This window comes from Peromyscus californicus, unplaced genomic scaffold (assembly GCF_007827085.1).
Source record: "Peromyscus californicus insignis strain IS unplaced genomic scaffold, ASM782708v3 Scaffold_4__1_contigs__length_199733344, whole genome shotgun sequence".
Lineage (NCBI taxonomy): Eukaryota > Metazoa > Chordata > Mammalia > Rodentia > Cricetidae > Peromyscus > Peromyscus californicus.
The window spans coordinates 38,882,883-39,127,976 of NW_026294562.1; the positions used below are offsets into that span (position 1 = coordinate 38,882,883).

General features: G+C 42.4%; 1 protein-coding gene and 2 pseudogenes across 1 annotated transcript; all 3 read left to right on the forward strand.

The window, feature by feature from the left end:
* Positions 1–74,494: 74,494 nt before the first annotated feature.
* On the forward strand, positions 74,495–231,740 carry Mamdc2 (MAM domain containing 2). The gene is made up of 14 exons (XM_052713629.1): positions 74,495–74,846; positions 75,176–75,289; positions 145,169–145,440; positions 147,021–147,105; positions 150,120–150,257; positions 163,257–163,513; positions 169,217–169,310; positions 175,123–175,266; positions 178,175–178,440; positions 198,180–198,273; positions 200,743–200,895; positions 221,228–221,487; positions 230,417–230,501; positions 230,627–231,740. The coding sequence occupies exons 1-14, from the start codon at positions 74,813–74,815 to the stop codon at positions 230,689–230,691; spliced, it is 2,061 nt and encodes a 686-aa protein (XP_052569589.1). The 5' UTR covers positions 74,495–74,812; the 3' UTR covers positions 230,692–231,740.
* LOC128094993 (ubiquitin-conjugating enzyme E2 D3-like) lies at positions 86,565–86,998 on the forward strand (annotated as a pseudogene).
* Positions 231,741–235,048: 3,308 nt separating the features above from the next.
* On the forward strand, positions 235,049–235,754 carry LOC128095402 (60S ribosomal protein L10a-like; annotated as a pseudogene).
* Positions 235,755–245,094: the final 9,340 nt, after the last annotated feature.

Genomic DNA, 245,094 nt, shown 5'->3' on the forward strand with positions numbered 1-245,094 from the left:
TTAGTCCTTTTTCCTGCACCCACTTTCTCCCCAATACCAAAAGACTACAGTATGCCCAATGTGTATATGAACATTCAATTGGAAACCAGAAAATAAGTTTTAAGACAAAGAACTGAAAAGCGTAAGGAGGGCTTGACTTCACAGCTGTCAGCAATGCCCTCATAACCTGAGTTCTTTTCATTCCCCTTCCACAATGTCTACTTTTCAAAGGAGCTCTTCTTGGAGTCTCAAGATGGCTGCAAGCCCTGATCTGTGGGCTCCCTGTCTGTCTCTACAACCTAGAGAAATTTCATCTCAATCTCCCCCGTGGGAGTCCTGAGATTACTCTGCTAATCTCACTGATGTCACGTGCTCACTGTTAACCTAGTTGAAGTGGCTGGGAGGCGAAGGCAAAGGTCCATAGCCATGGCCACGTGCTGCATGCCTCTGAATAGAATGGAATTTTCATTTCTGAAGCTATGTAGCTCTCCTAAATTAAACCAGAGGTCTGTCCTTTATGTGTGTATTTTCAAGAACAACAAATTGTTTCAGGCCCCACTTCCAGGAACACCTTAGGTTTATCTCTAGTTGTTACTCTGATTTTTCTAAGCCTAAGCACTCCTGCTTATGACAGAGTACTAACTCTAAACAAGAACCATGTGGAAGGGTCCAGAACTGTGTGGACATATGTGGTCAGAAATGCATGGACACCGAAAAGCAGGCAGTGGTGAAGACTGCTTTTTCCTATAATAGTGATGAGGTGATGTCACGATCCCAACTCTCCAAACATCTGTTGGGAGGCTCCTGTTGCTAAAAGTGGAAAGGCTGATTAGAGGACAAAGATCGCAGGGCCTCCACTCACTTCCAACCAAAAGGGAAAGCCAGTTGGTGTCACAGAAGGTACGGTGACTATAGGAGGTGACTGAATCATCTCGGAATTCATAATGGCAGGGAAGAGGAACAAATGGGCATGTTCAGACACACCCACTGGCTTTTCTTTTTTTAATCTGAGAACAGTAAAATGAGTTTGTAGTGTGTTTCTAAAAGGGACCATCATTTAAGAAGAATATATATCTTTAAAAAAAAAAGAATGCTTACTTGGTAATCTTGGGTTATCCTAATGAGAAGGATACAGGGAGTATCCACTTGGAACCATCCAGCGGAGATTTAGAAAGAACAGAAACAGAATTTTGAAGGAAGGGCACATGGTCAAGGCTGAGCATGAGACCCTGGGCACAGACATTGTACCAGTGAAATACACGGAAAGGCCAGCTGCGAATAAGTTGAAACTTGGAAAATATTAAGACCAGAGAGGCTCCTTCCTTTTTTTTTTTTTTAAGTGAGAAGATGACAAAGTGAGGAGAGGTCATCAGAGCAGGCAGTGTCAAATTAGATGTCAAAAAGAAGTAGATCTACACAGCTGCTGCTTTGCTTGTCTCACCCCCTCTGAGAAAAGGCTTTTTCAACACAGGAAGGTTAGCATTGCAGAGAAAACTATTCCAAAAGAACAAATACCCCCAGCAAGAACACTAGCCCATCAGAATTCATTTCTGTAACAAAGACAAATAAATGAGATCCCAAGATAATGGAGTCACTATCTTGAGTGACGGGTCTTGGGGAGTGTGGTAGGCAGAACAATGGCCTCTTTCAAAGATAACGGCATCATAATCCCTGAAACCTGTGACTCTGTGACCTCACGTGGCAAATAGGGCTTTACAGATGCGAGTAAGGCTCTTGAGAGGGAAAGATCCAGTTATCTAAATGGATCCATTGTAATCACAAACGTTCTTGTGAGAGGGAGGTTGGAGGGTCAAAGAAGGCAAGGATGGTGTGAGGATGGAAACAAAGATTGGAGTGATGCCTCTGATGGCTGGGGACATGAGCCAGGAAATGTAAACAGCATCTAGAGATGGGAAAGGCAAGGGCAGGGTCATTCCTTAAGAGCATCTAGGAGGAACCAGCCCCGCTGACACCTTCATTTTAACTCAGTTTTGATTTTTCGCTCTTCAAAGCTCAACACAACAAATCTGTGTTGTTTGAAGCCAGAAAGTCCATGGCAACATGTTTCAGCAGCAACAGGAAACTAATACAGTCTTGGTGCTTCAGAACTAAAAAAAAAAACCACTGTAAAGAGGAATGGTACGGAAGGGTGGTGACAGGCACATCCCAGTATTATGAGGTGTTATAATAAGCACAAACTTAGTGCTCATCATTGATGAAAGTTTGGATTTGCTTACTCAAGAAGGGGTTTGAAGATACTTAGAAAAGTGGGTTAATACCAGAAGGAAGCATTTGCAAAGCATCCATTATCTCCAAACACGGTGATTCTGGTTTTCAAGTTATTAGGCTTATTCTCAAGGACATGTCTGTATCAAGCAAATAAAAGACTAAAAAAAGAATAGAATTCTCAATGACACTCATTTGTAGACAAGACAAACAAATGTAGACCAAGTCATGAAAAATTTAGGGAGATTCATAGTTGACTGAACAGATATACCAGGGTGTGTTGATTAATGGATCAGAGCCATTTTGGAAAAAGCAAAAGCAAAAGGGAAAGCAGTCTCCTTTGTTATCCTTTATCAATCATATTAATGGCTCTGTAAAGTACATCCGCACTCTACGGGTGTCTCTGTAAATCACATTCTTTCTACATTTTGTGGATGAAAACGGTGTTAAAAACGTGACTAAAAAGAGTTCGTATTCAAAAAATCTTTCTATATTAAAAAAAGCAAACAGAAGCTAAACGTGAGACAGAAAGGGAATGACTGGGAACTCTGGCATCAGGTTTAAAAGTGTGAAAGTAGAGAGCAGACGAAGGAGACCTGGAATGGCGGGGACTCTTATTTCAGAACAACATACACGGTGATTTGAGTTGACGATGAATGGAATTTAGGAAGAATGTGATCTAATTCTAGCTTCATCGTGATGACCGTTTGGGAAGCTATGCCCTGAACTCAACTGCTACTGGAGGAAGTATCAAGTTTTACTTACCACACAAGCCGAATATAATGTAAAGGGTTCTGAAGAACTAAGTATGTAGAGTGTGTGCTTGGGTTAAAGAGAACAGCTGGGCCATCGTGGGGCTCTGTCACTGGAGATGTGAGAAGAATCCACAGCTGCAGTGACTAGGCTCCTCAACTCTAAGCCCGAAGTTTGGGTCTCATCTTGATGGCAGAGATATGTTAGATTTGAATGTACAATGGCCCCCATAGACCTGAGATTATTCTCAATCTTTATTGCCCAGAAGGTGGCGCTATGGAGAGGTTGTGGAACTTCAGAAAGTAGGCCTGCGCTGGAGGAAGTAGATCTCTGGTCAAACCTGTCACTCTCCTTCTGCTTGCTGTCTACTACAATGTAAATAGCTGCCCTCCATCACACCATCCCGTCTCCATCATGTTCCTCCACAGCACATGGACCAAGCAGGTAAGGCATGCACCCTATGAAACAGTGAGCCCAAATACATCATTCTCCCTTCAAGCGGTTCTTGGATCACAGAAATGAAAAGTAACTAATACAAGAGTCTAAGAAGTAAAAAGAAGAAGAGGCTAGGCAGAGTTGTGTTTCTGAGGTTAGACGAGACTTACTAACACACTTGGTGGACAAGTGCTCAGGGTCTACAATCTAAAACAGATGATAGAATGCTGGTCTTCAATTTCCTTGTGTCTAACTATGGGCAGAATCTTATACATCTCTGTGTCAGTTTCCTAATCTTTAAACGTACCCAAAGACAGTGTCTACATATACAATTATGAGAGGAATTAAGTAAGTTAAAATATACAAAGTGCGTACAATTGTTTCTAGCATGCAGCAGATCTGAGCAAAAACTAGCAAGTAGCTGTTGTTATTCAGACTTTGGGTGCATGGGCAGTAAGAATTCAGAAAGGAAGGAAGAGTCACACAGAGCATGATGGAGGCAAAAACCCAGGGGCTTTCCTGTGTATCTGAACTCTGACTCATCTGCTCTTGGCCATTCTGAAGCATGCCAACTTTTGCTCCTGCCATGGCTGCAGGGTGGAGTCTGCATGGTCCTCATTGAAGCCTTCCCCTTCACAAAGGCCCAGAGTGATTGATATTCATAACCTTTGGCTTTTACATTACACTTCCTTAACTGTTTTCTCATGTGTGCACATATCTCACTCTATCAAGTTTGGATACTGTTTTATATATATGAATTTCTATTTCCTACAGCATCCCACAGAGTGGCATACAGATAGTGGTGTTCCAAATGGAATATAGCTCTCCAGCATGCATTGAGGATGGTTTTCAGGGCTTCCCCTTCCTCATGGGTGTAAAACAGCGGTGCTCAAGTCCCTTTTGCAGAATGGTATAGTATTTGCCATTAACCCATACGCACCCTCCCCTAAACTTTAAATCATTTTGACATTACTTCCAAAACCTATTGCAATGTAAATGCTATATAAATAGCCACTACTCTGTATTGTTTAAGAAACAAAAGAAAAATGTTCGTTCAGGTTCAGTTTAGACACTAGTTTTCCCCTCATAATTTTGATCTTCAGTTGCCTGAGTTCTTAGAAGTGAAGGCTATACAACTGAAAATAGGAATCAGGCCAAGCTAATGACTTGGAGTTGTGTGGCTTGTCTTGGAGAAAGTGGCGGCACCTGCAGTGGTGGCAGAGATATATATAAAGGATGGGTTACTTCGCCCCAGAAGCTCATGAGTTCAATTTGGGGGTACAGTGAGGTCATAACTTACTTTGACTTAAGTTACAAAAGCACTAAGACAGAACTCAATTCTTTGGTTCCTTTTGTCAGTCCTCTTTCATCAAGCACAGATGAAATTATTCAATATATTCATGGATGTCATGAATATTCATGAATATTCCTTATAAAAAATGATGTCTTCTGGTCATGTGAGGTGGTGGCAGTGCCATTTGTGTTTTTCCAACGAGGACTGTGAAATGATTAAAATCCTCAGTGCTCATGATTGGGTTGGTATATGATTACATGGAATCTAGTCAGAGATGTGCACTGAGTTTAGATTTGACATTTAATGCTTGAGGTCCATTGCAGTGATATTTCTCTTTCCTTGATGATAACCTTTTGATGTAACCTTTGGGAGACATGCCCATCAGTGGGCAAATATGAATACATGAAACTGCCCTTTATTACAGTTGGGCTTTGAAGACAGCTCAGGAGGAGAAGGCAAGGTGAGCCCTCACATGCTTTTCAATCCCCCCTTTGCTCATAATGATGTGCATGCTTTCTGTGCTATCCCAGATACCCACACCAGGAGGGAAAAAAAGAATACTACAGCGGTGCTCTTTAATATCTCAGTAAATGTGGACTACTCAATCAACCACCAGATTTAAAGATGGGGTAAAAAGAGGACCATCAGTCTGACACAGTGTGCAATTATCATGGCTATAAATCAGAAGAGACATCCTAAAAACACCAATTTGCTCTGGAGGGGAAAGTGGAAACCAAAATCCAATGTTTCACTTTCCTAGACTTAAGAGATGTTTTTCATGACTGACGGGAATGTAGAAGCCAGCAAATGAAAGAAACAACCGATTAGGCAGAAAATGTAAGTCTCGTCACAGGAACATTCTGGCCATGTGGTAACAGTCAACAGACAATATGGTTGATAGAAAGGAGCCATGAGTGGAGCTCAGAGAGGGATACCACGGGGCCCGTCACCTCAAATGCCTGAATCAGGCTGCCTTGTTTTGTTGACACTGGTGTCAAGGAAAAAGAAGATCATGAATCTGGACATCATTCCTCCTAATATCAACCATCTGCCCAAACGTAACCTATTGAGTTCCTGGCTGACATTCAGCTTGTGTGGCTCTTTCCTTCATAGTGATTATGAAGCATCCCTACTGGTGACTGGGACTCACTAACGTCACGGAACAGTAGTTTGGAGGCTGGTTTCCAATTCTTTAATGACAGGTTCCCTTCCCTGCCATGAAAATTAAAATTCCAAGAGGGTGGCCAGGCAAACCCATGTTCCTTGTGGAAGTCTCCCAAATGAGACCTGTTTTGAAAACTATTTTTAGAAGATTAGCATGAAGAGTTGAACAAAAGGGTACAAGGCCAAGGTTAAATACCTCTGGCAGGAAGGGAAAAGGGACTGAAGGTTGTTGTTTCAGGATTCCCCCACCTCCAGGAGCTGGGAGGAATCATTGTTCACTAATACACCACAGCTGTTCAAACAGAGGTGCTAACCTCATCGTCTCAACCAAAAGTGGTTGAAAATGATGTTTGAAAGAAGTGACAAGGTGCTATCTTTAAATGTGAAGGATTATGAACAAAAACAGATTAGATGAGCAAGAGACCCTCAAAGACACTCCTTAAACTATAGCTATTTTGCTTAAAATTTGACTTTCCTTTGATTTGTTGCTCATAGTGGGTTAATCCCATTGGAGTCTACAAGTTCAAATGTGCATTGCATAGCTAATTCTAGGGAGATTCTAAGAGATTTGGGGGCAAACCCACAATTAAACCATACTCCCAGTTTTATCTTGGGCCTAAAATTGGACTGACCCTTAAACCATTAAACAAAATGGAAGTTATTCATTTTGGTCAGCTCTGTTTCCACAACCATAAACAAATGCAATGTTAGGCTTGGTTAGATTTCTCTCTTAATTTGCATGTGTGCTTGTTTATGTGTGTAGATGCATGTTATATGTAATCACAAAGACAACCTTGGATGTGATCCGCAGAACTAGCACACACATCCTTTGGTACACGGTCTTTTTGGCCCAGAGCTCACAAATTACACTAGACTGATTGCCCAGCAAGCCCCAAGGATCATGTCTCTCCCTCTTCAGCACTGGGATTACAAGCACATATCACGCCACCACGCCCAGTTTTTTCCAAGGCTGCTGGGGATTCGGGTCCTCATGCATGTGAGGCTAGCGCTGTACTGACTGAACTATCTCTGTAGTCCTTGGTGGGGGCTCTTGCTGCACAGTCCTCAGGACAGGGATGTATTTGGTGTGCCTCTTTATCAGACAGTGTTTTCCAATCACCCTTAACTTTTTAAGGATAAGTTCAAAGTGTTCTACTGGCAGCATCTTGGGACTGAGTCTCTGGCATCTGTCTTAGTGTTTTCTCTGTCCCTACCTTTTCTAGTGTGGTATTCAGTTCACAAACATTTATAGGTCCATGGCAGATGAGCCAATGGGCTTCATCTCTCACTTATATGGTTACTGCAGCTTGGGGATGGATGTGGAAGTCAGTGCAGGAGGGAGGATGCAGCTTACTCTAGAGTTCTAGTCTCTTCCGTTGTAACCAACGTGTGATGTACAGGTGGCTGGTGAAGGCAGAGGTCTGCTCTCTTCCAAGTTTTCCGGCTTTTGTCCTCAAACATCAATTGTAATTTCAAGTCAGTGGAGATAAGCTCTGCTACTGGGGTTTACACTGCATCACTTTAAACTTATTTTCTCTTCTACTTGGCCTTGAGCAATGTGTTTTTCCTTTTCACCTCTTCACCCTTCAGATGCAAGGCGTGTTAGAAGGAGTTAACAGTTTAGCGGTCCTGTAGCAGGCAGCTGTAGGTCCCAATGAGCTACTTCTGTACACAGAAGTCCAGTCATCTTCCTTGTCTGAGGTAGAAACCTGTGCTCTGGAGGAAGGGGAAGGACATCACAGGGTTGTTGATTGACAAGTTTGTTCTAGAAAGAACAGCTTCATGGATGCAGCTGGGCTCAGGGAAGTTTGTCATTCTCTCTTGCTTCACAATGGCCAGTAGAACCCACATAAATCCAGGAAATAGAACAAAAGAGCCCCCTTGCCTGTATCTCTGGCTACTTTAGAGCTTAGACCATGTTAAGCCAGCATTAATCATCTTAGGCTAATGATGGTGACGCTGGCAACTTACTGTCAATGGAAGAGATGTTTTGGCAGGAACTTGAAGAGGGGCTGTCACTGAGGGTTTGCAGAGCAAAGGTAGAAATAAATGGGTAAATAAATGCACACAGATGTAAGATCAGGAGGTACACACTCATCTCTCAGGGCCTTTTCCTTGGCATGGGATGAGTGGAATTTATAGTACTAACCCAAAGACAATTTATTTGCTTAAGAACAAAGAAAAAACATGTAGTCATTGAAAACAAATGAACGGAAGCAGGCAGGCTGGCAGTTCACAGAATCTATCCTGTCACCTAACATCCTCATCCTTCTCTTACTCACTTGGCCCCAACCACCTTGTGGAAAAGTCTAGTTTAGACTTTCTCCTTAAAACACAGAGAGGGACCCAAGAAGATCAGGGGCTGTATCAGTTTAAGCAATAGAATCAATGCTATGACCAAAAGCTCTGCAGGGTTATCTGAGTTGGAATCCTTGCTCTTCAGCATAACAACTTTGTAATGCTGGGTGAGGAAAGTCCACTTATGCACCACTCACACAAGCCTCATGTTCTCATCTATAAAGTAGCAGAGCAATACTTGCTTTGGTGACTTGATAAGAGGGTTAAAGATGTATATATATATACACACACACATATATATGTATATATATACATATATGATAGTAAAGATATATCATAATGTATAAAGATATATATCTTTAATATCATATACCTATATATGTATATATACACATATCTTCTACATAATGATCCATAAGGTAGGTGAAATAGGGCAATGGGTAACACTGTAAAACAATGCCAGGCTAAGATTATGGAAGAACTGGATAGACTTCAGCTGTGCCTAATGGGATGCTTGGTCACAAGGGACAGAGATGACTTTGCCTTACAATGGTACGGCAAGACCAAACTTACTGCAGGTTCCACAGAAACGATAGGAAATAGACTATTATGAAGAAGCAAGCTCTTCTTCCATGCTAGCAGTTAGGTCTCTGAACACCAGTGTGGTCCTCTCTGGAGTCTAGAGGTTTAAAGGAGAGGACTGTCACTTTGCACGGGGTCCTATGACTTGGGAACTCAGCTCCTGCTCTGGGAAGGTCAGGTACTTACCTGCTCATGCTTGCCTTCTCTAACATATGCCATTTGTTTCCCAACTGGGCTGATTTGGGAGTAAACCAAAGTGAAGCTTTTAAACATCATCCCAGTCATCATTCTTGTGGCTCCCTAAACCTGGACCATCGCTTTGTGGGTTGGCCTAGTTTAATGACCTAAGCCTGACATTGAATTACAAAGATGAGGATGAGCTTGGAGAATGAGAGAAAATACCAAAAAGCCATATATATAAACATGGGGGGGGTTGATTTTAATTGATTTATTCTTGTTGGAGATAGTCATACATGAGCTTTTTTTTTTTCAAGAGTCCTATGAATGGGACTAACGCTTCAATCATTACTCCTAACTTGGACTATTCTCTTCAAGATCTCAATTACCAGGGGAAGAAATACAATTGGTCCACCATAGATATGTGTCTAAGGCCCACCTACTCCTCCTAATGAAGGAAAGGTGTTTTCTTGGAGAATAGAGAAGTGAAGCTGTGTGTTTATACGTCCTTTAGTTGGGACTCTTGGCAGAAGAGTATGATCTCCTTGGGTTGGAAGCTCACAGTCTCTGGAGTGAGATGCCATGGAAAAGCACAGGAAGACCATGATCAACTGGAACCTAACTGCTGCTGCACCCGACTCTTAAGCTAGCAATGCTTATACAACTTCTATGGGGCACTGCACAATTCAAACACAGCAGCCCTGTATTTTGGACAAAAATCTGTATTTAGACGCCCAGAAGGAAGTTAACCTGCATGCATAAGAGGTTGGTTCAATTCTAGACCTTGTTGCAGAGTGACTTCTACCTATGCAGCCAGAAGATGGGATGCTAGGGGTGCCGCTGAAGTCAGGATAGGGTTAGTCTCTCAACACTCTAAGATATAGTGACCATAAACAGCTTTGGGGGCTGTGTTCTTGTGGCACAAGGTTTTCTCTCATCCCAGTCAACTCATTCTGAAGCAGCTCTCCAGCCCCCACCCTACCTCCCAAGGCCAAGTATTCCAATGCATGGGTTTCTGCCACAGTGCTTTCCTATTCTCTGTGAGGTCAAGGACTCCCTCTTTATGCAACCCATTCACAACCTGCTTCTAGAAAAGATTGAGGTACTCCTTCACACAAAGAAGAAACAGTAGCTAATGTGTGTAAAAACGTGTTCTAAGAGCTGGAACTGTCACTTGCACCCCTTCATCTCTGTCCATGTCTCCATCTTCCTCTCCACCCTAGGAGACTGACTTCGATGACCTCTATCAATGGGCTCCTTTGCCAGTGGTTTCTGCCTGACTTTCTCCGATGACAGGGACTGGCAGGGTTCAGAAGAAGACACGCCTCCTGCTCCTATTGTGTGACCCTTTCCTCAGTGATAGCTGCAGCTCTCTCTTTTACAATCCCTCTCCTTTTTCTGCAGATGTAAGACAGATCAAAGACCCCCTGCTTTGTCCTGCCTCATTATGCCTCTGCATGTCTTACTGGTGTCCCTTAACCCTGAGCACATCTTGGTAAATAGTTCCTAAATGAGCTTTTTTAATTGCATTTGAATGTAGTATTTATTTGCTGAGCAGTCTCCCTTGATAGCTTAGTATTATTGATCCTACTTTATAGATGAGAAGGTATGGCCCAATAGCTTGATGAAATTCAGTGCTGACCCAGACACCCATTTACAGAGCTCAGATTTATGAACCTAGTCTACCCACTGCCTTGGTATTGAACATCAACCTTCAGCTTTGCCCTCCAGCCTCTCAGGCATTAAGTCACATGTAAGAGGAGCACATATCAGAAGAGAGCAGCCTCTGCTGATCCCATAAAGAAAAGATCCATCTTTGCCCTACCTCCCAAACACAATCTGGGTCTTCATTATCACATCATGAAGAACATTTTCTTCTATAGTTAAAAAGAATTGCCTGGAATCCCTTCTACATCCAGGAATAGCTCCTGAGATTTCAATATCTGAGATCCTATTAAGCAGAGCTCTTAAATGTAATTATTGGAAAACAACTCTAATAAAATCTAACTCAGGGCAAGTTCTGAAGTACCAGCTAGTGGAGGAACCTAATTAGCTACTGCCCTCCCTCCCCCACACCACAAAGCACACTGAAGTGGGAACAGCCTCATAGATTATCCAGGCTCTTAACCTCATTTTGGGTAACACGGACCCTCTGAAAGTGTGAAAAGTCTTTGGATCTTCTCCCAGGACCATTTCAGAATTGTACACTGTCTCATTCTTGCATTCTTGCTTTCTTACACACACACACACACACACACACACACACACACACACACACACACACACACAATCTTACTTATAACTATTTGTTTTCTATCTCTGTTTTCCTGAAGGCCATTCCTAGGCCCCTAGATTAATATTTTCCATTTCCATTCTAAACTAGTGCCTTAGGTTTGCATGCAAAATAAATGTGTTGCCTAGGGTCACACAGCTTATTAATTGGCATATTAATCTGATTTGGCTAATTTTTTTTCTGTAGTAATGAGGTTTCTCTTCCCATGCATTGGTCTCTGCTATGGGTTAGTTCAGGGCTCTACTCTATGCCATTTTTGTCCAGTAGTGTAGAGTATCTGACAACATCTGTCACCATGAAAGGAGAGGTGGAAATTCTAGTGCTGATTTTTTAAAAGTGACTCCTCAATGATGGTCATACACCATTGGCTGTAGCAAATCATATGACCATTCCTAAATCCCAGGCTGGAGGAGAAGCCACTGTAGAGTATAAGACAAATGATTTCAGGTATTGGAAAAGGAGAGGAAGAGGTAAGGAAATTAACCTTTTATCCCATGTGTCTCACTCTTCCCTGGCTACCATACCAAACTAATTCATCTGGATGTACCTCACAAAAAATTCTTGATTATGAAGGCTAAATTTTCCCCTACAAAATTGAGCCTAATAATTGTCATAGTGCCAGAAAGTGATGTCAGTCTTCTGGGGGAGAAAAGTCATCAACAAGATTAATCAGCTGTGAACCCTATAAGCTATACTCCCACCCAGCCAGGTAGGATGTGCCCACTGGTGCGACCGTGGCATGATTACTATGGGGTAACCAATAATTTTCTGATTGGATTTGAAGTCCACTTCACAGGAAGCATTGATGCCTGGTACTGTAAACCTAGTTAAAAGCTCATGGCTGGGGAGTTCATAGACCCTAAGGGTTTCCCTACCACTGTGGATATAGTATCAAACTGCCTTCTAAATATTTATGTTTATACCAGTGGACTAACACTGCTCTGAGCCTTTACCAGAGAAGCTTCTGTTTGCAGTGGGCAATGGTTAATGCAGCGACTCATCACTCGTCAAAGTGCTAAGTGACAGATAAGTGCTTAGCTTTAAGTAGACAGCTGTATCATCCCCTCAGGCTCAGAGAACATCATAGGAGAAGCAGCAGAAAGAATGTGAGAGCCAGAGGATGGAAAAAGTATTGTGAAACACTATCTTCTGGACATGACATGATTGTTACACCCACATACTCACATCAGTGGTGGTTACCTACTTAAGACCTGCACAAGACCAGGCCTACCAATATCCCATTATGGATGGGGGAGAGGACAAGGGGATAAGAGAGTATGGTGGTGGGACCTATGATCAAAGTACATTGTATATGTGCATGGAATTGTGAAAGAATAAATAAACTAGAAAAATATAAAGCAACAATAAAAATTGAGCCTAGCTTGAGGCTTTTGTTTATCTTCCTGTAATGCTGCTTTTCTGCCACGGTTTGGTTCATAAACTGCCATAGCAAAGAAGGCCTGGTTCATAACGTGGGTCATCCTGGACTTTAAAAAAAACCACTGATTTTCAAACTAAGATGTCTTCTATGCTCTGAACTGCCCTGATGTTTCTAGTACTCCTTTATCTTCCCTACTCCTCTGTAGTTTGGAACCTAAGGTGTTACCAATGCAGGTACAAGGGTGTCTCTGGACTTTTCTCATGATTGGTTAGAATGACAGCTCTTGTTTTCTCTCTGGGTGTTCACCCATTCCACAACTTACTGAACAGCTGTTTTGCTCTGAGTGTTCTAACAAGGACTAAATTAGGACGAATTCAGAATCTGGCCAAGAGTAGACACTCAAAACATGCAAGCTGGTCTTGAAATTACATACATGTGCGATGATGATTAAAAACACATATATGTTCTGACAGGTTGGGTCAGCATCTTGATGCCACCACTTACTATAAAAATCATAAGATCTAGGTGTAGCTAGAGTTTTCCTGCCTGGCCCACAGTCAGGACAAATCTCTCTCACCCACCAGTCCCACAGCTGCTCAGACCCAACCAAGTAAACACAGAGATTTATATTGCTTACAAACTGTATGGCCGTGGCAGGCTTCTTGCTAACTGTTCTTACAGCTTAAATTAATCCATTTCCATTAATCTATACCTTGCCACATGGCTCGTGGCTTACCAGCATCTTCACATGCTGTTTGTCATTGTGGCAGCTGGCAGTGTCTCTCTGACTCAGCCTTCCACTTCCCAGCTCTATTTTCCTCCTTGTCCCGCCTACACTTCCTGCCTAGCCAATGGCCAATCAGTGTTTTATTTATTGACTAATCAACAACACATTTGCCATACAGACCATGCCACAGCATCTAGGGCTCTTTTAATATCCATGTACCTCAGTTTTCTTATCTGTTAGCTAGGGAACATGGATACTATAAAACTTTTTTTTCCATGATAAGAACTAACTAAAACAATGTATGCAAAACATCTGCCATAACCCATGGTTTAGAGAAAGTGTTTAATATAGTTACAGTTCTTACTGTTGTCAGAATGGTTATGGGAGAACAGCAGTGTTGTTTGCCACCTAGATAGTGTGGTAAGGAGGAAGGATCCCAGGCTTTGTAATTCAGTAGACTTGCATTGGAATCTGAGCTCAATCATGGTGTGGACTGGCACTAATGACTGCTCTGGAGAGCTTTAGTTTCTCAGAATTCTAGTCTTGCAGGGTACTTGGGGTGTATCTGTAGGGATACAATACCGCAGTGTCTCATGCATCAAGGTGTGCTGGAGACATGGAATGAACATTGGTTCCTCTGGACACTGTGGGGCATATGAAGATGAACAAAGGCGGCCGTCCTCTCTCTTGCCTTCCTAGAGATCATCGTCTCATTGTGGAGATTGGACATGCTCACCTACAATGACTGATAACCCTATTAGGTGACCGCCACGAAAGAGTTGCAGCTGCTCTTTCCACAGGTGTGGAAATTTGCATGAAGTAGTTTAAGCTGAAAAAAAAAAAGGTGCTTTTTTATTAAAAAGAGATTTTAATTTACAAGCCCAATTTCTTTCATCTCTCTTTCTCCCATCAGCCCCTTCTTCACCCCCGAAACCTGAGGATACCCTCTCAGGACCACAGAAAGCTTATGTGGCGAGCAGAGACCCATAGCCCCGCCTCTAGCAGTTTGCTAATGTGCTCTGTTTCTGCTAGTGATAATTACGGCAGCCGAGTTAGAATTCAACTTTGCAGCCGAGTTAGAATTCAACTTTGCAGCCCTGATTTTTCATTTGCTGTCTGAGATTCAATGCCCTGGCACCCGGAACCTCTGCCGGAAAGACTTACTTAACATTCAGAATCGATGAACAAAGTGGAGAAACGTTTTACCTGAGGCGGGCAGGCTGCGTATGGGACTGAGCTTTGGTCCTTCACAGGAGGTTAAAACACTCCGCTGCTGTGCTTTCAGTGGCCAACCGCCTCTCTCCACCTCATTACCAAATAAGATGCCTCAGAGGTGTCGGGACCTGAGCTTCCTCTCCAGGAAATGTTAGAGCCCAGGATCTCTGGGTGTCATTATTATTTCCTTTTAATTGTGGCCTCTGGACTTACTCATTGTTGTGGGAGCTCTTTTTTTTTTTTTTTTTTTTCCTTTCCCTTTCCACGTGACTCTTCCAGGACTTGCGCTTTGAAACAAAAGACTTGTCTAAAAGATCTCCGAGCTAGCAGGCCTTCCTTCTCTTTGCCTCATTATCTGTGCATTCGGGCTGCTGATTAATGCATGCTCGTACTCTTGAGTTTCTCATAAATCCTGCCTCTTAACTCTGTGAGATTGGTCAGCACAGGTGGGGTGCTTGGGAGCTTACCCCACCCCCATTGTTTTTCAACTGCTTACTATAGGTGCAGGCAGACACTTTCTTACCCTACTGCCTTTCATTTTCCAATTCTTCTACTGAGTGGTCGAAGCCTATGGAGGTTCTGGGTGCTTCAATTACTCACCCTCCCACCCCATATGAAAATCACTGTGAAGTGAGCAGCCATTCTGTGTATCTTCATACATGTTCCTGACTGGGTTTCACGCACTGCAATGCATCAGGAAAGAGAGAAGTAATCCAAGTGCCCACTGAAAGCCGAATGGATGACAAAAGTGTGGAATGCATATTTGATGAAACATTACACAGTTTTAAAAAGGAATATCCCATTCCAGAGGTTAGCAGAGGAGAGCAAGCAAGTGACCAGAGCATGAGAAAGTCTCCAGTACAAGTCCACATAATGAGTTAAGGGCCAGCCAGGGATTCAAATCAAAAACAAAAAAACCAAGCCAAAAACAAATGATGGGTTAAAAAAAATCAATAAGGACTTTGTCAGGAGGAATTTGACTAAACTTTTATTTGCTAGTGGCTACTCCACATAACCCAAAGGGGGATCTAGTGTGGCCCATACCCCAGACTACTGTTCATGACACTCTGGAAGGGCATGGTGGTCCACTGAACACAGAGATAGAAAATATTCTTATCTCCAGGATAATCCAAAGATGGCACATCCATCAATGAACACTGAGGACTTTATGCTAAATAAAATAAGCCAGTCACAAAGATACAAACACTATATTTGTGTGAGGTATCTAGAGCAAACAAATCTATGGACACAGAGAGCATAATGGTGGTTAGTGGGCAAAGGATGCTGGAAGAGTGGTCACTGTTGAATGAGTATAAAGCTTTAGTGTTAGCACAGGAAAGGGGTTCTTGAGATTAGCTGCATAACAATGAGGATGTACTCGACACTACTGAACTGCATGTTTACAAATGATTATGATGGCAAAGTTCATTATGCATACTTTACCGTAATTTTAAAATCATCAGCAAATTCCACAAATAATAGTCTGATGTATGGGATAGAGTAAAACAACACAAAACAAAACAGAATTAACCTTTATTATGAGTGAAAGCTCTAAATTCTATTTGTGGCTTGGAGCTCTTGCTTTTGTTCTGTTTCTGAGATGTGTCTCCATATGCTGCCCAGACTGGCCTTAAACTCATGCCCTTCCCACCTGAGCTTCCCAAGTAGGTGGGAGTTTGCTTTTGTTGTTGTTTATTCTTGGTTGGTTGCTATACTGAGGATCAAAACTAGATTACTGAATTGCACCCTTAAAACCTGACCTTGAATTCAAGGGAGTATGACTTGTCCCAGGTCCTTTAACTTCTTCAAGCCTCACTTCGCTCCTGGGTTACCTGCATTAACTTACACAAGTACCTGCTGAGGATTTCATGTCCCATGCAAACTTCTGGGAACACAAAGGAGAATAAGAGATGGGTTATTGAACAAGCCTGATCACAGAATCTGTTGTTGTAGAATATTATTTTAACTGGGCAAGGATGTGTTACATTTGTTTATGCTGTGGAATATTACTTTAACTATGTAAAGGTGTGTTGCTTTTGTTTATGTTGCGTTTGTTAAATTATGGAAAGATGTGTTGTATCTGTTTACCTCGCCTGTCTAAGGTACCTGATTGGTCTAATAAAGAGCTGAACAGCCAATAGCTAGTCAGGAGAAAGGATAGGCAGGCTGGTAGGCAGAAAGAATAAATAGGAAGAGAATTCTAGGCTCAAAGTAGAGAAGAAAGAGAGAAGGAGAGAATGAGGGACAAGCCCAGGCCCAGAAGCCAGCCAGTCATCAGCCAGCCAGTCACAGATACAGCAAGAAAGTAAGAAAAGGTAATAATAAGCCCAGAGGCAAAACATAGATGAAGAGAAACAGGCTAAGTTATAAGAGCTAGCCAGAAAAGAGCTAAGCTAAGGCCAAGCATTCAAAACTAGTAATAAGTCTCTGTGTCATGATTTAGGAGCTGATTTGTGGCCCAAAAGAAAATGGCTGGTACAATCCATCTTTGATGGCTTTAGAAAGGCCGGCAGAGAAAGGCTCACTGGGTAGAAAGCACAGGATGAGGCTCCAGGCAGTGAAGTAGTGTGTACTAAGCCAAGAGGACGAGCATGCCTGAGATGTTTGGGCTGAAGACAGGGATGAGAACTTTTTCTTGGTAGGGGATGGGGCAGCCTAGGGGTCCAAGGCTGGCTGATGGGTGGACCATCTGGGGATATTCTGGAGGTGATGATATTTTCCATCTGTGAGTTCAATGGTCCACCAAGTGCTTTAAGGGTCTCATTAACAACAGTCTGGGGTCTGGACTACACTACCCCTCCTTGGGGTATGTTGAATAGTCATCAGCAAATAAAAGTGTAGGTGGGTTCCTCCTGCAATAATCCTTATTGATTTTTTAAAATCCATCATTCCTTAAACTTACATAGAATCTTAAAAATATCCTTTAGTGGCTGTGCTGGTTCAGTCTTAGTCAGCTTCATACAGGCCAGGGTCATCTGGGAAGAGGGTACCTCAAGTGAGAAAATGCATCCACCAAACTGGCATGTAGGCAGCCTGTGGGAGCATTTTCTTGTTTAATAATTGATGTGGGGGGACCCAGCTCACTGGAGCAGTGCTACCCCCAGGCTGATGGTCCTAGGTGGTGTAAGAAAGAAAGTTGAGCAAGCCACGGAGAGCAAGCCAGTGAACAGTGCTTGTCTATGGCCTCTCAGTTCCTGCCTCCAGATTCCTTCCCTATCTCTCTATATCTATCTATCTATCTATCTATCTATCTATCTATCTATCTATATATATATATATATATATATATATATAGAGAGAGAGAGAGAGAGAGAGAGAGAGGATTTATTAGACTGGCATACAGGCTATGGTTCAGAAAGCCCAACAATGACTTTCTGCAACAGAAAGGCCAAGAATCCAGTAGTTGTTCAGTCCATGAAACTGAGTATCTCAGCAGCCTCAATCTGGTGCTGAAGTACTAGATGATTTCTGGAGAACTGTTGATATTTAGAATCACAAAGTTCTAATCCAAGCAAGGGAATACTTTAGCAACAGGAAACATGAACTAGTGAGAGTAAGGTCAAGCAGACAGGAAACAAAGGCTTCCTTCTTCCTTATCCTTTTATGTGGTCTGCCACCAGAAGGTATGGCTCAGATTTAGGGTGGGTCTTCTCATATTAAATCATGAGATCAAGAAAATCCCTCATAAGCATACCTAGCATCTTGGGTTTTAATTGACTGCAGGTGTAGTCAAATTGATAACCGTGATAAGCCATTTCAGCTACCAAAGGTCGGAACTGAAGCTGCTTCTTGCCTACCTATGATTTCTAACTTGGAGAACCAAAGGACCCAGTTGCTGAATGGTAACATCAAGATGGAGAAACATGGGCACACACACACACACACACACACACACACACACACACACACACACATATATATATATATATATATGGAAGTATATATATACCACATATATACACGTGCTAAATGCCAAAAAGAATGGAAGAGTATTCCATAGGAGTCTGAAGAGCCAGAGGTAGAGCACTAGACTATCATGTGCAAGGCTCTGAGTTAAATCCTCAGCACTTAAAAAAAAAGAAAAAAAGGAAGAAAAGAAATCAAAAGAATAAAGAAAACACTCATGAGCATCAGAAGAACTTGGTGGAAGGATAGTGGTACTGAAAGGGATTTGACTGAACAGAGAACACTTGACCTGAGAAGACAGGATTCGAAGAAGCAGACTAAACAGCTAGGACATTATCACACGTATGTATTTAATCGTGTAATTATATAGTCACATAGCATGAGCACATATTTCTTTTTGACTAACTTGCATCAATATCCACTCACTGATTTCAAACAATAGCTATCGACCCACTTCAGGAAGGTACGTGTTCTACCTGTTAAGAAGACAGCAAAGAACTAATCAAGTCCCTACAGTCATCAAACTCAAATTCTAGAGGCGGCTTTTTGTAATTGTCAAGAACACAAAGACTCTGAAATAGTGTGTGTAGCATGATCCAATCTTTAAGTAGTGTGTGTAGTATGATCCAAACTTTAACATGTGTGAATATATACACATTACTAAAATGAGACTGTGTGTATGCTTATATACAAAGGGAAAGAGAGAGCTACACAAGAATTTTGAGAAAGTAGATATGATAGTGTCAGCAGTAATGGGATGTCAGCTGTGGAATAAGCTTTACTTTTCTATCTCTATTTTCTGTACCATGGGGGCGGGGCATAAACTTGAGCTTTGCTGTACCCGTTTAGAAGTTGTATATCTTATACACAGCCAAGCTACTGAGCACTAAAAGTACAAAGCACCCTCACCCATTTTCTCTATTTCCATCACCTAAAATAGCTGTCACGCTTCTAACTCAAGGCCTTTTGATGTTCCACATCCCCTGCTAGGTCTGCTATTACCCCCCCCCCTTGTTTGTAGTCCATAAATCCTTTATTTGATCAAATAATATCTTCAGCTTGGGGGAGTGCTTTTCCTAAAGAACTCTGTACTGGGAATCTGAAGCTCAGGGCTTTGAGAAGGCACAATATGTTGGAAGTGCAAATGCTCACTTTTGTTTCTGTTTGCTGTGTAGACTGTTAAAGTGTAGAAAATGTTCAAATAAAGCTGGCTAGAAAGTAGCTCATTGATTTTTACAATGGAAGCAAAAGAACCACAGAGTTCAGAATCCCTTCCTGTGACTGTCTTCATTACAAAGATGGTGGAGGCTTAAGTGTTGTATCTTTCCCTGGCCTCAAGTGCACACACTACTGGCCGTGATTTCCCAGTACTCAGCCAGGAGGCTTGGCCACCGGGTGCATTAGCAGAGCTACGTTCTAGGCGGCGGTTCAAGGAAAAGTGTGTTTGCCATGGCATCACTTCTGGCAAACACAGGTGTTTCTTTTCCACCAAAGCCCCAGTTTGCCGGCAGGACCTGCCTTACCTGGCATGGCTAGTCAAGAGTGGTTGGCTTTCCAGAGCTGGGCCTGCTGTCAAAAGCCAGGGTGTGGTGACTTTGAACGGATTCAGGGTTTTGAGTGCAATTTTTTTCAATGACTTTCGCTTGTTTGCCTTTCTGTTTCCTAGTCTAACCATTCCTGTGATTTCCTCTCAATTTGAATTGTGAACATTTTAATGGGAATTTTTCAGTGCATGCATTTCATTGACAAATCCCCCCTCTTTTGCATCACAATGGGTAACTTATAATTAGGGATCCTGCTGTCATTTTGAGTTAAAACTCCAACTATTTGCTTGTACCATTTTTTTTTTTAAGATGAAGGTTCAGTAGAAGTAGATATAACTTAAGAAATGATTTACATAAATTGTGGACAAATGAGAATGAGTAGTTGAAATATTAAAATGAAAGCACATAGTTAAAATTATGTCAATGGGGAGAACCCTCAAGATTTAAATAAAAACTGATTCCTCATCAAAAATCCCTTTGTGTGATTGTTTTGTTTGTGACTTGGAATTCCCTGAAGTTTTCTGCTGCTCTTGGGATCAAGTTCAAGTGCGCAGGGTCAGCCTACATACCATCAGCATCTCCTCGTCCACAGCCCCGGCCCTTCCATATACCTGCAGTATAACCAGTTCTCTTCATTTCCTCCCATCCCTGCACTTTGGAATTCTGCCCATTCCCGTCCATCTGTATAACTTTGACTTGTTTGTCAGGCCTCAGCTCCCAGAGGCTTTCTCGGAGGAGTCTTCCCAAATCTTGGTCTAAGCCAAGATCCTCTGTGCTGCTGCATCATCATTAGATAGTATCACCTGTTGTGTTCCTAGTTCCTCCATTAGCCTGTCAAACTGCTCAAGAGGAGAGACAGTGTCTGTTATCATTTCAGCCTATGGACCTAGCACAGTAACTGGGTGACACTTAGTTTGTGTACAATAAATAGTTCTTTTTTGGTGTTTTTTTTAAGTGTGTGTGTGTGTGTTCACATCTGAGTACAGGTGCCTCCAGAGGTCAGAAGAGGGTGTAAGGTTTCTTAGAGCTGGAGTTAGAAGTGGTTGTGAGCACCCAATGTGTGTGTGCCTTGAACCAAACGTGAGTCTTCCACAAGAGCAACATGCAGTCTTGACCATGAGCCATCTCTTTAGCACTCAACACACATTTCTTAACTGAATGGGAACCTGGGAACATTTGCTGAGAAAAAGGAATCACAATTAGGGTTAAATTTTAAGGTTCCCTGCTGTCCGTAGGTTGAGTACCTAGGTTATCCAGTCGATGCTGATGGGCAAATGTTGAACTCCAGAATGTGAGCACATACCATTGCCCTGTTCTTCCCTTACACTGTCTCATAGCTGGTGGCACTTGGGCTCAGTGAGCACGAACAGTACCTACAGAACTCTGGGCTGCAGAGTGCATCACTCTCCATGCTATAGCAGGGCTGCAGCTGCTTCAAAACTCGATGCTGTTGTCGCAACTATCTACAAAACTCCGCTCTTGGGACAGATGAGCCCTTGGATTGCCTCTGTAAGAGGGACATCAGGGGCAGACACTGAAGTGCATTCTGAAAAAGGAGAGAACAGAGCAGGAGAAAACTCTAATCTAAGAACCCAGACATCTGGGAGTTGGTCTCCCTTTTGTTTCTACCTGGCTATTTCCACACTGGACAAGTCACTGAGACTCTCCAGGACCTTGGCCTTCTCAGCTCCACACTGAGTGAGAATGACTGGGTAATCTCTTAGAGGCACTTCAGCTGAAGATGCTACAATGCTAATTTTAGTCAGTATGTGGCTTTAGGGTGGCATAGTGACTTCTGCTCTGAGGCTCACAAGGTCCACATGAGACACCTCACCTCGCCGGGCTCACCTGAGATTGCGTATTGAATGAAGACAGCAAACAGAATTTCATACCACCCACTTATTAACTTTTTCTGTGTGCATGCACAGGTAACTAAATAAGAACTATGAGCTGGGGAGGATTAAATAAGAAGAATGGCATGTAGAGAACATGCTACCTTTCCAGGACCTGTCTGCAGCTTTCCTTTCAGTGAGCCCAAAGGGAATGTCTCCTCTTCAGCACAGCCTTCTACAGTCACACAGCACACTCTTTCTAATGGACACTTTCGGATAATCGTTTGTAGTTCTGCATCTCTTGAAATTACTTTGTGTATTTAAGCAATTAGCAATCAGATCTCACATCTTATTGCTGCACATGCAAATATGAACCATAAAAATGCAAATTGTGGGGAATGAAAATAGATTTGAGATTGTTTGCATATAACTTGATCTTCATGAACAATTAAAACTTAGTAGATTTGTAATAATCTTTGAAGGTACTAAAGTAAATAAAATAATTATATTACCTATGTGTGAATTTAGTCAAAGAAGAGGAAAATTGTCATTCTGAATTTTTAAAAGTTTAGCTTTTTAAAACACTACAGGGTGAAATTCAAATATGCATAACTTTCAAACCTTGGCGTTCCAACAGGTCTTATATTAGTGACTTCTTTAAGGGCCCTTAAAACCCCAAGATGTGAAGAAAGAAACAGAAAAGAATTTAAAATGACCACACAGTTTGAACTTCAGAATTTGTTTGGAGTTAAAACAGTAGACAATGCCAAATGATAGCAAAAAAATGGGAATATTTATTTTTATCCTGTTTACTTTCTGTGTATCTACTTGAAACTGCATTACTAGTCAAGAAATTCATTTTCTTTCTCTGTCACCATCTGCCTCAGCCAATTTAGGTAAATCACTTTAAGCCCTTCAGAGAGAATCGTTGATATGCATGGAATTATTATTTTATAAAAGGGTGACTAGAAACTTTAGGAAAATGATGAAACTATGTGAGCAGGGATGACACTGTAATTTACAGCCTTATTGCAAATTAAATAGATTCTGGAAGGATATGTCCACATTTTATAGGAAAACAAATGATTCGATTTCTTTCTGTATTGGGTCAGCTTCCTGTATTGAGATGGGATGTCTGTCCTGGAAAGGGCTTAATCACTGGCCCTGAGGTGTGGGTATAAGTTCCAGACCATGGGTGGGAGAATTCCTGAGGATGGTGGGCTGTACAATGAAGTGTAGAACAGCCCTTTCTAAATTTGAGTTAAAGCTGCCAGCATATTGGAACGCCTCCTGGAAGGACCTCTTCTTCTCAGAAGGATGTACATCTCTTACATTTTAAAGTTCTCAGCACCTTTCCCCAGAGAATTTAATTTAATTACAAGTGAGCAGTTGTAATTTCTTTATCATAAAATCGTGTGTTTGATTTGTTTTAATGACAGTATAAAAGTATGTGCCACCTGTGGACTAGAGAGTTTATGTCATCTGTGAAACTCAGATTGTTGCAAGGAATGGGGGGTTTACGTGTTAATTATAGAGAGGGATACGACTTGGGTACCACAGCTTAGGAAGCAGGCCTCATTTGGAGACTGAGCATCACTGTGGTCTGAATGACCTTACTCCCTCCAATGAGTGTGTTGAACTCTTGATCCACAAAGTGACTATCCCAGAAGAGATGGGGCTCTTGGAGATTGACTAAGTCATGAAGGTGTCATCCTTGAGGAGGACATAAACATACTAACTAAGGAAGCCACATAGCAAACTTGTCCCTCTTACCATGTGCACAGCAGGAAGGCCCTCCCTTTCCACCAACCCTGCAGAGCCCTGACTCTGAACTTGCCATCCTCTGGAACCAAGAGAGAGGCTTTTGTTGTTGCTGGTTTTTGATATTAGGAGCCTGTCCAGTCTGTGGTGTTCTTTTATGATGGCAGCCAGAGCTGGCTAATGCAAGCTAAGAGCAGATGGTCAAAAGTGAATTCTCTGGAACTCCAGGCTGAGCTGAGGGACCAGCTGAAGCCTGCTGAGGAGGGAGAAAGAAATAATCCATAACAAGAGGAGTCTGTTAAGTGCGGGAGGGCATGGCCCTGAGGGCTGATGGACAAGGCCATGAGGAGTGCACAAAGGGAGTTGTGAATAGTATGGAGGTCACAAGAAATGTTACTGTGGTTACAAATATGAGGGCAGAGTGTGAGGGGCCAACAAGAGTCAGGGTGGTGATTATTAGTGAGTACACTTGACTGGCTACCAAAAGTGCATTCCTGAATACACTGTGCGAAAGTTTAACTGTCTCAAGCTACAAACATGCTAAGTAGATGTTTCAAAGGGAAGGGATGTCTGTCAGGGAAAGGGCACTCGGGTAACTCAAATTCCAGTCCTCTGAATTAGTTCTTTTGCAATTCAAGATTTATGTTTATGTAAATTTTCTTAGGGCAATGGACAACTGAATGAAGCGGTTGGAAGGAAAGTTCTCGATTGTTTTAGTTTGGGGTGTGGCAGCAGTAAAGTACAGTCTGTTCCCAACTGAAAGAAGCCCTTGCCTTTACCTAATCCAACTCCTCATCCTCCCGACGGGAAAAACAGAGAAAATGTTCCAGAGTAAGCGCCCTCCTGACTGTTAACTGAATGAAGGGTACTGCTCTGCTCACCTCAGAACTGACTGGGCAGCAAGAGGTGGGACCCTGCCATCCTCCCTCCCACTCAAGGCTCTCTCTATGCATGGGCTTTGACTGGTGTGTTGTGTGTGAAAGGCCTAGCACACCTCCTCTCAACTCTCACTCTCCTCTGGTGCCTTCCAGCTCTGAAGGCCTGTAATGGTGCATCAGCCCTGGGACTCCTGCTTCCTGAGTCTTGCCTAAAAGAATTCATTGTAAGACTCTGAGGCAGCCAAAAGAAGAGAAGTAACTGTTATTGGCTCTCCAATGGCCAGGGACTGTAGTAATATATCTTACAGAAGGAGACAGATAATGCTAAGAGAAAAAATTTATCTCCCAGAAAGCAATAAAGCTTTAAAAGTGAGTGTAGGAAAAAAACCACAGCCCGGTTTCTCTGCAGTTCTTCCAGAATTTGTCAAGAATGACACCTTAAACTGGTCCAAGTTTCATAGACCCCAGGAAACCACAAGCATGATGTGTTTGAAGATGCCGTAGTCTCTAAAAACATGTCACTTTGCTCTGGCTTTCTCTTCTCTGTGCACCATCTAACTTTGCTTCCTACCATTTCTCCCCAGAAATCCCACATGCATCTCTGGTGTTCTAGAAATGGGAACACCATTTTTATTTGTAACTACGGAGAATGTGTCGCATGAGGAGTCAGAGGGAGGGATGGAGAGGGAGGAGAGTGTGTGTAACTCCCAAGCACTTCTTTATTCTCTGTAAACACCATAATGCCCATCCTAAGCTATGGCTCAGATTTTAATATCAGGGATGGAAACTATTTTATTTTTAAGTAGCAGCCTTGTACCACCTATTTCTTCTTTTTAAATTTATTGTTTTTATTTATTCTTTGGAAATTTCATTCTTGTACACTATATATTTTGATAGTTCCTACACCCACTTCCCATCAACTCTGCCTATACCCTTCTACCATATACTCATCTCAACTCCATGTCCTTTCTTTAAAAACAAAACAAAACAAAAAACACCCAATCCAATTAGTACTGTCCATTGCTCGGCAGCTAGGGGTGGGGCCTCATGAGTCCCTCCCACCTCCTCACTGGAGTGTTGACTGGCTTGATCTTGTTCAGCCCTTATGTAGACAAGCCCAGCTGCTGTGAAATCATGAGTGCAATGGCGTATCATATCCAGGAGACACTGTTTCAGAGCAGTCGTCCTTGACCTTTGGCTCTTAATGGTTTTTCTGCCCCATCTTCCATGATGTCCCTTGAGTCTTGGGGAGAGGTGTTGTGATATGGATGCCCCCAGTGAGGCCCAAGCATTCCATGGACACACTTATCTGCACTCTGACCCGTTGTGAGTCTCTGTATCAATCACCTGGTGGGGGGGGGTGGGGGGAGTCCCCTGATGAGAGCTAAGAACTGCATTAATTCATAGGTGAAGAGATCATTTAAAAAGCAGTTTGATGCTATGTCTATTTAGCAAACTATAAGTAGTAGACTCTCCCCTATGACCTATGACCTCTTCAAACATTTATAGTAGCAGGCATGAATTCCCTCTTTGGAGTGGGCCTTCCATCCAATCAGATGTGAGCCAATGTACCTGGCTCTTTCCGTGGGTGCTGAACTCAGGTCCTCATGCTCACACAGCAAGTTCCTTACCCTGTGGGCTGTCTCCCTAGCCCAGCACTCAGTTACTTTGTTGTTGTTTTAATGTTTTAAAGTCCTGTTTTATTTTATTTTATTTTTTTACAAAATAAAACCTTTAAATTTTTTCTTTTTTTTTAAATTTGAAAATAGATTGTTTTTTCCATACAGTATATTCTGATTACAGTTTTCCCTCTCCCTACTTCTCCCAGTCCCCATCCCCATCCCTCTCACCCAGATCCACACCCTTTCTGTTTCTCTTTGGAAAACAAACAGGCATCTAAGGAATAATAAAAAATAAGATAAAACAAAACCAAACAAATTGGAATAGGACAGAACAAACAGAAGGAAGAGTCAAAGAAAAAGCTCATGAAACAGGTATAGACACAGAGACACACACATTCACACACACGAGAATCTCACAGAGACGCAAAACTGAAAAACATATGCTTATATAGTGAGGACACACAGAGGACCTGTAAAGCTGAAAGAAGGGAAGGAAGGAAGGGAGAGAGGAAGAAAGGAAGAAAGAAAGAAAGAAGAGAGAGAGAGAGAGAGAGAGAGAGAGAGAGAGAGAGAGAAAGAAAGAAAGAAAGAAAGAAAGAAAGAAAGAAAGAAAGAAAGAAAGAAAGAAAGAAAGAAAGGAGAGAGAGAGAGAGCCCATACTCAACATTGAGACAAAGACCCTACAAAGATTCCTTTGAGTTCATTTTCTGTTGGCCATCTACTCCTGGTCATGTGGCCTACCCTGAAGAGTTGTTTGTTTCCCCAGTGAGATTCCCTTGGAACAAACTAATATTTCATTTGCAAATGGTAGTCAATTGGAGATAGCTTCTGAGTTAGGGAAGGAGGCATGTGCCCATTTCTTTCCGTTCTAAGACCTCATCTGGTGCAGACATCTGGGCATGCTGCCTCAGTCTCTGTAAGTTCCTAAGTGTTTCGGTCCTGGTGATTTAAAGGTCCTTGCTCCCTGGGTGTCCTCCATCCCCTCTGGCTCTTACACTCTTTCTGCCTCCTCTTCCACAGGGTTCCCTAAACTCTGAGGGGAGGGATTTGAGGGAGATATCCCATTTAGGGCTGAATGTTCCAGTCTCTCTCCCTCTGTGTATCTTCTGTCTGTGGATCTCTATTTGTTCTATCTGCTGCAAAACAAAGCGGCTTTGATGATGGCTGAGCAAGGCACTGAGCTGTGAGCACAGCAGAATGTCACTAGAGTCGTTTTATTGCTGTGTTCATTAAGCAGGACAGTAGCATCTGGTTTTCCCCTAGGTCACTGGCCTACCTAGTCTCAGGTGCTTGGCCGCCAAAGCAATGTCATATATGGGTTCCATCTCATCGAGTGGGCCGTAAGTCTGTTTTGAAGTTGGAGGCCACTGGGAAAAGACACGCAGACTCAATTCAAATTGTAATTAGTCAAATTTATGACAACTGCTAACAGGGCTGCAATCTCTAGCTCAGATCAGAGACTGCCGCTCAGAGGCAGGTACAGGAAGGGTTTTAAAGGCAAATGAGCTGCTCTGCTCTGCCAAGACTAGATGGTCTAGGTGACTTTAAAACAGCTCTTGAACGTCTGCATAAGCAAGTGACAGATGGTCATGGATGCCCATTGCTGGGCGGGGGTCAAGGAGTCAGGGTTGTGGAAAACGTGTTTTCCAGGAACTGGAGTCAGAGACAAAAAACTCTCAGGTACAAAAATGGATGCCTGGCACAAAATGGAGTTTCTTTAGCCATTACAAATCCAGCCAGATGCTGGTTGGTTACTCCCACAAGCTTAGGACCACCATTGCACCAGTGTGTCGTACAGGCAGGTCGCTAGTGTAAATCAAAGGGTTTGTAGCTGGATTGGTTACCCTTCTACTTTACCAGTGAGCAGAGTCACACTTTGCTGCAGTTTTTCCTGTCTAGTTCTTTTTCTCAATTATTTAACTAGTTGATTAGCTAATTAATTAATATCTATTTGTGTTTGTGTGTGTACACGTGTGTGTGCCCCAATACAAGTATGGAGGTCAGAACACAATGAGTAGGTTCTCGCCAACATGTGGGTTCCAGGACTCAAACTCGGGTTGTCAGGTTTGGCAGCAGGCATCTTACCTTGCTTGTCAGCCCATTTTTTCCTGTCTTTTTTTCTTTAAATAGGATCTCACAATCTATCTCAAACTGGGTCCAAATGTAACAATCCTCCTGCCTCAGCCTCCAGAGTGCTCGGATTATGGGAATATACTCCAACACCTGGTTTTGTTTTCTTTAAAAAATGTTAAGACTCTGATGCATCTTGAATAATGAACTTAATCCTTCTAAGGCATAAAGATCTGTTTGGAGAGATTTGAAGTAAACTTTCTTACAGCTGGTTCATCTTTCCATTAAGTTGTGACATTTCTGAGGTTCCAGTGGATGATCTAAGTACTCTGTTGTGGCTGATTGTTACATCGACATCTCTAGACTGTGTGAACTATAGAAAGTGTCCGGTTTACCCCTCAGTCATTCTTTGCTTTACCTAAAGAAATTTCACCTTGTGACAGTACAAGACCTTGTTCTGCCTGTTGTGCAATGGAAAGCAATTAGTTGAAAGGCAAGGTTCTGGCTGGAAGATGGTAGACCACAGGGCTATTCTGTGGGGATGCTGATTTAGGAAGAAATTATATGGGAGATGGTTGATTGCATTCTGGTGAGTGCCTCTCCAAGGTGGAGATTTGTGTTCAAATGGTGCACATTTGATCTTAACCACTTAGTCACAAGATGTGGTTTCTAGTTCTGCAAATCTTGAGGAGAAGGAGAATCATTATTTCCTCAGTCTATTCTTGTCCTTGTTTATTTTGCCCATGTGCAGTTGCCAATGTATTGCACAATGAACAGACTAGAGTGGGTAGCTGTCCAGAAGCCCCGTTGCTGATCAACAAACTCACAGTAAACAAACAGATCACACCTGTTTATTGTAAAAGACAAGAGTCTGCTGAAATTCATTCGGGAGCTGGGCAGAAGATGAGCTCTTAACACATTTTGTACCACTCAGGAGTTTTCTCATGTTTCGAGAGCCATCTGTTAAGGACCACTCATGAGTTTTCTCATGTTTCACATACCGAGATACACTTAAAGAATTGCTCAATATCCTTAGCCATTAGGGAAATGCAAATCAAAATGACTCTGAGATACCATCTTATAACTGTCAGAATGGCTGAGATTAAAAACACAAATGACAGCTCATGTTGGAGAGGATGTGGAGTAAGGGAACAGTCCTCCACTGTTGGTGGGAGTAGAAACTTGTACAGCCACTTTGGAAATCAATATGGTGGTTTCTCAGAAAAATCAATCTACCTCAAGACCCAACTATAACACTCTTTGGCATATACCCAAAGGATGTTCAATCATACCACAAGGACATTTGCTCAACTATGTTTGTAGCAGCATTATTTGTAATAGCCAGAAACTGGAAACAACTTAGATGCTCCTCATCTGAAAAATGGATAAAGAAGATGTGGTACATTTACACAATAGAGTATTAATCAGTTGTAAATACAATGACATCATGAAATATGCAGGCAAATGGATGGAACAAGATAAAGTCATCCTGAGTGAAGTCACCCAGACACAGAAAGACAAACATTGTACGTACTCTCTCATAAGTGGATATTAGCTGTAAAGTAAAGAATAACCATGCTACAATCTATGACTCCAGAAAGGCTAGGTAAAAAGGAGGGCCCAAAGAGGGACACATGTATTTCCCTGGGAAGGGGAAATGAAGAGATCTCTTGGGTAAACTGGGGGCCGGGTTGGGGGGATGGGAACATGAGGGATTGGGTTGGGTAAGTTGGGGGCGGGACAAAGGGGGACAGTAATGAAAGCGATGTCTTGATGGGGGTGCATTTTGGGGTCAGGAGGAAACCTGGTGCCAGGGAAACTCCCAGAAATCCACAAGGATGACACGAGCTATATCTGCAATATGGAGATATGCACTGCTGAAGGAAAAAAATTGCAAGAAACTGTCCTTTCAGTCCTTAGACCCTACCTTGGCATAAGGCACAATATTAACCAGGATAATTATTACAATGTGACGTCTACTGCTGAATTGCTGCTACAGACCAAACTAGAGTCTGTGGGGCTATTCGGGAGAGTAGAGGTTTACCACCAAATTTGAAAATGAAAGCATCAAGAATGAAGAAAGATGGCATAGTATTTTCAAAAAAGGTGATATTCTCCTAGCATGGAAAGACAAGCACATTGTCCAAATGATATCAACGATCTATGACACTTCTGTCTTGATAACAGGAAAAAAAATAGAAAAATGGGAGAGACTATGTAAAACCTACCTGCATCAAGGAATACAATGCCCACATGGAAGGCTTTGACCCTGCACGCCAGTTCCTTCTGTGTTGTTCCGTTCTAAGGAAAACGATGAAATGGACAAAAGAAGTAGTGCTGTCCCTGACAAACTGTGGACTTTTCAGTTCCTTTAGAGTGTACAACATCCTCAACCCACAAGCAAAAATGAAGTATAAACAGTTTCTGCTTTCGGTAGTGAGAGACTGGGTAACAGATGACATAATGAAGGCTCTCCAGAACCAGACACAGATCTGTCCAGCCTTTCCCCTGGGGTGCAAGGAGAGCATCATGTAAAGATCCACCCAAAAGGTGATCAGGTGATAGGACGCAGCATGAATCTACGTGTACTCCAGCGAGTGGAAAGAAAACATTTCCTAAGAGAGTCTGCAGAGATTGTGCTGATCACGGAAAAAGGAGCGAATCTAGATACATATGTAAATTTTGCTTGGTCCTTCTTCATAGAGGAAAATGTTTTACGCAGTACCATACATTTAAAAAGTACGAGGAACTTTAATTGTTTGTTTTTATAAATAAAAATGTTATCCTTATGTGAAAAGCAGCACCTAAAGTGCATTATGATCTGGAATTATGATGATTTAAATAATGTACAGTTTGCCCAAAAACATGTGGTTTCTGGTGTATGGCTTAGAGATTTCTATGTGGTAGGAAATGTGTTAACACTCAGCTTCACTATGAACTCGAGGCTTAGGATTAGCTGTGGACTCCAGAAGAACTTTGAACGGGTATCTGGAGTTCTGTGTCTGCCCTGGAGACTCCAGACATCTTTGTCTCCATGAATTGTCTTTAGCTCAGTCCTTCTCCTGTACCCTTCTCACGAGTCTCCTCCCTATAACACTTTGCACTCATGAACCCCACAGCTGGAGCCAATGCAGCCCTACGACCCACCTCTCTTATCTCCCTTTCATCTAACACAGTCCTGCTGCCCAGTGTTTAGCAGGAGGTACTGAGCATATCCTCCTCCAGCAGCCCATGGACCCCCTCTAAGACAGATCATAGTCCAGGTCACAGAGCAAGTCTTAACAAATACGAAACGACTGAAATGATTTCTTAGCTCTTTTCAGATCACAGTCAAATAAAACTAGAAGTCAGTAAGAGAAATCACAAAGGCTGCACAGACACTCGGAGTCTGAACAGTATGCTGCTGAATGGCTGTAGCACAATCAGTAAAGAAACTGGAAATTACAAAATTACAAATGAAAATGAGTGCCCAGCTTACCAGGACCTGCATGATACACCTAAGGCCGGCCTAAGAGGAAAAGTTTGCAACTGTGAGTGCTTGTGTTAAAAAGCTAGTGATATATTAAATAACCTACTGTGTACCTCAAGGTCTTGGGGAAAAAACAAAACAAAACAGAAGACAAATACCAAAGCTGCTGATAGTAAGATAGAAGATCAGACTGAATCACCACAGAGCCACAGAAATCAATGAAATGGAAGCTGAAAGAACAATACATAGATCAAAGCATTAGTTCTTTGAAATAATAAACAGGATTTACAAGCCCCTGCCCGATACAATCAAAAGAAAGAGAGAAAGGCTAATTTGTAAATTTTGATATGAAAAGGGGGATGTCATAACAGGTTCCCACAAAATTCAGAGGTTCACTAAGGAATACTTTGAAAACTCATACTTAAAAAAAACTGGAAAATAAAGACAAAATGAATACATTCCAAAACACTTAAAACTTCTTTAAGATTCCATCTGACTCCAGTCCGAATGGCTGTCATGAAGAAAACAAATACTTCTGGAGCCCAGTACCTATGGTGGGACACCTTACACAGCCTTGGTGCAGGGGGAGGGGCTTGGACCTGCCTCAACTGAATGTCCAGGCTCTGCTGACTCCCCATGGGAGTCCTTGCCTTGGAGGAGGTGGGAATGAGGGGTGAGTTGGGGGGGGAAGGCTGAGGGGAGGGCGGGAGGAGGGAAGAGAAGGGTATCTGTGTTTGATATATAAAATGAACAAAAAAATTTCTTAATAATAAAAAAAGGAAAAAAAAAGAAAGAAAGAAAACAAATCCTGCCTAAAAGGTGAGGAAAGAAATGTATATACTGTGGGCAGGGTGTCACCTAGTCTATCTGCTCTAGAAATCAATATGGAGATCCTCCAAAGGCTAGAGATAGAGATAACCTATGACCCAGCTATACCACTCCTGGTTTTATACTCCAAGGTTTCCAAGTCAGCATCCCACAGAGCTACTTGCATATCCGTGTGTGTGTGTGTGTGTGTGTGTGTGTGTGTGTGTGTGTGTGTGTGTGTGTAGAGGATAAAATTAGAAAAGAGACCATGGAAAAGGAAGAAGAGTAAAGGGGGAGGGGGAGGGGGACCGAAGGGGAGGATGGAACATGAAAGCAGAAGGTGGGACTATGGGGGAGGGGGTGGGGGGAGTTGGGAGGGACTGGGAAAACAGGAGCGGTATATGGGAGAGGCAGTAGCAAGAATACAACACAGTAATTTGTGTATGAAAATGTGACAGTGAAACACATGTCACTGCATGCTAACCAAAATCTTAGTAAAATAAAAGGAAAATAAACCAGCTATTCAGAATATTGTCTTGAGTTACAAGTCATGGTGAGAATATATGTTTCTTATTATAACAGTTCAATTACTTATCGCAGCAGGCAGCAGAATTTCCAGCATTAGATGTTTTACAATTGTGCAATCTTTCCCCAATTGTGGTGGAGAGCTTATTTTAGCTACGAGCCACAGCCACTGATAACTGCTGAGAAGTGTGGGCAAGCGAGGCACTGTCTGGGTCCCTTGCTGTGGAACAACAGAGCAGGCAAACACATGGACTTATTGTGAGCACATGGGCAGTGGTGCCTCTTGGCTGAGAGCTGATGCTTAGCACTGACTCAGCAGGACCTATAACCAAAACACATGCTTGTGACTTCCACTGTCCAGGCCCCAGCGGATGCTTCTTTACATCTCTTGCCCTGTGTTCCTGAGTCAGAATGCTGCAAACTCTCTTTGTCTGAATGCTGTGAAGATTTTGGGTGATGATTGCAGATACTACTTTGGAGTGTTGGGAGTATTTGAACATTAGAAGTAGTGAGAAAATACAAGACAAATTAATTAGCATGCCAAATTCTTCCTGTCAAGAATCAGGAATATAATAAACTTTTACTGATCATTAGTCATTTGTCAACAGAGTCAAAAATTATTTTATTTTTTAATTTAGTTCTTTATGTGTATACACGTTTCAACTGCATTCATGCACGTATGTGTCTGTGTGTGTATGTATGTATGGTCAGAAGAAGGCACTGAATCCCCTGGAACTGGAGTTACAGATGGTTGTGAGTCACCATGTGTGCTGGGAACTGAACCTGGGTCCTCTGCAAGAGCAGCAAGTGCTCTTAACTGCTAACCCATCTCTCCAGCCCCAAAATGTTTATTTCCTTGATTCTCTTGTTTCAATTTGTTTTCCATAAGGTGCCTAGAAAATTACCATAGCATTTGTAATAGTTCAACATAGCAGATGAAGAATGCTTGGGAATATTTTAATAGTTCCTAATATATTTAATAGTTTAATATTTTAATTGTGTTTGTATGCATACAGATGTAGTTGTAACATGAATGTAATGACATGCACCCTTTACCTCACCAATGAGACAGATGCTGAGTCCTAGAATTATAAGTAGGTTAGAGTTGAAAATATTTGTATATTTATTAAGATAATGAATTTATATAAAGGCAAATTGTTATAATTGTTATAATTCTAGAATCACTTCAACACTTTAATATTTTATATTGATTATTTACATATATTGACTTAATTTTAATATATAATTTTAATATCTCTGAAATGTAAAATTTCAGAAACATGAAAATATCTTATTTTTAAAGTTCAATTTTAATAATTGATCAGATATCTCCAGATCTGTGTACTTTGATTATTGTTTTAGTATTTTTTAATCATTTATAATGGATACAGATTGAAACCATGAGAAATATAAAAAATATGAAAATATAGCATGTGGGTATATGTGTGTGTGTGTGTGGTGTGTGCGTGTGTGTTGCTGGGGGCTGAGCCCAGGGCCTCCCACATACTGAGCAAGTGCTCTACTACTGAGCTACATCTCCAGCCATCATTTTACTGTTTATTTTGAGACAAGGTCACAGTAAGTTGCCCAACCTACCTTTAAATTCCGTATGTAGCAAGCTGGCCTTGAACCTTTGATGCACCTGCCTTGACCTCCTGAATAGCAGAAATCACAGCCCTACATCACCAGGCCTGACAGCATCTCAGTTTTAAGGAGCTGAAGGGGAAAACATAAATGTCATTATGAAGATGCAAATCTGTCAAGGCAGGAGTATTTGTCAAGGAGAATTGCCCTGGTTTGTGACTGAACCTGACAGAAACAATTTCAAAGGAAGGACTTGGTTTTGGTTCACAGTTTCAGAGGCATCAATCTATGGTCAGCTCAGCCATTTCTAGTGCCGTGCTGAAGCAAAGCATCAGAACATGGTAGAGCTACTTGCCTTGGGATAGCTGGGAAGGAGAGGGAGGGGCAAGGAAGGAGGGACTGAGGGAGGGAGAGAAAGAGAAGACAACGTATATTTTTCCTAGACATGTCCCAGTGCCTGGTTATGCACCTCCTCAGCCAGGCTCCATCTCTCAATAATACTATGATGGTATATCATGTTATAAACCCACCAAGGGATTAATCTATTGTTCAGTCAGAGTCCTCAGGAGCAAATCACTTCTCAATGATTAGATTTACCAGATGGGAACCAAGCAGCTAACATATAAGCCTTTGGGGAATGTACTTTATATACAAACCATAACTGTTTCTATTATAACTGTGTGTTCTTATATTGGGCAGACAAAGTGGAGACCATAGACAGACTCATTTGAGAATTCTTATTTCCTGAACTGCTAATTACCCCTCTGCAAGTGGGCTTCCTTTTATTTACCAACCATCCTGTGGCCAGGGCTGAGGCAAGTAGGCCTGTCTCTGAGACAGGACCCTAGCCAACAAAAGACTTAACCCAAAGCAAGGACACTGAGGCAGACATCTATCCCTACATGGATGTCAGAATTTGTAATGGGGTGGGTTGGGAGGAAAAAACAGGTACGATTCACTTGTCCTGTTTCCTGCCCAAAGGCCTCAGGGCTACACCCACAACAAGCTTGTATGTTGACTCCCAGAGCTGCTTGTGGCCACTCCTAGCACATTTCCTACACAGGCCAGGAGTGACCCAGAGCTGGTGGAAAACATCGTTGATTCCTGCTCAACAGGGTAGGAGACAAAAAATAATCGAGATATTTTTATCTGTCCCATGTGATTAAGAATTGTCTTCACAGCAATGTTTTATAAACACTTTAGTCATAAGCACCTCGCTAAGCATGTCTCTCAGGGCAAAATTTATGGTCTGCCTGTGATCCGTTTTGTTGGGTTACTCTGGCTGAACCAAGATTTATGTGGTGTTGTCTTCATGCCAATCGCTGAACTAGGCACCAGGCGCACTTTAGGAAGGGGACATTGTCTATCAGCTTTGAATGGACTGCTTCAGCTGTGTGAGGAAATTGTGTCTGTGAAGAACAGCTACAGAAACAAATCAGAGAAGCAGAAAGGAAGCCGGGGTCATCCATTTAGCTAGCGGAGAGTGCCTCTCTCTTACCTAAGCACTCATCCCAGTGAACCTCAAGTTGATTACTGCCTGCTCCACAATGAAATGTGGATGTTGGTTACAGATGAGCCAAGGACCCTGGACTCCGGGAAGGATGAACTGTGCTGCATGCTGCATCACTCTTGCCCCCTCCCCTAGCCTCTAGGTGAGTGAATGCAACCTTGGCTGCCTGGTACCAACACAGGGACAGCTCTTAACAATATTGTTGCCCGAATCCACTTGAGCCCAGTAAGTGACATTGTCTTGGACATGGAATGCTGGCACATTTAAGTTGTTAAAGCTTCCCGGATGATTGCAATGTGTAGCCAGGACTGGCATTTGCTAAGCTGGCTAGCAGGCTATTGGTTGCAAGGTAATTGCTCAGGAAACACTTAATAAACTGAACTAGGAGCAAGTAATTTTTGCAGGTGCCACGCTGAGAGAAAAACAGTAAGGAGAGGGCTGCCCCCTTACGATGGTTGAGCCGCAGACAGAACCCTTTGTCTAGCAGAGAAGCCCCGCTGCTGTAAGATGGCGTGTTTGGAGCAGGGCAGTGGTGGCTTTCATATCTGTTGGGGAGTAGTGAAGCAGCCGTGTGGTGAAGGCTTCCTTCTCCAGCTTCCAGTCCAGGGTTATGACGAAATCACTGGTGTTTTAAAGTCGTACTGCATTAGTGCCTTTGCAGAACAAATGGCCTCTGTTCACATTCACTCCCTTGTCTAAGATGGATACAGCTTCCTTTGGTACCTGGGGGGAAGCTTGGCTGATAGGCCCTGGTGAAGGAATAAGAACGGCTCTTCTCAAGCCAGGTTGGTGGTGCACACCGTTAATCCCAGCACTCGGGAGGCAGAGGCAGTCAGATCTCTGTGAGTTCGAGGCCGTCCTGGTCTACAGAATGAGTTCCAGGAAAGGTGCACAGAGAAACCCTGTCTTGAAAAAAAAAAGGAAAAAAAGAAAAGAGTATCTCTTCTCAGAAGATTAAATTAACTCTAGATCACTCAGTTCTTGCCAAAATATGGTTTTGGAGGTAAGGTTAAAATATAAACAAGTTAGATAAGCTGCCTTATCAAAATATTTACAATGAATTAAAAAAAAAGACGGATGGATAGATAGGTGAATGACCAAATAGTAACTTAAACGCCTGTGGCTCCCCATTGGCTCTGTAACACCAAACTGATGTCAGGCGCAGCCTAGCACACAAGTGCCAGGGTCACAGAGGCTAACACCAAGGTTCCAGGGAAGAGGCGAGAAGGGCAGCCAGTGAGGAGCAGAGCTGGAGTCACCGAAAAGAGACCCCAAGGGGCTGATATGTGAAGTGGTGAGGGTGAAGCCTGAGTTTCAATAGAGACCCTGGGATGGATGGCAAGAATGTGGCTTGAGGAAAACTGCAGGCCCTGAGTGGAGCTGGCCCTAGAGCAACGTCACATATGACACAAATGACTGACCTATAGAGGCAGGGCTACACAAATGTAGAGCCAGATGAGGCCACTCTGTTTCCCAGATGCTGGATGAGGAGCTAGGTGTGGTGCTCACCTGGCTGAGTTTCAGCCTTGCTTTGGTACAGTGTTTCCTTCCTCTTTTGCTCTCCCTTCCCTTGGGAATGAGGATGTCTATGGTATGTCACTATAAATTGGAAGTATGTAACCTAAAAAGGATTTCACAGGGGCTCACAGCTAAGGGAGTGCATTAAAACTTTGGTCTCTTGAACAATGTTGGAACTATTAAGAATTTGAGGACTGTTAAGAATTTGAGGAACTGAACGTATTTTCATTATGAGGAAGCCATGAGACTAGGAAGGCCAGAGGGAGAATGTTATGGTTTGAGTGTGAAGTGTCACCCATGGGCTCATGTGTTTAACTGCTTGGTTCCCAGCTGGTAACCCTGTTTTGGACATGTTGTACAACTGACAGATGTTGATGACCAGTAGTGGGACTTGGGGATTGTAACTATGGCCACTTCTGGCCCAAGGACTCTACTTTCTGATCAGTGCTACATGGGAAGCCACCACTGCAAGCTCCCTCCATGCAAACTCCCACCATGCAAGCTCCCTCCATGCAAGTTCCCTCCATGCAAGCTCCCTCCATGCAAGCTCCCTCCATGCAAGCTCCCACCACTGCAAGCTCCCTCCATGCAAGCTCCCACCACTGCAAGCTCCCACCACTGCAAGCTCCCTCCATGCAAGCTCCCTCCATGCAAGCTCCCTTCATGCAAGCTCCCACCATGCAAGCTCCCTCCATGCAAGCTCCCATCACTGCAAGCTCCCACCATGCAAGCTCCCTCCATGCAAACTCCTACCATGTAAGCTCCCACCACTGCAAGCTCCCACCATGCAAACTCCCTCCATGCAAGCTCCCTCCACTAAAACTCTTACAACCACAAAGCAACCCAATCTAGTTGGCATACAGTTCTGGGCATGGTTATCTTAGTCCTCTGAAATTATAAGTCAGAATAAATATGATTTGTTGAAGAGATATGGGAGGCCTGGATGGGTAGGGATAAGAAGACAGGGAGAGGGAGAGCAACTGTCTTTGTCAGGCAAGAGATTCCCATAGGTGTTGATAATACATATCATTCCCCAAAGTTCTGGACACTATCAGGATTTCCATAGACTTGGGCTCCAGGCCACTTGGGATTAATTGAGATCTGAGTTTACAGTGGGTAGCTCCACCTTATGGGTCACAGAGCCAGCTCAGGATGCCTAAAATCCTAAAATCTTTGACATAAAATAGTTGTGATGCTAATGCATATTGCAAGAGTGTCTCCTAGACTAGGCTAGGATGCTCCCTTGGTTCAGGGGTCAGGAAGCCAGTAGAAATAGTCTTGGATCCCCTACCCCTGCTCTGAAATGTTGAAATCGCTGGGCCATCAACAGGGCAGTCCCTGAACTCCCGTTTGCTCCCCTGGTAGTAGCTGTAGGTTCTCTTAATATGACATAAGCAAGGATTTCTTCCTGCTCACCACTTAATTCAGCACAGCACCTGCCATTCTGAGCAGCCAGTGAAGACTGTTTGTCGTGGGTCAGAGACTAAATGTGTATCAAGTGGTTCATGTTAGATATAAGAATGGGGTGTTAGCCGTTGGCTTGGGAAAGCAGCTGACACATCTGAGATTTAAATGTATTAGGAGAAGGGCATCAGGAACATGATATGACATAGAGACGGAAGAGCATTTGAAAGGATGCAGCACATTGTATTAAAATAACATAACAGGGCTGTGAAGTAACGAGAGGCTTCTTTTTAAAGCCTGAAAAAGAGCTTCATTAAAAGGGACAGCTTGAAGAATGGAAGGCCTGCAGGATGAGGTGGGGAGAAAGGAGGGGCCGGGCACCAGGATGGACCATAGTTACAGGTTATAAAACTACAGAACCTCTTAACTCTCTGTCCCAGGGGGGAAGCTGAAGAGGGCATGGCTTGATTTCTCCAGACTGTGAAATCTGACCTCTTAGAGTAACCAACATTGCAAGAGGATAGGCCCATAATGTATCTGTTTGAATTTAGTGTCTTGGTCTGCTTTTTTGAAGATCCATTCGAATTTGAGAATTTCCCGTTGGACAGTGTGCCAATGCTTAAACTGTGTAAACCTTGGGAAAGCCGTCAGGTGGTCTCAGCCTAGTAAGGACTAATCCCGTTTAATTTCTTTTCCTTCTCCTGCTGAGTTGAGGGGAGGAAAGAAGCCAGAGGGTGGAAGACAGTAGCAAACCATGCTTATTTCATGGCTGTGTTTAAAGCTGTTGCCACCAGATTCTACTGAGAAGGAAACAGGTTCACTGTTAGCTACAGATGACTCATGTGCAACTTTATTAGAAATTTTTTTGCAACAAACTGAAACCTCTATTCTGTTTCTTTATCTGAAAACCTTTACCTCCTCCAATCTCCTCTTCCTCTGTGGCCCATCATATTAGATAGGAACAATGCTCTTCATTCATTATTATAGCTGTAGCTAGAGTTTTCCTGCCTGGCCCACGGTCAGGGCAAATCTCTGTCACCCGCCAGTCCCACAGCCACTCAGACCCAAACAAGTAAACACAGAGACTTATATTGGTTACAAACTGTATGGCCGTGGCAGGCTTCTTGTTAACTGTTCTTACAGCTTAAATTAATCCATTTCCATTAATCTATACCTTGCCACATGGCTCGTGGCTTACTGGCATCTTCACATGCTGTTTCTCATCATGGCGGCTGGCAGTGTCTCTCCGACTCAGCCTTCCACTTCCCAGCTCTATTCTCCTCCTTGTCCCGCCTATACTTTCTGCCTGGCCACGGGCCAATCAGTGATTTATTTATTGACCAATCAGCAACACATTTGACATACAGACCATCCCACAGCATATAGCCAAGCATTTTCAGTTACATTCCTGTATTTCCATGGCATATCATTTCATGTCCCATCAGGGCTTCAGTCAACATACTCAGCACATGACCTTGCTTATTGGAAATTGAAAGCGGAAGTGCTCCAAATCACACTTTTCAAATGCTGTTTCTGACCACAAAATGGGGAAAAATTCTTTTCCCAAGCTTCCAGGCCAGATCTCCATCCATCTTCAACCAGATGAAATGTGTGTCATACTAGCAACCAGGAGCCTTGGGGATGGCAAGACCCTGAAGGCCATGGAGCAAAGTCATGAACTACTTGGGATGGAGAAGATACAGGGCAAAGGATTCTTAACCCTAGATGACCCTGAACCCCAGCTCTACCCATCGCTAGCTGGTGTCCTGGGGGAAAGTCTCTCATCTCCCCAGGTTTGCTATCTTGGCCTGTAAACAGTTTCTACCAGCTGCTCTGAATCTCCAGTAAAGGTGTTAGTTTCTGTATTCTGGGCATACTTCTGCATCTATTGGTATATTTTTCTGAAACCATGGCCCTGTGAGTGGTGAGACACTATTAGCCTGTGCACTTCCAAGATGATAAAGCCACAGCCTTAGCCAGAGGCTAGCTGTGGTCTGAAAACAACTTTGCTTTTGAGTCATTGGGAAGTCCAACTGTTGTGTTGTATGTGGAAGGGCTCCGAAAAGAGTGATTTAAAGATGACAACAGAGGAATTTGACAACCTCAAATCTCTGAGTTAGACAGGACTCTGGCTGTGTGACTGGTGGTAGAGAGCTGGATGAGATGCTTTCCTAAGCCTCAGTTACGTACTGTGGAAGCAGACAAGATCATGGTATCCCTTTCCTGGGGTGGTAATGGGAATAAAGACAAATTGTTGCTGTGAAGCTCTAAGTATTGTAGCCTGTATATCAGCTGCACATATGTGGGCCATTACTGATATCAGGACCATGATTTTGAGGCAGGGTAAGAAGACCAGGAACATTACAGTGACATGGACGGCAGTTTGAGGCATGCCTTGGAAAGGAAAATGGCCCATTGTTTCTGGGTCTAGCTTGGCTGTCTAGCTGATGGTGTCAGGAAACTGATAAAGTCAACATTATCTACCAAGGAGCCCATGTTTATCTATAGACATCTCCCAGAGCGGTGCTGAATGCGGTAAATAACCTGCTGTCTGAGGGCTCCCCTCTCTTTGCTAAACCTAAAAATGTCCTTCATAAATCCACGTTACAACTTTATTTATTAAAGAAAATTCTTTAACTTTTAACTGTTATCTTTGCGGCCAGTGTTAAACTGAAAGGTTTCTTAGCAACCTTTACAAATATGACTTGAGGGCCACCAACCTCCTATCTGTATCTTTTGTAAAGAAACCCAACTGTGACTCCCTTGAGAACCCCAATCCATGTTTGGGTGTGTTCTTATTCCTTCCCTGGGTGCCTCTTTCTATTTACCCTGCTTAAAATTTGTATTAAAACATCTCTCTCTAACTCTGCAGCATAATGGCTAACCTTGAAATTCTTTTCTTCCTCAAAGCTGTGAATTGTGGTTTGACTGAGTAGAGAAAGGCCCCTAAAAAGAAAAGGCATTCTTTAGCATATTGTGAGGGATGGGTTAAGGCTGCGCCTCTCTCTGTGTTATGGCTGATAATTTTAAGGTACTGATCACAAAGTAGGGTAAGCCCAATTTCTTCACAGGCCTTTCTTTGTCTTACACATGCCATCCTCCATTCCCTCCTTATTCCTATTTATGTGTAAAATGCAGAGGGAACACTGATCACTACCATTGATTTCCAACCAACCCACTGTGTACTGTGGGGTGCCGAAGCTTCCCTCTGCCTCACTGGGATAAATGGAGTTCTACACCCAATACTTCAGCAGACACTGGGCAGAGTCCTTTCTAGCCACACCCTCTCCTTACCAGCCTCCAACAAAGGTTCTTGCTTGGGCTGTGCTCTTCCCATCCCCACCTTCCACCCTAGTCCCTTTTGTCCCTTTTGTGCCTTGGCTCTGGGCTGTCAAATCTCCCCACTGTCCCCTGTTGTGCCCCTGGCTCCCTTTGCTCATCATTGGGCCCAGCATGCCTTGAGCATCATCACTTCCTGGTTCCACACTCTCTCTTGTCTCAGCAATCGAAGCCATCCCTATTGTAATTGATGGTGCAGAGCTTTGCTTTGCTCAGGCTTTCATTGTCTCGCTCTGCCATTCCATTTTTAGCTCACTTATGATTCACACGGGGATGGGCACCAAGAAAAATACCAGTTGAGGCTCAGACTGCGTCTCTCAGAGTCAGCCCTCCAGATGTTTCCAGCAACCCAGGAGTTTTGGTCATGTAGTTGAATTCCTGTCCACTTAGGTGAATCCTTAACTAGTCCTCATGATGTGGCCTCATTCAGACACAAACTGTGGCTTATTCTAGTTAAGAGCAGGATTACTACCTGGGTGTCATGGCACATGCCTATATAACCTAGGTACTTGGGAAGTAGGAGGTAGAAGCCAGGAGATCAGGAGTTCAAAGCTGTCCTTAGCTACCTGTTGAGTTTGAAGCTAGTCTGTGTTACCCAGAGATCTTGTCTCAAAAACAAAGGAATGAACAGACCAAAACAAAACAAAAACAAAAAACAAAAACAAAGGAAAGAAAAGAAAGGTCTCATGACTCATGACACACTGACTCTGGGATTGTCTCTAATGCAAATACACTTTTTTTTTTTAAATAGCAGCCTAATGAGTCTTTGCCAACTAGTGTCAAAACCCAAGTATTCAGAACTGGAGAGGTGGTTCAGTGGTTAAGAATACTTACTGTTCTTTCAGAGGACTCTGGTTCAGTTTCTAGCACCAACACAGGGGCTCACAACTATTTGTATCTCCACTTCTAAGGGGATCAGATGACCTCCTCTGGCCTCTGAGGGCACCAGACATGCATGTAGTACATAAGTGCAAGCAATATATATGTATATATTAATATTATATATAAAATAATTAATTAAAAAATACCAAGTATTCTTCAATGCACTTGGGCTTTGGTAATGGAGAAAAGAAGATGTGACTTCATCTCTTTCAGGCCACTGCGGTGCAGTTTTTCAGACAACCTTTTCCTAGTGGCTTCCAGGACATCTGCACACCTTCCTTCTACCTCTTCTTCCCTGACTCATGGGGCAAAGTAGAAATCATATAATCTGCAGAAAACTCCCCAGACTCCAGGATGGAAACCCTGCTCTTGCCCTGACAAGTGTGTGTTCCAAGCGAGTGTGTTGCATGGGCAGCTACACCGATGCATGCTTTCATGAAGCAAAGAAGCTGCCACCCCAGAACACAGCACCCAGACATTAGAGAGAAAACCACAGCATCAGGGAGCTCACCCTGACCTCTCCCTCTTCCCCTGAAGCAGATCATGAAATTCCTTCAAGAGCCCCCACTCTGCCCCCGGGGAAGTTCTATATCTGAAGTCAAAAGGAGGCAAAGAAGAATCTCAGTGTAGCTGGAGAGTTTCTCTCCAGCTCCCACCAAGCCTCGGTAGTCCCGAAGCCCACTTATAAAATAAACACACAGATGCTTATATTATTTAAACTGCTTGGCCTAATGGCTCAGGCTTCTTGCTATCTAGTTTCTATATCTCAAATTAACCCATATCTATTAGTCTATAAGTTGCCACGTGGCTCATGGCTTACCTGTACCTTACATCTTGCTTGTCATGGTGGCGGCTGGCAGCATCTCTCTGTCTCAGTCTTCCACCTCCCAGCATTCTTCTCCTCCTTCTCCCACCTACGCTATCCTTCCTGTCTGGCTACTGGCCAATCAGCGTTTTATTTATCAATCAATCATCCACAGCATCTCTGAGTATAGTCCTTGCTATGACTCTGCCAAGTTATAGCCGTATGACCACAGATTGTGCAAGCACACTTCTGTCTACCTGTCCTCTTCAACAAATTTACCCAGCAGGAAGACACACAACTGTCCCTATCTCTCTGGGTCTTCATTTTCTGAAGGATCCCATGTTATATCAAACTTGCATTAATAAGTGTTCTTTCTTTTCTTTTGTTTTATTATATATATGTATATAGAGAGTCCTCAACCATTTGCCTAGTGATAAGCAAAGACATCTTTTCTTCTGTGCAGTCTGTGTGTCTATGGAAGTCTATAAGCCATTCAATGGAACATTTTCCTCTGATCACCAAGATCATCTAGTGTTTTCCCCTGATTCCAGAGATAAAAAAATTTACTTCCCAAAATGTTTTGAATGTTTTCACTGTAAGGAAATTATCAATGTTTTAGAAGATGTGTGTGCTTAATTGATTTAAAGATGATAGAGCATATGAACATACTGGAATATCATGTGGCACTCTATAGGTATGTACAACCTGTATATCTTATGTATAAATTAATCGATAAAACCAGAATGTAAACACCATAGTAGCCAGAAAATGATATCATAATGCAGATGTTGACGAATGCAAGCCATTCAGTCGATAGGGACATTAGATACTTAAGCAAACTACTTTCACAATCAACAAACAAATGATTAAAAAGTAACTGTGTAAACTATGAAAGTAAAAGGGATATTAATAACCTAGACTACTTTCTGTCCAAAATGTAGAGTTGTCATTTTTAAAAAATTTTTCCTAAAGATTGCCTTATTTGGACACCACTAGGTAACTGGGCTTTTTCTGACTTTGTGTGTGTGTGTGTGTGTGTGTGTGTGTGTGTGTGTGTGTGTGTGTGTGTGCGAATCTTCACGTTCTTTCCATGACCACAGTTGGCCTTCCAGAGCAGAAGGCTGCAGGCTGGTGTCTGTGGTTGGGCTGGCTGGTGAGCTGGCTCCAGCTGTGCTTCAGACTTTCCATTGGTCTCCAACGGCCAAGCTCCTTCAATGTGTCCTCAGCTGCTTTAGCCCAGCCAGGCTGTGTCTGAGCAAAGGCCTCTCAGTGATTTCTTTTTTGCAAAAGTTTTAATAGTGTGATTTTTTTTTCCTTTCAAAAACCAATTCTGTGATGTTTGGCAGTTGGGAGCATCAGACTGGCTCTATAGTGAAGAGATTTCCTAAAAGTAAACACAGCCCTTGGGGGAGGAGGCTGTTAACATTGAATGTACTACTGTGTCACTCAGCCATACATCAAGAGTTCTGGAAGCATAGGATTTTTTCTTTAATCCAGAGAAGATTTGAATTTGTTTTTTAAATGCATGCCATACAAACTCAATGAATTGTCAGACATAGGTAAGAACACAAAACAAGAGGAAAAGCAGCACATATGCCATATGAATGCATTGTCAGAGGGCCCTGGAGTTTTAAACATCTATCGTTTTTGGAGTGTGTGTGTGTATGTGTGTGTGTGTGTGTGTGTGTGTGTGTGTGTGTGTGTGTGTGTGTGTGTGTATGTGTGTGCTGTTTGTTTGTGTGTGTGTGTGTGTACATGTTCCTGTGTGCACAGAGACCACAGATCAATATCATTGTCTTCCTCTACTGCTTTCTACTTTGCTTTTTTGAGACAGGGTCTCTCCCTGAATTGATGCTCAGTGATCAGCTACACTGACTGCCCGGCAATCCCAGAGCATGGGCTTGTCTCTGCTCTCCCCCCCCCCCCCCCCCCCGACCGCTGGCACTGGGTTACAGACACAGGGTGCCACTCCCTGCCTTCTTTCATTCTGATGTGGCTGCTGGGGATCTGAACTCGGGGCCTCATGGTTGTGCAGCCAGCACTTTCCCCACGGAGCCCTCTCCCTGGCACTGCCAGGGATTTAAAAGAAAAAGTTCAGTTAGCATAAATCATTTGCATAACATCACTGTGACATTTCCATACAAGAACTTCAGTCATACCTGCTCGTCTTTAGCCTCCTCTGCCTCCCTCCCTGCCCCCACCAGCATCTGTGTGAACAATTACAGACCCTCTAATCCCATGCATTTTTAAAAAATGATGCCATAGGATAGAAAGCATGTGGCATTTGTTTCCCTGAATCTGGTTTGTTTCACTTAATATGAGGTGTTTTATTTCCATCTCTGTTCCTGCAAATGACATAATTCATTCCTGTGTGCAGCTGAATAATACTCTTCTCTGTATATATGTCTCATTCTCTTTTTAAAAAATGTTTGTTACTATTATTAGTGGTAGTATTAATAGTGTATCTGGGGTGTGTGTGTGTGTGTGTGTGTGTGTGTGTGTGTGTGTGTGTGTGCAATATGGCATGTGCATACCATAGCCTGCATGTGAGGATCAGAAGACAACTTTTGAGAGTTCTCAACTTCCACCATGAGACTCACACAGCAAGTGCTCTTAGCTGCTGAGCTACCTCACAGGCCCTAAAACACATTTTCTATAACCATTCATCCATAGATGGCGTCAGGATGACTCTGTAAACTGGTTATATGCCTAGAGCAGCAATGAATACCAGTGTGCGGGTACACTGAGTCACAGTTCAACTCCGTGTTTTCTAGGCCCCTTCCCACTCAGAGCTATAGCATGTAATAGACGCCCAAACAAATGTCGTTTTCACCCTCATGCCAAGCGGGAACTCTGTTTCTTCTCCAAGGAGAGCCATTATCATAAGTCTTGACCTGAACTGTTGGATGCCTTAGGAGGACCTTGTGTCAGTTGCCTTAGGCCCGATGAAAACAGTGGTACACTGTTAATTTACTTATAAACAGAATAAAACCATAATCTCCTTTTCCTGTACACACACAGAGTTTGAACAGCCCCCGCTGTGTCTTAACAACTGTAGAGGATGCAGTGGGACCAAAGCCATGCTGACTGCTGAGTGATGTCCTATTTGATCACGTGGGAAGATTTTTTTATCCTCCAAAGGGCTGCTGAGGTAGCTGTATCCGATGCCTCCCTGAGGGCTTCCGGGACCCACCATGTAAGTCCTCACAGATCTTAGATGATGCATTACATCACTTAGCCTTCCTGTCACCAACTAGGACATGTAATCCCTCACAAAGGCGGCCTCACCCTTCCATAAACACATCTGCAGCAGATGCTGAGCACTGAGGGTGCAGGTAGTGTGAAGACCAAATTCTGAGGGTCATCCTGATTTTTCTCCCCTAATCCTTCAGGGGTTCTGAGTTAAAGTTACTTTATCTCCATGTTACAGAGAAATAATGACTCAAAGACTAACTTGCCCCTTTAATGGAACTCAGAGGTAGAGAGACTTCCAATCTATTCTCTAGAGCAGTGCTTCTTAACCTTCCCAACGCCACGACCGTTTAATATAGTTCCTCATCTAGTGGTGACCCCAACCATAAAATCATTTTCATTGCCACCTCATAGCTGTAACTTCGCAGCTGTTATGAATATTAATGTAGATGTCTGCTATGCAGGATATCTGATATGCAGCCCCTGTGAAAGGGTCGTTCAGTGCCCAGAGGCATCAGGACCCACAGGTTGAGAGTGACTGCTGTAGTGGTTACACCAGGATGAATGTTTTAAAGGGCTAGACTGGCCTTGGGGTTGGGAAACATTAAATATGTCGAGAGTTATGTTACAGAAAAGGGTAAAATACTGTCTTTGTGCAATGCTTGGGTCTGACTTCATTATCATAGTTCATAGTGCAGGACTGAGGCCCCTCTGTGAGTTAAGCTGGATAAACCAGCTGTGGTGCCTCATTGGAGTAAGCATGATGGGCAGATTTTTATCTCTCAAGATCAGATGTCATTTGAAGAGTGAGTAACACCTCAAGCCAGAGTATGGATGACGCTGTATTCATTTATTGGGAGCCACCAGATAGGAAACCAGAAGCAATCATCTTCACTTCTAATTTCTTCTGAATGTTTATTCTGTCTCAAGGCAAAGGGCAGTGTACAACTTCCTGCTAATGTACTCTAAACTCAGCAGATTCTAAAGTGGCTTGGCATCTTTTTATAGTCCTCTGGGGGGATAATGAAAGCATTACACTCATCTAATGTTGGTCTTTGTTGTAACATTTTGATAAATAAGGCCCCACTCTGAAAGAGCTATGTCCTTTTGATATTCTTCACTTATTTCTTTTCCATGGGTTTCCCAAATTGGTTGGCTACAAATATTTCTGCTAATGAGATGGTCTGGAAAAAGCACCATTGTGGTTCTAGGCAATATAGTCAATCTCATTATGTTGTTTGAGCTCCACTTTTGCTGAGGTAGTCAATCTCATAACAGCCTTGGGTGGCAAATATATGGGGAAGTTTTTGAATATAATTAACTTATTTGAATGTACCTACTAGCTATCTTAACATTGTAATTCTAACTTAATCTTGGGCTACCTTAAGTACACAAACTAATTTCAAACCATTATAGGGGCTTTCATGACTTTAGAGGATTAATAAGCTTAAAGAAACAGCCTTTCTAGTTTGAAGACAACATGACCATGACAATATGATTGAATCCTCCTTCTGTATCTCTGTAATTTGGTTACAAATGAGTCTGACTATACAGTGCCTAGAATGAGCACTCATACTGTACTAACAAATGATTTCATGAAATCAAACTCTTAGTGATTTGTCCTGATGACATTGTGTTTTGTTGTTTCTTGAACAATTCATGTTGAACTGTTCAACTCTTGATGGGTTCGTAAATTTTACTTACGTTGGCTTTGGGAGTGGACAAGTTATTTTCTATGCATACATTCGGAGTAGCATATACAATTAGATTAAGTGTATGAGAATGCTGGTTACCTCTTCACTGAAGTGGTTTGGAAGAGACTAGGCATTGCAGATTGTTCTGAATTCTCAGTTTATCCAACTATGCCTTCTTGGTAGAATCTAACTTGCTTCTCTACCATCTGCATTTCCTGAAGCTAACTCCAGGACCAAAATGTTAAATCTCACTAACATTGAGTATATATGTTACCCATGGGCAGTTATGTTGTGAGACTAATTGTCAGAGGAGACATACCTTCAATAGAGGACTGGCCATCACACAACCAGGCATTATGAGCAGAGGGAGCATGTGACATGAGTGACCTTATATGCTTCCATGCAATGTGGCATGAAAGTTACAGTCACCTCCAGGCACTAATGGCAGCACTATACTTGTTTTGAGCATATGGAGGGAGACATTCTAGCACTCCTTGGTTCATGCCAATCAGATTCTCACTTCTTTAAGTCCTTCAGGATATTCAGGTCAAGGGAACCCTGGGAAATTCTGTGGCTTCAGTCATTGTATCCATTTTATTTCCTTCTCTTATGTTATTGCTAGAGTTAAGACGTCAAGCACTGTGTTGAATAGTCTTGAACTTAGTGGAACTGCTTTGAGATTTTCTCTATCTTAACATGATGCTGGCTGTAGGTTTGTTGTATATAACCTTTGGTATTGAGATATGCTCCTTCTCTTCTTAGTCTCTTTGCAGTTTTACCATGAAGAGGTATTGAATTTTGTCCAAGACCTTTTCAATTAATTACATGATCCTGTGGTTTCTATCCTTGACATTTATGTGACCATGCCACCTTTACTGATTTTCGTATGTTGAACCATTCCCACATTTTTGGAACAAAGCTAACTGGATCATAGTTAATGATCTTCTTGATATGGTCTGGAATTTCATTTCAGCGTGTTATAGTGCTGTGGGATGTTCTGTATGCTGTGAAAATGTGTTGCTATGATTGATTGATAAATAAAGCACCAATTGTCCAGTAGCCAGGCAGGAAGTATAGTATAGGCAGGACAAACAGAGAGGAGAATTCTGGGAAGAGGAAGGCTGAGTCAGGAGACACTGCCAGCTGCCACCATGAGGAGCGAGATGTAAAATACTGATAAGTCATGAGCCACAAGGCAACCTATAGATTAATCGAAATGGGCTAATTTCAGATGTAAGATCTAGATAGCAAGAAGCCTGAGCCATTAGGCCAAACAGTTTAAATAATATAAGCATCTGTGTGTTTATTTGGGTCTGAGTGGCTGCAGGAGCCCAGTGGACACAGGAATACTCTAGCTACATTATAGTGAGACTTTTTGTATCTATATTCATTGGGAAGACAGTCTGTAACTTTCTTGGTTATCTGTCTGATTTTTAATATCATGGTAATACTAGCTTCACAAAAAGTTTGGAAATGTGTCTTCATTTTATGTTTTATGGAATGATGCTAAAAGAAGTTTCAGATCTTTAAAGCTCTGATAGAATTCTGCAGGGAGTTCATCTGGACATGGATGTTCTTGTTAAATTTTTTTATTGTTATTCTTATAATTTCATTGCTTAATATAGATCTGTTGAAGTTCTTTATTTCATCTTGGTTTAATTTCTATATGTCACATGCATCTATTCATATTTTTTAGATTTTCTAATTTAATGAAATATAACATTTGAAGGTGTGCTCTTATGATTTCTGGATTTCATTAATTGTATGGTTTTCTTTTCATCTATATTTTTAATCTTCTCTTGTTGGCTAGTTTGCCTAAGAGCTTCTTGATCTTGTTTAGCTTTTCAAAGAATCAACTCTTTGTTTCATTGATTTTTTTAAAAAATTATTTGTATCTCATTAATTTCTACTCTGTTCTTTAAAAATGTTTTTATGTGTATAAGTGATTATCTTCTATGTCTGTATGTTTGTGCCACTCAGATCGATCCCCTGGAACTAGAGTTATAGACAGTTGTGAGGTGCCTTGTATATCCTGGGAACTGAATCTGAATTCAGTGGAGTAGCCAGTTCTCTTTACCACTGAGTCATCTTTCCAGCCCCACCTGCCCTGTTCTTAACCAATTTCTTTCATCCACTCCTTTTTGATTTGGTTTGCTTTTGTTTTCCCAAGGCTTTAAGCTGTTTATTTTTGATCTCTCTGATTTTTGTTTTAATGTAGGAACTTATTGGAAACTTCCCTATAGGACAGTTCCATTGTTTCCCATAGGTGTGGCTATGATGTATTTCATTTACACTTAATTCTAGGAATTTTCTTATTGATGTTGGCAATGGTCCACTCATCATTCAATATATTATTGTTTGATCTTGTAAGTCTTTGTATTTTCTGTAGTTTCCTTTGTTGTTTTATTATGGTCAGATAGGATACAAGGAGTTGTTTCAATTTTCCTACATTTGTTAAGATTTGCTGTGTGACCTGACATATAATCTATTTTAGAGAAAATTCCATGGGCTGATGAGAAGAATGTATGTTCTACACTCTGTCGATAGAATATTCTATAGTTGTCTGTTAGGTCCTTTTAATTTATGATGTCATTTAACCCCAATGTTTCTCTATTTTTGACATGTTGGCCTCTATTTGTGACAGTGGGATTTGAAGTCACTCACTATCATTGTCCTGGTGTTAATCTGTGACTTTGCATCTAGTGGCATTTGTTTTATGTAACTGGGTGAGCCTGTGCTCTGTGCACATATGCTTAGAATTATAATGTCTTTTGGATGGAGAGTTCCCTTAATCAATATGAAGTGCTCTTTATAATTTTTTTTTTTTTTTTAGTTTGAAGAATTCCCTCCAGTACCCTCTGTAGATCTGGTATAATGGTCATAAATTCCTTAAACCTGCTTTTGTCATGTGTAGCATGAATCTTAAAAATTCTTACTAATAAAATCAAACCTGGAGCCAGTTATTGGGGTGAACACTGGAAGATCAGAGAGACAGAACAAGCCACACAGCTAACCTCACCTGGCCAGCTTCCCAGCTGATCTTGTTTCCTCAGACTGGAAGCTTCTGTGTCCTCATCCCAATGGCTCTCAGCTGAACTGTGCTGCTAGAAGCCTGAAAGCTTAATCAGCCAAATGCTTAACCAACCAAATGCTTCTTGTTCCTGGTCCTCATGCCTTATATATCTTTCTGCCTTCTACCATCACTAACTGGGATTAAAGGCTCGCTTTCTGGGATTAAAGGTGTGAGTCACTATGCTTGGCTGTACCCTTGAACAGATGGATTTCTGCCTAGCTCTGCCTCCCAAGTGCTGGGATTAAAGGTGTGTGCTACCACTGCCTATCCTCTATGTTTAATATTGTGGCTGTTCTGTCTCTGACCCCAAATAAGTTTATCAGGGTGCACAATATTTCGGGAACACAGTACCACCACAGTCATGGAAAGCTTTTTTTCTCTTTTATTATTGCAGTTGGTTTTGCTGCACATTGGTCAGGTTGGCAGTCGCAGTCTTTATGATTGTGAGTTACATTTTTCCAGACCCCTTCCGTTGGTTAAAGTTTCTACTGAGAAATCAACTGCTATTCTCATGAGCCTGCCTTGGTATGTGACTTGTTTGTTGCAGCTTTCAACACACTCTCTTTTCCCTGTACATTTAGTATTTTAATTATAATGTGATATAGGAAATTTCTTTTCTGATCCTGTCTATTTAGTATTGTATCTAGATAAGAATCTCTTTTTCTATATTTGGAGAAATCTCTGCTATGGTTGTATCGACATTGTTTTCTATGACTCTGGTATGGAGTTCTCCCTTGTCTATGCCCATAATTTGTAGATTTGGTCTTGCCATAGTGTCCTCAAGGTTTCTCATGTCCCTCTCATATGTATTAAATAATTTGTCTTTGTTATTTACTGAGTGTTTTAATTCTTCAAGCCCCAATCCTCCATCCTCCCTATGCTCTATTCTATTAGTCAGTGTCCACTGAGCTTGCATTTGACTTAGTTAAGGACTCATTTATAGCATTTCAGTTTGGTTCATCTCCAGTATTTCTATCTCTTTGTTGAATTCCATTTTCATATTCTATTAAGACATTTTTATTTAATTAAAGTGATTGTTTGTACCTTTTTGGAACCCATTGAGGAGTTTATTTGTATCTTCCTTGAGTTCTTTGAACCTACTTGTAATTAGCTTTTGGTCTTTGTCTGGAATTTCATCTAAGTCACTTTCTTTAGGAGACATTGTTGTGAGGTTGGCATACTTTGAAAAGACATGTTGTCTTGGCTTTTCATGTTATTTGTTTACTTTCATTGGAATTTGAACATCTGAACTTAGATACTTATTTTTTTAAGTTATCTTTCTTCTTTTAGTAGAAGTATTTGCAATGTTCAGGAGTAACTAGGTCATAGTAGGGTTGAAATGATATTTACCTCTATTAAACTGGTGTTTTGGACACCAGGCTTTATCTCTAGTCCTTTCCTGAGATTTGAGCTCTTTGCGCAACAACAATCACTATCTGTGAATAGACCCACTATGAAAACAGAGTGATAGTCAACTACAAAAAAATCACTCCTATATGAGCTTCTTTTCCTACTGCTGTGATAAAAGACCCTGACAAAAGCAACTGGATGTAGTAAGGATTTACTGTAGCTCACAGTTCCAGGTTATAGTCCACCACAGTGGGTAATCCAAGACAACAGGAGCGTCAAAAAACTGGTCACATTGTATGCATATTCAGAAATAGAAAGCAATGAATGCCTAGGGAGTGGTGCCACCAAGAGTAGCTGGAGTTTCCTCCAGTCTCACCTGGGCCTGCAGTCATTCAGACCCAAATAAACACACAGAGGCTTATATTAATTGAAACTGTATGGCCTAAATGGCTCAGGCTTCCTGCTAGCTAGATCTTACATCTTAAATTAACCCATCATTCTTATTTCCATTCTGCTTTTACTGTTTCCTTTACCATCCCCACCCCCAGCTACTATTTCACTTTATAGCTTCCCAGGATACATGGCAGTCTAGTCTTTTATAGTGGCACAATATAGTAAAGAACAGGAAATGGCAACAAAATTCTGAAGGCAAGATGAAACAAATTGGCATGGTTGAAGACACCCCTGAACTCGAACCAGAAAACCTGCCAGGTACTCAATCTGGCCATGGGCTGTTTGTTAGTCAATGTTCAGAGAATGAATGTCTTCATCTGAAGCCAACTGTCCTGAAGGTAGAGAGAAAGAATGGGCTCAATGCACGTTTTACAAATAAAGTCATGTTTGTAGGTTAAGGTTTGTGAGGTTAAGGATTATACAAATGTGAGGAAGCAGCTCTTTAGTCCACTCCAGTGAAAAAGCAAAGAACTGGATCCAGGTTCCTTCCCATTTCAAGTCCAATGTACTTTGGACTGCCCTGTGCTCTCTCCGCCACTGCTTTGCTGCTATTAAAGACCACATCCTGGCTTCTGCTTACTTGAGGTTCATATTGTTCTCTGTGCTTGTATTTTATTCCAGGGAGCAGCCTGGGCACCTAGGAGAAATCACCAAATTCTACTAACTTCTTCCTTAGCTTCTAAGGACATACCCCACCTAATTTCAATTAGCAGTAAATCAGCTATATAGTTGGAATTCATTGAATCATCAAAGCTTATGGCTAATATTTGGTGCTTATTATTTAATGCATGTTAGGCTGGTACTAATCACTTCCCATGTGGTATCTTGTTTCATCCTAGGAGAGAGTGGGTATTGTCATCTCTCATTTACAGAGGAAAGTAAGGTTCTGAGAGGCCAGTGAAGTTGTTTCAAGTCCCAGAACTGGTGACTGGTGTCACTGAGATTTGAACCTATGCAGTTTGGCTCCTGATATGATGCCTTAGAAGCAGTAATTAGTAACAGTACCACTACATGACTGACATGCCACCGAGTCAGTACTCTGCTGCCAAGCCAGGCTGGCCTGGGAGTAGTAAGATTTAACAAACAAAAACTTGTTAATCATGGAATTAACCCTGAGTTTCTAATAGGAATAGACAGGGCATTCAGACAGCTTTTTGTTTTCCTTCATTTCATTTTTGGAGTAACTGTTGAAAGATATTTAGAACTGTTGAAGGAAAGTACTTGGAACCTGAGACCAGATTTTATGAAAAGAATCAAATCAGGATATTTCCTTTATGTTGTTACCCACTCCCACCCACCCCCCGCCCCATTCTGGAGTTTTCTTGTGCATTCACTGCTCAGAATGGTTGCTTTGAATTTGTCAGCATGTTATAATGCACATTAGCTCTTAAAAATACGCATTTTTTTTCTCCTGCTACAGTGGCAAATGTGTTTTGGCTATTCATCAATGTAAAACTAATTCCCTTCAACGGGGGGTAACAAAATAAAGGTTCACGTAACTCCAAGGAAGGATTTAGTGAAACCCAGTCAGCCCCATAATTCTTCCTCTCTGATTACCATTTTTAACTGAGAGAAGAATGATAAATCACTACTATGACCACTAAGTTCTAGACAAAACCTTTTGCTTTAGAATATATTAATTTATTTTTAGTGTTCATATCTGTTTTGGAAGAATGGCATAGTGACAGGATTTTAACTACTTAAAATGATAACCACCAGTCTGCCAATCTGCCATCTGGAGTTAAATGCTGAACTGAACTACAGTTGCTCATTGTAGTCTCTCTTGTATGAAATTCATTAACGATGGCATATTTACAGCTTGTATGGAAAAGGTCATCTTCTTTTGTATATTGTCCCCCTTTAATTAAGTTGGGGGTTTTTGAAAGCAGTTTAAGCCCTAAAGTCTTGATGGATTTATCATTTTCCTCTTAGAGTAAAATAAATGCCACTTGTGTATAAAGGATCAAGCGAGCTTCTTCAACTCCAGAGCGGTCTGTGAAAGTCATGCATTTGAGAGGTTCTTGGGAGCACATGCCTAAATTCAGTCTTGCAGCTTAATTGCTTGAGGATGAACAAGATTGGGAAACAAAAACAAGGACTCTGGCAAGGAGGGAAGATTGGCCCTCTTGCTCATTTGCTGGGTTACTTCCCCTCCTCTGTATTCAGTACCAACAGGTCACCAAGACAACAGGAGGCAGGATGCACTGGGTGGAGTTGCATTGCAACTGGGAACCAGTGTGTTTAGGCCTCTGAAAGCCGTACCAGGGACAATGCTAACAGTTATATAGAAAGTTTCATTTCATTATGTGGACTAATGTTTGTGCACAAAAGTGAACAATTGATGATTCTTGCTGAATGTGTTGTTTTACAGACTCTCTATAAATTTGAATGGAACAAATGTCTGCTCTTCATTTTCATAGGCAGCAGCAGTCTACAAGAGTGAATTTCCCAAACACTTGGTGGTAAGGTTATTGTGCTATTTTCACTGTAGAGTGAGGAGAACCAAATCATAACAAGCTGAAGAGACTTGTTCAAAGTCAATGGGAGATGAAGGAATTAGGAGTGTCAACTTATGCTAATTATCATTTGGTTATTCTCTTCTTCATCTGTACTTTCATTGACAGTGTGCTTTTTTCCTCTACAATGGAAGAAAATGATTCTGAAAGCCTTTCTCCAAATGAAGCAAGCTTTTGATATTTCTGCTGTCAATAAGTCTGCTCCATTATTCTTCATTCCAGGTAAGATAGCTTGCTAGGGGTTCAATTCCACATGCACCCATTGCTACTGTTGAGTCTCACACAGACTACCAGTGACAGCCAATGCACAGATTCTCCTCGAAACTCTTACGTAATTTGGGGATGGAAGGGAAACTGAGGCAGCAATGAGAAGATGGGGAAGCTTCATAGAATACTTCCCGCCACTTGTATAGCTCCTGGAAGAATTGCAAGGCCCAAATTGGTTTCAGTTCTCTTTCGAATCTACAGCATTTCATAACCTCAATTCACTGAGCATGCTTTTTCTGGGGAAAGACTTCATTACTCATGGTGACTCTGAATATTGCCCAAAGGCTCTTCTACTCTCTCCATTGATTCAGCCCTGTAGGTATAAATTTTCATCCAGGGATGTTGATTAGCCCAGCATGCAAGTGTACTCCTGTACAATGTGTGTGTGTGTGTGTGTGTGTGTGTGTGTGTGTGTGTGTGAGAGAGAGAGAGAGAGAGAGAGAGAGAGAGAGAGAGAGAGAGAAGAAAGAGGAGACAGAGCGAGCATGTTCATGTGTGTATATGCACACATAGATGAGGACATTTTATATTTTGAGACATGGTCTCTCACTGAACCTGGAACTCATACTGTCTCTGCCTCCTATGTACTGGAATCAGAGGTGCATACTGTTACATCTGCTTTGTGAGTGTATGTGTGTGTATGTGTGTGTGTGTGTGTGTGTGTGTGTGTGTATGTTTGTGTGTGTGTGTGTCTGTGTGTGTGTCTGTGTGTGCTGGGGACTGAATTCAGTTCCTCATGCTTACATGGCAAGCACTTTACTGACAGTTCCATTCCCCCAGCCCCACTACAGGGATTCTTAAAAGATCCTAAATCTTAGCAAGGCCCATTAGATCTTCACCATGACTGTTGGAAATTGAGAGAAACTACAGAAAGCTAATGACACAAGCAAGTCTTTTAAAAGGCCAGATAATATAGATTGCATACAGAGGACCAACAGCTAGACTGTCAATAAACTTCTCACCAATTTCAGTAGAGGCCAGAGGATAATAAAATAAGTATTTCCATATCAGAAGATGAAGGTTTGGAAGCAAACCTCTGGGGGAGTCTGTAAGGTCATTTCTAGAGAAGTTTAACTGGGGGTGGCTTGAGCCACCCTGAATGTTTGTGGCACAATTCCATAAGCTAGGGACTGAACTGAAAAACCATCAGTGTTCATCTCTGATTCCTGACTATAGGCTCAGTGTGACCAAGCTACACCTTCTCTGCCCTGATAGACCAGTTCCCTTCTTAAACCCTGAGCTCAAATAATCCCTTCCTTCTTTACATTGCTGCACTTGGGTGACAAAACAGAAAGAAGAGTATCTGGTAGGGAGTTCTATCCTTTTGAAAAAAACTGTGTACATGTATATTTCCCAGACCCTCATGCTTTAATAGTCATAGTTATTGTTTTATTTAGCTCAATCATCAATGTTTACACCATTGTAAGTCTGATTGGTTTTTGAGCGTGTATGACTTGAATTTGCCCTTTGAAAGGTTTTAAGATACTCTTGTCCCCCTTTTCTTGGTAGTTCTTAAAGTTATGCCTTGGTAGGAGTCTATTTCGTACATTGCTCTGGGAATTTTGTGGGCTATTCAGTCTGGAAACTCATTGATTTTGTTCTCATTCATTTTGTTCTCTTTTTCTGCAACTCTATGCAGATACTGATCTTCCTAAATTACTAATACAATGTTGTTGTTTTGGTTTGTTTTGAGACAGGGTCCTCACTATGTAGCTCTGTCTGGCGTGTGACTCATTATGTAGACCAGGCTGGCCTTGAACTCACAGAGACCTGCCTGCCTTTGCTTCCTGACTAATACAATGGTCTGTAATGTGGTGTAACATTTAATATGTTTCTATATAAAAGCAAACATAAATACATAGTTATATTTTATATAATCATTGGTTCTGTTTTCAATTGCTTTTTCACTGCTTGCTGGGGGTAGATTCAACACACCCTTCCTAGCTTTCTGTTGAGAGCTTCAATTCTGCCATGTTTTTAATCTCTGAGAGTTCTTTTATGTTCCCTGAATGTGGCTTTTGAAGTAACATTCCAACCTTGTTTCTGGGATTTCATATCACTGTTCATCTCTTTAAGGACATTAATAATAACTTTATTTTGAAGTTTTCTCTCCCAACACAGTTTATTTTTCCTCCAAACTGTTTCATTTATTTATTTTCTCTGTTTGTAGTTTGTCTGGTTGATCTCTATCTTGCATGTCAGAGTCCTCCCTCGTCTGTCGTGGGTGTATGATCATGTCTAGTTGTGGGAAAATTTAAAAGTGGATGAGGGGTTCTGAGTTAAGTGCCAGGGCAAGTGATCTGGCTGAGTCATGCTCTTTAGGAAACCTGGGTATCAGGATGGTTATGTCTTTCTTCATGGACCCATCAGAGTCCTCAGAGATGGCTTGTCTATCTTTCCAGCTCTTTTATCAGGAAAGAGGGTTCTGGACAAAATCCTTCTGAAAGCTGAGTGAGCAGACAGGACTCAGGGTGAGTCTCAGCCTCCACTGTCTCCATCATCATCTTCTTCCACCGGATCCTGTGGTGGACATGTGTGCATAACTCAGTCTGCACGGTCCAGCCTGGTGGACTTGGTCTTACTTTCTCTGGAAAGTAAATTTTGTTCTTTTGCTAGAGTTGAGAGACGTTACCAGGAGCAAGAGGTGAAGAAGGAGTCTCGGGCAGCAGTGTTTCTCTGGGCCCTGATCCTGCCAGTTTCAAGGCATGCGCTTCACTCCCGTGTACAGCTCTGTCCGATGTTACCGTTCTCTGCACTCTTGAAGATCGATCCGTCAACAAAAAGGGAGGCAGCTTCAAGTTTGACTTTCTTCAGCTTGCTTGATCAGTTTTTAATTGGTCACGTTCTTTGGGACTTCCAAGGATTTATTTTTGTCTCCTTCCTTATTCTCATGTATTTATAGGTTCATACATTACAAAATAATTATTCATACAGAACTTTTTTTGTGTGGGTTTTTTTTTTCCAGCACAGCGTTTCTCTGTGTAACAGCCCTAGCTGTCCTGGAACTCATTTTGTAAACCAGGCTGGCCTCAAACTCACAGAGATCTGCCTGCCTCTACCTCCTGAGTTCTGGAGTCAAAGCCATGCTTCACTACCATCTGACCCAGAACTTTAATCTGGAAGTCAAATTTCATAAACTTCACCCTTAGGGCAGATATTTCCAAAGTCTAGGAGAATTGACTTCTAGTAGAACTTGACTGGAAGAGTTACTAAGGGATGTATTTCCAAGATTTAAGAAAAAAAAATGATTCTTGAAGGAAGAAACATAACAACAAAACTATCAGTAGGTCAGGAGCCTGATGAAGACAGTATTAATAGCATTTCCAGTGGAGCTCTTCTCTTCTAGAAGATTCTGATGATACTCAGTATGGAAACATTGGAAATGTAGAAGGCAGCCATGCTAAAAAGCATCAACACAGGTAGAAGCCATTCTAGACCTATTGCCTTACTCTTCAGTGAAGCTTACAGGTAAGAAGCCAGTGTCCTCCAGGAGCATCCTATCCCACATGAGAATCATTCTAAGTCATTAAGATAAATATCCAGAAATCTAACTTGAACCTGTTGTAAGTGACCAAACAAATACAACATCTATTAACAAAATAAAAAGGTTAAGTATATTTAAAATTGTAAGTGGGTAATTTAAAAAAAATCAATTTTGGGAGTCTGGGGAGGAATTTATAGGGGCTTCTAGCTGTTTAAAAAATAATGATCGCTCACCTAAGAGCTCCCCCTCCATTTTCCCATCTGTTTGCTTTCTCAGTAAGCTTTTTTTTTTGACATCCCCTGAGCTGTAATGAAGGCTCAAAGTAATTTCCTTCAGCCCCTAGAACTACAACTGTGTTAGATGCAGATTCATAAGTGCAATTCCGTGTCATCAAGAAAAGATTTTCATTTTAACCCTAGAGCCATTTTCCATGTGACCATTTTTAATGTCCTAGACGTTGGTTCCTGGAATGGCATCCATTCAATAGCTGAGACCATTCATCTTTCCTGACATAACATCCAAGCTGCAGATTCTTAATTGCCCAATTTGCACACGTACATTTTTAATTTCTGTGCTACTCATCCCAAAGGCAGGATCCCATATGAAAGCCTATTTTGATAGGTAAACTGTCTCATAAATTTCAAGTATAAGCCTGAACTTGTGAAAAGCTTGTGCTGTGAGAAAGTGATAGCAACTGTGTGCACAGTACTTGAGCAGCATGCCGAGTGAAGTTTGAAGCCCTCGGGTAACACACTTCAAACTAGCTCTCACAACTGCCTGGTGAGATGTACTGTGACTATTTCCATTTTTAAATATGAGGAAAACAAGGGACCAAGTAATAGGTTCCAGGTTCACAGACAGTAAGTGACAAGCTACAAGGTGAACCTGAAAAGTTTTTGCACCCTGATAAGCCTCTCAGCCGACGCAGCAATCCAAATCAGACTGAATTAGAAAAAGCCCCAGTTTAATGGGTAAAGCATTCCCGGATGATTCTCCAGCCCCCCAGAGAGGAGATGGGGAAGGAAGACCAAAAACCAAGTGTCTGTTGTCTGGGGGGCAGTTTAAATACCCTATGGGAATGGTCTTGAGCATCTCTGGAGGAGGAGCCATGTTTGGTGAGACTTTCTGAGGGACAGGGTCTGGGCAGAGAGGTGGGGCTTCCACCAGAACATTCCAGACTCTTTGGGTATATGGATGCCAGGGTGCCAGGGACTGAGTCAGAGCTTCCACCAGAATAGAGCCCAGTCTACTGGGGCAATGGCTTCTCTATCAAAATTATGCTCATACCTCTGAAAAAACATGGTCCTGCTCTTTAAACTCCTGAGGCAATGGCTTCTCTATCAAAATTATGCTCATACCTCTGAAAAAACATGGTCCTGCTCTTTAAACAGTATTTTACTTCTCTCCTATGAATAGTACTACTACTTAATTTTGTTGATGATGAATAGATTAAGTCACTGTTCTATGGCTGTGAAGAGACACAAGGTGAATTATTAAAGAAAGCCCTTAATTGGGGACTTTCTTACAGTTTCAGAGGATGAGTTTAAGACTGCCATGGTGGGCATCATGACAGCAGGTAGGCAGACATGGTGCTGGAACAGTAGCTGAGAGTTTACGTCTGATACACAATTGGGATTGGTATGGGCTTTCTGAAACCTCAAAGCCTACCCCCGTGACACACCTCCTCCAACAAGGCCATACTTCTCAAACATCCTTCCCAAACAGTTCCACCAACTAGGAACCAAGCATTCAAATATATATGAGCCATGAGGGTTCTGCTTTCATTCAAACTACCGCAAGTCTTAACCAAAATCAACAGAATTATAATACTTGGTTCTATCCCAGAAATTCTGATTTGATTGATCTGGTGAAGGCAACCTTTAAGAAGCTGTTCTTATTTATTTATTATTTCTCAGTACTGAGACTCAAACACAGGGCCTTTAAAATGCTCAGCAAGCATTCTGCCACTGAATTATACCTCCAATCACAACCTGTGTATTAAAAAAAAAAAAAAAAGTTCCCCCTCAGGTGGTTCCAGTGCACAGCTAAAGTTGTAATTCACTGCCCTTGATCAGGTGTCTTGCAATTCTGGAGATTTTCTTCCAACTGGTGAGCTTGGATACTTGGGAAATAAATCTGTTAGAACCAACGTCATTCAACATTATGAACCTGATGTTGGGCTCTTTGCATTGAAAGAGTTGGTATTAGTAATTGTAGTGTGTCTTAGCTGCTCAGTGATGCTGTGCCTGCAACACACACACACACCACCACTACCACCACCACCACCACCACCACCAGTAAGTCAAATTCCAGGGTCCTCCGCTTTTCCCTTGATCCTAAGAGGTGACATAGACCCTTAGCTCCCAGTGTTTAAGAGGGCATTCTAGGATGGAGTGCTCATGAAGCACCTCAGGATGGCAGTACAGCAGCCATGCCACCCCTTCCCACAGCAGGCAACTTGCAGTGCCAACAGGGTTGGTGATCTGCAAGAGGACCAGGCACCATGTGCCTTCTCTCCTCTTACCTCTATCACAGTGGGCATTAACACAGGCTGAGCATCTGAGGGCCCAGCGTACCACACGGCTTTCAGGGAAGAGGTTTGTCCAGCTCTTCTAAGAGCTGAGCCTTTCTCCTCAACCCAGATAGGAGTCTGTGGAGCCGATCTAAGACAGACTCAGGCAGCAGGATCCAGGCTGCTTCATAATCTGTCTCCCTCTAGTACGCAAGCCTCGACTTTTACTGGTCAAGCTCTCCTCTAGCCCTGCCCCCTTCTCCTGCCTCTCCTGCCTAGGAACTTACAGCCTCTCCCTTCCAGTTTGTGAAATGTTCTGCTCTCATCCCTGAAAGGCCCCTTTACAACCAATTCAAATTATTGCTTCTCTTTGGATTGGTTCTGTGAACCCAGAGCACATCTGGGAAGCTGATTCATCTCCACGGCTGTCTCTCTGGGGACCAGAATCTCGGCTCAGTCCTCTTTCTACTAATCAAGGGATTTCAGCTTTGGCAAACAACCAGATTGGGTGTGCCAACAAGAATATGCCATTCCTCCTGTCTTTCTCTCAGGATGCATTTACTGAGCACAGAGAGAAGATGGGCTGGCTTGCCCTTCAAACCTCAGCTTCTACTGTAAACACCAGAGACATAGACAATGCGATTACACTACAGCAAGCTGGGGTGTGACTGTGTCATCGCCCACCCCCAGCTGCCCACAGTTACAGGGCACCCTGCCAGGTTCAAGCGTTAAATTCTCACCCTAAGGCGATGGTATTAGGAAGCAGAACCTTTGGGAGATAAATGGGTTGTGGGCACAGAGCCCTTATGGATGGGATTAAAATCCTTATAAAAGGTCCCTGGAGAGACCCTTTATCCCTTAGGACATGCGAGGACCAAGTGAGAGGATGAGTAACTGAAGATACAGGCCCTCACTGGACAGCAGCCTTCAGAGCCATCGGAGGCAAACTTAGTCTGCTGTTGGCACAAAACCTGTCTGTGGTATTTTGTTCCAGCAGCCTGAGCAGCCTTAGACATGGCTTAGGGAGATGGGAGCCAGAACATTTGGACTGAGTCTTGAACCTGAAGGTTTGCTAGGCTGTTAAAAATACTGCAGACTCAGTGGCTTAGCCACATATTGCCTCTCAGTACTCGAAGCTGGAAGTCTGAGATGAAGGGTCAGTAGTGTTGATCCCCTGAGGGTCATTAGGAAGGATCTGTTGCTCCCAGCTCTGGGGGTGCTGGCAGTCTTCAGCATTCCTTGGCTTATGGAACCATCACCATGGTCTCTACCTTCATCTTCACGTTCATTCTCTCTGTATTTGTGGACAAGTCTCTTTTTGTGTAAAGACAACGTGCACATTGGATTGAGTTGTCTACCCTGCTTCACTGCAATTATGGTGACCCCATTTCCAAATAAGGTCACTTTGAGATGTTGGGAGTCAGGTCTTCATCATGTCAGTTAGGTGTATGGACAGGGACACAATTCAACGCACAACTCCACAACAGTGGAGACGTATGTGGACAGGAAGAGCAGATGAACATGAGGCAAGGAAGGAGGCTTGAGTTTGAAAGTGCTCGGCATAAACACATCTCTAGGGCAGAGTGAAGCTGGCCTTCCTGGCCTTTGCTAGATGTAATGGTAGAGAAAGGACCGGGCAGTTTGAGAAGGTGACATGTCAAAGTTCATGTTCAAGCCTGTCTGGGTTAGAGGATGGCTTGGAGGTAGAGCTTTGGTGGCAGTTGGTGAGTCACATCCCAGCTTTGTGTCCTTAGGCAAGTCATTCAACTCACAGAGCTGAGTTTCTGCCTCTATAAATTGACCCTGGGGTTGGCTGGCCTGCTAAACACTCTGTAGAAATGGTAGCATTTTCACTTTGACCTGCTAGCTAGGAGTTTAGATTAAACAAATCAAAAATAATTGTATTCAAGTTATAATGAAAGATGTTGTCTAATGTCAAGCTGGAATTTGGAGCAAGCTGATGGAGCAAAGATGAGTGACGGGGTGGAGCATCTGCTAAGGACCAGTTTCCTTCAAATGTTCCCTCTAGGTGAAACACCTACTTCATGGGTCCAGGTCACGTGAATGTGGCAGCTTAGACAGTGGCCTATACAGGTTTTGTAATCAGAAGAGATGTGTAAGAACTGACTGGCCTGGGCCTTGTTCCTTGCAGTGATGACTCAGATCTGTGGCAGACACATGATTGCCCTTGGGGGTGAGAGGCAGCTGGTGCTGGGCAGTAACCAAGAGACACCGTTGGCCCCAGGGCAGAGCCCACAGATGGCACCTCCTGCTGGAATGCAACAGAGGTCGCTGGCAGGACAAAGCAGGAGCCTGGAATTGTTTTCCAGGCTCATTTTCAACCTGACAGTGAGTCGGGGCTTGTTGGGTTCATATGTTTAGAGACAGATACACAGAGAAGAACAAGACAGAGTTAAACACTGCAAATGTAGTCTGTTTCTTACTTCTGAAGAACATTACAGACACTTGTAAAAGTAATATAAAGAAAATGTTTTTGAAGTTGCTGGTGGTGGGGGGATGCAGCTGAAGAGATGGCTCAGCAGTTAAGAGCATGTAATGTTCTTGCAGAGGACTCAAGTTCAATTTCCAACACTCACAGCAGGCAGCTCACACATGCCTATAACTCCAGCTCCAGAGGATCTGACATGCCTCTGACCTCCTCAAGCACATACACAGATAAACACACATGCACATAAATGAATAATAATAAAAACATTTTTTAATATAGTAAGTTACTGGTAAAAATAAAAATGTACACTGGACCAAAGTAAATGAATCAATCTTTGTAAGTCAAGGTACATTTCTTGTGATTCTAGTGTGTCCATTTTTTCCTGCTGCCATATATTTTATTTTTATTGAAAATAATTTAATACAATATATTTTGATCATGGTTTCCCCTACCCTATCCCCTCCCAAATCCTTCCCACCTCCCTATCCATCCAACTCCATGCCTTCTTTCTCTTTCTTTAGAAAACAGACAAATAAAAACAAACCAGAATTTAAAAGAAAAAAAAACCATGAGAAAACACATATGCACAAAGAGACACATATGAACCCAAAAATAAAACCCATAAAAATACAAAATTGGTAGCTGGGTCCTCTTGTGGGACTCCTAACAGCAGGAACAGGGGCTGTCTCTGACTTTTACTGGCTTTTGGGACCCCTACTCCTCATAGTGGATCACCTTGCCCAGCCTTAATACAAGGGGAGGTGCTTAGTCTCACTGCAACTTGGTAGGCCATGAGAGACCTGCCCTTTCTTGATGGAGATGGAAGAGGAGGGGATTGGGGGATGGAATTAGGGGGTGGGGAGGGGAGGGAGGACTGAGGGGGGATGGAGAGGAGGCTGTGGTTGGGACGTAAAATAAAAAGATGAATAAAAACAAAACAAAAAATACAAAATTGGAAACCATAATATTCAAACATAATACAGTAAGGTAAAAACAAAAAAAAACCCCAAAGCAATATGAGAAAAAAATCTACAAAAATATTATTGAGTTCATTATTGAGGCCATCTACTGCTAGGTATGGGGCCTACTCTTAAGTGTGGTTTATATGCCCAGTGAGACTCCGTTGGAGAGAACTAATCTTTCCTTTGTGAGCAGTTATCATCAGAGATAGCTTCTTAGTTTGGGATGGGATCTCATGTTCACTTCCTGCTCTCAGTGCTGAGACCCCATCTGGCTGGGACCTGTGCAGGCCCTGTGCATGCTGCCACAGTCTCTGTGAGTTCATAGGTGTGTCAGTCCTGTTGAATCTAGAGGACACTGTTTCTTTGGTGTCCTCCATCCCCTGTGGCTCTTACAATCTTTCTGCCTCCTCCTCTACAGGGTTTCCCCTACCCCATCTCCTGAGGGGAGGAATGTGATAAAAACATCCCATTTAGGAGTGAATATCCCAAGGTCTCTCACTTTCTGCACATTGTCCAGTTTTGAGTCTTTGTATTAGTTCCCATTTATTGCAGGAGGAATGCTGGCTGAGTGAAACACCGATCTATGAGTATAACAGAATGTCACTAGGAGTCATTTAATTGCTGTTCCATTGGCAGAACAATAGTATTTGATCTTCCCTTAGGTCTATTGCTTGATTATCTAGCCTTGAGTTCTTGGCCACCCAAGCTGTGTCTGTCATAGGTTCCATCTCATGGAGTGTGCCTTAAATCCAATCAGATGGTGGTTGGTGACTCTCACAATTCCTGTGCCACTATTACACCAGCATGTCATGCATATAGGTCACCATTGTAACTGTGCTGGTGATTATCATTATCCTCTGGTAGCATACCAAGTACTTTCCAGTTCATTGAAAACTAGTCAGTAGAAGTGAGGATTCTTGTTAGGTACTAGCTTGACTTCTCTGTGTTCAACCAGACATGTAAGAGCTGTCTTTGGCAACAGGGCCTTGTTATCAGTTTCCAGAAAGCAATCAATAGCCTTGGCAATAGCCCAAGTTGTTTGGGGACTTCCATGGGGCCCCTTTTGCCAACTTAATTATATTTCATCTAGTTCTGATGCTGGAGGTTTCACTTGTTGGCAAAAGATGTTAATTTTCAAATGTGTATAGTGTCTAAACTGACTACAGACAACTCCATGGAATAACCGTTATGGGAAGGTTTTTACTGTAGATGTGAGAGAGAGAGAACAGCTAGAGGCATCTGGAAGGGTTCAGAGCAGAGAGAGAAAGTAGTAGACTGAACATGGCCAGCAAACTAGATCTAGCTATGAGGGAAACAGGAGTAGAGCAGAGAGAAGAGAGAGAGAGAGAGAGAGAGAGAGAGAGAGAGAGAGAGAGAGAGAGGAGGAGAGAAAAATAGCAGGGTTATAAGGAGAAATGAGAAGCTGGGAGGAGGAAGCCCATGAACTGGAGAAGTTTAGGGTAGGGGAGAAGGTGAGAAGAGCTAGGATACTAGCATAGACTCCAAAATGTGTAATAGTTACTTGTAATACTGAGGGAGCCTAGAGGCCAGCATGCACTTTGTATGCTAATAGGCACCCCAGATAGTCATTTGTCCTTTCTTCCAGTGATAAGGGAAATGGCTCCTTTGGTAGAGAGAACCAGCTTCACAAGTTCCTGAGGAATGCTGGCTTTTGTCTAACCATCAGAATTTGGGGAAATGGAGTTTCCTTTGGACTTGACACATAGCAGAGGTAGAGCAGAGGAGAAGAAGGAAGAAAATGAGAGATGAACAGAAACAGGAACAATGAGAGATAAAACTCTGTCTTAGTTGAGTTTCTATTGTTGTGAAGAGACACCATGACCATAGAAACTCTTATAAAGGAAAACATTTAACTGGGAGGCTTAGATTTTCAGAGGATTAGTCCATTATCATCATGATGAGTCATGGTGGCATGCAGGCAGTCATGGTCCTGGAGATGGGAGCTGCGAGTCCTACATCTCGACCTTCAGGCAACAGAAAGTGGTCTGAGACACTGGGCGTGGCTTGAGCATTTATGAGACCTCAAAGCCCACAGTGACACACTTCCTCCAATAAGGCCATACCTACTCCAACAAAGCCACACCTCCTAAGAGTGCAACTTCTATGAGATTATGGGGTCAATTACATTCAAACTACCACCTTCCACTCCCTGGCCCCTGTTAGCTGTAACAATATCATAATGCAAAATGCATTTAGTCCAACTTCAAAAGTCCCCATTACATTCAAACCATCACAAACTTCAAACACAATGTTGTGACATATACCAGAGAAGACCTAGGTACTAAGGGAAGAGAAAAGATACATCAATGTTTTTCAAAACTATCTAACGTGAGAGAACTCAAGTAAAGCACAATGAGTGCTGAGAGTGTGGTTCCTGGGACTGTCACAAAGTCCTTTCTGCCCGTCCAAGTAGAGAAATGTGGTTAGGGGGAAAGTGTAGTGGGTAGCCATTCCAGCTTTGATCTGGAAGTTCCAAGCCCCATTGAGACTTCGGCAACTGTCACGCCTACAAGGCGGGGCCAAGGGAGGTGCCTGGAGACCCGAGATCGGGATGGGCCAGCACTCTCTCTCTCTGTTCAGGGACCCTGGACGGTGGAGGTGGGCCAAGCAGAGCTCCAGAGAACACCGCTGGACTGCGATACACCTTCCCCAGACCCCGCGACCTACCTATCCTTTAATTTGTAAGTTACGCCATTAAATAAATCTCCTTTTAACTACGTGGAGTGGCCTTAATAATTTCACCAATAGGAAAGTTATAAGACTCTGTTTCAATTTTGTTTTCTATGGAGTGGTATTGGCCACACATGCTGGCGACAGACTCTGGCAGGGTGGGCAGTGTCCTTTCCCACCTTGTCTCCATGGTCTACCTTCATGCTGCAAACTACAGCTCAAGAATAAAATTTTAAACTTCTGACAAGTTGAGAAGCTCTATTCTCCTTTGCTTTAAGTTAGCAAACAACATTTGAAAGCCAGGAGCTGTTCACAAAGACCTGGCTATCAATCTTCTTTTGAATAATGGCCAGAGCAGATACCCCCCCCACCCCCCCCCCCACGACCCCGCTTGTTGGTCTTGCCAGTTCACCACAGTGCCTGGCACTCCCGTTGCCTGCCTGGTACCAGTTCATTTCATTGATTTATGTTCCTTCCCTGACCCCTTGTATGGTGGTTTGAATGAGAATGGCCCCCATAGGCTCATATATTTGAATGCTTAGTCATTAGGGAGTGGCAATACCTGAGAGGGTTTAGGAGGTGTGGCCTTGTTGGAGGAACTGTGTCACTGGGGGTGGGCTTTGAGGTCTCAAAAGCCCATGTCAGGCACATTGTCTCTCTTTCTTCCTGCTGCCTGCAGATCTGAATGTAGAACTCTCAGCTCCATCTCCAGCACCATGTCTGCCTGTGTGCCACCATGCTTCCCACCGTGAAAATAGACTAAACCTTTGGAAATTGGAAGTGAGCTCCAATTAAACACTTTCCCTGATAAGAGTTGCTGTTGTCAAGGTTTCTCTTCACAGTACTAGAACATTAACTAAGGCACCTTGATGATTCTGTGTGACTTTCTTCTACCTCACCAACACATGCTCTTCAAATTACTTTCTCATTGGCTCTTTTTTTATCTCCAAAGCAGAGACTTTGTCTTGTTCACCTGGATTTCTAGCTTCAAGCATGGCACTCAGGAAACACTGACTGAACTTATATTCCCATGATATTACACAGAATGAGAGTAAGGGAGAGCCATGCAAAGAAGGGCATGTGGGTGCTGCAGACAGCTCTGTGCTGGAGCAGCACAGAGCATGCGGTGCAACTGCAAACCCTGGCTTGCTTTCTTCTTCCCACAGGCAAATGCCTTCCAGAGCTTTTTCCAGCTATGGGAGAAGACAGCAAACAGTGACAGGAACTCCTGCAAGGAGCATCCACCTTTCACCTGCCTCTCTTAGGAAGCCTGAGTTTGGAAGTCTCCAGGCCAGAAGTGATGCTAAAGAAAGCACAGAACCTGGCAAATCACAACGGGGTTGGCCCAAGACAACGAGAGGCCACTATGGTGTGTGTTCTGACATGGAGAGCAGGTCATTTCTCTTCAGCGTGGGCTGTAGGAAGCCCATGTTAGAAGAAGCATGCCTCAGAGAGTGCTGCAGTGCACAGTCGTCAGAGTCAGACATCCGCGATCAAATCCTGGAGACTTAAGTGTGAACTTGAGCAAGTTAATTGACCACTCTTGACCTGTTTCCTTGTTTATAAAATGAGTATAATTACCACATCCACTTCACAGAGATATTGAATGAATTAAATGAGAGAAGGCATACTAAATGTCTGGCATACCTTTATGTCACACATGCATGTGTACAGAGAGAGACAGAGACAGAGACAGAGACATAGACAAAGGGACAGAGATCAGAACAAATGACTAAAACTTTTGCAGTGTTAGAGCCAGAAGTTCAAAATCAAGAGATTTGCAAAGCTTGCTCCTCCAGGGCAGGGCTCTGGGGGGAAATCTGTTTTTCACCCTCTCCAGCTTAAAGGTTCCATACATTCCTGGAGTTGCATTAGTCCAATTCCTGTTCCATCTTTCTGTGATTTGCTGCACATGTCTGACTTCTCTTCTGCCTCTTACAACACTTCTTTACCATTGACTCAGGCTCATCTGGTAATCCAAGGTGATCTCATCTCAACATTCCTAACTTGATTACTTAAGCATATAGACTCTCTTTCCAAATAAGGTCACAGTCGTGAGCTTAAGGATATATACATAACTCATCGGGGAGGACACTATTAACCTACCACAGTTGCTAAATCTGTGTCCTTTTTTTTCAGCCAGAGATTTACATGCACTTTTGATCCTTTGACTAAACTAAGTCTTAGGAGATAGAGTTCTGGGTCCCTGGACCCTGATCCTTTTCTAAATGATAAGATAGTACTGCAGCTATGTGGACTCCATACATAGTGACCAAAGGACAAGAGTTGATGCACAGAACTCCTGGACTTTCTGATACCTTCCTCAACCCTCTGCCTGCCTTCAACAATATCTCTTCCTCCTGTATAAAGGTCTGTGGTGGGCTTGATGTTTTCCTCATGCCCTCCAAGAAAGGATCTGTCATCTCAGTCATAGGAATATTGCCATCAAACAGTCTCCAGATATCCACTTTTTCTGATCAGCCTCAGCACTAGTAGCCCCCTTGCTCAAGATCACTCTTGTCCCAAGACAAGAGTGACTTTTCCAATGACTGACAGAGGTAGAGTACAAAGGCCAGGTCACTCCAGTCCATCATGGAGTTGATCAGGTAGGCTATTTTACCTTGAGTTTCTTTGGTCAGAACAGGGTTTGTGGGGCTTGCATTCAAGCTTTACTTCTCTCTTAGCCCAATCCTTCTGCCTTCTCCTTCCTTCCATGGGCATTGATCCCAGGGCAACTCCCAGTAAACTTCCTACACATTGAACTACGCATCAGGTGGTCAACCTACAGCAGTGGCCGGGGAACCACACAATTATACTCTGGGTGGGAATTTTACTTCACTGAGTTTGTGCTGATGTCTAATGATCCTGTTTTCCTTAAGTGGCCATAGGTGCTGTGGCCTTAAGGTTTTAAAACATATTTTAATGTTTTGTCTATCTTCCTAAGGTTTTGAAGTTTTTAATTTTCTTACAACTTGAGACACACATGTGAATCAAAGGAAATTCTAAATACTTCAAATAGTGTATAGGTACTGGAGAAAAGGAGCACCGGTTTGACGGTGGCTTATGAAGCTGAAACAGTGTCCTGAAGCTCAAATGGATTCATATTTGTCTCTGAATGTTTACATCCATCAGAAAGCATCATCTATGAGCAAGAAGCCAACATGGAACACAAGGCAAAGGAGGCTCCTGTGCTGGCTGGGTTTGAGTCTGTCTCTACCACCTGCTGTTACTGGGCTTTGTACCTCAGTTTCCCCATCCATCAATTGAAGCTCATTGTGGTAGTCAGCTTGCTGTTATTGCAATGAATACATGAGGTGATCAACTTATAAAGGGGAAAGTTCTCTTTAGCTCACATTTTGGAGGTTTCTCCTTAAACCATGGTGGGGAACATGTACCAGAGCAAAGTCGTTGAGTTTATGATCAATATTTTAAAGAAAAAAGGAAGAAGAAGCTTGGATCTCACTACCCCTCTAAGGGCACACCCCCAACAACTTGAGGACCTCCTAGAAGGCCCCACCTCTTAATCTTCCATAATTTCCTCATAGCACTGGTTGGAAACCAACCTTTTCTTTGACACGAGGTCTTTCAGGAGCATTCCAGATCTAAACTGTAATAACAACCATACCAACATCTTATGGAGGTCAAAATGAGATTATTTCTATTAAATACTTATAATAGCATATATAATAAATGTTCACTAACTGAGGGAATGCATACAAATGCATATGCCAAACAAGTTTCTGGTCCTTTGAATCATAACTCACTGAAAATATGTCTCAACTTCAAAATGGAGTCCTGTGGAATATTCCTTTACACTGTGTGAATATATGTCACTGTAATTGGTTTAATAAAAAAAAGTTGAATGACCAGCAGCTAGGCAGAATTTTCAGGACAGAGAGAATGCTGGGAAGAAGAAGGGTGGAGTCTGAGGGGTCACCAGCCAGATGTGGAAGAAGCAGCATGAAAGTACATAGATGAGGTAAACAGGCCTCAGGGAAGCACATAGATTAATAGAAATGGGTTAATTTAAGTTATAAGAGCTGGCTAAAAACAAGCCTAAGCTATTGTGTCATCTTTTATAATTAACAAGAAGTCTCCATGTGGTTATTTGGGATCCAGCGGTCCCGATGAAAAACTCCTCCTACAGGATCCCAGACACTTTTCCAAATTAAGGAGATGGCTATTAGATTTTCCACTACTAAAGTGACACCAGAGTCAGACACCAGGCCTAACCAGGCAGCAAAGTGTCTTTGAGGAAGAGCATTTTGAACAGTGGGAATGGCTAGTCCAGCTGAGAGGACACAGCTGGACTATTTGGCAGGAGGGAAGCAAGTCAAGCTGTTGAGGACTGAGGAGTAAGAGAATGAGAAGAGGTTTGGTAGGACTTTTGTGAAAAATTTGAATTTTGGTAAACGATGTGGGAAATTGTTGGGTCTGGAGCAAAGAGTGGCATGGGCCTATTTCTGTGTTAAAGGGAGACCCTAAGGACTCTATTAAGAAGGAAATGTGGTGGGCAAGGCAGAAGTGGGGAAGATCAGCATCAGGAGGCCACTGTGGTGTCCCAGGCTGATAAAAATGCCATCATGGATCAATCAGGGCCTGACTATGAAGCAGGTCAGCAGCTGGTGTGGTCTCTGTTCTGAATAGGCAAGATTTGGCATTGTCTTGGGAGGAGGAGAACAGTCAGGCGTGACTCTTGATTCTGAAGTTTTCCTGTCCCCAGCAAGTGGAAAACGTCAACTGAGATGTGGAAGAGGAAGTTAGAGAATATGAGCCGTTGTCTTTGTGACCTGTTAAGTACTAGACAACTCACAAGCATCCAACTGGAAACGGAGGTGACGGTGAGACAGGAGCCCGCCACGCTGAGCTGCTGGGGCCAGAATAAGTTTGAGAGTCGTCAAACAATGGTGACATTTAAGTCAGTGGGGCTGAGTACAGCACTAAAGAAAGGGACGCAGGAGACTAAGGGAAGAGCTTTGGTACTCTAGTGTCAAGGGTCAGGGAGAGAGGACATCCAGACTCGAGGAGACAGCGGCTGGTGGAAGACAGGGAAAACAGCCTTGAGAGGTCAAACTGAGCAGAGCTTTGACAGATGAACAGGAATGTTTTAGACCAGTGGCCCTTGGTGGTTCCAGGCCAGCCACAGCTGGAAATTGATTAGAAACGTTCAGAATCATGAGTCCCATTCCAGAAGTACTGGATCAGGGACGCAAGCATGGACCTCTTCGAGGGATAAAAAACAAAAACAAACCAACAAAAAACCCCACTCCAGTCACAGAATTGCCGCACAAATTTACAAAGAAGATTAAGTAACAGTAAAAACTAAGGGTGAGGACATTGTTGGAGACTTGTTCAGGCTCAAACTTGTAATAAATAGATCTCAAGGAAGTGACCCCCCCCTCAACCCTACACTATGATGGCCGTTTGGAGAAGAGGAATGCCCCCCCATTTCACTGGACCAGGGAATGCTGAGCACCAAGCATGCCAGACATTCCTCTGGCTAAAAATGGGGGGGTGCTATTCCAGGGTTAACAACACTGGGTCATTAATTCTGAACCTTCTGAAAATTGAAGCTTATCCCACTCCCCACCCCCACCACATCCAAAATTTCCTCTAGAAAGCCCTAGCAGAATTCCATCCCTTTCCAATCCGAGGGAAAGTGGTTAAAATTAGGATCAGTCCCGAGAGATTGACAAGCTAGATGCGGTGGGGGAAGGCTGTCCCCTGAAATAAGCTGTTTCCCACCGCGAATGGGCGGGGCAGGAGCCTCTGGTGGCAACCCAGCAGAGGGACGGCCCCTTCCAAGTGTGTGCAAGAGGTCTGGTCCCCAGCTTTAAAATTCTGGACGCACCGAGTGCTGACCTCTCCTCTCCCCGCGCAGTGGTGGCTAGCCCTTCCCAAGTGTGCAGTTGTCTCCTCCCTGTCCAGCCCCGCGGCGGTCGTCCCGCGCCCAGCTGGGCTACAAGTGGCCGAGTGCTGCAGCCCTGCGCAGCGCGCTCTGCACACAGGCGTCTTGGCTTGCGGCTCCGCGGGCCCTACGAAGTTGAGCAGCTAGCTGCTCAGCCTGTGGCATCTCCCGCGGGTCCCCAGCTCCCTGCCTCTCTCTCTCTCTCTCCCCCTTCCCTCGGAGCAGCGGGTCCTAGTGAGCCAGCAGTCCTCTCAGGGGCTTCCTGCCTGAAGTGTGCAACTATGCTGCTAGGGGGAATCCTGCTGGTAGTGCAAGGTAAGAACTGACAGGGAGACCCCCCCTGAGGGCGTCCTGGAAACTCTCTTCTACTCAGGGGCTGGCAGGGTGGGGCTCCAAGTGTTGGCTCAGTCATCCAACGGCTCTTCTGGATCATTCGCAGCCACTAAGCTCCCTGCCCTGGTCAAGCTTGGGATGAGGGTGGGCATGGAGTTGCACAGAGGAGGGTCCCTGGAGTGTTGAGAGAGGATATGCATCCTTCTCTCCCTCCTTCCCGCACGCCTCCCCAACTTTCACCAGGTAGTCCCCAGGGCTGGTGCAATGCTGCCAGGCAGAAACCCAAACTGAAAGTCCCTTTGTGCCTACAGCCTTACAGCTTGCCAGTGCCCTGGACCTGCCCGCTGGCTCCTGTGCCTTTGAAGAGGGCACTTGTGGCTTTGACTCGGTGTTTGCATTTCTGCCTTGGATTCTAAATGAGGAAGGTAAGGGGGCTCCTGGGAAAGGTGCCCGAGGTGAACTTTCTTTATGGCTTGCGCTCCCCCCCCCCCGCGCCCCCCGGAAGTAAAGTTATCTTGGAGTTAGTTCCCTTTGGGAGGAAAACTGTGAGTCATGAAGGCTCCTTCCAACCACTCCTGCAGCCAAGGAGCAGCCAGGAAAACCATGAGGAAGGAACGGGGCTGTGTACCTGGCTCTGAGCATGCACTCCTACCCGCAGTATACCCTATTGAAAGAAACAAAGTGTGTGTGTGTGTGTGGGGGGGTAGTTATGCTAATGACTGTCACCACTAGCCTTGTGCCCCCTGCAGGCCGATAGCCTGGCTGGTCTTCAGCGGGCACGTGCCTGAGCTGAGAAACTCCATGCGATTGGAATCGTTCTCAGGAAGCTTTGCAGAAATGTTTCCACGCTGCTGTGAGGGTCCTCAGGTCTAAGACCTCCCGTTTAGGTCCACTCCCACAGCAGTTTTGCCTCTGATTCATCCGTTACCATCCCGTGTCTAATTCAGCACTGGACACTCGAGTTAAACTCCAACACAGAGTATCTGAAGCCACTGGGCTGGGGCCAGTTGGCCATAGTCTCAGTACTCTGCACTGCTTGGGTTCCTGGGACAAAATTTAAATGACAAGAAGTCTGATGAGTCTTCTTAACTGTTGTTTACAGTAAAAACATTTCAATAGCCAGCACTGATGTCCCTCTTCCCCTTTCTCTGCTCCTGTCGCCATCATTTTGAAGCTAGACCATTTATTTGGGCTTGGGGTAGACTCCTTTAAAAGACATGCCGCCAGAAAGGATGCCAGCTGACCTTCCTCCCAACTCAGTTGTCCTCAAGTTCAAGTCATCCAGCCTGGCTCCCCGGAACAGGACCCTCGCTTAGTTTAGGTCACCACAGCGCTCCCTGCCCATCCGCGAGTCTTTGGGAACCTGGCCGACATGAGCTTCCCTGACCCACACAGGTGGCTGATAATAGCACTGGCATGAGAATTTGAGCCTTCAGAGAGTCACGTGATTGACTGAGTGACCAGCACTGATCTGTCCCGCTAGGGGAAGAAACCAGAAGGTGCTAAGTCAGTAATTATCTTTGTCTCCAACACTTGCCAGGTCCTGAGTGCAGTTTACCTAGGCATACATGAGAAAGATCATCTTGTTGAAAGGCTCCCTGCCCTGCTGGTGGCTTTAGGGAAGACTTTAAGTTTATCATTCCCGTTCTGTTCTCTGCTCTGGCTGTGTTGGAAAGATGGCGCTGCCTATGTTGGGGCAGTGGCTTTGGGAACATTGTTCTCTGGTTTGCAAGGCTTCTCAAAGTTTCTTTAAGGAGGCATCAGGATGACCTGGCGGGCATGTTCCAACCATTTCCTTTCCCTTCCTGAGAGTCTGATTCAGTGGTCTGGATTGAGGTCTGAGAATTTCTCACAAGTTCCAAGATACTAGGACCACTGCTGCTTCTACTGATCTGGGAGCCATACTTTGGGAATCCCTGACTACCACCGTGTATACACACACACACACACACACACACACACACACACACACACACACACACACACACGTGCACCTATATACCTATGCCTATGCTGTTGGTCCCAAGTAAGACCAGGATCAAACTGAACCACTCACATTGACCTGAGAGTGAACAGCTCCCAGAATATTGTGTTCTAAGCTCACTTGTGTCAGGCTGCTGTGGCCCTAGGGGAAAAAAAAGAAATGGATGTCTTTCTCACATCCAGGAGTCTGAGTCCTGAAGTGCTCTCTATGGCCTCCGTCAGATCAAAACTGCCTCCCATCCAGAATCCCGGGTGAGCATGCCGCTGCCTGCTGAGCACAAGACCCTCCCCAGCTGGCAGGAAGCGCTGCACTGAGCTGGCATCTCTGTACCAATGTAGCTGTTAAACAGCCCCCTCCAGGGAAAACGGGAAGATGCCTATAGGGAAAGGTGATTACACTTTAATCATGTAATAAAGGCACTGCGGCTCTTCCACTTTCTTTCATGTGGCCACTGCTTCCTGGCTGGAGGCTAGGACCACTGGCTTGGCTGGATGACATTAATTCATCCTGTTCTGATGACTCCAGGGTAGAGCAGGCAAGTTAGGCTTCCATCAAAGTTTCAAAGGCTGGAACGTGGACATAACTGCCCACTGTAGACACTGGGGCAACAAGGCAGATGTGTGCCGGCTGCTGCACTTGCCTGTAAGGAGTGAGCCCCGAGAATTCCCCTTACTCTAGTTTGGGAAATTAAAGTAATAAAATGGTCCCAGGCTAAAATTTGGGAGGCTGTTTGAAAGCCTCCACTTTATTGCAGAAACTCTTTGAAAGAGATTCCAGACGCCTCTGTGTGCTGCATCCACCAAGAAAGCTGTGACTGTCACAGACTTTTACCCACAAGTCCTTGCAACACAAATGGCACTTCTTATATGTCCTTGGTCAGTAAGTTAACCTATAGTGGAGAGAACAATGCCAATGTCCAGTGAAGGGTTAATTCCAGAAATCAGTCTGTAAATTAGAATTTCCTAAAAGAAAGTCAGGTCTTGGAATAGTTGATGAGCACCCCGAAGCCACACAGCCCCTGCAAAACTATGTGAGGCCCATTTCTTGGTTTATCTGAGTGTTAGATCTCTATGCACTTCTTATTACCTGATTCATGGTCATGTATATGTATATATATGTACATATATTTTTTTTCCTACCTTGTCGACATAGGTGACATTATGTCAAACTCAAATTGAAACTTGCTCTGAAATCTTAGGTTTGAATTCAATCTTAGGAAATAAGAGACCCATTTTATACTGTAAAAACTTCATTCATTTATCTTTAACAAAATTACCTTTATTCATCCCTCACGCAGGGAATTCTGGATCCCATTTAAGCAACAATCCTCAGCTAAAATTGAGACTGTTCCCCACTTTCCTCCTGATATCCATAAAGGCAGAAGCCCTTTGGCTGAGGCTTCTTGGAGAACAGACAGTTGGCCCCACAGTTCAGACTAGTAAATGAGTGGGCTTTAGCGGTCTTGGTTTTGGCTGGGTGTCTTAACCTTCACTCTCTAAGAAGCCACAGGCTGAGCACTGGGAGGAAGGACAAAACTCAACACAGGTACTGTTCTTTTAACTTCAGCAGAGAAGGTAGATGTGGGAATGACTCCGGCTAGGAGAAAGTAAAAAGGACATTCAAAGTATTTATAAGGAAGATCTACTTCGTGTTTCCTTGATAGTGTCCAAGGAGGGAGAAATTTAAGAAACAGATGGGTGGCTTTTGTACCTCAGAGTGAATGACAATATGGAAGCTGAGAAAGCATAACCAGGGTCAGGGTAGGGGACACGGTAGAGTGTACTAATACCTCAATGACATGCATGCCTCTCTCTCTCTCTCTCTCTCTCTCTCTCTCTCTCTCTCTCTCTCTCTCTCTCTCATCTCTTTCCTACACCCAGACTCTTTCCTTGTCTTTTAAGGATACTCCTCCTCATTGGCCATGTGAGTTTCAGTTCTGCACACAGTCACGTGCCAGTTATTATTAATAGTGATAAATCCTGCCTGATTCTTCTTGAGGCCCAGCTGGACCCAAAGTCTGGCAAGGATCCCAATGGGCCTTTATGGAAGGCCCATTTTTTTCCTTCACTGTGCTGACCTTGGAAGGCCGATGTAGCATCCCACCCAGACATCACCAAGTTGTCAAAGAAGATCATGTCCCCATTGGTCCTGCCTGGATCCCATTGGTCCCCATTAGTGTTACCCCTATTGACCATTTTAGTACAGCTTTCCCAGCAGAAGCTCCACTCACCCAAACCCCTGCTGGATAGAGTCAGAACAATCTAGAATGCTCCTTAGGTGCCTCTCAAAAAGACACTGACTGCAGAAATTTGCATCAGATGCAGCTCTTTGGAGTGTCTCTGGTGTTGCGGCTGCCAGTTTGAGCATGACTGTGTGTTCTAGGCCTGAGCAGTTTGGGTCCTGTTCAGGCTCTGCATATGGTGTAAGAGCTGGACTGCAAAGGGTGTCCAATGCAGGCTATCTGCTTTTCACACTGTAATCCAGACAGGCTAACACTCATAGTTGGGAACAGGGTCCCTGGCAACCCTGGGACAGGACCCTGTCTCATCTGCTCAATACCATTCCTTTCCTCTGCATAGCTGGTGAACAGTGAGCCCTGGCTTCCAAGCCTCGAAGTGTTGGTAACACTTCGTCAGAGATACAGTCGGATGTTTAACATGTGGAAGAATGCAGATCCCTAAATGTAATGTTTGGGGCCTATCACGCCCACAGAGAATGACATTTTATGTCATATAAAGATATAGTCTCTCCAGTTTGTAAGACCTGCATGCAGTCTTCAGCATGTAGGAAAAATCTTGGCGCATAATTGGGACTCAATAAGTAGTTGAATGAATTAATCCAGCATCTGGCCAGGAAAGCACCCTTGTGCCTTTTTTCACCTTCTGCTGTCTTTCCTTCACCTTCCAAGTCAGTTCCTCATCATGAGAAGCAGCTTGAACAGGGTGTTAGAAACCAAGCTCGTGTTAGAACCAGGCACTGTTCCTTCAAGGGCAGTTGTCTTAGTGAGGGGTTCGATTGCTGCCATGAAACACCATGACCAAAAACAAGGTGGGGAAGAAAAGGTTTATTTGGCTTACACTTCGAGATCATAGTTCATCATTGGAGGAAGTCAGGACAGGAACTCAAGCGGGGCAGGAGCCTGGAGTCAGGAGCCAATGTGGAGACCATGGAGGGTGCTGCTTACTGGTTTGCTCATCATGGCTTGCTTGGCCTGCTTTCTTATAGAACCCAGGACCACAAGCCCAGGGATGGCACTACCTACAATGGGCTAGGCCCTCACTTATTAATAATTAATTAAGAAAATGCCGTACAGGCTTGCCTGAAGCCTGATCTTATGTAGGCATTTTCTTAGTTGAGGTTCCCTCCCCTCAGGTGACTTCAGCTTGTGTCCAGTTGACATAAAACTATCCTGCATAGTAGTGTTCATTATTTTTTCTCTCTAGACCTCAAAAGAGATATAAAGGGGCTGGAGAGTTGACTTGGTGGCTTAAGAGCACTGGCTGCTTTTCCAGAGTCCCTGGGTTCAATTCCTAGAACCCACATGGCAGCTTACAACCCTCTATAACTGCAATTCCAGGAGATCTGATGCCCTCTTCTGGCTTCTATGGGAACTGAACACATGTGGTGCACAGACATCTGTGCAGGCAAAACACCCACACATGCAATAAAATGACAAAGAAAACAGGAATAATAAAAATACCCGCCTTTTAAGATTTTTGTGAAGATTATTCACACTGACACACTAACACATAATGACCACCGTGTGATACACATAACCTGATTCTCACACTATTACAAGACTTGTTTCTCAGCAACACGACACGCATTATATATAAACATTCATTCTTCTAATTCAGCCTTCCAATGCAGCTTCTGGGATGTGAAAGGCGTGAAGGACGCTGTAACTTTCTTCTGCTTGTCACTTTGCCATTTGCTTTTCATTACAGCGAGAGGGCGAGCCTTCTTATCATCGTTCTGTGTTAAAGCCCTGTGAGCTCCATCAAATGCGTGTGTGTGTCTGGAAGATACGTGTGTGTAAAGAAATGAGACTGCATCTCACACTTAGTTTGTCATCTTTTTCGGCAGCTCACATCTTCTTTTTCTTTACAACTCATCATTTGCTCTCTGCCCCTTACTCTTCTTCCCACCTCAGGCTGTTCTCCATGTGTCTGTCTCACAGAGCTGGGGCCTCAGTCTTAACTGGTTCTTGGTGCTGGTGATGTTAGTATCTCCACAAGACTCCCAGTGTGCTGATATTCACTCCTTGGCTTCAAGTAGCCTTCTACCCTCGACCTTCCTATCTGCCAGCCTACTTAGGAGATGCCCTTCCTGAGTACTCCTTTTGAGATTTAGCCTGGACAGCTTCTGCCTGCCTGCCTGGCTTATGGGATAGACATTCTCAATATGGTCAGCCTCCCTCTAGGCCAACACCTCCCTCTAGGCCAACGTCCAGGCTGAGTTCCTCCCCTCAGATTAGAGTGTTGACTGGGAGCTGTTCTCTGGATCCTGGACCTCTCCCCCAGAGATGTCTGGGAATTTTTAGGATGTTTTCCTTCTCTTAATTACAGAAGTCAGCCAAGGTCACAGAATGCTGTCTTGGGACTTTATGTTTGCTTTGCCATCCTCAAGTTTCTTAATCTACAATGACCATGTTTTGTAAATTGTGTGTTGGGATATAATATTCAACAAAGTTTTGGCTCTTTCTGAGTGTGATGGTTTATCTCAGCACTCAGGAACTTGGAGACTGAAAGTTCAAAGCTGGCCTGAGCTATAGAACAAGGTCCAAGAGTATGCATCTCAACAAAAACAGAAGAAGGTAGAGAGAGAAGGAAGAGGTCCTGGTTTTGTTTTTTAACAGGATTTATTTATTTTAATTGTATGTGCATGGATATTTTGTCTGCATGTATATCATTGTATCCTGTGGATGCAGATCTTATGATCAGAAGAGGGAAGCAGATCCCCTAGCACTGGAGTTACAGGTGGTTGTGAGCCACCATGGGGTGCTGGGAATCAAACCCAGGTGCTCCAGAAGAGCAGCCATTGCTCTTAACCTCTGTGCCACCTCTCCAACCCTAAAGTCCTGATTCATAAGTCCTTATCCTTAAACATGAGTGTATCTTTTATTAGGTCACCTGAAGCCTGGTCCTATTTCTATCTTATATAACAAACTTGATTTTCAAGAATTGGAGTGAGATCCAGCTCTGCTAATAGAGGTTGGGACATTTCAATACGTAGAGCCGGCAGGTAATGAACTCTTCCTGGGCATTCCAGATGATTAACCCTGATTTTCACACCTGCCAATTTTTCTAATACTCTTCCTCACTTTTTTTTCATATGCGTACCCAATCAAATATATCCCAAAGATGCATTCACTATGATCTGGAGTCTTGACGTCTTTGACTATCAACTAGAAGATGTAGTACTGTTGCATACTGAAGAACACATTGCTAGTGATATACAAACAAGTTATTTAAGGGCAAGAAACTTAGTGTGTCTGAAAATCCTGTCCCAAATGCCTCCCCAGCCCATTTCACCTGGACATTCGTTATCAACACTGGTTGGACAGCACCTGAACATTTCCTTTAAAGTAGTCATGTCCAGCTCCTACTCCAGAGGATTCTGATTTATGTGACCAGCAACAGACCCAGATTTCACATTGTTAGATAAACTGACTGGCTGACTGACAGACTGATTGATTGACAGACTGACACACATCTGTGGCTGAGAACTGGGCATAGGGATGACTGCCATTCCATAGCCCCTTCGGGTCAGCAAAGAAGAGACACCATCTCATTAGTGTGGTGATATTGTGTTCCCCAAAATATTGTGCACCCTAATAAACTTATCTGGGGTCAGAGACAGAACAGTCACTAGATACAAAGGCTAGAAAATGGTGGCACTCACACCTTTAATCCTAGCACTCCAGAGGTAGAAATCCCTCTGGATCTCTATGAGTTCAAGACCACATTGGAAATGGCCAGGCATGGTGACACACGCCTTTAATCCCAGAAAGTGAGCCTTTAATCCCAGGGAGTGGTGGTAGAAAGCAGAAAGGTATATAAGGCGTGAGGACCAGAAACTAGAAGTATTTGGCTGGTTAAGCATTTGGCTGGTTAAGCTTTCAGGCTTCTAGCAGCACAGTTCAGCTGAGATTCATTCTGGATGAGGACTCAAAGGCTTCCAGTCCGAGGAAACAAGACCAGCTGAGGAACTGGTGAGGTGAGGTAGCTGTGGCTTATTCTGATTCTCTGATCTTCCAGTGTTCACCCCAATAACTGGCCCCAGATTTGACTTTATTAATAAGTTCTTTAAGATTCATGCTACACATTAGAAACCCATTAATGATTGTCACCTGTCCCCAAACTTCCTATCTCAGCATTCACAGTCTCAGCATTCACAGCATTCATGATGTGCTTCAAATTATATTTCTGCCTTCCTCTCCAGTTGATTCTTACCTAGTACACTCTTACACAGCCTTAGTCTCTTGTCTCTGGCTCTGATTGCGCTGTTCTCTGCAGCTGCCTTTCTAGTCTCTTCTACTCTTGCCTATTTTAAATGCTGCCAGGCTACATTATTTATTTAATTTAATTTAAATTAATTATTTAATGTAGTTGGACTTTCTTGTTGGACTTTCTTTGGGACCACCAGCTCCCCAATAATGACACAGAGACTTCTTATTAATTATGAAAGCGTGGCCTTTAGCTTAGGCTTGTTCCCAACTAGCTCTTATAATTTAAATTAACCTGTTTCTATTAATTTACATTCTGCCGCATGGCTTTTTACCTCTCCTTCATAATGTACATCCAGCTTCCTCCGTGTCGCACTGACATCTCTTGCAGCTCCAGATTCTCACCCTCAGTTCCTCTCTCTGCCTGGAAGTCCCACCTAACTTCTCCTGCCTAGCTATTGGACATTCAGCTTTTTATTAAATCAATCGTAGCAATACATCTTCACAGTGTACAAAAAGATTATCCCACAATTATTTAATTATACCAACTCAAGGGTCTGTATGTTATAAAGGCTTGGTCCCTAGTGTACAGCATTGGGCGAGTGAGTGTTGAAACATGGGAAGTTGCTGTGGGATGTCCTGTATGTTGCGAATATATGTTGCTATGATTGATTGATAAAACACTGATTGGCCAGTAGCCAGGCAGGAAGTATAGGATTGACAGGACAAACAGAGAAGAGAGGCTGGGAGGTGGAAGCTGGGGGAGACGCCAGCCTGCCGTTCAGGGAGCAACATGTAAAGGCAACAGGTAAAGCCACGGAACACATGGTGACATATAGATTAACAGAAATGGACTGAGTTAAGTGTAAGAGCTAGTCAATAGTAGGCCTGAGCTAATGGCCCAGCAGTTTAATTAATGTAAGTTTCTGAGTGATTATTTTATAAGTGGTTGCAGGGTCCGTGGTGCTGGGCAGGACTGGAGAAAACTCCAGCTACAGGAAGTCCTTAGGTGCTGGGGATATGTCCTTGGAAGGGACTGTAGGACCCTGCCTGTCCTTTCTCTTACTGTGTCAGTTCCAGATGTGACAGTTTTGCTCTTCTGTGCCCTCCCACCATGATATGTTGCTATCAAGAGATGACATGAATGGGGCTACCTAATCTTGGTCTTGAAGCTTCAGAAACCGCAAGCTGCGTGATTCTTTTTTTATATGTAAAGCTAGTTGCTTCTGGCATTTTATTATAGTACCGCAAAGCTGACTAATGCAAATGCTGTAAGATGTTTTAAAGCCCAGTTGCTCATAAAACATTCCACCACCATCTCAGATGAACGAGGCATTTCCCTTCCCTCCCTTTACAAAGCTCTCCACGTTCCACCCTGTGAAATCTTCTTAGTGTCTCCTATTGATGTCTCCACCCTTTCATCTATCAGAGGCTTGATGGAGAGTAGATGGCATTAGCAAATACTCTGCACCTAATCTAATGTCCTTTTGAGAGTAGACAGAAAAATAAAAACGCTCAACATTTTTCCTCGTAGTGAAAGAGGCTGTGCTTAGTAGTCCTTCCTACTTGAGGAATTCAAAGAGTTTAGAAGCTCACATTGTAATTTACAGATGTCATGGTGAAGCAGCATCCAGCTTATCTCAGCCATGCCTGGTCTGTGACATGCCAGTGGACAAATAGCTCTAGGGCTATTCCCCATCAAGGCTCCTAAGTGCCTTGACCCTCCGCCATCATAAACAAGCACAGTAAGGGCTGGAGAGCACTCCTGCTGACGCTGAGAAGTTGCTTTTGGCCAAAGATGATTAGGCTTTGTACAAGCTGTTGGAAATAGTGTTTCTAAGGAATTCATGTGTGAGGTGTCAGTAGTGCCCATTTTGATGGGGAGAAGCAGAGATGGATATTCTTCTGCTCCAGAGAGGGAGTTCTTATGCAGGGATGTGGCAGCTGGGGAAACCAGAGGATAGAGTGTGCGGTCAGTAAAATCTGCTGGAATGCCTGGTTTCCCTGTTTTATGTCCTTGGCGGATTCTGAGGCTAAGAATGAGATAATAAAATAATCAAGCAGTGTTAATGCCAGAGAGCCAGAGAGTAATGAATGAATCCTATGTTCTATAGGAAAGAGCTGTTAAAGAATATTTATCCGGGCTGGAGAGATGGCTCAGAGGATAAGAGCACTGACTGCTCTTCCAGTACTCTTCCAGAGGTCCTGAGTTCAATTCCCAGCAACCACATGGTGGCTCACAACCATCAGTAATGAGATCTGTGCCCTCTTCTGGCCTGCAGTCATACATGTATACATAATAAATAAATAAATCTTTAAAAAAAAAAGAATATTTATCCTATCAGCAAGCTTTGGAGTGCCCATTGGGAGCTTTGTTAGTAAATGGAGGGCGCATTACATAGGGTACATGTGTGTGGAATTCATAGACACAGGTCCTGTCCTTGGCAGCAGTCATAGACCAATGGGACTAAACAAGTATCTATAATTTATGGGAGAGATTAGAAGGAACTGTGTATAATCACAGACTATCATCACAAGTAACAAAAATGGCTATTTAAGTAGAGCAGAAGGGGACTTGTTTGCAGGGACTCAGTCAGCTCCCAACACCACTAAGCTCTCCAGAGGGCTATATTTGAGTGGGAATAATGAGATGCCAGATCTTACTAGAAGAACTATTTATATGACCTTTCCAATAGAGATTGGTTACTCCACTGCTGGACCTGTTCGTTCAGTAGCTATAAGGCTACTCCGTGTAGGGGGACCTTAAAACAGGGACACTAGCTGAGGACTGTTCAGTAATCCATGAGGTAATACAGGGAGCAGGAGAACTGTGTGTGCAAGGGAATGAATGAGTAAAATACTACAAAGTGGATTTAATTGTCAGTGCTGGATGAGTCCTCGGATGCCAGGAACGAGTCGAGGAAAGTGACCCTCAGATTTCTAGTTTGGGAAGGTGGTACTAAGATTGGGAATAAATTCAAGAGGAATTTCATATTTAGGATAGGAGAGAACACCATATCTTCTAAGCTGCTCGGGAAAGATCCAAGTGGGGATCTCTAGCAGGTGTTTGATGTTATGATCTATACTCACTCCGCTGCGGTTAGCCTGCAGGGAATTTTTCGCAACATCTGCCTCCTCTATACCTGGGTCTGGCAGAGCCAGTGTGAGAAGAGACAAATCCTTCCTCGCCGTCAGGATAATAGGGAGTTTTGGCCCAACCTTTGAGTACTCATCGAGATAATGAGGAACCGGGAGAAAAGCACAGACTATGATGCTGAAACAGACTAATAAGGAACTTGGTGATTTGTCCTGAGATCCTCCAGCACAATTCTACAAGTCCAACTGGGGATGATATGTTTCATTGACAAGCCACTATTATGGGACCCAATGACAGCCCATATCAATGTGGTATATTCTTTTTGACAATTCATTTTCCTACAGATTACCACTTCAACCACCTAAGGTTGCGCTTACAACTAATATTTATCATCCAAATATTAACAGCAATGACAACCTTTATCTTGATATTCTAAGATCACAGTGGTCTGCTGCCTTAGCATTTCTAAAGTTCTTTTATCCACTTGTTCACTGCTATGAACACCCAGATGACCCCCTAGTGTGAGAGATTGCACAGATCTTTAAAACAGCAGAGAAAAGCACAACAGAATATCTTGGGAATGAACTCAGAAGTGCACCATGTGATGCTACCCCAAAGTCAGATCCTGCATTGTGGCTGGAATAAACTTTAAATTACTGTTCCTTTTTTGATTTTCTTATCCAGCTTCTCTCCTATCAGACCTCATCTTTTTTTAATTTTATTTTTTGTTTACCTCCTTCCATTCAGTCACATGCTCATCAGAGAAGACTTAAGTTCTTTGGACAATAACTACTTTAAGGAACTGTAAAGGAGTTAGCAGAGAACAATTGCCCAAGATTCAGAATTTAATTAAAAAAAAAACTGGAGCATGTGTATTATATAGCCAGTGTCTTTACTCTAACTTGGTTATGGTACTAAACTCATTACTCTAACATGCTGAAGAAACCATATGAGGGGGAGGGAGATGGAAGGATACTCAGCCTTCACATCAAAGGGAGCAGCAGCATTCTAGCAGCATCCATTCTTGTTTAAACCCTCCACTGTCAGAGATTTGAGGTTACATGATATGCTTATAACTGATGTGATTGGAAGATTGGTATTAAATTGTAATGTCAGCCGAACACAAAAGGTGATGTATTTGATGTGTGTCAATAAAGGAATGACCTGCTCTTCTTCTACAGAGGATGGAAATGGGGAGTCAAACACCCTTTGCATCCAAAAATAAGGTCTCAGAAGATTTTTCAATTTTCATTTGAATTATTAGGAGACTTGGAGCTATTAATCTATCTTCTAATACTGTCTAATATAGCACTGAATAAACAATGCAAGTTGTCAATGGACGAGTGCCCAACTAATAATAGCTCTCCCAGTAACTGATTTATTTCTCTTCAATAAGTTGCAGAACCCAAGGGTGGAAAAAAGAGAATTTGAAAGTCATTTGCAGTCTGGAACAGACAGTGGCTGCAGAGTCTCCAAGCATACAAATAATAGCCAAACGCTTGGTCACAGATGACAAGAAGTCATCTTCACCTAGGAAGACTGGATCAGATGATAACAACAGGGGGCCAAGATGCTGAGGGATGCTGAGGGCACAAACAGACCATATTAAATCAAACCTACCCCTGTTTGGTGAAAAATTCTAAGCACAAAGATTTGAATATTAGAAAAGAGATTCAGTTGTTGTGTTTTGTTTGGGAAGTGGAGACCAGAGCTTACTTGTAGATTAGGGGGAAGGACCTAGCGAAGAAAGAGGATTCAGCAGAGTTCAAATCAAATGGATGCTAGAGGATGATTTGGGTCTAAGGGAACTTTAGTGACAGAACATATTCTAATTCCCAGAGGGAGGTGGAAAGGGAACCCTGTGCCATAGTCACATGGTAGTTGGGGTCTGTGACATACAGCTAGCAGCACTGAATGATGCCTGCCAAGCACAGGTACTGCCATTATCGCTGACCTTCCCAACCATCTTGAAGGTAATGTAACCAATTAGTAATTTTACAGAAATTAAAATAAAGCCAACACAGAGTGTTGCCAGTCACAAGCCCTACTGGCTACAAAGGCTTGAGCTTCTGTGGGTTCCGGACCATCTCCCCTACACTTGCAGAGATCAGCACCAGGGAAGGCAGACTGACAGACTTCATGCCATTCTAGAGATCATGAAGAGCCTCGAAAAAATATTGGTGGGGCTACACATCCTAACTCTCCCTGCAGTTTTTCAGTTATAGCTAATATGTATCCCATGCAGTCACAAGCCCTTGGGAAGGAAGCATCAGCAGAGGCAGGAAAATATGCTTTATTTTTCCCTAACAAATGAGAGTTTGCTCTTAGAGCCGTTTGGAGGGTTCACTTCTGAGGCCTCAGCGTAATCTTGGAAGAAAACTCTGGGGAACTTCGTGGCCTGACCTATCATACTTTGGCAGTTTTACGGGATGCTCCTGAACTCCAGCTTCATCTCGTCTTATTGCGGAGGAATTGAAAGTACACTCAGCTCAGCGTGCTTGCAGGCTGGCTGTCCTACCAGACACACAGGCCAGTGCTTTTTTTGTTCCTCACAGAATGGCCATGCTGCTGTGCACCGGGGTGATCTATAACTTAGCAAGATGCTTAGAGAAATTTCCATGCCTTATTTGAAAATGTTCTGCCTCGCTGCCAAGTTGAGCTGAAGTGTTGTTTGGGGCTGTGTTTATGGTGAGGTGACTTTAATAGGCTGCGCTTCCCAAGAAGCCGCCACCCCGTGTGCTTGCCAGCCTCTTAGGACTGAGTCTAGCTAATTCACAATTACAACTCAGCAGCTTTTCTTCCCTTAGCCTCTAGGGTATTCCATTTCTGTAACTTTGTAAAAACACACGTGTGCGCGCACACACACACACACACACACACACGTAGACACACACACAGACATATATATATATATAATACACATATATATATTAGGGTCAAATTCCAGAGGATTTGCTTTCGCAAATGTGTTTTGATCCTGCAACAAGCAATTTTAAGGCATAGACTTTATTGAAAGAGTGCTTTGTGTTCTATTACAAACCCTTAAAAAAAATGGGAATAAGGGTTGGAAATCACATCTTTGTTTCTGAATCATTTTCCTTTTTCCACAACTGTTGATGAGAAATATGTGAGCTGTGTGTGTGTGTGTGTTTGTGTGTGTGAGATAGAGAGAGAGACAGAGAGAGAGAAAGAGAGAGAGAGAGTGTGTGAGAGAGAGAGAGAGAGAGTCAACACTGGCTGTGTCCTCTTGAACTCACATTTGATACATGGGAAAAATGAAAAACATGAACACATCCTGAGTTCTGTAGAGCAGGTTAGATTTTCATCTTGTTTTCGACATAACCTATGGTGCCTACCCTTAGTCTGTCCTGAATAGTGACTAGCACGAGGGAAATGGTACTGGCCATGCAGCCCAAGAGGCACTGTCTGGCCACTCGGTATGATTCACTCCAAGCTCGGGCTCGTAAACTAGGTCTTATCTGCCTCATTAGCATGTGCTTTGAAGAGTGTTAAGTTGAAAAGGAAATTACGATAGCCTTAAAGCATAAATCCCAAGTTTTGGGCCATTGCCGTTAAAAGACTATGTCAATAATTATCAATGGTACCTTAATATTTGTCGTGCTCAAATGGCCCTCTTGTCTGTCGGTGAGAATGATGTATTCATGGGAGATCTGGAAGTGGACGGCTCAGAATGCTTCCCGTTACTCCTAACATCTCTCCAGCTTCTTATCTTTCCATAGAGGCTGCTACTCACAATGAAATGTTATCAAAAGAGGAAAGGAGGCAAAAATAGTTTACATCTTCAATTAACACCTCCTCATCTGTCATTTAAGTTGTCTGGAAGTCATCTGTACTTTCGTGAATGTGTTCCTGTCATAAAATAAGTTTGGACACATTTATGAGCCATCTTGCGCTGAGCATGATATTAGCCTTGTTATTGAAGAAAATTAAAAAAAAAAAAGGATAGATACTATTCTCGTCCATCACTCCATCACAAGTGCAGTTAACTGCAGCCATGCCCAAGACATCCTGAGCTGAAGACTCAGCACAATTTTAGTCGCTGAGCAAGACTGGAGAGTGAGTGGTAGGGATTCAGAGGATCAGTCTCTTTGGTCTGTGACCAGCCACCACATGTGTTACCTCATGTTTGCCATCAAGATGCCCTGGGATGCAAGCAGAACATGACGCCTTTAAATTTTGCCCTTACCTCTCATCTCAGTGTTTCCAAACAAACTCTAAAACCGCAGGGTCCTTTCCTGACAACCACCTTCTGAAACTCTTACTAAGGGCTTATTACATGGTTGACACCACACTGAAGCTTCAGCTCACTGAGTTCTTGTAGTGACCTAATCAGGAAGATGGCCCTTATAGATGGAGAAATTGGAGACTAGAGATTTTTTTTAACATCTCCAGAGTCACAGAGCAAGGCACTGATGGGTCCTGAATTTTACCCTAGATCTGTCTCCAAAGATGAAGAGTCAATGTGCTCATTGTCTCTCGGCTCGCCCTGTTGCTTGGTATGGGCTCCTAACAAGTGTAGTGGTAGAAACAATAGTACTTATGAAAACATCTATCTCTTATGTGAGGGATTTCTCCTATCTGAGTCTTGTTTTATGTTAAGTAAATTGAACTTCTAAGCAGCTCAGAGAGCTGGGTCTTATTTTAGGGTTGTAGAAAATGAGGTATGCTGCAACAGGACACAGAGACCCCAGGCAGCTTATCTATTTTTTATTATAGATTTCTGTTCCAATCTGAGTTCTGTGAAGAAGATAACATTTTATTTTATTTACATAATTATTATGATTATTAATTTTCGTTCTGGAGATTGACTCCAGAACCCTGAATATCTTAGCAAGTGTTCTAACTCTAAACTACACTCCCAGGCCAGGAAATAGAAATTTTAATATTCATTTGTGAGATTGGAAACGTAACCATGAGTTCTGGTGTAACTAAGAGGACCATGTAAGAGCTTTATTTCTTCTAGATTTTTCTATGCATAGAGCCACTCCCCCTGAGTAAAGTCTAATTTGAGAAAATTTTATACCAATCTTTTCTTTTAGAAATAGCACAGGGTCCTGGGACAACAGAAGAATTTTCTATTTGGTTCCAAGTTAAATGAGATGAAGTTGAAAACTCGTGTGAGAGTCTCCCACACAGAGTCCCCACGACTGCCTTGTGTTCCCTGGACAAAGTCCAGAGTCACTTATGCTTTTGATAAACTTGATAGTCTTGTTTTGAAAGTGGGTCAGGAATCTTTCATGCAAAACAAGGTAGAAATGTACTATTTGCTTGCTTCAGGGATGTGAGCAGGACAACCTTATGAGCTGAAGGACAACAAACATTTTTGCTCTCAGAATAAAGGCAGGGGTCGAGTTAGTCTATCTTTCTGTCTTTGCACTCTCTACGTACTGAGCATGTCTTTGGATTCATAGATAGTCCCTGAATTTCTCTTTAATCCTTACAACTCTCTGTAGAAGGTATTCTTTATTAAGAAACTGGGAGTCATACAGAATTAAATATTTACAAAGTTTTTTCATAAGGTATGAATAGATATTTTAGGAAGCAGTAGGATAATAAGGGCTACAGTCCATTAAAATGGATGCCTTCAGCTTATTTTTTTTTTCATTTCATTTCACTGCCTACCTATGCTAGGTAATGAGAATGACAATACTAGGTAATAAGGATTCCTGCCCTTTAAAGACTCAATGCCTGGCAGAGATATGTGTGCATCCATGTTTACTTCTGCCTTATTATTGATAGCCAATGAACAACTAGCCTAGACACCCATCAACAGATGAATAAACAAAGAAACTGTGGTGCATACACAAAGTGGAATTTTTTTCAGACACACAAAAATATGAATTCATGACACTTGAAACACGGATGGACATAGAAATCATTATGTTAAATGAAATAAACCATATTCAGAAAGACATTTGTAGAAATCAGAGATGGTGAGACCTTTGGCTTAATTGGTTTTGCTAGGTTGTTCTGGTGATCTGGAGTCTTTGCTTCCACATGACTTGGTTTTTATGTGTATGGGGTTTTGCCTGTATATGCAACACTTGCATGCCTAGTGTCAGAAGATGGTGTTGGGTTCCCCTGGAACTGGAGTTACAGATGGTCGTGAGCCACCATGTGGGTTCTGGTCATTGAACACCATTCCTCTGGAAGAGCAGCCAGTGCTCCTAACCACTGAGACATCCCTCTAGCACTCCATATGACTTTTAAGACTTTTTTTTCTTTCTGTGAAGAATGGTGTTGGAATTTTGTTGAGCATTGCAGTGAATCTGTAGATTACTTTTGGCAGTGTAACTATTTCCATCCATAATACTGACTCTTCTAGTCTATGATCATGGAAGGTCCTTGAAACAGCATCCTGATGCCACCTAGCCAGAAGTGGCAGAGCCAGGGCATGGAGGGTTGTTGTGGTACCGCTCCTGCCTCTTCAGTTCCAAAGCACTATCATTATTTTTTTAACCACTCTTTGAAACATTGGTCAATCTGCCAAAGGACAAAGTTATAATTCAGTTTAAAGATTTCTTGGTTTTACTTTACAATCCTAGAATCCAGCAACACTTCATTCCATCAAATAGAACAAGCATTCCATGGAATGAGTAAAAGAAAGTGGTTTTATAAACATCATGAAAAACAAACAACCAAAACAACAACAGCAAAGCAGCCAGAAACTAAGGTAAAAAAGCGGATCTGTCATTTCAACGTTACTTCCCTGGTAACGTGGGGAGGAGGAGAGAAACAATTGGGAAACTGACCTGTTTTTATAGGATTAAATGGGGGACCTTGGGGCTGCAGAGATGGCTCAGCGCTTAAGGGCCCTGGCTGCTCCTCCAGAGGATGGGGGTTTTATCACCAGCCCCCACATGGTGGCTCACAGCCATTTGTGACTCCAGTTCCAGGCGATCCAACTCCCTCTCCTGGCCTCTGTAGGCTCCAGCCATTCACATAGTATATAGACATACATGAAGGAACACACATTCACACACACACACACACGCACACACACACACACACACACACCACACACACACACATTTTTTTAAAGCAGAAAACTTCATTGTTGGGCTGATACTGATAGAAGCTGGTCTTGTTTAGATGTGTGGTTATTCCTCTGTCTGATAGAAAAGGTCAGATGACATCGTAGTTTGGGTTTAGTGACAGGGAGCGTGAGTGACTCCATGTTAAGTTATAGTCTGGTCCATCAGATTCTAATTCAAGAGCCTAGTCCAAAACCTTGATCTCCTATAGTTTCTGCTTAGCAAATCTTATGGACACAGCTTTCTTCCCCCATATGAGATTGAGATTCTAGAAGTCAGCATCCATATTGCTTCTTTCTCAACTTTTTGGGTGTGATGTTTAAAGTGCTATTAAAAAAAACCTTAAAATCAAAAATGTTTTAATGCACTTATTTAAAAAATTCAAATTCAATGCAAAATTAGATTGACAAGGTATCCAAATTTTAAACGAAGACAGAGTCTAACCCAACACTTGTTGCACACCCCTGCCCGCCCCTTTCTCTCACCCTAGTCCTAACTCTGTGAAGAGGATTTACAACTAATTGAATAAATGGCTATAAAATCAGCGTTTGGCTCATGTGAACCAAATGCAGGATTAACGATGTAGTGAAATGTTCTTAGTCTGAACTGAACTCACTGATGAATCCTGTGGACGGACTCTTTCCTGCTGTCAGTCTGTCCATGGCTGTTGACTCAGCTGTAACAGTCGTGTGGAAGCCTCAAAGAGTGGCCAGTGGCCAGCTTTCCTACTGACTGGTGCTGCACACAGGGCTTTTCTCAGCAGCTGCTTAGTAAGGAAAAACTTGCCTTTGGATGGTTCATACTCTGAAGCTTCTACAGCTTCTTTTTCCTTTTGCTATTTTTCTTTCTTCCTTTTCACGCTTTTGATTTTTTTTTCTCCTAAGCAATTATAATACAGCTATCCTTTGGTGTTTTCGGGAGTTTAGTACTAGGTTCCCCCAAGGATACCAAAATTCAGTGGCAAAGCATGTACTTGTATCCTCTGCATGTACAACCAGGTGTATGGCTCACAGCACTTAACACGATGTGAGTGTTGTCAACCGGCTGTTGTACTGTATTGTTTAGTGAAGGATGACAAAACAGGTTTGGACATGTTTGGTCCAGTCACAGTTTGGTTCTTCTGTATATTTACAACCCACAATTGGTTGGATCTGCAAATTTGGAACTGGCAGATGGGAAGACTGGCCATAGTTATTGAGAAACTCAGGACAATGATATATAGAAATACATACGTACATCTTCATAGAATATGCCTTCCTACAGCTCCCTACCATATGCAACCCTCCACCAGGGGCAATAAGTACAAGGTTGAGAAAATGTGATTGTTAATTGATTGTAGGAGAGAGAAGGTAGGAAGAAAACATGGTTTAATTTTTAGAATTAAATTAAATCCAAAGTCACCATTATGTTCTATAGTCAACTTTTTATAGGCCGTTTGTTTTCTAGTAAAACAGAAAGAAGGCTTGCCTAATTTGCTTTCATTTAAGTTAAGCCCACTTATGCCTGCTGTTCTTTTTGTTAATATTTGGTACATGAAAGGCTTAGACAAATGTGGGAGCATAGTTTTGGTCTTATTCACAGTTACCTGTCATAAAAACAAACCTTCAGGGCCCAAGTGTATGTTGGGCAGCTTTGCCTCTCATCAAACAAGCTCAGTTCCAGTGCAGGTCACTGTCACTGCTTCTGCCTCCCACAAGCTGGGGTTAGAGGTGTGAGCCATCCCACTCAGTGTGAAGGGGGTAGTTTTCATCAGAAGGCCTATTTACCTAGACAGGAAAATTTTTAAAAAATGAAATTGGCTGTTTGTGGCATGACCAGATCACTCATTCATTCAGCAAATATCTACAGAATGTCTATCTGCGCCCAGTGCTGGAGATTCAACAGGGAGGAAAATAGCCAAATAGAGCTGTGTGGCCCACATGAAGCAGGGGTCACGGTGGGTGGCAGTTTAAGGTAAACAACTGAACAAGCAACGTGAGGGAGTGCAAGTTAAGTGTGGTCTATTTTAAAATCATTCCCTGGGTCCTTCGTAGACAGAAAAAAAAATGTGAGTGGAAAAAAGAAAAGTGAACAAACAGACTTTCTAGTGAGATAGGAAAAGAAGGATGGAGGGAGAGAGAGGTAAAGCTTATAAACCCTATGGAATTCAAAGGGGATTTAAAATGTAGTCTGGGGGTTAAGTGAGCCAACAGCATCACTTACACAGTGTGTATGGGAAGCAAGGATTTCTAAGCTTGATATACTAACACCTGTCTGTAATCCCAGCACTCAGAAGGCAGGGACAGGGGGATCACTCCAATTTCCAGGCCATTGTGTGTTACATAGTGATTTCCAGGCAACCAGGGATACATTGCAAGACCTTGTCTTAGAAAAACAAAACATACCAGAAAAAGATTATCTCCAGGTGGCTGTTTAAGCAACTGGACAGATGGTGGCACCACTAATGGAGATGGAGAGCAATGGGGAGGAGAGCTGGGGGAAGGCCAAAATCGGGACCAGAAGATTCAACAGTTCTAGTGCGGATGTGTACCGTTTGAACCCCTAGTTAGAGATTTAAATGCAAATATTCAGTACACCCTGCATATGGGCTTCTGAAGTTCAGGTAGAGGTCCAACAAAAAGACATAAATTGGGGGTTATCAGCAGGCAAACAGTGTTAGCTGCCCAGGGCTGGATGTGATAAGCTAGAAAAAATGGTGCAGGACAGGAAAGAGAGAGGGTAGATGATCAAACCCACATTCAGAACAGATATGAAGAGGAGATGCCAGCCAGGATTCTAAGAAGTGGTGGCCCGCTAGGGAGAAGGCCACTTGAGATCAACAGACTGACTTCAAAGGAGAAGAGAGGATTTCCAGATGGGAGAGCTGCAGGGATTTAAGATGAGCCCAGAGAAACTCCAAGGTTGGACAGCACAGAGAGATTTAAGATGAACACCCAGAAAAACCGGGGGATGGGGCAGCACACAGACTTGCTGATCTTGAGGAGAATGGAGGAGGAGAGCAGCTTTGAGCAGTTGACTTTAGCCAAGAGAGCCATGTTGCACAACCCCTCCATGAGGTCACTTGTGAATTTTTTTCTCTTGGACACAGAGAGATCCATTTCCTAAACTTTCAAACAGCTAAAAATGCTGGCATTCCCTGGGATGAAGTTAACCAACGTGTTTGGTGTCTTTTGACTAAAGCCAAAGAGTCCAGATTCATTTGTGCCTATTACTTTCAATGTGTTGAGAAACATAGAATGGTCAGACGACCTTGATGATTGTGTAGACAATCTCTTCACTCTGTTTATAAGGAAACAAAATCCTGGAAGAGGAGAGGGGGTTTTTGTTGTTGTTGTTTTTTGTGCTTACAGTTGAACCCAGGGATTTGTACATGCAAGTACGTGCTCTACCACTGAGTTTCTAGAAAAGCAGAATTATAGGAGCAGACTAGAACCCAGGAATCTTTTGGCTGTATCATGTATTCAAGTTTCATGATCCATAGAACTCTTTTCTCTTCCCACATCATACCAAATTGAATAAGCTTGGAGCGTTTGGGAGTTTTGTCTATTTGTTCATTTTTGGTAAAGGCATTCTATCTCTCAAGTATTGTAAGATAGATCTATCAATCAGCCGATTGTTTAGGATATAGAAAGTGCTATCGATGAAGAGCAAAGACAAATGACTGTACAGCCAGAATGTTCTTCCTTCCCATCAGAAAGCATTTCTGTTCATCCCCTTGTCCAATTTTAGTGACATAGATGGAATTTACCCCAATGTTAAATTTCACCATCCTAGGTGACATGGTAGAAGGCTCTGGTTATAGCCAGGTCATTTAAGGACCAAGGACACAAGTCTTGGCCAAAGCAACTCAAGGTTTGATATGCTTACTTCATTACTTTTGTTCAAATTTTACACAGGGTCTGTTTACCTGACTCACACAGCACCTGTGTCTTGTGACTCACAGAAAATTGAGGCTTGAACTCTACTGTAATCCTGAAATGGGACACGATTGAGAACAGATGAATTTGTGGGGACCAAATGTTTGAAGTCGGTGCAGCACCGGACTACAGGACTAAAAAGGATTGCAGATGCTGTGGAACACTTTCTTTGGAGAATAACAACCACTACTATCTTCAGCAGCTGTGATCACAAGAAAACCTCAGGATTGGTCCTGTTAAATTTTTCTCATAGAAGAAGAAGGTGGGGGACATTAGATGCTCACCTGAGAGACTATCTTCTACTGTCCATGTCCCCATTCTTTGTAAATGTACCCCAGCTGCACATGGTCTCTGGGGGTGTCAGGTTAGAGCAGGCAGAAGATTAACTGATTGGAGGGCTTATCTATGCAGCTAGGAAAAGTCCTCACCATGATGGGGTGAGACATTTCAGTGATACAGCTGAATAGGGGTCACCCACACTCCTGTAAGTAACCCAGTGACCTCATGGTTCACCAAACTGACCTGAGTGCAATCACTTCTTTGATCATCATCAGCACCCCATATGAGGTAAATAGACGGTTGCTCATACCTCCCCAGGAAAGTTCATACACTGCCAGGCCATACTTAATGACAGAATGCAACCAGGACACATGCAAAACTTAGAATTTCCCTAAGAAGTGTCTGGGTTTAGGTTCGGGCTGGGGTTGGGGTGAGAGGTCCTTGGGGCTCCAAACTCCTGGTTTTCTTGGTTAGAAAGCATTGATGGGCGGGTGGCCCCTGATCCTTTAATTTGCTCAGTTCTCTGACTTGGGGTATGAGCTTGAAATGGCAATACTCTGATGCCTACTGAAAAGCTTTCATCTATAAACTGATGAAAATGTCAAAGCTGTGTGAACTTTTGTATAGATCCACTGGGAAATTATTTCTCTGGTACTTGCCTAGCTCTAATTTCTATTCAAATGATTTTTTCTTCTCTAACTCCTCTGCCATAGATCAGGAAAACCTTAAAAATCAGGTTCATATTCTTTTTCATCTATGTATGTAGTATCTTACTCAATATGCAGCACAAAGTATACACGAGAAACAGTTATTGCATAAAATGATCTTTAAAAATACAAGAAAGTTCTAGAATACTATGTTTCAGGACTAAGAATTTAGACAGCTATTTTTTTTTTCTTTTCACTTTTTTTTCCTTGTTTTTTTAAGACAGGGTTTCTCTAAGTAGCATTGGCTGTTCTGGAACTTACTATGCAGTCCAGGCTGGTCTCGAACCTGGAGATCTGCCTCCCTCTGCCTCCCAAGTGCTGGGATTAAAGATGTGCGCAACCCCCACCCCCCACCCTCTTCAACCCCTGACCCCAGCCACACAGCTATATTTGAAACTAATGGTACTTTATCACTATTATCTTTTAAAAGTGAAAATAAGAAAGTTACAATAATATAAATGACTGCTTCTGGAACCTACTTTTTGATAGGCGCCTTTTTTAAAAAAAAGTTTTTAGATAGTTTTGGATCGATTTCTTGTCTATCCAACAGATATTATATGTACATATATATAAAATATTTGATACATATATATATCACAATAATGTATTGTAATATATATATATATATGTAATGTCATATATTTTTTAAAGATTTATTTGTGTGTCTGTCTGTCTGTGAAATTGTGTGCATGAGTGGAGGTACCTGAGAAGGCCGGGTGTGGCCATTGGATCTCCTGGAGTTGGAGTTACAGGTAGAGCCACCCAGTGTGGGGGCTGGGAACTGAACTGTAGTCCTTTGCAAGAGAAGCCAGAGCTCTTAACTGTTGAGCTGATTTTGAGATAAGAAGACTGAGGCTCAGGTAAGCTGCCCAAAACTCAGGCTTTCAGATCTTACGTCTGGGATTTGTGCCCAGTTGCTTCCATCCCAAAGCCTGTGTTCAGTGCAACATGCCAGTGGATTAATAGAAAACAACAGAGTAATAGGGTTTGACTACAAAGGTCTTTACTGGCTTTTGCTGAGCTATTTAGGAATATGTATTGTTTATCTTAAAAATAAAGTATATGAAGTACAAATAAAATGCACCTTCATATCATTGTTGATATTAAAAACTATTGTTAATAAAAATGACTATGTATATGACATTTAAAAATATTTTAAGGTTATATACATTAAACTAAAAGTCTCTTTTCTCCCCTACCCTCTCCTGTAAGTAACCACTACAACTAATTTTTCACATGTGTTCTGAAATTGTATTTGCATTTATAAGTGAGTGAGAGGGAGATGAGAGAGAGAGAGAGAGAGAGAGAGAGAGAGAGGTCTATGTCTGTGTATGATCCATTTTTGAGGAAATAGCTTTTAAAAATAATTTTCTCTTTTTTCCCATCCCAGATGTCTTCAACTTCCTAAGTAACAAATATTTATTACATAACTCCTCTAAATTGAAGAAGCATAAACTGTTTATGTAGGGGGGGTTGAGTTTCCAGAAGTCCTCTTCTGGGCAGACCCCTACAGATGACAAATCACTTGCATAAGGTCACATGATCAGTAGAGGAAGGCCGGCCTCTATCCAGGAAGAAACTCAGTCTGGTAATTTGTCTATACAAGCCATGTTGTAAAAGAATGAAGCAAAACAAAAGGCAAGATTATACTGAGCTGCTATAACAGAACTGAAAACAGCTCATTACGAGTTGTTGGGAATTAATACCATATGGCAATTAATTAATTAAACTGTATGGGAATTAATACTGAGGCAAATAACAAACTCCGTTTCCGTCTATGTGAAATATAATAAAGATAAATTAAGAAAGCCTCCCTTGGTCAAATCACAGAGGAGACATACTTGAGAAATGACTAACTGAATACAAACTACTCACGCAAAGCCTGTGTATAACCGCTTTCCAAATCTGGATGGTGGGTCTGACATAAAATCCTATAGCTGAAAACTCATTTGTATCCCCAAAAAGGTGTGCCGTGGTGAGCATTCTAATACATTAGCTTTACTCCTATCGATGGGTATTTCTATGTTTTGCTGTCCCAGAAGTCCAGGATTGAAAGCAAACGTCTTTCAGCCTAAGAATCCTGACATTTGTACAACAGATAAAGACTTTGGATGACCGCTAATCTATCCATATGTAAATGTCTGAGGTTTAGAGTGCCATCAGAATCTGCTCTACACCACTGTCCTTTGAGAAGCTGGCGGTTCAGAAAGCACATCTCTTTTTTGGTCTTTGAAAATCCTAACTGGAAAAGCAATTCAATCTTTATCAAAGAGAATAAACTGAGCTTCATCCAAGCAGGAGTTGGAGCCTTTCCTGCTTCATGCTTAGAGGCCCTGCAGGCTTAGAATAGGTCAGAAAGCCACGCAGAGTTACAGCATCCCGTTTTGCTAAAATGCATGTGTTCTTCACTCCACCCCTTGTCTAGCCTGTGCTCTCAAACACAGAGTGGGGCATGCTGTGTCTTTACCAGAGTCACTTCCCAACCTTGTGGGACTTTACAGGACCCAGGATTCTGACAATACAGAGTCTAGGAAGCTTGTCTTAGTTAACACCATGACCAAAAAGCAAGTGGGGAAGGAAAGGGTTTATTTGGCTTACACTTCAGCTTGCTATTAGTCACTGAAGGAAGTCAGGACAGGAACTCAAACAGGACACGAACCTGGAGGCAGGAGCTGATGCAGAGGCCATGGAGTGGTGCTGTTTACTGGCTTGTTCCCCATGGCTCACTCAGCCTGCTTTATGTTGCATGGCGCATCTTATACACACAGTCTGAAGGTAATACCATAAAATGTCTTTAGCATGGCTGTGATTATTTTTTAAGACATTCCTCTCACTGTAACTGTCCAGCCAGGCCCTGCAATCATAGATGCATGTGATCCTTTTTTTCTGCTTCCTGAGTAGCTGGGACTGTAGGCATGTATCACCATACCTGACCCGTACCTGTGCTTCGACTATGACTTGTCCTGAAACCAGGTGTGGAATTTTCCACTTGTGGCAACACTGAGTACTCAGAAGTTTTAGATTTGGGACCATATTGGATTTCATGTTAGGGATGCTTAACCTGCATAAAGATATCCAGTGCTATGAAAAAATAAGTCACAGTAGGAGAGTAGGTAAGGAGGTAGGGAGGGGCAATCTTGGAAGGCCTCTGTCACAGCTGAGCAGAGACCCTATGAGGTAAGGGAGGCCGTGTGTCTCTTTCCAGGGTCTAAGTGCTACAGGCTGAGTATGAAAGAAACTCAAAATCCCCAAGGGTGGAGTATGCTTAGGGTGTGTGAGGACATGTCTAGAAGATCGTGAAAATGTAAGATGAAGGCAGCCAGCTCACAGCATTTACAGACTGATAAGGTGATTTTGAGCAGGGGAAGGACATGGACTGATTCCCTCTGAAAGGGGATGATGGCTGGTACTGGGGAGTATACTGCAAGCAAGTCGGGGACAACTAGAGGGTATAATTGCATGAGAGGTCATGGGGCTTAGGAACTGACTACATAGCCTTTGCGTTTGATTAAGTTCTTCATGCTCAAGAGCATCTGGCTTTGCTCATCAAGCCAGGCAGTTCCTGGGGAGCTTTCCTACAAGCCGCAAGTCAGTGTCTAAATTGTTTGCTGGGGCTAGCAATAGCTCAGGGGAGCACCAGAGATGTGAAGGTAATGGTCTACTTGAGGGTATATCTGAAGGATAAAGCCAGGAAAATTTGCTAGTAAGGTACTGAAAAGGAATAACTCCAATAAGTCTATGCTGTTCAAGGTCCCTATGCAAACCTTAGAAGGATTACTGGGCAGAAAACTTAGAAGATCATGCTTGAGGGTCCATCCCCAAAGAATGGGTGGAGGAGGAAACAGGACTAGGTAAGGGGACACTGGGCTGAGATGCGAACTCAGTGAAGGCTACAGCCTACTTCATAGACATTGCAAGGCTGCAGCCTACTTCATAGACATTGCAAGGCTGCAGCCTACTTCATAGACATTGCAAGGCTGCAGTCTACTTCATAGACATTGTGGCAACCCTTTACCTTGTTCCAAGTTGAGGCAAGGTAAAGTCCCTTCATTTTGCATCCTCTCAACCTCCAGGAAAAGCATACAACCTCAGGCATGCTAGTCCCCTTCACCAAAGACAGTCTTCATTAAACTATCTAGCAGGGTGCTGCCTTCCAGCAACTATCTGAGAATATGGCAGGGGAGGGGGAGTCTCTCGTTCTGAAGGACAGATGGTGAAGTCTTACAGCATTCCATGCCCCAGAATATACTCCATGTCCCTGTCTATGGCACCCATACAGTCATATTACATTTTTCTGCTTATCCAGATATAATCACCAGTGACTTTCTAGTCAGTTGTTAGTAAAGTGAAGTATATTCTCATTATAGGGTTTACAATATAATACAAGTATCCATGACCTGACCCTCAGTACGCTTTCAGTGTTCAAGAGCAAAATCTATACATATGGCAAAAACGTTCTGAACTCAGCTTGGTCTGGCACGTGTCTTCCTGTCTGTCATTGGCTGGGACAGTCTTTGTATGAGTTTTGCACCCGAGGCTGGGTGCTACATTCACTGACACAGGCGGAAAAGTAATGTGGGAGATGCAGCTCTTCAGGATAACTTAAAAAAAAATCACGTCTAACTCCCATTGTTTGATGATAGCACCACAGTATGCTGTTGCCATGGTTACAGTTCCTCACTGGGATGCTAGGTCAGAGAATCAGATTCACACAGCAACTACATGTGTTCCACCCAGGCCTTCGTGTGCTGAGTGGGATGCTGCTGCCCATGGCACTTGTCCTGTCTAAGTCTGAGTTCCAGCGTCGGTAAAATGAAGAGAGCCCTGCTCTGTGTACCCCTATGGAGAACGCTTTATGCTGTATGGCTCAGCTGAACTGGTAGGAGCAAATGCAGGTTATTAAACTGTAAAGTACGATGCCATTTGAGGCTCTTACAAGACTTCCAGAGAGAATCCAGAGCCGGGTTAGAGAATCCAGAGCCGAGTTAAGCTTGACAGTTTTGACATCTGAAAAATATGTATGACTATAAAAGTAAGGAAAATATTTATTTTACTTAAGTTGTGAATTAGGCAAAGGCTATTTTTGTGATTATTCTGTACACACACACTACTTAAAAGGCAGGATAATGGATCACAACTGTAGATTTAGTGCAGCCTGTGCTTAGAGGCCGTAACCTGGGTCTGGCATTAAGTGAAACAGCTTTTTTGGACATCTTTTCTAATGGGTTAGAGAGCATTGGTTGAGTAGCATAATGTGACAATGGAGGCAGAATCCTTCCCTCCAAAGATAGAAAGTCAGGACAGTACAGGAGGCAGACATGTGAATCCCTGGATCAAGTGAGATGTGTATAACACAGAAAATTCAAAGGTCCCTCATGGTCTGAAGAATGGAAGAGCCGAGGGAGAGGGAGGGCAGCAGAAAGGTGTTTTCAAGAGACAGAATTGGCATTGTGCACAAAAGGGTAGGACTCTACCTATTTTGGGTAAGCAAGCCAGTATAAGGCAGAGGCACAAAGACGGGTACAAAACTCATTTTGGTGGAATGGTTCCCTGTGACTGGAGCAAAGGCTAACAGTGGGAGAGTTATTGTAGTTAATATTAAGCACTGACCGAAGAGAAGTAAGAGTATTTCTTCAGAGAATTATCACAGCAGCCACTTGCATTATATATTGTCGTCCTTGTATGGATAAGCAACGTGGGACACAGGGAGGCTGAATAAGTTACTCATCCAGCTAACAAGTGGCTGAGAAAAAAGCTAAAGCAAGGGTCATTCAAGAATCCAAACTTTAAAGCACTGTGCTGTGCTGCACCTCAAGGACCTCTGAGCAGAAAAGCTAAGGTGAGTCTTTTCTTTCGAACTTACTGTAGAGGTGCTAGGGGAATGGTGTGTGTCCAGAATTCATTAGACACCAGAGTTCCTAAAAATTGGTATGTGGGCTAATGGTAGAACAATAGTTATTTCAGGAAGTACATTTTAAAGTTTAACATGTACTAGTAAAACTGTATTTAGTAAATCGAAACCTGGATCTGCTGGAAATGATTGCTTAGAATGTTACTGTATTTTTTAAGTGTGTCAATTAAAGACTTTATTAAAGTTGCTTATGAGAGCAAAAGGGAATTTTAATACATGTTAGTTCTTAACATGGCAAGCCATGTAGCTAGAGTCAAGGGACTGCTGTGAAGTCATAATGGATTCATGGAAACACAAGAGGGTCACAGAATCCCAATAGACCTATGCAATGCTGATAGCATGGTGGAACCATGGTGGCTTCAGAATCATGGAACCCTGGAGTATCCAGTGTATCATGTTAGAGCCATGTAACTCTAATGGGTCCGTGGAACCCCAATGGAGCCATGACAGAGCAATGGTGATGTCATAGAAGGAGATACAGTCACAGTGTAGGTGACATCACTTAAAGCAGAAAGGGACAGGTAAAAAACACCCAAAGTTCTCCTTCCATTCACCTCTCCCAACTTTCCCCTGGAATAATACTCATTGGATGAGTCCTGCCTCTGGAATGCAGCCCTTCAGTAGAGAGCAGAAAAGAGAAAACAGCAGCAAAACCAGCACTGGACTCCAGCACTGATCGCCTTGAGAAGTAATTACAGGGGAGCCAATTGAATGAGGATGTAGAAAGTGCATGGTAGGGGCATTTGCAGAGGGCGAGGATAGGATTCCCTATTGCCTCAGGGGCAGGACCTGCACGAAGATTGTGCATGAAACAGGAAGAGGCTGAATTGAATCCATGAGTAATAGCTGCAGATTGTCTCATGGATGTTCCAGCGCATATGTGACATCCCATTTCCATTGGCTCCCTCCCATGCCACTTCATTTCCAGCCATACCAGAAAGATTTATTCTTCCTGTTCCTATTTTGTTTACTTGGAGTTATTGTTTTATGGATCCAATTAAAGAGACATGTATTAATGGTGATTACATTTATGATAACTCTGGGTGTTTTTTTTTGTTTGTTTGTTTTTTTTTTTTTTTTACTGTTTTTCCAATTGTAGCATAATCTATGTGGCTACTACTTCCATATGCTTTCTCTGATATTCTTGTAGCTGGGATTCATCATTATAAATATTTCATAGGCAAGCCGGGCAGTGGTGGCACACGCCTTTCATCCCAGCACTCGGGAGGCAGAGGCCGGCGGATCTCTGTGAGTTCGAGGCCAGCCTGGGCTACCAAGTGAGTTCCAGGAAAGGCACAAAGCTACACAGAGAAACCCTGTCTTGAAAAACAAAAACAAAAAACAAACAAACAAACAAATAAATAAATAAATAAATAAATATTTCATAGGCAATAGAGTCAGCAGTGAAATATGACTCTACAGTCTTCTATCATTTGGTATTTATTTTAAAGAGGGTACGTGACAAATCTTTAAAACTAAAAACTACCTTAAGCCATGTATAGTGACTTATACCTGTAATCTCAACCTGCAAGAGGCTGAGGCAAGAAGACTTCTATGAATTTAAGACTTGCCTGGGCTACATAGAGAGTTCCAGGCCAGCCTGGGCTATAGCCTGTCTCCAAACAACAAACTGTAACCCTAGTTTATTCCTTAGAGGATAGCACAGGATAAACAGCACTCCAAGGTATTGTTTTAAGGGAGAAGATTACACACATTTTCAACTGCTAAAATGTCAAAAAAATTAATATGCTACTGGATATTTAGCACTGGCCTTGAGCTACCTTGGTGTACCTGGAAAGACAGTGAGTGCTCTGATGTCTGGAACCTCGTGACCTTGAGGAGTGCCAGGGAAACTGGAAAACAAATTTCACCCAGAAACATTTGTTCTTTCGGTTGTACTCCCTTCGGTTCCCGGGACACCACTTTCATGTCAGCGTGATCTCGGCTAACTAAGAATTTATCCTTCCTGACATTTCCCCACTCACAGTAACTGCCTTAATTGTCTTTTTGCAGCCCTGCCCAATTGCTCTGACATTCCTGTCTCGGGAAGAGGTGGTTGCAAAAGTCACGAGCAGGACTTTGGAAATTGTGTGGGGTGCATGAGGACTCGTTGGCAAAGCACATTTTCATTATGCGTTATGCAAACCTAGGACACAACGTGGAAGATTGCCAATAGCTAAATCCTTCCCTGGCCAGTGATACCTGGATTTGTTGCACTTTCTGAGAAATACCCACACACAAAATGGCCATGGGTGCTCCATGGAAGGAGAAACAGCAAGGCACAATCTCATGCCCTGGAAGAGTGGGCCTGAACATTAACACCAAGAGCAGATTGAAAACAACAACAACAACTAATCCCTTACAGGATAACAGACTTTGGTATATTTGGCACTCAGTAATTACAACCCAGGTCTTACTTTTTGGTGGAGCATCATTTTTTTTCTTTTTGAGATTATAATGTAATTACATAATTCCCCCTTCCCTTTCCCCCCTCCAAACCTTCACATATGCCCTTCCTTGTTCTCTATCAAATTCATGGTCTCTTTTTTCATTAATTGTCATTACATGTGTATATGTGTATACATATGCATACCTAAATATAACCTGCTCAGTATGTACAATGTTACTTGTGTGTATGTTTTCAGGGCAGACCATTTGGTGTTGGAATAACCAACTAGTGTGCTCTGCCCTGGGGAAGACTGTGTCTCCTGTTCTCAGCAGCTGTTAGTTGCTGTAGTTCTTTGTGTAGCGTTGGGGTCTCCTAGTCTTTCCCCCCATCCACTCTGGCTTGTCTATTGGTGGTGTTTCTGTCCAACTCATGTTTAGGCAGTCATATTGGTGAGACTTTTTGGTTGTAGCTTCTGCCATTACCAGAGAACACAGTTTTACAGCAACCTCCCTGATCCTCTGGCTTTGAAGATCTTTCCACCACCTCTTCCGCCGTGTTTTCTGAACCTTCTTCCATGCCAGAGTTGTTTTGAAATGTATCCGTTGGAACCTGGCTCCCCAGCTCTGAATTTGGATTGGCTGTGGGTTTTCTGTAATGATCTCCATCTGCTGCAAAGAGAAGTTTCCTTGATGAGGACAAAGGCTATGCTTTTCTGTGGGTATAAAGACAAATATTTAGAATGTGCTTAGGGATTGTACTGATTTAATAAACTGGCTATTGTAGGGTCTCCTCCAAGATCCATGGCTTCTCCAGCTCTGGGTTTCCAGTACCAGGTGTGATTTCCCTCTTGTTGAGCAGGTCTTAAGTTCTCTTTGGAAGATGAAAGGTAAGAGGCAGGAAGTTGAGACATCAGTTCTTTAAAAGGTAAAACACTGACAGTTTGGTATAACTTTTAAGTGTTAAGAGACATCCCAAGACTTCAGTTTCTGGAAGTAGAAAGCTGAGCATATAAATAGTTTAGTAACCTCCTATTGATTGATTGTTTGAATAATAAGAGGTCTTATTATAACACAATTTATCTATAATGTCATCTGTGACTTCTAACTTAAATAGTAAATCATATTCAAGCTCCAGAAGATTTCTTGACCTTATTTATATGTATTTGTTATAAACCCTTGACTAATAAATTTATCCTGTTCTTTATTTTCCTGTTTTAAAGTACTGCATTTTTTGTTGTTGCTGCTGAGGGGTTTTTTGTTTGTTTGTTTGTTTGATTTTTTTGGTTTTGTTTGGTACTTCTATACCCAGTTGCCCCCTTCTTAAGTAAATAGTCTGAGATATATATAGCTATATATATATATATATATATATATATATATATATGGTTTATTAAAAGCATTTCAATAGGTAGTGATGTTTTATGAATGGCTTTCAAAAAAACTGTGACCAATTAAATAACTTAAAATTAATAGCCTCTTAATTGTAGTAAAAATCCAAAATCTAGAACTCTATACAGGAAAATTTAAAAGACCTAATATAACCGCTCAACCAACAGTGCTTTCCATAAGTTCCAGAGGAGGGTACTGGTATATTTGGAGGCACTTATTAGAGCTGGTTTGTTAGAACGAAGTTGGGTAATGCTGGGTTATACATGCTGACTCTTCGGTAACAGAGACCCACTGTGAGATACAGAAGAACCAGCACTTGATTGAACTAAGCTGTCATGATTTCCATTCATGAGTCACAAAATTCTTTATTGGCACCATTCTACATTCAGCATCCTAGAACAAAGTAACTATTTTTTCCATTCAAGTAGAAATGATTAATCAAGCAACAAAACATGAGTTATAAGTCCACAGGCTTTTCTTTTTCAGGTCCTTAAATGTTGTAACATCAGAAGGACTGTTGGGTAACTTCTCTGAGATGAGTGCTGTTTACCTCACTATATTATCTCCCAGGATTTTTGTGTAATTAACAAAGACTGTGAAGCTAAAACACGTATTGTAAACTTAGTGGTCCCTATGCAAGTGTGGGAGTCTGTCTGAGTCCAGATCCAACCTGTTGAAGGGTTCTTGTGGGGAGCAGAGAGGAATGATAGATAGAAAGATAGAGATGATAAGAAAGACAGAGACACAGGATAGCTTCGGGAGGGCCCTGGGTCAATACCCAGTTGCCTTGAGGTTTATTCCAAGGGGCTTTTCATACAATGCCAAGGGGCAAGGCAAAAGACCTCCCCCTTTCAAGATCAAAGCACATTTACATCCAAGTGTAAACCCTTCAAAACACCTGGTAAACATGGACATGGCCAAATCTGCTGTGGGATGTTATGTATGTTAAATGTGTTGCTCTGATTGGTTAATAAATAAAACACTGATTGGCCAGTAGCCAGGCAGGAAGTATAGGCAGAACAAGGAGAGAGGAGAATTCTGGGAAGTGGAAGGCTGAGTCAGAGAGATGCTGCCAGCCGCCGCCATGACAAGCGAGATATAAGGTACCGGTAAGCCATGAACTACATGGCAACTTACAGACTCATAGAAATGGGTTAATTTAAGACAGAAGAACTAGATAACAAGAAGCCTGCTGCAGCCATACAATTTGTAAGCATTATAAGTCTCTGTGTGTTTACTTGGTTGGATCTGAGCGACTGCGGGACTGGCGGGTGAGAAATTTGTCCTGACCGTGGGCCAGGCAGGACCAGAAAAATTCTAGCTACACAGATCATCCCATTATGCAACCCTGCTGGGTAAAGCAAGCTCAGATTCTCTGACCTTGAATAATTTGGGCCCCCACATACAAGTGAGCTATAGTTTTTATTGTGACTTACCAATAAAATAAAGCCATAGAAAGACTGCATTATATAGCCTTTAGGTGAATTATTTTTGGTCAGCTCTGGTGGAAAGCATTTCTGTTTAAGAATGTGTGAATGGAGGAGAAGAGTCAAATAATATAGAATCAGCAATTCTAGAAAGAAAGTGATAATTACAAAAATAAGAAGAAAATGGGGCCTGAGGGAGAGTGCTTGGGCTTGGACAGGATCTGTTATCAATAGACAGAGAGGCTGAGGGAAGGGACAAATGTGAAACTGACATTTTTCTTTAATTTACTAGAGTTCCTTTGAGTACATCTCAGAGTGAATGTGTGCACTGTAGAGCAGGTATGCTTAGCAGCTAAATTTAGAAATACAAATGTTATGTGATCTGAAGAGCCCTCATTTCGACTATTTTAGGGGCTACTGAAGATTAAAACCTAAATAGAATATATTGAAGGTCAGCTGCCCGTACAGTGGATTCCATCAATAGTATCGCTAATAAAAAGACAAATATTACATGTTTCTCTGTATGGTGGAGTTCCAGAACCTAAGAGTCTGAAGGAGGGAGTTGGATTCTCACCTGGGTTACTAAGTGAGACCCTGTCTCAGAAAAAAAAAAAAAAATCCTTTTCTTCTAGTCAGGAACTAATAGGAGGGGATAGGGATGAGAAAGAGAGGATAACAGTGTATACAGAGAATATGCTCAAAGATCACTACATACTTGCATGCTCTCAGCTAACCCCGCACAATAAAATGAAATTCAAGGAAAAAGAGAATTTGGTTCTCAGCAATCACAGGTTCCATCATTAGATGAAATTTCTTCTGACTGGACCTAACTCTCCAAGGATCAAATTTCTGGGTCTTGCCGGGCGGTGGTGGCGCACGCCTTTAATCCCAGCACTCGGGAGGCAGAGCCAGGCGGATCTCTGTGAGTTCGAGGCCAGCCTGGGCTACCAAGTGAGTCCCAGGAAAGGCGCAAAACTACACAGAGAAACCCTGTCTCGAAAAACCAAAAAAAAAAAAAAAAAAAAAAAAAAATTCTGGGTCTAGCCAGGGCCTCTTTCTTCAGGATTTATGGTCATCCTAAATTCTAGTCCCTGGCCGGGTTGTCTTTATCTGCTTACACTAGACTAGTAGTGGCAGCTTCATGCTTCTCAAACATGTTCGAATAGCAGCTGGGACTCATTTGGTCCTCACTGAAAACAGGTAAACTGTACCACTGTTACCTCCCCTTTTAGCTGAGATGCTTGAAGGATGGGGACATGCACAAGGCCCACTGTTCTTGATCTGTTAAGACTGACCGGGGTTTGTAGCTGGCCAATGAGGGGTTTTCCCCACCGGGCCATGTTGCCTTTCTAATATCAACAGCTACATTCCCCAAGTCTTGAATCAGCAACACATTACCACACATTTGTTTCCGTCTCTGCCACACTAAAACCTAAGCCTAAGGAAGACATGGACCAAAATGAAAACATGTTTTTATTAGCTCCTATTTAAGATGCAACCGAGACGGTTGAGGAAATGAGAAATGGGCAGTCAGTGAGATAAGCTCTCACTTCCTAGGTTAAGCGTTTACAAATATGTGGTTTTAAAGGAGAAGGTTGTCACTTCTGACAAGCCAAGTGTGTTTAAATTTGTGGTGCCTGTACATCTTGTACCTGAGAAGCACTGGATATTTGCAATAAAGTGTCGTACAAAATAAAACAGTAACAAGAAACCCACAAAATAAAACAAAACCCTAGGGAAGGACTCCCTCTCTGGACAAGATGAAATTCTCTCCAGAACGGACTGACTTGTTCAGCTGCTGACGGGATGCTTCACCATCAGTGGGATCTTTGCAGCTGGAAATCATCTTTTAGGACTACTGAAGGGGGTTATTGAACTTTGGCCTTTCTCCAAAGACTTTGGAGAGACCAATTGGAAAAAAAAAAACTAAACACAACACTATTCGGCAGTGATTTGTAGAGAGTATGTTAGCAGCTTTCAAATGATGTGAATTATATGCAGGATGCTAGCAGCTTTCAAAGACCAACTACCTCATTTATGGTACTTTGCTCAAGTGCATTTTACTTTGACATTATGTTTCTTAAGGTTCCTGGCAGCTTTGTGGCCAGCAAGACTGTTGATGCTATATTTCCAGAAACTCAGATGACCGCTAGCACTTTTTTTTTAAGCAAGTAAGTTTTTTTTCTTCTTCTTTGCTGTGCTGGGGATGGAACTCAGGGCCTTGGGCCTTACACATGGCAGAGAAGTATTCTGTCACTGAGATTCAGCCCCAATGCAGTAAAGCATGGTTTAATAATTTGTATGCACTGGTTTTTAGCCAATGCTATTGTACACATGAGAGACTCCAGTTCTACAAATATAACTTTTATGAGCACTAGAAAACAAAAGAATCATGTGACTTGTATTGTAGTGCTGTTGTCTTTATTGTAGTAGTCTTCAAGGGCACTGTGGTTGCTCTGTGGTGTGCCTGTATAGATCAGGAGGGGTTCATTTATGACTCCCATGTCTGTGAATCTCATCTCACCTAGATGGCGCTGGGAATGGAGAGGTTTGGCTTTCCCTGGTCTGCCCACAGTCCCCATCTTCTGATATAGTCCTTAGGTATGTTGCTCTGCTCTATGCCCTGCACTCATCTGCCGGTGACAGATTTCACTTCAGTGTGAATGGACAAAGAGAACTCTGAGCAGACATTGAAAGCTCATTCATCATAGCTGTGTTTACTAAACTATTATGATCATGGATCCTTTGGAGAATCTGATAAAAACAAAACAACAACAACAAAAAAAAACAAGCAAGCTGTTCTCTCTGTAAAGTATTCAGATGTGTGTTAGCTTGCTGGGAGCCTCTAAAAATCAATAACTGGGCTTGAGAGTAAGAAGCTCAGGCTTATTACCTTTACATCAGTGGTGTCTTCTGCGATGGAGACCCCTTCTTGTATAAACTGAGGGCATGACTAAGTGGAAAGTTTTTATCGTAGATATGAGCCAGAGGCATCTAGAAGAGTATAGAGAAGAGAGAGAAAGTAGGCTGAGCATGATGAACCGACTGGTCTTGGCCTTGAGAGGAGAGGTGGGGAGAGCAAGAGATGAAAAAGATTGTGTGGGCAAGAAGACCAAGAGAAAGGGGCAAAAAGAGAAAACAGAGGGAGAGCAAAGAGAGGTAGATGAAAGAGAGAGAGCATGGTTGACATAGCAGGGTTTTAAGAAGAATGAGAAGCTGGGGGAGGAAAGCCCATGAGCTGAGAAGTTTAGGGCAGGGGGTGGGGTGAGATATGTATAACAGATACTTGAGATACAGAGTGAGCCTGGAGACCAGCATGGACGTGGGTGTGCTAATAGGCACCAAAGAGAGCCATTTGTCCCTCCTGCTAGTGATGAGAGAGTTGGCCTTGTTAGAACTGGCTCCACTGGGATGGGTGCCAGAGTTTGGGGAGTGGAGTTTTCTTTGGATTTGATACTTCTAACTCATTTGCCATTGGTATTAGAACATAATTTTTTACTGTAATAAAATACCCAAGGCTGGACACTTCATCTAGCTCACAATTTTAGAGGTTGAAAAAAGCCATGAGTATCATCCATCCAACTCCAGTAGCGACCTTCTGGGTACATCATAGCCTGGTAGATAGTATGATGGTAAGAGCACATGACAGGGAGAGAGCAGCCACATGGTAAGAAGAGAAATACATAATCTCGGAAGCCAGGTTAACTCTTTATAACAACCTTCACATGAGAACCAACCCAGATCCCAAGAGAACTATTTCAATGTTGATATGCAAGGTTGACCCCTGCACACAGGACACTGCAGTTAAACAGGTCATCACATCTGGAAATTATTGATAAATAAACTTGAATATGTTTTATAACTAAAGTCCAGTGGGTCATGGAACACATGCCAGAGGATTGCAGCCCCAGCTCACGCAAGGGTCTAGGTCCTTTCTTTTTGACTTCTTCAGTATTGACCACTCGCCCTCAACCTCATGGACAGACCTTCCCCATTTTTTTCTGCTCCAACCCTACCATTGCCCTGGGCACATGGTCCAAGGAAAGGTCAGTACTAGGCAAGCATATCCCATGGCATCTTGAAGCAGGGTATAGTGATGGTGGTATCCATCCTGAGATGTCAGCAGCACCAGCAAGCAAAGTGGACAGCTAACTAGGATGAGCAGATTTCTCAGCTTCATCATAGTTGCCTAACATGTTTCTGTTCACAGCAGCCTCAAATGTCACTGGCTTGCAGGGAGGTGGGGAAGCCTGACTACAGGGTGAGTTGGTGCCTAGTTTGACTTCCTCTCACCGCTGAGTCACAAAAGGCTGGGTATTTGTCAGCAAGGTGATCCAACAGTTGCCCTGATCTACACCAACATAAGGGAACTTTATTTGCCTGATGCACAAGTATGCGTGAGGGATGGGGTGAGGGGTATATAGGGCACAAACAGAGGAATCATCAAGATTCAAGTCAAGAGAGAGACCCCAGAAGAATGCAGATACTTCATAATTAGTAACTTGAGCAACATCTTTTTCCTACTCTTTCAAAAAAAGGAACTCTGCACTTTTCTTTGGACTGTATCCCTCCAATTATATAGTCCATCCTTCTGTGTCTTACTGCCTGGCCACACAAAGTTACAAAGGAAGCTGAGAAACACAGTCTTTATTTTAAGTGCTGATGGCCAGACAAAAGTCAGGACTTCAGTTGCCATGAAGGATGGAGACAGTGTTGCCATAGAAGATGGAGACAGTTGCCATGGAATATGGAGAAAGTGGGATACTAGAGTAGATAACTAGTAGTGTATTCCCTGTAAGAAAACATTTGTAAAATTATTACCACAGACCAGGCATTATTGACAGTGTTTATAACTTACAGTTTATTTCATTCTAAAATCAATAGTCTTGCTATCGTCACTCACCCAGGAGGCTGAGACCAGAGAATTACAATTTCAAGGTGTGACTAGGCTGTTGAGTAGATTCAAAGCCAACTTATGGAGACCCTGATTCAAACATAAATGTAAAAAGAGGCTGGGTAGATAGGTCACTGACAGAGCATCTGCCCAGCACAGGCGAGACCCTGGGTTCAACTCCTAGAACCACGGCTAAAAAAAAAAAAAAAAAAAAAAAAAAGCCCAACACACTAAGATGACAAAGATGAATAAATTGCACAAGAACATGTCCAGCAAGGGATGAACTTCAACTCCAGGACTCTAAGCCTGCAGAAACCACCATCTGTGGCCCAGCAGGGCTGTCCTCGCTCTCAAAATAACTTAGACAAACATTGGTCGTGGGGTCACCTGTCCCAGAGATGCTGCAGTACTTGTTTAAAGTGGAACTTCCCAGAATCTAAGCCAGATACTGAGTTGAAACTTCTGAGGGCAGATCACCAGTCACTGGAATTTTCATTTGAAACAAATCCCTCAAGGTGCTTTTTGTAAACTTTCGGAAATACTGCTGTCAAGTTTTAGGATACAATAAACTTCCTGGGATGAGTGTTGTATTTGAAGCTGTGAAGAAGCAAGCCTGCCTGTGAGTGTATTGGAGTTGGAGAGACAGTAACACATGTTCATAACGTGTTCAGGGCCAACACTGCAAAAAGAAAAGTAATAAAATAAAAAGAACATATGAATAATTAGTGACAGGAAAGCCAAAGGTTACAGCACAGTGGTGGAAAGTTTAGCAGTTTCCACCACAATTCCAGCTGGGTTGACCATATGACCAGCTAGGGTCAACATGCTGCCCAAGATCTCCCATGACTTGGGACTGAAGGACAGCTGTGGGCAGCATAGGCAACTCTGGCCCCACTTTGTAAATCCTGTGCTGGGGTGGGCTGTGATCCTGTTCACCAATTCCATCCTGCCCTGTCCCGCAAGGCTTAGGGATTGACCTGACTAGGAAAACAAGGGACAAAAAAATAATAGACCTGAGTACCACTGGCCACGACAACTCCACACCTGAAATGCGGCTAGCATGGCTGGGGAATTAAACGTTCAATCCTCCGTGATTTCATATAGTTTGAACAGCCACATGTAGATGGCTAGGCTACCATTCAGGCTAGGAGCAGATGGGCAGTGCAGTCTGATGGAGATGCACCAGCTGCCTGATGACTTGGTCCATTTAATATATACAGCTGGAAGAGGAGGCAGGCTAGCTAATCTTGGTAGGAGGTCTCTGTAGCGAAGCAGTCTCAGGCTGCAGTCATCTAGGAGCAGGAAGCTGTGGTTGGTACTTTCTGCACACACTGTGAACATCTGTACTCAGAGCCGGGGAAGGCTTTGCTAGCCCCATGAGTCTGAGGCACTGGGGTTATTGACGTGGTCAGGCTCATATCAACAGTACGAATTCACTCAGGACTTCATCCGCTCCATACCTGATGGCAAAGGGAAGCACCTCAGTGTGTTGCTTTGGAGTGTGATAGGTGTCTGAGATTGCACTAGCTTTTTCATCCTACCTGACTAGAAAAGCTCTGAGTCCTGGACAGGAGACGGGCTTTCCATCCTTTCATGCATCGGGATATGAGTGTCCCTCTTCCCGATCTGTATGATAACCCTGTCCTCTGGAATTCAGATGGCTCACACCTGGCATACTCATCCTGCCAGGGTGTTTTCTGGGCTTGGAAGAATGCTGACTTACGCCCTTGAGTGGGCACATGCCAGAGTCTCAATAACAGATTGTTCCCTTAAAATAGTCCTCTTGCCTTTCCTGTTAGGTCAGGTCTCAAGGCTCAGCGACGGTTGCTAAAGCAGAATGGGTAATTTCCATTGCAGATTGTCATATATGGCTGTGTCGCCCCAGGAGGGCAGACCTCAACCATCACCAGCTAGGGAGAGGAACCCAGAGTTTGGGTCAAGTTTTCTTTACTTAAAAAGCAAGAACTAAGAACTAAATGTCCTATTAGCATAATGAAAGACTGTCATCCTGTTTGGGGGACCGGGGTTAATTCTAGGTGTCCTCTGTCCATAGTGGCTCCAGGATGAGAGCTAGGAAGGTCTTGAAGCTGTATTTTCATAGACTTCTCATAGGAGCAAAGAAATATAAATTGACTGTGTCGACAAAGGGAAGGAGTAGGGCTGGGGAAGCAGGTCGTTTGCTAGAGTGCTTCCTTAGCATGTGCAAAGCCCTAGATTTGATCTCCAGCACCCCATAGACTAGGCATGATGGCCCGAGTCTGAAATCCTAGCCTCTGGAGGTGGAAGCAGGACAGCCACAATCCTGAGGCTAGCATGGTTTACACAGTGAATTCTAGACTAGCCAGGTTTACATAATGAGAACTTGTCTCTGTAAACAAAGCAAATTAAAAACAAAAAAAACCACAGATGTGATACTAATGTGTGACACATTAAAAATAGGCTGATGCACTGGTGCATGCCTTCAGTAATCCCAGCACTCAGGAGGAAGGAGCTGTAGGAGCAGAAGTTCAAGATCCTCATTGGCTACATAGGAAGGACAGTAGAGTTTCAAGCCTCCTTCTCCTTCTCTATTCCCCAGGCTGAGCTCACACTGGTACTTTAACTGTTCTGACTTCACAAAGGCCCAGTTATGTCTAAGATGTACCTACATCAGAGAACCCTTGTGAGATGGAGGAAAGGTATACACACACACACACACATACTTGGCTGTCCAATACAGTTACCACTGGCCATGGCAACCCCACACCTGAAATGCAGCTAGCATGGCTGGGGAATTAAATGTTCAATCCTATGTTATTTCAAATAGTTTGAGCAGCCACATGTAGATGGCTAGGCTACCATTCAGGCTGTATAGCTCCCCAGGGCTTAGAATGGGTGCCAGGAATTACAATTTCTGAATTCTGTCTTCATGTCCAATTAAGAGATTAGTGATATATATGCTATATGACTATATTTTATTATTATATAATAAAAGACTATGATCCTGTTTGGGGGACCTGGGTAATTCTAGGTGTCCTCTGTCTGTAGTGGCTCTAGGATGAGCGGAAGGGAGGCCTTGGAGCTGTATTTTTGTTGTGACTGGCTTCTTGCATGACTGACTGGTCCTCATTCCCCTTCGGATCCTCTGAGAGGTATGGGTCACTTAGACTTGCTTGCTCCTTCCTGGACTCCATGAAACAGAGATGTGACAGTCAAGTGTTTCTGGTCTGTGCCGATTTTTGGTTAAAAAGCAATTGTCGATGAAAAAACAACAACAAACAAACAAACAAACAAAAACCCATAGCTTTCATCTCTAAGGGAATAAGAGATAATTTATTCTGAAGCTATTTTGAGTGACCATAGCCTGGGAACACAGGCTATGATATGAGATTTCCAAATTCCATGTTTTAGCATGGAAGCAAGAAATTTCATAGTTTTACAGAATGAAGAAAATTATAAATCAAGGGAAGTTTAAAATACATTGATGGGTACCACAGAAAGGTGGTTACAGGAAGATGAGGGAAGCATTTCTATAGGCCAAAGATGTTATCTGGTGACAACCTTTAGCTTTTGGGTCGGTGGAAGCTAGTGTAGATTCCAACAGGTTTTTATCTATAGTTACAGGATGTTAGTTCTGACACAGAGGTGGGCAAGGAATGGCTGTTCCAGGTAACCCAAGATAAGGTAATTAGCCTCTGGACCTGCAACATTCCGAAAATCCCTCCAAGGTACTGCAATTCTAATCAGTCAATCAATCTCTACAGATACAGCTTCTTTCAAGGAGTTCTCACAAAAGCCAGAGGGAGATGCAGTCCTGGACGGGGAGACTAGCTTGAAAATAGACCCATCAAAGAAGAGGTATAAAATCACAACCCACCCCAAAGCCCCGCCCACAAGTGAGAAAACTTCATTTGTGTGTGTATCTTTCTTGAAGCTGAGACTCAATTCTTTAATTCCACTTGACTCTAATTTTACTTGTTCCTCCGTAGAATTTTTATCTGAACATAGGCATTGATTGCTGTAATGCAGTTTGTGAGACTGTAGTATCATTGTTAAAAAACAAAAAATAGCCGGGCAGTGGTGGCGCACGCCTTTAATCCCAGCACTCGGGAGGCAGAGCCAGGAGGATTTTGTGAGTTCGAGGCCAGCCTGGTCTACAGAGCGAGATCCAGGAAAGGCACCAAAACTACACAGAGAAACCCTGTCTCGAAAAACCAATAAATAAATAAATAAATAAATAAATAAATAAATAAATAAATAAATAAATAAATAAATAAAATAAACAACAAAAAAGTCATTACAAAACAGAGTAGTACAGATAGCCATGGTAGTGTCTTAAAATCAAATGCTATTTCATACAGAGTCCTTGGTAACCCTAAATTAGACTGCTAACCCTCTCCTACATCCAGTCTCTTCCCTTGGGAATATTCTCTACATTGGTTTTAAAGGCCCTGTGTATTTTCTTACACTGCTGATTAAGGTTGGAGTTTCTTCTTCTGGGTCCTACCATGTCAACAAAAGTCTCCATTATTAGGCCACTAGGTCTCATCTCTCTAGACCCACCCCACAATCCTTCTTTTGTTAGAATTTCCACTTTGGAAGAGGGGTGGAGGTAAGTTGAATGGCCCATAGCAAACCCTGCCTCAGGTCCAGCCATCCTTGCTCCCAAAATGACCATCCAACACCTGCAGAGTTGACACCCAAGTCACCATCCTCCGGAATTCGGCTTTACTGAATCTACCGACTTAGTTGGTATGTTTTCTGGTCACAGCACAGAGGGGTCACCACCCCCTCATTTCTGATATCCACCCATGGGTAATAAAACCACGCTTTATTTCACTGCCCCCAGAGCAGAAGGCTCGAGATGCCACAAACAGGTGCCCATTGGCCCACTCACCCTCCCTAACAAATAGAGCTACTGAAAGCACAAATCCTGCTGGCACAGTCAGTTACTCAGGACACATGGATGTGATGTGGAGACACAGAAGCTCTCAATGGCTTCATTCAAAGAACAAACTCATAACACATTCCAAGCTGCTATAAGAATGACATTAAGTATTCCTCTCTCCCGCTGAGTGAGCACCCAGCAGAGTGTCATGAATATAAACAGGCCTAGAGTTGAAGATCTTATTGTGCTGTTCATGAGCACACATGGTTCTTGAGCACTCGGTGTGGGTGGTCTGCTGGGGGGTTATGGATCAAAGCCACGGGGTTTTCTTCTTTGCTCAGCCTCAGCCAGTTATTTCTGAGCACTTGACTAATTGCTCACGAACTGAAGGGCTAATGGCCTCTTCTGAGTTTTTGACAAGAAAATGGCTACTTATTTACTCTCAGATGTCGTAATAAATCTGCCTTTTACAAACCAGAGAGCCAGCATGACCATGTGGATGGGTGAGTTTCAGAGGACTTCTTTGGAACCTCACAGCCCGCTGTATAACCTTGAGGGAGTCATGAGGCAGGTGTGTCTCCAGCCTTTGCCCAACACCAGCTACGTGCACCTGCCCTTGATGTGGCTGAGTGGGAATTGGCGCAGCTGCAGAAGATTAAAACCGAGGCAAGCTTCATCTACAAACAGAACTCCTTCAGGCCTTGTGTTTTGTAATTTTGAGCCTTGTTGCTCAATATCATTCCTATTCACTTTGTATATGCAGAAACATTTTAAATTCGACATTCATTCTGCAAAGCAGAGTGTACTTCCCCGGTTTCCTGTTTGGGGCCTGAATATCCTGTAGTGTTTGGGGGTTTTCTGTTTGTTTGGGTTTTGGTGTCTTGGTTTTTTTCCTGCAAGGATGAAAATTAAACTGAGGGCCTCACACATGCTAGGTCAGTACTGCACCATAACTAAGTCAGGCTGTTAGCAGCCTCACTATTTATTATAGGATTTAATTTCGGGAGAGAATGAATGTGTGTGTGTGTGTGTGTGTGTGTGTGTGTGTGTGTGTGTGTGTGTGTGTGTGTGTGTTACCAGAGATTAAAGCCTGGTTATTTTAAATGGTCAAACTTGTTTTTTTATTAAAAACTCAAAGTGTGAGGACGGCACAAGTGACGAGTTGACAGCCTTCTTTATCCTGTTCCCCCCACCTTGAAATGACCAGTGTTTACCACAATTGCTCAGTGTGCATAGAGGCAGAGACTCTTACTTTTATAATTTATAAACACATGGCTATAGCCTTTATATGCTGTAGTGATAACTACCCATCCACACTCATGGATATGACATATTTCTAAATTCTATTTATGGTTACCTCATCCTTTTTAGTAGTTGACAAAAAAAAAATCTATAATATAATCATTTTAAAAATTCCTGATTCCTAGGGTCCCTCTCTCCACTTCTTCCCACAATCTCAATCCCTTCCTCTCTCCTGCTCCTCTTATCCTAAAGTAAAAAGTGTCCTCCTCTGTGGCAATGGATCTTTCATACAGTCAGTTGAGTTGCAGGAGCATTTGGGAAGGTTGTTTGTTTACACAGTCCGTTCCCTGGGTTTCCATGTATCATTGCCAATCTGTGACTTGGCGGCCAAAAGCTAAACTGTAGCTTGTGGCCAAATGCAAACTTAACATCGAGGAATGGAAAATCTTGCAAAGTTTCTAAATAGTCAGGAAGGTTTTTAAGTCCAAAACAGGTCTAGTTCCTATTTTACAAAAAAATAGTATGGAGCCATCTAATTTTTTAGAATCATCTTAAGTATGTGCCGCACACACAGACAAAAATACAGTTTTTACATGGTGTGAAACAAAGAGAGGGTGGGGTTTCTGGTGTGGTAAATATCCTGATGCAAGTGTTCTTCCAGCATGGTGTTCCTTTAGTGAACTGGCATCTTGTGGAGGTGGACCTCTGTATTTTCTTTCTTTCTCTTTTTAAATGCCTGGCATATAGTAGACAATAAATATTAGTTGAGCCAAAGGGAGACGTGTCTTCTGTCATGTTTTCCTTTAAGGGCATGCTCAGTGTCTGTTTGACGTGGAGAAGAGGTTTATGGGGCAGAGAAGGGGAAGGGTGGTGCGTCAGGCCTAGAGTGAGCCTTGAGTATTGGAGAGCAGAAAAACTAGGTGGGGCAGCCTGGCCTATTGATAGATGCTAATCAAATCATGAGGATGTTTATCATGGGCTTTAGTGCAACGTAAAGCCACAAGAACCTTGCTAGAAGGCAAGGAACAGCCAACTCATTGAGTAGAGCATTGCCTGGAGTGTGTGTGTGTGTGTGTGTGTGTGTGTGTGTGTGTGTGTGTGTGTGTGTGTGTGTGTGACTGTGATTGATGACCAAGAAGGGACTGTACTGTCTTGCCCCTTTCACTGGATAAGTCTGTTAAGATTTTACGTGTGCGTTTGTGTATATGTGCACATGTGTGGAGAGGCCAGAAGTTGACACTGATATCTTCCTTAATCATACTTCATGTTGTATTTTAAGACGTGGTCTGTGCTGGCTGGTTTTATGTCAACCTGACATGAGCTAGAATCATCAGAGAGGAGGGAGCATCAGTTGAGAAAATGCCTCCATAAGGTCGGGCTGTAGGCAAGTCTGTAGGACATTTTCATAGTGATTCATGAAAGAGAGCCCACTCTATGGTGGGAGGACTGGTGGTCTTGGGTTCTCTAAGAAAACCATCAGAGCAAACCATGGGAGCAAGCCAGTAAGCAGCACCCTTCCATGGCCTCTGTATCAGTTTCTGCCTCTAGGTTCCTGCCCTGCTTGAGTTCCTGCCCTCACTGTTTTTGAGGATGAACTGTTGTTATATGGAAGTAGTGTGAGTGAAATAAACCTTTTCTCCCCAAGTTACTTTTGGTCATGGTGTTTCACCAAAGCAATAAAAGCCCTAACCAGGACAAGGGCTCTCAAAGAACGTTGGGCTAACTGGTTTAGCTAGAATGGCTGGCCAGCAAGCCCCTGCAATACCCGTATTTAAGTATCCCCAAGAGATACTCCTGTCTCTACTCCCCTACTCCAAACTTTGATTACATGGGTTCTGGGATCTGAATTCAGATCTTCCTGGTTAAACATCTTTCTTCCCAGATCCCTTAATCTTATTTCCATGTTTCCACATACCAAAGTATATCTGTGGCATTAGAAAAACCCGTTTTCTACCTTGAGGATTTGTCTATAATATAGATGTGAGGGTTGTGCATGCACCTAACTTTCCAACAGATTAGCAAAATCCAAACATGTTTATAAACAATGAATCTTCTGTTTTTATCCTCCCAAGTCTCTTGGTGACCTCAAGATAACATGTTCAAAGGTGTATAAAAATTTGTGGATAGACTGAGCAAATTGGAAGCTCCATACTGATCCTTGGAGCTAGTCTGTCCCAATTCAGAAAAAGACATTTCAAAATATTATCTTTCTTTGAAGGCTCTTTATGGCCGAAACTTCCTCAAAGGAATCTCCAAGGACTCTATCCAAGGACTCATCTTGTCCTTACCCATCATTCACTCTTCCTGGCTAGGCAATATTACTTCTTCCAATCTCACATCCAGTCATACTTCCTAGCTCTGGGAAAGTGCAAGAGAGAGGCACAGCTGAGGCCCAAAGGACTGGCTAAATGCAAAGGGCCGAAGGCTGATGGAGCCCTCCATCTTCCCTCTTCATTCAGACAGTGAACCACTGGGATGTAAAGAACTGGAGGGAGCAATGGCTACTTTAGACAACTGTAGTTAACTTCACAAAGGCTGGTGTTGGCAGTAGCCCTAAATAAACTGCAGAAATCTGTAAGAGTTACAAGATTTTTTTTAAGATGAAGAAAAAGAAAGAAGAGGAAAAGAAAAAATTGTTTTCAAAATTCAAGTTTGAGTCTACTGTGAGTTTCCTAGGAAAGTCCGTAATTCACATATTTAAATGTGAGTATGCTCTCCCATCAAATGACTCACATTTTTTTTTGCTTTGGCCCCAATCATTTCGGATTTGGAATGTTCCTGACTTCTTATCTCTACAAAGTTATTGGGCATATTTTTTCCTCCTTCCATAAAGCCCATCTTTTAATGCAAGAATTAAGAGAAATGGCTAGGCTTCTCCACATCTGAAAATAAAATCAAGAGCTCTTGCAGCCTTAAGTCTAGAGAAATGTATGAGTCACTCAGTGCAGGTTTGGGACTACTCCTGGCATGATTGCTGTTGAAGGGCCAGTTAGGAAACAGGGCCAATGATGGAAGTTCTTTTTCTTTGAAGAGGCCAATCCCTGCTCATCCAGACCTGCAAGCTTAAAAAGCAATTTCCTCCACCTGGTCCACTTTCAACTCTCACAACACAATGCCACCTGCAAATCAGAACTTTCAAATAAATGTTTCCTACTTTCTCCCCAAGAAGGAATGTTGAAAATGTTAACAAAAAAAGAAGAAAAAGAAGGAGAAGGGGGGAGAAGGAGAAGGAAGAGGAGGAGGAGGAAGAGGAGGAGGAGGAGACGGCACATTATTCTAGGAGACACTATCTTCACTAAAACTTCAATTTCAATGTTTCTTTTAGTTCCCAATTTCTTCAAAAGATTGGGTTTACTTGAGTTGAGCTGTGGATCAGTTGCAGAGCATTTATCTAGCATAGATGAGGCCCTGAGGCCCTGGGCATCACACACACACACACACACACACACACACACACACACACACACACAAACAAACACAAACACACACACAAAAAAAAAAATCCATAGACCTAACAAAGGAATCATAGAACATTTAGTCCTGTGAGTAAAATCAGAAGGTCAGAGGTCATTATGAGCAACTTTGGAAATGGAGAGAGAAGTGTTCTTTTCCATTAGGAACACTGGTTTCCATCCCTAAAGTCCTCTCTTAATATTCATATTGCATCCTTGACTACTTAGCAATAACTCAGCATTCTTATTTCCAAGTGTTTATCTGTGGGACTTTCTAATTTTAGCTTTATTAGATGATATCTGTTTGGGGCTGATTTTTCTAGAAAGCAGTTCCCATCTCAGTCTTTCCTTTTCTACATTTCAAGTTTTTCTTATTCTACAACCAAAACAACAAAGAAAAGGGCTGTACAGTCCAGAAAACTCTTGATGCACAGATAAAATCTGTCCCCTAGGCTCAAACAAGTCCTGCTTGCTTGGTCATTCCCAGCTAGCTGTCCTACCAAAGGGCTCTAGCAGTCACATGACAGAAGAGAATAGCAACTGAAGACAAGGCTGACCATTGTCCCTACAACTGGATTCCTTTCTCCATCCTCCTCCAAGTTTTCCCATTACCTACACCTTTGCCGCAAGCCAAAGCCCTATCTACCAGACCCATGGGGAAAAAAAAAAAAAAAAAACAATTGCTCTGAGGCACCTCAGGTTTTCCTTCATTGATGTGGGTCAATTCAATGACATTACTGAGGAGACTCCTCAGCCAGACACAATTAAATGTGGAAGTCACACAGAGAAGTGTCTTGTATCCATTCCAGTGCAGATGAGCAGGCTCTGTCTAGCACTACCATGCTCTAGTTAATAGGCTTCAGAGCAGTCTAGGGAAGGACTTGGACTACATGACTTCTCAGTTTTTGTCTGATGTTAATATTTCGTGATCTTAAATATGTCCAACTGGGTACTACTTGTGTTACACACAGTCCTATTTGGCCCCGAAATACCACAGGAGACTATCTGTTGGTGATTCTCAGTTTCAATGCTGGAACGTGGTTTTTGTAAAGTGAGACATTCATGCTTTCCTGTACCTGTCCTGCACTGCCAGGTTGGACAGCTCCACTTACAATTGTGCCTTTTAATAATAATAATAATAATAACAATAATAAATAATAATCCTGCCCATTGCCCCAGCAAGCTCTATGAAAAGCGACCTGACTTCAGATTGCCAGCAAAGTGTATATAATGCTTTAAACAACTGTTTCATTTACAGTCATGTGTCTGAGGTCTGAAACAGTTCCTGGCAGAGTAGTTGCTCAGTCAATGCTGCTGAATGAGTAAAATAAGCACAGCCCTCACTCCGCATGCTGCCGACTGCATCACGCTGGCCGTATCACATGCTGGAAAGTTACCACTGATTCTTGTCTCTGGTACCATGTTGCCCCTTGCCCAGCCTTTATTTACAGTGTGGGGTTTTCTTTGCATCTGCCTAATTCCTTTCACACACTGATCCCATTCAATGATCTTCTTCTTTGAATAATGACCCAAATGCCATGCCTCAATTCAGTGAAAAAGCCATTTGGACTAAGTCTAATTTTCAAAATTTTGCTGTTATCCACTGACACAATCCGCAAACATAGCCATAGGACTTTGTGAGTAGAATATTTCCTTGAGCTCAGGAGTCTATGGGCACCTCTAACGACAAGCAGTGAAAGGGAGCTCTCTACACTATGACAATGTCTGACCAGTTCTAGGGAAAGCCTGATGCCCACATGAAAGGTGTATACAGGGACTTTTGTAAAATGAACTTTACTATATGTGAAGTTATAATAATGAAAATGAAACCTGTTCCTCTGATGTGGCGTTGCATATCTTTTTTGTTGTTGTTTTGTTTTTCAAGACAGGGTTTCTCTATATAGTTTTGGTGCCTGTCCTGGAACTTGCTCTGCAGACCAGGCTGGCCTTAAACTCACAGAGATCCACCTGCCTCTGCCTCCCGAGTGCTGGGATTAAAGGCATGCCCCTCCACCACCCTGCTTGGTGTTGTATATCTTTAATCCCAGCACTTGGAAGGAAGATGAACTTCGAGGCTTGAGCCTCAAACCAAAACCATGTATTGAATTTGTTTTGTGATAGAACTTTTAACATCTACAGATATATCTTGTTCTGTATCATACTTCATCCCATCACCACCTGCACCAAAGCTCCACGAACCTGCTTTACAGAGCTGAGTCAGGTCCTGCCATGGAATGCTGTGACTAGTTTCTGAATGTCCAGGGGCCACGATATTCCATCCAAGAGTGGTGGTAGCTGAGAAGGCCGGGACTTAGAAGATGAACGCCTTCCTTCTTATTGTGTGGGCTTTGTCAAAGAACCCAGTGCCTGGGGAGCTATCCAAGGTGCTGTCTGAAGCTGGTCTTCCCTGAATCTCTTGTCCTAGCATTGATGTGTCTGTCTGTCTATCTTAAGCTTCTCTCTACTGTTCGGTTTAATCCTAAAGCTATCTGTATTCCCCAGTTTGGATCTTTTCAGGCTTCTACTGGATTCTAAATCATGAGATGTATTCTGGAGCATTCATAAATTTCCTTCAACCAGCTCTCTGTCTGCTTCTACACACACACACACACACACACACACACACACACACACACACACACACACATTTCCCCTTAAGTTCGGGTCTCCCTACGTAGTCCTTGCTGGCCTGGAACTCACTATGTAGACCAGGCTGGCCCGAACTTACAGAGATCTACCTGCTTCTGTACCTCAAGTTGCTGGATTTAAATACATGTGCCACCATGCCTGGCCCGTCTCAACTTCATTCTTGACTCTGCCTCATCTGCCTGGCTAGTGTCCCCTCCTAAGGTTGATCACGGGTCTCTGATGCAAGATTTCTGTACCTATGTCATATGTCAGCAGAATGGTAGAAATCACAGGACAAGAGAAGTAAAACTTCAAGAATATGATGCTCTTGCTTTGTATTATTATAAACTGCCTGAATTATATGTTGCCACTAAGATAGTTTTCTAGTAAAAAAACAAACAAAAAAAAAACTAATTATACAGAGACTAAAAGGAAAAAAGAAAAATAATTTTCATTCTTATGTTAATATCTTTTGGCATGTTTGTTAGAGTGAGTTAAGTATTCAGCTATTGTTGGCAAGGTAAATAATCTTAAAACATACATTTTGATATATAGACATCAGTCCTTTTGCAATTTTATGCCTAAAATTGAACTATGAAAATTATTTTAACTATAGTAGTTGATGGCACAGTCTGGTAATTGGTACTAAGTTTTACTTTTTAAGATACCCCTTTTCTTTTAAGATTTGGAACATTAAATTCATATTCAGTACAATATTTGCTCTATAGTTTATGTTTTTATATAATTATAATGCTTTATATTACAATACATTCATAAAAAATTACCACTACAATATGTACATTGTCCATAAGGAAAAGTAAATGTACGTGAACTTAGAGCACAGTGGGTACATATCCAATTCTCTGCAGCTGGGTGTGGGTGCCTGTCTCCTGGGCTTTATTTACAATGATCATTCTATCCTGAGAAAGAAAAGAGGAAAGCAGCTGGGAGGGGCATGCCCATGACCTCATCACCGGGGAGACATAGACAGGAGGAGAACAAGTTCTAGGTCAACCTGGGATACATAGCAGCAAGATTTTCTACTCTGTGTTAGGAGTTGATCAGAAGACCCTTTCTCATAAAAGGAGAGAAGAAGGGAAGAGAGAGTAGAGGGGAGCGGAGGAGAGGAAGGAGGGAGGAAGAAGGAAGCCTCTGTGCAGAATGCACTGTTTCCAGTCTGCTGAGCATAGCCAGAGGTGTTTGTCTTGGCACCTACGGTGGAGCTAATGGCTCTGTGCAATCATTTTTACTCTGTCCCCAGCCCTTGTGTGAACAATGACCTGCATCTCTAAGACAGTTCTCAAGATTAGTGACACGTATCATAGCCATTAACATTTTTTTTCTGTCTGTGGAAAGTTAATAAACCCTCCAGAGACTACATTCTTGACCTTGTCTTCTGATCAGCTCCTAACACAGAGTACAAAATATTAACCAGACACGACATTCCTACTGGGCTCTAGCTGAGCTTTGATTCAACTTAAACTCAGTATTAACAGAACTAGAATGGTCAGCTAACCCATTTCAACAACAGGATGCATTATTCCATCAGAACTCTCTAAGACAGCCTGGAATACCATACAGATGAGAGGAGAGCCAGTCACATGGAACAGAGGTCTAGGGACCGGGATGTCCATTACTGTCATAACACTTGAGGCTCATTCTCTGACCAAGAACTATTGATTGACCAGTTCCTTAATTTTCCAGAAAGGAAAGCCAAGACTTGAAGAAGATGTTAACCCACTGCTCAAACTCACACAATTAGTGTGGGCAAATGAAGACAGGGGTCTGGGCTCAGGACCATCTTCCATAGCCCAGTCCACAGCAGCTGTCTGTTCTCTTCCCGTTTCCCGTAGTTGAAGCTTGCATTGTGCAGACTTCTGTGTTAGCAAAGCTCTTTTTTTCCCCAAATGGAAATGTCTCTAACTCAAGTGGGGTAAACTAAATGAAGGCTTTATCATTTAACATAAATGAAAAGTGTAGCGGGATCTGGCTTTGAGTTCATGTAGGAGATTAAAATGTTATCTGATTTGAGTTCCCTCTCTATGTCTCTCATCCCTGTCTTCTCTTGTGCTCTCTTCATCCTTGGGGCACCTTCCTCGTGGACTCCAGCAGGTGGAGGCAGCTGACCTTCCTAGAGCAGATAGTTATCATAGAAAGAAAGCTGCGATCTCCTAGAAACAAAGCAATTCTTCCCACAAGCCTCACTTGTCCGAGCTGGTCATGTGATTTTTATCACAGGGCCAGTCACTGCAGCAAAATGGTTTGAGAATCTGACTAGCCAAGCTTGGGTCACATTCCATCCTCAAATGAGTACAGTTAGAAAGAGGCATGAAATAGCAATCGTACCATGGTACTGAAAGATGGCAAGATCTTGAGGTAGTGTAGAACTGCAGGAAACTCAATAAAATAGGTTAGTAGAGTACTGGTATAACTTGACAGACATGAAATCTAAATCTCTGTTTTGTTGAGAACATACATGCCACCAAGTACTGTACTGGATACATGCATTGTACTAAATATTCATATACATCCCTGTGAGGTCATGTTATGATCCAAGTCATGACATCTAGGAACATGAAACTTCCTACTTGATTCAGTTCTGCAGGCAAGCACCCCCATCACATTAACTCATTATAAGAGCCCAGATTTTATATTAATTTGGATTCTTGCATCTTAGAAAATTATCTTTGTATTCTAAAAGGCTGGATGACCATTTGGTTTATATCCTTGTAGGGATTGGCAGGAGAATTCAGGAAATTACAAACAGCATTGATTTGGAAAAATGATGAACTGGAGACCATTATAACACCCATAAGACATATTAGAGGAATTTCCTTAATAAAAATTTCTGTAAATAATACTGAAGGATTTACTACCCAATGGCAAAATAGGTCAAGAACACCACACAATGGGAATGTCAGTTATCAATGGCTTTTATACCTGTAAAAAATGTTCTGCTCCACATAGGAAAAAAAAAAGGCCCCTGATACCTTCAATAAAATACCATTTTGATCTACTGTACAAATCTCCATCATTCTGATGAATGCTAAAATGTAACATGAATCTTAAAAGGTCTTATAATAAAAAAAAAAAAAACCCAGAGCCAGATATTGGAGTGAAAGCTGGAAGATCAGAGATGCAGAACAGCGATCCACTAACTCACCTCTATGAAATCCTCAGCCTTAAGAGAGTGAATTCCTGTTTCTTCATGCCTTATATACCTTTCTGTGTCCTGACATATTACTTCCTGGGATTAAAGGCATCTGTCACTACCGCCTGGTTCTGTGTCTCTCATGTAGCCCAGTGTGTCCTTGAACTCACGAAGATCCAGATGGATCTCTGCCTCCTGAGTGATAGGATTAAAGGTGTGTGCCACCACTGCCTGACCTCTATGTCTAATTTAGTGGCTGGCTCTGTCCTCTGATCCCCAGATAAGCTTTATTGGGGTACACAATATATCACCACACTAAAATTGATTTGGATAGGAGAAATATTCCTTGTATTGCCATTAGAAAAAAAATTGATACAACTTCAAGAAGGAACATTTGGTACCACTTAACTAAAGTAAAAAAAAAAAAATCTCTATTTTCTTTAATTCTGCAATGCCATTCTAGAGCTTCCTCCCATAGCTGTACATACTTCAAGTCTGTACTTAGTTATAAATAGATTATCACCATATTGCTCTTAAAAGCAAATGATAGGGGGATATGTTCACCACTAGGGCAACAATTAGTTAAATATGATGCTTCTAATCAGAGGAGAGCGCTCCATGGAAGAGCTACACACATCATCCCTCAATTCTGTGACAATTCCTTCTGCTGACATTTTAGATTTGCGAGTCACCGTCGGTGCTGCCACATCAACTGAACTGAACCTGTGACCCCTTCTCCTCTCCTTTCTAGCTCTCTGTGATGAGGCCTTAGGGTACAGGTCTTCTGGTACAGCCTCGGACCAAGCTGAGGCAGGCCCAGGAGATAGAAAGAAGGTGTCTGGGTTTGATCTGCAGCTAAGGCCGTAAATAGATTTATAGAGGATAGATAAATAAATAATAAACAAATAGAATCTCTAAAGTATGTTCAAAGAAAAATGGCACAGAAAGGGGTGTTTCAACCACTTCTATGAAAACCCAAAATTGACATCTAGCTCTCTAGTTGCATTAGCTACCTTTCTGCTGCTGTGAAGAACCCCGTGGCCGAGGCAACTGACAGAAGAAAGCACTTGGGTTTGTGTTCTGCATGGTTATGCTCATGACGGCAGCGTGAAAGCATGCTGGCAGGAGGAGAGAGCTCGGGGCTCACATCTTGAACTGAAATCAGGAAGCAGAGAGAGCAACTAGACATGGTAGGAATCTTTTGGACACCCAAAGCCTGCCTCCGGTGACATACTTCCTCCAACAAGGCCATGTCTCCTAAAACTACCCAAACAGCACCATCAAATGGGAAGCGAGCACTCAAACATCTGAGCCAGTGGGGGGCGATATTCTCGTTCAAATCACTACCAAGATTCCATGTGTTTTTATATAAATAAAGCACCTCTGACATAATGTCCCAAAATTTCAGGATAAGAGGCCTAGTAGGTTGTCTTATATTTTTAAATTGTGCACCTTTTTATATTAATTTAAAAAATAATAAGCCATTGAATCCATATATAGTGTGGTCCTGGAACCCTGGGAGATACCACTTCTATCATTCTTTACACACAGGTATGATGCAAATATGTATGTTTACACACACACACACACACACACACACACACACACACACACACTGCCTTGGCTTTTTCCAGAAAAAGAATCAGACTGGGACCAAGGGTTGCAGGATGCCCTGTTAAATCTGAATTGCAAATAAACAACAAAATTTCTTAAGGTCGGTATGTGCCATGCAATATTTAGAACACAAGTCAGGAGTTCCAACTGCTCTGTCTGGCCATCTGAGTGAATCTGGATCCTACTGCTCATTAGGCAGAGTACAGTGTCCAAGGCAGGCTTCTGCAATCTGTCAAATGAGGAACAAAAGTGTCCAGCTTCTTCATGGAGTTGATGGGAGGCTCAAGCCAGCTCCAGTGATCTGTCAATACTTAAAAGTCTCTAAAACTAAGTCAGAACACGTTTCTGTCAGTGTGTTGGTATCAAAATTTAAGCCACTCACTGGAACCTGATTTTTTTCTACTTCTATTTTGGTTACTTAGAAGTCTTTGATACATATACACACATACTTCTCTCCATAAAAAGCAAGCAATGCTTCTAAAACATGTAATATACCATATGAAATATAGCAAGAACTTCATTTTTCATTGTTCGTTCCCCTTGTACTGAAATGTGTAAAGGGGTCTGCTGTTTAATTAATTTATCACATGCTTATCAAACACCTACTGTGTGCCGCACCTTGAAGCTAGAGGTGAATGAAACAGATACAGTCGACCATATCTGAATGCATGGTGTAGTTGAGGTCTGGCTGGAGAAGCAAACAGTTGAACACCTCTCCCGCTCTGCCACTTCAGAATCACCTAGAAAGTGTTTGCGTGTCCTACAGACCACGTCTCCTTCAGTAGTGCTGATGTGCGTGGGGTTGAAAGCTGGTGGATCCAGACTGTTCTATAAGGGAGGGCTTACAGGGAGCAGGAGTGCCTGTCCTCAACCCAATACTTGGCAAACTGTGCCAATTAGAAAGCGGGAGCCAGGTGCAAGATTCAGTGTTAAGCTTCTAGTTTTGAGAAGGTCTGAATTATCTAAGATAGAGGTTGTCAAGCCACCACCAGGTTCAGACATCCTACTCCAGGGGCCTGGGAGGAAACAGAATCAGCAGGTAATCGAAGGTCTGTATAAAACTGTTTGCCCCACCTGGTCATCCAGATGATTGTCTTTGCTATGTTAACAAATAAACTGCTGCATTTACTTGTACTTTTAAAAAGTTTTAAAACTACGATTGTAGGTCAAAATGCTCATTTATCAGACATTGCAGGGTTTCTTTCATTTCTCTTTCTAATATTGTGTTTCTACCACTGAACATCATATCTTCTTGGGTGTGTGTGTATGTGTATGATGTGTGTGCTTGTATGTGGACATGTGTGTGCATTCATGTAGACTTCTACAGGTTCCACTGCGCATGTGTAGAGGTCAGAGGGACAAGCTCAGGTTTCATACAAGGTTTCTTTGTTGTTGTTATTCCCTATTTTATAGATCAGGCTAGCTGGCAGGCGACATTTCCGGCATTCCCCTGTCTTGCATGTCACTGTAGGAGCACCAGATTGCAGACATGTACTTCTGCTCTCAGCTTTTACATGGTTCCAGGAATTTGAATCCAGGTCCCCATGCTTGCCGGCAAACGTTTTACCCACTGGCCCATCTCCAGGCTCTGTAGATCCTATCTTCCATCTTCTATACAGTACAGCAAGAAGAAATGTGCTGACCTCTGTTTACTTTTTAAATAGAGTATTCTTGTTCCTTCTTCATCTTATTCTTTATAATACACATGATGCAGAATTTGAAATGAGAAACTGTAAATGTTTTAATATGTGTCAATACCCACATGCATATACATATATATGTTCAGATATATTTGTTTGTACATGCCACAGTGAAGTCTTCACAGGCATGCCCATTTTCTTCTGGTCTAAATGAAGCTGAAATGTGCATAACTTCACTCGACAAAATGTCTTGCCTAATTCATGAGCAAAAACACTTAGCTTTGCTCTCTGTCATGTTATTAGGCAATCTATCTTATTGTCTATCTGTTTATCTAGCTAGCTAGCTAGCTATCCATCTCTTATCTTAATAAAGAACACATTTTTCATAGAGACAGGATGCCTTTTCCCTTCCCAACATACTTGTGAGACTGTCAGTGAGTCCAGTTACCCATTGTGCTTGACATCATTGCTATTCACATTTATTCTGTTTTTTTTTATTTCAATGTTTTGTTTTCAAGGCAGGGTCCCTCTAGAGAGCTCAGGCTGACCTTGAACTGATGATCTCCCTGACTCAGTCTCCCCGCTGCTGGGATTAGAGGGATGTGACACCAGGCCCAGCTCTTTGAATAGAGGAGCATGTCAATATTTCCAAGGAGTATCTTCTAGAAACTCTTCCAAGAGCTGGTGTCTAAGCGTGCAAACACTCTCATCCAAATGGAGGCCTTTTTTACTTGCTCAAGCTTTGTAAAGCTGTGTTCCCTTTCCAACAGCCTCATGACCTTTCCCTGCGGGTTCATCACTTGGTTTCCTGTTGGTAGTTGCTAAGGTAAACTTCTCTTCCAGAACTGCCACTGAGGTCAGCAGGGTTTAAACCACACCCTGCACAGCCCTAAAGAAAAGTGCAGACAGACATCTGGGTGTCAGTTTCCAGGGTTGGCCACTGTTTACATTGGAGATTGCTGCTGGCGATATCCTTAAGCACTCATAACATTTTGTAATCTTTTGACACAACTTCTGCAGCATTAGCTACAATGAGAAGTTTCCCTGATGTCAGGGCAACGACAATGTCCTTGGAGACAGCTGTGCAGTGCTGGCCTGTCACTGCCCCGGGGAATGCTGACCTCTGTGTTTTGTAACGCCTCCAAATTGGGAGTTTGATAAAACTATTGCTCTCTTTAATCTGGAATGTCACATGGTGAACGACTTTCTGAATGCTTCCCACAAGCTCTACATTCCAGCAAGACAAAGAATTGTCCGGTTTTATACTTCTTTGCCTATCTCTATGTAGTGGGGTTAATGTTTCAGAAAATATTAACAATAGGGATGTATGTAAAAGTAGTTAAGTGTGGCATGAGTCACGGGGGAAGACACTAGCTTCCATCAAATGTCATATTTCCTGGAGTGAAATTCAGGAATAACAGTAAGTGAGGAATTATTAAGAAATTTGTAACTAATGAGAAATCTCCATAGTGAAAGGGATTTTTAACATGTCTTTATATAAAAATAATAATGAAGAAAGCCTACTGTCGGGAGGGAGTATACTAACTTATTTAAAAATAGAGGACTCAGACTTGCTAAGAGCCAAGTAGATATGCTATGTACCCTTAAATGTGGAAAGCCCTAATGAGGATGGTAGACGAGGAAACAGGAAAATAGAAATGGATGTAATGGGTGCTAAAAGAACTTAGAAGAGACATCCAATAGTGTAGGTGGAGGTTAACAAAGACTGCCTGGAAACAGAAGTGTACAAGATCGTGATGCGCAGTTAAAGTTGCACATTGCATCACTATCCATGGTACTTCTGACAAGATTGGAGTTTAATGAGGTGTCGATGACCACTGCACAGTCCATTTCTATGTATACCCTGCTGTAGCCCTGTGTGTTGGGCTAAAAAGGAAATGTGTACACTGTAATTTTGTTTTGCTCTTTAAATACAGGTTCCCCTTTTTTTCTTGATGCAAAACTGTATTTGAAATTCCCCACATGAGAGCACTTTGCTCTGCTAGACTTTGTTCTGGGAGGAGTTTCTTAGCAATGGGGACCCAAATAGAACTGCAAAGTTTGGTCACGCCTTCTCAATTATAGACCACTTTGCCCATTACACTTTAGGAGTGGGCTGCCTATAAAGAGGCAGTGCAAACCAACATCCTCAGAATGTTGATTTCCCTGGAGAGTTGGGTCTAAGTTAATACCTCTTAAATCACATTCTCTGCACAAAAATAAATCTGAAGCAGAAAGGGTTCGTGTACTTTTACTGACTCAGAATGAGAAGTCTCTGCGATATGTATCATTATTAAGGACCTCAGATGGCAGCAGTAGAACAGAGAAGCCATTCCCATTGAAACTATACTGGGAAGGCTTGTAAAGCCTCGGAAAAGCCTGATGGAATGGCCCTTGCTATCCAACAGGGGTGTGGGGGCCTAAGGGGCTTATTTTTAATCAGATAGCATGGAGCAATATGTTGTCCAGCCTCTAAGAGTCTACATCCTTTGTGTGAACACCAAAGACTTATTCTGATGCCTTCTCCTCAGTGTTGGGAGTAAATATATCAGCCTTGTACAACAGACTGAAACCTGGGGATGCTGCCATGAATGGCCTTTTGCAGAGTGGCTTTGTAATCCTCCCTGCCCTTGCTGCCACACTTCCAGCACTGTTTACAGGGATATTTGGGGTGGGGAGAGCTTTAGAAACAGAGACTTAGGAGTGTCTCTGACAACCAAAATGCAGCTGGAAATATCTTTGGTTGTATCCAGTGAGTTAATGATTTGTCAATATTTTTCCAGTGTGAGGAAGGTACACTACTGTAGGTTGACTATAAGACATAGCAAACTACTGTGTAGATCAACTATAAAACACTGTGCACTACTATAGATCAGCTGTAAGACATGTAAATGGTAGAAACGTTGATGTGTTGAGAACCTTCAGTGTTAGAGGCAATGTGGTAAAATCTCGTGCTTGCATCCCCAGCAGGAATGATACTTCTAGAGAGGTCTAAAACCCTCCCATGTGGGAGCATCTGCTCACTGAGAATACTACTATAGAGAAAAAGAATAAAATTTTGCTCGCAACAGAAATACCTACTTCCTGCTGAGGATATAAGTCACTGTGATAAAAGATACGCTTTTCTTCTTGTAGGAATATGAATACAATTGTGAAAAAATCAGTTGACAAAGGTGGCAGAGAAGAAAGTATTTGGAGACAGCATGGTACAGGGGAGGGGCATGCACTGTGGGCCATGTCTTGTACTTCCAGCTGTGATCTTGAGTTGGTGAGTTAACTTTTGTGAATCTCTGGTTCTACCTCATAGGATGATCTGGTAGGAATAAGATACAATAGTATATATGAAGAATCTGCCGAGTAACGAATATCAGTTCCCTCCCCCCTTTCATACTGGGGATTGAGCACAGGACCTTATGTGTGCATGTTGTGCAATCATTTTACCATTGAACTTCCTACAGCTGGCCTTGAACTTGTGTTCCCTTGCTTCTGTCTCCTGAGCAGCTGACATCTGCCACGTGTTCAGCCGAATCTGTTTCTTAACAGATAATTTAGGAATTCTTAAAAGCTATGCTCATTTTCCTATGATTAATATTGTGATTTTTAAAAAGCAATGACAGTATTCAGGAACGTTGGGAACTTCAACAGGAGAGAATATGAAAGTGACAGGTATTTGTGCTAGATATTTTCAAACAATATTGTTTCTAGAAGTAATCAGTAGATTTATTGGTGACTATGAATCCGATTGAGAAAATTGAATATTAATAATTTCAATTGTTTACTAGAATTCCATTAACATTTGAAGAGTGCTATCCCAACTATTTTCAGATAACAACATCAACTGTTTATTTTTAGTTATGTATATAAGGATATGTACAAATGATTGCAGGTGTCCAAGGCAGCCAGGGGCATCAGATCTCCTGAAACTGGAGTCACAGGCAGCTGTGAGCTGCCCAACATGAGTACTGGGAACAGAACTCAGGTCCACTAAAAGAGAAGTACAAGCCCTTAACTACTCTTCACCATCTCCATATGGTTAACTATCTTTGAGGACCCTTACCTACTAACGTTTCTATACGTATTCATAAATTTGCCTTTTTGATAAATCTTTGATACACCAAAATAATCATGGCTCTTTCAAATGTAAGTTTATGGCTTGTAGAGAATCAGGATACACACCTGTGGAGGAGCCCATCTCTGCAATAGGAATCTGGTTCTTTGCAGAGAGGAATGTTTGCTGTGTGGTTTGGAAGCATTGCTGTCCAGAATGTTTGATCAGCTGGTGGCTCCAGAGATGACTGAGGCAGAGCACAGTTGGGCAATGGGATGGGCAGGTGGGGAGGAGTTAGAGATGAGAAAAGGCTGTCTACACAGTAGCAGAGAAGCACTAGGTCGAAGGGATCTGGCTGCGAAGGGCAGAGTCTTCTGTGCAGCGGCAGAAGTTGGTATTGGATCAGGAGGGCAGGGCCATCCCAGCAGCAGCAGAAGAGTAGCTAGTATCAGAGAGTTCCGGCATAAGTGACAAAGAGGTTGTTAGGCATCCAAAACATCATACTGACTGGGTAACTGGAAATATAAGCGCTACCATTTATGTAGATCTTGGCTATATGCTAATTACCATACTATATGGTCTTATTTTAATCTTCTTTAAAATGCTACAAAATCAGTGATTTAGCATCCCCATTTTACCAGTGGAGAAAGTGAATCTCAAATACTATAATTAACTTGCCCAAAATGACAGAGTTTCTAAATAGTGTGGCTAGAATCTGAACCAACATCTGGCTGACATACCAGCTCCATTTGACTACTCTATACCTTCCCTTAGGCAGGGTGTGATCCAGGGAGAAAAGGCACCATGAAATCAGGGAAGAATATCCTAGTCTGAATTCAGGGGCTAGACTGCAGCCTCGTGGAGGAAGCTAACAAAAAACAAGCAAACACAACTATGCACATGAACAACAGAAATGGACTCTGCAGGTTGCATTTGTATGTTCATGTATGTATGTATATATACATACATATATATATAACAACAATCAGAGAAAAAGAGGCTATCAGTTTGAGAGTGGATGGGGAATAGGAAGGGTGGTGGGACAGGATATGGGAGGGGGTGAATAAAAGAAAGAGGAGAGAAGTGATGTAATTATATTTTAATTTAAAATGTTTTTTAAAAAATAAAAAATAAATACAAGGAAATTCCTTTGTCTTATACATGAAGAATCCTAAGAACTCAGCAAGAGAGACGTGCGAGCATTGTTATCAAGGCTGGCTTACAAGCTTTGAGGCAGAGTCTCCTAGGATTGGACTGGGCTTGTCTTTGGATGACACGAGGTGGGAACCAGCTGGGAGGCGAGGGACTGCTGAGGATGGACAAGTAGGAGGAACCTCCCACTGCAGAGGGCATAGGTGTTGGATTTAACATCAAAGGAATAATTTGTTTGTTTGTTTGTTTTTAAAAAGGAAGTGAGAGAAGGTTATCCGCACAGCAGCACTGAACATTTGCAGCTGATCTGCTACCTGAATAAATACCTTGCCCTACTCAGAACCCAAAGAAAGTAAGAATGCAGTACAAACTTCCCTCTCTCTAAAATAACTAAAGGACTTACAACTCAATAATAAATGACAAATAACTCATTGTTTTCAATAGAAAAGGGACTTGGATATATTTGTTTGCAAAGAAGGCATAGAAATGGCCGATAAACACAGGAAAGGTGTGCCATATCATAAATCATTAGATAAACACAAGAAAAAGGCCTACTTAGATACCATTTTATATTTACCAGGATGTCTAATAAAAAAGATGGACAATAGCAGTCATAGATAGTTCTATCCATAGAAGAAAAATAGGACCCACACATTGTGGATAGGATGCAAACACTGCAGCCACATGAGAATTTCTGGCAGTCCCTCCAAAGCTAAACATAGAGTTCCCATATGAGCTGACGAGCAGGGAATAATGGTCTCACCAGTGAGAGAGACTTGAATGTTCATTTCCTGAAAACTCACATGCTTGTTCATAATAGCATCCCTGCTCATCATAGCCAAAAGACAGAGTAGCCCAAACATCAGGCAGCTGGTGACTGCAGGATGCAAAACAGGACTTCATGTTAAGAAGGAATGGAATTCTAACACAGGTGAACTTCGATGACATCTAAGGAAAGAAGCCAGCCATACGCATACTATAAGACTCTACTTAGAAGCTATTCCCAGAACAGGCAAATCACATAAATCATGGTCTCCAGAGGCTGGTGAGAAGAGGGTGAAGAACCTGTGGAAGAGTTTAGAAGTTTGGTTTGAGTGGTACAAATGTTCTAGAATCACGTCACAATGAGATCGTTGTGCAACTTCGGGAATACACTGAAAACCACTGAATTGTATTAGAGGGTAGAGTCTATGACGAGTGAATTCTTCGTAACCTTAGATTCCTAATGTCAGTTTAACCAGTGTGGAATAAATCGCGGATGCTGTTTCACTCTGTGGTATGTTTCACTTTAATAAAGTAAGCCTTACAGGGATTTTACTAGTTAGAGTGCAGAGAAGTCGCTTTGCAGCCGTCTCTTGCTCATTCTATATTTGATTTCACAAATTTCCTCTAAATATATCATGTTCCTTCTAGTTTAATTTAGCTGTAACATGACCACAAAATGCAGTGTTTCTCTGAAACCCCAAGTAGGGGTTACAAGCAGCTTCAATCTAAGTGCGGACTCAGACTGGCTGGTGATGGCTCCATGGGGCTCTGGGCTTACAAAGACTCCAGACTGGGTAAGAAAAGTGAGCTCAGTGATTCAGAGCAGTGATCTTGGACTAGGCAGTGCTAGTTCAGGTAAGAACATTTGAGCTAGTTAATTAAGCTAGGAAAATGCATTGCTCTCCTGGGTAGATAAACCTGAGAACAACTAGTAGACATATTCACAGAGTGACCCAGAACTGAATTTGAGGTCTGTAATGTAAATGTGGAATCTCAACATTTTGGAATAGTCAATATTTATGGATGAGATGTCAAAAAAATCACTCAATAAATAGCACCAACTTTTATTATACAGTATAATATCAAGGTATTTGAATAATGCATTTTACATAGCGTATGCTTCAAAGGCTCTTAACAAGCAATCATTAGCATATGCTTACAGGGAATTACAAAGTGAGAAAGAATATCTAGACAGATGGGGGGGAGTCTTCCATGGGAGAGCGATAAGACTTACCAAGGGCTACACTCCCAGAGAAAACTGTCTCTTCCTCTCCCTGCAGCTAATATAATTACGGACCACTCTATGATTAGGAGTAGGGCTGTGTGCTCGACTCCCCGCTCCATACTGGAATTTGGTTTAGTTTGGGCTTGCACAGGTCTTGGGCATGCTATTGAGACCGCTGGGAGATCTTACGCAGAGCGGTCCTGCTCTGTCCAGAAGGTAATATTTCCTTGTACTCATCTACCCGCCCTGTTTGCCTCTTGCACTCTTTCTACTCCTTCTTCTACAATGGTCCCTGAGCCTTGGGAGGGAGGAGTGTTTGATAGATATGTGCTTTTTAGGGCTAAGCATTCTGCAGCCTCTTACTCTCTGCACCTCGGCCAGCTGTGGTTCATTCTGTTAACCACCATCCACTACAACAGACTTTCCTTTTTGAGATAAAGTCTTACAGGTCTCAAACTTGTCATCCTCTTGCCTGATCCTTCATGTGCCAGGAATTAAGAGGTATGCATCACCACACCCAGTTCAACACAGGCTTTTTAACAGCCCTCACCAAAAAATACAGATATCCCCAATTGTTACATGCTGTGAACGTAATTACACACATTCACGGACATTTGAGTTCTACTTAGAACCATCTCCTCCCTCCCAAACATGCTATAGGAACCTATGATGCACTTTCTGTGATTAAACAGAAAGTACCTGGGCAGAACAGTAGAGCGGGCCCTGGTGGTGTGAGTGTGGGTGAGCTGGATCTGAGGACCTGGAGAGAACTGGCTCCACCCCCTTGTTACAGGCTGTATTGGATGAGCTGGCCAAAAGCTGGAGAGCTCACCAGGGTAGGGATGATGAGGAAAAGCTGGCAGGCTGACCAACCCAGCTACCACCCGGGCCCAGAACCGGAGCGAAGAGTTAGCTCACCCAACATCCACCTCATCTATGAACTGTTGTTGTTTGGTTTTTTCACTCTTTTGGGGGCTTGCCACCCAGCTCCCAAATAAATCACACATGCAGGATTATACTTAATTATAAATATCCAGCCTTAGCTTGGCTTGTTTCTTGCCAGTTTCCCTTAACTTTAAGTTACCTGGCTATCTTTGGCCTCGGGACTTTTCCCATTCTCTTACTCCTGTAAATCTTACTCTTACTCCATGGTTTGCTGTGTAGCTGGGTGACTGGCCCCTAAAGTCCTCCTCCTTCCCTGGCTACTTCTTCTTCTCTCTCCCAGTTTTCTCCTTCTATATATTCTCTCTGCCTGCCAGCCCTGCCGATCCTTTCTCCTGCCTTGCTACTGGCTGTTCAGTTCTCTATTAGACCATCAGGTGTTTTAGACAGGCACAGTAACACAGCTTCACAGAGTTAAACAAACGCAACATAAACAAAAGTAACACACGTTAAAATAATATTCTACAACATGTTGGAGCATGAGAAGGGGATGAACCTACAGATCCAAAACTGCAGAGTCTCCATGACACTGGACAACAACGGAGTATCCAAGAGGAGACCCAGAGAGAGCCCATTATCCATAGTGTAGCGGAGGCCAGAGGCCTCAAAACAGGCCAATGACTCATAGTAATGAACACTTACAAGTCAAGATGAATGAACTGAAGGGTAAACTGTGTGATTCAATGGACCACACTACAGCTTCATGAGTCAGATTCATGATCACACTATACACAATGAGATTCTTCTCCCTTTTTTTTTTTGGTTTTGTTTTGTTTTCGATTTTTCCTTTAAATTTTGTTAGGTTTTTTTTTGGCGGGGGTGGGGGGGAATGTTGCAAGGGCTGAGGGAGGAAACAAGGGGATGGGAAGATAAGTGGGGTTGGAATGCATGATGTGAAATCCACAAAGAATCAATAAAAAATAAAAAATAAATTAGGAAAAAAATAAATGTCTTAAATCCCTAGCAGGTGTTCCAACAATGTCACCATTACTCAGGAACAGCTTCTTATTAAATTTAGTAGTATCTGGTGACAAGAGTATGTCTAGTCCTATAATAGTTTTGTGTCTGTACAAAATGTAACTATGGCAGTAAAATGAAAACGACCATCAAAAGATAGAGCTCACTATTGTTGTCATGGTCTTAAATATTAAAATGGAAATTTGATTAAATGTTTTTTTAAAAAAAAGAAAAGAGTGCCTAGAGAGTGAGCCCCATTTCTTTGGAGGGGAAGTGTCCCACCAGATGCAAGTTTGAAAACTTGGGCCTCGAGTCTTGGGCTTTCTCTTCTGGAGTGTGGAAAGGAAGGAGGGAGCTGAGGCCGGGGAAGCTGGGAAATGTCCGGGATGAGCTGAGCCTGAGCTGAGCCTGTCGTGAATGCTGGCAGTACACAATGCAAAGGTTCTTCTTTTCCCTTTGAGGCTCCATCTCCCACCCCCTGACCTCTGCAGGAAAGCAGCACTCTCCACGCCTCCCCATCTGTCTTAGTTACGGTTTCTACTGGTGTCGTAAAGACCATGAGCAAAGGCAACTAGAGGGTGAAAGGATTTGTTTCAGCTTTCAGCTTTCAGATCAGGTACATCACTGAGGGAAGTCAGGGCAGAAACACAAGACAGGTATCGGGAGGCAGGAACTGGGGAAGGAACCGTGGAGCAGTGCTGTTTACTGGCTTGCTCCTCCTGGCTTGCTCAGTTTGTTTTCTTATAAATCCTGGGACAACCTTCCCAGGGATGATGTTGCCCAAAGTGGGCTGGACCCACACCACGTCACCCATCATTCAAGAAAATGTCCCCACAGGTTCTCCTACAGACCAACTGATGGGGGCATTTTGTCAGTTGATGTTCCCCCTTCTCCGATGACTCTAGTTTGTCTCAAGTGTCAAAAATCTAACCAGCTCACTATTGAAGTCAGATGTTTCTGGGGTCCCACCAGGACCCCACAGTCCTGTGGCCCACTTATAAAAGAATCACTCAGAAGCTTATATTAATTATAACTGCTTGGCCATTAGCTCAGGCTTATTACTGACTAGCTCTTACACTTTAATTAACCCATAATTCTTATTTATGTTTAGCCATATGGCTTGGTACCTTTTCTCAGTTCTGCCTTGTTATCTTGCTTCCTCTGTGTCTGACTGGTGACTCCTGACTCAACCCTCCACTTCCCAGAATTCTCCTCTCTGCTTGCCCTGCCTATGCTTCCTGCCTGGCTACTGGCCAATCAGAGCAACACATATTCACAACATACAGAATGACATCCCACAGCACACTATCCCATCCACACTCCACTCCGATACCTGCCAACTGAGACTTCCTGAATAAAGAGTTGGGAAAATAGAGTGGCACTTAGACATTTCCTGTGACTGCAGTGATCCAAGTCTTTATGAGCAAACCCCTTGGTATCAAGAGCTCAGCTTCATAATTGGGAGCCAGTAGACACCACAGATTGTGAATGATGAATGGGTACCATGCAGTTAGTGCAATGCCTCGCACGTGAGTACTAGCTGTATACAGAACACTTGGTGGTGACAATAGCTTTAAGGATCAGACTTAACACACTGGTGGGGGCGCTGAAATGTTTCTAAAAGCTGTTGTCACTTGTGAGTGGCTGCCACATGAAGACTGCCAGCTAGAGACAAGCTTGATCTTGGAATCCTCCAGCTAGCAAGATGGCATTCTGTGTCCTACATGGGGACTGATCATTTGCTGAGCTGCTTCTGGTCTGCCAGAACTGGCTACTGATACAGAGATCCTAGCTGGGATGGCTGTTTGGGGCAATCCGTGTGGGAGGGTGGGCCAAAAGAAATCAAGGAAAGCCTATCTGAAAGATTTCAGAGCTTTCTGGCTAGGGAGCCAAACAACCAGGGGCGCAGTGGGGAACCACACAATGGAAGGCAATGGGTTAATGTGGACACACATGTGGGAGCTTCTGGGCATTTGCAGTCTTCGACTTCCACTTTCAAAGACCAACAAACAAGTGAATAACTATGCTAGGAGTCCAGGTGGCCAGCACAGTGTGGAAGGCTGACATTGGTGCTCTTGGCTTCACTCCTTCCCCATCCTCCGTAGGAATGTGATTCCATATCCTGGCCCAGCTGGTAGAATACCGCTCATATGCATTAGCAGGATAGAGGCAGAGATAGAAGAGGGTGGTGGGAAAAATAGAGAAAAGAGGATGGGGAAAGGAGAAAGAAGAAAACAGAAGATAAAAGAGAAAGAGGAAGAGATGAAAGAGGAAGACAGAATGAGGGTGACCCTGCTGTGTCCACGGCTTTCCCAGTCCTCTGCAATGTGTTCTATACACACTCTCCATTTACTTATATTTGGTTAGGAAAGAGTCTAGGCAAAGGGAATCTAATTTTTAATTTAAAAAAAAAAAAAGCTTACACTTCAGCTGGCTGGGCCCCAAGAGCCAAGCTGAGTAACTAAATCAATTTAGTCTATTCTAATGATACAAGCTAAATGCAAATTAAATCATTTGTTCCGGGGAGAACTGTGTAAGGAGATGGTGGAGTACACCAAGTCATCCTATTTTGAGACTTTCGGGTCCAGCCTGCTCATATCACTCCCTACATTCAGTGTCCTGAGCCTGCACCCTCACCCATGTGAGGGCCAGGATGCCTTGTGCAATGTGCTAAGTGGACCTGGTGTGGGATGAGGAAAAGCATCAGACACTTGACTTCAGTGATGGAGTTCAGAGGAGTTGAAGGGATGGAAAACTGGACAGGACACTCCACTCTCCTGAGTGGCCCGCTGCTCAGCTCCAGGCTGTTGTCATGTGGGGAAATGGCTACAGTATGGCCAAACCATGTAAGGGTGTCCAGTCTTTGACATTGTCCTATAATATCCTTTTCGAGTGTGTTGGGATGCATTAACACTTATCCTGGGGTGCGTGTGGCCCACAGGGTGCAGGGTAGATATGCCCATTTCACAAGAGACCAGAGACCCAGTGTTCAGGCAGTTCTGTTGGGCTGAGACAATGCATTTGCAGGCTATGTCTTCCCACAGGTTTAATGGACCAAACTGTTGTCTTTTTTCCAAGTCACAAACAGAAGACTAATACCTTGTCTGTGCTTCTCTCTCTTTCAGGCCATTACGTTTATGTGGACACCTCTTTTGCCAAGCAAGGGGAGAAAGCCGTGCTGCTGAGCTCTGATTTGCAGGCTGAGGAATGGAACTGTCTTCGCCTGGTCTACCAGATAACCACACCTCCGGGAGCCGTCTCGGATCCCAGCCAGCTGAACCTCTATGTGAGATTTGAGGATGAAAGTTTTGATCGCTTGCTTTGGTCCACTAAGGAGCCTTCAGACAGCTGGCTCATAGCCAGTCTGGATCTTCAAAACAGCTCCAAGAAATTCAAGGTAGGTGGGGTTTAGGAGGAATATATGAGGCATGTGACCTGCCTTATGCTACATGAGGTCTTACAACAGTGGTTCTCAACATTCCTAATGCTGAGACCTTTAATACAGTTCCTCATATTGTGATGACCCCCCACCATAAAATTTTGTTGCTAGTTCATAACTAATTTTGCTAGTGTTGTGAATCATAATGTAAATAGCTGATATGCAGGGTAGCTGATATGCAACCCCTGTGAAATAGCCATTCAATCCTCCCCCTGGGGGTTGTGACCCACAGGTTGAGAACCATTGTCTTATAACAAGTAAGTCAGTAAGGTTAGTTGCATTATAGAACATTAATGTAAATTAGTATTTGTTTATTCCTTAAAACAGCATCTTCATGAACTTTCTCCATCTATTTAAAAACTAAGGCTAAATGGTGCTTAAGTTGACCTCTTCAGTGAAAATGGACTTTCAGGAGTATTTTTGTTGCCAGCAATTTTGCATCATGCTTCTAAATTGTTTGTGGAATATGTTGCGTTACCTTCCTAATGGGTTAGTTGCTCCAAAGTTTGAACAAGGCATTATTATAAAATGAGACACCAAAATACTTTGAAAGAAGAAAGTTATTTACCAGGCATGTTTCCCTTCCTTTTCAGAGAGGCTCACTGTTCTGTCATCTCTGAGAGGAAGGTAGAGGATGTGAGAGGTGGGGTGTGCAGTGGAGCAGGGAAGGGAGCTGGAGTTTGGCACATATGAGAGTGTGTGTGTCACTGAGGGCATAACAGAACCACCATTCGTGACGCACTCTATTCCTAGGCTCAACCCTCTTCTTTGAAAGACTTTAAAACAGAGCATCTCAGCCTAGCGCAGCCTGTTGGGAGTCTCTCTCCATTAAGCGGACACTGAGGGAAGGAACATTGAGTCTGAGTTTCTATTTCACACCATATTCCAATGGTTATAGACCCCAAATCTACGCGCGTAGTTGCAAAACATCCTGCTAAAGCCACAGAAGAAAAAGCTATTTGAGAAACAGGGCCAGATGTGAACTCTAACATTCCTTGACCACATGGATTGTCACGCTTTTATCTGTTCTCTGTGTAAAATTCTCAATTTCTCATCAAAGTAGAAACTGTGGATTAACTTTTGAGCCTTCCCATCTCATGTGGAGATTTCTGACAGATTTGGGCTCCCTGTCTTCTCATCCAAGGATTCCCCTACACACACCACTTTTTTTTCCTTTGTCCCCGCATCATCTGCCCTCAGTTCCATTCAGCACACACCTCCCCAGGAGCACTGCTCCTGTCTCCATCCACCACCAATCACTGCCTCCATGAACACAGGAGGATATGAAAGTTAGGATAGCATTGGAAGGCAGCTGACTGTGAGCCTCTGTTGGACACTTTGTTCATGTCAAAGTCCTCAGTGTGTGTGTGTGTGTGTGTGTGTGTGTGTGTGTGTGTGTGTGTGTGTGTGTATCTGTGTTTGTGTATGCACAGTGAATCACACTGAATGATAGTTCCTGACTAAGAACTGAAATATTGGACAGGAAACATGGTGTTTTGATGCCTGATTCCTTTTCCCCCCATACGTTCGTTGTACAGATTTTGATCGAAGGTGTCCTGGGACAAGGAAACACGGCCAGCATTGCCCTCTTTGAAATCAAGATGACAGCCGGCTACTGTATTGGTGAGTGAATTTTGTGATCATGCAGCGGAATGCAAATCTCTTTCTACAATCCGCTGCCAGAAAGCAGTAAATCGATCCTAAAGGCCAAGTGTGTCATAGAGCATTTTGCAAAATGCATAGTAGCTTCTGTTCTTTGCTAGGGTCACCTGAAGATGAGACATTGGTCCTCAGTCTTCAGTGGAAAGGCTCATTAGCATTTGTTCAAACTGGCTGGATTAAGCAGGAGAAGCAGTCACTTTTACCCCCAGCGAGGCTCTCTAAACTCCCCCAGTTCTAATAAAAACAATTGCTGGCTTGCTGTGAACTCTATTTTTGGTGGCCTTTGCCAGAAGAGCGGACATCCATCATGTCACCTACTTTCCTGATACTCTGTTACTGCTGTCTTAGTCATCAAAATTATCACTTAAACACGACCTGGTGTGGGCAAGATTGGCTGTCTGCATGGCAGCTGTGAAGGCAGCAAGAGGACAGCCCCTGCCCCATGGGTGCCTGACTAGTCCTCATCTGCCACCGAACATTAACTCTTTACACAGTGAGCAGAGAGGCTGGCGAATGTGGAGGTGCACACAGGAGAAGAGGGTTGTTTGCAGGCGAAGCTTGTAGGAGAAAGGATCTGAGTGTACAGAGGCAAAGGCCAGAGCTGAGCAGTCGGTAACCCTCAGGGAGTGTCTTACAGAGACTGGTCTCAGGATGGAAGCCTGGGTTTACCAAATTATGAGGCTGGTAGGTGCTGGAGCAGGGGACAGGTGTGTAGCTGTGGCTTTTGGATGATGATGCTGGTTTCCATGAGCTGGAGACAAGGAAAATACAGATACATAGGAGCTAGCAAACTCCCGAAAGAGACTCTGATTTTACAGGGATTACAGAAGGAGGACCTTAAAGTGGGGGTTAGGGAGAAGGTGCGGGGGGGGGGGGGGGGGGGGGGGGGGGGGGGAGCATTGCAGAAGAAAAAAGTCAATAGATCTGCAAGATGCCTCAGCATTGACAGTATTGACTGAGGACTCGGGCTAAAGGGAGTGGCGAGTCAAAGATGATCCTGTACAAGGAGCCTATGCTAATGTCGTTGGTGTGGCTTCTGTGTTTCGGTCTTTCACTGATACCTCTAAGGCAAAGATGGAGACAGACAGAACTTTCATGCAGGCTCCTCCCTCGAGGAGTCTAGCTGTTGCCCCTCCACATGCACACAGAAGCAACCAGACGCACCTGGGGAGCGCCGCCTGCTGGCTCAGTCTCTCACTGCACCTCCCCGCCCTCCCCCCACCCCCCCAACCCCTTGTCATCCTCTGCAACGTGGAGCTGGTTCCTGTGAGGTTTGTGAAGAGGTAGATTTAAGGGTGGGCACTCAAGAAACATTCATTCCTTTCCCCCAGATGATTTGGTGGCTTCTGGTTTGTTTGAAACAAAAAGGATGCCACATAAGTGCATCTTACCACGCTGTCACCCCTTCTGGCTCTGTGCCCACTTCCCTTGGTCCCTTGTCTGTGCAATTGGGTTAATAACAGTACCTTTCTCAAGGGGCTATGTTGAGGATTAAGTGAATTCATAGAAAAAGCTTAGACTAGTGCCTGGCACGCTGAGAAGGATTTTGCTTTTTATTACACTCTGTGGCAGCCCTTGGCACTAGATGTTGAGCATCAGTTGGCAGATACTGCAGTGGAAATTTGAAAAGAAATCTTGAGATTTGTCAGTGCCCGCTGACAACTGTACCAGCTAGGATCCTGGCGGGAAGGTGGGAGCTGGGATGCAGGGGGCAGGGATCAGCCTCACCTCTGTAATTTGAGGAAAGCCCATCAACATCAATGAGACCACAAAGTTGTACAGGGTAAAGACACCAGCAGGGGCTGGCACTGTAACCAGAATTAGGACCAGCCATGACTCACAAGCTGTTATCTGGCTAGCCAATGAGACAAGGGAGGAGGAATTCCAAGCACCTGGAAACAGTGGCTGTATGGCCAAGGCTGCTTCTGGCTAGGCCCTTCCTTTTGTGAAGGGACATAGCTCACCATGGCGACCTGGCAGTGATGGAGCTGGCCACTAGCACTGATGTCACCTTCCTTCATCCCCCTTTGGTGGAACCCAATAAAGAGGTGGATGGAGCCACAGAGAACGGGATGCGGATCATCCTTCATTTTGTAATTGCAGGATTATGGTGTCAGTGGCTGGAGTAGGCTTACGACTTCCCTGTTCCCACTAAAAGAATTTGCTAATGGGGAACAATTTATAGCAAACATGTCAATATCCCCAAACACAAAGGTTTTACTTCTGTATTTTTCATCTCTAGGCAGGAGTTACAGGAGGGTCATGGGCCATGTATGTGCCTGTCCCACCTATTCTGACTAGATTTTTATACATCAGAAAAGCAGGGAGTTTTAGCATCTTGGAAACATGACTTCTAGGAAACTTGTTCACCATAAAGAGTTGGAGGACCGGGCCAGCAGGTAACAGAAAGGGTGGTGCAGAAAATGTCTATAGAGCTGAGGGAATAACCCTAAAATAGTACATTAAAATGTAATGGAGCTGGGAACATAGGTCAGTGGTAAAGTACATGCTTAACATGTGCAAGACCCTGGACTTGGTCCCTGGGACCAAAACATCGACGAATTAATTAATTTAATAGGCTGACAAAAATCATCAGCTTATATCAAGCACAGGCAATGTGACTGGTCCTCTGGTGCTGTACTGAGAGCTGCCCATGCCTATAGCATGATGAGGTGGCACTGTTGTCTCCAATTCACACATCAGGAAACAGACTCAGGGAGATGGTGAGTCTCACAACAAGTCACATGGCTAATAGGAGAAAGGGCTATGATTCAGAGGGGCAATGATAAAGCAGAGCATCAGTTCACTACTGGATCTCTCTTCTTGACCAATATTGTTCAGAATTTCTGGTCCACAAGTCCCCATGGTTGAGGAAGAGTCCTCAGAATGACAAAGGGCAGACTTTGCAGAGAGTGTAGGTGTCCCTAGGTGTGGCTGCAGGTCCGTGAAATGTGTGTCTATGCCTCTTCCTCCAGAATGTGACTTTGAAGAAAATCATCTGTGTGGCTTTGTGAACCGCTGGAACCCCAACGTGAACTGGTTTGTTGGAGGAGGAACTGTGAAGAACACCCACTCCATCCTCCCAGAGGATCACACGTTCAGGAGCGAGCAGGGTGAGCTGGCCGCAAATGCAGTCTTCTTCCCAGGGTGAACCTTGCCTTCCACTCCCACCTCCTGGCTTTTGTCAACAGAAGAAGGGTGGGGATCGCACTGGGAGACCCAGTGGAAGAGGAAGGAAGGAAGGACAATCTGTGGGACAGACAACTGCAGACATAAGCTTGTAGCTGAGGAAATCATAAAGGGAAACGTTTTAACTCAGCTATAACCTTTGCATGTTTTTACATGTCCGTGGAACGTTTCACTTCTTGTCTATTGGCTGTATTCTTAGTTCTAAAGACAAGGCTGGAATAATCCCAGTCTTCATTAAAAATAGATAGCAGGTTGGCAAGTCCTTAGGAATTTCCCAGGACACCGTCAGTGCTCGTGATTATTCTGCATGAAGTGTGCAACAGGGCCCCCTGGTGGTCAAGTACACTCTGCAAGGAAAATGCAGAGGCGAGGCTCTCGGGGAGGGCAGGAGGAGAGAGCTTCTGGAAGAGAAACTAGGGTAAGGATGTGCTTCCTTGTGTGTCTCACTGGTCACACCTGGCCTCTGGTTTCTCCTCATATGCAAGACATGCAGGTCCTCAACTCTGCGGCCTTTTCTAAGTATTGAGAAGATTCTGACTTTCCCTCAAGAGCAAAAGTAAGGAAGTTGGATCTTTTTCTTTTTCACCGTTGACTCATCCTGGTAGATGGTGAAGGGTCCATTGGGTCTTGCTAAATTTCTCATGATGACAGCATGGACTCATGACACCTGGACACGTGACAACTGTCTGTGGTTCCCTACTGTCCCTCATTGACTGCCGTTTCTCATCATCTGAATGTTTAAAAGTATGTCTTCAACCTTGCTTTCAGCGTGTCCATCCTGCAGGTCACTTGGGCTCTGGAGTCTACGTCCTGACGTCACTGTTCCCTTTGTTCATTCTCCCCCGCCTCCTTTGCGCCCAGAGCTTTAGACTCAATTTCAAGGGCCAAGCAGATAGATTAAGCAAGTGGCGTGTGGCTGAGTGAGGACTGTGGCTTACTAGAAAGCTGGGATGTAGATCTGATCCTGTTGTGTCAGAATGTGAGCCCACTTCACGAGATCTTTTGATTTTGCTTTTCTTAAAAAAAATCAGGGAGCCGGGCGGTGGTGGCGCACGCCTTTAATCCCAGCACTCAGGAGGCAGAGCCAGGCGGATCTCTGTGAGTTCGAGGCCAGCCTGGACTACCAAGTGAGTTCCAGGAAAGGCGCAAAGCTACACAGAGAAACCCTGTCTCGAAAAACAAAAAAAAAAACAAAAACAAAAAAAAAAACTCAGGGAAAAAAAGGGGGGGTATTTTTTGAAATTTCTCAAATATGTAAAAAATTAGTGAATATTTTCTAAAAGAAAATACTATATGGGCTGGCATAAGCTTAGCTAGCTCCTACTTTTCAGACTCTATTTTACAGGGTTTTTCTTTTTTTTTTTTCTTTCCTTTTCAACCTGTCCAGGCTACTTAGAACAAAATACTTCTAAGTAGTCAGCTGTGTACATGGGGCTTGTCTGTTTGAGATAAACTTGACTTTGCAGCTATCATTTTCAGTCATTTGATCTTGAATTGGGTGGAAAGAAGAAAATGATAATTCAAATGACAAGCCACCAGCCTGCTTCCAAACCTCAAGGAGTATGTCCCAAGAAAGAAACCTCTTTCTCCCATAAATGGACATCCAACAAGGTCGTATATGTCAAATGTTGTCAGAATTAGCCTCTTCCCTTACAAAAAGAGAGGTGGTAAATATTCAGAGATGAAAGAACACCGTGCAGTATTCAGAATTAAAAGCGAAGTGGTAGATATTTGGAGATAAAGGAACCCTTGGAAGTCATGATAAATGAGGTAAAGGGATTTGAAGGGGAACTGTGGGTTTACAGGGAGAGAGAAAAGGAGGCAGAAGCAATGATGTTGTGAATAACTGCGCCAGTTACAGGAAGTGAGGAGAGCGAGGTGGGGGAGGGGGAGCAACGCTTGGGGAAAGTCTGAAAGGGCTGAACGCAGGAGCAGACTTCAACTTCACTGACAATGGGAAGCCAGCGGAGGTCCGGGGTGAGACAGCATCACACAGTGTGTATAATATCACCCTAAAGGTGATTGTCTGGGTAGGTGAGGGCAAAAGCACAGAATAAGAGTATAAATTAATACCCCAGGAGCTTTTTAGGTAGAATTAGGGTGAGTCATATCAGGGACTATGACAAGAAAAACATTTTCCCTTCCTAAAAATTTTAAAAGAAAGGGTTAGCACTTTGGGTAATATTGAGAGTTTGGGATTCTATGCCTAACCCATACTTCAACCCGAAAGACATAAAATCCACTGTGGCTACAGAATCGACACTGGAAATGAGGGGGTCTATGCAGAGTGAATGATGACCGGCACAGCAATGACAACCAAGAATCTGCATGATTAGTGTAAAAGACCGGTTAACTCGGAACAGTAAAATGTCAGCACCCCTCAAAACCTTTGTTGAAGTGAATAAAGCTGCTCACAATCTTTGGAGTTTCATAAATGAAAAGCCAGGTGACTTTTGCCTTCATGTACGGAGCCAGGCTAGCTTGGTTCTTCTGTTATGTCTCACAAATCAAGTGCAGAGAGTGATAGGAAGTTGAAATGGTAATCATCATGGGTCTCTGTTTTACATCTACATAGAGGTACAACTTTAACTGTGGAAAAGTACTAGAAACTTTCACAAGCTACTGAAAATTAGCTCCAAGGTGGTGACCATCATGATCTTCTGATGGCGTATTCACAGCACCACTGTCATCCTCACTGATGGTGAGAGTCAGCTGGCTGGAAGGAACAGGGATTTCTTGGGAGAAGCAAGACCAACCTATGGACTAGTCTCAAACTGCTCATTTGTCTGTATTTTCCTTAAGAGTGTAATCTATAGTGCTTCCTCTGTGGCCACAGATCACTTTGACCATATTGGGTCAGTGAGGGATAGAGAATGAGCCAGGCTAGGAGTCCCACAGCTTGTATTCAGTTATCAGAGCACTGGGTTTCCTGGAGCAATCCCTCAGCTTCTCAGAGTCACCATTAACCTATTTGCAGGTGAGGTGAGGAGTTTGCATCCAGTAATCTTCAAGATGCTTTTTTGCATTGCAATATTTTACTTTTCTGTCTTTGCCTGGTGCTACACATTAAAGTCCCTGATTTCAGCACCCATTGAGATCTATTTCAGAACTGTGTGGGAGCCTCCTGAATACTTATAAGCACATTGTATTTGGCACCAGAAAAAAGGAAAGGAGGATGAAAGGCACCGAGAGCCTGGTGTTGCTAGTGTCTTGACCAGAGGGTAAAGAGAATAGGGTTGCGGTGTGGTCATCCTTGAAGGCCATTGTGTTCTGCTGATGGGGACATCATCTCTGCTACTGCATTTGCCTCTGTCCTCTGTTCACTCTGTCTGTCCTATTTCCTCCTCTTCATTTTCCAACCCTTTCCACTTTCCTTTGGCTATTTCTAAAACATCTCCCAAAGGCAATCAGCTCTGCCCACTAGCATTGCTCAGTACCCCTCATATCAATATGGAAAGCTTAAAAAAGCATCAGACCCCTATGGCTGAAGGGAAAAGGTCTAGAGAAAGTGTACACCTCCCTTCCAGCAAACCACCAGCTGACCTCCAGGAAGAGGCTTCTTCACTGATCTCTCATGTCACAGAGTCACCCATCTGCTCATTATATACACATCGTAAACACCACACACATATATGCATATGTATCAGGCATTCTTGCATGCTTTGGTGATATGAAAAGTCACCAACTTTAAAGAGATCTTATCTAAAAATATTCTTCCCCAGAACAGTAATTTAGGGACATGTTTCCTTAGTTTCTTTCCTGTTGATGTGAAACACTCTGACAAAACAACTTGAGAGACAAGGAGTTTACTTGGTTCATAGCTCATCATTTAGTCCATTGTCATAGGGGGAGATACACCTGCAGGAGCTTGAGGTAGTCGGTTACATTGCGTTCACAGTAAAAAAAAAAAAAAAAAAAAAAAAAAAAAGCAGAGAACAATGGATGAATGCAACCTTCAGTTAGAGGGTCTTCCCACCTCAATTAATGTCATCAAGATAAAATCCCCAGAGACCCATCCAAAGGCCCATCTTCAAGAGGATTCCAATTTCTGTCAAGCTAACAATTAACACTTGCTGTTTCGGTTCCACTTCTTGTCAACGGGACATCCAAACATCATTTTTAAGTCATAATCTTTCATCCTTTGTCCCTAGAGGCTCAAGACTACATTATATTATGAAATGCACTCAGTCCATCCTTAAACAACCCTGTGCCTCTCAATAGTTCCAACACTGTCAAAATTTCTCTCAACTATGAGCCCCTATAAATTTTTTTAAGTTACATAATTCCAACATATAATGGCACAGAGAAAGCATTCCCATTCCAAGAGGGAAAACAAAGAATAACAACAAAAAATCAAATGAAAACAAACCCCAAATCCATTAGGGCAGCCCCACTCCTACAGCTCTGCCACTGAAGTCTGTGTGAATTCTCTCTTGGGTAGATTCCACTTCATGCAGGAACTCCCATAAAGTCACTCCTTAGTTAGGATAGGGCATAAAAAGATGAGTTCTGAAGATTCTAAAATATTTGTCTAAAGAGTTCTGCCCACATGATGCACAGGTTTGCCCAGTGTGACTCTTGCAGAAAAATAAAACTACCAACACTCTAAAGAAAATGGAGATTGTCTCTCTTATTTCATTTGCCTTCTATTGGATATATTGATTTTTCTCTGCACTCTATCAATTTGGGTGGCAAAGGAAAGATTTAATGGTCCAAATGTCTGCCTGCAGCGGCAGATTTTGCTCTCTGTGGACACATCTCCTGTTCGTTCATATACTGGAAGCAACTTAAAGCCTTTGCTTTGGTAAGAAGTGAAGAATCACACAGCAGAGACCAGGGGGTGGAAGGACACATTCCCAGATCTTTGTATTGTAGAAAGGGGAACAGTGAGTCCAGCATCTGCAGAAAGCAATGTAGATATCAGTTTTCTTTCATTTGATTGTGTGTTTTCACAGTTTTCCCCAAACAGTGAGCTCTGACTTTTCAAATGAACACTGTCCCCAACTTCCTTTTGAATAATAGAAACAGACATTGCACTAAGAATTGAGGGATTTCTTTGAAATATGGGAGATGTGATTTTTATCTTGTTTTCTTTCTTACCCAATTCTGATTCTCCACATAGGAGTTTCTTCTTTGTTAATATTTTATGGAGTGAAACAAAATCATTCAGGAGGTAACTCGCTGACAGCTCAGATCAGAACTGTTTTCTATGCACCTTGGCAAAAAGAAGAGACTTGATGGGAAAATAATGAGGAGAATTCATTATTTTGCCGAGGCTTAAGGTTTTTAAAAATCAAGCTGCTCAGAGTGCCACTCTGCAAGGAGCTGAACAAAGTTTCAAAATTCAAAATAAGATCGGAATTATTTTATTCCTCTAAAGCCCATGAGATGGATGAATCAGCTCTCCGTAAGTCATGCCATTTTCCTCACTTCGATTTGGATGGAGCCCCAAGTGTCAGCTCAACAGCACCTACTCATTCTCTCTGCATGGCACTGCTTGGGTCCTGGCATTAGCACCCAGTGGGAATGTGGCTTTGTCAATTTCCTCAGCATTGACTTTACACAAGCTAGGCTGGATCTCCCTCTGTGGCCTCCTGCTCATCTTTGCATATCAACAGCCTCATTTCCAAGGATTAAGTCCAGCCAGGGCATAACTCCAGTGTTATATCCAATGCAGATCTTCTCTCAGGCCTTCCACTGAGCAGCAGCAGCAGGGAAGAAATCTGTGCTTTGTCTCTTTCTGTGTCTTCCCTTTTCTTTGGCTTTTCCCCCACTCACTATACCACGCTGGCTTTGGGGGATTGGGGAAGCGAGTAGGGTTCAGGACACAAAAAAAGGACAGTGGACAAAATGCTTTACCTGCCTGGTGCTGTTTAATCTTAGACTGATGTCCTTAAACTGCAAATGGTCAAAGGCCACTTCTCCCATGGCCAGTGAGAATTGCACTACTGTTCCAAGGAAAGAATGATGCTACTTCTGGTTGACCATATGAACCTCTTCCAGCTTTTAGGAGTAATGGGATCAGCCAGACCTTCTCAATGGGTGTTTCCATGCACACAAGCAGTCCTCTTGAGAGGATTTTTCTGAAGTGCTGTAGCCTGCTCAGGCCAAGGAAAAGTCAGTCTTTACTCCATCAAACTCTGGAAAGTCATTGGCAACAAAATTTGTCCTCTCAACTCTGTCTGCACAGCTCTACAATCCGATTCTTGCCTTTTCCCACATTCAAGAAAGCCAGGCGCTTCTCTCTGTACTCTATCAACTTACTTTTCACTGATCCAAGTTCTCTCTAGAACTCTGATCTGATCAGGGCTGGGGAGATGGCTCAATGGATAAACTGCTTGTCATGCAAGCATCAGGACCAGAGTTCAGATCCCGAGAACCAAAGTAAGTGGGGAGGCCCACCTCTAGTTCCGGAACTCTGAAGGCAGATTCAGGGGATTGGCCAGAGCAAGCTGGCTAGGCAGGCCAGCTCTGTCAGCAAGCTTCAGCTTCAGCTGAGAGAGCTTGCTTCAATGAATAAGAGGCGGTTATTGAGGAAGACTCCTAAACATCAATGTTGTACCTTCACATATACATGTACCCACACATATACAAGCATACACCAACACACACACACACACACACACACACACACACACACACACACACACACACAAAGACACACATACACACACATTAAAAAGTTAGAACAACTCTGATGACCTTTGTGTCAAGGTCCAAGGCAATTGCAGAACCTGGAATTGTCTGCCTATATGATGGTGAGGTTAAACGGCAACTTCCCTCTTCCATTCCCTCCCTTAGCTGCTCCCCTTGGATCAAGGTAAGAAAGAGAAAGAAAATATGCCACAAGAAAATACAGCAATGACAGTGCTCTTCCAAAAAAGTCCTTCTCATATATCTATATTAGAGGGAAAATATGAAATAAAGTTGTGAGAGTCACCTTAAGTGACAGGCGTTGCCACGTGCACACTATATTAACAGTCCATCTCTATACTCTTTAGAATATAGAGGTTCTTAGCTATGTGTGGTGACACACACCTGTAACCCCACACCTGGAAGGGAGAGACAGAAGGATCAAGAAGTCAAGGTCAGCATGAGCTACATAGCAAGGCCTTGTTTGAAGAAAAGAAGGAAGGAGAAAGGGAGGAAGAGAGGGAGGGAGTCTGGGAAAGAGAAGAAGGACACAAGGAAAGAAGGAAGGAAGGAAGGAAGGAAGGAAGGAAGGAAGGAAGGAAGGAAGGAAGGAAGGAAGGAAGGACAAGGAAATAGAGATGGACTCTTATTGTCCATGTTCTTGGCCTTGAGATCTTAGCAGAGAGTAGAAGTCTATCAGACAGTAGTAGTCTGTCTGTCAAACAGAGTAGAAATCTGTTACTGTGAGAAAACACCTGGGGGAAAACAGCCTAAAAGTAGGAAAAATTTATTTTTGACTCAGGATTTCAAAGGTTTCAGTCTCCATGGTCCATTGGCCCCATTGCTTGGGACCTGAGTTTAAGCAAAACACCACAGTGCTTTGAACATGTGCAGAGGATGCTCTCTTTATGGCTGGAAGTATAATGAACAAAGGCAGGTGTAGCTGGAAGATTTCCTGTGTCCTGGCTGGCTGGTGGTTGGGACAAATCTCTCCTACTCGTGTCCCCCAAGTAAACACACAGAAGCTTATATCAATTATAACTGCTTGGCCATTAGCTCAGGCTTATTACTGACTAGCACTTACACTTAAATTAACCCATAATTCTTATTTATGTTTAGCCATATGGCTTGGTACCTTTTCTCAGTTCTGCCTTGTTATCTTGCTTCCTCTGTGTCTGACTGACGACTCCTGACTCAGCCTTCCTCTTCCCAGAATTCTCCTTGTCTGCTTATCCTGCCTATACTTCCTTCTGGCTACTGGCCAATCAGCACTGTATTTATCAACCAATCAGAGCAACACATATTCACAGCATACAGAACGACATCCCCATCAGGCAGGCATACATCCAGTCACCTTTTTATTCCAACTAAACCCCACCTCCTAGTTTCTACAACCTCCCAATAATGTTATCAAATTATGAATCCACTAGTCACTTAATCCATTGATTAGGTCAGAGCTCTCTTGATCCACTATTTCCCCAATGCTCCACTTCTGAACATTACATTGGGGACCAAGGCTTCAACATGAGTTCTGAAGGGATATTTCACATCCATGTTCAAACAAGGTCCCACCCAATGTTCATGTACATTCCTTTCATCTTTGAATGCTGTATAAAAAGATTGGAGTCTGGCTCTATTAAAGAACCACCAGCCCTTGAACTAAGGATTCCTGAATATACCCATCAGATATGCAATGTGGGAAAGTAGGCGAGTTGACTTGCTGTCTTGAGTGTTGTCTCTTCATCATGGCAGCAGCCCAGTGGGTATTTCCATCTGGAACATGTTTCTTCAGCCCAAGTTGTACCAGGAGGCAGCTTGTCTGGGTAGCTAGCAAGATGGAAGCAGACAAAGCAACTCTAAAAATATGGCCAAAGGGAGATGAATCCTAGCTGAGTCAGAGGCTACCTTTGGCACCACGGTTAAGCTGTGGGCAATCTTTAAGGAAATTCTGGGTAGCCAGGCTGGTTGAAGATGCATGCTCAGGAACTGTCTCTGAGTTCTTTTCCTAATCCATGGGGAAATGGACAGCAAGAAGGAGCTGCTAAGGTTACCTGAAAGGTTTTACTAATACGGAGAGCTGCTGTAAAGAAGGGAGGCTCTCTTCAGAAGCAAGTGTGCAGGCGATACTCAGGCCTTTCACAGGAGGCCTAAGCTTCAGCTGGTATTGCCACAGACCGCTATCTTTCTAGTGAATTCGACAGTGTTTTATCCTGCATAAACCTCACATTTTTTTAAGTATAACTAAGCATTGACTACTAATAGACTGACTTCCTGAGTATGGCAAAGCAGTACAGCTAGAGATGAGTGCCAATGAACATCCTGATTCTTAACCTTATGGGGAACCCATTGTCTCTATTTATACTCTTTCATTTTTAGTTAAATTGGTTTTTCTGGTTGGTTGGTTGGTTGGTTGGTTGGTTGGTTGGTTGGTTGATTGGTTGGTTTTGAGAAAGCATGTCTCATGGTATGCTATATAACCTAGGCTAGCCTCAAATTTGTAATCTTCCTACCTAGGCCTCTACAAGTTGGGATGTACCACCATGCCTAGCCAGAGTTTTAACTCTGGGCCTGAAGGCTCTACAGTGATTTGGTTGATTATAAAATCCTGTTAGCCTAGAATACACCTATAGTAGGTTCATCTCTAACTGAATTTCCTTGTACCCAGATCCTAATGGTCTGATAAAAATCACCTTTCCCCAGAGTACCAGAAACTCAGCAAACCTGAGCCACATAAGATTGGTCTGAGATGGGTGGGAAAACTCCCATAATGCCAGGTGCTAGACACGGTTTCTTAGACCGCCAAGCTACCTTCTTCCTTCCTGTGGACAGAAGCACAATGACCACCCGCTACCTCCCACTAACCCCAGCTGGTCCTCCTCAGAGCAGATTTCCCCAGAGATGCACTCAGCCAGGGTTTTGTCATTCTGCCGGCCTGGCCTCCAGGATCAGACACCTGAACAGTGGTTTCTGAATCATCCTAGCCCCTTTAAGTCAGATGATAACCTTGTGGAAAGCTGTCTTTTTTTTTTTTTTTCTGGTAAGAAACTCCATGTTATTCAGGTTGTCAGTAAATAGTACCCAACTGTGTCAACAAGGAATGCTAGAGAAGAAAAGAAGGGCAGCTGATTGTGGTCTAGGCTAGTGGTTCCATGTAAGACTTGGTGTCAGCAATCTTGGTAGCATTCCTGGCAACCTCTCTGACTCACTTTGGGCAAGTCACATTCTGTTTTCTGGGTCCTTTTTTGGACCAGAAATGTGACTGTGGTTTGCTTGGCTCAGCACCATAAACATGAGTTGTTGAGGAGTCACTTCAACCACTAATGTAGGGATGAAAACAGTATCCCCACAGCAGGTGAGCAGCTATCCTTGACCCTCTGATGTCTGTCAACTGAGAAGATGTGTTTGTAATGAGGCTGTGGCTAAGAAATTTCTCTAGCTCAGCACAGTAATAACACAATGCTAGAGTGGAACAGGTTGTTTTCAGTGATCTGTTAGGGGCTTTCTAGACTCTTTGGAGATAAATCATCTATCTCACCTTGGGCAGAATGATTTCCCTCTTCCTGGCTCTGGCATTTGAGTTCCATTAGAAACAGACACTGAGCTAGAGCTGGGGGGAAATGCTTATGAAGAACTAAGGCAGAAACTGTCGGTGTAGCTCATTACTACAGTGGGTGTGTGCATTTAGGAGCCATGGAGGTTTTAAGGTTCCATGACCGTGCTTTATCCTTAGTTATTTTAAAAGCAAAGTGAATAACAAAACAAAAATAACAAGTCCGGCCTTGATGACTTCATCTTTATCCCAATGCAGTCGTGTACTAGAAATTTTCAAACTTCATGGAGATCCAAGAGTACCTAGTAGCCACAGAAGATATAAGGTCTCCATGAATGAAAAAGCACCTTCACTGTAAGATATAGATCCTGAGAAACAGGAGAGGCCAGGCCTCCAGCAGAATAGCCCAGCTGTAGTGCTCGTTCTCTGGCTAGGAGCATTGTGGAGTGGTGTGTCCTGGGTAGGAATGCCATCATGAATCCACAGGTGGGGCAGCGGAGACTGGCAAGCCAGCTTCAGTGGCTGCAGCAAGTTCCGCGGCAGAACTCTGACCCACCTCTGTGCCCCCACAGTGAAGTATGAGGAAAGAAAACCTCACAGCTCTCTCTTCCTGGCAGGACCCCCTCGTGAGGTTCTGTTCCGCTCTTATGACATCACAAAAGGCATCCAGGACGTCAGCTCTGTCTTTTATACTCCCACGCATTCTTAGTAAATGGGGCTATGTTAGAACAGAGTCATTCATGGTCACATGCATTCTCCACCGTCAGGATGTTCTTGTTGAGGCAGGCTGGACCCTAGGATTGAATTAGAGGGAGGGGCATTTGACTGTAAAATAAGAAGTGGTCTTCCTTACATATCAGAGGTTCTTTGGGTCCAACTTAAGGGTATGTTGCTTTGATGCACACAATATTTTCAAAAAATGACAATAAGGAGTATTTATCATATGTTGAAGTGTGCTGCCCCTAAATTTAATCCCAGCACTAAGAAGGAAGTGGTGGTTGGGCAAAGAAAGGTATATAAGGAGTGAGGAGACAGGAACTGAAGCTTTTCAGGCTGAAGAGTCCAAGAGGTAAGACGCGGCAGTGGCTTGTTCCTTTGTCTCTCTGATCTTCAGGCAAATTTTATTAGGGTCCAATATATCACCACAACTTTGAATGTAGGGAGAAACACAAGTGGGAGAATGACATGTAAAGATAAAGGTTGAGCTACAAGCCAAGGAATGCTAAGAGACTGTCAACAGACCACCAGAAGCTAGGAGAGAGGTCTGGGACACATCCTTCCTTTCCATCCCTTCAAGGGAACCAACTCTGTTGACATGATTTTAGACTCAGAGTCGCCAGCACTGTGAGACAATAAATTCCTGTTGCTTAAATCACCTCAAATGGGGTATTTTGTCGTCAGCAAACTACATCACTTAAAATCTGATAGATTTGCCACACAAACCTGGATTTGGGGCTTCTATGAGAGGACACCAGAGCTCTGGAATGGAGGCCCCATGCATCAGATACAGTGTTGAGTGCCTGTAATTCAATTCTTCAGGAGCCTGAGGCAAGAGGATTGGGGATTAGAGGCCATCTTGAACTACAGCAAGGCTCTGTCTCTAGAAAAATAAATAAAACTTTTTCAAAATAAATGTATTTATTTATTTACATCCCAGCCTCAGTTTCCCCTTCCTCCCCTTCTCCCTGTTCCTCCCCCCACTGCCTCTTTGTCCCCGCCCCTGTCCATTCCATTTCTATTTCTGTTTAGGAAAAGGCAGGTCTCCCACGAGTATCAACAAAGCATGGCATATTAAGTTGCAGTAAGACAAAGCACCTCCCCATGTATTAAGGCTGGGCAAGGCAACCTATCCATTAAAGACTAGGCTCACAAACAAAAACTAATATAATAAAAACTTTTAAAAGCATCTAAGATGTGCATAGGTTACATACAAACACTAGTCCATTTCCTATGAAGGACTCGAGCATTCACAGAGTTTGATAGATCCAGGGACTCCTGGATCTAATCTCATCCAGTTAGCAAAGGGTGACATTATTCTCATTCTAGAGCTCAGGAAATTGAGGCCCAGACAAATTCAGCAACCCACTCAAGCCCAGCACCTCGCCAAGGAAGTGGGATTCAAAGTCAGTTCTCTTCAATGGCAAATCAAAGCTCTTCCAAGTCTCCATATTGTTTCTGCTTCAGCCTTTAGTGGGGGTTAGTGGCTCTGGGTCTGCCAGGTGCTGTTGTCACCAGGGTCCAGCATCAATGTCATCACAAGTTCAGACTCCCAAACCCTAGGCCTGCCTGTGAGCACTCAGTACCACTCAACCACACAGTATGCATTTGATATAAGTTGTGCAAATATGTCCCGGAGGGTCGTCCCCATGCCTTTTATATAAAAGGCAGTACAGTCTTGATGTCTTATAGCTCAAAGAAGGCTTAGGAAGGGATCACATCTGATGTAGTGGTGTATTCATCTGTGAAAATTCAAACACTTCGAAGATGACACATCTTTCCTGTGTGGATAATTTACTTCAATCAAAAGTAAAGGAAATTTAAATTGCTTCTCATCTGGCATTTGCAGTGTGCAATAAACTCATGCGTCCGTCCGTCTCCCAGCTGTGACATTTATGTACTCATGACCACCTTCCTCCTCACCCCTCCCAACAGATTATATTAAAGTGAGTCCATAATGGCACCATTTCATCTGCACCTTACCAGTCTGTCTTACCCTACATTCTGTTTGTGTGACTTCCAGGCCATTATATGTACGTGGACTCTGTTTACGTCAAGCACTTCCAGGAGGTGGCCCAGCTCATCTCCCCGGTGACCACAGCCCCCATGTCTGGCTGCCTCTCGTTCTATTACCAGCTCCAGCAAGGGAACGACAATGTCTTCTCTCTGTACACTCGGGATATGGCTGGCCTGTATGAGGAGATCTGGAAAGTGGACGGGCCAGGCAATGCCGCCTGGAACCTTGCAGAGGTGGAGTTCAGTGCTCCTTATCCCATGGAGGTAGGTGAGCCCTGACCTGGTAGCATGCTGGGATGCTACACACACAGGCATGGAGGTCATTCCACTGTGTATTCCTACTTAACGTCAATCGTGCTTTTGAAGATAGATACCTTGACTTTATTTTTATCTTTAATTTAGTAAAAAAAGAAAGGAAATTGTGCCATTTTATATAGTAAAGTGTGATGTTTTGATTCATATATACAATGTGTGGCAATCAAGTCATGATAGCTAGCACAAGTATCACCTCGAACATGTGTTATTTGTTGGTAGTGGCAACATTTAAATTCTTCTTCTAGGTATTTTGAAATGTACAATGTATCATTATTAACTACAGTTGGCCTACTTGCAATAAGAACCAAACTCTACCTTTTTAGTCTGACTGTAATTTTGTATCCACAGACCAACATCCCCCTTTCACGGCTCCTCCTGATGTACCTGCTTCTATTGTAATCTTTTAGGGGGCAGGAGGTAGAGTGACCCCTCAGATCTACCTCTAATGTAATCTTTTAGGGGGAGGGAGGTAGAGTGATCCCTCAGCCAGCGGTTAAGATCACTGGCACTCATGGAGGCCAGAGGAGGCCAGTTGATCCCTGGGAGCTGGAGTTGCTGGTGTTTTTTTTTTTTTTTTTTTTTTTTTTTTTTGTGGGAGCGCCTGGCTTGTTATGTGGGTGCTGGGATCCAAACTCCTGTCCTCCTGATGGTGCAGCAAGCATTCTTAGCTCCGGAGGCATCTCTCCAGCCCCCTAATCCTTTTCTTCCCTCTCTTTTCCCTTCTCAGTCTCCTCACTTCTCTCCCTTCCTCTGGGACCCCTTCCTTCCTCTCTTACCATCTTCATTTTCCATCAGAAGTAGTTTTCTAAGGACAAGTGTGGAAACCAGTCTACGAGCTGAATTTCCTGCTGCATGCTCCCTTTGATCTTGTGCTATAAGCATGGAGAGTTCAAGGGGGGAAGGGGGCCCGCAGGGCCTGAAAACGACTCCTTCCTGAACCTCCACCCCAGAGTTCCCAGTCATCTGGGGTCCCAGATGGAAATCTGGGTAGGCAAAAAGGAAGTCTTCAGGTGCTGGATTTGGGCAGCAGAGACGGGCAGCAGAAGGCAGATGGAGCAGCAGCAGCAGGAAGCGCCTTATAATGTTACAATTCCTGGGCATGCCTCGAGGATCCAGACCCTGAGTCCTACATCCCTTGCCTGTCTGCCTAGGAAGTCATGTTCCTCAATCTTTCCTACACCCAATGCTGTAGCTGAGACCCAGCCTCTGAGACCCTTGGACTCTTCCAGTGACCAAATCCTGCGTGTCCTCTTTTGTGGCCCCTGAGGCATTTTATCCCTCTTCGGTGGTCTCTGCCTTTGTTCCTCTCTCACCGTCTCTCTATTTTTGTGGCCCTTTTCTTGCTGCCGGCCACTCTGAGCTGCTTAGATGCTGCTTCTCCAGCTGTCAGGAGCCAGATGCCTTCCCACTTTACAGCTCAGGCTCCGTTCTGCTCAGCAGTCACTGCTCCACCGGCCCCCGCCACCACTCTGCTGGCTGCCGCTTCTTTCTCCATGTCCCTCACTCAGTAAAAGAAAAGATGACTGGCCGGGCAGTGGTGGCGCACGCCTTTAATCCCAGCACTCGGGAGGCAGAATCAGGCGGATCTCTGTGAGTTCGAGGCCAGCCTGGTCTACAGAGTGAGATCCAGGAAAGGCTCAAAGCTACACAGAGAAACCCTGTCTCAAAAAAAAAAAAAAAAAAAAAAAGAAAGAAAGAAAAGATGACTGGAGAGAAGCATTTTATTGGGTCTGGAACAGCAAGGGAGGTCTCCCAGCTTAAAGTCTCCAGACCGACTCCCAAAGTGAGCCTGAGCAGCCTGCCTATAGCTAGAGAACCAGTAGCAGCTTTGTCTCTTGGCACCAACCACAGCCATGGAGACTTATATTTAAATCAATCACAGCCTTGCCTCCTCAGCACCAATCACAGAAGCCCCTCTGTTAGGCCACTAAGGGAAGTTGCACCTAGGTAGAAATGGTAGTAAGGTCACCTAGAGTTCACTGAGAGGCGTGATAGCAAAATGTCTGGGACACACTGTCCAACAGCCCTGGATGAAGCTGTGCCTTCAAAAGCCGAGGCAGTTTTCTGTGATCATTGTGTAGTTTTCTCCAGGTAGTCAAGCCCGCTGGTGCTGGCACAAGAGTAGTCTGGCTGGTTGCTCAACTGATTGTCCTTTGATTCAAAGAATCCGGGCAGCAAGAAAAACGTCCCAGAGCTACTAATTGGAGGGTTGGATTCCCATGCCCAGCCTTTGCTTAGCTCCAGGAAAATGCACATCAGAAAGCATGCTTATAATACAAACCTGAAGACTGTTTCTGAACACTGACAGTGATTCGTTAACAATGCCTTAATGGTGCTTACCACCCGCCCAGTGCCCCAAGGGGAGATGGCTCCCTTTATTTGTTTCATTAAGATCAATTTTGAAGGTTTCTGTTAATTAAGAGAATTGTCTTTCTAGAACAAAAGAATTACTTTCTTTTTGGCAACAAAAAAGCTGTTATAAAATCAGAAGTAGCCGGGCAGTGGTGGCGCACGCCTTTAATCCCAGCACTCGGGAGGCAGAATCAGGCGGATCTCTGTGAGTTCGAGGCCAGCCTGGACTACCAAGTGAGTTCCAGGAAAGGCGCAAAGCTACACAGAGAAACCCTGTCTCGAAAAACCAAAAAAAAAAAAAAAAAAAAAAAAAATCAGAATCAGAAGTAAACATATCATTAGAGCCTTAATTTGAAACAAATCTTGTTTGGTTTTTGTTTGTTTGTTTGCTTTTGTTTTGTATTTCGAGACAGGGTTTCTCTGTGTAGTGTCTGTCCTGGAACTCACTCTGTAGACCAGGCTGGCCTCGAACTCACAGAGATCCGCCTGACTCTGCCTTTAATGTGCTGGAATTAAAGGTGAGTGCCACCATCACTGGGTCAAATCTTGTTCTTACGTTACAACTTTTTATAATTATATACATGATAAATATCCAGATCAAAAGAATTAGAAAATTCAAAGAAAGAAAAATAAGTTAAACAACTTCACAATGACAAAGACAACTGACATTGTAGTGTTTATTGCTGCAGATCTTTCTTTAAGCACATACCTAAATCCGCATGATAGCTGCGTGTCTTTCAGAACTTCCAAGTACTGACAGTGTTTACTGCCCTCCAAAGTACATACACACCATCATTCCCACATTCACAGAGGACAAAGCAGAAAACAGAACTGTCCAAGAAGTCTGACATCTTTTTTCTAGGTCACACAGCTGGTAGATGCCAGCGAGCTTAGGAGACTTCCTAGAGTAAAATCTAATGCACAACTGAAGGAAGCGTTTCAGTCTGTCTGAGGCCCCCACCAGGCCGCAAGGATCTGGGGGTGCAGCATCACGGTTGCTGAGCATTTGCAGCTAGCTATAAGTAGACTCTTTGTTGCCAAAGTTACTAATACCCCCCAGCTTTTCACTCTGTACTTCCCTCTGCGTCTTCTCCAGTTCCCTTTCAAGCGCAGAAGTGGCTTGTTCCCCTGGCTGCTTTTCAGTGGCGCCATCTGCTAGCCTGCTGCGGAACTGGAGAAGGCTGAACTTGGTCTCCATTCCCAGTGTGCTCTGTCTGCTGCTGGTGTGCCTGACAATGCTGGCCGCCTCCTTCCTGTCCCTCTCAGATCTCTCACTCCAAACGGGCCCAGAGAGAGTACAGTGCCTTTGGAGAATGCATGTTATTTCCTGTCACGAAGTCTGATCGGATTTTGGTTTGCCCCTACAGTCCAGGGGAAATTTTTCTGTGACTTTGGAACACAGAAGGAAAAGAAATGCTGCCCCACGACATATTCCTCTATTGAAGTCAAGTGAGTCACACATTAAAGCACATTCAGGCAGGCATGTATATATGCACGTGCATGTGCACTGTGCACAAACACACACACACACACACACACACACACACACACACACACACACACACTGATAGTGTTTTCTTTGCCAACTTCTTTTGTCCGACATAAACTCTTCAGGCAACATTTATGTAATGAAGCATTGCTAGTTTTTTTGTTTTTTGGGGTTTTTTTATTTGTTTGTTTTTTCAATCAGCACTTGAAAAGGCAGACTACTGGGCACCACTAACCCTTAACATGCATCTTTAGATCCACACGTGTGATCCAAATGACAGTCTGAGTCTGTCATTTGTGTTGTTTGCTCTTGCTAATTGCCAAGAAAAGGAATTGGCACTGGAGAAATCAGTGAACTCGTTGTCATCACCACATTCTCGAGTGCGTTTCAAAAGGAAAATAAACACAGGAGACTTTTCTGAGTGGAGGACCCTGGCGTGTGGACTGTGATTGGCAGACCCTCGTCAGAAAGAGCTTCTTTATCTCTCTGCTCAATGTGAGCCATCTTTTCCCTCTCTCTACCAGTGTTCCAGTGTCATTGGTCTGTGGTGGGGGCAGGGGGCATGCACACATCAAAATTTTCCCTTTTATAAAGATGATAAGGACATCAGTCATTAGGGATAGAGACCCACCCTCGTGCAGTTATGACCTCATCTTAATTACGTTTGTAAAATCTCACTGCCCAATGGGGGGACAAACTGAGATCCTAGGGATTAGGATGCAGGGTAGCAGCTGCCTCCTTTAGACAGGCTTGCCTCCTCCACTCTTGAGAGTCTGCATCACAGCAAGCCCACTTCATGTATTTATACCTTCCTGGCCCTGGTGTGCATTCAAGTTTCAAGCCATGATCCACGATGTGACTTAGTTATCAACTCACACAACATAGATTGCACACCTGGATTGTTTTCCTAACATGACTTGGGGCTGTGCTGATCACACCCAATACCTTATTGTCACGCACAGGAAGTTCAAAGTTAGTAGGTGGAAGATAAGGAAGTAAAAGTAGAAGGATCGATATCATTGACCCATGGTCTTTGTGAATCCGTCAGAACATGTCTGGAAAGGCCAAGGCACAGTGCTCATCTCTGACTACTGTGTCTTTGCCCAGACTCTCATCTGGAGTACCATATGGGGCAAAGGGCACAGACAGACATGTTAGTTTCCTGTAGATAATGGAAAAACCTAATCTATTTTCTCCACTGACTTTTTCTTTTAGATGAAGCACATGGTGCTAATCAACTCTGGAATTCTGTCAGAAATATCTGGGCATGCCAGCTGATAGTCGAGGAGCAGGGAATATAGCCACTAACAAATACAAATGTCAGTTGTCTTGGTCCATTATGGGCTGCTACAACAAAATTCCGTCACCTCAATGACTTAGAAATGTCAGAAATGTATCTCTCATAATCTAGAGACTGAGAAACCCAAGAGCAAGGTGCTGGCCAATCCACTGTGGCAACGGTCCTTTTCCCAGTACATAGACGGCGTCTTCCATTTTGTCTCCACAAGAAGAAAGCTCCTTGGGACTCACCACTAAACTCGAGAACAGAGGGCTCCACCCTCATGAGCTAATAATCACTTTCTTAAAGGACCCACTTCCTAATATCATCACATTGAGGATTAGACCACAATAGATAACATTTCAGCAGGCGAAAACCCTCAAATGTAGCAATTTTATGTTCCCTGAAAGAGGCTGTGGGTTAAGTAGGGTGACGACCAAACAGTTACAGATTGGAAAGTGATTACATGAGTCCTTCCATGTAAGAGGAAGAATGTATGTAAATATATGCTGCCTGTCATTTTCCTTTCCAGGTTATTTTTGAAGTTGCTTTCAATGGTCCCAAAGGAGGCTATGTTGCCCTGGATGATATTTCTTTCTCTCCTGTTCACTGCCAAAATCAGACAGGTGGGTCCTGCTCATTCTTCCTCATTTGGGATGTGCCTGTCACACCAGGTGGGCAGAGCGGGCACTTCTTCTGGGTTGTCTTTAATTTCCTCCCCTGTGGTCTGACCTTATCTTTAAGAGCTCATCAACTGAGTAATCAAAAGAAAAAGTTAAATCTTAATTTACCCCAAATTAATGTATCTTTTTAAACGACACCTTGAGTTCATACAATGAATAGCTAGCTAAATTTAGAAAAAACCAAACCAAACCAAAAAAAAAAAAACCTCATAACCTACTGGGTAGAATTATAAAACCTCTAATTTTTAGCTCTCTAAGATTCATAATGTTCTTATTTTTATAAATGTTAGTATTTAGCAGATATCTCTGAGATGGTCTTGGCTAAACAGTATGTGCTCTTAACTACCTTCTTTTTCAAAGTGCACCCTCATATAATTTTATCCAGGCCCAAATTACACTCCAAAACTTTGATGTCTGAAAAGAGAGGGAATTCTCTACTTTCCTGGAAAATGGATAAACCAAGTATTTTACAATAAGGATGACAGTTGTTAAACAATGACACAGTTAAATGCAACTGACCTTACTGCTCAGTCAATTCATTTCTTTCCAACACCCAGGGTGACACTGTGCCCATCCCATTTTACTAACAAGCACTCTTTCTGTGTCTGGAGCATGGGTAACGGGTTAGTGAAGCTGGCCTTTGTGGCCTGACTTTCTCTTAAGACAGAACTGGTCTCTAATATGCTTTCAGCTATATCCTATCAAGTAGACTAAGTTAATATTTTCCACTTGAGCTAAACTGTTATCCCTAAATTAGAGAGAAACTTAATTTGCTAACAAAAAACTAAGGGTTTTTTGTTGTGGTGAAAATGGCCGCCACAGAGTCATGGGGAGTTGGCACTATTAGGAGATGTGGCCTTGTTGGAGTGGGTGTGGACTTGTTGGAGAAAGTGTGTTACTTGGGGTGAGCTTTGGGGCTTCAAATGCTCAAGCCAGGCCCATTGCAGAACTCTAATCTTCTCCAGCACCATGTCTGCCTGCATGCTGCCATGCTTCCCACCATGACTATAATATTAAACCTCTGAACTAACTATATTGATTCCAGCACAATGAGGTTACTTCAGAGAGCCAGCAGCTCCTCAGTGCATGGTATCCTCACACAAGGCCCCTTTCCCTGCAGGAACCCACGTGTGTTTTTTCATACAGTAGGTCAGTCAAGGCTCCATACTGGTCTTTAGAACTCCTCATTGTGCATGCCAGACTTGCTTTTCAAAATCACTAAATTGCATCATTTTAGTATTATGCCCAAGAACCAGGAAATGGATTTTCACCCCTTTACTCACACTTATAAGATGTGTGATCTTTGGTAATTTTTTAGAAAGATTTATTTATTCTTCCGTGTTTTGCCTGCATGTATATATGTGCATGCACACATGACCACTGTAGCCAGAAGAGGGTGTCAGAACTGTCAGTTCCAGGTGGTCGTGAGCCGTCATGGAGGTGCTGGGATAACAATGTTGTATCACAATGTCAAAAAATTAGGACACTCCTGGGACTCTACACTATTGCCTTTTAGTCTATACATCCTAGAACACCCAGCAAGTCTTCCTGTCTACTTCAAGAAGCCTTAACTTAATGCCCAACTCCAAAATGTTGTGTGTAGTGGGTAGCCGTTCCAGCTTTGACCTGGAAATACCACCCGCTTTGAGGCTTCGGTTACTGTCACGCCTACAAGGCGGAGATGAGAGAGGACCCCCAAAGACCCGAGATCCGGATGGGGGAGCTCTCTTGGTTCCTGGACCCTGGACGCTGGAGGTAGACCAAGCAGAGTTCTCCAGAGAACACCGCCGGACTGCACCACACCTTTCCCAGACTCTGTTACCTATCCCTTCACTTGTAAGTTACCCCACAAAATAAACCTCCCTTTTAACTACGTGGAGTGGCCTTAATATTTTAACCAATAGTTGTGGCATATACAGGCCCAAACTTCTCTCCATGCCACTCCCAGACCAGAGACTGCAAGAGTCCTGGCCTTCGTGGTTACTCATAGATACTCCTCAGAAGGCCACATGAGCCAACAGTGACCATTCACCAACACCTGACCACTGCCCAGAGTTCTAGTCTAATCTGAAAACGACTCCAGTTGCTGCCTAAGCTGTAAATGAAGTTGCTGACATTTTCCTGTCTCAGTTTCCTAAAGTGTACCTGCTACTTATTCCGAAGCCCCGCCCCTCTGTCATTGTGGTTCTGTAGTCTAGGGCCAGGTCACACTCACTCTTCCCCCTGCCAGCTTTGAACCGCCTCTGCTGCCTTTAAGCTGCCTCATAGGAGGTAGCACTGTGCTCCAAGGGTAGCTTCTTTCACCACGCTGTGTCCAGTGCTTGTCTCTACTGCAGGGGCTGAGGAGTCTTTAGATTACAGCACTGGTGTTAAGTTTGTCTCCAGGAGCTCCATGGAGCAGAGGAAAAGGGGCAAACACTCCAGCTGCTCTTCCCAGGCTGCAGCGCACTCCAGCTAATGAGGTTGTCTGAAATGACTCCATTTCTAAGAAGTTCAAATGTTAGACAGCAAGTAACTAACTAACGCTTACATGATGATGCTTTCTGATAACTTGGTTTAAGGAGTCTGCTTTCTTTTCTTTTTCCTATCAACCAATGCTCAATGGCTTGTGTCTGCCTCCAGTTCCTTCCTAATGCATCCAACATGTCAATTTATGATCTTCACTTGACCCGAACTTCTGAAACAAGCTGTGAGCACAGGCTTTACCCCACCTCAATGCTGGGCAGTATGCTGGGGGTCCCTGTCTTTGGCTTTCAGTTACTGTCTCAATAGTCTGCATAAAAAGGACTTGGTCTGTTATTTCCAACTTTGAAATGTTCTCTTTATCAGACCATAGACAAATCACTTCTAAGACCAAGAATTTATCCAGTGAAGAAAGTAACATGACCAGAAAACTGTGTTACCATGGAGAAAAGTGATCCTTGCTTAAAGTTGTGTTTTATTAGTGCATTTTGAGGTTCGGTCAAGTAATGAGAAGTCACAGCATATATCCTTCTCCCCATACATATTACAGTCACCCAGACTCCATAGTTTATTTACGTTAAGGGTCCCTGTGGGTTGCATGTTCCATGAGTGTGGACAAATTTGTAATGACATGCGCCCACCATTACAGTGTAAACAGGCTCCCTCTCTCCTTCCTCCCCCAAGCACTGATCTTTCCTGTCTCCCTAATTTTGCCTTTTCCAGAATGCCTTGCAGTTGTAGAGTCACACAGTATACAACCTTTTCAGACTGGCTTTCTTCACTTAATAGTGTACCTTTATGTTTCTTCCAGGGCTCTTCATAGCTCCATGGACAATTTCTTTAACCCTGAATAATATTCCACTGTCTTAATGTACCACAGCTCATGTGCCCACTCACCGACTGAAGACCATCATGGCTGAGTCTACATTCTGGCAGCTGTGAATAAATCTGCTATAAACTTTTGAATTCAGCACTACCTCTACCCCCTCTTACAGACCGAATAAAAGAGTTAAGATTCTCTTGCAGCCAGCTAGGGGTACTGCTCTGAGGTTCACTCCTGATGAATAATTTCATTGCCCTGATGATCTCTGTGCCAGGCATTTAGGAGTGCCTCACTATTTCCAGAGCTAAATGGCTGGCTGTACATTTTGTATTTTCATCTGTTTTTTCATTTTCAGGTAGAGAGAAGTTGGCTAAAAATTGAGATGGTGGGGCTTCCTCTGGTCTCCACTATCCATGTGAGAATACTCAAGGGATGTTGAAGGACCTTTGTGTGTGACATTATGTTCATTTGTTTGCAGGCTTTGTTTCCTGGGCTTAAAGATATGCTCTAGTTCTGACAGAAATAGGCAGAGCAGCATGTGGGTGAATCACCAGCCTGGAGCACCGCAGGTCTCATTTCCTTTTCCACTATCAGGCTCTGGAATGTGACCTGAAATGCCCATGTTCCATGTTCCAGTTACATGGGGACAGTTTCTTCTCATTCTTTTTCTGTAATGCACTGTTAGTCAGAGAGAGAGAGAGAGAGAGAGAGAGAGAGAGAGAGAGAGAGAGAGAGAGAGAGAGAGATTATGGAACTCCTTTTGTAGCGTTTCAAACTCAGATGAAATTTATAGGAAGGAATACAGGAATACAGTGAGGAGCTCCCACAGACTCTTCTCTCAGATCTACTAACCCATAGCTTTAGGCAGGGCCAGCATTTGCCTTATCAGGCTTTGAATAACATTGTACTTCTTTATCCATTGAAGTGTTTCAAGGTGTATCTGCAATGTAACCATAAAATAGGCAGTTCAGGAAACCTAATACTGATACAATGTTATCAATTAGTTCCCAAAGCATGTTAACTGTTCCAACAGTGTTTTTTATAGCTATATGTTGCAGTTGGGAGGTTTCTCCAGTCCTGCCAAGCCCATGCAGTCCTATGGCCTACGTATAAAATAAACACTCAAAAGCTTACATTAATTATAACAGCTTGGCCATTAGCTCAGGCTTATTACTGAGTAACTCTTATCCTTAAATTAACCCATAATTCTTATCTATGTTTAGCCATGTGGCTTGGTACCTTTTCTCAGTTAGACATTCTCATCTTGCTTCCTCTGCATCTGGCTGGTGACTCTTGACTCTGCCCTTCCTCTTCCTGTCTCTCTCCTGGATTTCCTGCCTGGCTATAACCTGACTCACCATAGGTCAGAGCAGCTTCTTTATTAACCAATCATAGCAACACATATTCACAGTGTACAGAAAGACATACCACAACAGTATGTTTTTCTGGGTCAAAACTGAATCTTGGGTTCCTTGTAGCATTTGGTTGAATGATTCTTTTGACCATTCGCTCTGGCCGAGTTCTTCCACCCACATGAGTGCTTTCTTGGTTTGAAAATTAACTGAGAACACAGTCTTGTCCTAAACAGCCCTGTGTCGCCAGCTGAGCTGTTCCTAGAATAAGTTTCTCTACAGATGACTTCCCATAACAACACCCTCTATCTCTTTGGCGCTAAAATGCCCAACAGTGTATCTCATCATTCATACTAGGCTCATACGGAGCATTCCAAACTGCTGTGGTCACACCCCCCTGACCCCAGAGAACAACCTTAGCTGTGGAGGTTTCCAAGTCCTGTGTTAACAGGACCAACTATTATTCCCAAAGGAGCAGGATTCTTCCATATTCCACTCCATCTAGGCAGTCTGGGCCAAAGCCAGACTTTGGAACAATGATAAATGACAGTAGAACTCATCAAAGCCAAGCCAGTAGCAGCCCCTGATCAGCCTGGTGTGACTTCTGAATCGTGTGGTTTGGGCTAATGGCTGCTTTTCCTCTGGTAGCTAGTGCCAGTCATAACCACTCTGATGCAGAGACTAGTCAACCAAGGGGAATTACCTCTGGAAAATGCTATTTCTAAAACACATCTTAGAACTTACATGTCTCTTAAAATCCTCTCCTTTTTCTTTCTTTTAAATTTTGTAGGAGCCGGTTTGAAAGCTTTGAGTAAACTCTCACAGCCTTCTCATTCTCAAAGGAAATCCCTTTTGAAACCCAGCACTTTTTTTTATTTTTATAGACAATGTGATCAGAGCTCCTTCCCGCCCTCCTTTTAGGGAGGAAAAGAACAATTTCCTTGTCATGTTGAAACACTGTTTTGATGATAACCTGTCAGGCCGCCACTTGGATAAAAATATTTTGCTGTGTCTCTTCCTCGGTCTCCCTGGCACAAAGGTAGCCATGTCTGGCGACGGTTTAATGGAATCCTCTGAGAGTCCCGGCTTGACTCTAACTTTGGTTCTCATTGCCCAGGGCTTCCTTTCAGCGCTGTGGACAGCAGCTGTGATTTTGAGGAAGGCCTCTGCAACTTTCATCAAGACAAAGAAGGTCCCGGTTGGACCAGGGTGAGAGTGAAACTGAACATGTATCGGGCAGGGGACCACACGACAGGAACTGGTGAGTCAGGGGTCGGTCAGGCCACACATCCTGGGTTTGTTTTCACACACCACTTGCTATTCTCACTCCATTTCTGCAAAGGCAATGGGGGAAAAAGAAGAAAAGAAAAGAATGAGAACGAAGAAGCTACACCAGGCGGTAACTGGACATTTTTAAGTTGCCGTTCAAGAAGATGCTGTGCTACCCAAAGTGTTCGCCAGTCCGTCAATTAGACAAATATTTGGAAACTGTTTTGCTCTTCATTTCAGATAAAATACTTTAAAAAAAAAACTGGATTCCATCTGCATGAAATCTACAAGGGAATCCATATCGACAGAGGCAGATTAGTGGTTGCAGGAGTTTTGGTAGCAGGGATGCGGTCTGTGGAATGGCTGTGGAGTTTACTTTGGGGGAGATAGAAATGTTACGGAACTAGAGAATGGTGGTGGTTGCTCTTGCTTTGAGAGTTAATGAAATGAAAGCATGGTGAATCACCAAAGAAATAACACTATGAACGTTGTTAAAGTGGGAAAAGTTGTATTATGTGTTCTACCACAATAATAAACATCATGGTGAGGAAAAAGCTATTGGAAAAAAATTGAGTGGACATTTTGTGGGCATATCGATCCCAGAACCCGGGTCTGAGTGCTGCTTGAGTATTGAAAATGCTTTAATGACATCCTCAGGAATCACACTCAAGGGGGCAGAGGGCAGGCAGGGGGCTAAGTAATTTTGTGTTTTATTTATTTATCTACATTCTGGGAGCTGTAATGAATATGCCGTGAAACTAAGGAAGCTAAATTTCTAGATATGCTCACTTACATAGAACCCCAAGATGGTCTTGGAAAGGACCTTGCAATGTTATGTCTATAATTTTGCATTGTTTTCTTACAGATGCTTTAATTTGTGGAAATACTGGCCCTATTTGTAGGCTTTGGCCTTTTCTAAACTTTGGCAAATTAACCCAGAGGGGATAAAATAGTGATATGAACCTTACTCTCCTGGCTGAGAGCCATTTCAATGAACAAAGGAAGTGCTAGATAAACATACACAAATTAACATAATTCCAAGGGTAGCAAAGGGTGTCTGGGAAGAAAACGTGTCCCCTTTCCTCTTAGTTTCTGTAGCTGAGGCTGAAAATCAGACATGAATCAAGTTAGCAAGAGAAAAATGTAACATTCTAGTAAAATATTTTTACATGTACATGGGAACCTTCACAGGGAAAATGAAGACTAGAAAAGCGCATATTCCTGGAAGCTTATGTATCTTTTTTTTTTTTTAATAAAGAATGATAATGCTGTGAAAAGTATCGAGGCAGGGGAAAGGGAGGGATGGTAAATTGTGAGAAAGAGACTAGGAAATCTATGGAGAAAACTAATAAAAGACAAGGGGCTTTGTTGTGGGTTTGTTTGTACAGATCCATTTTGGTGTAGTCTTGGTCTCTACTACACAGACTTCCTAAACAGGATGTGTGCCTTACTCATAGGAAGTTTTATGGCCTGCTTTTGGTAGAAAGTGAGAGGGCAGAGAGCTCTTTCTGCCTTGATTGTCCTCAAGTGCCTTCTGCTCAAAATAATCAAGGTGCCAGAGTGGCGTATTTGGGGTGCTTGTTCTGACGGCCTTCAGCGCTCTGGAGAGAATAGAGTAAGGAACTGATTTGGGTTGGGGATTTAGGAGTGGTCTCTTCAGGGAAGCTGCAGAGGACAAGCTTCTGTGAGGTCTTTCAGTGTGGAGAGAGCTGGCCACACCAAGTGTGTGGTAGAGGGGGCAGCATGGCTGCCTGTGGGGAGCCGGGGAGGAGAGTAGATAGAGAGGGCAATGAATGATGGGTTTGACAGACCAGAGTGAGCACTGGGGGGTTTAATTATAAAGGAGATAAAAATCCACTGAAAGGCTTCGAGCAGAGAAGAGAAGGATGATGTTTAGGTTACAAAAGGGTCGGGCTGTTGTGTGGCCATCCATATTTGTCCATTGCCAGAGTGAAGTAACCACAGACTGGGGCTTTTCGTCCCATCCACGAGGCTGGAAGTCTGGAGTCCAGGGCCTGGGGAGGCTTTTCTTCCTGGCTTGCAGACAGCAGTGCTGGTACTGTGTCACACATGCCCCACCTGTGCAGGGGGGAGAACAGGCCCCCGACTCTCCTCACAAGGATGAGATTTTAAAAATATTTTTGGGAAAACTAGACTGTAGGTCAAACACTGAAGTGCCATGAAGAGAACTCACTGAGAATGGACCAAAAAAGGGGGAAACTGTTCTGTTCTGCCTGACTTTGCAAACACGGATCCATTTTAAGTTGACTATGTGGATAGCAGGGTTGGTGGTAAGGGAAACTTTGCTGCTAGAAGCTTCCTTGTATTATTTAGAAGAAACAAGGAAATTGAACACAGCCTCAGCACCTAGGAGGGCCCATCTGGTTAGAAACATGGTTTTTCAGGGGCAGGTTTAATATGTGGTCAAGAGAACAGTGGAGTTTGCCCAGGCACAGAAATTTCAAACGATGCCAGGCCAGCCTGCCTTCCCACCACCCAACAAGGCACTACAGATAAGGCCTGGGAATGAGCTCGTGACTGCCACTGAGTGTGACGCAGCACCAGATATCCAGAGAGCCAGACAGTAGTTCCAAGCCCACTCATTCTTTTTTGTATTATAAAAAAGTATAATTCTTAATACCATAAATGTGAATCTGTGTACTATAAGATTTACTTGAATCTCTAAAATGTTTCATTTGCAATCAAGGTATAAGGACATTTTATAGATTTTTTTTTTTGCTTACTTAAATCACAAACATTAGAAAAAGCATTTTTATAGTTTAAAGCCTATGGAAGTAGTCTCTGCTGGTCCACCCCCTCACTTTGGCCGCTTTCCACCCGTCAGTCTGTGCTCCTCACTCTGCCTTGCTGTGGCCCTAAGTGGTTTGTTTTCCTCACAGGGCATTACCTGCTGGCCAACACTAAGTTTACATCCCAGCCTGGTTACATTGGGAGGCTTTACGGTCCCTCCTTACCAGGAAACATGCAGTACTGTGTGCGCTTTCATTATGCCATCTTTGGGTTTTTGAAAATGAGCGACACCCTGGCGGTTTATATCTTTGAAGAAAACCACGTGGTTCAAGAGAAGATCTGGTCTGTGCTCGAGTCCCCGAGGGGTGTTTGGATGCAAGCTGAAATCAGCTTTAAGAAGCCCATGCCCACAAAGGTACAGTAGAACCTGCACTACCTGTGTCCAGTTTTAGCTGCTTGATATGTGAGTGATTTCTGTTTAGTTACTGTCCACTGATGGTGTGTTATACTTCTGTTCAGATTAACATCTGCGTTAATGCATACACCACACATAACCTGCCCCCAGACAGGTGCAGGTTAAGTCTTCAATTCCTTTGCATTTGCTGAAATATGTCCACCTAAGACCTCTCTCTTTCTCCCTCTCCCTCCCTTTCTCCCTCTCTCCTCTCCCCCCCCAAAAAAAAAACAATGCTGAAATTTAAAAGATGAGGTCATTGTGCCTGGGTCTTCCCTGTGGCTTTAAGGTCAGTGCTTAAGGCCTTAGCAGAGCACAGGATAAGGAGAGGCCACTCACTAGAGCCAGCTGACCCCACGCAGAGACTGACACAGGGAGCCATCAGCAGCTGATTTTGATAGCAATGAGAATGCAAAAACAGACCTATAAATCAAGAACACACAAGAACGGCAGTAGCTAACCTCCCAAGCTTACCAATTCATAAACTCAAGGAGGTTTCACAGATGTAATAAATTCCATGAACTAAGATATGAAACCAGTGTTGGAAAATTTGTTTTATTTCCAAGTGTCAGCCAACTAACATTTTTCTTAAGTGTCCTCTCTGTGTAAGAAAGAGACCCAAAGAGAGTGAGCAAAGGTCCTTCCCTCCATATGCATCTCATGCAATGGGAGCTCCGTACATATTGTTGAGTGGATGGGTAAATAAGTTGATCATCACATCATCCAAGAGGTACCCCAACTCCAATCCCCCCAAGAAAGGTTAAAACCATGGGAGGGCAAGATAATCCTTTAGCTTGTTGCCTAGACAATTCCAGATGTGTTCTCGATGAATTGTTCTTTGTATAAATGTCATTTGACACCTGCAATGTTATTGCACTTTCTCCTCGATCCAGCACTGCTGGAGAAGCCCAGGCCTCTCATATCTTAAGAAATTAAGTTGTTTTCCCATTACCAATCACTTAACTCTCACAAATAGTCATCACAACACACATACACAAACACACACACATCCCGGTTTCACAGAATCAAGGATGCACCAGAACGTAGAATGTATATGATACTTTCAATTCAATTCCATTGATTTTTAAGGGAAAATATAACAAGCATCTTGTTTATTTATTTGGCTTACATGTATTTAATCATTCATCCACATGTCTGTTCCTTTATTCAACCATCATTTATTCTGTATGTTAGAAGCAAGGAATATAAAGATAAATGAATCTCAGATCCTGTTCATGAGATGGCAGTCACATTTGACAGCAGATTGAGATGCATTAGATTGAGATACAGTCATTGAATGCCACTATCCCACAGGAAGATTGCTCAGGAAGTTATAAAAGTGGTTCTACTGATTGTTACTTGAAATAATGTCATCCAGACTTGGCAGACCTGATGTTTGGAGGGTCAAAGTTCAAGCCATGATGGCTTCGAACCCCTGCTCCTCCTCTCCCCAGTAACCTCCACTGGCAAATGTTTAGAAATCTGCTCAGTCTTTCCCAGAGAGTCCCTGCTGTTACCTGATACCCACAAAGTTGGGACAGCCTCCTAGCAGATAAGGGTGCCCCCGAGGTTCTGCCCTTTTCTTCTTTGGAAGCTGAACACCAAGATGCCCAGCCACTGTGGGAAAATGGAGGTAGGCCCAGTAGGGGTAGGGGAGTTCTTATAGCTCTTGGAAGGATCTGCTGATGGATTCAAATGGAAGTTCAACACGGAAACCTCCAGGTGTATGTTTCAAACTGGCCTAGTTCTAGAAGACTCCTGCTGGGCAGAACTAGCTCCTCAGAGTGGGAGAGAGGGCAGTAAGTGGAGAGGAATTGAAGCTTGCTTACATATCGTGGATATCCATGTGGACTTATGTGTGTCTATATTATGTTTCCAAGTGTTTATACACATGAAAGCTACTTAAGATAAGGGATACAGTGAAGAGCTGGGGTGTCTATCACTGTCCTCTACCCCTGAATGCAAACTCTAATTATACTTCTGTTTTCTTCTGGGGAGTTTCCTTCCAGATTTGCAATGTTTTCCTCCATTAACCTTAACTGTGTTTGCTGAGTCTCTGCTATGAAAAGATAAGGACTTCTCCGTCTCATAGTTTTTAGTTGTTTTTATTTTGGCTCTTAGAATTTATAACTTTAACTATACTTCAATGTCAAACTTTAGACAGTGTTTGTTTACACCTGCTTTGTAAGATAAATACATTCTCACTCTTATAATTTTCCTTTGCTTTCGTTGCCCATCTCAAAGATAAAGTTGTTGTGATGTTGTTACAGCTTAAACACACACTTATATTCCTACTACGCCCTCTGTGCTTGACCTTGAACAGAGATCCTAGCAGAGGCTCTGTTGACATTATAAAGCGGACAATTCTGACTGTGTATAGAGTCATCCCTCAAATTACTGGATTTTAAACTTCTGTGGTTATTGCAACAACCGAAATTATTTGCCCATTTCTAAATGGCCCCAGGTGTGCCATACCCTCTTTGGATCTATAAGCTGATTCCAAAAAATGTAAATAATTCTGTCTCTAATTGCAGACCCTGTTTGCTTCCTTGCCCTCTCTCCTCTGTTTTGTAGTAGCATTAGAGTGAACCCTTCTCTTGCCATAACCCCTTGGCTTCTTATTTTTAGTACCTGCGTGCCTTCTTTCGTTTCCTGTAAAATAAACTATCCTGAACCCAGGATTGGTAGACCAGCAGGTTTTCAGTGGGTAAAGAGTTGGGCAAGTGCTTGTTTATGTGAATTCCATGCCCAGTTCTCCCACTCTGAGATGCTGGGAGAGGTCCCTGCATGTTCACATATCTGGATGGGACTCCTCATACCCCTAAGAGGCTAGAGTTAGATGTGTAGTTCTGTGTAAGCATCCTGCAAGTATTTGGAGAAAAGTATTTCAGAAGCACACCACCAAACCTGTGGGATTGTTCCCCACATGTGGCTCCAGTCCACAGAGGGTGTGTTTCTCCAAATATTCATCACATTTAGAAAAAGTGTTAAGTCACTAAGCACTGAAAATAGGCGCAGGGTGAATGCTTGTCAGCTGTTACATGTTGTCTAGAAGCTTCTATTGGCTGAATTCTACAGTTTAATCATTCAATATTTATTTTAACTTATTCTAAACTGGTGGAAGCGTAAGAGATTTTCCTGAACATATTGTGCTTCGCATACATTTTTATAATAGTTGGAATTTATAATGACTAAGATTCTGAAATGAACCTGCTGGGACTTCTAGAAAGTTACAGATCAACTCAGGTCAAAACCAGAGGTAATGTGGCTGTTCACTAAGTACCTCCTTTGTGTCCAGCAGTGTACTCTCTCACTCCCAATCCTTAACATCCTCCGACAATCCATTTACAGAGGACACTGAAATCTCAGCGTGTTAAAATGGCTTGGTTCTCCTGAGTTTCTTGATGCTTTCCTTCAAATTGCAGGCAAGATCATTAGGTTAGAGTTCGAAAATGCATCTCAGACTTGTTCTCTCTGTCTCACTTGCCACCCCCTCACACAAAATCACCATATTCGCCTCAATTATGAAGATACTTTGCTATTTTCTCTGTGACTCTGGCTTGCTGTTCCTCTGCTCTGAACCATCAACCATATCACCTTCCTGAAGCAGAAGTCATGGTGCCGTTCCCTCCACGAATCATTCCCATAACCTGCAGGACAGAGCCGTCTCCCTGACCATGGCTTGTAAAGCCCCACGTGATCTGATGCTCACCTACATTGTTAACTTCTACTCCCTCTAGCCTGCTCAAAGGCGCATGATCTCACAAGACTCCTCTCGGTCCCTGAGTGTCAAGGCCATTCCTTCATCATGGCCTTTTCATTCGTAGTCCCTTCTTCGCTGGGAGTCCTTCCCCATCAATTCCCATATCCCCCTGCTTCACACAGGAGGAGGCGTGTCCTTGTGGGAGGAGGCGTGTCCTTGTTGCAGGAGGCTACACCCATGAAGGGCTTCCTCTCTCACTAGAACTTTCCAGACCACTCAGTTTATCAGCTCTTTCCCCATCCTCAGATTGTTCTACTATCATATTGTCTTATTATGTGCACCACAGCTATCCAAATCCAAAACTAATTTTTTCGTTTACCTTTTATTACTTCTCTCCTCTCTTATTAGAGCCTTCATATAGACAAAGACTTTACCAGTTTTTTATCATCTCCGTGTCCGCAGGAAAATTCTGCTCAAGTGAATTTTGTGGATAAGTGGTGAATGAATGAATGAATAAATGAATGGTCGTTCTAAGGGTGTTACATGGCAGCTCTGGGGAGTAAAATGTGATCTTGCTAGCCCTGAGGCTTGCCCCTTGGTGCAGGAGATCTTTGGGAAGTTGAGGTCTGGTCTTAAGGAAGGCCTCTTTTTGCGCAGTGGAGGAGGTGAAGCTTCCAACCTTTGTTGGAGTCTAGGTAGCATTTTTTATTTTATTTAATTCCCATAACGTGATCATATCTTTAAAAATATGTATATATATATACACATATATATACATATATATATATATATATGTCTTTTTAGTGCCCATTCTGTCCTAGAATGAAGGTAGATTATCCCAATGATGAACCCAGATGTGCTGCTAAAAACTGATGCTGACCTGAGGGCTTCCTCATACGTCACTGCTGAAGGAGAAGCCTGCACTGTTTCCTCGATACTTCAGGCCCAAAACCAGTAACTACGACTTGCCAGGGCCCATGCCCCAGCAGGGCCTGCTTCCATGAGCATTCTTTTCTTCTCTCTATGGTTTGTGAGTTGGGATCAAAACACAGCACAATGATGGGCTTCTTGGCCAGAACTGTGAAGTCCAACCTTTCACCCTGTCTCCCCAGCTTCTCCTCCCATCCTCTCAATCCACAGACCCCCCCTCTCTGTCCCTTCCCCTCATGACCTTCCTCTCAGCCTGTTTGTTTCTCTTTCTCTCTCCTTTTAGTACTTACCCAGCCCACTTTAAAGACAATGGGCTGATTAGATTAACAATTCCTTGATGGCTCTCTTAACTAATCTTTAACTGAAACTGTCATCTATAGCCCTGTTTAAGGAAAGACAGCAAAAATACGCATTTCCTTTATGCCACTCCAGCAAACAAGCTATGAAGGTGTATGTTATGTGACACTCTTAGAGCTGCCAAGGGTGAGGCTTCTAATAACTCTATAGGACAGTCCGCTAGCTGCCACAGCTCCCTTAGGAAGGGAAATTTTGTGATCATACTTAATAGAAAAGTTTGGCAAAATGAAAGGGTGCTGAGTCAGGTGATGGTGGTGCACACCTTTAGTCCTGGCACTTGAGAGGCAGAAGCAGATGGATCTCTGAGTTCAGGGCCAATCTGGTCCGCAGAGTGAGTTCCAGGATAGCCAGGGTTACAAACAAAAACTTTATCTTAAGACACATAAACAAACAAAACAAAACGAAAGGTAAAAGGACACTGTTCAACACCGCATGGCTTTCAAATGACCCGGCTGAGAGTGGATCCAGGACTCACGGACTACAGAACACAGGCTGTATTTATACAATCCCCGTATGCTGCCCAACCCTCTCCTGGTTGATGTCAAATGACAGGGTCAGGGACGAAGGACAGTCCAGCCCGAACACACAGATTAGGCAACTCAGCAAATCCAGGGCTTTATTAAACGGACTCTCCATTGATCGATTTTACAAATGTTTGGCTCCTGGAAGGGATCAGAATTCAAGGTGGTTCATCACAGATAAAGCAGACAATGAGGTAGAGGGGAGAGGCTGCACACTGCTTACGGTGCCTGGCTGTGGGTCCTCTGTCACTCATGGCTTCACACTCTAGGCTGGTTCTGTGGCCCTGTTATCTACGCAGCCTTCACTTTCCTCCCATGTGTGAAATGGTCGTACTCGCTGCATAAAGTTGTCCTGTGTGTCACATGAAATTAGGTGAAGTATGTAGTATGTCTCCCGGCATATAATTATCACAATTAAACTCAGCACAGCACAGACATAAAGAGAGAAAGAACAAAGGCTGTTTTTCTAGGTCACAACATTTATTCAGTGCATGGATAATTCTGTATCTTGATTTTTGCTGTGAGGTGCTGAAAATGAGGTCAGAGTTAAATCATTTTTAGCAATATTAGGCTTTCTTGAATAGTGGAAGATGTATCCAACCATGAGTCCTACAACAAGATTTTGCATGTATATGTTTGTGTGTGTATGTACACATATGTGCAGTACAGAGGAGTGTGTGTGTGTGTGTGTGTGTGTGTGTGCACGCGCGCGCACGCGCGCGCGTGCGTGCACATGCGCGCACACGGGAGCCAGAGATCAATGGTCAGGAATCTTTCTCAGTTGTTCACCACTTTATTTGTTTGTTTATTTATTTATAAAAAAATTTATTTATTTGACATAGGGTTTCCCTGTGAAGCCCTGGCTGTTCTGGAACTCGTTCTGTAGACCAGGCTGGCCTTGAACTCACAGAGATCCACCTGCCTCTGCCTCCCGAGTGCTGGGATTAGAGGTGTGCACCACCACCACCTGGCTGCCACCTTATTTGTAAAACAAAGCGTTTTCCTGAAGCTGGAGCTCACTAATTTGATTAGACTGTCTGGCCAGCAAGCCCCAGGGACCCTCCTAGCTGCCTCCCCACCACCACATCTGGCTTTTCATGTTGGTCCTGAGGGGGAGTTCAGTTCCTCAGGCATGCGTGACAAGTACTTGATTAGTTGATCTATTTCCCCAGTCTTTTCTCTCTCTAAAAAAATTTTTTTAATGTTTTAGAAACATTTTCAAAAGTTCAAGAACTATAAAACTATATCTTCCATGCCCCCATCTCTACCATCGCAGTGTTCTGCAGAAGAGAGAGCAGCTGGGAAGAGCTGTTTGGGGACTGTGTGTGGTAGCACATACCATAATTCCAACATTTGGGGAGGGGGGTGGCTGAGGCAGAAGGGGTACTGAGAGTTTGAATTTACAAAACAAGATCCTACCTCAAACAAACAAACAAACAAACAAACAAACAAAGCCAAGTTACCTGGTAGAGAGAGCAATCTGTGAGGGTGTGTTCTAGCTTAATGAGAAGGCACTTGCCAGGGAGGGAGAGAAAAAGAGAAGGAGAAAGGGGGAAGGGGAGAGAAGGGAGATGAAAAGGGGGAGTAAGGAGAGGGTGGAGACAAGGAGAGAAAAACAGAAACATAGAGAGACAGACACACAGAGAGGTAGGTAGGGAGGTGGGGAGGGAGAGAGGGAGGGGACAATTTGCTCCAAAATGCTTTCACTAAAAGCCAAACCGTGAGGAGAGACTCCAGGATGAGATCAGAAATTCATAATGATGAGAAATATTAACCTTTCAGCCTTCAAATGTTACACCTAACATATGCTTGGTCACTGTCGCAAGGAGGGTAGCTCCTGAGGAACTTCCTGTCTGCAACTCCTTTTAGCGAAGATGCTTCAATAGCCTTTTCATTAAAAGCACTGGGGGTAGGAGGACTCAATATTTTGTTTATTAAGTATTTATTTGGGAGAGGGGAGTTAAGAGGCTGATAAATGAGAGGATGGCAAAGCACTCTAGTTCTTCCAGAACTGGACTGATGATTAGCTCAGCACTCATTAAAATCCTTTATTGCAAACCATTCTAAATCTACATCCTTACTCGACTGTAAGACTAAAAGTCAAACATTGAGCTTTGCATGCATTTAAGAGGAAGCCCCATCCAACCAAGTATAATTTCCCCACTAGGTTAAGAAGACAAAAACAAAAGCTAAAGCCTATGTCTGCCCCTAGCTGTGCACCATGAAGTACAACACACCAGATATGTTCCAGTGAACAAGAGTTCTGTGGTTAAATGAGTAACATTAGAAACTCTTGCTAATGTTCCATCTATCCCTCTCCTGCCTTGCTATTGGACAGTCAGCTCTTTATTAGACCAATCAGATGTTTTAGACAGGTAAAGTAACACAGCTTCACAGAGTTAAACAAATGCAACATAAAAAATGCAACATATCTTCGCATCATTAAGACAAATGTTCCACAGCATAAACAAATATAACACATCTTCAGCTAACACTCTACAACATGAAGCCAAGAAGTGCATTCCAAAGACACATCCTTGGCGATCCACTTCTTCTAAAGCTCTTCATCTCCCATAGTTCTATCGCCTCCCAACAGGCTATCTGAACTTGCATTAACAGACCAATCCATGTGTGGGGTCACAGCCCTCACCATCCAGTCACTCCACACATCCTCCCCCTCTGTCTTCCTTCTCAATGGTCCTTCAAAGGGTTTCAGCAGCAGACAGTATTACTCATTGGTATTTCTGCAGGGATCACTACACTTGGAGGAAAATCCTACCCATCTCCTGAACTCTTTCACAAATGCCCCTTCCTTTGAAGCTTGTGTTTATTTGTTGGAGTGAAATTTGTATAATAAAAGAGTACTGGGTCAGGAATAGGAAGACCTGGCTTGGAATCTTGTCTCAGAATCTTGTAAATTGGAATGCCATGTCCCCTCTCTTTGAAATGAGCACATGCACTTAGGTGACCTGTAAGTCTCTGCTTGCTTTATTTTTAGGCATCTTAGTGGCAGGAACTGTGTTTTATTCTTGTGTAAAGTGCATTTTTTTTGCAGATGCTATCCTGAACTTATTTCCTCTTACAAGAATCTCTTTCCTTTAGAGGAAAAAAAAGCTGAAATTCAAGTCTGCAATTTGTATTTCCACCTTAAATTCTTCATCTTCATTGTGCCCTTAAATAATGCCAAAGTAAATAATTGTAAACTGCCTAGGGCTCTGAAATTTTTAAATATTTATTTTCTTTTGTGCATACAAGTGTTTTGTTTGCATTGTGTGCATCATGTGTATTCCTAATACATTTAATATAAATTTTTCTAATAAATTGGTAAATAGAAGTAAGCTAAGCAATATGGAAGTGAATAAGATATCTACAGTGGCTGGGTGGTGGTGGCGCATGCCTTTAATCCCAGCACTTGGGAGGCGGAGGCAGGCGGATCTTTGAGAGTTCAAGGCCAGCCTGGTCTACAGAGTTGAGTTCCAGGAAAGGCGCAAAGCTACACAGAGAAACCCTGTCTCGAAAAACTAAAAAAAAAAAAAAAAAAAAAAAAAGAGAGAGAGAGAAAAGATATCTATAGTAAAATCAGAAAAAGAAATATCATTTAAACTATACATCTAACCTTTTTTATCATTAAAGACATTTTTAAATAATAATATATCTGTTATCAACTGAATATATGTTTAAAAAATATAGTACCTTAAAGTGTGATGTTTGTCTTAATAGCTCTGTTTATACTTTATTCTGTTTGTAATGTTTGATTTATGAATTATAAAAAATAAACCTTTGCTTTAGAAAAAAAATAGAGGCCAGAATGTAACTCAGTGGTAGGTCGCTTTCCTGCCAGGCATAGAACTCTGAATTTGAGCTTCAGCACCTCAAAAAAAAGAAGAAATGTATTTATATATTAATATATATTATATATTAGTATATATAGTATTTATACATTAAAAAGTAAATCTTTTACTTTAGATCTCCAAATATATTAACATATGTTCATATAAACATGATTTATTTTAATTAAAATAAATGCATTATAGCATATACATTCATACATACATAAATTTTGTGTATATACACATATACATACTAATTATATGTGTATATATAAACACATGTGCATGCATATATGTATAAACATGATCCTGGAAAGGTGAGTGTCTTAGTAAGGATTACTATTACTATGATGAAACACCATGACAAAAACCAAGTTGGGGAGGAAAGGGTTTGTTTGGCTTATACTTTCACATCACAGTTCATCATCGCAGGAAGTCAGGGCAGGAACTCAAACAGGGCAGGAACCTGGAGTCAGGAGCTGATGCAGAGGTCCTGGAGTGCTGCTGCTTACTGGCTTGCTCCCCATGGCTTTCTCAGCCTGCTTTCTTATAGAACCCTGGACCACCAGCCCATGGGTGGCCCCACCCACAATGGGCTGGGCTCTCCAATCAATCATTAATTAAGAAAACACTACAGGCCTGCCTGCAGCCACATCTCAGGGAGGCGTTTTCTCAGTTGAGATTCTCTCCTCTCAGATGACTGTAGCTTGTATCACATTGTCATAAAACTACCCAATACAGTAAAGATGCAAGGATATCATTCTCATACGCTCTTTTTAAAAAGTTTTATTTACTTTATTATTATTATTGAGGGGGTATATGATATATGTATGCATGCATGTACCATGGAGGATATATGGAGACCTGAGGACAACCTTGTAGAGTCGGTTCTCTTCCTCCAGCTTCTGTGGGTTCTGGGGATAGAACACAGGTCATCAATCCTACATTGCCAGGCAGTAAGCGCCTCTACCATGGAGCCAAACTGGGACTGATTTAGTACGCTGTTTCAATTACCATTTAACTATATTTATAAAAAGGAAAAACATCCAAACATGTATACCTTTGGTATAATGATTATATTTCTAAGGATTTATCAAAAGAAATAATTATTAAGCTAGGCATGGTGGTACATGCCTGTAATACCAGATACCCATGCTTGAGGTCAGATTCAGCAACTTAGTAAGACCCTGTCCTAAAAAAATAAAATATAAAGTCATGTGGCAGTGGCTATCTTTTCTTTGTCTAATATTCACTTTTGGAGATCTCACATTCATATCCCATTAGAATGTCCCATATTTTGTAAAATTGGCCATCTTCGTCCCCAGTGAAAAGAATATAACATTGATTTCAGGCTTTGGTCTCAACTTAAAGGAAGTATAAAGGGGACGTGATGATGATGTTGTAGGATGATGATCAGGGATTTGGGAATTCTTTCCTAAAGTTGTAATGGAAAAATGGTGTGGAAAGGTAATGGGACTGAGTAAGGGAGAGAAGAGGTTACTGCTGGGTCCTTGTTAGCCAGTTCTGTGTCGGCCATCATTATACTCCAGTATTCAGTAACTAGGCAAGCAGGGAAACATGGTGCCTGTACTTTCCATCCCCATGACAACCTCCTTAGTACACAAGTCAGGTCAGCAGGAGAATGGTCAAACAAATGGAAGCTCCAATTCAAGTTTTCTGTGACGTGGGAGCCTTCAGAAACGAAGACTCGGGGATCCAGGAAAATGTTCTCCATGCTGCATGGACTGCTGTATGGAAATACTGTTGGGTTAATGACAATAGGTAGGGAGCAGGAAAAGGATCTTGACTAGGTACTTGCAGTCCCCTCATTTGGAGGAGATTTTCCCCCCAAGCACAGTCAGGACACCTTCTGAAATGGGGGGTATATAACCTACTATCTGACATATAAGGTAGGTCAGAGGGGTTCTGCATGGCCGTCTAAAGCAGAACGATGGTAAAGATTACGGTAAGGTTTCTATGTTTTATGAGGAGATTTGCAGGGAAAGGGGATTCTAGCTTTCATCATTTCCCTTAGAGAAGATAAACTCTAGTCTTTACAGACTTTTTGGGAGGACCTGGAGACAAAGGTATAATGGGGGTGTCAGCAGTTGTCTAGAGGGTTGTTGAGTTCCTTCCCTAGAAGGAAGAAAGATGTGAGCCCACAGGAAAGACAGCAGCCCAAGCTGCAAGGAAAGTAACAGTTGCATACATTCCGGATAAGAGCAGCCTAAAGCTGGAAGTCCTTTAAATGGCCGGTCCCTGGCTCAGGTACTTTACGAGACCTCTGGGTCTTCCCTTTCCACTCTTGATCCTGTTAAATGCCTCCCCCCGCCCCCATTGCCTTCCATCTTTCTCCTTGTAAGGTTTTCTGGGAAAATAAGAAGCCATCTTAGGAAGCCCATTTTCCTTTCCTAGTCTACCTATATCAGTCTAATTCCCCTTCAAATGGGCAAGAAAGTTTGCTTCTGAGGCCCTGCCAATGTCCTTTAGTTCACCGTAGCTGGGATAGTAAAGCACTGTACTTTTGGAGTCCCAGCTCTGAAAACGCTTGGATGTAAGACTTCTGTGTCTGATATACAGTCAGGCTCAGAGCTCTTTAACTGGGAAGTTGTAAGAGCAAGACTTTCTAAACCATATTTTTATTTTATTTCCCTTTTATTAAAAATAGATTTTTTTCTAATCACATAATATATCCTGATTATGGCTTCCCCTGTCTCTACTCCTCCCAGTTCTTCCTCATCTCTCTTCCCATCCAGATCCACTCCCTTTCTGTCTCTCATTAGAAACACACAGGTTCCTAGGGGATAATAATTAATATAATGTAATGTAATTAATATAATATGATAAAACAAAAACTAACACATTGGCATTAGACAAAATAAGCAAACAGAAGGAAAAGAGCCCAAGAGAAGATACAAGAATCAGAGACCCGCCTGTTCACACTTAGGAATCCCATAAAAACACTAAACTGGACACCATAATACATTTGCAAAGGACTTGTGCAGACCCATGCAGGCCCTGTGCATGCTGCCTCAGTCTCTGTGAGTTTGTGTTAATTTTGCAGGCCTTGTTTTCTTGGTATTCTTCATCCCCTCTGGTTCTTACATTCTTTCTGCCTCCCCTTCTCTGGGATGGTGTGGGGGGAGGGAAGAGGAGTCCTTGAGCCCTGGGAGGAGAGATTTGATGGAGACATGCTGTTTAGGACTGAGTGAGGAGCAGTATTTTTAAGTACCTACAGGAAGGAAGGAAAGAATGACCAGGGTAGTATAGTTTTCCCCATCACGGACATGGCAAGGGTCTGGTGTTTTGTGCTTGGATGTGCAGCTTGCTGTCGTGCGAATTTGTATCAGAGACTCCCCTTGTCTTGCTCTAAAACTGACAGATTCTGAGGTCTCTTCTGCCCATTCCCCATTTTACAGTGGCAGGAAGATCCAAAAATGATGCAGAGTTTTGAAGTCAATGAGTTGTGAGGTTTGAATGTTTACCACCCAAAGAGCAATGAAAAAATGGCTGTGGCCTGTATTCTATCCCAGCATGCCCTCTCTCTCAAACTGAAGGCCTGCATGAATAAAGAAGATTTTTTTTACACTGGAAAAATCCGGAAGCTGATCAACCTTTGTTGCTTGTCAAAGCTAAAAGTTGAATTAAATCACATGAGTCTTTACAAAAAAGAAAGAAAAAGAAAACCCGATGGGTCTTTTGGGGTCTTTTAAGAAGAAAGCATCGGTCAGCAAAAGACTTGTTTAAGAACACATGGTCCTTTTGTGGTTTGTGGGACATGCAAACCAAATACAGCATCTGCAAGAGGCATGCTGTTACAATTTAGCTACAATTTCCTAAAATGTAGCCAGGTTCTAAGAATGCTTAAATCTCACACTCTTTTCCGGGGACTGCTCCTCTCAGCTTGTCCTTAGAAATCAGTGAAAATTCCTTTATTTCTGCCAAGTGCCTTCATTGTGAAATCTGTGTTGTTTTCTTTGTGCTTTTGTAGATTTCTGAGTCAAACACACTAACTTACTGACAATCTTTTAAATGAGTACAATGACGTTAGACATTCCATACTATTCTTGTGTCCACAGAATCTTAATGAAGGGTTCTAGAATCTCTCTAAGTTTATCAGAGTAATTTTGTGAATAATTCTACCAACTCTGTAGTCACCACACCCAACTATATCTCTGAAATGATTTCAAAGGACTTCAGCATCACAAGAAGAAATGTTCAGTTTAACCTGGAGATCTGAGGTTGAGACAAAGAATAACTGGGGTCCCTTGATGGACATGGCTTACTTATGGCTATGCTAGCAGAAGATTGAAGTGTTTTGATCTGAAGATCATTTATGGAAGCTGTCCTTCACATTCTAATTATGGGGCTAACTGGAGCTTTAAATCTCTGATGAAGTCCATGTTGGTTTACTCCACTAGTCAACACTTAGCCTGAGTCTATTAAACAGGTCATGGAAAGGTCTTTAGAAATCACCAAGAAACCATGCGGTTAGGCCAGGTTATCTCTTTACAGACAATCTTTGTGAACGGTTCAGCAAAGGCCATATTTTATTATATTCCATAGCTCTTTACAAAGCCTGATCTCCTTTGCCTTGCAAATCCTGTTCATTGCATTGCCTAGTGTTTGTACTTTGACACCTCTAAAGTGAAAACTGGTAAATTGTTCTAAAACAACCTGATGTGGCTTGGCTAAATGAATTCCTGATGAAACTATTTCTGTAGATTCCCCCCCCACACACACACACACACCCCACTACTCTAACCAAGAACTTACCAAGACTTTCTCTATCTTAGGGGCAGTCTGGCCCCTTTGACTAACACAGCCTTGAGTAGGTTTTCACACAGACCCTCTCCTCATCCTCCACTCTAAAATCAGCCACATCTTGCCTGCTCAGTTCCCTCCTAAATTCTTCTGCTTACTATTAGTATCTTGTTTCTAGAGAGCAGAGCATTATTTTTTCAATGTGAGAAAAAGATGGAAACATGGAGGCAATTCTATTGTCCCCTGACTGTTACAGTTTTGGGGTACAAGTACTTGGAACAGCAAAGCCCTAAAAGTTGAGGCTGAAGAGAGGACTCAGTGGATAAAGAGCTCGCCTTCTGGAAGGCGTGGTGGCCACTTATAATCCCAGCACTGCAGAGGCAGAGACAGGGAAAATCCCTGGGGCAAACTGCCTAGCTAGAATAACAAGAATCATCAAGTTTCAGGTTGAGCAAGAGACTCTGCCTAAATAATCAAAGTGGAGAGCAATTGAGGAAGATGCCCAACAATAACTTCCAGCCCGCATGCACATACATACGCAAACATGCATGTATGCATACCATATATACATATACATGCAACAAAAATTAAATTAAAAGTAAACAGACCTGAAAATCTAGGGTATGATTATTGGTTTGAGTATTCCTCACTTGCCTTGCCTCATTCCTTTATCTTTTGTTCCCAGGGATTGGGAATGTGCAAAGGAAATAAATAGCTTGAAATTAATAGGAATCAGAAAATAAGGTAGCAGAGCTGCAAATTTCTAGTACAAAGACTGCATACTATAAGACTCGAGTTAATGGCTTTTATAATCTATCTAAAAGCTTATTCTGTTTTTCTAGCCTCAACCAGGAGGCTTTGCCCCTCAAGGAATACTTGGCACCAGTGTCTGGATGCATTCTTGTTGTCTTGATTTGGGGGTAATGGTAGCATCCATGGGCATATAACTAAGGGTGTGATTCCACTGCCATTTAATAAAACCAACTTGAGAGATGGCGTGATAGGAGAAAAGCTTCACTGGCCATGAGGATGTCATCTTGCTGGGGTCATAGGCACAAAAGCTTATACAGGGCTTCTGAATAATCTAGTTCCCGCATGGCCAGCTGAGTGCCAGAATGGTCGTAAACTCTTGTGTTAACCAACTCTCTGGACCTGGTGTTGCTGATGTCCACAGGTCACTGAGCATCCATGTAAATATAGATTACTGCTCAGAAGGCTGCATGACTGGTGGTGTTTTGGGTTCTTTTCCTTTATTCTTCTCTTTGAGGAAGATTGATTTCATTGGCCTATTCTTTAGGAAATGAGGCAAAAGAGAAACAGTGAAAAGCAGATTGGCTGCTGCCAGGGCACAGATAACCTGTCCACGAGCTTGAGAGGCCAAGAATGCCGTGAGTCACGTTACAGGACCCAGAACACCCACAACAAAATGTCATCTGGCTTTAAAATATCAATAGCGCTAAGTAATATACACCCTGCTGTGAATAAAAGAACATATGTGGTATTTTTTTCTTGGCACAGTGAAGACTAAGATAAACAGTAATATCTGTTGCTACTTAACTATATTGTTTACAAGAATATTTGTGTAGCTCTCCATTTGCTGTATATTTGTTTCCAAAGCTAGTCTAAAGAGGTTTCCTCAATGATGAATATTCTCCATCAAAACAAACATTTTCAAGCATTCGTGGCACCCAAAAGCTGAAATGTTCAGGCACTGAAACACACTGCTAATGAATATAAATAGACCTAACTTCTGAGCTGTACTGTACAGCCCAGAACACCTGTCTAAGAAATGTCATCTAACTTCATGTCTAGGAAACACTGTTCTTCATCTTTCTCTTTCTTCAATACATTTTAATATATACTTGGGCTAAGGTGTATTTCCCACTTTCTAGAGATGGTTTACTATCTTTGAAATATTACTGAAATTGATATAAACATTGCTATTTTAAATCTATAAATAAGTTAATTCTCTCATGAACTTAGATTATGGCTGACCTTTGACACAGTCTCATCTCAACCTACATGGAAAGGGTTTTTAGTGGATATTCATTGCACAAAATTATGGGTTATTGTATTTTGTTTGTTTGTTTGAGACAGGGTTTCTCTGTGTAACAGCCCTAGCTGTCCTAGAACTCACTTTGTAGATCATACTGGCCTCAAACTCACAGAGATCCACTTGTCTTTGTCTCCTGAATGAGGTTGTTGCAATTTTTTTCATGCATAAAATGTACTTTGACCATAAGCCCTCATCATCCTATCTTCTCATTCCTATTGGTCCCCTTTCCTCTTTCCAAGTAGTCCCCCTTTTATTTTCATGGCTCACAGATGTATTTTTGTATATAAGAGGAATGTGTGATATTTATCTTTCTGAGTCTGACCTATTTCACTTAGCATGATGGTCTCCAGTTCCATCCATTTTCCAGCAAATGTCACAATTACATTCTTCTTTATAGCTGAATAAAACTCTATTGTGCATATATATTCTTTATTTTTCATGAGTTGGACACCTAGGCTGAGTCTATAAATTTGGTTATTATAAATAGTACCATAAGAAACATGGGTGCACTGGTATCCACAGAGAATTCTAAAGGGCAAGCAGCAGGTTAACTTTTCTTTTGTCCTGGACAAGTCAGCCACCCCTTCAGTCACCAACTACCTGAAAATAATTTCTCCATACCAAGTAGCCTACAAGAACCATAGTGCTTAATGTTATCAGTGCTTAGGTAGAGAATGCTAGCTGCTAGACTGAGCAAGATTATCTTGTTATACTTCTTTTATTTTCTGGAATGCTGACAGAGAATTGTCAAAAAACTTTGAGGTTTGAGGACTTAGCTTGAATCTAGTCAGTAGATGATGGATTTGGGAGATCTGTGGTCAGACAGAATGACACGTGGGCTAGTCAGTATTCTACATGTGGGAAGTCTGAAGGAGAGACAGGCTGGTGTTGTTCCAAACACCTTTAGCATTTTGTTCAGCATAATTGGCATGGCAAAACGAGCCAAAAAGTCCATTCAATGTTACTTTTTGCAATTAGTAAATGTTATATATCTGTTGGTTCAGTTCAATGAGGTACTTGGCTGCATATCGCTACAGTATTGAGTACGTTGGCATGTGGCTAATGAGACTGAATAGCTTCAATTTGAATAGACTTTGTGCCTATAAGCTGTCATAATAAATAACACTAGTCTAGAGTAAATATTAACTCATTGTTCTACTTTTGTCTCTATCTTTTGCTGGGAATTGAACCCAGGGTCCTGCACATGCTAGGCAAACTCTCTGTCATTGAGCTACATTCAAACATTATTCCACATTTTTCTTATAGATATCCTGATTCATTTTTTAACTGTAAATTGTAAAATAACCATAATTTTATGAGCCTAACGTAATAATTATATAGCTAGTAAATTTTTTAGGCCTCTTCTATTATTTTAGATGAATAGGAGATTGTTTTCTCTTTTAATCAGCTTTTTAACTTAGCATTATAAATCTATATTTGTGGTGCTGAATAATTTTCACAACACTCAGATTTAATTATCACCTATTTTTCAGACTGTTGTATTCTAGCTTATTTCTGTCCTTTTGAAATTTTAAGCTATTTCATCTGTTGCCTGCCTGTATGCTTCTTTTGGCTTAATGGTCTTTATAAAATAGTGCTATGGTAAACATATAAAAGCATGCTAATGTTTCTCATCTTTAGAATGCATTGCTATGCAAAGTGTTTAGCTTTCCACAGGGACAGATTTAGAGGGTGGAGCATTTTACTTCTTCATATTCATTGTGCAGTAGTCCTCTTCCAATGCACTTGTGAAAAACGGACTTTAAAGCTGACAAAGAAAAGAAAGTCATTTTTTCTCTGTGTAGCACAATTAATTTGATAAATTATGAGACATATCAATGCATTCCTTCTGATATGACAATAAAATGCTAATATAATGTGACACTGGTTGGGAGTGATGACAGAGATCTTTGCTTCCCAAATGCAGAATAAGTTCCCAGGCATGAACTTAGAAAGTAAAATATATTATATACTGTTTAGATAACCTCTCCAATCTCTCCAGAAGAAAGATTAAAAGAAGCTTTAAAAAAGAACCATAAAAGCCACTCTATTTTGTTTTGTTCTGTGTAAATCCACAGAGATAAACATTTGTATCTCCTAGCTATCCTATTTATAAAAAGATATGAACACAAAGCCAGGAAACATTCATGCATCAGGCAATTAGAGCTTCCCCTGGGGACTTTGGCTTAGGACATTTTATAGTTTGCATAGTGACAAAATGTCACATGAGCTAAGATTTTTCTCTTAGAATAAATTCTGTATTCTAATAAATCTGATCATCATGAGCAAAAGGACTCCACTAATAACACACATAAATAAACCTAAACCACAACATTTGGCATAGCAGAACCTAGAAAGTCCAAGTTTTCTCATTAATCATAAACAGAACTTTAGCTCCTGTCATGTCATTCTTCACTTGAATGGAGATTTGCAGTTGGGAGACGGGATATGGACCACACTAGCCCACACTAATTAAACATTAAGCAGCTCGATCAACTACAGTGAAAACACAAACATAAATATTTTAGGAAGCACTGTTTGGGCAGTGTATATCTGAAACATAGCTTTTAAACTGACCCAATAGTAAGAGATCAAAATCTTCACCCTGTCTGTCTGTCTGTCTGTCTGTCTGTCTGTCTCTCTCTCTCTCTCTCTCTCTCTCTCTCTCTCTCTCTCTCTCACACACACACACACACACACACACACACACACACACACACACACACACACTGAATTTAATAACATATGGTATGGATTATTTTTCCTTTACACACAATGATACTACTACCAAGACTGGTAAAATAACCATGTTAGGGCTTTTATTTATCTTTGTCTTGGAAATGGAGCAGAAGTCTCTGGATGGGTTGGTGGTCAACAGGACTTTGTTCATAGTGTAAATAAAGCACACTACTAGATAGTTTTTTCCAAAACAATAATGTTTGTACTGGAAACGTTTGAAAGATGCTTGGGAAACAGCCACCACTTTGGGGGTTATCAAGAGAAGACACTTAAAACCTCACAGGCTTTTCTCTACCACCTAGCTGATTGCTTGCTTTCCTCATAGCAGCTGCCAATCTTTTTTTGTTTGTTTTCTTTTGTTTTTTTGTTGTTGTTGTTGTTGGTCTGAGACAGGGTTTCTCTGCATAGCCTTGGAACCTATCCTGGAACTTGCTTTGTAGACCAGGCTGGCCTCAAACGCACAGAGATCCGCCTATCTCTGCTTTCTGAGTTCTGGGATTAAAGACATGCACTACTATCACCTGGCCTGCAGCTGCCAATCTTTAAAGACTGCCTCTAGTTTTTATATTCATATACATAGTATATTATTATGAAACCAGCTCTGCTTTAAAAAAAATACAGTTCCAGGGGTGTAGACTAATGGTAACCATTCTTCATGCCACTGTGTCCTGTTACTCATATGGGCAATGAGAGGGTGTTTCAAATTGCTTGTGCAGGTCTGTTGTGTTGAGTAAATCTCAGGTTGAAGGGTTTCTGTTTGCAGCTAACAGAATTCATAACTTTATTTTTATGAATTACAGGTGGTTTTCATGAGCCTATGCAAAAGCTTTTGGGACTGTGGACTTGTGGCCTTAGATGACATTACCATACAATTGGGAAACTGCCGGGCTCCAGGTAAGAGAACTGTTAGTCATTTCAGCTGTGTGTCTCTCTGCTCTGTGATGGACATTTTTAATTTGTCTAACAACCTCATGCATTTGATCCACGCTATTCTATCGCTTGCTTTTCTTAATACACGCACTCTCACAGAGTTTTGTAGTAGACTCTACAAGTTGGAAATGAGGATTCCACTGTTTTGTGTGGCTTTGTATGTATGGCTTGGCTCCTTTTCCTCATTGTAAGGAAAGTTAGCAATACCTCCCTGAATGTTGGGGACAATGTATATACATTCCCTAGCTTATGAACTGCCTATAAATAGCACTTCAAAAACAAGTGCCTTCTATCTTAACTAATATTATTATTAACCTTGCAATTTTGGAGAATGCACATTTTCAAGTAATATTGGTGGCATTGCTATTTCACAAATACTTGTGAGACATATAGCATTAAATTTTTAATAAAGCTGATATGTTCTAAGTCAATAAGTGACAGTAAAACAATAGACCATACAGCAGCAACAGGGGACATAGCCTTATGCTGCTGCTTATAGCGGCCTAATCATTATTTGTTGTTTTAATTTTGAGTTCCTTGAAAGTTTTGTACAATATTGTTTTGATCATATTTACCTCCCCAACTCTTCTCAGAACTACTCCTTTTCCCCTATTCTCCTAATTTTGTGGGGTTTAAAAAAAAAAAACCCTTCAAGACCAATTTGTACTGTCCAAAATTTTCTCAGAAGTGTGCTTCCACTGAAACATGGTCAACTTGTGAAGGGCTACACTCTTAGATAAATCTGGCCCTTCCCTGTCCAGCAGCCATCAATCGTGAGAGGTAGGATTGTGTGTCCACCACCCATCTGCATGCTGGGATTTAGTCTGGCTTGGACTTGCACAGGTTTTGTGTGTGCTGTCACGACTGTTTTCGGTTCATATGTGCAGCTGTCCTGCTATGTCCAGAAGATGTCTTGTAGCAGTCATCTACAGCCGCTGGCTCTTCCACCCTTTGCACCCATACTTCCACAGTGATCCCTGAGCCTTGGCATGAGGATGCAGTGGTTCTTCCAAGGACCTCAGCTCAGGCCTCTATACTCAGGAAAGAATTTTCAAATGAGTCAGAAGCAAAGTTGGAACTTATTAAGAAAAGGTTTTAACACAGATTTAAGTTCTAGTGTCAATACAACAAGATGCTTTGGAAAAGGACAGTAGACACCCAAAGCCATGGCTGTGGGGCTTCTCAAGAGAGACTGTTGGTAGTCATATAGATAATTTTGGTGGCTTCTGGAGTTACATTGTTCAAAGGATATCTAAGGACTTTTTCTTTTTTGGAGAAAGAGATAATAAGGTGGTTTCTGATGTGTACTGATAAACATAAAGGCTATTAAGAAGACAAAACCATAGGTCACAGGGTTGAGGGATTCCTTATTAGTTGCAAGGAGGTTGAGACATACTTTGTCTGCAAACTAAGTTCATAATCTTGTGAGATTCTCAGAACATAACATATTTGCATCTGGAAATGGAGTAAGTTTAAATTTAAGTCACATGCAAGCCTTAAGCAAGGCTCACTGCTATTTTAGCATTATTATTTAAAATAGTTCTAGAATTGTGTCAAATCTTCCACTCTCGGCTAGCTTGAAACTTCAGCCAGACTCCAGAATGAGCTCCCCCCCGGCATTTCTTCATAATTTCCCCTTTATTTTTATCTTACTTCAGACTAAGCATTGATGATAGTGAGAAACTAAAGTCATGGTAGCTAGTAGCATGCTAGATATGGCGGGCAACGAGTAAACAGTGCATACCTCAAAGATGCTCAGTATTCTTCTCTTTAACAAATAGCCCAAGTGTAATAACAGTGTGATACTGGAGAATAGTTGAAAATTGTATGTGGGCTGGTGGTCCAGCTCAGCAGCAGACACTTCCACAGCTTACATAGGCCTTACACAGGCTCTGGGTTTATTCCTCCTGCTATAAAATCAATTTAAAGGAAGACACCTTGCTTTCAGACTCCTGGTTTCTGAGTCCTTGGAAGGACAAGAGCAATAAGAATATCCACATTCAGGCATAGAACAGGGAATGGGGCCTCATTGATTAGAACTGTGTATAAAATAAAACACAAGAGGAACATAAAACAAAGGGCTATCACTGAAAATTTTACTATGAATATGGATGTAGATAGGCAGTGTACCTCCAGTTTTCAGAGCTTTGTAATTCCACTTGCACAAATTCCCAAGTTAGGGGTGTGTCTTGTTCAAAGTACCCCAACATTTCAGATCTAGATTTCTGATTCTGTGCCATGATAGGATCCATGATGGAGCACAGATTAGCTGGAGGTAAGGCTTGGTAGGCCACCGGTGGGGGTCTGCCTCTCCATAGGCTTGACATATGGCCAGACACCTCTCAGACATGCAAAGTGGGAGGCTAGGATCCTTGAGGAAATACATATTCATCGACTGTCTCAGCAATTGCAACACCTCCTGCTTCCTTGCAGAGAGACTTCCACCTCCACCTGGAGAGTGCACTTTCGATCAAGATGAATGTGCGTTTACACAGGAAAAAAGAAACCGGAGCAGCTGGCACAGGGGGAGAGGAGAAACCCCCACCTCTTACACAGGACCCAAGGGAGATCACACTACTGGGGTAGGTGAGTTATGCCACGTGGTGCTGTTTCCTAAGAACATAACGTAGCATCCGAGCGGTCATTTGCTGCATTTTGAATGTGCAGATTTATGTCTTGTGACTAGAATGAACTACACGTGATTCTACACACATGAGAATTTTTTGAAGAGGCTTATTGGAAAATCATCTTTTGTGTTTATAATTCTGATTAATGGATAGTGTTGCAAAGATAATTTAGAACTAGGTTTTAAAAACTGAAAGAGGCACAAAAGTCGGGAGAAAGGAGTTAATCAGAACTGGAGCTGAGGCTCAGTACATAAATGTTCAGGCAGATTGGGAGCATATAGATAAGCTCACCGCCGTGCTTTCTATAGCTGAAACAAAGACAGAAAATTCACCTGTGAATTGTGATTCACTGTGTTCTTGGGATAAAGCAGGGGGAGCAGATAGCTGGAGGTGTAGATAATCAGGTTTGACCTTATCTGTCTCCCCTGACCCCAGACGAGGTCTTGTTCAAGCTCGTCTGGAACTTAGGATCTTCCTGCCTCAGCTTCCTGAGAGTTCCATGATGGAGATATATGCCACCATGCCTGGCTAAGGAGTATGTTTTCAACATAGAATGTGGAAACTGTAATAGGACAAATTCAAGGTTGATCACCCTATTACTACTGTATGTCAGCAAGTTAAAAACAGTCAGTGGGCAAATATGTCCCCATTTAATATGTCAGTTAAAGCACAACCTTAAGTTCAAAGAAGGAAAACTGTCCCTGAACTAAACTCACAGAAATCCTTGACACTAAGCTTCAGGGTCCTTAAAGAAAAGTCAGGAGGCTATGGTGGGTTATACTGTGCTTACCTTATGACTAACCTCAAGATAAATCTATGACCAAGTACCATGAATCAACATACAGTGTATGTAACCTTTCTTCTGAATTAGCCAAACTTGGTAGAACTCAATCACAAATAGCTTCATTTTTCTTTCTATCAATCACTTCAGTTATATCCTGAAGACTTTTCTCTCCACTCCTTGGTAAATCCCTTAACTCCCAGTTCTGCTGGGGTATTAGAATAGTCATAATTCAGACATGTTAAAAAGTCTAGTCCAAATAAAAAAACTTCCATTTCTCATTCAGTCAAAATGCTGCTGATCTCTTCAGCTTGGCTTTAACTCTTATCTCAAGAAGATAAAGGAGAAGATTGTCTAGTCTTTAATCTTTATTTCATCCCCTACCCTGCCTTCCCTGTTTGTCATCCTCTAGTCAGGGCAGGGAGAGGAAGAATTAAATGAAAAAAAAACTTTAAAATATTTGGTGCTGTTTTAAATTCTCTCTTAGCTATTGACTGTTCCCTCATTGTGACAAATGTCAGTGCTGGCCAACTGGAACTTCTGCAGCACACCATTCCTGGGAGTGTCCCCTCTGCCTAAACCCCCAGAACCAGCCCTTTGTACTTGCTGCCTCCATATTAAGGTACCCAGGTTTTTCTGAACATTCCTGCTTTGTTTGAAGAGCACTCGGTTCCATCTGCCTTTCCAGGGTGTCCACTGGCCTCGGAAACTAATGCACTGTCACCTGACATGTGCCACCCAGTGCCACCACTGCCCTTCTTCTATGCTGCTTTGGTAGACTCAGGAAGATTGCTTCCTCAGAGAAGGATGTTGCTGAAGAGACTCAGCACTGGCCAAAGGTAGACCAGATGTCCACTTTCGGTATTCAATAGTGGTTCTAAAAGAATTATGAGGCCCATTAGGCTCCATCTGAAAATGCATCAGGAAGTTACAGTGATAACCAGAAGCCATATGATAACACTCATAAAACAGAAACTGAACTCAGACAGATCTAAGTGGACAAGGAATCCTTCACTGAACTTTGAAACAGGAAAAGGTCAGTTCAGGCACATTCTGATGCAAGGGATAAACTATATAATCAGGGGACCCTTTTCTCTTTTTACCTCTCTGTGCTGGGCTTTCTGGATTGGTTCCAGTCTCCAACAGGATATTCTATCATGTAAGAAATTGGCTCCAGCCGAGGCAGCCTCATGGACTTTCAACACTGAATTCTGCAGAAAGGGATAACTCTGATGAAAATCTCCAAACTAGGCCCTGCCCCCGTTTTTGAGAAAGGGTATTACTGTGGAGCCCTGGCTGGCCTGAAACTTGCTATTAGACAAGGATGGCCTTAAATTTACAAAGGTCCACATTCCTCTGTCTGCCTCACAAGTGCTGGAATTAAAGGCCTGTGACACCATGCCCTGTCAAACTGAGCCTTATTGACTCTGAATAGCAATGTCATGAGAGCTATAAAACCACTGAATTCCCACAATACTTAATATTGAGACTTGCACAGGATAGATATGCAAAAAAAAACCTCTATGGGATAAGTGAACAAATGAGTGAATGAGTGAATGAATGGATGAATAAATGAAAGCCTTCACTGAAACAAATAAGAATAATCATTATTTAGCAAGACCTCCAATAACTAGCATGGTGGTACACACCTATAATCCCAGCACTCAGGAGGCTGAGTCAGGAATATTACAAATTTAAGGCCAGCCTGGGTCACATAATGAGATCCAGGCCACACTGGGCTATATATCTCCTGTCTCAAGACAAAAACACCAAAAACCTCTCTAGAAAAAACAAGATTGTGAGAAGATACTATTTTTAATATCTGGTACAGTAGAGAAGAGCCAATCAATTTTGCTCATCTGTTATAAGATCCCCCCCCCCCCGCCCCAATAAAAGGTTGATAGTTTTTATTCCTTTTATGCAGACATAAAGAAGGCTTCAGTTAGAGGTATGAAAAGATGTTATCAAAGATAAGCATAAGATGACTTCAGGGGGAGGTATTCTGGATAATGAAGATGATGGAATGCCTTGGACATGGAAGACAGAGTAGAATCAAAGCAGTAAACAGTGAAGGTGCCACTCCTGGAAAGAGCAAAGGGAAGCCAGGGCTAGAAGAGATCCATGGGTTTTGGAGTTGGGATAACCCAACATATTGCATCCATTGAGTATGGCATTAAAAGAGCTACTTAAATTCTCAGTTTCAGCCTTGACATTTAGAAAATAAGAATACCTAAAACTACTTACTCATTTCCATAGTTTCAAGGAGTGGTCCAAGATGAAGGCGTCCTCGTGGTTGCTTTCCTTTGGCCTCTCTGCCTTGCAAGTGGCCATCTTCTTGCTGCGTCTACATATGGTCTTCCCTCTATGCCAACACATCGCTGATGTGTTCTTATGATACTTGGATTGAATCAGGATCTACCCTAACAATCCTCCTTTAATTCAGTTACGTCTTTAAAAAAGCTCGGTCTCTAAATGTAGCCACACTCTGATAGACTGGGGTTAGGTCTTTGTCCTGTGTGTTTTGCAGAGATGTAACTTAACCCGTAGCAGGCTCCCTCCCAGGAATCAGTGTCATGGGCCGCATATCAAAGGAGGAGGAAAATTCTTTCAAGTTAAATGGGTGACAGCCCAGGCTTGCTTCTGCTCCTCACAGCTTTATGCTACAGTCTAGGCTTGTCTGACTCATAGAACACCTCCTCACCCATTCAGAACTCTAGAAAACTTACCAAAACCATGTGCAATATATATCAAATAATGCATAATTTTAGTCCTTTACTGACATTACTGGGCTATGGGGACATATGTTAATTAACTTGGGATGGCTTTGTTTGAAGATGGTGTGGTTGTGTTTTCTTTGTCTCTTTGAAAATTCAAAGAGTGTTTCAGCTGGCTAGGGTGAAACTTCACAGCAAAAGAATGAATGCAATGTTTCTTAGGGAACTCCATACCTATTCTGAGTGAATACTAGATATATTAAATGAAAGTCTCTGGTGCACAGTGTAGAGAATGTGGATTTTAAAAAATAAATTATTTACCTGGTTCAATATGAAATTCCAAAAGATTCTCAAGATGTCTTTCAGATTTTTAACTAATAAAATATTTTGGAATCTATCTTTTTATTCCTGTGCATAACAATGCAAGTAAGAAAACAAATTCTACTATTCCATGCACAAGGTACCTATAGATATATAGCATTTGGTTAGGGCTGTCAATTACTTTAATAACCCTTTCACTGTAAAGCTAGGGATCATTTGTTGAACATTTACCCTGGGCAGGCTCTATGCCTAGAATATTTATACCCTCCCTATAATCTGTAAAGTAAGTGAAAGGTCCTATTTTTCAGACAGAGAAATAAAAGCTTAGAGAAGTTAAGTGCCCTTTCAAAGCTACATAGTAGTAACTGTTAGAGCGGGGACTGGATTTCAGGTTCATTTGGTTCCAGTGACCATATTCTTTCCACACTGCCTCACTGGAGTCTCCTAGCCTACATGACATTGACACATCACACATGATTCATAATGTGTTTGTCCATCAGAAATAATCTACAGGTTTCCTGAACTACTTCTAGTGTTGATAGTCTGGTATTTTGAGTGTAACTCTAGGCGTGCACCCCATACTCCTGTTGTCTACCCTCATACATGGAAAAGTAGCTTTCTTGTCTCCCAGCCTTTAATAGTGTGGGCTAAATAAGGCTGATATATGAGCTCTCAAATAAAAAAGAGAGAAGTGTAACCCACTCAAAATGAAAGCATAAACAAAGACTCTTCTAAAACAACTGACTGGTGTTTTCTACACATTTATTTAATGAGAGAGAGAGAGAGAGAAAGAGAGAGAGAGAGAGAGAGAGAGAGAGAGATCACATGCATGCACATGCCACAGTGTGAGTACGGAGGTCAGAGGACAACTTTCTGGAATTTGTTTGGATTCCAGAGACTGACTGAACTCAGGTCATCAGGCTTGGGGGAAAATATCTTTACTCTCTCAGCCATCTCACCAGCCCCCAAACAACTAACTGTTCTAGCTACCAGCGTCAGAAGCTACATGCATATAAGAATCAAATATCTTAGAAATGGGAGTTACCATTAATATCACACAATCCGGGGTCCCCACTTGATTCATTCCATATCTTCTGAGCAGTAAATATTCATTACATACAAAAAAAAAAAATCCAAATGACTCAAGCTATAAGTAAAGCAATAAAGGTCAAGTTCTAGAGATGATGGGACAATGCAAGGCAGCAGCTCTCCTTGGCAGTCTCTTGAAGGATGAATCAGAGTGGGTCAGGAATGGTAAGGAATATAAACACATGTCAGGATAAAGAAAGAGCAGGCATGAGACATGCAGCCCTCTAAGCAGTGGGACAGCTTTCAGGAACTCTAAGTTACAATACTGGCCGTAGGATACTGTTAACCAGGAGTCCCATGAAAGTGGAGCCTCAAATGTGACCTTATATGGGGGTTGTACACTTGAAGGTATGAGTCCCCACAGCAGGAATGGGGAACAAGGTCATAGAACAAGGAAATTATCCATCCATACAACAATGATGCATCCTTGACTTGGCCACTACTATGTCCAATTGATTGCTTGAGATAGTGGGAACACCTAACAAACCATGTTGAATCATGTCTCGTGGACATCAACTAGAAAGTAAAAGGGAAAAGTACATTTTCATACACTCCCGCCCTCACTGGCCTAGATACGTGCCCATCTAGCACTGACTTCCTACCCCTACCTCATTCACATGGGTGCAGAGAAATTCTGCAGAGGCTTAAGCTAAGAGCAACTGAAGATGCCTCTACACTGAAGACCAAAAGCCTTGGGATCTACCAAGGTGCTTCTGAATCAGCCCTATCTTTTAACTTTCTCTGCTTAAAGCCTGTTTACAGTTGGCAGAACTCCAACAAGGGAGGAAAAAAGAAAGATTGGGTGGGGGGAGGGGGATGCAAACCTGTTTTATAGACAGCTGCATTAGATGATCAGTCAATACATGTCCAATAAATAAAAAGGAAAGCTCAGAAAAGCCACACTATAAATATGTCAAGCTGCTGTGTGTCTGTCAGAATCAATACATCATCTCAGATTAAATAAAGACAAGTCCTGGGAATGAAGTTCTTCAATTTAGCTGCCGAACAGGTCAAATAATGTCGATTTCCCAGGAATGGAGTGTTTGGGAAGTCACCCACCTGTTCTGGCTCAGTGGCTGTGCCCATCCTGCCCTTGGAAGCCATGAAGCTCTTAGTTTATAGTTCTGTCCCAGGAAAGGTGCCGATGGGATGAGGCTGAGGGAAAAAATGTAACTGTTCTTAGCAAGAGCCAATCATTTCTCTTGAAGAAGCATTCTGGAGCTGGTAGGGCTGTTGGTTAATCACCAGAATACTGATAAAGTCGGTTTTGACCAGCTTGGTTTTTCCAGTGTTCTTGTTGCTTTTATGGTGATGTTTAGATCTTCAGAGGTCCTTATTCTGCTTCTCTGAAACCCGTCTCACCTCCTGCTTGCTTTTTAGTTGGTTCAAGTTCATTGGTGAAATCCTCTCTTTCCATTTTCTTTACTGTATCCACATATTTATGTACACATAAAAATATGTGCACGTGTTTTGTAGTGCTGAGGATTGAACTCAGGACCCTGTACATACAGGGCAAGAGTGACATTATTAATCTATACCCCAACCCTTCAAACTTATTATATACTCAAACCACTAAACTACAGTCTCTTTACATTTTTTTTTTCTCGAGACATGGTTTCTATGTGTAGCTTTGCGCCTGTCCTGGAACTCACTCTGTATCTCAGGCTGGCCTCAAACTCCCAGGGATCCGCCTGGCTCTGCCTCCCAAGTGCTGGGATTAAAGGCGTGAGTCACCACCACCCAGCAAACTACAGTCTCTTATATGATAACTCCATGTTATGGATTACCTGTTTCCCCAGGTAGAATCTGTCTGTTTATACACACACACACACGCACACGCACACGCACACGCACACGCACACGCACACGCACACGCACGCACGCACGCACACACACACATACACCTTAAAATCTATGATAAATCTGAATGAAATCTAGATGTTGTAAATGAAACATCACAGAACACTTCTGTGATGGTGTTTTCCTCTCAGAGGATAAGAACTGAGGCCACGTGAGGTGGCTGTGGCTCTGCTTTCCTGGGTACCCATCTGGTTCTGCCTACAGCCCAGGCATATTTTCCAAGAATGGAGTCTGGAGTTTATTTAGGAATTATCCTCTCTAGTATGTACTAAACTTAAACTTTGTCTCTAGCTGGTAAGATGGCAGGAAACCCTACTTTGTTTTGCATTTAACTTTCTGTCTCTTGGTCTCTTCAAGTTAAGAGTTTGATAAATGCCTCAGGAAAAGATTGCCAAGCAATATGTTCTCTTTTCTGTCCCTCTTTCCTCATAAAATGTGGCCCTCCCAACCCCAGCTGCTCGAGCAACTTTGAACACTAAACACTAGTTACTTTCTTCTCACATCAGTGAGCCTATTAGTGTCTCTGCCACAAAGCCTAAAGAAGAAAATTTGGAGTTCATTCTGTGGACCTTCCATTTTCTCTGGAGTCTCTTGGTTCCTCCATGCCTTGTAGCTTGCAACATTCTCTGATACCTCTGAAACAGGTGCCACCCCTGTTAGATCAGGATTGATCAAGGTGATTTGAAAATAAAAAGGAAGAGGAGAGCTACGTCTACAGAAGCTCTACAGAAGCGGATTGTTCTGGAATCAGAACAATGAAGATTAGCAGGATTGAGGGCAGCGCACAAAGATGCAGGGACCCTGGGGGTTTTGTAGGGCAGAAAAAAAAAAGGAACTTTTGTGGTTGAAGATCCCATCTGTGATCTGTTCCCTCCAGCCTCAAAGTTGCAAATGCTGACAGAGGTTGGAATGCTGACCTTGTCAGGAGCTTGCAGGCTCCTAACTACCTGAAGACGTCATGAGCCTGCAACTTTCCTGTCAGAGTTTATCAGCTCACCTGAGGCTTTTAAGTCATTAACGCTTCAAGAGCCTGAATATTTTTATTTCTGTTTGTCTGTCCGAAGTTTCCTCTAGGCATACTAGAAGCAGTGCCAGTCACACAGTAGAGCCAGAAGAGGCAGTTCTGATATCAGGCTCCTGCTATAACATCATTTATTTACAACGGATTGTTTTGCTCAGAAGTTAGGAACATTGCTCTGTGCTAGACTACAAACCAACCAATCATAATTTTAAAATATTTTTATTTATTATTTGACAATTTCAAACATGTGTATAATGTATCTTGATCATGTCCAACCCAAGTCCCCTTTCCTACTGTTCCCAGAGTCTCCCCCAAGGCTTCCCTTCCCGCCTTCATGTCCTCTCCCTTTTTCTTTTCTTTTTTTAGAAATGACCCATTGAGTCTGTATTTGCATGGGGTTGGGGTTATTTAGCAGAGCATGAGACTATTAGTGGCCATACCCCCAAAGAAAAATGGCTCCCCTCTTCTAACAATCATCAATTGCCAATAGCTCCTCAATGAGGAATGGACTATCATGAACCTCTCGTACAGCCATGCCAGAATCGGCTCGATCTTATGCAGGTCTTGTGCAGATAACCATAGATGACGTAAGTTTATGAGCACAGTGGCTGTGTCATGCCTAGAAGACAACATTTTACATCACCCCTCCACATCCTTGAATTTTTATATTCATTCTGCCTTACCTCCAATGTGTCCTGGGTCTTAGGAGGTTGGTTTAAATGACCTGTTTGGAGCTGAGCATTCTACAGTTACTTAGCATTTGAATCAGTTATGAGTTTCTGCATTAACCACTGTCCAGTACAAAAAAAAAAAACCCTTTTCTGACTAAGTTTGAGAGTAGCACTAATTTACAGGTACAAACACAAATACACAGAAAGCAGTTTGACATCGTGTACATTTACAAAACAGCCATAGTAAGTTCTCCCCTAGGACCTAGGACCTCCCTCACCGTGAGTTTTTGACCAAGTTTAAAATACCAGGCATGAAATCCCTCATACGGAGCAGATCTCAAATCTAATCAGAAAGCACTTGCTTGCCCTCATAACCATCATACCACTATTGTACAAGTAGATATATCTTGCCTAGCAGGCTGATATTGCTGCATGTAGGATCCACCTCTTCGTAAATCTACGGATGTGTTTTCTCCCCCAGCAGCCTGCATATAGTCCCTTTCAGCACTATGAAAGCTAGCCATCACCTCTGTGTTACTATTCCCTACTCTCATTAAGGGTCTTTTCCTCTCCCCTCTCTCATATGCCCCCTCTAGCTTTTTGACCTCTAAAGAAACCCCAAATTAAACACACAAACATAAAAATTTGAAGCTAGGATCCATGTATGAGAGAAAACATGCAGCATTTGTTTTTCTGAGCTTGAGTTACCTCACCAGTTTCCACACATTTTCCTATAAATTTAATAATTATATTTGTCTTTACAACTGAATAAATTCTGTTGTGTAAATGCATCACATTTCAATTCATCAGTTGATGAACAGCCAGGCTGATTCTATTTCCCAGCTCTCGTGAATACAGTGGCAGTTAACATGGTTGGACAAACATCTCAGTAGTACAATGTGGAATCCATGGAGTACATGCCCCAGAAATGGTGTAGTTGGGCTGGGTCATATGGTAATTTTAGTTAGCTTTTATCAATTTATTTACTTGTGTGTTTATGTATGTCTGTTTTACGTTTTGTATTTTCTTCTCTTAATTTCGTTGGGGGTCAAATCATGGGCATAATATCATGAAGAATAGTATACATAGTTCAAAATGTTTAATTTATTATGAGTAGTCATTATTGTATATATGCATGCACACATGCATGTATGTATGTCACCAAGAACATGTGGAGGTGTTCGTTTTTGCTCAGGAATGTTTTGGATATTGCTGTGGGATATTCTGTATGGCAAATGTGTTGTTCTGATTGGTTAGTAAATAAAACACTGATTGGCCAGTAGTCAGGCAGGAGGAAGTATAGGCGGGACAAGGAGGAGAAGAATGCTGGGAAGTGGAAGGCTGAGTCAGAGACACCAGCCGCCGCGATGACAAACAGCATGTGAAGATGCCAGTAAGCCACGAGCCACATGGCAAGGTATAGATTTATAGAAATGGATTAATTTAAGATATAAGAACAGTTAGCAAGAAGCCTGGTACGGCCATACAGTTTGTAAGCAATATAAGTCTCTGTGTTTACTTGGTTGGATCTGAGCAGCTGTGGGACTGGCGAGTGAAAGAGATTTGTCCTGACTGTGGGCCAGGCAGGAAAACTCTAGCTACAGGATATCTCATTCTTTTGCACTTACATATGAATTTTGAGACTATTTTTTCCATTTCTGTGTATAATGTCATTAGAATTTTGATGTAGAATGTGTTGAACTGTAGACCACTTTTCTAAAAAAATTTATTTATTTATTTTTACACATATGGATGTTTTGCCTGCATGTATGTCTGAGCACTATGTATGTGCAATGTCCACAAAGGCCAGAAGAGGGGACAGTGGATCCTCTGGAATGAGTTTCTCATCTACCATCTTATCCATAAGTCCCCCCATCATAGTACTTAGAATGAGATGTTTATATCCCTGGTTTCTTATGACTATAAGCATTTGTTGGTGTTTTCTGCCTCTTTAGCTAAAGGTCTTGTTATATCTGAGATGATATTTCACAGTGTGCTATTCTTTGGCAAAGGGTAATAGAAGAATAATAAAATTTACATGCACTCTGGCTGTAAACTTCCCAACAGACGATGTCATTGTTTGTGTCTTTCCTTTTATAACTCCCTATTCTGAGAAATAAATACCAGGAACATTGTGTTAAGAAAAATATCCCAACTGTACTTGTTAAAACACAGTAGGGTAGACTTTACTCACAACCATCATGGTAAGAACCAGCATAGTGCCGTTTTTTTGGTGGAGAGGAGAGACTGGGCTCAACCTGAATACAACACGGCCAAGAGGGAATAGAGAAACAAGGAGCTGCATGAGATCAGGGCATGGAAAACTAGCAGGAAGAAATGTCAGGGGTAGGAAAGATTCTGGATGAGCGGACCTACCAGGATTCTTGCTGAAGGCAGCCCAGGGTTATCATGAGTCACCTCTGGGATGGTGGAAGGTGAAGGAAATGATCACATAGCTCCTTGTATTAGATATCAGGGGTGGGAGGCTCCTGACTTAGAAGCCTCTTATAAGATAAGATTTTGTGAGGAAAGCGTAGGCCTAGGGAAAGATTTAGGAGCTAAACTTGTGTCAAGCAAGAATCCTTGTAAACTCTGAGTATTAAAGTGCTACAATGTCTTCTTTTTATTCCCTTGTCAAAGAAGACACTTAGAAAACCATAGTACATTATTTAAAATGACTTATATAGTTAATATAATTTTGCTTAGGTAACACTGAAATCTTTCTTTAATGGGGAATATATCTTGAAATAATATATTTTGAAATTTTTCATTTACTCAGCAAATTAACAGCAGTTCATAGATTTTTAGGATGCTTGTGGTAGGCAGCCTATTACAAGTCAGCTAAAGAAACGTATACATTAAATATTATGGAAACTAATTAGTGAAGTTTTAATAATTATCTGCTGTTATCCTTAGGTAGCAACAATAAGCATTCTTGTTACTAAGTACACACTGTAAACAATAGTGAATTTCATCAAAAAAAGAGAGAGAGATAGTGCCTACGTGGGTGACTTTCTGCATTTAGTCCTCACAAACTTTTCTATGGCTCCTTTTAAAATCTAGGTCAGCTGGTCAGTGGTGGCACACACCTTTAATCCCAGCACTCGGGAGGCAGAGGCAGGTGGATCTCTGTGAGTTTGAGGTCAGCCTGGTCTATAGAGTGAGATCCAGGACAGACACCAAAACTACACAGAGAAATTCTGTCTCGAAAAATAAAAAAAATAAAAAATAAAAATCTAGGTCATGAGATAATGGTAGGAGCAACTTTAAAAGGTGGGGCTTCCTATTTTATACCTTGGAAAATGTTGCCCTGAGACTGGGGACCAGTAGCACAATGTGTTTCTCCTGAATGCCTACCATGTATAGTGGCCACAGGGCCCCTTTTTAATTAACAAAATGCAATCTGGAACTTTTGAAGGACATGCCTCTATCTGTAGACTGCATTCTGCCTTTTCACTTCCCATCCTTAAAGCCTGTCATTCTACAGTTGGAAGAGCATATAGAGGGAAAAAGAAGAAAGGAGAGAGGCCTCAAACCTGGTTTATAGATAACTGTATTAAACGGTAAGTCAATATAAATTCATTAAATAAAAAAGAAGCTCAAAAAGAAAGAAGAAAGGAAAACTCTATAAATATGCCAGGTAATTTTGTGCTTGTCAGGATCCATATATCATCATGTATAGCAGTTCCAAGGGAGATACAGCTTCTGCCTTCCTAAAAGACAATGCATAAAGACCTTTCCATATTCTGAGGTGCATGATACAGTCTAAGCATCCAGTGGTGAACTGGCCATGTCTTTGCTGCCCTGCACAGCCTGGGGCATGATTACATGGCCTCTGAGTCTGAGTTTCCTCATACATAAACCAGCAATAACAGTTAATGCCCTACTAGTCTCTTAGGGTTGCGGTGGTAATTAACTGATAATATATAAAAGCCACTGAAACATGTGGTGTTGTTATTTCTACAATTCATGAATCTTTTATTGAATCTGATGTCTGGCTCTGTAATACTTTCCTAGACTTGCTGTTTAACGCTATGTGTGCCTCTATAAAATAGAAAGCCATTGCCTGTGACCACTGGTAAACTTCCTTGGTAGAAAGCAGAAGACTTGATAGAGTCATTAAACCAAAATGCCCCCTTAATCACATTCTATCTACCTCCAGTATGTTAAGTGATAAGAGTATGGCTATTTTTAGGTTTGCCAGAAATACCCATGCAAATGAAAAATCCACAACCAGCATGCCAGAACTGTTATTTCATAGACTTATAGCTCATTTTCTGTTTTCATGCTAACATGAAGTTTCTTGTTTGAATAAATGTATCTGAGTAATAAAACCATTAAAAGAAAACTATTATAAGTAAACTATGAAAAGGAAAATATTAAATTCTAATAGCATATGATAGATAAAAAGTGTAATGAAGATAGAGTCTATATGATGAAAGCTTGGGGATTAGTTATCAATAAATCATTGTATAAAATAACAACCAAAAACTCTAGCCCTACCATTTCACTGCTGTTAAAAGAAAGAAAGCATTCTGTGACAGATGGAGCGTGACTGGCATTAAGGGGGCATGGACTTTGCAGTGTTTATCTCTCTGGTTCCTGCACCATCTGCATGAGTAGTTCTATCCTGCAGAACCAGAAAGTTTCCCAACACAGATGCCTCTGAGCTTCTTATTTACAAGACAGTGTCAGCAAATCATCACAAACTTCCCAGGGTTTTATTGCCATTTCTATGATGCCAGGCTGTCAGAATTCTTCATAAGCATTTGTTTTAGGGTTATTTTTTAATAGGGATTTTGTAGCCAAAATGATAATGAATAAATAAACCAACAGATAACTATCCGCTTTATGAGAAATCTGCCCTCTGTGCCCCCCCCCCCCCCCCGGCCTCCGTTGTCTCAGCTCTTGGCCCATTGAGTCTCCTGACAGGTGGAAGACTGTCATGGTCTTCCCACCCCATCTTTCATCCTCCCAGAAAAAACAGCTCCATTCTCCATCTTAACAACTCCAAAGAAAGCCACCATCAATCTCTTCTGGGATGCTCTTTGATGTTTGTTCTGGAAACTAAATTTTATTCCAGCAAGCTAAGAAGTAAAAAGTAGGAGTCTTCTTTATATCCAAGAACACACATCAAAGAATAGTTCATGTATGGAAATGTGCTCTTAACTGAAAACTATGTATTTGAAATGTTGTTTGGGTTTGGTTTCTTTGTTTCTTCTGTTTTGTTTGTTGAGGCAAGATCTTCGTAGCCAGGTGGCCTCAAACTTCTGATCTGGCAGGAATATGTGCATGTACATGTATGTGTGTGTGTGCGCATGGGTGTATCTGATTGAGGACCAGTTTACTTCAAGTCCTCGTCTTTAAGAACTTGGGTACTTGACACTCGGGTACATAACCTAGCTACTCCATCATTCTACACTGTCTGAGGAATTAGCTCCAGATTTGGAACTCTCCACAGTACAGCAGTCTTTCCACAGCTAAACTTCCATGACAGGGTCTGGTACCATCAGATCCCACTTTGCCAGAGAAGTCTTCCAAGAAAAGCCTTTAAAATGTGGTAAAATGTTTGAAAATACCAAAATGAAACCCATTACTCCATATTCTAACCTAAAGAACTAATTGATTAAAAAACTGCTAAAATGCTGGACATCTGGTAAGGCCAACTGGACAGACCCCTGACCCCCAATACCTCACCCTCATTTCTGCCAAAAGTCCTTTTAAAAAAAAACCCGGACTAACAGCCTGATGGTGCCTGTTGCCTGGGCCCTTCCTCCCTCTTAAGTTCTCACCTGTGACCTTAAACTTCTGTCTAAAACTTACCACAGTAGTCAGATGTACATGGTAAGTGGTTGGTGCTGTTAAGCACATTCATATCACTGTGCAGCCACCATCCCCATCCAGCTCCAGAAAATTTTCACCTTCTTAAACAGAAACGATACCCATTAAAGACTAACTCCTCATTTTTGACATGCTTTTGTTATTATTATTAATTAAATTTATTCATTTATTTTAAATCCCAACTGCAATTTCTTCTCCCTCCTCTCGTCCCTTTCCTTCCCCTACCATACTGATTTCCAAAGTGGCTGTACAAGTTTGCACTTCCACTAGCAGTGGAGGAGCGTTCCCCTTACTCCACAACCTCTCCAGCATAAGCTGACATCAGTGTTTTTTATCTTAGCCATTCTGACAAGTGTAAGAAGGTATCTCAGAGTCATTTTGATTTGCGTATCCCTGATAACCAAGAATGTTGAGCAATTCTTTAAATGTTGTTAGGCCATTTGAGACTCTTCTGTTGAGAATTCTCTGTTTAGATCTGTACCACATTTTTAATTGGATTATTTGGGGTTTTGTTGTCTAGTTTCTTGAGTTATTTTTATGTTTTGGAAATCAGTCTGTGGTTGATATATTGTGCACCCAAATAAACTTATCTGGGGGTCAGAGAACAGAATTATATTAAACATAGGTTTAGGCAGTGGTAGCACACACCTTTAATCCTAGCATTCTGGAGGCAAGATCTGTTTGGACCTCTGTGAGTTCAAAGCCATACTGGAAACAGGCAGGCATGGTGACACACACCTTTAATCCCAGGAAGTAATGGCAGGAAGCAGAAAGGTATATAAGGCGTGAGGACCAGGAACTAGAGCCTTTTTAAGCTTTTAGCTTTTAGCAGCAGTTCATCTGAGATCCATTTGGATGATGATTCAGAGGCTTTCAATCTGAGGAAACAAGATCAGCTGAGGAGTTGGCAAGGTGAGGTTGGATGTGGCTTGTTCTGTTTCTCTGATCATTCAGGGTTCACCCCAATACCTGACTCTGGGTTTGTTTTTACTAATAAGATTTTTTAAAATTTGTGTTACATCAGTCCTCTGTCAGATGTGGGGTTGATGAAGATGTTTTCCCAATCTGTAAGCTGCCATTTTTTCTTACTGACCATGTCCTTTCCTTATAGAAGCTTTTCAATTTCATGAGGTCCCATTTATTAATTGTTGATCTCAGTGTCTGTGCTACTGGTGTTCTATTCAGGAAGTGGTCCCCTGGGCCAAAGCATTTGAGGCTCTTTTTGACTTTCTCTTCTATTAGGCTCAGTGTATCTGGTTTTATGTTGAGGTCTTTGATCCACTTTGACTTGAGTTTTGTGCAGGGCTATAGATACGGACCTATTTGCAATCTTCTACATGTCACCATCCAGTTATGCCAGCACCATTTATTGCAGATGCTTTCTTTTTTTTTCCATTGTATAATTTTGGCTTCTTTGTCAAAAATCAGGTGTCCACAGGTGTATGAATTTATGTCAGGGTCTTTGATTCGATTCCATTGATACACCGTGTGACAGACTTTTTAACAAGGCTGAAGGAAATGGGTGGCATAACAAACTCAAGAGTCCTGAGTCTGGGAAGGGACAGGTAGGGAGTCAGGGGTGAGAGGAAGGTATTAACAGGTAGAAGGGGGATAAAAGAGGGTTGGGGAAGAGTAACCAGACTGCATTGGGTATGTAAGAAGTTACCGAAGAACTAGCCTGATAATAATAATAGGGTGATTTTCGAGGGACACTTTTTAACAGTTGTTTTTCCCAAAGCTTTGATGTTTCCCCCTGATTTTTAGGAGTCCTCTTCCAGTCTAATGAAAACAGCTTGCTGCTCCTTCCACACAGACTGTCAAAGACCCTTCCCAACCCTTTAAAAGAGAGCCAAAAGCCTAGAGGAGCAACTGTCTACCAGTTAAGGATTATGCGTACAGTGTGAGCCTCGGCTTCTCAGGGCATCACAGTTGCCTCACAAACAACAGATGGGGCTCCAAGCAACCAGCAGATCTGTGGGACTCCTGCATCCTAGATGTCAGACAGCACCCCACAGAAAGAAAGCACTTTGGCAACCCCGCCCCACCCAACAATCGTTCATGTGCAGGCAGTCATGAGCTAGGCCTCACGCATCAGTTCTGTGACATCCTGCTCCACTCTCAAGCTTTGTTGCCGAGACAGACAGAGCTTGAAGCTGTAACGTGGAAATGTCAGCACACTCAACTCTCCTCTGCTCTCCAAACACACGTGAGGCAGACTGGCCTCTGTGAAGTTCTCTGGTGGTTTCAGGAAAAGGAAGTATCATGTGCAAGTCAAGAAGGGAGAAATATTTGTAAACTAGAGGGGTAACTAGTTCATGCATAGGGGTGGGGGTTCCGATCAGCTAGCAAAGATGTTAAAACTCATTATTTAAGAATAGAAGTTGGTCTATATTCCTTTAAATAGTATTTCCATATATGTGTGTCCTTAGTACAAATTATATCCTGAAGTGATTTGCAAAGGTTGAAAATACTGAAGGTAGACTGAAGTTAGTATCCTAGAAAGTCACTCTCCATCCAGGCAGGACCCCTCTTCCAAAAGAAGCACAATCACACGGGTCAAGCAGTGTGGATTTCCTTTCATATCATACAGCACCAAGCCCAAAGCTCTCTGGAGCGGGTGGTCTTAACTAATAGCTTTCACCTGACATCCAAGACTCAGCAATGCAGGAATGGACAGCAGTTGCATCTGTAGGAGGAGTGTGTGGGCCAAAGCAAGGTGAGATGAGGGAGTGGGAGGCTGCACAGACAGCCCTGATTTAGTTAGAGCCCACCTGGCCTGCTGGGAAGAGCCTGGCATAGAGTAATACTTTCCCTTTCAATGCGGAAGAAACTAGTATCTTGTTCCCGTGAAGGAAAGAACTTCAACCAATACTCGGGGAATGACTGAGAGTTTGTTCATCTTGTAGGATCTCAGAATGGCCATGGCCAAGAATTATTATCACTAAGTGAAAGACAACCCTAGGCCATCTGTCACTCACGACGAATCCATTGCTTTCTATTTTATCTCTCAGCCCCTCACAGTCTTTTATTTGCACTTGCTCAGTGAAAGCGTTATTTCAAGGACAATGTCTTTCCTACTAGAGTCTCATCTCTAGCAAGGGTCTTTTATGTGGGATTTCAAGTGGCCTTTGGAAAACTCCAAAGCAAAGTACAAAAAAATTTTCATTGTGTGTGTGTTTTCTTGTTGCCTTGAAATTATTTCTTGAGATATTTTCTCTTGTTGTACAGCTCAGGCTGACATCTAACTCACAATCTTCCTCCCTCAGTCTCACAAGTACTAGGATTGCAGGTGTGTACTACTACACACACCTAACTCGGAATGCTTCTTAACTGAGTATGCCTTAAGGTATTATCAAAATCTACTATGCCACTAATTTGCACGTAGGACGCACAGAACTCCTTGGTACATGGTTTGATGACATACCATGGCCATTTTCATTCCTTAACCTTGTTTTTCATGGAACTAAATTAAACATACTTTTCCATTAGGATTGTGTGTGTATGTGTGTTTGCATGTACACCCACATGCATGTGTATTTGTTTACTTTGACAGTAGCTTAAGTGGTACATGTTATAGAAAATAAAATACAATAAAGCTTTCCTGGATTGCAGAATGTGACAAGACAACCATTGTAGCAATTTTTGTGCAGATGAACAATGAAAGTTACACAGTTAAAGGTTATCATACATGTGGAGTATTTTTCGAAACAAAGTCTCAGGTCGGTTTTTTTTTTTAAATATGGTTTCAAGAATTTTCTTGAGACAAGGTCTCAAGTAGCCCAGGCTGGCCTCAAACTCATTATGTAGTCAAGTGTGACCTTGAGTTCCAGTTTCTTCTACCTCTCCCTCCAAAGTGCTGAACTCACAGGCATGCACCACTACGCCCAGCTTTATGTATGTTCATTTTTAAAAATACCTCAGATGATTTGGAACTTGTTTTAGAACGTTTGCTTTAATAAGACTTGGATTTTATCACATCTTGGATTTGTAGTAGCTTTGCCTTAGAGCATCCAAGTCCAAATGCCTTTCTCATTGCCAGCAACCTCAACTTTCAGTGTGAACTTGGTGGAGCCATGTGTTCTAGAAATGATCAGACTTGTTTGTGGTTTAGTGCTATGAAAAAAAATATGTTCCTCCATCCGCTCACAAATTCTTCTGAACATCTCCCATGCCTAGAGCACTGCTCTAGGGACTGGGGATATGGTCCTGAACTAAACAAGGACACTCTGTGACATAGAGAAGAGGGAAACAGAGATTAAAGAGGAGAAAATGAGGTAACCCATTAAAAGGCAAAGTTACAGAAGCATAATAAATTAAGGTCGAAGGGATGAGGCGTGCTGAGGAAGCAGGTGAGAAGGGGAGGCAGCAACTTGCAATGTGAGGTCAGAATAGACCCAGTAGAAAAGATAGCATCTAAGGAGCCATTTAAAGGGGGAGAGTGAGACCCCAGAATATCTCCAGAAGAGCCAGGGTCAGCATGCACAACAGCCTGAGGTGACATCCAGGAACAGTAAAGTCCACTTAATGAGTGATAAGAAAGATCGCAGTGAAAGGCAGGGGGTGGGAGGCAGGTTGTCCGGGGCCCTGAAGCAATCCTGAGGCAGTCAGCCTGGACTCTGAACTAAACTAATGGAAACTTGAAACAAAGCCATGGTATGATTTAGCTTTTAGGGTCCGGAAAGATGCCCAGGAGGCAAAAGCACTTTTGTGAAATCATAATGACCTGAGTTTGGATCTCCAGAACCCATGGATGCAGTAGCATCAGCATCTGTAGGGAGAGGCAGAGACAGGAGGATCCCCAGAAGCTCACAGGATGGATAACCTATCACATACAATAGAAAAACAGCAAATACACCCTGCCTCAAACAAGATGGAAGGCAGGGATCAACATCCAAGGTTGTTCTGTGACCATCACACAATCATGGTGGCAGACAGAGGTTCACATTGACACACACAACTGGGTGTGAAAACACACGTGCACACACACACACACACACACACACGTGCGCGCGCGCGTACACACACTCACACACACACACACACACACACACACACACACACACACACACACATTAAGCATTTAGAAAGACTGCTATAGATACTGCTGAGGGTAGACTATATGGGATAAGGTAAGAGCAAACACATGAGCCAGGAATCTGTCACTTTAGTTCAAGCTGACATGACAGGAGCAGGACACTAGCCGTAGAGGAAGTGAGACAGGGCTCTGGATTTACTTTGAAGGTAGACCCACCAGGACTTCCTGACAGCCTGGAGGGAAAGGGGAGGGAGAATGCTGTGTGATTTACAGGTCCTAGCCTCAGCAACTGTAAGAGCTGGAATAGACTGGGGAGGCTGTGCTTCAGTTCTGTTGGACTGCTGGAAGCTTATAATCAACATATATTAGTTCATCACAGTTGTAGAAGCTGGGAAACCCAAGATCAAGCCACCAGCAGATTTAGTGTCAGGGGTGAGGGTGGGGGCTTCTCCTTCAGCTGTGGCCATCTCCTCATGCTCCTCTCTCGTGGCATGAAAGATGAGTTAGTTTCAGGAGTCCTTGATGAAGATGCTGACCTCATTTTGGGGTCACTGCCCTTGTGACGTAATCACCTCTCTAATGTGGATACCCAAGGCATTAGGATTTTAATGTATGAAGCTAAAGGGAGTATAAAAACATATGGAAGATTCACAGTATTATCTGTGAAGTAGTGAGATAAATTCTGATGTGATAATTATACCAGTGACGTAATACTGGTGCATTAATTCCTTTCTTTCTATTAAACTGAATTATAAACCATTAAATGAAAAGAATCATTTTGCAGTGTAATCCTCACAGTGTATCTATTTTTTTTTTGATCATACATACTCTCCAGAATTATATACCCTTTTCTCAGTACTACAGCCAAAGTGTCTATGTTACCAGGAAAACTACAAAAAAAAAAAAAAAAAGTGACTGGATCTTTTTTTAACCATGCTTGCTTTTCATTCCTCTCAAGGCTACTACATGTATATCGAGGCCTCCCACATGGTGTATGGACAAAAAGCACACCTCTTGTCCTGGCCCCTGAGAGGGGTCCCTGGGAAACACTGCTTGACTTTCTTCTACCACATGTATGGAGCAGGAACTGGCCTGCTGAGCGTTTTTTTGAAAACGGAAGAAGAGAGCAAAGAGTCCCTGTTGTGGAGAAGACAAGGGGAGCAGAGCATCTCCTGGCTGCGGGCGCTGGTTGAATACAGCTGCAGGCGGCAACACCAGGTAAGCCTGGAGGGATGAGAATCCACCAGGGAAACCTGAACCGAAACGCCTGGTGCTCTCCTGTTTCTTGCTACAAAAGAGAATATTTTGTCCCTTTTCAGGTCAGAGATAAAGGCAGGATTAGTTGAAGAGTAAACATAATTAGCCTGTTATTGATTAACTCTTAAGTGGTGAATGGAAAATTAGACAGGGAGCTAAAGCTTTGGCCATCCATGCATAAAGTGATTGTTTTTTACAAATCAAGGATGAAAGGGTTCCTAGTCTGTCTTAGTGTGTTGCGAATGTCAAGTACGTTCCTTCCAAAAGGAAGTCTCTTTTTTTCTAAATACACTAGTATTGCTCCTATTACCCATGATCCACTTGCATGTAAGGGCTTTTGTTCTCAGCTTCCACTTAAGAGTGTGTATAGCCCATGGCAAGTTCTTTAAAGCCTCTGTATGCATTACTATATTGTTGTAGAAGAAACTAGAGGTCTTAATCCCAAATCCACCGTCATCTCCACTGCAGCCCCCCAACTCCCCATGTGCTATAGAAAGCCCCTGCCTAGATGTATTCAATCATTCCAGTAGGTAGACCTAAGCAACTCCTCTAGCCTAGAAAGCCTAGTTTTACCTTCCTATAACCACACACTTCACACAGCCACCAAAGCTAAAGTTCTGGGGAGACAACCTCCAGGCTCCCAATTGTTCTTGAATTCACTCTGTAGAATTCTGGCGTGAGCATGCTCTCCAACTAATGCTCCAGCTTCCTCTGCAGCTTTGCTTTTGGGTGGTAAACTTCCTGGGTCCACTCAGCTTTTAACCACTGGGTAGGTGCCCTGGCCTAAGCTCAAGGCTTCCTGAGAAGAGGTATCCAAAATACGGGCTTTTTTTTTTTTAAGCACTCTACAACACAAACTGATTTTCTAAAGATCTAAACTAAGAAATTGCAGCTCAAGTGTCTGAATACAATGCCACTCAAGCTGCTACATTGATAAGCAACAAATGACAAATTCTACTGTCTAGGAGGGATCCATCAGTTAAGCATGAATAACTGTTTGGAGATGTATTAGAGAATGGCAAATTGCTCCGTGAAGATTTTTTTATGACTGTTCTAGAAGGTACATGAAGCAGATGAAAACTTACTAACATAGTTGATCATCATTCAAAGATGGTGGCTCAATCTTGTTAGAATCCAGGGAATTCAGACCCTTTTTCAAATAGTTCTCAAGGCATGGTACATATACCAGCAGCATCAGAAACACCTGAAATGTAAGTTCCCCAAAAATGCTAATTCTCAGACTCCACCTCAGAATACTAAATCAGAAACTCTGGAGGGCTTTGGAGTCTCAGAAATTTACTTTAATAAGCCCTCCAAGTGATTCTGATGCAAGCTAAAAATAGAAAATCTCCAAATTTAAATGAATATGACTTTGAGGATAGTATCCAAACACACACACACACACACACACACACACACACACACACACACACACACACCCCTCCATTTTGCAGTGCAGAAGATCAAAGCCATTACCTTCCATACGCCAGGCAAGTGTTCCATCACTGAGCTATACTCCCAGGCTAGCACTGGTTTGTTTTTTGGTTTTTTTTTTTTTTAACTTTCAAAGGACACATACATAAATGCTCTGAAATTTGAGTTCTGGGAATCAGCACACAGGGCCTTGCCTAAAATATATTATGATTGCTGCATAGGTAGTCTTTGAAACTGGTTTTGTTTTTGCTTTGAGAGGTCTGGTTATATAGCCCAGACTGGACTCCAACTCAGGATTCTCCTTCCTTAAATTCCCATTGCTGGGATTCTGGGCACGCACCACTACACCCAGCTTAAAATGCTTTTTAAATGTAGATTGGCAAACCATCTGGAGTGTCGATTTGGAAAGCTGCAGTTCAAAGAGTGCAGGATGGTTGGAATGACTAACTACAATCTAGAAGGAGGACTCTAGAGTAGACTGACCCCTTTGGCTGATAATAGAACAGGAAATCAATTTCTTCTTCTGGACCTAATGCTCACCTCAGGAATCCCAAACGACTGTAGGTGGTCTAGGATGCATTCTACTGTCGAATAAAATGCTGATACATTGCACACATAGCCTGGCCATCTGTTACGCAGTAGGTACTTACAGTGCTAAGAACTCTACATAAGTTGTTCCAATTAATGTCACAGCCCCGTTTTATAGATAGGGAAAAGCAAATGGCTTGTAGAGAACTTCCACTCAGACCTACCTAGTGCCAAAGTCTGTTTCCATAACCACAGTCCTACACTGCCCCCTGCCCTGCAGAACTCCCAAACTGTCCTCGTTCTCTTAGGGTCACAAGCACCAAGTGGCCTTGGACAAACCTTATCTGCTCTGGGATTATTTCTACGTATTCAAAATGGGAAAATAATTCCCATCATGCTGACCCTAGCAGAGTAAAAGTGGGCATCAAATAAGATTGTATGTGTGAAAGGGTTTTATAAACTTCAATATACTAAGTTATTTAAAAATGTTTCATTGTTTCTAAAAACTACATTTTTCCTCCCAGATGTGTGAAAGGGTTTTATAAACTTCAATATACTAAGTTATTTAAAAATGTTTCATTGTTTCTAAAAACTACATTTTTCCTCCCAGATTTCTCTGGTCTTTAATTCTCATCACCATGGCAAAACTGATATTCTCATTAGCTGTATCAGGCTTCCAGACTGAGTTCTTGTAGTCTAATATAAAGTATAACATTTTCATAAATATTTATTGACCACATGCATGTAATATATGCTAAAATTCTGCAATAACTGTAACATATGAAGTTCTTACTTCTTTTGGAGCTTATATTCATATGGGAGAGTAATTTTAAAAAAAAACACTAAACTGTAAGCTGGGACTAGAAATGTAGCTCAGTGGTTAAGAACACTTGTTCTTGTCCAGAGAACCTGAGTTTGCTTCCAGCACCTCTGTTGGGTGATTCACAACTTCCTGTTAACTCCAATTCCAGGAATCTGAGACCTTCTTCTAACTTCCATGGGTACCTACACACATGGCATAGACACACACAGACATATACACATACACATACACATAAATGAAAAACTTTAAACCATAAGCCAAAAATAGATAGTATAACACCAGTGCCAATAAAAACAAGGCAATTTGAACTCACAGAAATGGAGTTGAATAAAGGATAGCTGAGCCAGATGTGGCAAAGCGAGTGATGGAATGATAAGTTGTGATGGAATGATTGTAGACAGATTTTTCTGTCCCGCCTGCCAGCTCCCAAATAACCACACTGAGGCTTCTTATTAATTACGAAAGCTTGATCAATAGCTTAGGCTTGTTTCTAGCTAGCTCTATAACTTACATTAACCCATTTCTTTTCATCTATGTGCTGCCCTGAGGCTTGTTTACCTCATCTAGTACTGTCCATGGTGCTTGTTCTGCATCTGGCTGGCGACTCTGCCCTTCTTCTTCCCTACATTCTCTCTACCCTGAAAATACTGCCTAGCTATTGGCCATTCAGGTCTTTATTACACCAATCACCACAATACATTTTCACACTGTGTACAGGAATATTCCACAACAAATGATAAGTTGTGGGTCAAAGACTCTAACGCTTGAGGTAGACAGAAGGAATGAGTTTTGAGGTCTGATTGCACAACAAGATGACTGCAGTCAATAATAATGCATTACATATTTCAAAATGACTAGGCAAATAAATTTTAAATATCTCCTCACCAGAAAATGATGAACCATGGGTAATCTGCTTGATTTACTCTTTGTGTATTATTAATGTATATTAAAATATCATGTTGAGCCTTATAAATATATGAAAGTATGGTTTTCCCATTAAAAATAATATTAATTGGAGACAGGGAAGAGGAGATGAAGATGATTAGGTGATAAAGCCAAAGGAGTACTGGGATAATTTTGCAAAACTTCAGAGGACATGGTAAAAGTTATTAAATTATTCCAAAAGCAGTAAGAATCCATCAGATGGCTTTAAGGCGATGATCTGGTTTTAAACAGTAGCTCCAGCAACTACTTGGAAAACACAGTGTAGCAGGGTCAGGATATTTGGACCCCACAGCACTAGCCCTAGCAAGAAGATGGCCAGGAAGCAGCAGTAAGGAGAGAAGCCTACAGGGTCTTGCTTTGTATCCCCTTCTAAGATGCAGTCAAAGCTGGTCTTGAGTTCATCATCCTCCTTTCTCAGCCTCCCAAATGCTGTGATTGTGGGCATGAACCACCACGCCCACCTCGACTTTGTTGTCTTATAGATGCCTCAGTCTTAGTAATTTTGACCTTGTTTTCTTTCTCTTTTCTTTTGGATTTTCAAGACAGGATTGCTCTGTGTAGCCCTGGCTGTCCTGGAAATTTCTCTGTAGACCAGGCTGGCCTTGAACTCACATAGATCTGACTGCCTCTGCCTCCTTAGTGCTGGGACTAAAGGTGTGTACCACCATACCCGGCTTTTGGCCTGGTTTTCTAGACCAAAAGAAACACCTATCAGTTCCATTTATTAAGTATTTAGGTCCAAATAACTTAAGAAAAACTATATTCTAATGACTTAGTAGTCATCTCACATTTATGCATATATACAATATATACATAATTTTATGCACCTGCTTGGTATTGTGTAACTTCTCAAACCAGCCAAGGCTTCAGAGGTTGTGAAAGTTTGACCAGTTTAGATATACCACCTTCATTTAAAGTTTCTCACAGAGTTTTACATGGCACTTGCTTTAATTACAGCTGTTACCAAAACCCCAACTGTACAATGATAAGATGTTATCAAAAGGAATATAAGCCCACCTAATGTTGAATCTTTGGATGATTTTCAACTAGTAGTTCCCACAGTATTGCTAAATGTTGAATACTTCCATCTGAAATTTCAAACTATCCTACTGCACCCTTAGGAATACAATTGAATGTCTCAGCCCACAATTTGGGAATCAATATTATACCTAATTTAATCCCATATTTATTGCAGGTGTTCTGTAAATAAATCTTTGTTTATTGGTTGCTACAGGAGAGGGTTGGTTAGATGTAAAGCCCAAAGATAAGCCACAATAATCTTGTAAATGAAGAAGAAGAGGTGCTACCACGTATCTAAACTACAATGGTGAAGTCGTGGGCTGTAACATGGCTGCCACTCAAGGATTAAGGAAATTCACAAAAGGTTTATAAAGGCCAGAGTTTAGCCAAATCACAGATTTACTGTGAATGTCATTCCATCAGAACCTGGCTATTATAGTCTTTGGGATCTAAAAACCAGAGTGTTGTTGCTGTTCAGAAAACCGAAATGTTTATTAATTGCATTCATATATTCTCCTTTGCAGATGCATTGGACCATTTTACCCCCTTTTCTTACCACTTATTTTGATTCTTGCTTAGGGTTGTATATTCTAGAGAAATAGAATTCTGGATGGATGGACAGGCAGATGGACAGATGGATTGAAGAGGAGAGAAGTGTAGCTAAAGTTTTTCTGCCTGGCCCACAGTCAGGACAAATCTCTCTCACCCGCCAGTCCCACAGATGCTCAGACCCGACCAAGTAAACACAGAGACTTATACTGGTTACAAACTATATGGCCGTGGCAGGCTTCTTACTAACTGTTCTTACAGCTTAAATTAATCCATTTCCATTAATCTATACCTTGCCACATGACTCGTGGCTTACCAGCATCTTCACATGCTGTTTGTCATCGTGGTGGCTGGCAGTGTCTCTCTGACTCAGCCTTCCACTTCCCAGCTTTATTCTCTTCCTTGTCCCGCCTACACTTCCTGCCTAGCCAATGGCCAATCAGTGTTTTATTTATTGACTAATTAGCAACACATTTGCCATACAGAACATCCCACAGCACTTCCCCTTTTTTTTTCAAAAAGGAAGGTTTTAACCTTAACAAAGTAAAATTACATATAATTTGGGAATTTGGGCGTAGCTTCTCTTACTACTTCCTGCTGGAGGGGGGCGCTGTATCTTATGGGGAAACAAAGAAAATTTTAGGATTATGGAATAGTCCATGAGGCTGTATCATTTGAGCCAGTTGCCTTGAAACCATTCTGGATGTTGGATCATCTGGGCCATGGTGTCATCGGAGACCTATCAGGGGGTCTTGGCTGGTCAAACCTGATGTATCTTAATCTTGAACAAATCCATAGCCTCTGGCTTTCTGTGGGAACAAAAGCAGAGTCTCCTTTCCAAAGTAACATATCCTTACATCCAAATTTTGAAGTCAAGGTACCTTTAAAATATACATTTTGGCATAACTCAACAGCTTTTACAATCAAATGTTTTTCTGCAGTTAAAAATCCCAAAGACAACACAATGCAGATTCTCTGTGTAATATCCATTTTTACGTGGCTTATTTTTTATACTACCTTTACTGTCTCTTTAAAGACTTTATTTTTTAAAACTATGTATTTGTTTCTATAACTCTATATATCATCTTTTTTGTCTCTTTCAAGCCTACGTATATTTTACACACATTTTAAGCTATTACATCTGAATCTGTCTTATTGTGAATCTATTGCTTTAAGCTGCAGCAGCTGTGGCTGCTGGCTCCGCCCACCTCAGCTTCCCAACCTGGCCCTGGTACTTTACCACCAGCTCTGGGAGCTATCGTGGGTCTATGCTTTTATCCAAGCAGCGTGTAGCCCAGAAACCTCCCCTTTTGCTCTGCACCAGCATAGGCTAAATCCACCATGCAGCTCAAAGTGCCACTTGCAAAGGCCTCATTCCCGCCATAGGCAGGTCGAGTACGCACGCTAGGAACCCACCAGTAGCTCAAACCAGCAGCTGCCGCTCATTTGAGAGAGACAATTAGGAACTGTTTTTAGCTCCGTTTTAGAATCTTTTCTCAGGTTTTAGGTGGAAACTCTTGCCCCACGTTGGGCGCCATTTGTAGCTAAAGTTTTTCTGCCTGACCCACAGTCAGGACAAATCTCTCTCACCCGCCAGTCCCACAGATGCTCAGACCCGACCAAGTAAACACAGAGACTTATACTGGTTGCAAACTGTATGGCCATGGCAGGCTTCTTGCTAACTGTTCTTACAGCTTAAATTAATCCATTTCCATTAATCTATACCTTGCCACATGACTCGTGGCTTACCAGCATCTTCACATGCTGTTTGTCATCGTGGTGGCTGGCAGTGTCTCTCTGACTCAGCCTTCCACTTCCCAGCTTTATTCTCTTCCTTGTCCCGCCTACACTTCCTGCCTAGCCAATGGCCAATCAGTGTTTTATTTATTGACTAATTAGCAACACATTTGCCATACAGAACATCCCACAGCAGAGAAGGATTTACTATAGAAATTGGTTAAAAATTTCCACAATGCATCATCTGTAATCTGGGGAAGCTGAAAAGGTGCAGCACAGCTTGGTCTTTATCTGAGAACCAGGGAAACAAAGGTCTAACCTTCAACAAGACCTGAAGCCTCACCTAATATAAGTCTTGGAGACCAAAAGTCCTGGAGTCCAGCATTCAGATACCCAGCAGCAGATGATAGCTACCCAGTTCCAAAAGAGGGAGAACTCCCTCTCCCTCTGCCTCCCACACTGAATTAAGGTCACATATCCTAGCTTGGGCCATGGCTTCAAAGGCCAATCTTTTCCAGAAAGTGCTCCTCCATACACATGCTCAGAAATAATGCCTTATAACCATCTTGATGCCCATCAGTCCCGAAAAGTTCATGTTTAAAATTAACCATTACATGTTATGTCCTTAGAAAGTTTTCTTGACTTTATCTTGTTATGTGCTTGTCATTAAAATTTCCTTGAATCATTAAATTCAACATAATTACATAAACTTATTAATTATTCTATTTATATTCTTTATTTTTTAATTTATTTTTATTTTATGTGTATTTGATGTTTTGCCTGCATTTAAGTTTGTGTGAGAGTGTTGGATCCTGGAGTTACAGACAGTTATGAGCTGCCATGTGGGTGCTAGGAATTGAATCTGGGTCCTCTGAAAGAGTATTCAGTGCTCTTAACTGCTGAGCCATCTCCCCAGCCCTCTATTTACACTCTTAATTTGGGGTGGCTTTAATAAGATTAGCTTAGGGACTTTTTTAAAAAAAATCTAATCTGAAGCACAAACTAATTTAATAACGTGAGTAGAGCACATATCTTCAGGACAGTTGTCATTACCCACAAACCTGTCTGGAAGATTCAGTCACTTATTAACCATTATTGCAACATCCTTGGAGCTGGTGAACTATTTTTCTAGATCAAGAATATTTGATTAGTTGTTTTCTTCAAAGACTCTAAACTCATGAAACAGGGTGCCCCCAAGGCACGTGGGCTGTGCTTTTGATGTTATGGTATTTAACATAAGTGATTCACTATCTTTTGATCAATTTAATTATTTTACACCTCATTATTTAGCTTTTCCACCTAGTGCCAGTACCGAAGGTAGATTCAATGGGAGCCTAAAGAAACCGAAAAGGCTGAGGGGAGCTAAACAAAATGTTCTAAGTGGGGTGGGTTAGCAGGTTCCTAGGAAGCACTCCTGATTAAGCATCTCTGGAGAACTGCCTAAAGATGTTGAGGAATCATGAGGCATCATACTTCATTGTGAAATATTTCAACTCCAAATAATCTAATTTGAATTTGTAATGTTATTTTATTGTTGTTTGATTATTTTATTTTAGAGACTTGGTCTCACTATGTTTCCCTGGCTGGCCTCAAGCTTGCAATGTAGACCAGGCTCCCCCAGAACTTACTAAGTAGTCTAGGCTGGCTTGAATTTGTAACAGTCCTTCCACGCTAGCCTCTTGACTGATGGGGTGATAAGAGCCAGGCTTGAATTTGTAATTTGTGTCTTTTTCCTTCAAGTCAGCCCCACCAGTTATCAAAGCTTTTAGAGCCAAAAAGCCTAGATCTTCCTTGACCAACAAAGTTTTATTAGCTTGACTCTATTTTTAAATACAAACGTCATTCTTTTTTCAGATAATTTTTGAAGCCATTCGGGGAATGTCAATAAGAAGTGATATTGCCATTGATGATGTTAAATTTCAGGCAGGACCATGTACAGGTAATATTTTCCCCAATTACATAAGCTTGATTGGAAAATGGATTTTATAATATAGTCTCAAATTATAAGAATTCAAAATTATCTTTTCTATAGAGAAAATAATTATTGTCTGTCTTTCTTGACAGAAATGGAAGACACAACTCAACAATCATCAGGATATTCTGAAGACTTAAATGAAATTGAGTATTAAGAATTACCTACATTGGATTAAGTAGACAAAATTTGTACCTCTCTTCAATCAAAGTGAAAACAGAAGAAATGAATACTGGATATTCTTAACTATTGCATAAGTTGAAATGACTTCAGAACACCCCTTTCATTACTTTTGAAAACTATATATATATATTGACTCAGGGCTTTCCTTTATTATTCCCCTGCACATTTGACAACTGTTACTAGAAGTACAGGCTACTGGTTTTACATAGATCATTTCATCTTAATGTTGGTGCCAGTTGAAAATACAAACGTACTATGTTAAAGTCATTTCAAAGTGCACATATGAAGGGCACAATCAAAGTGAATGTGCATATTTAAGTCTGCATTCAGTGAATGTATTGGGAGACTAGGTCTTGGTGGTTTTTCCTTTGAGTTTCAAGTATGAAAATTTGTCTTAAATCATGCAAGGTGTCAGTAATATCTGCAAAATGAATGCAGTTTTTATGGTAACAAGTTATTCTGGAAATAAAGCATCATTTATGGATTTTAGTCACAGAAGAAAGCTATAAATCTTTTACTGTTTCACTATAGGTACAGGAAAGGAGCTTTCATGGAGCCCCAGGGTAAGTCCATACTAATTAGCACTGCAGTACAAGACAATGCTACCTGCTTTCTTCTCCCTTTGAACTACCTTGGACAGGCACTATGAGCACATGGACAGAAATGCACCTTTCAGTAAGGCAAGCTTGAATTTTTCACGTACACACACCCAACAATTTTCATAAACTTATTCAACAATTTGACTGATTTTTATAATAGATGTTTTGGTGACGTTTTGAGTAATATGAGTTCAAGTACATTTACTAAACTATTGTTTTCTAGTTACTTAGAGAATTGTATATATGTGTGCAATTGTGTGGCCAAGTAGCTGTTGTAAAACTTCAAAATTAACTAATAAAAGATCATTTGAAACTCCTTTCATTAGCAATTAACTCATTTCTACATTATTTGTCTTTATCAGAACATATTTATTATATAATTGTAAATTCTAATTTGAATCTCTATTCTGCCATAATTGTCTTAAGTCACCTAATTAGTGACATTAATACTGCATATGTTTATATAATAATTATATTTAAAGAGTATTTTATTTCCCATAAGCAATCTGTTTCCCTAAATTTTATCTCTAGAATTAAACTATAACAACAAAATTCTTTTCTTTAGTTTTTATTTTTTTTATTAAGAGATTTTCTATTCATTTTACATATCAGCCACGGATTCCCCTGTCCTCCCTCCTCCCATCCCCCAGCCTTCCCCCCATCCTACCCCTCATTCCCACCTCCTCCAAGGCAAGATCTCCCTTGGGGAGTCAGCAGAGTCTGGTACATTCAGTTGAGGCAGGTCCAATCTCCTCCTCCCTGCACTGAAGTTGAGCAAAGTGTCTCAGTCTCTCTTTTAGCTTTTAAATGTACTTATTGGGGAGGGGGCACATGAATGACATAGTGCAAGTGTTAAGATTCTGACCTTCACTTGAGTCTCTCCTTCTACCACATGGGTCCTGGGCACTGAACTCAAGTCAGGCTTGTCAGCAAGTACCTTTACACACTGAGCCATATAACCAACCCAGGGCTCAGAATTTGTTGTTTACTTTTATGTTCTTTTTTTTTTTTTTTTTTTTTTTTTTGGTTTTTTTCGAGACAGGGTTTCTCTGTGTGGCTTTGCGCCTTTTCTGGAACTTGCTTTGGAGACCAGGCTGGCCTCGAACTCACAGAGATCCGCCTGCCTCTGCCTCCCGAGTGCTGGGATTAAAGGCGTGCGCCACCACCGCCCAGCTTACTTTTATGTTCTTAATGCCCAGAAACAAAGTTGAATGAGCAAATGAGTTTAATCTCTCCCTCATCCTCTGAAATGGAAATATAATTAGCATTTTCGCAGATATGAACGCTAAGTATTAGTACTGGGGACGTAGCTCAATGATGCAGCACTTGCTAAACATAAGCACGGCCTGGGCTTTGATCCCAAGCATCACGAAGATAAAACAAAATGAAATGACATGGTGGAAAGTTACCTAAGACTGCATAGTTTTGAAGTGGTGACATGTCAACCTCTTAGCTTTGCATGGCTATAAATCCATTGGCCTTATCTGTGAGGAATACCACGCCTCTCTGCATGCCACATTACTTAGAAAATAAAAATACTCAACTGCACAAAAATCAACATCCTAAGGTTTATAGGAAAAACTAAATTCATTTTGTAATAAAACGATTTTGTTAATGAAATTTTTCCTATTATGATTAATTAGACACACATTAGTCAGCATAAATCCTTCAGAGCATTGTACCCACCTGTAATTATAGTTACATTTGCTGAATAAAGGAATGTAGAGTGTCTCCAGCACCCGCACGTATCTGAGTACACCGTGAGGTATTTGTGCTGTGTGATGAATGAATGAAGTAGTTCCCTGGCATCCTTGATGGTGACATAAACTCTCATGTAATCATTCCATCTAACATTTACTGAATACCTGTTTTCAGAGGCAGAGCAAGTATGTTTTTACACAAGTCAACTTATCTAACCCTGACAACCCATGAAGAAGTAGATCCAAGCAGCAGTCTCATTTTATAAATAAGAAAACTAAATCTGTTCAAGAGCAGTCGTTGGTGCAAGACCTGGGTTGGAAATCAAGCTTCTTGCGCTGCCTGTCCCGTGTTCTAACCTTTCTAAAACGGCCTCCGCAACCTGCCAGCTCTCCCCTAAACTCCAACAGCACTATGAATTACAGACTAGCCGAAGGTTCCTAGTTTCTCCCTTCTAGGGTTTACTGGCTACACAGATCACTCCAGTATGGAAGGAACTAAGCAGATGGTTCAGTTGGTAAAATGCCTGCCATGCCACCATGAGGCACCCGTGTTAAAAGCTTGACATGGTGGCAACTAGATGAGCTCCAGGTTCAGTGACGGACCCTGTCTGGGGAAAAAATAAATGAGCTTAGCAGGTTGGAAAGATGCCTCAGTGGCTTAGAGAACTATTTGGGAGCAGGAAGGAAAGAGGTAATTATTACCGGCAGTTGCTAAGAAACAACCTGCCGTTTTTAGATGCAAGGAGGTAGAAAGTGAGCTGAGTGACTCACCTTCCCTGATTTATGCTCCCTTGCAGGATTCCACTGTTTCATGCCTCCTGTTCTCTTTCCAAGTGGCCCTTAGCATTCTTTGTGACTATTTTTCGTGTAGATGAAAAGATAGGCAGATGGTAAGCACAGCATAGTTTTCCCAGGTTCAGAAATGTCCAAGGGGAAGAAGGCACACTAGTTACTAGGAGCTACTTAACAACTTAACCCCAGTTTTCGCATTCTTCCAACTCTCAGCAGCACCTAAACACCCAAGCTCTTTAAATAAAAACAGCTTTCTACGCAGACTGCCTTCGCTCGTACAATTCACCATCTGCAGTTGAGGTTATTTCTGTATAGAAAGGAGGAATAGCATAGATACCAAGAAAACAGTACCTCTGATGAAGGGTCTGGCTTAACATGAAAGAATAGAGTTCAGAGATGATTTCTTAAGATATCTATGTTCTGGGCTTCTTACCAAGCATGGAGGTTTACAAAGATGCTCACAGGTTAGTGGAGAAGGAGAGATACAAGACAGCTAGTAAGCACAATATATACTCAGGGTTTACGGGAAAGCCTAGGAGGAGCATCTGACAGCACAGATCCATAGTGTAGGGTTCCAGAGGCCTGGATGCTTTCTTGTCTTACTCTTGGGGGATAAAATATGGGCTCCTTGACTTCTCATTCCCATATTTCCCCTACACCACTGTGGGGCGTTTACCCACCACCCCCACAGTTCCCCAGAGTTTTCTTGAGTGCGAGCAGCAGGAAATATTAGATAGAAGGATTTATTGCGGAGACTCTTTCGGAGATAAACAGAAAATAAAAGATAGCCCCAAGAGGGCCTGGAACCTTTTCCAACGGGCTCCGACTGTCTCTGCCCTAGAGTTTTTATAGAGACGCCAAGGGGTGCTGCAAAAGACCTCCTCCCCCAGCATAGCCAAGTGCAGACCATCTCAGACACCTGCACTCAGGCCCGTGGCCCTAATCATCCTCTATGCGGACCTGCTGGGTAAAGCCACGAGGAACCTGAGAATGGGCTCCCACATACCACCAGATAGGGGAAAAAGTTTTCATAACTAATAATTTTTCTAATACTACTGGATTTCTGGTATGTGAATTACTGTAAAGATATAGCACAGCCCAGAAATTAGGTACCCTGCTCCTGGATTCTGACTGCCTCCATTCAAATCCTTGTTCTGCTGCTTACAAACTATAATTGACAGCAAGTCATTTACCCTCTGGTTCCTTTTTCTACTTTGGAAAGTGGGGTAAAGTAGTAGCTATGAAGAATAACCGGTTTTTCATGACCTCAGCAGCCGTGAGCAGCAAAGTCTTTTGCAACACCCTGTACAAGGTAGTGCGGGAAGTCCCGCACGGGAACCAGCACAAGCATCACAAGTTTCTGGAAACTGTGGAGTTGCAGATCAGCCTGAAGAACTATGACCCTCAGAAGGACAAACGCTTCTCAGGCACCGACAGGCTTAAGTCCACTCCTTACCCTAAGTTCTCTGTATGCATCCTGGGAGACCAGCAGCACTGCCATGAAGCCTAAGTGGTGGATATCCCCCACAAGGACATCAAGGTGCTGAAGAAGCTTAATAAGAACAAGAAGTTGGTCAAAAGCTAGCCAAGAAGTGTGATGCCTTTTTGGCCTCTGATCAAGCAGATCCCATGTATCCTGGACCCAGGCCTAAACAAGGCTGGCAAGTTCCCTTCCCTACTGACACACAATGAAAACACGGTGGCCAAAGGTGATGAGGTGAAATCCATGATCAAGATCCAGATGAAGAAGGTGCTGTGTCTGGCTGTTGCTGTTGGCCATGTGAAGATGACCGATGATGAGCTAGTTAGTCTACAACATCCACTTGACTGTCAATTTCTTGGTGTCCTTGCTCAAAAAGAACTGGCAAAATGTCCTGGCTTTGTACATCAAGAGCACCATGGGCAAGCCCCAAGTGTCTGTACTAGAACACCCCAATAAACCTTAATGTTACCATTAAAAAATAATAAATGGCAAGACATGGTAACACATGCCTGCAATCCCAGCATTTACAGGGCTGGAAGAAGGAGAATCAGAAATTCAAAGTCATCATTGGTTCAATAGGAAATTCAAGGCCTGTCTGGGCTATATAAAACTTGGTCTCAAAACAAAATAAAGCCAACAAAATACCCAACAACAAGAACTTCGACACATTTAGTCTCTGACACAAAAGTCTTCCCAGTTTATATGATAAGGAATTGATGAATTTCCAGCTAAATCTCAGTTATTTTTGTGTCTCTTTCTGTATAAAGAAATTGTGAGCTTATAGTGCCATCTTAAGGATAAAGCAACCATATAATCTTGTCATGCTGCCATATTTTTTAACACTAGGTGCTCAAGACTCATTGTAAGCAGCAGTGAGGCAATGTCTTCTCCTTGCTCCCACAGTAGTCGCTGACTCTGGTTCTTCTGAACTGTACATGATTTTCTCAAAAACCTTATGTTAAATTAGACTTCTTGTTTATAGAGCCATTTTTTCAAAAAGTGTCATCTAACTTAGCTTTCACAAAATATTTCTAGATTAACTAAAGCTCAAGAAAAGCACTAAGTTTACCACTAGTGTGCACTTGGGTTCCAAATACCAGAAGGGGTATAAAAGGTTCTCTTGAAGGTCTATAATAATTTCATTGGTCCTCTTTATGCATTTATCTGGACGTTACTGTCCCCAATTTAGCCATCTTCTAACACGTCATAAATTATTGGGCTGCTCAGTGAATGGTTACATATTGTAAAATATGCAATGGATACAAACCCAACCAAACATCTCCTAAAACCAATTTTTAAATAAGGCAAGAGAACCAGTTAGATGACTTATCAGATAAAGATGCTCACCATTAAGCCTGATGGACTGAGCTGGATTCCCAAACCCCGTATGGTGGAAGAAAACAACTCCTGTAAGTTGTCCTCTGACTCCACATGTGTACGCCCATGTGTGCATGCACAGAAGCCATACACACTAGAGAGATGGATGGATGGATGGATGGATGGATGGATGGATGGAGAGATAGATAGATAGATAGATAGATAGATAGATAGATAGATAGATAGATAGATAGATAGATGGATAGATAGAGTTAAAACATTTTTAGGAAAATATGCCAAGAAAGAATGAGGGGTGGAAATGAGGCAGAATAGGGAAAAGAATACAAAACGTATTTTACAATATATAGCTGTTGACATATAAATACGTTGCTGTTCAAACATTAAATTAAAAAATATGGTAAGAAATAAGTGCTGAGCTGGTTCAGTAGTTAAGACCCATAGAGATACTCAGACATCCACGATGATTGCTGCACTATTCACAAGAGCCAAGATAAGGCATCAGCACTTGTTATCATTTATTTTTGTCATGACAGTCATTCTGACTAGAATAAGATGTACTCTCCAGGCAGTTTTAATTCACATTTTCCTAATGGCAAAGGGTGTTGAACACTTTCTCAAAATATATATAGACCATTTGCATTTTTTTAGATATTTTTTGAAATAATTTTTTTGAAAATTATTGTTCAATTTGTGCCCATTTTTTTTGTTCAGATTATTTTGGGTTTTAGTTGGAAGTGTTCTTCTTTTGTTTTGGGTGTTTAGCTTCTCTAGTTCTTTATAGATTCTAGATATTAATTCCCAGCCAGCAGTATAGTTGGAAAGCTTCCCTCCAGTTCCACAGGCTCTCTCTGCACTCTGCTGATTGTTTCTTATGCTATGCAGAAACAATGTACTGTTTATCAATTCTTGGAATTATTTCCTTAGCTAGTAGAGTCCTTTTCAAAGCCCCTTGATGATGCCTTGATCTTAAAGCACTTTCCTTAGCAGTTTCAAGGGTTCGGGTGTTACCTGAAGTTTTTGGTGCATTTTGAATTGCTCTTTATACAGAGTAAGAGGTAGAGATGTAGTTTATTCTCATACAGATGGATATCTAGTTAATCCTGAACCATTTGTTGAAAAAGCCGTCTTTTCTCCCATGTTGTTTTTTATATATCTTTGTCAAAAATCAGCTGGCTGTGGCTGTGTAGATTTACTTGACTTGTAGATTCATTTGAGTCTTCTACTCTATTCCATTAATCATGTGTCTGTTTTAGGGGCAGTTCTGTGCTGTTTGTTATTTTGGGCTGTGTAGTAGAGTTGAAATCAGATTTACTCTACCTCCAGAACTGCCTTTTGGCTTAGCATTGTTTTGACTATTTCGACCTTCTGTGTTTCCACATGAATTTTCGTGCTGGTTTTGTTGTTGCTGTTGTTTCCTAGTTTTGTGAAAGATGTTGTTGAAGTTTGATGGGGATTGTGTTTACTCTGTAGTCCATTTTTGATAATAAAGCATTCCATAATATTCTGTTAATCTTTGAGTGATGGAGACCTTTCCATCTTTTAGTATTTTCTTCAATTTTTTTCTTCAGTGTCTTCAAGTTTTCAGTGTTTCCTGGATATTTTATCATTTTGAAGCCATATTGTATGGGATTTTCCCCCTGATTTATTTCTAATGTGTGTGCTTTTCTAAACCATCACTTGTGTAGTTTTTATATCCTGCTTCGTTGTTGAAAGCATTTAGTAGTCCTAAGGACTTTCTGAAGAATTCTGAAGAATTCCTTCTGGGTAAGTGTACATCACTTCATCTGTAAATACAGATTATTTGATTTCTTTCTTCCTAGTTATATCTCCTCTATTTATTTCTCTCTTCTTTTTTTTCTTTTGGGTTTTGTTTGTTTGTTTTGTTTTGTTTTGAGACAGGGTTTCTCTGTATAGTTTTGGCGTCTGTCCTGGATCTCGCTCTGTAGATCAGGCTGGCCTCAAACTCACAGAGATCCGCCTGGCTCTGCCTCCTGAGTGCTGGGATTAAAAGTGTGTGCCACCACCGCCCGGCTTCTTTCTTCTTATTGCTCTAGCTAAGACTTGAAGTGCTATTGGAAATGAGAGTAGAACAAGTGGAAATTTTATCTCATTCCAGATTTAGCAGAAATGCCCTTAGGTCTTTCCCATTTAGTGGATATAGGTTTATCATGTATGATCTTCTCTTTTATGTTCAGATTTCTCTCTCTCTCTCTCTCTCTCTCTCTCTCTCTCTCTCTCTCTCTCTCTGGTTTTTCAAGATGGTTTCTTTGTGTAACAGCCCTAGCTGTCCTGGAGTTTGCTTTGTGGACAGAGGCTGGCCTCAAACTCAAAGGAGATCTGCCGGCCTTTGCCTCCCTAGTACAAGCATGTACCACCATGCCTGGCTCAGATGTTTCTTACATTCCTGTTCTCTTCAGGACTTTTATCGTAAGAGTATGTTGAACTTGGTCAAAGTTTTTTTCTTTATCTATTTAGATAATTGGGTGCTTTCTGTCCTTAAATCTATTTATGTGGTAGAATAATTTACATTTAGTGATTTGCATACTCTGAACCAATCTTGCATCCCTGGAATTAAATCAAGTTGGTCATAGTGTAAAACTGATCAGTTTGTCCTGGAATTTGATAACTCTTTTGATTTTATGGTGTTTGTGGTTTTTTAACCCTCTTCATCTCTTAGTCTATCCTGTGACCGGCTCATGGGTGGATGGATTCCTTCAAGTATCTCCCATAGAGCAAGCTTAGTGGTCACAAATTCCTTTAGTTTTTACCATGGACACTTTTTATTTTTCCTTCAATTATAATGGATAGCTTTGCTGTTCTCCATTAGCAGGTGTCTTCCAGATCTTGAACCACATCTGCCCAGGCTCTCCTGTCTGTTGAAGTTCCAGTAAAACAATCTGCTCACATGATGGTTTCTCCTTTATATGTGACTTCATGTTTCTCTCTTGACTCTTTCAATAAATATATTTCCTTCGCTCTGTGTATTTTGTGTTTAATTATAAAGTAATGAGGGGAGGTTCTTTTCTAGTCTTGGCATCCTAAGTTCCTCCTATATTTTTATTAACAACTTCCCCATAAATCTTGGAAACTGGTTGCTATAATTCTTTTTTTAAATGTTTTATTGTTTTATGTGTATGGGTGTTTTACCTATATGTATAGTTATTCACCATGTGTAATTGATGCCCTCAGAGGGCAGAAGAGGGCATTGGCTCCTCTGGAACTGGAGCTACAGGTGGTTATGAGATACTATATGGGTGCTGGGAATTGAACCCTGGTCCTCTGGAAGAGCCGTGAGTGTTTTTAACCACTGAGCCATTCTCCAGTTCCTCCTATTTTGGGGGGGAGGGGAATATTTTCTATGCCTTTAGAAGGAGATTCTTCTCTTCCTTCTATATACCTATAACTCAGTCTTTACAGAGTGTCACATACATCTTGAAATTCCAATGATTAATTTATCTTGGTTCTTCTTTGATTGTTCAAGTCATTCCACCTTGTCTTCCAGCTCAAGTATTTTGGCCATCTTTCCATCTTGCATTGTTTTTCTTATTTCATTCAGCTGTTTATATCTTGAGCATATTTATATTCTTTTCAGTTTTCTGTCTGAGATCTCATCTATGTACTTTAAAAAAAAAATCCCTCATGCTAGAAGTTCAAGTGCCAGGTATAAGTGCTGTATTATTCCAAGTACGATATTAACTGAGAGAGCAACCACAAGTATTTGGTATTAGCATTATACAGCTGTCATACTCGACAACTAATAGTAGCCCTGGGAGATGAAGAGATGGCTCAGCAGTTAAGAGACGTACAGCTCTTCCAGAGGACCTGGAACTCACATACACATACCCACATAATCTAGTACCAATTTCTGTCTTAGTTAGGGTTTCCATTACTGTGATAAAACACCATGACCAAAAGCAACTTGAGGAGGGAAGGGTTTATTGACACTTACACTTCCCACTAACAGTCCATCATCAAAGGAAGTTAGGGCAAAAATTCAAGACAGGAACTTTGAGGCACGATCTGAAGCAGGGGCCATGGAGGAATGCTGTAGCTGAAGTTTTCCTGTGTCCCACCTGGTCCTGCAGCTGCTCAGACCCAAGTAAACGCACAGAGGCTTATATTACTTATAAACTTACCATCAAGTTCTTGGGGGCAACCAAAAGCCAGCAGTAGGCTGTAATGTTTGGGTGTCTGTGGGACCTCACTGGCCTAGCTCTTTGGGTTTTTTTGTTTTGTTTTGCTTTTGTTTTTGAAAAATGCTTAACTCTTTGGGAAAGGAAAGGGATTGCGACTGGGGAGTATATATAGAGTTCTTCCAAACTGCTGGTAATGCTTTACTTCTCCTGCATTGTCAATAGTCCATGAGTCCTTTCTATTATTCCTTAACATTTTCCAGAAGAATTATGGGTTAATTTAAGTGTAAGAGCTAGTCCATAATAAGCCTGAGCTAATGGCCATACAGTTTATAAGTGAAGACTGGAGTTTGGGTTCCCAGAATTCAAGTAAATGCCAGTCAATCATGAAAGCTGCTGTTATGGTAGCACTTGGGAGGTAGAGGCAGGGGATCCTTGGCACAAGCTGCCAAGATAGCGGCCAATCAGTAAGCTCAGGGTTCAATTAAGAGACTCTACCTCAATAAAGCAGAGCACTGTCCAGGAATAAACTGGCATAAACTGTGAATCTCCACTAGTACATGGACACATGTATGTGCACTGGTGCACGTGTGTAGATACACACACTATGAACATATATATCTTTACAATGAACACCATATATGCATGGTGTAGGGGCAAGAAAAACCAGTAAAGTCTTGGTCTAAAAGATATAGGAACAAGATGAAAGGGGAAAAATCAAATGCACTTTAACTTTATTTATGCTGTTTTCATGTTTAAGAGGAGAGAATAGTCATAAATTTGATTTAATTTTTTTTAAGTAGGTAACAGAAGACTGGGGAAAATGCCATATTGTTAAAAGATTGATTATAGGAACATGAATGATTGGGATATTGGTTTCTGCTTTGGGCATTCATATTTTCAATTTTCCTAATATACCAAAATACAAACAAGATTTTAATTATAAAAAGAAATGTGCTGGGCTGTGGTGGTGCACACCTTTAATCCCAGCACTTGGGAGGCAGAGGCAAGCAAATCTGTAAATATGAGACCAGCCTTTTCTACAGAGAGAGTTTCGGGACAGCCAGTACTACACAGAGAAACCCTGTCTTGAAAAAACAAAAACAAAAACAAACAAAAAAAGTAATGCATGGCTGATAATGAAAGCATAGAAGTACAACTCCAGGTCAGATATGGTGATATTTTATTTGTACTGAAATGTGATTTTATTTGTATGTTAATAAATAAAGTTGCCTGGGGATCAGAGCTAATAGCAAGCCATAGCAGAAGTCTGGCAGTGGTAGCACACGCCCTTAATCCCGATCACATGACAGGAAGATCTCTGTGTGTTCAAGGACACCACCAGCATGGAGACACATGCTTTTAATCTCAATACCAACCATAGAAGACCTGAAAGTCTGTATAGACAGGCAGTGATGAGGAGGTCATATGGTTGGGTTTACAGCCAATGAGAAGGCAGAACAGAAAGTCAATAAAAAGACAGATACACAGGAAGTAGGTCTCTCTTTCTCAAGGGAAGGATGGCAGCGGCAATGAGGGGTAAGAAGTGGTTTGAAGTCTCAGCTCTTAGCTACTGCTCTGATCTCTTGGGCTTTTAACTCTGCATTTAGCTCTGTGTTTCTTATTTAATAAGACCCTTACATCTATAGCCAGAAGCTATGGAAGAGCTGTGGAATTCCAGACTTTAGGAACCGATATAAAAGGATTCAGTCATTGCTCTGGCAGTTTTCCCACAATTCTCATTGTTGCTAACTCTCTTTCCTTTGGGAAAGCAAAAGGGGTGAGGGAAAACTCTGGGTTGGCTCCCAATTCCCCCAGGACTCTGATTATACCCCAACTTTGTCCAGGCAGTATTGAGAGCCGCTCCGCTGGTAGCGAAAGTCCATGAGAGTATACAGTAGTGACAACTAGTGTTCAGAAGGTCAACCTGTCAGAACTAAGGGTTCTGTTAGAGGAAACCATCACACAAGGTGTTATGGGATTACTGCCTTTTGAATGGACTGGCTGTTTCTTGTTGTAAACTTCTTGTGCAATAACAGCTATGATTCTCCCCATTTAGCATGCATTTCCATCCTATGTGTACATGTACTCTCATGACTGCATCTCTATCTTGGGCACAACTTTCCCTATACATTTGGGGTAATTGGACAACTGTCCCCAGCTGCATTTATTTTTCATTAACATATATCTGGCTAGGGCCATTCTCCAGACAAAAGTATTTCAACAAAGATACCTTTTTCCAAGGACAAAACTGCACATAGATAAACATTAGCTCATCTCACCTACAGATAGAGAAAAGAATCACTAACAATTAAATCCTCAAGTCTTTACCTTCACCCCGGGTTATTTACACAAGACCCTAACTTAAGAGATTTACTGCTCACATTCCTGGGATAATGTTTTAGCCGCTTGCTAGTTACCGAGTTAAGGCAGTTACTTCCCACTGACCCAAGGAGATTGCCTACAAGGCCAGGCAGGTGATGGGTCCCAAGCTTCTTTCTTGTGCAAATTAAGTTTTAATTCCTCCTCAGCCAGGTGCTATTCCTAGATTTTCTCCTCAGCAATTACTCTGAGTGAAAGTGCTTTTACTAACCAAATGCTACATGCTCTGACATAGGTTGCTTTGCCTCCTAGCATATGTCCCCCTCCCTATCAGAAAGCAGCTGCAGCCAGGATGAGCAGGAAAAGTGGCGCCAAAGACAGTTTACTTTCTTGTGACTTACTGACCCCTAACATTGTACCTCGCCATTTCTAGATTATAGTTTGAGCACATAAATTCCCTAATGATCATAGCCTTTAGTTGACCCTACCAGAGAACTCCCCTTTAGTCACTCCCCTTTTGGGTTGTAATTGGAAGCTGACAATTAATTGCTTTATGTGTGGATCCTTATCACCTCTCTCTCTGCGACCCTGAATGGACTAAAGAACTCAGTGTGCTTAGATTCATTGAATATCCCTCAGATTAGAGTCTTCAGCTGGTTGGTAGACTCTTCCGAGGACCCTGGGAGCAAACAATATAGGCTGGACCTGTTATTGTTTGCGTTAAGGCAGAGAACTTTCAGCTCAGTTTCCAAAGTCTGCCAGAGGGACTATGCGCAGCTCTTCAGCCCTTCTCTCATGATCTTTCTGAGATTGCAGGTCAGTTCTTCTGGAACATTTTAATACCCTTTTCTGACCTTATGTTCTTGGAAATGTGAAGGTCTCTTTATGCACAGACTCTGTTCTAATACATCACAAGGATTATTTGAAACTTCATATTAATTTCTCATACATTTTTAACCTTTCAGCTAGCTTTTCAGTAAAAAAGATGGACATTTTAGAAAGATACTGTTGAGACACTGATCTAGCATACAAAAGTGAAATACAGAAAAGTGATTCAAATACTAACTGGTATAATAAGTATTCCTGGTATTAACTATTATGACCAATTCCACAGGATTTATTACTACAACCAGTGCTAACACTGATAACACTATAGTAAAAAAAAAATGCACATTTTGATAGTTTTAAGCTTCTGTGTGACGAGTCAAAAATTTTTTAATGAAAATCACTGGAATAAAGGCATTTCTGTCAGAAGCCAAATCTGTGTACTTTCAGTTTCCTTGTGGTAAGGGCACTAGTTCCCTTCAGGAATTCTCATTCAAGGCTAGATCTTTCTCATCTGTTGATTGACTGCATTGATTAGAAATATGTGTGACACTGGATGTCGGGGTGGAGATTTGTCCCTAGATGCCAAGATCTTGGGTTTTCCCATCTGACCTCTTCTCTCCCTGTCAGGTCCTTGAAAGCTCACTTCTCTACTTTATGAATTTGCTAAAAGTAAACATGTACCCTTTCCCTTGTCATTTAAACCAGAGATTAGACCTATTGAAGAACCAAAGTACCCCCATTTCAAGCAAGCCCCTCACCCCAGCTTGAAACAGGCCTGAGTTTCAAAATTCTCAGAGCTGCTGACATAGGTCCGAGGACAAAGTCAGGATGTTTGAAGAGCCATCTGATAGCAACTGATTAACCATAGAATGCCCCAATGCCGGAGATGGTCAAAGTACAAAGTCAGGATGTTTGAAGGACTATCTGGTAGCAACTGATTAACCACAAAATGCCCCAATGCAGGAGGTAATCTATAAAGTTTGACAAACAACTGATTAAAACTACAAAGTAATATAACACAGAAATTCTGGAAAGCCTCTAAAACTTGAGCCAATCAGAATTGTACCTGTACTAGCACCTCTAAGTGATGTAACCTTATGGTTTTTGCCTTTAAAATCTGAGCTTTCAGAGGGGCGGGCACCTCCTCCAGCCTCTACTATGTTGGATGGCTTGATGAAGGTC

Coding starts and splice junctions, on each gene's coding strand:
- Mamdc2 (XM_052713629.1), top strand. CDS start 74,813: ATGCTGCTAGGGGGAATCCTGCTGGTAGTGCAAG. Junction 74,847..75,175: donor AATCCTGCTGGTAGTGCAAG/GTAAGAACTGAC, acceptor TTGTGCCTACAG/CCTTACAGCTTGCCAGTGCC. Junction 75,290..145,168: donor TTGGATTCTAAATGAGGAAG/GTAAGGGGGCTC, acceptor TCTCTCTTTCAG/GCCATTACGTTTATGTGGAC.